At 31.3% G+C, this 281954-nt stretch overlaps 48 protein-coding genes across 54 annotated transcripts in view; 33 read left to right on the top strand and 15 right to left on the bottom strand.

Annotated features, from left to right (window-relative positions):
* slpr (slipper) overlaps window positions 1-3485 on the top strand; it is a 31047-nt gene extending 27562 nt beyond the window's left edge. The window contains exons 9-11 of the mRNA XM_065506831.1: window positions 982-1360; window positions 1443-2062; window positions 2133-3485. Of these exons, the coding sequence (XP_065362903.1) occupies window positions 982-1360; window positions 1443-2062; window positions 2133-3340 (2207 nt within the window). The 3' untranslated portion in view covers window positions 3341-3485. The remainder of the gene's footprint in view (window positions 1-981; window positions 1361-1442; window positions 2063-2132) is intronic.
* LOC135956371 (uncharacterized) lies at window positions 3347-3629 on the top strand (the record flags this gene model as incomplete). The annotated part of the gene is made up of 1 exon (XM_065506832.1): window positions 3347-3629. A coding segment is annotated over one exon (228 nt), but the record flags the coding sequence as incomplete, so codon positions are not given.
* A 14880-nt stretch (window positions 3630-18509) lies between these two features.
* On the top strand, window positions 18510-19841 carry LOC135958713 (odorant receptor 7a-like). Its single transcript, XM_065509605.1, has 3 exons — window positions 18510-19264; window positions 19351-19708; window positions 19770-19841. Exons 1-3 carry the CDS (start codon window positions 18510-18512, stop codon window positions 19839-19841), a joined length of 1185 nt encoding a protein of 394 aa, XP_065365677.1.
* A 1735-nt stretch (window positions 19842-21576) lies between these two features.
* Window positions 21577-22890, bottom strand: LOC135958712 (odorant receptor 7a-like). Its single transcript, XM_065509604.1, has 3 exons — window positions 22136-22890; window positions 21719-22076; window positions 21577-21648 (listed from the first exon to the last, which is right to left on the bottom strand). The coding sequence occupies exons 1-3, from the start codon at window positions 22888-22890 to the stop codon at window positions 21577-21579; spliced, it is 1185 nt and encodes a 394-aa protein (XP_065365676.1).
* A 1234-nt stretch (window positions 22891-24124) lies between these two features.
* Window positions 24125-25424, top strand: LOC135957085 (odorant receptor 7a-like). Its single transcript, XM_065507751.1, has 3 exons — window positions 24125-24879; window positions 24935-25292; window positions 25353-25424. The coding sequence occupies exons 1-3, from the start codon at window positions 24125-24127 to the stop codon at window positions 25422-25424; spliced, it is 1185 nt and encodes a 394-aa protein (XP_065363823.1).
* Window positions 25425-28192: 2768 nt separating this feature from the next.
* LOC135957088 (odorant receptor 7a-like) lies at window positions 28193-29793 on the top strand. The gene is made up of 3 exons (XM_065507753.1): window positions 28193-28947; window positions 29297-29654; window positions 29725-29793. The coding sequence occupies exons 1-3, from the start codon at window positions 28193-28195 to the stop codon at window positions 29791-29793; spliced, it is 1182 nt and encodes a 393-aa protein (XP_065363825.1).
* A 1525-nt stretch (window positions 29794-31318) lies between these two features.
* On the top strand, window positions 31319-34070 carry LOC135957086 (odorant receptor 7a-like). The gene is made up of 3 exons (XM_065507752.1): window positions 31319-32073; window positions 33586-33943; window positions 34002-34070. Exons 1-3 carry the CDS (start codon window positions 31319-31321, stop codon window positions 34068-34070), a joined length of 1182 nt encoding a protein of 393 aa, XP_065363824.1.
* Window positions 34071-37410: 3340 nt separating this feature from the next.
* LOC135958777 (odorant receptor 7a-like) lies at window positions 37411-38842 on the top strand. Its single transcript, XM_065509674.1, has 4 exons — window positions 37411-37468; window positions 37538-38276; window positions 38332-38692; window positions 38768-38842. Exons 1-4 carry the CDS (start codon window positions 37411-37413, stop codon window positions 38840-38842), a joined length of 1233 nt encoding a protein of 410 aa, XP_065365746.1.
* An 8211-nt stretch (window positions 38843-47053) lies between these two features.
* On the top strand, window positions 47054-48890 carry LOC135958711 (odorant receptor 7a-like). Its single transcript, XM_065509603.1, has 4 exons — window positions 47054-47105; window positions 47165-47903; window positions 47956-48316; window positions 48816-48890. The coding sequence occupies exons 1-4, from the start codon at window positions 47054-47056 to the stop codon at window positions 48888-48890; spliced, it is 1227 nt and encodes a 408-aa protein (XP_065365675.1).
* A 6014-nt stretch (window positions 48891-54904) lies between these two features.
* LOC135958044 (odorant receptor 42b-like) lies at window positions 54905-59169 on the top strand. Its single transcript, XM_065508908.1, has 4 exons — window positions 54905-55037; window positions 55104-55836; window positions 55902-56262; window positions 59095-59169. Exons 1-4 carry the CDS (start codon window positions 54905-54907, stop codon window positions 59167-59169), a joined length of 1302 nt encoding a protein of 433 aa, XP_065364980.1.
* Window positions 59170-59814: 645 nt separating this feature from the next.
* Window positions 59815-61219, top strand: kin17 (kin17 DNA and RNA binding protein). The gene is made up of 2 exons (XM_065509448.1): window positions 59815-60904; window positions 60964-61219. The coding sequence occupies exons 1-2, from the start codon at window positions 59882-59884 to the stop codon at window positions 61156-61158; spliced, it is 1218 nt and encodes a 405-aa protein (XP_065365520.1). The 5' UTR covers window positions 59815-59881; the 3' UTR covers window positions 61159-61219.
* A 3970-nt stretch (window positions 61220-65189) lies between these two features.
* Window positions 65190-68559, bottom strand: GIIIspla2 (Phospholipase A2 group III). Its single transcript, XM_065509170.1, has 2 exons — window positions 66966-68559; window positions 65190-65756 (listed from the first exon to the last, which is right to left on the bottom strand). Exon 1 carries the CDS (start codon window positions 68250-68252, stop codon window positions 67332-67334), a length of 921 nt encoding a protein of 306 aa, XP_065365242.1. The 5' UTR covers window positions 68253-68559; the 3' UTR covers window positions 65190-65756; window positions 66966-67331.
* A 13747-nt stretch (window positions 68560-82306) lies between these two features.
* Window positions 82307-83953, top strand: Traf6 (TNF-receptor-associated factor 6). The gene is made up of 2 exons (XM_065508624.1): window positions 82307-82761; window positions 82867-83953. Exons 1-2 carry the CDS (start codon window positions 82589-82591, stop codon window positions 83864-83866), a joined length of 1173 nt encoding a protein of 390 aa, XP_065364696.1. The 5' UTR covers window positions 82307-82588; the 3' UTR covers window positions 83867-83953.
* A 3782-nt stretch (window positions 83954-87735) lies between these two features.
* Window positions 87736-91299, top strand: LOC135957612 (phospholipase A1 VesT1.02-like). 2 transcript variants are annotated; one of them, XM_065508393.1, is made up of 4 exons: window positions 87736-87815; window positions 90143-90234; window positions 90297-90474; window positions 90537-91299. In XM_065508393.1, exons 2-4 carry the CDS (start codon window positions 90192-90194, stop codon window positions 91258-91260), a joined length of 945 nt encoding a protein of 314 aa, XP_065364465.1. In that variant the 5' UTR covers window positions 87736-87815; window positions 90143-90191; the 3' UTR covers window positions 91261-91299. The 2 variants fall into 2 exon arrangements, with proteins under 2 accessions (XP_065364465.1, XP_065364464.1); XM_065508392.1 differs by lacking the exon at window positions 87736-87815 and having other exon boundaries at window positions 89693-90234.
* Window positions 91300-94071: 2772 nt separating this feature from the next.
* Window positions 94072-95322, top strand: LOC135957943 (phospholipase A1 VesT1.02-like). Its single transcript, XM_065508790.1, has 3 exons — window positions 94072-94233; window positions 94296-94476; window positions 94545-95322. The coding sequence occupies exons 1-3, from the start codon at window positions 94191-94193 to the stop codon at window positions 95266-95268; spliced, it is 948 nt and encodes a 315-aa protein (XP_065364862.1). The 5' UTR covers window positions 94072-94190; the 3' UTR covers window positions 95269-95322.
* Window positions 95323-98238: 2916 nt separating this feature from the next.
* LOC135958710 (zinc finger protein 836) lies at window positions 98239-103608 on the bottom strand. Its single transcript, XM_065509602.1, has 5 exons — window positions 102815-103608; window positions 101851-102744; window positions 100788-100921; window positions 99291-99942; window positions 98239-99229 (listed from the first exon to the last, which is right to left on the bottom strand). Exons 1-5 carry the CDS (start codon window positions 103526-103528, stop codon window positions 98336-98338), a joined length of 3288 nt encoding a protein of 1095 aa, XP_065365674.1. The 5' UTR covers window positions 103529-103608; the 3' UTR covers window positions 98239-98335.
* A 263-nt stretch (window positions 103609-103871) lies between these two features.
* Window positions 103872-110730, bottom strand: Taf3 (TBP-associated factor 3). 3 transcript variants are annotated; one of them, XM_065507102.1, is made up of 8 exons: window positions 110274-110723; window positions 109843-110190; window positions 109585-109782; window positions 107177-109525; window positions 105117-107030; window positions 104467-104801; window positions 104280-104386; window positions 103872-104210 (listed from the first exon to the last, which is right to left on the bottom strand). In XM_065507102.1, exons 1-8 carry the CDS (start codon window positions 110437-110439, stop codon window positions 104087-104089), a joined length of 5541 nt encoding a protein of 1846 aa, XP_065363174.1. In that variant the 5' UTR covers window positions 110440-110723; the 3' UTR covers window positions 103872-104086. The 3 variants fall into 3 exon arrangements, 2 of the variants coding, with proteins under 2 accessions (XP_065363174.1, XP_065363175.1); XM_065507103.1 differs by having other exon boundaries at window positions 104280-104380; window positions 110274-110720; XR_010576381.1 differs by lacking the exon at window positions 104467-104801 and having other exon boundaries at window positions 104111-104210; window positions 104280-104380; window positions 110274-110730.
* Window positions 110731-111485: 755 nt separating this feature from the next.
* On the top strand, window positions 111486-114076 carry LOC135956568 (zinc finger protein 131-like). Its single transcript, XM_065507104.1, has 2 exons — window positions 111486-112317; window positions 112377-114076. The coding sequence occupies exons 1-2, from the start codon at window positions 111523-111525 to the stop codon at window positions 113976-113978; spliced, it is 2397 nt and encodes a 798-aa protein (XP_065363176.1). The 5' UTR covers window positions 111486-111522; the 3' UTR covers window positions 113979-114076.
* Window positions 114077-115318: 1242 nt separating this feature from the next.
* Window positions 115319-119396, top strand: LOC135958709 (zinc finger protein 91-like). The gene is made up of 3 exons (XM_065509600.1): window positions 115319-117139; window positions 118008-118468; window positions 118559-119396. The coding sequence occupies exons 1-3, from the start codon at window positions 115450-115452 to the stop codon at window positions 119345-119347; spliced, it is 2940 nt and encodes a 979-aa protein (XP_065365672.1). The 5' UTR covers window positions 115319-115449; the 3' UTR covers window positions 119348-119396.
* A 409-nt stretch (window positions 119397-119805) lies between these two features.
* Window positions 119806-121552, top strand: LOC135956571 (zinc finger protein 570-like). Its single transcript, XM_065507107.1, has 2 exons — window positions 119806-120578; window positions 120642-121552. Exons 1-2 carry the CDS (start codon window positions 119907-119909, stop codon window positions 121407-121409), a joined length of 1440 nt encoding a protein of 479 aa, XP_065363179.1. The 5' UTR covers window positions 119806-119906; the 3' UTR covers window positions 121410-121552.
* Window positions 121553-123058: 1506 nt separating this feature from the next.
* Window positions 123059-125499, top strand: LOC135956570 (zinc finger protein 729-like). Its single transcript, XM_065507106.1, has 2 exons — window positions 123059-123991; window positions 124093-125499. Exons 1-2 carry the CDS (start codon window positions 123350-123352, stop codon window positions 124900-124902), a joined length of 1452 nt encoding a protein of 483 aa, XP_065363178.1. The 5' UTR covers window positions 123059-123349; the 3' UTR covers window positions 124903-125499.
* A 375-nt stretch (window positions 125500-125874) lies between these two features.
* LOC135956572 (zinc finger protein OZF-like) lies at window positions 125875-128017 on the top strand. Its single transcript, XM_065507108.1, has 2 exons — window positions 125875-126450; window positions 127204-128017. Exons 1-2 carry the CDS (start codon window positions 125998-126000, stop codon window positions 127984-127986), a joined length of 1236 nt encoding a protein of 411 aa, XP_065363180.1. The 5' UTR covers window positions 125875-125997; the 3' UTR covers window positions 127987-128017.
* A 303-nt stretch (window positions 128018-128320) lies between these two features.
* On the bottom strand, window positions 128321-130179 carry LOC135956577 (gastrula zinc finger protein xFG20-1-like). The gene is made up of 2 exons (XM_065507111.1): window positions 129780-130179; window positions 128321-129359 (listed from the first exon to the last, which is right to left on the bottom strand). Exons 1-2 carry the CDS (start codon window positions 130146-130148, stop codon window positions 128676-128678), a joined length of 1053 nt encoding a protein of 350 aa, XP_065363183.1. The 5' UTR covers window positions 130149-130179; the 3' UTR covers window positions 128321-128675.
* A 221-nt stretch (window positions 130180-130400) lies between these two features.
* LOC135958708 (zinc finger protein 62 homolog) lies at window positions 130401-137828 on the top strand. The gene is made up of 8 exons (XM_065509599.1): window positions 130401-130996; window positions 131060-131799; window positions 131913-132002; window positions 133090-133609; window positions 133669-134615; window positions 136018-136026; window positions 136118-136640; window positions 136700-137828. The coding sequence occupies exons 1-8, from the start codon at window positions 130499-130501 to the stop codon at window positions 137567-137569; spliced, it is 4197 nt and encodes a 1398-aa protein (XP_065365671.1). The 5' UTR covers window positions 130401-130498; the 3' UTR covers window positions 137570-137828.
* Window positions 137829-138389: 561 nt separating this feature from the next.
* LOC135956569 (zinc finger protein OZF-like) lies at window positions 138390-140133 on the top strand. Its single transcript, XM_065507105.1, has 2 exons — window positions 138390-138969; window positions 139029-140133. Exons 1-2 carry the CDS (start codon window positions 138454-138456, stop codon window positions 139974-139976), a joined length of 1464 nt encoding a protein of 487 aa, XP_065363177.1. The 5' UTR covers window positions 138390-138453; the 3' UTR covers window positions 139977-140133.
* Window positions 140134-140413: 280 nt separating this feature from the next.
* LOC135958707 (oocyte zinc finger protein XlCOF15-like) lies at window positions 140414-141058 on the bottom strand. The gene is made up of 2 exons (XM_065509598.1): window positions 141047-141058; window positions 140414-140983 (listed from the first exon to the last, which is right to left on the bottom strand). The coding sequence occupies exons 1-2, from the start codon at window positions 141056-141058 to the stop codon at window positions 140414-140416; spliced, it is 582 nt and encodes a 193-aa protein (XP_065365670.1).
* A 1204-nt stretch (window positions 141059-142262) lies between these two features.
* LOC135956578 (uncharacterized) lies at window positions 142263-143484 on the top strand. Its single transcript, XM_065507113.1, has 2 exons — window positions 142263-142562; window positions 142616-143484. Exons 1-2 carry the CDS (start codon window positions 142365-142367, stop codon window positions 143429-143431), a joined length of 1014 nt encoding a protein of 337 aa, XP_065363185.1. The 5' UTR covers window positions 142263-142364; the 3' UTR covers window positions 143432-143484.
* Window positions 143485-144120: 636 nt separating this feature from the next.
* LOC135956575 (zinc finger protein OZF-like) lies at window positions 144121-145506 on the top strand. The gene is made up of 2 exons (XM_065507109.1): window positions 144121-144638; window positions 144710-145506. The coding sequence occupies exons 1-2, from the start codon at window positions 144177-144179 to the stop codon at window positions 145466-145468; spliced, it is 1221 nt and encodes a 406-aa protein (XP_065363181.1). The 5' UTR covers window positions 144121-144176; the 3' UTR covers window positions 145469-145506.
* A 393-nt stretch (window positions 145507-145899) lies between these two features.
* On the top strand, window positions 145900-153088 carry LOC135958705 (zinc finger protein 62-like). Its single transcript, XM_065509597.1, has 8 exons — window positions 145900-145923; window positions 146020-146352; window positions 146422-147120; window positions 149555-149562; window positions 149905-150361; window positions 150423-151161; window positions 151757-152217; window positions 152287-153088. The coding sequence occupies exons 1-8, from the start codon at window positions 145900-145902 to the stop codon at window positions 153040-153042; spliced, it is 3477 nt and encodes a 1158-aa protein (XP_065365669.1). The 3' UTR covers window positions 153043-153088.
* Window positions 148050-149332, top strand: LOC135956576 (zinc finger protein OZF-like). Its single transcript, XM_065507110.1, has 2 exons — window positions 148050-148528; window positions 148589-149332. Exons 1-2 carry the CDS (start codon window positions 148070-148072, stop codon window positions 149315-149317), a joined length of 1188 nt encoding a protein of 395 aa, XP_065363182.1. The 5' UTR covers window positions 148050-148069; the 3' UTR covers window positions 149318-149332.
* Window positions 153089-153476: 388 nt separating the features above from the next.
* On the bottom strand, window positions 153477-154845 carry Gbeta5 (guanine nucleotide-binding protein subunit beta-5). Its single transcript, XM_065506634.1, has one exon. It carries the CDS (start codon window positions 154817-154819, stop codon window positions 153758-153760), a length of 1062 nt encoding a protein of 353 aa, XP_065362706.1. The 5' UTR covers window positions 154820-154845; the 3' UTR covers window positions 153477-153757.
* A 545-nt stretch (window positions 154846-155390) lies between these two features.
* Window positions 155391-156976, bottom strand: LOC135958265 (zinc finger protein 845-like). Its single transcript, XM_065509161.1, has 2 exons — window positions 156553-156976; window positions 155391-156484 (listed from the first exon to the last, which is right to left on the bottom strand). Exons 1-2 carry the CDS (start codon window positions 156925-156927, stop codon window positions 155621-155623), a joined length of 1239 nt encoding a protein of 412 aa, XP_065365233.1. The 5' UTR covers window positions 156928-156976; the 3' UTR covers window positions 155391-155620.
* Window positions 156977-157962: 986 nt separating this feature from the next.
* Window positions 157963-160291, top strand: LOC135956222 (dolichyl-diphosphooligosaccharide--protein glycosyltransferase subunit 1). Its single transcript, XM_065506633.1, has 2 exons — window positions 157963-158557; window positions 159322-160291. Exons 1-2 carry the CDS (start codon window positions 157978-157980, stop codon window positions 160110-160112), a joined length of 1371 nt encoding a protein of 456 aa, XP_065362705.1. The 5' UTR covers window positions 157963-157977; the 3' UTR covers window positions 160113-160291.
* Window positions 160292-161942: 1651 nt separating this feature from the next.
* On the top strand, window positions 161943-163660 carry alpha-PheRS (phenylalanine--tRNA ligase alpha subunit). Its single transcript, XM_065507330.1, has one exon. It carries the CDS (start codon window positions 162039-162041, stop codon window positions 163527-163529), a length of 1491 nt encoding a protein of 496 aa, XP_065363402.1. The 5' UTR covers window positions 161943-162038; the 3' UTR covers window positions 163530-163660.
* A 5226-nt stretch (window positions 163661-168886) lies between these two features.
* Window positions 168887-174359, bottom strand: LOC135958145 (zinc finger protein 572-like). The gene is made up of 2 exons (XM_065509019.1): window positions 173421-174359; window positions 168887-170551 (listed from the first exon to the last, which is right to left on the bottom strand). Exons 1-2 carry the CDS (start codon window positions 174150-174152, stop codon window positions 169328-169330), a joined length of 1956 nt encoding a protein of 651 aa, XP_065365091.1. The 5' UTR covers window positions 174153-174359; the 3' UTR covers window positions 168887-169327.
* A 1413-nt stretch (window positions 174360-175772) lies between these two features.
* LOC135958143 (zinc finger protein 83-like) lies at window positions 175773-186482 on the bottom strand. Of its 2 annotated transcripts, XM_065509017.1 has the most exons (5): window positions 185836-186482; window positions 184778-184916; window positions 184481-184710; window positions 184268-184421; window positions 184036-184196 (listed from the first exon to the last, which is right to left on the bottom strand). In XM_065509017.1, exons 1-5 carry the CDS (start codon window positions 186283-186285, stop codon window positions 184072-184074), a joined length of 1098 nt encoding a protein of 365 aa, XP_065365089.1. In that variant the 5' UTR covers window positions 186286-186482; the 3' UTR covers window positions 184036-184071. The 2 variants fall into 2 exon arrangements, with proteins under 2 accessions (XP_065365088.1, XP_065365089.1); XM_065509016.1 differs by lacking the exons at window positions 184036-184196; window positions 184268-184421; window positions 184481-184710; window positions 184778-184916 and adding exons at window positions 175773-176827; window positions 176894-177637.
* Window positions 186483-186881: 399 nt separating this feature from the next.
* Window positions 186882-191043, top strand: LOC135958146 (zinc finger protein 26-like). 2 transcript variants are annotated; one of them, XM_065509021.1, is made up of 3 exons: window positions 186882-187537; window positions 189366-190025; window positions 190090-191043. In XM_065509021.1, the coding sequence occupies exons 1-3, from the start codon at window positions 187055-187057 to the stop codon at window positions 190798-190800; spliced, it is 1854 nt and encodes a 617-aa protein (XP_065365093.1). In that variant the 5' UTR covers window positions 186882-187054; the 3' UTR covers window positions 190801-191043. The 2 variants fall into 2 exon arrangements, 1 of the variants encoding a protein (XP_065365093.1); XR_010576450.1 differs by lacking the exons at window positions 186882-187537; window positions 190090-191043 and adding an exon at window positions 187801-187930 and having other exon boundaries at window positions 189366-189491.
* Window positions 191034-193691, top strand: LOC135958704 (zinc finger protein 337-like). Its single transcript, XM_065509596.1, has 3 exons — window positions 191034-191078; window positions 191994-192863; window positions 192923-193691. The coding sequence occupies exons 1-3, from the start codon at window positions 191034-191036 to the stop codon at window positions 193658-193660; spliced, it is 1653 nt and encodes a 550-aa protein (XP_065365668.1). The 3' UTR covers window positions 193661-193691.
* Window positions 193692-195543: 1852 nt separating this feature from the next.
* LOC135958703 (zinc finger protein 717-like) lies at window positions 195544-198777 on the top strand. The gene is made up of 3 exons (XM_065509595.1): window positions 195544-195960; window positions 196243-197106; window positions 197167-198777. The coding sequence occupies exons 1-3, from the start codon at window positions 195544-195546 to the stop codon at window positions 197866-197868; spliced, it is 1983 nt and encodes a 660-aa protein (XP_065365667.1). The 3' UTR covers window positions 197869-198777.
* An 865-nt stretch (window positions 198778-199642) lies between these two features.
* On the top strand, window positions 199643-203120 carry LOC135958144 (zinc finger protein 717-like). Its single transcript, XM_065509018.1, has 3 exons — window positions 199643-200145; window positions 200428-201297; window positions 201358-203120. Exons 1-3 carry the CDS (start codon window positions 199747-199749, stop codon window positions 202057-202059), a joined length of 1971 nt encoding a protein of 656 aa, XP_065365090.1. The 5' UTR covers window positions 199643-199746; the 3' UTR covers window positions 202060-203120.
* A 230-nt stretch (window positions 203121-203350) lies between these two features.
* On the top strand, window positions 203351-215584 carry LOC135958702 (zinc finger protein Xfin-like). Its single transcript, XM_065509593.1, has 6 exons — window positions 203351-204022; window positions 204094-204927; window positions 205968-206729; window positions 212439-212864; window positions 213689-214642; window positions 214708-215584. Exons 1-6 carry the CDS (start codon window positions 203582-203584, stop codon window positions 215461-215463), a joined length of 4173 nt encoding a protein of 1390 aa, XP_065365665.1. The 5' UTR covers window positions 203351-203581; the 3' UTR covers window positions 215464-215584.
* Window positions 208673-211755, top strand: LOC135958141 (zinc finger protein ZFP2-like). The gene is made up of 3 exons (XM_065509015.1): window positions 208673-209378; window positions 209446-210273; window positions 210546-211755. Exons 1-3 carry the CDS (start codon window positions 208875-208877, stop codon window positions 211278-211280), a joined length of 2067 nt encoding a protein of 688 aa, XP_065365087.1. The 5' UTR covers window positions 208673-208874; the 3' UTR covers window positions 211281-211755.
* Window positions 215585-216844: 1260 nt separating the features above from the next.
* LOC135958701 (zinc finger protein Xfin-like) lies at window positions 216845-220707 on the bottom strand. Its single transcript, XM_065509592.1, has 4 exons — window positions 220699-220707; window positions 219639-220523; window positions 217943-218866; window positions 216845-217880 (listed from the first exon to the last, which is right to left on the bottom strand). Exons 1-4 carry the CDS (start codon window positions 220705-220707, stop codon window positions 217134-217136), a joined length of 2565 nt encoding a protein of 854 aa, XP_065365664.1. The 3' UTR covers window positions 216845-217133.
* A 6377-nt stretch (window positions 220708-227084) lies between these two features.
* Window positions 227085-245688, bottom strand: LOC135958140 (zinc finger and BTB domain-containing protein 17-like). 2 transcript variants are annotated; one of them, XM_065509013.1, is made up of 3 exons: window positions 244902-245688; window positions 228118-228951; window positions 227085-228051 (listed from the first exon to the last, which is right to left on the bottom strand). In XM_065509013.1, exons 1-3 carry the CDS (start codon window positions 245436-245438, stop codon window positions 227311-227313), a joined length of 2112 nt encoding a protein of 703 aa, XP_065365085.1. In that variant the 5' UTR covers window positions 245439-245688; the 3' UTR covers window positions 227085-227310. The 2 variants fall into 2 exon arrangements, with proteins under 2 accessions (XP_065365085.1, XP_065365086.1); XM_065509014.1 differs by lacking the exons at window positions 227085-228051; window positions 228118-228951 and adding an exon at window positions 237362-238541.
* Window positions 245689-253076: 7388 nt separating this feature from the next.
* Window positions 253077-254883, top strand: Smox (Smad on X). The gene has a single exon (XM_065508170.1). The coding sequence runs from the start codon at window positions 253224-253226 to the stop codon at window positions 254703-254705; it is 1482 nt and encodes a 493-aa protein (XP_065364242.1). The 5' UTR covers window positions 253077-253223; the 3' UTR covers window positions 254706-254883.
* Window positions 254884-262783: 7900 nt separating this feature from the next.
* Window positions 262784-267776, bottom strand: LOC135957560 (zinc finger protein 429-like). The gene is made up of 2 exons (XM_065508336.1): window positions 267238-267776; window positions 262784-263792 (listed from the first exon to the last, which is right to left on the bottom strand). Exons 1-2 carry the CDS (start codon window positions 267718-267720, stop codon window positions 262905-262907), a joined length of 1371 nt encoding a protein of 456 aa, XP_065364408.1. The 5' UTR covers window positions 267721-267776; the 3' UTR covers window positions 262784-262904.
* Window positions 267777-269268: 1492 nt separating this feature from the next.
* Window positions 269269-271605, bottom strand: LOC135957844 (zinc finger protein 652-A-like). Its single transcript, XM_065508651.1, has one exon. It carries the CDS (start codon window positions 271403-271405, stop codon window positions 269729-269731), a length of 1677 nt encoding a protein of 558 aa, XP_065364723.1. The 5' UTR covers window positions 271406-271605; the 3' UTR covers window positions 269269-269728.
* A 1281-nt stretch (window positions 271606-272886) lies between these two features.
* Window positions 272887-274651, bottom strand: LOC135958266 (zinc finger and SCAN domain-containing protein 12-like). Its single transcript, XM_065509162.1, has one exon. The coding sequence runs from the start codon at window positions 274550-274552 to the stop codon at window positions 273071-273073; it is 1482 nt and encodes a 493-aa protein (XP_065365234.1). The 5' UTR covers window positions 274553-274651; the 3' UTR covers window positions 272887-273070.
* Between the last annotated feature and the right edge of the window lie 7303 nt (window positions 274652-281954).

The raw sequence follows: 281954 nt of genomic DNA, 5'->3' as shown, positions 1-281954 counted from the left end.
TAAATTTCCTTAAATTTTGAAAATTTTTCACTTTCAAATTTGAGATTTTCAGTTAGATTTTGATAGTAAAAGCATATTTTGAGGAGATTTTCTAGAAACAACTGATTTTCAACCAAATATTGTTTATTATTATTGTTTAAAATTTAAATACATTTTCTTATTTCACTTGGAAAATTAAATTCTCTTATTTTATTTGAAATTTGTTTTAATTTGTTTATTCTTTAGCTTAAACAAAACTGTATTATTTTATTTTGTTTACCATAATTTTAATAATTTAATTATTTCCTTTTTTATTACAATTATTTTCCAAATATGGCAATTATGAATTATCAAATTCACCACTTAATTTGCAATATTTCCCTTAAAACTTGTTTACATTTTTATTTGTTTCATTTTTTATTTTTGTTTAAAAAAAAAAAAACTGTGATTTATTAAAGAAGAAAAAAAAAGTTTTATAATTTTGTGTATTATTTAAATAATTAAAAAGAAATGTTTTAATTTTGTAGCAAAAACTCAAGCCCCATCAATAAATGAAATCAATTTTAATAGCTGTTATTTTTTATATTATTTTTCTTTTATTTAAAACTTTATTATTTTATTTATACCTACTTTAGTAATACTATTTAGTTTTAATTTAAACATTGAGTTAATTTTTAGTTACTATTTTTTTTTTTTGCTATAAATTAAATATTAATTTTAAAAATATTCCATATTTAAACCTACAAACAACAACGATTTAAACCACAAATTAAAACGCAAGAAAACTTTTTATAAAAAGAAAAAATCTACACGAAAAAAAAATTTACTAAAAAAAAAAACAACAAAAAATAAAAACTTAAAAAAATAATCAAACACTGGTTTTATTTTGTAACACAAAAACTTGGTAAAGGCCAGTAAATCTATTAAATTAAATCATTTAACTTAATACCCTTAAATTACAATTATTTTTCTTCTCTTAAATGCTGCCTCCTGCTTCTAAAGGCTATAATACCAAAGATGATTGGTGCTCTCCCATACACACAATGCCGGGCGGTGGTCCTAATCTTCCCATTATGTCTCCAAATCCTTATTTATTAAGTCGTTTTACTTCCAACATTCCCATGCCCACTTTATATGCCGGCGATGCTGTGCGCAAACCCAAATTATCCGTTATCGAGGTTTTGCTATACAATATGGCGGCTCTTTTGGCTGGGGTGGCGGCTGGTTATGATGTACGCATGTCAAATGTTTCGCCCTTTCATCCCACATTGTTGAGTGATGTACCCGCCTTGAAAGCTCCCATGGATATGGAACTGCCCCAGGTTGGAGAAGATCGTCGTTTTGCGGCGAATACCTATCATGGCACTGGCAATAGAAATAGGTGAGTCCTAGTCTAGTCTTAGTTTTAGTCTATAATCCTATTGTTTCACATCGTTTATTGTCTTCTTTTTGACACTTTCCAGAACCGCATTAAGCTCTCTCACCTACGAAGCATCCGATGCCCCTGATTCGCCCAGACGCAATACCGATTCCCCTTTGGCTCACAACAAGAAACTAACCAAACAATCCTCTCAAAATGTTGTAGATAGCGCAGCAGCATTTACCAAATACCAACACCATCATCAGCAGCAGTCTCACATACCCCAGCCGCAATACACGAAATCATTGACACAACCACCCACGCCCCAACACTATCATCATCCCCAGCAGCTGCAACAGCAAATACGCAAAATGCCTTCTACCATATCGACTACCACCACCAGTGGTTTGGGATCAAATTTCACCAATAACACATCGGGTATATTGTCTTCCTCGTTGGGTAGTCACACCCAACCGCCAACACCTTCGCCCAGGCGTAAAATAAGCACTTCATCGTTTACGGAAAATTTGGAATACTCCGAGCAGGAAGATAATCTGCCCATAGATCAGGCATTTAGAGGATTTCATTTGGGTGGCCAGGTGGGTATGTGCGCTGGCGGCCAGCCGCCCATGTATGCAACCCAGGATTATATGAGAAATGGTCCAAGTTTCTCCAATGATGGCGGGGCTTATGGAGCAGGTGCTCATAGAGCCGGTTATTTGGGTAAGTTTAATAAAGTTTGCAAACATTGCTGACATTTATATTAATATTCATCTCCATCTTCTTTTCTAAGGCTCCAACTATTTTCCATATCGCCCTGAACATCAAATGACCTATGAAAGAGATTGCAAATCTTATCCAGACTATTCCTACGATTACAATCATCGTCTGCCCAATTACTATGATTATAATTATGATCCTCAGCCGCCACCGCCTCCTGCACCCCAGCAACATCATGCCTCACCGCCAGTGGTGAGAACACCACCTCCCCGAGTACCCCAAATGGGAGTGACAGCAGCTGGCCATAGACGTACTCCTTCAACTATATCCAATAATTCCAATTATAATCAAGGCTTCAGCTTAGACTATGATGAAGCTCTCAATCAGCAGTACGAATACAATAGCATGGCTTTGCCGCTTACTAGCGACTATGGTGGAGGAGGTGGAGGAGTAGGAACTTATAGGGAATCGGGCTCTTTAATACCTACAGGAGCTGTACCGCCACCCACTAAACAAGAATTGTATAAAAGCTCACCCAAACCTGCGAATCGCTTTATGACGAATACACGCAATGAGATTTCTTCGCTCAATCGTATGCGTGACTATGAGAATCTTCCATTTAATGTTAGTCCTTTGCACAAACCTTTGTATCAGTATAGAAGGGGTGAGGGCACGCCTTTGCATAATACGCCACAACGAGCTGTTTACACACGTTCGAGATCTACACCCATGTCACCCATTAACATGAAAACATCACCCCCTTCACCAGCGCCTGCACATGCTCACCACAAACCCTCCTCCATACCACGTTTAATGCCCGAGCGACCCGACAGTTTGCCTTTTGATCCAAATGCCTTGGCATTTAGTGTCGGAGTGGGTACAAAATTGCGTTCCTCTTTGAAAAAGTACAATAATTATAAAACGCCCAATGGTGCTCCTCTAAATGGTACAGCAGCAACAGCTACAGGTTCTGCCATACCATTACCCACAAATAATACCACAACTACGGGTACCGCCAGTAGTACACCCACAAATCCCACACCACCCGATTCGTATACCAGTGATGACAGCTCTTATTTAAGTGCCAAAGAGGGTTCCCTTTCATCGCACAGTCGTGTGCGCTTTAGTCCCGAGGCCTATTTAGATGCCAGCAGTCCTGGCGGCCTTACAAATCCCCACAGCACATCCTCGACCCACAAGTCTCTGGCCCTGTACAGCAGACGTTTGTCGCGACGCAATACCGCGGATATTACCGGTTCCTCAACATCACCCTCATCCTAGCAGGGTTTTGCCAATCTGCGGGTACAATTGGCCCGTAGTCCGGGTGCTCGTTCCAGTACATTGTCATTAAATACACAAAACTTTATACCAACCGGTCTGACTTCACCTCTACTACCGCCACAACAGCAGCACCTGCACCAACAGCAACAACAGCAGCAGCAACAACAACTGCCCTATCGTTGGTATTCGGGTGCCAGGCGTTCTCGTTCCGCTCAATATGAATATCATATGTAAATATATATAACTATAGGTATGTTAAAAATAATTGTCTTTATATCCAAAAAAAAATCTCTCGCTCTCGTTCAAAATGTCCTTTATTGAACTTTCTCTCCCTCTCTCTATCTGTATTATCAGGTTTCGTAGAACAGTTATCAATATATAGTATTTATATTCATTGAATTTAATTATAATTTAATAGGAATTTGTTATAGTTTTGTTTAGTATTACCAAATAATTATCCTACTACCAAACTAACATTTTCACGTCCTTAAGAACAATTTTGTTTAAAACTTAAGTCATTAGGAGAGTCAGTTCTCAGTAATAGTATTTACAAGTTATTCAAAGATAATCGGGCAGGTGTTGGAAAATTAAATGAGCAATAGCCTTGGCTATAGACTGGACTATAGCCTTGGCTATAGACTGGACTATAGCCTTGGCTATAGACTGGACTATAGCCTTGGCTATAGACTGGACTATAGCCTTGGCTATAGACTGGACTATAGCCTTGGCTATAGACTGGACTATAGCCTTGGCTATAGACTGGACTATAGCCTTGGCTATAGACTGGACTATAGCCTTGGCTATAGACTGGACTATAGCCTTGGCTATAGACTGGACTATAGCCTTGGCTATAGACTGGACTATAGCCTTGGCTATAGACTGGACTATAGCCCTGGCTATAGACTGGACTATAGCCCTGGCTATAGACTGGACTATAGCCCTGGCTATAGACTGGACTATAGCCTTGGCTATAGACTGGACTATAACCTTGGCTATAGACTGGACTATAGCCTGGGCTATAGACTGGACTATAACCTTGGCTATAGACTGGACTATAGCCTGGGCTATAGACTGGACTATTGCCTTGGCTATAGACTGGTTTATAGCCTTGGCTATAGACTGGACTATAGCCCTGGCTATAGACTGGACTATAGCCCTGGCTATAGACTGGACTATAGCCTTGGCTATAGGCTGGACTATAGCCTTGGCTATAGGCTGGACTATAGCCTTGGCTATAGGCTGGACTATAGCCTTGGCTATAGACTGGACTATAGCCTTCGCTATAGACTGGACTATAGCCTTGGCTATAGACTGGACTATAGCCTTGGCTATAGACTGGACTATAGCCTTGGCTATAGACTGGACTATAGCCTTGGCTATAGACTGGACTATAGCCTTGGCTATAGACTTGACTATAGCCATGGCTATAGACTGGACTATAGCCATGGCTATAGACTGGACTATAGCCATGGCTATAGACTGGACTATAGCCATGGCTATAGACTGGACTATAGCCATGGCTATAGACTGGACTATAGCCTTGGCTATAGACTGGACTATAGCCTTGGCTATAGACTGGACTATAGCCTTGGCTATAGACTGGACTATAGCCTTGGCTATAGACTGGACTATAGCCTTGGCTATAGACTGGACTATAGCCTTGGCTATAGACTGGACTATAGCCTTGGCTATAGACTGGACTATAGCCTTGTCTATAGACAGGACTATAGCCTTGGCTATAGACAGGACTATAGCCTTGGCTATAGACAGGACTATAGCCTTGGCTATAGACTGGACTATAGCCTTGGCTATAGACTGGACTATAGCCTTGGCTATAGACTATAGCCTTGGCTATAGACAGGACTATAGCCTTGGCTATAGACAGGACTATAGCCTTGGCTATAGACAGGACTATAGCCTTGGCTATAGACAGGACTATAGCCTTGGCTATAGACAGGACTATAGCCTTGGCTATAGACTGGCCTATAGCCTTGGCTATAGACTGGCCTATAGCCTCGGCTATAGACTGGACTATAGCCTTGGCTATAGACTGGACTATAGCCTTGGCTATAGACAAGACTATAGCCTTGGCTATAGACAAGACTATAGCTTTGGCTATAGACTGGTCTATAGCCCTGGCTTTAGTCCAGCCTATTTTCCCCCTGCCAGTTATATATATATATTTTTTTTTAATATAAAATAAACTCCATTTTTGCCAAACCTATTTAACATATTATTTTGTAAATATAATTAAAGTAAAACTGTAAAACCAAATAAACAATTTATACTAAACTAAGTAAACGTTATATAAAAATGTTGTATAAACAAATTAAGAGAAACATCATTTAATAAAAAAATTCAAATATTTGATAAAAACTAAGAATTCAAACATAAATTTTGCGTACTTTTAAAAATTGCCTTAAAAAATCACATAAAAAAAACACAAATTATTGTATTTTTTCGCGTCTAAGTAAAAAAAGAATAATTAAAAAGTAAATTATAAGAAACAAATCATTATTGAAAACATAAACTAATAATTTAAAGGAAAAAAATTCAAAATTTCGAACAAACTAAATATTTAGAAAAAACAAATAATTTAAGGGAAATTCGAGATATTTCTATTGTTTTATTGAGTTCAAAAATCATGTTTTGTATTAGAATTTATGAAAACATTAAAAAAGGTCAAAGGTCATAAGCTAAAACTGCTGCAAATATACATTCCAGAACTGCAGTTCAGCAATTTAGTTTAAAAAAGAGTTAAATTCAGCCTAAAAATGGTCTATTCCTTAACATTACCTTTATAGGAAAGAGGGCATTTAGCTCTATATTCCCTAAAAATCGAGATTCTAAACTAAATCCTCCATTTTTTTAATACATTTTATGATTTTTCTATCATTTTCATTTCTTACCATTAACTAAAAAAACAAATTTAAGGCTGACATTAAAAAAACAATAAATTCAAATAATTTAAAAAAAAAAAAATATTTTCAAAATTTCGAAAAATTTATAAAACAGCATTAACACCAAATATAAAATTTAAGTAAAACAGCAAAGATAATATTGTATTAATAATAGAATACTAATCGTATTTATTATATTGCAGAAGACAAATGTATGTAATCAATGGTAAATTTGTATATGAATAAATATTTAATTAAATCAAACAAAATGCTTCATTATAAAAACGATATATTACACAGAAAATTAAAACTATTATAATTCTAAATATAATAAAAAAAAAGTAACATAAAAAACAGAATAATGGGATAATAACAGTTTGCGTTACAATAATGTCTAAACATGCGTCCTTAGACTCCTTTAAGGTAGACTTGTTTCCATAGAGGAGTCTCTTTAGAATTGACTCCATAGCCATGTCTCAATGGAGGAGTCTCTCAAGACTAAAATCTTCCTGTTTTAACAGTTTAAAATCCTCCTTCCCGGATCTAATGGATTATCATGGTTAAAGTCTTTGAGTTGGTTACGATATTAAGTGTGTCTGTAACGAATTTTTCCCATAATCAATACTAATGACAAAAGAAAGAAAAATATTTCAGTGTTGAAGTTAGAGTTAGAAAAAAATCATACTAAGGTCATAAAAACAATAGATATTTCAGCGTTCCTGAATCTACTGAACAGCCCACAAGGAGATCTTCAAGATTTAGCAAAAATTCACCAAAATTAAACAGGATTAAACCAAAGTTTCGGAGGAGTCTCTTTAGAATTGTCTCCATTGAGGAGTCTCTAAAGACTAGTCTCCGTACAGGAGTCTCTTTAGACTAGTTTCCATAGAGGAGTCTCTTTAGAATTGTTACCATTGAGGAGACTCTTTAGAATTGTCTCCGTAGAGGAGTCTCTTTAGACTTGTCTCTATAGAGGATTTTCGATAGAGTTGTCTCCATTGAGGAGCCTCCTTAGACTTGTACCCATAGAGGAGTCTCTATAAATTTGTCTCCATAGAGGATTGTCGATAGACTCGTGTCAATTGAGGAGTCTCCTTAGACTTGTACTCTATAAATTTGTCTCCATAAAGGATTGTCGATAGACTTGTCTGCATTGAGGAGCCTCCTTAGACTTGTCTCCTTAGACTTGTACCCATAGAGGAGTCTCTATAAATTTGTCTCCATAGAGGATTGTTGATAGACTTGTCTCCATTGAGGAGTCTCCTTCGAATTGTCTCCATAGAGGAGTCTCTATCCTGAATCTACTGAACAGCCCCCAAGGAGATCTTCAAGATTTAGCAAAAATTCACCAAAAGTAAACAGGATTAAACCAAAGTTTCGGAGGAGTCTCTTTAGAATTGTCTCCATTGAGGAGTTTTTAAAGACTAGTCTCCGTAGAGGAGTCTCTTTAGACCAGTTTCCATAGAGGAGTCTCTTTAGAATTGTCTCCGTAGGGGAGTCTCTTTAGACTTGTCTCTTCTTAGACTTGTACCCATAGAAGAGTCTCTATAAATTTGTCTCCATAGAGGATTGTCGATAGACTTGTCTCCATTGAGGAGTCTCTTTCGAATTGTCTCCATAGAGGAGTCTCTATAAATTTGTCTCCATAGAGGATTGTCGATAGACTTGTGTCCATTGAGGAGTCTCCTTAGACTTGTACCCATAGAGGAGTCTCTATAAATTTGTCTCCATAGAGGATTGTCGATAGACTTGTCTCCATTGAGGTGCCTCCTTAGAATTGTCTCCTTAGACTTGTACCCATAGAGGAGTCTCTATAAATTTGTCTCCATAGAGGATTGTCGATAGACCTGTCTCCATTGAGGAGTCTCCTTAGATTTGTACCCATAGAGGAGTCTCTATAAATTTGTCTCCATAGAGGATTGTTGATAGAATTGTCTCCATTGAGCAGTCTCTTTCGAATTGTCTCCATAGAGGAGTCTCTATCCTGAATCTACTGAACAGCCCCCAAGGAGATCTTCAAGATTTAGCAAAAATTCACCAAAAGTAAACAGGATTAAACCAAAGTTTTGAAGGAGTCTCTTTAGAATTGTCTCCATTGAGGAGTTTTTAAAGACTAGTCTCCGTAGAGGAGTCTCTTTAGACTAGTTTCCATAGAGGAGTCTCTTTAGAATTGTCTCCGTAGAGGAGTCTCTTTAGACTTGTCTCTTCTTAGACTTGAAACCATAGAGGAGTCTCTTTAAATTTGTCTCCATAGAGGATTGTCGATAGGCTTGTCTCCATTGAGGAGTCTCCTTAGACTTGTACACATAGAGGAGTCTCTATAAATTTGTCTTCATGGAGGATTGTCGATAGACTTGTCTCCATTGAGGAGTCTCCTTAGACTTGTACCCATAGAGGAGTCTCTATAAATTTGTCTCCATAGAGGATTGTCGATAGACTTGTCTCCATTGAGGAGTCTCCTTAGACTTGTACCCATAGAGGAGTCTCTATAAATTTGTCTCCATAGACGATTGTCGATAGGCTTGTCTCCATTGAGGAGTCTCTTTCGAATTGTCTCCATAGAGGAGTCTCTTTAGACTTGTCTCCATAGAGGATTGTCGATAGACTTGTCTCCATTGAGGAGCCTCCTTAGACTTGTACCCATAGAGGAGTCTCTATAAATTTGTCTCCATTGCGGATTGTCGATAGGCTTGTCTCCATTGAGGAGTCTCCTTAGACTTCTACCCATAGAGGAGTCTCTATAAATCTTTCTCCATAGAGGATTGTCGATAGGCTTGTCTCCATTGAGGAGTCTCTTTCGAATTGTCTCCATAGAGGAGTCTCTTTAGACTTGTCTCTATAGAGGATTGTCGATAAAGTTGTCTCCATTAAGGAGTCTCTATAAACTTGTCTCCATAAGAAAATGTCAATAGATGTGTCCCCATAGATGAGGCTTGTTTCGATAGTATCTATAGACTTCTTTACATAGAGGAGTCTCTATAGAGTTATCTCCATAGAGGAGTCTCATTTGAGATGTATCCATAGGGAGTCTCTAGTTGTATCTATAGAGGAGTCTCTTTAGATTTGTCTCTATAGAGGAGTCTCTACAGACTTGTCTCCGTAGGGGAGTCTCTATTGGCTTGACTTCATAGGGGAGTCTGTATAGACTTGTCTCCATAGAGGAGTCTCTATAGATTTATCTCCATGGAGGAGTCTTTTTTAACTTGTCTATATAGAGGAGTTTCTATAGACTTGTCTCTATAGACTTGTTTCCATTGAGAAGTCTCTTTAGACTTGTCTCCATAGAGGAGTCTCAAGAGACATGTCTCCATGGAGGAGTCTCTTTAGACTTGTCTCCATGGAGGAGTCTCTTTAGACTTGTCATCATAGGGATTCTTTATAGACTTGTCTCCATAGAGGAGTCTCTATAAACTAGTCTCCATAATAGACTTCTTTACATAGAGGAGCCTCTATAGAGTTATCTCAATAGAGGAGTCTAATTTGACATGTATCCATAGGGAGTCTCTATAGATTTGTCTCCATGGAGGAGTCTATATAGGCTTGTTTCCATTGAGGAGTATCCATAGACCATGGAGTATCCATGGAGGAATTTCAACAGACTTGCTTCCATAGAGAATTCTCTAAAGACTCCTCTCGATAAAGATAAATCTTTAGACTTGTTTTCATAGATGAGTCTCTATACATTTGCATCCATAAAGGAGTCCCTTTGGACTGGTCTTATAGAGGAATAGATAGGAGTCACGATAATTTTACACCAAATCTCCTCTATAAAACTGTTATTATTCCAACTTTTTTTAATCCAATTCCATTAAACATATATAAACTTAAAATCAAACAAAATATTAAGCTTTTTTTCTAAACACACATTTTAATTTCCATTTGAATGTTTTGGTTCGTTATTATTGTAAAACATTAATATTATATATTATAAACTTATTTAGCTTAAGCTTGTTCCATAATTTTTAAAACAAATATTTATATAATTTTAATTTTATGTTAAAATGTAACTGAAAAAAAAAAACAAAAATACAAAATAATTTTCTTGTTTAGCCAAATTGTTACAAAAATAATATTTAATTATAAACAAAAGAATCAAACCGTTTTTTTTAAAAGCAAACTACTATAAAACTATATTATTGAACAAATATTAATTAAATATATATATGTTTAAACATCATTTTAATCAAACATTATTAAAGAAAGGAGTTTATAATCCCCCCCAGCCCCCTAAAAATAAAAATAAACAATTTTATAGACCAATATTTAAAGAAATTAAAGAAAAGCATTCCCAAAATAATGAACTTATTATGAAAAACAAAACCAAATAAATTTATAGTTAAATTAAATTTAAACAATATAAAAACAAGTTGAAAGAAAAGTAAACAAATAATAAAAAAAAAAATATAATAGTTAATTTGAAAACGAAAACCAAAATAATACTAAAGAGAAAAAAAAGAAAAGAAATATATAAACTAAATAAGAAAATAATAAAAATAAGACAAGGCTGGTTTTTGGAAGTCTTATATTTTTGCCTTCCGGAAGCTAAAGGATCCCCAAGACTAAAATCTTCCTGCTATAATTCCCCCTTCCTGGATCTAATGGCTTCTCAAGATTAAAATCTTTGAGTTGGTTACGATTTCAAATGTTTCTGTAGCGAATTTTTCCCATAACCGATACTAATGACAAGAAGTTTATTTTGCTGTATTAGAATTACAATAACCTCCTCCTAAGGCCATAAAAACAAGAGATATTTCCACGTTCCTGAATCTACTGGATAGCCCCGAAGAAGATCTTTAAGATTTAGCAGAAATTAACCAAAAGTAAATAAGATTAAACCAAAGTTTTCCTATAATTTGGGGGATACAAGCTGAAAACCTAATTTTTTTAATTTCATAATAAAAAAAACCTTCTTTATAGCTTATAACAAATCAAATGTTACACTTCCTGATGCTAATGAATCCCTACGAATGAAGTCTTTAAGATTTAGTAGAAATTTATCAAATTTAAAGCATATCAGTCTAAGAATTTCCCATACTTTTGCAGATATTTTGGGAAAACACAACAATTTAACACTTTTTACCTATAAGAACATTTTTTATAGTCTGAATTAAAAGAAATTTCTCCATTCCTAATACTACTACTTGCCTAGGACTGAGGTCTCCAAGATTTAATAGGAATCCTGCTATGTTAAAGCCTATTCACCAAATATAAATAACATTAAAAGACAGTATTCCAATACTTGGGCGATTTAATTTTGAGAGTAAAATTTTTCACAATTTTTAATGATAAGTTCCTCTCTTAATGAATCTAATTTACGCACACGAATGAAGTCTTCAAGATTTAGTAGGAATTTATCAAATTTAAAGTGTGTCAGTCTAAGAATTTCCCATAGTTTTGCAGAGGATTTGGGCAAAAAAAATTTAGCACTCTTTACATAAAAGGAAACCTTTTGGAATTTCCTCATTCCTCCTCTATAGTCATATAACAAGGGATATGTTCCCCTTCCTGGATCATTTGGATCCCCTTCATTAAGGTCTTTAAGATTTAATGGAAGTTTATTAAATTTAAAGTATATTTGTTTGACAATTTCCCATACTTTTGCACCAACTTATCACTCTTTACATAAAACAACATATTTTATAGTATAAAACAAAAGAAATTTCCAACCACTACTTGCACAGGACATATTCCTATATTTGGGCGTTATAATTTTGAGAGTAAAATTATTCTCAATTTTTAATGATAAGTACCTCTCTTCCTGAATGTAATGGACGCACAGGAATAAAGTCTTCAAGATTTAGTAGAAGTTTATCAAGTTTAAAGAAGATTAGTCTGAGAATTTCCCAAACTTTTGCAGAGGATTTGTGAACACACGACTCTTTAGATCAAAGAACATATTTCTACAGTGTGAAAGCATGCGGATTTTCTTCATTCCTTCTCTATAGTCCTAAAACAAGAGCTATGTTCCCCTTCCTGAATCATATGAATCCCCTTGCTTACAGTCCTCAAGATTTAATAAGAGTTTATTCGATTTAAAGTATATTTTTTTTTTGACAATTTCCCACACTTTTGCATATGATTTGTGAACACTCAAATTTATCACTCTTTTTAGATAAAAGTCATCATTCTAAAAGACATCATTCAAGCGGAATTTCCTCATTCCTAATACTATTACTTAGCCAGGACATAGAGCTTTGACATTGAATAGGAATTCTGCTATGATAAAGCATATAAAGCAAAGGATTTCCTTTGTGAATTGAAGATACATGCTCATTTGACATTACGCTGATGGAAAAACCCTCCTTTGTAGTCTTAAAACATGATACATTTTACACTTCCCGAATCTAATGTATCCTCAACATACTACGTAGCCAGGACAAAGAGCTTTGAGATTGAATAGGAATTCTGCTATGATAAAGCAAAGGATTTCCTTTGTGAATTGAAGATACAACCTCATTTGACATTATGCTGATGGAAAAATCCTCCTCTATAGTCTTAAAACATGATACATTTTACACTTCCCGAATCTAATGGATGCTCAACATTCTGATCTTTAAGATTAAGCTGAAATTTTTCAAGTTAAAAAAATGTTTGTTGTGGAAATACCCTCCTCTAAACTATTATACCAATCAATATGTTGGCCTTTCCGGAATCTAAAGGATTCACATGACATAGGATGTGGCATATTACTCAGCTACAGCTTTAAAATAAGGAAAATCTTCTTATTCCTAATACTACAAGCTTCACATGACTGAAATCTATGGATATTGATGGGAATTTCACAAAATTGAACAGAATAGATTCATAAATTTCCTTTAACTTTGTGAAATCAATTAAGGGATATAGCCGTTTGCTTCATTGAATGAAGGAACATCGTTCTACAGCCTTAAAACCAAAGGAATCTCCTCAATCCTAATGCTATTTCACTTACATCATTGAAATCTCTAGAAATTTATTCGAATTCAGCCTCAAAACAACTAAAATCTTCCTGTTCCGAATACTGCAACGTTCTAGTGACATAAATCTATGGATGTTGATTAGAATTCTTTAATTAATTCATGAATTTCCTGCTCTATTGTCTAATCAATTTGGGAATATATCCGTTTCCTTCATTAAATAAAGGAACATATTTCCACAGACTTAAAACCAAAGGAATCTCTACATGTCTCCAAAAAGTAACGGAAATATATGGAAACTTATTTGAATTCTATTTTAAATTAGGTAAAATCTTCTGTTCCAAATACTGCTAGCTGCACATGACTTAAATCTCTGGATATTTTTTAGAGTTCCTCAAAATTAAACAAATTTAGTTCATGAATTTCCTTGGCCTTTGCGAAATAAATTTTGGGTTATAGCTGTTAACTTCAGTGGACGAAGAAACATTCTTCAGTGGAGGAAAAAACATCCTTCTGCAGCTTGAAATTATGCTAAATCTCCCGTTCCTAATGCTACTAGCTTCCTATGATTGAAATATCTGAAAATGGAAGAGATGTCACCACTACCTTCGCGTTCTAAACAAATCTTTCTTCTGCATTCTGAAAACCAGTAAAATCTCCTTCATTTCCTATAATTTTCTACCATAACCAGCCTTGTTAACTTAAGTTTGTTTAAACATTTTACTATATAATTTGCCCTGTTAAGTTGTTAATCTTTTTGTCACAAATATTACAAAGGGTTAGGATTTGCAAGGATTCAAACAAATCCTTTCCTTTTATATATTTATTTTAACACATAACTTTCTTATCTAGTCCTTTTAATTTGCTAATACATATTGTTTTATACTCATACATACATAGTGTCATATGTTTTCTTTTATTTTTATTAAACATTTTTGTATTTGTTTGAAGAAAAGTTTTATTATACGTTTAGTTATAATTTCAATAATTGTTTTACAAATGTACAAATTTCGCAAATTTAATATTAAGTAAAAATTATTAACATTAAGTTACTCAAAATTTATATAAATTAATACAACAAACAAACAAACAAACAAAAAAAACACCATAGATTTAAATAAAAACAAAAAGTTATTTTTTATACAAAAACTACAAACAATGAGTTTATAAATTATTTAATAAATGGGGAAGAAGGGAATGGGTAAATGTCTTAAAATAATTTCAATCTCACCGTTCCTAAAACTTCTAAATGGTCTTCCAATTGAACTTTGTCGAACTTTGAGCGCAGCTGTCCTTTCCTGGATTAATGGGTACGTCAACAAACTAAATTGTCAAATTTGGTACGATACCAATCTACATGAGATCCAAGAGCGTCCAATGCATCCCGAAAAATACATTTTGGATTTTGGGCTGGAGGCGTCATTGCTCCCAATTTCATTCAGAACGACATTGGCCATCATCGTCACCGGCGAGCACTATATGTCCATGATTACCAACTTCTTTTTGTGGTTTCAACACGACCGAGCTTTGTGCCTCGCAGCTCATGACACATTGGACAATCTGTACGAGCGATTTGAAGGCATGGTCACTCACGTGGAGGAGCTGTGGATACCGAGTGCGATTTGATTCCGTTACACTTTTCCTTGTGGTGTTTTCAGGTCTATTCGCAGGTCTAAGCACCCTCAAAGCCAACATAATCCAAAATTTGACATTTCGGATGCAAGCAACACTACATCTGACGGGGTCCTTGACTGTTCGAGCGCAGGGAACTACCACGTTTACCAACCAACCAAGTCCTTAAATTTCCAATACTTCTGCCGATTACATCACAACCTTGTAACACAATCTCAAAGCTTTAAGAAAGTCTCTTAAAACAAGTGAAATATGAACGGTTCCTAAAACCACCAGATTCACATCTCTGGAAATTACATCAAATTTTCCAGAAATCAACGTTGTTAGGAGAAAATTTATCATTCCCGAAGCTATTGGCTTAACATGACTTTGATATTGAAGATTAACTACTGAGGAAGGCTTCGCAAAATATCTCTCCCTAAGATTTACATACAATTTTCCAGAAAACAACGTTGTTAGACCATGATTTTCCCTTAACATTTTGGGTTATTACTGTATCACACTCAGCTGATGTAAAAACAAGTTTATGTAGTCTGAAAACAGGAGAAAATTTACCATTGCCGAAGCTATTGGCTTTACATGACTTTGATATTGAAGATTCACTACTGAGGAAGGCTTCGCAAAATATCTCTCCCTGAGATTTACATAAAATTTTCCAGAAATCAACGTTGTTAGACCATGATTTTCCCTTAAAATTTTGGGTTATTACTGTATCATACTCAGCTGATGTAAAAACAACTTTATGAAGTCTGAAAACAGGAGAAAATTTACCATTCCCGAAGCTAATGGCTTAACATGACTTTGATATTGAAGATTCACTATTGAGGAATGCTTCGCAAAATATTTATCCTTGAGGACTCTCCATAGAGCTCTGTGTAGTCCTCTTCTAACCCAAACCCAATCTAGTCTACTTTATTTGAATTCCCTTTTTTCAGTTCAACAAATAAGCGTAGAATTAGCAAATGCAGTTTAAACACACAAGTGTTAAAGTTCCTTTCATTGATTACATCTGTTACTCATTTAACTTTAGCCAACTACGCCCATTCTTTTTGCCACCTATTAGCTAAACAGCTAGTTTTCCTTTATAAATCCCACAAACTAGCAATGCACTTAAAATATTAAGTATTATTCTGCATATCAAACAACATGTTTGACAGTTATTTGGGCACGTGGCAATAATTACCAGGCTACTTGTCAAGCCACCATTGGACTATTCAAAAATGTCCTACATTTGGGCCAGCAGAAACCTCAGAAATGGAAAGCTCTCTACTATATGTGTGCTAGTGCCGTTATCCTTCAGTTAAAGTTATTTTTTCGAGCACGTCGAAATGTGGGTTAAGAATCATTAGGATGTATTAAGGTATTACAAAGCTTTCATGTTACTTTTCTATTACACATTGCCAAGTTTTCATTTTCCCTTTACAATCTTTTCAAGGAAATGGATTTTGATCAAAACTTACAGCATAAAAGCAAGTCAAATTTTGCCAGAGCATCAAGGAACATCCTTCTTTGGTCTTTAAACATGTGAAATCTCCTAGTTGCATTCACACGACTGTTAAGGACAAAGGAACATCCTTCTACAGCCTAAAAATAAGTGAAGTCTCCCCGTTCCTAAAACTACTAGCTGCACATAACATAAATCTTTGGATATTGATTGGAATTCCCCAAAATTTAACGATATTTATTCATGCATTTCCTTTACCTTTGTGAAGTCAATTTACAGACGCAAATGAACAACATTTATTCAGAATTTTTTGCAGCATTTTTATGAAATCCATTTGGGGATATAGCCGTTTCCGTTTCATTAGATGCAGGAACGTTCTTCTGCAGCCTTAAAACAAAATAAATCTTTCCATTCCTAAAGCTATTATACTCACATGACTTAAATATCCGGAAATTTATCTGAATTCAGCCTTTAAACAAGTGGAATTTCACATCCTTCTACTACTTGAAAATAAGTGAAATCTTCTCGTTCCTAAAACTACTAGCTGCACATGAGGGAAATCCTTGGATATTGATTGGAATTCCACAAAAGTGAACGATATTTATTAATGAATTTCCTAAACCTTTGTGGAATAAATTTAGGCATATAGCCGTTTCCCTTACTGGGTAAAAGAACTACAGCCCGAAAACTAAGGAAATCTCCTCATTCCTAATGCTATTACACTCAAATGACTGAAATCTCAGGATATTTATTTGAATTAAGCCTTAAAACAAGTGAAATCTCCATGTTCCTAATACAGCTAGATTCAAAAAGGACAGAGGAACATCCTTCTACAGCTTGAAAATAAGTGAAATCTTCTCGTTCTTAAAACTACTAGCTGCTCATGACGGAAATCGTTGGATATTGATTGGAGTTCTACATGAATTTCCTTTACATTTGTGGAATCAACTTATTGGGTGAAAGAACATCTTTCTACATCCTTAGTTCTTCCAACTCTCGCTAATATTGATATTTAAACTAGTCCCCATAGGTACATTGAAACTTTGACAGTTGATAGCGGCCATATTGTTGAAGCTACATCTGTCGAATTGGCCGTGATTTGTTCAGTTGGTTTTGCCAAATCACCCTGGTTGAATATAGCGTTCAATAAGCCGTGCAAAAGATAAAATTTTTTTATTAAAATGGGTGTTCTATTCGGACAATGTTCCGCGTGCTTCGCCCTTTTTACAGTCGCCCTACCGAGAGGATTATTCCCAGTGTGGTGGATAAAGTTAAGTCAACGATACGACACATAGGTCCATCACAAGAATTCGGCCTTTCACAGACCACAACTTGGCAAATTTTGCGTCGTGACTTGGGCCTGCACCCGTACAAAATTCACATTACTCAGGTTCTGAAGGTAAACGACCATATAGCAGTTGGAAACTAACTCTAATTATCATCAAAAAATCATCTTCATCCTACCGAGAGGACTATTCCCAGTGTGGTGAATAAATTGACGACGAAACGAGAAAGAAATCCACTGAAAACATCGCCGCTATCCGTGAGAGAAGCAGGAGAATCCGAGGATGTCGATTTCGCTGCCCACACAACAACTCGGCCTTTCACAGACCACAACTTGGCAAATTTTGCGTCGTGACTTGGGCCTGCACCCGTACAAAATTCACATGACCCAGGTTCTGAAGGTACACGACCATATAGCAGTTGGAAACTAACTCTAATTATCATCAAAAAATCATCTTCATCCTACCGAGAGGACTATTCCCAGTGTGGTGAATAAATTTGAGTCCACTGGTTCAGTAAATACTGAACCATAACGACGATAGTTCTAGAAGATCCAAGATCCATTGAAAACATCGCCGCTATCCTTGAGAGAAGCCGGAGAATCCAAGGATGTCGATTTCGCTGCCCTGACAACAACTCGGCCTTTCACAGACCACAACTTGGAGAATTTTGCGTCGCGACTTGGGCCTTCACATGCAATGAAGAAAACTTAAGGCGAACAGGCTTAAGGGCATAAATAGCCTGATAATTGTGTTTACATTTTGATTTGTTTCCATGTTTCTGTGTTTGTTGCTGACTTTGAGGACTGTTGCACCCTTAACACGTGCATAGTAATTTAGCAATCAAAGAAAAACCCTTACATTAATTTAATACATGTCAAAACCACGCCCTTTGCACAAATTAAATTAAATCAAACTACAAATTAGCCCTACACATACCTAACTCTTTAAACCAACTAACATAACAATTGCAAAAGTAACCAACATTCAGTAAATCTCTCTAAAACCAACAACATGTTCGATAAACTTTGGGCTCGTGGCAATAATTTACGGGCTACGCGAGAAGCCACCGATTATCTATTCAAAAATTTTCTTTATCTGGGCTTGCAGCATCCCGAGAAGTGGCAACGACTTCATAAGCTGTATTCGCTGATATTGAATTTATTTGTGCTAGGATGGTATCCGATATCATTCATTGTAAGCTATTACTTCGAGTTCAGGAATATGACAGTGTCGCAACTGTTGACATCAATACAAGTGGCCTTCAATGTGTGGGGTATACCATTCAAAATTGCTACAATGCTCATGTCGCTGAGACATCTATATGAGACCATGGATGTAATGGACATTTTGGATGCTCGCTGCGATCGTCAGGATGAACGTGAGAAAATTCGTCATTGTGTTATGGTTGGTAATCGTTTGACCATGGTTTACATGCTTGTCTATTGTACATACGCCGAGGTTACACTGATCGCATCGGTGAGTATGGGTCAGCCGCCATATTCATTATATATACCCGGCATCGAATGGCGCAATTCTAAGCAGGAGTTTGCTGCTCAGTGTGTCATTGAATTTGTGCTGACAAATTTGGCGTGTTGCCATGAGGCAGCCGAAGATGTGTATTCTGTCATTTATGTCTATGTTATACGTACGCATATGCAAATATTGGTGGAACGGGTGAGGAGATTGGGCAAAGATTTGGAGACCACAAATGATGAATGCTATGAGCAGTTGGCGATGTGTGTTAAGGATCATCAGAATTTGTTAAGGTTAAGGAATACAGAAGTTTTTTTTTTTGCACGACTTATCCTTGTAAATTACTGACATTATAAACTCTCCTCGCTTCTCTATCCAGATTAATAGATATTATCAGCCCCGTTATCTCGAAAACCATTTTCATACAATTTATGATAACCGCCATTATACTGGGCACCACTCTAATAAATATTATGATATTTGCCGACTTTTCTGCCCAGGTAGCCTCGGTAGTTTATATGCTGGCAGTCTTGGTGCAAACCTTCCCCTGTTGCTATCAGGCCACTTGTCTAATGGAGGATAGTCAGCAGCTAACATTGGCCATTTTTCATTGTGAGTGGATTGATAAGGATATACGCACTCGTAAAATGCTGATATTCTTTATGATGCGTTCCCAGTTGCCCGTTACTTTAACGGCCTTGAAATTGTTTCCCATTACTCTGGACACTAGTTTGGCGGTAAGTTTAATGTGTTATATTTTAATTGTTTTCTTATATTATGGTTTTATTTGTATTACAGATTGGTAAATTTTCATTTTCCCTTTACACTCTTATCAAGGAAATGGATTTTGGTCAAAATTTTAAGGCCTAATGGAATATCAGTCGCACTTTAAAGGTTTCATAGAAATACAAGGTTGGATAATTGATGCTGACATGTTTTACAAGTGTTTGAAATATAAAAATAACTTTTAATAAATGTAGTATATATTTAGTTTGATGTCTTATTATAATAAAATTATTTAGCACCAAGTCTTACTAGAAGACAATGAACCAAGTGTTGTTTTTCTGTTCTGAACCAGAACTGAACTAACAGAACTAGAACAGAACTAGAACAGAACTAGAACAGAACTAGAACAGAACTAGAACAGAACTAGAACAGAACTAGAACAGAACTAGAACAGAACTAGAACAGAACTAGAACAGAACTAGAACAGAACTAGAACAGAACTAGAACAGAACTAGAACAGAACTAGAACAGAACTAGAACAGAACTAGAACAGAACTAGAACAGAACTAGAACAGAACTAGAACAGAACTAGAACAGAACTAGAACAGAACTAGAACAGAACTAGAACAGAACTAGAACAGAACTAGAACAGAACTAGAACAGAACTAGAACAGAACTAGAACAGAACTAGAACAGAACTAGAACTTTAATTTCACTCCATATACGTCCTGCTGCTATTCCTTCAAGCTTCAACCACTCTCCTCCATGGATTAGCAGGTCTTCCTTTTCTTCGACTACCCTGCGGTTACCAGTTAATTGCCGTTCGAGTGATATTGTCTGGGGTCTTCCTCAACCGAATCTAGGAGTCTTCCACTTCAATGATTGCACAACGATAAAGAGTGTTCGCATATTTTGTTGGTCATGTTGAGAAGACCAGTTCTTACACTGGAATAAGTTACTTTTTTTGGGAGGTCCAAAGAAGTTGCAATTGTCCAAAATTCGCATATAAGTGGGAGGAAAATAACCAAAGAATCTACCTTCAGTAGTTGCGAGGCAATGTAGTCAGGGGCTTGTTGGGCTTAAGCGCCCTAATAGCGGACACAAGTTCTGGTATGACCGGGCAAGTTGAGCTGATATCTTGCCTTTGTTGGTGGTGCCTGCAGCTAAAAATTCCGTGCTGTCCCGTTAGCATATTTGACAGCTGTTCCGCTTAGTTGTTCTACCATATACGGATCTATTCATCTTTTGAAGTTATTAAGCCCCCGTTCTTATCATCAAGAGGTTTAGTTTTTGGGAATTTCGTCCTGGTTAGCCTACTTGATAGTGGCCATATTGTTGAAGCTACATCTATCGAATTGGCTGTAATTTATTCCGTTTGTTTTACCAAATCACCATGGACGCAAAAGCTACAGGTATTCATCAAAAATGCTTCAGTCTCATATGCAGAATATTCCGGACTAACGACTTCAGCAACACGGATCTCTGGAACCTTAATAACGAGGAACCCATACTAACACAAATAAAACGTAGGAAATGGAGGTGGATCGGCCATACTATCAGAAAGAATCCTGACAGTATAACAATAATGAGAGTGGAATACTCAAGGCTCAAGAAGGCGCACGATACTCCAAAAAAATAGGACAATGCAATCTTAAATGGAAAGACGCGGAAACAACAGCAACAATGGAAATGCTTTGTGGAAGCCATACAAGATTCTGCATAACCGAATATAATACTCTTACTTGTATTTATTTAAATTTAAACATAGAAAGCGCTTCATTAAACACCCTTTATTCATTTTAATGCTAAAACTACTACATTCATTTACTAAAAATTTTCTATTCAAACCATATTTTAGTGCTGAGTACTCAGTTTCCTCTTAGTCCTTTAAGTTTTTGCCAAAATCCATTTCCTTGATAAACGTATACAGAGAAAATGAGAACTTGGCTATCTGTAACAGAAACAAAGATAAACAAATCAAAAAATCTAGAATAAAGAATTTCTCCAAAGAAACTCCTCACCCCCAAACTGGTATTCAAAGTTATGGGAAACAATTTTAAAGCGGTTAAAGCCACCGGTGTCTGGGAACGCATCATAAAGAATATCATCATTTTGCGAAAGCGTATATCCTTATTAAACCACTCACAATGAAATATGGCCAATGTCAACTGATCACTGTCATCCATTAGACAGGTGGCCTGATAGCAACAGGGAGAGGTTTGCACCAAAACCGCTAGGAAATATACAACCGAGGCTATCTGGGCCGAAAAGTCGGCAAATATCATAATATTTATTAGAGTGGTGCCCAGTATAATGGCGGTTATCATAAATTGTATGAAAATTGTAATCGAGATGACGGGACTGATAATATCCAATAATCTATAAAGAGATAGAACATGCTCAATGCTTTCAGAATTTAACTACCAAAATTCAACTACCTTAACAACTCCTGATGATCCTTAACACATAAGACCAATTGCTTGTAGTCATCATCATTTGTGGTCTCCTCATCGGTACCCAATCTCTTGACACGTTCCACCAATATCTGCATATGAGTGCGAATGGCATAGATATAAATGACCGCATACACATCATCGCCACCCTCGTGCATGCAAATCAAATTCATAAGCATGTATTCCAGGAACGACTGTACAATAAACTCCAGCGTAGAATTTCGCCAATCCATGAGGGGTATAATCACAGAATATGGTGGTTGTCCCATCAACACCGATGTGATCATGGTTAGAGCTGTGTACAGCATATAGAATCCTATAAAGAATATGGTCAAACGATTGCCAAGCATGGCACAATAACGAATTTTCTCTTTTTCATCTTGTCGTTGGCAGCGAGCATCCAATATGTCCATTACATCCATAGCCTCATGTAGACGTTTCAATGATATCACTACTGCTAGAAATTTGGCCGGCAAACCCCAAACATTGATGGCCACTTGCAATGAGGTCAACAATTGTACGGGTGTCATTTGCCTGAAGCCGTAATAGAAACTTAAAATGAATGAAATGGGTAAAAATACCAAAGCACTTAGATTCAGCATAACTGAATACAGATAGTATAGAGGTTTCCATTTTGGTGGTTGCTGAAATCCCAGATAAAGAAAATTCTTGAACAGATATACAGTGGCTTCTCGCGTAGCCTGTAAATTGTCGCCACGACCCCAAAATCTATCGAACATGTTGCTTGATATAAAGATACTGACTCACTTAATGGTTGTCTGGTTATCTACAATACAATACTTGGAAGCGTTAGTTCCCTTAATTAAATAAACACATTTTATAAACATTGTTGAAGAGGGCGTGGTTTTGCCACGAGTTTTTAATTTTTGACTGCTGAAAATACTTGCCAAATACATTTTATTTACATTGTAGCAGAGGGAGTGGTTTTGCCAAGTTAAACTAAAGGCAGGGTTTTTAATTTTGGCTGCTAAACATACTTGCAAAATATAGATATTAGTCAAGGTGCAAATTTAGCAAAGACATCAACACAGAAACATGGAAACAATTACAATTTCAACAGAATTAAACTGTTCCCTCCTACCACAATCAACAAAAAAAAAAACTTCCTTCAGTTGGTACGACTCTTACAAGAACGTTTTATTCCTACTTAGTTCTAGTTCAGTTCTAGTTCTGTTCTAGTTCTGTTCTAGTTCTGTTCTAGTTCTGTTCTAGTTCTGTTCTAGTTCTGTTCTAGTTCTGTTCTAGTTCTGTTCTAGTTCTGTTCTAGTTCTGTTCTAGTTCTGTTCTAGTTCTGTTCTAGTTCTGTTCTAGTTCTGTTCTGTTCTAGTTCTGTTCTAGTTCTGTTCTAGTTCTGTTCTAGTTCTGTTCTAGTTCTGTTCTAGTTCTGTTCTAGTTCTGTTCTAGTTCTGTTCTAGTTCTGTTCTAGTTCTGTTCTAGTTCTGTTCTAGTTCTGTTCTAGTTCTGTTCTAGTTCTGTTCTAGTTCTGTTCTAGTTCTGTTCTAGTTCTGTTCTAGTTCTGTTCTAGTTCTGTTCTAGTTCTGTTCTAGTTCTGTTCTAGTTCTGTTCTAGTTCTGTTCTAGTTCTGTTCTAGTTCTGTTCTAGTTCTGTTCTAGTTCTGTTCTAGTTCTGTTCTAGTTCTGTTCTAGTTCTGTTCTAGTTCTGTTCTAGTTCTGTTCTGTTCTAGTTCTGTTCTAGTTCCGTTTAGCAGCCAGAATTAAAAACCCTGCCTTTAGTTTAACTTGGCAAAACCACGCCCTCGCTACAATGTAAATAAAATGTATTTGGCAAGTATTTTCAGCAGTCAAAAATTAAAAACTCGTGGCAAAACCACGCCCTCTGCAACAATGTTAACAAAAATGTATTTATTTAATTAAGGGAACTAACGCTTCCAAGTATTGTATTGTAGATAACCAGACAACCATTAAGTGAGTCAGTATCTTTATATCAAGCAACATGTTCGATAGATTTTGGGGTCGTGGCGACAATTTACAGGCTACACGAGAAGCCACTGTATATCTGTTCAAGAATTTTCTTTATCTGGGATTTCAGCAACCACCAAAATGGAAACCTCTATACTATCTGTATTCAGTTATGCTGAATTTAAGTGCTTTGGTATTTTTACCCATTTCATTCATTTTAAGTTTCTATTACGGCTTCAGGCAAATGACACCCGTACAATTGTTGACCTCATTGCAAGTGGCGATCAATGTTTGGGGTTTACCGGCCAAATTTCTAGCAGTAGTGATATCATTGAAACGTCTACATGAGGCTATGGATGTAATGGACATATTAGATGCTCGCTGCCAACGACAAGATGAAAAAGAGAAAATTCGTTATTGTGCCATGCTTGGCAATCGTTTGACCATATTCTTTATAGGATTCTATATGCTGTACACAGCTCTAACCATGATCACATCGGTGTTGATGGGACAACCACCATATTCTGTGATTATACCCCTCATGGATTGGCGCAATTCTACGCTGGAGTTTATTGTACAGTCGTTCCTGGAATATATGCTTATGAATTTGATTTGCATGCACGAGGGTGGCGATGATGTGTATGCGGTCATTTATATCTATGCCATTCGCACTCATATGCAGATATTGGTGGAACGTGTCAAGAGATTGGGTACCGATGAGGAGACCACAAATGATGATGACTACAAGCAATTGGTGTTATGTGTTAAGGATCATCAGGAGTTGTTAAGGTAGTTGAATTTTGGTAGTTAAATTCTGAAAGTATTTAGCATGTTCTCTTTACAGATTATTGGATATTATCAGTCCCGTCATCTCGATTACCATTTTCATACAATTTATGATAACCGCCATTATACTGGGCACCACTCTAATAAATATTATGATATTTGCCGACTTTTCGGCCCAGATAGCCTCGGTTGTATATTTCCTAGCGGTTTTGGTGCAAACCTCTCCCTGTTGCTATCAGGCCACCTGTCTAATGGATGACAGTGATCAGTTGACATTGGCCATATTTCATTGTGAGTGGTTTAATAAGGATATACGCTTTCGCAAAATGATGATATTCTTTATGATGCGTTCCCAGACACCGGTGGCTTTAACCGCTTTAAAATTGTTTCCCATAACTTTGAATACCAGTTTGGGGGTAAGTTTGTTGGGATAAATTCTAGATTTTTTGATTTGTTTATCTTTGTTTCTGTTACAGATAGCCAAGTTTTCATTTTCTCTGTATACGTTTATCAAGGAAATGGATTTTGGCAAAAACTTAAAGGACTAAGAGGAAACTGAGTACTCAGCACTAAAATATGGTTTGAATAGAAAATTTGTAGTAAATGAATGTAGTAGTTTTAGTATTAATAAATAAAGGGTATTGTGTGAAGCGCTTCTTATCTTTATATTTAAAATAAAAACAAGTAAGTGTGTTGTATGTATTCGGTTATGCCGAATCTTGCATACTAACCATACAATAAAATACTTTTCTGATATAAAGGGTCCTCACAAAAGTTGGAGGAAAGATACCAATGAAACCTTATAAACAGAAAGTATTTGAGGAAAACTTCAGCTAGCAAGCTACTTTCGTTTGCGCCCTATCGTGATTTCAACAGACAGTCGGACGGAATATTTCGATTAGGGAACAAGTTTCCTAATTTCATCCGATAGAACAGTGAAACGCGGCCCTTATTGCGTCGGTGCTCCAGCGAATCAATAGAGTTGGATTCCTTTCTCTCACCAACAATCACCTTCGGATAGGATAGTCCTTTCGAGTAGCGGTAGCTCCAAATAGTGTTTGAAGCACCGGCCCATAATGGGAGTTGTATTCCATTTTCGGTCGGATATATGTAGGTGGTGTAAGTAGTGAGGAGATCAGATCAGGAGTGAAGTAATTCCCAGATACTTGAATTCTCATATCCTGAACATCAAGAGCATCTTATTCCACAATATTTAGACCGCCCACAAATACAGAAGAAGCGCAATGGACTGTTGTTCCATGTTGTGTCAGTCTTGCAAGCGTGGAGAGTGACCCTTTTTGCACGACCCCATTCAGAGAGGTCCCGATTAAGAGAATCATTAATTTTTTGCATCAATCTCCGATAGGATTGGTATATAACTGCATGAATATGAATGGCAAATGTTGCTATCGTTTAGCAATATAAGGAATATATTTAGTAGAAGAAAGAACGGAGCCTTGCGGTCCCCCTGATCCCATCTCGACATAAATCAAGAGACATTATTAACGACACCGCCAAAACTGTGAATTGAACGACGCCATTTTTCCGATAGGAAAGGCTAGCAAGTCTCTCTCGTTTAGTACGATCTCTGAGAAATCGCGATATAAAACGAGAGATTATTACCGACACCAAAGCTTTTAGTTTTGATAAAAGAGCACCATGCTAGCGAACTACTTGGAAATATCTAGAGCCACCACTTTACTTTCGACAAAACGATGAATGGAGAGACACCATTTTTCCAATAGGAAGGCTAGCAAGTCTCTCTCGTTTAGTGCGACCTCTGAGAAAGCCCGCTATAAATCGAGAGAAGTTATTAACGACACCAAAGGCAATAGGGTTTGATAAAAGTGCACCATGCCACACTCTAGCAAACGCCTTGTAAATATCTAGAGCCACCACTTTACTTTCGCTAAAACGGTGAATGAAACAACACCATTTTTCCGATAGGAAGGCTAGCAAGTCTCTCCCGTTTAGTTCGGACTCTGAGAAAGAACGCTATAAATCGAGAGAAGTTATTACCGACACCAAAGGCAATAGGTTTTGATAAAAGTGCACCATGTCACACTCTAGCGAACGCCTTGGAAATATCTAGAGCCACACTTTACTTTCGCCAAAACAGTGAATGAAACAACACCATTTTTCCGATAGGAAGGCTAGCAAGTCCTACGTAGAGCGTCCTCGACGAAAGCCATACTGCCTGCCGGTCGCTGAGTAGCTTGTTGAACTCTAAATATTTCACAAGATGATAGTTAACCATACACTCCATAACTTTGGAAAGTGCAGAACAAATTGCTGTTGGGCGATGTCAAGGCAATTCTTCCTTTTTAGGAATTAGCCTGACATTAGCAACCTGATGCCGGCTCGGTATAAAGTGCTGAAAAGCTTAGCTAATGGACGAGCTAGCGTCGAAGAACACTGGTCCAGGGGACTTATTTACGTTGAGATCCGATGGATGGATGTCGGGCATCTGAAATTTCCATGACTTTGCGGCATAAATCAGGCAGAATTTGACCGATGTCATGGGTTATGTTCACTTTGGGGGTCGCTGTTGTTTGTGACTTATTAGCATAGACCTGCGAGTTAAGAAAACTCCACAAGAAAGAGTCTAACAGGGTCTAATCGCACGTGGCTCAATGCCCAGTTCATATCTGCTCCACGTGAGACGACCGACCATGCCATCAAATCGATAGTATAGAATGTCCAATGTGAAGCGTGAAGAGGCTTCCTGTTGAAACCACATGTCGTTAGTTTCTATATCATCAAATTCAGGTGATGGCGCCCGCCGTTGACAGGTGATGGTCTGACCAACGTCGTTCTCAATGATATAGGAACCGATAACGCCGAGAGACCAAAATCCACACCAAACAGTAACTTTTTCGGGATGCATTGGACACTCAGATGCGGATTGGTATCGTCCTAAATAAGGCAATTCTGTTCAAAAAATCATCTTCATAGCTGAACATGATTTCCAACCGCTCCAGGAGCCAGGGGAGAAGTGCGATAATTTTATCATATTGCAAATTGCAATAAAATAAACTGGCACTTTTATGATACCTCTTTTTACTTAAAAATATTTTTTGTAAACTAAAATTATTTATTCATGATTTGCTCTTCTGCTAATTCACACGTCCAATACAATAATGGAATAAAATTTATTCTAACTTAGCTCTACCATTAATTTAACTTAACAAAACTACGCCCCTCTTCTGTTACGCTAATCAAATATTATCTATATTTAGCTTAAATATTGCTATAAAAAGACTTAAAATTAATGACAGATTTTCAAAACCAACTATTTCCTTTTAACGCTTACAACATGTTCGCTAGATTTTGGAGACAGGGCAATAATTTACAGGCTACTCGGGAAGCCGCCGTCTATCTGTTTGAGCTATTTGTATATCTGGGTTTTCGGGAACCTTTGAAATGGCTACAGTTACATCAAGTGTATGCGGTTTTAATCAAGCTAATCGTTTGTGTATTTCTGCCCATATCCTTCGTTTTAAGTTATTCCTATGAATACAGCAAAATGACAGCCGTACAATTGTTGACGTCACTGCAAGCCTGCATCAATATCTTTGGAATACCCGCCAAAGTTTTCACAATAATAGTGTCCATGAAACATTTACGTAGAGCTCTAGATGTTATGGATCTACTAGATGCTAGATGCCACAGTCCGAAGGAATATGATAAAATTCGTCATTGTGCCATGACGGGTAATCGTTTGACAATATTTTATTGCACATTATATTGTGTGTATGTGGAATCTACAATGGTGGCCTCGTTGTGTGTTGGCAAACCAGCGTATGCATTATTTATACCCTTAATAAGTTGGCACAATTCCCTTGTCGAGTTTGTGTTGCATTCGTTCATTGAATTTGTATTGATAAATGTGGCTGTTTTGTATCAAGCGGGCATTGATGTGTATCCTGTCATTTATATCTATGTGATACGTACTCATATGCAGATATTGGTGGAACGTGTCAGCAGTTTGGGTATAGATTTGTCTACCAGTAATGATGAACACTATGAGCAGCTGGTGCTGTGCATTAAGGATCATCAGAATTTGTTAAGGTGTTTATAAATTGAATTTAGGAATTGTTAAAATAACTGCAACTTTTTTCTTTTTATTTCTTTTTATTGGGCACCCCATTATTATCTCCTTTCAGCATTAACTGCAACTTTTTTCTTTTTATTTCTTTTTAGTAGGCACCCCATTATTATCTCCTTTCAGCATTAGTCACTACCGCCCTTATATTGGGCACCACTTTATTAACTCCTTTCGGCAGTACCAGTAATTTTTTTCTTTTTATTTCTTTTTAGTTTTTATTCAGTTCACTATTGTCTGCCCTTAAAATGGGCACCACTTTATTATCTCCTTTCAGCAGTACCAGTAATTTTTTTTCTTTTTATTTCTTTTTAGTTTGGTGGACATTATCAGCCCTGTGATCTCCATTACCATGTTTATTCAGTTCACCATTACCGCTCTTATCTTGGGCACCACATTAATAAATATTTTTATTTTTGCCGATCTTTCTGGACAAATTGGTTCGGTACTCTATTTGCTGGCAGTCTTGGTGCAAACCAGCCCCTGTTGCTTTCAGGCCACTTGTCTAACCGATGACAGTGAGCAGCTAGCATTGGCCATATTTCATTGTAAGTGGATTGGTAAGGATATACGCTTTCGCAAATTGATGATATACTTTATGATGCGTTCCCAGACGCCCATAACTCTAACGGCTTTGAAACTATTTCCCATAACTCTAAACACCAGTGTGGGGGTAAGTTTGGAATGTAAAATTTATTTTATTGTTAAATATTTAATGATTGTGTTTGTTCATTTCATTGCAGATAGTCAAATTCTCATTTTCTCTGTATATGTTTATCAAGGAAATGGATTTTGGACAAAACTTGAAGTAATAATGGAAAAAAGCAACGCATAATTTAGAATTTCAAGTGTATTTAGTAGCTTTACACTTTTATTTAAACTATAAAAGTAGGATTATAGAATTCTGCCACTTCGCCCTAGTTTCTGAACTTATTGTAAATCGGGATTACCACAAATAATAAATTTTTAACACAGAAATTTGAAATCATTCCTTTGAACAGCATGTACGCCAATCTTTGAAAACCAGGCAATAATTCACTGGCTACTCGTGAGGCTACCACTTAGTTAAATGATGATTTGTTTTTACTTATAGCAAAAATCTCCGAATTCCCAATTGAGTTACGAAAAATTCCTCAATTTGGGAATTAAAGGGAATCATTAAAAATAACTGATTCAGAATTCCTGGAAAGCTCTAAAAACTGCTAAATATTGATTTTAATTATATATTTTTACCTATTTAATAAATTTCTTCAACTTTTAGAAATTCCCATTTTGTTATGAAAAATCCCCCATTTTAAGAATTAAACGGGAAACTCTAAAAATTGCTAATTATTAGTTTTTATTATATAAATTTAATAAATTAAAGAAAATATTAAACATTTAGCATAAATCCCAGAATTCCCAATTTTGTTAAGAAAAATCCACAATTTGGGAATTCCTGGGAAGCTTTAAAAATTGCTGAATATTAATTTTTATTATAGATTTTTCCATGGCTTTTGATTCTTCTTTCTAACTCCTAGAATCGCTTTAGCAGTCTAACAACAGAGTTGTTTGTAATCGTAGACCACGAGTGCCTCTCTGACTACTTCGTGAACGGAGAACAGTAACGTCCGGCTTACGAAGACGGGTTTTACTGATACTGGGCGAAGTTTTACTTTAATTAAGTTTAGTTTATTATGAAAAATACGAAAAAAACCTCCCCATCCCAAGGTTTTTATGGAGTATGGGGGTGGTTAGTTTACTAACCACCATGACGATTGGCATTCAAATTCCTAAACAATTTCTTATAAATAAAAAGCCCAAGTGGAAATTGATGCTTAGAATAGAATTCTTTTATTTGATTTGATGTTTCTTCTTATACAGCTAAGACTTAACTAAATATTAAGATAGTGAGTGGGTAATTCATTTCGTACAACGGATAATAATAATAATTATAATAACGCCCTCTAGATTTTAAATTCAAGTTTCACAATTTAGGGTAGACACATGCATACATATATTTATGTAAGTAGTTTTATAAATCCATTTAATATTATGAAATGAAAACTGAATTGAATAAATAAGTCATCAACACAAAGAGGGTTAAACACCCAACTCTGTGGAAATGCATTGACGATATGATTTCAAATATGTTCAAGGATAAATTCAACGGAAATGATTTTTTTTTATTTTAAATAATAAGGTGTTTTAAATTACACCTTAATAAAGTGGCACGCGATGATTTCCATATGTTTATGGAAATGTTAATAGTCAAAATAAATTTTAAATTGTGATGTAACAATTATAAAATTAATGACAGATTTTAAACAGCAATTAGTTCCGTTTAACACTTACAACATGTTCGCCAGATTTTGGAGACAAGGCAATACTTTACAGGCTACACGGGAAGCCACCAACTATCTGTTTGATTTATTTAAATATCTGGGTTTGCAGCCATCATTTAAATGGCCACATTTACATAAAGTGTATGCGATTTTAATGAAACTAATTGTGTGTGTATCTCTGCCCTTATCCTTCATTTTGAGTTATTGGTACGAATACAGTAATATGACAAACGAGCAATTGTTGACTTCACTGCAAGCCTGCATCAATGCTTTGGGTATACCCGCCAAAATTATTGCAATTGTGATGTCCATGCAACGTTTACATCAGGCTTTAGATGTTATGGATCTACTAGATGCTAGATGCCAGATTCAGCAGGAGTATAATAAAATTCGCCAGTGTGCCATGACATGTAATCGTTTGACAATATTTTATTGTACATTATATTGTTTGTATGTAGCAGCTACAATGGTGGCCTCGATGTATAGTGGCAAACCCGGATATGCCTTATTTATTCCTTTAATAGATTGGCACAATTCTCTTGGCGAGTTTTTGTTACAATCGTTCATTGAATATATGCTGATAAATATGGCCATTCTGTGTCAAGCGGCCATCGATGGTTATCCTGTCATTTATATCTATGTTATACGTACTCATATGCAGATATTGGTCGAACGTGTCCAGAGTTTGGGTACAGATTTGTCCAGCAGTAATGATGAGCATTATGAGCAGCTGGTGCAGTGCATTAAGGATCATCAGACTTTGTTAAGGTGTTTATAAATTGTTTTTTTTTTTCTTTTTATTTCTTTTTAGTTTGGTTGGTAGTATTACTATATTAATTTTATCTTATTTTAAAGGGTCTTTCATTAAGGCCTTTCTATCTTAAAATTTAAATAAATTAAGGTTGAGATATCATAGACCTGTCGATGCCATTTTGTAGGGCATCTATCATCGTGCAAATGTCCGACTAGGCTTTTCTGTGTGATACGCATCCAAAATGTCCAATGGCTCTGGCTGCAGAAGTCAGGCTTAATTAGACCAATGGCCTGGATTATGCTGGCTTTGCTAGCCGCTGTAGTTTGTGGTTTAAGAAAAGGTCTAACAGTGGCAAATCACACGATCTCGGTGGCCAGTTCACATCATCTGCACATGAGATGACCATGCCCTCAAATCGCTGTGGCATGCGCTGTGTAGCATGTAGTGCCATCCCGTTTAACCCACATCTCGTTGGTGCCCATCTCATCCAATTCAGACCAAAAGAAGTTGGTAATCATCAACCTATAGCGCTTGCCGTTGCTGGTAATGGCCTTGGCAACGTCGTTCTCAAAGAAATTTTGAACGATGACGCAGACAGCCCAAAATCCACACCAAACAAAGATTTGTTCGGAATGCATTGGACGCTCTTGGATCTCATGTGGATTGGTATCGTTCCAAATTCGAAAATTTTGTTTCTTGACGTACCCATTCATCCAGAAAAGATTGTCATAGCTGATGATGATTTTGTTGATGAAAATTAGGTTCAGTTTCCAGGGACCATCCAGCGAACGGACCAAGTCACGCCGCAAAATTCGCCAAGTTGTGGTCTGCAAAATGCGAAATCGACTGACTCGCATTCTCGTGTACACTGAATAAATGACAGCCAACTTAACCAGATGTAGCTTCAACAATATGACTGCTATCAATAGACAAAGGTTGGAAGTCCCTATTGGAAGACCCTTTAGTTTGGTAGACATTATCAGCCCTGTCATATCTCCATTAATATTTTTTATTCAGTTCTACCGCTATCGCCCTTATATTGGGCACCACTTTATTATTATCTCCTTTCAGCAGTAAATGTAACTTTTTTCTTTTTATTTCTTTTTAGTTTTGTAGACATTGTCAGCACTATCATATCTCCATTACCATGTTTATTCAGTTCACTATTGTCTGCCCTTTAAATGGGCACCACTTTATTAACTCCTTTCGGCAGTACCAGTAATTTTTTTCTTTTTATTTCTTTTTAGTTTGGTTGACATTATCAGCTCTATCATATCTCCATTATTATGTTTATTCAGTTCACTATTGTCTGCCCTCTATATTGAGCACCACTTTATTAACTCCTTTCGGCAGTACCAGTAATTTTTTTCTTTTTATTTCTTTTTAGTTTGGTAGACATTATCAGCTCTATCATATCTCCATTACCATGTTTACTCAGTTCACTATTGTCTGCCCTTAAAATGGGCACCACTTTATTAACTCCTTTCAGCAGTAAATGTAACTTTTTTCTTTTTATTTCTTTTTAGTTTGGTAAACATTATCAGCCCTGTGATCTCCATTACCATGTTTATTCAGTTCGCCATTACCGCTCTCATATTAGGCACCACTTTAATAAATATTTTTGTTTTTGCCGATCTTTCTGGGCAAATTGGTTCGGTACTTTATTTTATGGCAGTCTTAGCGCAAACCAGCCCCTGTTCATATCAGGCCACTTGTCTAATAGACGACAGTGAGCAGCTAGCATTGGCCATATTTCATTGTAAGTGGATTGATAAGGAGAAACGCTTTCGTAAATTGATGATATACTTTATGATGCGTTCCCAGACGCCCATAACTCTAACGGCTATGAAACTATTTCCCATAACTCTAAACACCAGTGTGGGGGTAAGTTTGAAATGTAAAATTTATTTTATTGTAAAATATTTAACTCATTTTATTACAGATAGCCAAGTTTTCATTTTCTCTGTATACGTTTATCAAGAAAATGGATTTTGGACAAAACCTGAAGTAATAAAGGCAAAACGCAAGGCATAATCCAAATGTTCAAGCAATATTTAGTAGCTTTACACTTTTATTTAAACTATTAAAGAAGGATTATAGAATTCTGAAGTTTGTTTTTTAGAATAAAACACTACGCCCTATTTTTACAAGATATTGTAAAATGTATTACCACAAAATTTTTCAAACATATACAATAAAAAAAACCTAAAACACAATAATTTAAACTCTTTCCTTTGAACAGCATGTACGCCAATCTTTGAAAACCTCGTAATAATTCACTGGATACTTTTAACAAAAATCCCTCAATTTCAGAATTCCTGAGAAGCTCTAAAAATTGCTGAATATTGGTTTTTATAATAGATTTTTATATATTTAATATATTTATTCAACTTTTAGAAATTCCCATTTTGTTATGAAAAATCCCCCAATTTGGGAATTAAGGGGAAACTTTAAAATTAGCTGATTATTAGTTTTTATAACATAAATTTAATAAATTAAAGAAAATATTAAACTTTTAGCAAAAATCCCTGAATTCCCAAAAATTGGTAATGAAAAATCCCATATTGGGAATTCCTGGGAAACTTTAAAATTGGCTGAATATTGATTTTTATAGTAGATTTTTACCTATTTAATAAATTTATTCAACTTTTAGAAATTCCCATTTTGTTATGAAAAATCCCCCATTTTAAGAATTAAAGGGGACACTCTAAAAATTATTGATTATTAATTTGTATTACATAAATTTAATAAATTAAAGAAAATATTAAACTTTTAGCCAAAATCCCTGAATTCCCAATTTTGTTAGGAAAAATCCCCCATTTGGGAATTCCTGGGAAGCTTTAAAAATTGCTAAATATTAATTTTTATTATAGATTTTCACATATTTAATAAATTTCTTCAACTTTTAGAAATTCCCATTTTATTTTGAAAAATCCCCCATTTTGGGAATTAAAGCAGAAACTTTAAAAATTGCTTATTATTAGTTTTTATAACATAAATTTAATAAATTAAAGAAAATATTAAACTTTTTTGAAAAATCCCAGAATTCCCAATTTTGTTAAGAAAAATCCCCCATTTGGGAATTCCTGGGAATCTCTAAAAATTGCTAAATATAGATTTTAATTGTAGAAATTTACCTATTTAATAAATTTCTTCAACTTTTAGAAATTCCCATTTTGTTATGAAAAATCCCCCATTTTAAGAATTAAAGGGGAAACTTTAAAAATTGATGATTATTAGTTTTTATAACATAAATTTAATAAATTAAAGAAAATATTAAACTTTTAGCAAAAATCCCAGAATTCCCAATTTTGTAAAGAAAAATCCCCAATTTGGGAATTCCTGGGAAGCTTTAAAAATTGCTGAATATTGATTTTTATGATAGCTTTTTACCTATTTAATAAATTTATTCAACTTTTAGAAATTCCCATTTTGTTATGAAAAATCCCCCATTTTGGGAATTAAGGGGAAACTCTAAAAATTGTTGATTATTAATTTGTATACATAAATTTAATAAATTAAAGAAAATATTTAACTTTTAGCATAAATCCCAGAATTCCCAAAATTGGTAATGAAAAATCCCCTATTGGGAATTCCTGAGAACCTCTAAAAATTGCTGAATATTGATTTTTATGATAGCTTTTTACCTATTTAATAAATTTCTTCAACTTTTAGAAATTCCTATTTTGTAATGAAAAATCCCCCATTTTGGGAATTAAAGCAGAAACTTTAAAAATTGCTTATTATTAGTTTTTATTACAAAAATTTAATAAATTAAAGAAAATATTAAACTTTTAGCATAAATCCCAGAATTCCCAATTTTGTTAAGAAAAATCCCCAATTTGGGAATTCCTGGGAAGCTTTAAAAATTGCTAAATATTGATTTTTATTATAGATATTTACCTATTTAATAAATTTATTCAACTTTTAGAAATTCCCATTTTGTTATAAAAAATCCCCCATTTTGGGAATTAAGGGGAAACATTAAAAATTGCTGATTGTTAGTTTTTATACCATAAATTTAATAAATTAAAGAAAATATTAAACTTTTAGCATAAATCCCAGAATTCCCAAATTTGATAATGAAATATCCCCCATTTGGGAATTCCTGGGAAGTTCTAAAAATTGCTGAATGTTGATTTTTATAGTAGATTTTTGCTGATTTAATAAATTTCTTCAACTTTTAGAAATTCCCATTTTGTTATTAAAAATCCCCCATTTTGGGAATTAAGGGGAAACTTTAAAAATTGCTTATTATTAGTTTTTATTACATAAATGTAATAAATTAAAGGAAATAATAAATATTTAGCATAAATCCCAGAATTCCCAATTTTATTAAGAAAAATCCCCAATTTGGAAATTCCTGGGAAGCTTTAAAAATTGCTGAATATTGATTTTTATAGTAGATTTTTACCTATTTAATAAATTTCTTCAACTTTTAGAAATTCCCATTTTGTTATGAAAAATCCCCCATTTTGGGAATTAAAGGGGAAACTCTAAAAATTGCTAATTATTGGTTTTTATAACATAAATTTAATAAATTAAAGAAAATATTAAACTTTTAGCAAAAATCCCTGAATTCCCAAATTTGATAATGAAAATCCCCCATTTGGGAATTCCCGGGAAGTTCTAAAAATTGCTAAATATTGATTTTTACTTCAGATGCCTATTGCTCTAACGGCTATGAAATGTTTAATGTTTAATAGAACTTGAAAACATTAAGAAGGCCTTTTGTGAGCGGTTTTCCGATGTGTTAAAGGATAATTAGTTTTAGTTGCTTAAAACTTGTTAAGTTTTTAAATGTTTTTTAAAGTTAAATATTTCGTTTGAATAAATGTTGTGTTGACCAGAGAGATAATTGTTGTATATTTAATTGTTATAAAATAAAAGTTTTGCTTAAGCAGTTTAATTGTTTAGGGAATGATAGACAAGAGTAGATGTAAAGGTAACAGGAAGTATTATTCATAGAGAAATAAACATAGAGCGGAAACTTAAAAAAAAAAAAAAAAAAAAAAAATGAAACAAAAAAAATATTCAAAACAATCACACATGGGAGTGATGTTTTTCCACATTTTTTCTAGCATTTAGGTTTTTGACAACTGAGTTAGGTTTTTAAAAGCAGAGTTTCCCATCTTTTTATACTTCTCTAGGGTTAATTTCGATAAAAATATGAATAATTATGATATAGTTTTAAATTTTAAATAATTTACGCTTAAATAAACTTTCTTAAAGTAATAGCTTAAATAACTTATAGGAAAATTAAACTTTGGTGCAAGTTTTTCCAATAAAACTTGGCATTTATATATAAAATCTACAGCATTTAACAAGAAAATCTTAGTATTAAAAGAAAAATGTTTAAAATTTCAAGCACAGCCAGCAATCAGGAGTTAGTGCTGGCAAAGGCAACAAGTAAGTAATTTTTTTTAATATGCAAAACAATCCTTAAATAACAACCAAAAATGGAATTCCTTTCGACAGCCTTTGCCAAGCCCAAGGTAAGCACCAAACAAGCTTTAACCTATTTATATAGATGCTTTCGCATTTTGGGTCTTTATCGCACCGAGAAATATAAAAATGCCTATATAATTTATTGCATAGTTATACACTGCTGTGTAACCATATTCCTGCCGGCTTCCTTTATAGCCAGCTATTCTTTGGAATCAAATAAAAGTCTAGACTATGATACGCTATTCACCTCCATACAAGTGGCCATAAATGTAATTGGTTGCTCCATGAAAATCTGCATGCTGCTGTATTTTATACCCCATCTGCTAACTGCCGAGCCGGTAATGGCCAAATTGGATGAACGTTGTATAGCCGAGGATGAGATAGAGTTGCTGTTTAAAATCAAAAACTTGGGACGTAAATTGGTGGTTAATTTCTCTATAACATTTTGGAGTTATGCCACCTCCACTTTCATTGTCTCCATGTTGGCTGGTCATCCGCCTTATTCTTTATATTTGCCGCGCATTAATTGGCGTAACTCCAGATGGGAATATTTTGTGGCCTCTTTTATAGAGTTTTTGCTAATGGATGCTGCCTGCTTTCAGCAAGTGGCCAATGATTCTTATGCTGCTGTATATGTTTGTATTTTGCGAGCTCATGTGAATATCTTGCGACTAAGAATCCGAAAATTGGGTTCAGATCCCCAAAAAACTTTGCAGGAAAATGAAGAGGAATTGAAAATGTGCATTAAAGATCATAAAAACTTAATAGAGTAAGCAGTTACCAAACTTATTAAAACAGTAAATTAATGTATCATCTTTTCTTAGGCTCTACAAAATCATCTCACCCGTAATATCAGCCACCATCTTTCTACAATTTACCAATACCGCCGGCATTTTGGGCATTACTCTCATCAATATGCTAATCTTTGCCCGTGACTATTCCTCCATTATAGCTTCTTGCTTTTATGTTTTAGCTGTGGTAGTGGAGATATTCCCCCTGTGTTACTATGCCAACTGTTTGGTGTGCGACAGTGATCTGTTGAGCGTAGAGATATTCCACTCAACTTGGATCCAGCAAAATGCCCATTACCGCAAAATGCTAATATTTTTTATGCAACGTTCCCAGCAAACCATGCAGTTGATGGCGGCCAAAATGTTTCCCATTAATTTGAATAGTTTTATAAGTGTAAGTATATTTGTTAAATACTTGAATAATAAATCATAATTCCTCTCTCTCTCTCTCTCTTTTCTTTCAATTTAGATTGCCAAATTCTCCTTTTCACTTTATACTCTCATCAAGAAAATGGGCATTAAAGAGAGAATGGGTTTGGAGTAAATAATTTCATTGCATATTTTTCAATTAATAAAGAATTTTGAAGAAGCTTTAAAATAAATTTCAAATAAATCAACAAAAGTATTATTGGAAAAATAGAAACATTTATTTTAATAAGTATTATTTTAAATTGTTATTGTTGGGAGGGACGATAAGCTAGAAAATCTTTAAGAAAGTTACAAATACAACTTTGCCAGCAACTCAAATCTAAAGCTAAACTTCAAATACAAAATGTTTAACACTTTTAGAAAAAGTAGTAGATTTACTACTATTTTAAAACTAAAAAAAATTACCAAATTATGGTCATAAATAATTCTATAAGGCTTCAAATAACCATAAATATAAAATTTTTACCAATTTGGTAACATTTAAAAAAAGTAGTAGATTTACTACTATTTTAAAAATAAAAGAATTTACAAAATTCTAGGCTTAAACTATTCTAACTGGCTCCAATTAACCAGAAATTTTAAATTTTTGCAATTTTGTTAACATTTAAAAAAAGTAGTAGATTTACTATTATTTTTAACATCACAAAATGTACCCTATTATATCTCCAAATAATCTTAACTTGCACCAATTAACCAGAAATTTTAAAATTTTGCATTTCGGTTAACTTTTTAAAAAGTAGTAGATTTACTACCTTTTTAAAAAATGCCAGAATTTCGAAATTTATAACCCTAAATAATTTGTATTCACTCCAATTATGGATAAATATAAAATTTTTTCGATTTTGTTAACATTTAAAAAAAAGTAATAGATTTACTACTATTTTAAAAATTAAAGAATTTACAAAATTCTAGCCTTAAACTATTCTAACTGACAACAATTAACGAGAAATTTTAAAATTTTGCATTTTGGTTAACTTTTTAAAAAGTAGTAGATTTACTACCTTTTTAAAAAAGGCAAGAATTTTAAAATTAACTCCCCTAAATAATTTTTATTGACTCCAATTATGGATAAATATAAAATTTTTCCGATTTTGTTAACATTTAAAAAAAGTAGTAGATTTACTACTATTTTAAAAATTAAAGAATTTGCAAAATTCTAGCCTTAAACTATTCTAACTGGCTCCAATTAACGAGAAATTTTAAAATTTTCCAATTTGATGAACTTTTTAAAAAGTAGTAGATTTACTACCTTTTTAAAAAAGGGAAGAATTTCAAAATTTACTTCCCTAAATAATTTTTATTGCCTCCAATTATGGATAAATATAAAAGTTTTCCGATTTTGGTAACTTTTTAAAAAGTAGTAGATTTACTACTATTTTAAAAATTAAAGAATTTACCAAATTCTAGCCTCAAACTATTCTAACTGGCTCCAATTAACGAGAAATTTTAAAATTTTGCATTTTGGTTAACTTTTTAAAAAGTAGTAGATTTACTACCTTTTTAAAAAAGGCAAGAATTTTAAAATTTACTCCCCTAAATAATTTTTATTGACTTCAATTATGGATAAATATAATTTTTTTTTCAATTTTGTTACCATTTAAAAAAAAGTAGTAGATTTACTATTTTAAAAATTAAAGAATTTACCAAATTCTAGCCGTAAACTATTCTAACTGGCAACAATTAATGAAAAATTTAAAATTTTTACAATTTTGCTAACATTTTAAAAAAAATTTCGATTTACTACTATTTTCAACATCACAAAATGTTCACTATTATATCTCTAAATAATCTTAACTGCCACCAATTAACGAGAAATTTTAAATTTTTGCAATTTGTTTAACTTTTTAAAAAGTAGTAGATTTACTACCTTTTTAAAAAATGGCAGAATTATGAAATTTATATCCCTAAATAATTTTTATTGCCTCCAATTATGGATAAATATAATTTTTTTTTGATTTTGTTAACATTTAAAAAAAGTAGTAGATTTAATACTATTTTAAAAATGAAAGAATTTACAAAATTCTAGCCTTAAACTATTCTAACTGGCACCAATTAACGAGAAATTTTAAAATTTTGCAATTTGGTTAACTTTATAAAAAGTAGTAGATTTACTACCTTTTTAAAAAATGCCAGAATTTCGAAATTTATATCCCTAAATAATTTTTATTGACTCCAATTATGGATAAATATAAAATTTTTCCAATTTTGTTAACATTTAAAAAAAAGTAGTAGATTTACTACTATTTTAAAAATTAAAGAATTTACAAAATTCTAACCTTAAACTATTCTAACTAGCTCCAATTAACGAGAAATTTTAAAATTTTCCAATTTGCTTAACTTTTTAAAAAGTAGTAGATTTACTACCTTTTTAAAAAATGCCAGAATTTCGAAATTTATATCCCTAAATAATTTTTATTGACTCCAATTATGGATAAATATAAAGTTTTCCGATTTTGTTAACATTTAAAAAAAGTAGTAGATTTACTACTATTTTAAAAATTAAAGAATTTGCAAAACTCTAGCCTTAAACTATTCTAAATGGCAACAATTAATGAAAAATTTAAAATTTTTGCAATTTGTTTAACTTTTTAAAAAGTAGTAGATTTACTACTATTTTTAACATCACAAAATGTACACTATTATATCTCCAAATAATCTTAAATGGCACCTATTAACGAGAAATTTTAAAATTTTGCATTTTGGTTAACTTTTTAAAAAGTAGTAGATTTACTACTATTTTAAAAAAGGCAGAATTATGAAATTTATATCCCTAAATAATTTGTATTCACTCCAATTATGGATAAATATAAAATTTTTCCGATTTTGTTAACATTTAAAAAAAAAGTAGTAGATTTACTACTATTTTAAAAATTAAACAATTTACAAAATTCCAGCCTTAAACTATTCTAACTAGCTCCAATTAACCAGAAATTTTAAAATTTTCCAATTTGTTTAACTTTTTAAAAAGTAGTAGATTTACTACCTTTTTAAAAAATGGCAGAATTATGATATTTATATCCCTAAATAATTTTTATTCACTCCAATTATGAATAAATATAAATTTTTTCCGATTTTGTTAACATTTAAAAAAGTAGTAGATTTACTACTATTTTAAAAATTAAACAATTTACAAAATTCTAGCCTTAAACTATTCTAACTGGCTCCAATTAACGAGAAATTTTAAAATTTTCCAATTTGATGAACTTTTTAAAAAGTAGTAGATTTACTACCTTTTTAAAAAAGGGAAGAATTTCAAAATTTACTTCCCTAAATAATTTTTATTGCCTCCAATTATGGATAAATATAAAAGTTTTCCGATTTTGGTAACTTTTAAAACAGTAGTAGCAAGACATTTGTTCTTCATCCAAATAAATAGCAGCCAAATATAAACTTAAATTCCGATTAGAAGATTTTTAAAGCTTCCACACAGTAATTTTATAAGTAGTAGCACTTCATACGTTAAGAATTTTTTATGGTAAATTAAATTTTATTTCAATTAGTTCTTATTTCCATGTTCACACTTTACACTTGCAACCAAAGAAATGATTCTAGTGGAAATCTATAAAACCTAAGGAAGCTTTGCGCCAGCACCTTAACACTGAAACTTGTTAAAAAAAAAACTTTTTGTTTAAAGAACTTTATTTTAATGAGTTGAATAATTAAAATTCCTTTTGACAAAAATAATGCGTATTTAAGTTGTATTGTGAAAATAAATGTTGAATTTTTAATTATTAATGCAAGAACGGTCTAGACAATTAAGTTTTTTTAACACCTTTGGGAATGGAAAGAAAAGATTTCGCTCAAAAAATATGAAAATCTTAAAAAAAAAACCCAAAACTCGCTAAATATTAAGTTTTGTTGGGAAAATAACGATGATATATGACCACCGGGCAACCAATAATATGTTCTACGAATTACTTACAAAAAAAAATTAAAGTGACTACACTCTAGATTACCTAGAGACACTAAATTGACAATTGACTTTACGCTAGATTACCTGGGATGTAGAAAGTAACCAATTGACTTCTCTCTTTACTACAAAGAGTACATGCGTGTCAAACGACCCAAAATATATAAATTGGGCGTAAACGGGAGCAATTCGTAGCCTAATTCATGGATTTTTACCATGCAAACTTCACATGTGTGCTCCCTTGCATTGTCCTGGTGAAAAGGAACTTTTTTATTGCCCAAATGCGATAGTTTTTTCCAAATTCTCATTAAATCGAGCCAATATGTTGACATTGGGAGCATACAAAAAACCGATCGTCATGACTTAATTGTCTGACAAACCCACTTTGGCCTTCATTTGTTCCTATTCACCCAGATAAACCCACTGTTTTGACTGCTGTTTGGTCTATCCACATTTCACGATTACGAAACGGAGCAAACACTCGTCCATTTTGCTGCCCCCATATTTCGGAAAGCTTTCTCATAACCAAGTGAGATTCCTATGGCTTCCACAATCCCTTGCACTTTCAATCTCCAATCGGCCAACACTATATCGCGAATTTTTTCAATTGAGAGAGAGAGGGAGAGACCTCAACTGGACGTTCAGAACTATCGGCATCTTCCGAGCTTGTACGGCCACAACGAATTTGGTGCCAACAAAGCGTCTTATGCGGGAAGTATTGCCTTACTTCTATAATTCTAAAAAAACGATCACCGATTACGATCAACGTGCGAGAGATGGTTTGATCGGTTCAGAAGTGTTGAATTTGATAAGGAAGACTTCCGAATTCCGCCAAAAAAAGTTTAAAGACCAAGAATTGAAGGCAATACTACATGAAGATTGTTGTCAAACTTAACAAGTGTTTGCATATCATTACGAGCTACTAAAGCATTAATTTTAAAGCGTTTGCGAGCAGCAGGTTTCATCCAAAAGCAGGGAAATTGGGTACAGAATTGAAACAGAGAGACCTCCGAAATGCTGCTTGAACGCTATAAAAGAAAATCATTTTTGCACCGAATCATTAGTTGCGATGAGGGAACGAGGAGTAAGACCTCCAATTTATCACTCTACCGGCTAATATTTGAAAGATTCCGTGATTCCACCAACCAATCCTGGAATAGTTGGACGGATTGTCAAGTATCCAAGGCCTTTTGGCCAAAACTGAATTCAAAGGCAATCAAAACACTAATGGAGTTGGATAGGTGTAGCCTCAGGATTCTAGTAGGAGTGATAACCGTTCACTGCTCAATTGAAGACCTTTATAGATAAATGGGATAATAGCATACTGGATTTTTGTAGGATGTAGAGGAGAGAGGAAGAGAGAGGTAGAGAGAGGAGGAGAGAGTCATAGATTTAAATGGTTAGGTTAAAGATTTCTAGTTAGATGAACATGAGAGTTTTGCTGGCTGTAAATTGAGGTTTTATCAGAAGAATAGGTTGGCTATTTAAAGGATATTCTACAGTGAATTCAAATCTGTAACCACTTTTCTTTCTTTATGCAGATTTGGAATTTTCTTTTTATTTCTCCTTTTGCTATCTGCTTCTTTCTTGTCTTCGTGTCCCCCTTTTTCAGGAAAGGCACACTTTTTATCGAACTCTAGAAGGGAATCACAATGGATCTTATGATCTCCGAGTGGAACACCCCTTCCAAACTAAACTATTAGTTGCGATGGAAAATGGTTCCATTACTATAACTCGATACCTAAGAGATCGTATGTGAAGCCCGGGCAAAGCCAAAAATCCAAGAAGCTAAGGTAATTCTCTGTTTTTAAGTAACAGATTTCTAGATGAACTTGGGGGAGTGTTGCTGGCTGTAAATTGGGTTTTATCGGGAGGATAGGTTGACTATTTAAAGGATATTCTACAGTGAATTCAAATCTGTAATCAATTTTCGCTCTTAATGCAGATTTGGATTTTTATTTTTGTTTCTCCTTCTGCCATCTCCTTCTTTCTTTCGAACTCTTGAAGGAAATCACAAAGGACCCTTTGGTCTCCGAGGGAACACCCCTTCCAAACTAATTTATTAGTTGCGATGAAAAATGTATCCATTACAATAACCCGAAGCGTAAAAGATCTCCTTCTCTTTTCACTTCTATCTGTCCCTCTTTTTTCTGTTTTTTCTACTTTCAGATAACACAAAGGGACCATTGCTTGGACCCACGTGAGCTGCTATTCTTTTCTTTCATTTCGTGGCTGCCTGGAAACCTAACCTAACCTAAGAGATCGTATGTGAAGCCCCGACCAATCAGCCGAATCGATACCAAAGCCAAATATCCAAGAAGATAAGGTAATGTTCTGTATTTGGTGGGAGCAAAAGGGTCATATTTGTTATGAGCTGCTGAAATCTGGCCAGACCATCACAAGGATCCTGTATCGAACTAAACTGATTTGTTTGAAGGGAGCATTGGCCGAAAAAGCGTTAGAGATCATATGTGAAGGCCCGACCAATCAGCCGAATCGATACCAAAGCCAAATATCCAAGAAGCTAAGGTAATGCTCTGTATTTGGTGGGAACAAGAGGCTGCTATTTTTTATGAGCTGCTGAAATCTGGCCAGACCATCACAGGGATCCTGTTTCGAACGCAACTGATTTGTTTGAAGGGAGCATTGGCCGAAAAAGCGTAAGAGATTGTATGTGAAGCCCCGACCAATCAGCCGAATCGACACCAACGCCATATATCCAAGAAACTAAGGTAATGCTCTGTATTTGGAGGGAGCAAAAGGCTGCTATTTGTTATGAGATGCTGAAATCTGGCCAGATCATCACAGGGATCCTGTATCGAACGCAACTGATTTGTTTGAAGGGAGCATTGGCCGAAACATGACCACAATAATCGGCCTGGCATGAAACCGTAATATTCCATTATGACAACTCTAGGCCACATGTTGCAATAGCTGTTAGAAACTATTTTGGGAAGAAGTGGTTGGGAAGATTTGCCTCACCAACTTTATAGTCCACGTCCGACTACTATTTGTTTCGATCAATGCAGAACGCTCGCTCTCTGGGATACGCCTCACTTTGGAACGGAGTATCCGAAATTGGTTTGATTCATTCTTACAATCACAAGATGAGCGGTGGTTGGGAAGTTTTGCTTTATAGTCCAGAATTTGCACCGTCCCTTTACTAAGTTTGTTTCGCTCTTGGATACGCTTCACTTTGGAAACGACCATCCGATATTGTCTTGATTTTTATAGTTCACGTCCGACTACTATTTGTTTCGATCGATGCAGAACGATCTCTCTCTGGGATACGCTTCACTTTGGAAACGACAATCCGATATTGTCTTGATTTTTATAGTTCACGTCCGACTACTATTTGTTTCGATCGATGCAGAACGGTCGCTCTTAGATACGCTTCACTTTGGAACCGACAATCCGATATTGTCTCGATGCAGAACGATCTCTCTGGGATACGCCTCACTTTGGAACGGAGTATCCGAAATTGATTTGATTCGTTCTGACAATCACAAGCTGAGCAGTGGTTGGGAAGTTTTGCTTTATAGTCCAAAACTTGCCCCGTCCCACTACTAAGTTTGTTTCGATCGATGAAGAACGCTCGCTCTTGGATACGCTTCACTTTGGAACCGATCATCCGATATTGTCTCGATGCAGAACGATCTCTCTGGGATACGCCTCACTTTGGAACGGAGTATCCGAAATTGGTTTGATTCGTTTGCCCCATCCCACTACTAAGTTTGTTTCGATCGATGCAGAACGCTCGCTCTTGGATACTCTTCACTTTGGAACCGATCATCCGATATTGTCTTGATTTTTATAGTCCTCATCCGACTACTATTTTTTTCGATCGATGCAGAACGATCTCTCTCTGGGATACGCCTCACTTTGGAAAGGAGTATCCGAAATTGTTTTGATTCGTTCTTACAATCACATGATGAGCAGTGGTTGGGAAGTTTTGCTTTATAGTCCAGAACTTGCACCGTGCCACTACTAAGTTTGTTTCGATCGATGCAGAACGCTCGCTCTTGGATACGCTTCACTTTGGAACAGTCCATCCGATATTGCCTTGATTCGTTGTTGGCCTCAAAAGATGATGAATCCATATGTTTCCAGAAAGATGGGAAAAAGTCGTACTCCCAATACATACTTTAAAGGGCAAATTGCTAAGAGAGAATGGTTATCTGCAGTAAAGTTGTTTGGTTTATTTTTACATAATAATTAATAAAATTTCAAGGAATATTATATGTTATTTAAAATAATTATAAATAATTAATAATAAGAAACTAAAACAAAATTTTGTTAACCCAAACATTAACATGACAAAAGTTTGTTTGAGAAAATCTATGCATGCTAGAACATGTCGTCAACCATATAAAAATCCAAGAAATCTGACTACTAGCGATTAGTCTTTATACAAAAATGTTTAAAAAATCTAAGCAACCGCCGCAACAGTTATTCGTTAAGAAAACTGGTAAGTTTTTTTGTGAAAAAAAATCCAACAAATTGTTACATAAATTTTCCTTTATTTAGCAGCCAAAGTTTCCAGCAAGGTTTCCACCAAGGAGGCCACCACTTATCTGTTTCGTTGCTTTCGCATAATGGGACTTTATAGAACGGATAAGCATAAATACAGCTATATACTGTATTCCATGTTTATACACTTCAGTGTAACCATATTCTTGCCCTCCTCCTTTATAGCCAGCTATTCCTTGAAGTCTAGTAAATTTGAATATGACACCTTACTAACCTCCATACAGGTGGCCATAAATGTCATAGGTTCTTCAATGAAAATCTGCATGCTATTGTATTATATACCGCATCTGCTAACGGCTGAGCCGGTAATGGCCAAATTGGATGAACGTTGTGTGGATGAGGATGAGGTAGAGTTGCTGTATAAACTAAAGAATTTGGGCGGCCGCTTGGTAGTTAGTTTTGCCATATCATTTTGGAGTTATGCCACATCTACGTTTATAGTGTCTATATTGGCGGGACATCCGCCCTATTCTTTGTATTTACCCTACATCAATTGGCGCAATTCCAAGTGGGAGTTTATAGTGGTCTCGGTAATCGAGTGGATGCTAATGGATGGTGCTTGTGCTCAGGAAGTGGCCAATGATGCCTATGCTGCTGTATATGTTTGTATTTTGAGGGCTCATGTGAATATTTTACGCCTGCGAATTAGTAAATTGTGCTCCAATCCTGATAAGTCTTTAGCTGATAATGTGGAGGATCTTAAGCTGTGCATAGTGGATCATAAGAATATTATAGAGTAAGTTCTAAGTTAAAATAAAGAGTTATTCAATTTATTAATCTTCCTCTAGACTCTACAACATTATTACTCCCGTCATTTCCGCCACCATTTTCCTGCAATTCACCATAACTGCCGGCATTTTGGGCATTACTCTCATCAACATGATGATCTTTGCTAAGGCTTTTTCTGCCAAAATAGCCTCTTGCTTTTATGTATTGGCCGTGGTGGTGGAGATTTTCCCCTTGTGCTATTATGCCAATTGTTTAATGTATGACAGTGATCGTTTGAGTGAGGAGATCTTTCACTCCTCCTGGATACATCAAAGTCCTCAATATCGCAAAATGATGATATTTTTTATGCAGCGCACTCAACAGACCATAGAGTTTATGGCGGGCAAGATATTTTACATCAATTTAAATAGTTTTATTAGTGTAAGTTAAGCTACAAAGCTAATTTTGTTGGTAATTTTTTATATATATATATATATATTAATTCCTGTTGTTCCTATAAGGAGCATAGGGCCGTAACGGTTTCATTAATCATTTAAGCTTCGGATGATTAGCGGATTGGGCTAAAGCATCCTAGACTGGTGCTAGGGCTGCTAGCTAAGCCTACCAGACAGGCACGGAGAACATCCGAACACATTTATATAGCGAGCCGCTTGATGCAAGAACAGACGCCCGCTTGCAGCTGAACCAAATCGGCACACCCTGCAGTAGCTAATGGTTTTGGATGGCGCCAATGACTCGCCATGTCATTTCGAGTATCATTGACACTCAGAATTTAGGTGGAGACCGGTGCAACCCGGTATCCCTCTGAGACTCTACTCTCGAAACCGCTGATTGTCCGCGACTGCATAAAGCAGCTACCCCACATATCTGTGGGACGTACCACTAATTTTTTATGATTTGCATAAATTTTGATTTTCAGATTGCCAAATTTTCCATGTCTTTGTATACGCTTATAAAGAAAATGAATCTTAAGGAGCGTTTGGGACTGCAGTAGGAATCTTATAAAAAAAATCAGTTTATTGAGAATAAAAATTGGTGTGTTTAAATGGTTGCTGTTAATTTTGTATTGAGAAGAAAATTTGTTTTTAACACAAAATTAAAAAAAAAAAAAAAAAATAAATAAAAAATATGTTTGTTTGGCTAGAAAAATATTAAAATTACAACTAAATCTATAAAATTATTTAGCCACAACTTGTACTTACAAGTCCTTTAAACACTCACCAAATGTTAGCTTTTTAACTGTTGTAGTTTACAACACAGCCATATATCCTTTTTTGTTATTAATATTAAATTTCAATAAAAACCACTTATTTAACATCTTAATGGATAAATCCATTCAAAGTAAAGCATTTTGATATTCCTGAAATTTTTCCAAATTAATTTTTTAAAAATTTTTTCATTTTTAAAAAAATATTTTCAAAATTTTGTTAACCACAATGCGTAGTTTTATGTCCTTTATACATACACCAAGTTTGAGGTTTGTAATTGTAATAGCTTACAAGGCAGCCATATATCCTTTTTTGTTAATATTATTGGCCAAGTTATTAACGAATTTACATATTTTGAGTTTTTATATAAAAAAAATCGATTTTTGGTCAAAAATATGAGTGATCACAGATCGAGCTCCTTTTCTTGATTAAACGCTTATAGGCCAAGTTATTAGCGAATTTAGATATTTTGAGTTTTTATATAAAAAGATCGATTTTTGGTCAGAAATATGAGTGATCACAGATCGCGCTCTTTTTCTTGATTAAACGCTTACTGGCCAAGTTATTAGCAAAATTTAGGTATTTTGAATTTTTATATAAAAAAATTGATTTTTGGTCAGAAATATGAGTGATCACAGATCGAGCTCCTTTTCTTGATTAAACGCTTATTGTCCAAGTTATTAGCGAATTTAGATATTTGAGTTTTTATATAAAAAAATTGATTTTTGGTCAAAAATATGAGTGATCACAGATCGATCTCCTTTTCTTGATTAAACGCTTATTGGCCAAGTTATTAGCGAATTTAGATATTTTGAGTTTTTATATAAAAAAAATCGATTTCTGTTCAGAAATATGAGTGATCACAGATCGAGCTCCTTTTTTTGATTAAACGCTTATTGGCCAAGTTATTAGCGAATTTAGATATTTTGAAATTTTATATAAAAAGATCGATTTTTGTTCAGAAATATGAGTGATCACAGATCGATCTCCTTTTTTTGATTAAACGCTTATTGGCCAAGTTATTAGCGAATTTAGACATTTAGAGATTTTATATAAAAAGATCGATTTTTGGTCAAAAATATGAGTGATCACAGATCGAGCTCCTTTTCTTAATTAAACGCTTATTGGCCAAGTTATTAGCGAATTTAGATATTTTGAGTTTTTATATAAAAAGATCGATTTTTGCTCAGAAATATGAGTGATCACAGATCGAGCTCCTTTTCTTAATTAAACGCTTATTGGCCAAGTTATTAGCGAATTTAGATATTTTGAGTTTTTATATAAAAAAAATCGATTTTTGTTCAGAAATATGAGTGATCACAGATCGAGGTCCTTTTCATGATTAAACGCTTATTGGCCAAGTTATTAGCGAATTTAGATATTTTGAGTTTTTATATAAAAAGATCGATTTTTGTTCAGAAATATGAGTGATCACAGGTCGAGCTCTTTTTCTTGATTAAACTCTTATTGGCCAAGTTATTAGCGAATTTAGAAATTGATTTTTGGTCAGAAATATGAGTGATCACAGATCGAGCTCCTTTTTTTGATTAAACGCTTATTGGCCAAGTTATTAGCGAATTTAGACATTTAGAGATTTTATATAAAAAGATCGATTTTTGGTCAAAAATATGAGTGATCACAGATCGAGCTCCTTTTCTTAATTAAACGCTTATTGGCCAAGTTATTAGCGAATTTAGATATTTTGAGTTTTTATATAAAAAGATCGATTTTTGCTCAGAAATATGAGTGATCACAGATCGAGCTCCTTTTCTTAATTAAACGCTTATTGGCCAAGTTATTAGCGAATTTAGATATTTTGAGTTTTTATATAAAAAAAATCGATTTTTGGCCAGTAATATGAGTGATCACAGATCGAGCTGTTTTTCTTGATTAAACGCTTATTGGCCAAGTTATTAACGAATTTAGATATTTTGAGTTTTTATATAAAAAAATTGATTTTTGTTCAGAAATATGAGTGATCAGTGATCGAGCTCTTTTTCTTGATTAAACGCTTATTGGCCAAGTTATTAACGAATTTCGATATTTTGAGTTTTTATATAAAAAGATCGATTTTTGCTCAGAAATATGAGTGATCACAGATCGAGCTCCTTTTCTTGATTAAACGCTTATTGGCCAAGTTATTAGCAAAATTTAGATATTTTGAATTTTTATATAAAAAAAATTGTTTTTTGGTCAGAAATATGAGTGATCACAGATCGAGCTCCTTTTCTTCATTAAACGCTTATTGGCCAAGTTGTTAGCGAATTTCGATATTTTGAGTTTTTATATAAAAAGATCGATTTTTGGCCAGAAATATGAGTGATCACAGATCGAGCTGTTTTTCTTGATTAAACGCTTATTGGCCAAGTTATTAGCGAATTTAGATATTTTGAGTTTTTATATAAAAAAATTTATTTTTGGCCAGAAATATGAGTGATCACAGATCGAGCTGCTTTTCTTGATTTAACGCTTATTGACCTAGTTATTAACGAATTTAGATATTTTGAGTTTTTATATAAAAAAATTGATTTTTGGTCAGAAATATGAGTGATCACAGATCGAGCTCCTTTTCTTGATTAAACGCTTATTGGCCAAGCTATTAACGAATTTAGATATTTTAAGTTTTTATATAAAAAGATCGATTTTTGGCCAGAAATATGAGTGATCACAGATCGAGCTCCTTTTCTTGATTAAACGCTTTTCGGCCAAGTTATTAGCGAATTTAGATATTTTGAGTTTTTATATGAGTGATCACAGATCGAGCTCCTTTTCTTGATTAAACGCTTATTGGCCAAGTTATTAACGAATTTAGATATTTTGAGTTTTTATATAAAAAAAATTATTTTTGGTCAGAAATATGAGTGATCACAGATCGAGCTATTTTTCTTGATTGAACGCTTATTGGCCAAGTTATTAGCGAATTTAGAAATTGATTTTTGGTCAGAAATATGAGTGATCACAGATCGAGCTCCTTATCTTGATTAAACGCTTATTGGCCAAGTTATTAGCGAATTTAGATATTTTGAGATTTTATATAAAAAAATCGATTTTTGGTCAAAAATATGAGTGATCACAGATCGAGCTCCTTTTCTTGATTAAACGCTTATTGGCCAAGTTATTAACGAATTTAGATATTTTGAGTTTTTATATAAAAAGATCGATTTTTGTTCAGAAATATGAGTGATCACAGATCGAGCTCCTTTTCTTGATTAAACGCTTATTGGCCAAGCTATTAACGAGTTTAGATATTTTAAGTTTTTATATAAAAAGATCGATTTTTGGCCAGAAATATGAGTGTTCACAGATCGAGCTTCTTTTCTTGATTAAACGCTTATTGGCCAAGTTAAAAACGAATTTAGATATTTTGATTTTTTATATAAAAAATTTGATTTTTGGTCAGAAATATGAGTGATCACAGATCGAGCTCCTTTTCTTGATTAAACGCTTATTGGCCAAGTTATTAACGAATTTAGATATTTTGAGTTTTTATATAAAAAAAATGATTTTTGGTCAAAAATATGAGTGATCACAGATCGAGCTCTTTTTCTTGATTAAAAGCTTATTGGCCAAGTTATTAGCGAATTTAGATTTTTTGAGTTTTTATATAAAAAGATCGATTTTTGCTCAGAAATATGAGTGATCACAGATCGAGCTCCTTTTCTTGATTAAACGCTTATTGGTCAAGTTATTAGCGAATTTAGATATTTTGAGTTTTTATATAAAAAGATCGATTTTTGGTCAGAAATATGAGTGATCACAGATCGATCTCATTTTCTTGATTAAACGCTTTTTGGCCAAGTTATTAGCGAATTTAGATATTTTTGAGTTTTTATATAAAAAGATCGATTTTTGTTCAGAAATATGAGTGATCACAGATCGAGCTTTTCTTGATTAAACGCTTTTTGGCCAAGTTATTAGCGAATTTAGATATTTTGAGTTTTTATATAAAAAAAATTTATTTTTGTTCAGAAATATGAGTGATCACAGATCGAGCTCCTTTTCTTGATTAAACGCTTATTGGCCAAGTTATTAACGAATTTAGATATTTTGAGTTTTTATATGAAAAAATTGATTTTTGGTCAGAAATATGAGTGATCACAGATCGAGCTCCTTTTCTTGATTAAACGCTTATTGGCCAAGTTATTAGCGAATTTCGATATTTTGAGTTTTTATATAAAAAAATCGATTTTTGGTCAAAAATATGAGTGATCACAGGTCGAGGTCCTTTTCTTGATTAATTTAATTTCATGTTCAATCGCTAACATGAACAATTTCGCTAAAACAAGAACCCCCTTGGCCTTAATTAGTTCACGTTACCGCGAGTGCACTGTATCCTTTTTTGTTATTAATCACTTGTAAAAATTTAATTTTAAATTTTTTTTCGCAATTTATTTTTTAAAATATTCTTAATTTTTAAACAAATATTTTCAAAATTTTGTTGAATTTTGTTTCAGGTTTCTAACTGCAGTCATTTACAAGCCTGTCATATATCCTTTTTTGCTAATATTATTAAATTTCAATAAAAATTAATTATTTCGCTTGGTAAATAATAAATACTCTGTTAATAATGGATTTGAGATTTGTAACATTTGTGCGAAATTTATTTTTGTCAATTTTTCTTATTTTTAAATAAATATTTTCAAAATTTTGTCTACCACAATTCGCAGTTTTATGTGCTTTATAGTTACTCTCAGTTTCAGGGTTATAACTGTTTTAGTTTACAAGCCAGTCATATATCCTTTTTTGCTGATATTATTACATTTCAATAAAAATCCATTATTTTGTTGGCTAATTAATTTATACCTAAACAAATAGGGTTTGACATGGATTTGGGATTTGTAATATTTTTTTAAAATTTATTTTTTGAAATTTTTCTCATTTTTAAATAAATATATTCAAACTTTTGTTTACCACAATTAGTAGTTATGTATGCTTTATACAGACACCATGTTTCAGGTTTCTAGCTGTAGTCGTTTACAAGCCAGCCTTATATCCTTTTTTGTAAATATTATTAAATTTTAATAAAAATTTATTATTTCACTGGATAATTAATTTATACTTTGATAAATAGGGTTTAACATAGCCTTGGGATTTGTAATATTTTTTCCATAATTTTTTTTTTCAATTTTCTTAATTTTTAAATAAATTTTTTCAAACTTTTGTTTACCACAATTCATAGTTTTGTGGCCTTTATACATACACCATATTTCAGGTTTCTAGCTGTTGTCATTTAGAAGCCAGCCATATATCCTTTTTAGATAATATTATTAAATTTCAATAAAAATGAATTATTTTGCTTGGTAAATAATTAATATTTTGTTAATAATGAATTAGGGATTTGTAACATTTGTGCGAAATTTATTTTTGTGGATTTTTCCTATTTTTAAATAAATATTTTTAAACTTTTGTTAACCACAATTTGCAGTTTTATGTTATTTATACAGACACCATGTTTCAGGTTTCCAACTGTTGTCCTTTACAAGCCAGCCATATATCCTTTTTTGTTAATATTATTAAATTTCAATAAAAATCCATTTTTTGCAGTGTGATAAAATTTACTTTGATTTTGCAAAAGTGTAAAAGTCTGTTAAAAACAAAAAGTTTAATTATTTTTTATATTATAAACTAATTAAATTTCTTTTGAAAATCAACTTTGAATTGTTAATTTATGGCAGCATTTAAATATGCTGTTTAACAATAAAATCAAACTTTTCATAATTAAATATTGTGAAAAAAACGGCACTATAAAACGAAGCAACAATTCTAGGAATATCTTTAGTGTTGGAGGAACTTAAACATTATGGAGAACTTGGAAAATCAGCCACCAAATGCGGTTACTACGGTGCAAGAAATAAATCCTTTAAATAAAACTGAAGCCGAGGAACAAACGCCAGAGGTTAAACAGGAGGTAGAACTATTAAAAAAGGGCACTGGTACTTGAAATTGTTTAATAAAATAAACCTAAAAACTGATTAATACTCTATTAATTATTATTTAAGGTTTTGAAAATGTAGCCACCGTCATGGGCACTCGTTACTTGTTTAATGGTTTCCGTTTTCTGGGTGTCTATATGCCCGAGAATAAACGAGTTTTGTATGTTATCTGGTCGGTTTTCATTAACCTATTGGTGACCATTTATTTGCCCGTGGGTTTTGCCATGAGCTTTGCGAAAATGTCGGGCGAGGAATTGGAGATAGGTAATCTGTTGACATCGGTGCAGGTGTCCATTAATGTTTTGGGTTGTTCCATTAAAATCATTTTAATGGGTTTTCTTTTGCCCAAATTGAAGAGTTGTGATCCCATTATAGATAAATTGGATAAAAGGTGTCATACCAAAGAGGAAATTAACGCTATTAAACGTATCATTAAGGAGGGCAATCGTTTTGTGGTTTTATTTTCCATTTCCTATTGGAGTTACTCCTCCAGTACTTGCATAAGTGCGGTAACATTTCATCGTTTGCCCTACAATATCTACAATCCTTTCATCGATTCGAAAGTCTCAAATTTACACTTCTATGCGGCCGTGTTTGTGGAAATGGCTCTGCTAGATGTGGCCTGTTTCCAGCAAGTGGTGGATGATTCCTATGCTGTGATTTATGTCAACATTTTAAGGACTCACTTGGATATTTTGCTCAAGAGAATTAAGAATATGAGTAAGAATGCTAAAGCATCATTGGATGCTAATTTTGAGGAGCTGAAAATGTGCATAATTGATCATAAGAATATTATAGAGTGAGTTTTATTTAAGTAACAAAAATTCTTTATATAAAATTGATGAAAGCTTTTTCTTACCGCAGACTTTATAACGTGATCGCTCCTATCATTTCTATTACTATATTTGTGCAATTTACCATTACCGCCACCATTTTGGGTGCAACATTAATCAATATTCTATTGTTTGCCACAAATTTTGCCTCAATTGTGGCCTCTTGTTTTTATGTGTGTGCCGTGGTTGTGGAAATATTTCCCTTGTGCTATTATGCCCAGTGTTTAATGGATGAAAGTAATCGCTTGTCGGATGTTATATTCCATTCTAATTGGGTGGATCAGGATGTACGTTATAGGAAAATGTTGATATTTTTCATACATCGTTCTCAGCGCACCATAGAGTTTACGGCTGGCAAACTATTTCCCATAACTCTGAATAGTTTTTTGGGTGTAAGTTTAATATGTTTTTAAATCTTTCACAAAAATGATTTTAAAATGTTTTTTTTCAAAATTATTTTTTTTTATTTCAAAAATTTAAAAAATAAGTTTACCACAATTCGCAGTTTTTTATCCTTTATAAACACACACAAGTTTTATTTGCCTAACTTCATTATTTTAGAAGCTAGCCATATATCCTTTTTCGGCAATAATTTTAAATTTTCACAAAAATCTAATATTTCACACTGTAATTAATGTAACCTCCTGTACATAAAGAATTTTGATATTTATGCAAAATTTTAAAATAAAAAATTATTAATTTTCTTATTTTTTATTAAAAAATTTAAAAAATAAGTTTAGCACAATTCGCCAATTTGTATCCTTTATAAACACACCAAGTTTTATTTGCCTAACTTCATTAGTTTAGAAGCTAGCCATATATCCTTTTTCGGCAATAATTTTAAATTTTCAAAAAAATCTAATATTTCCTACAGAAATTAATGTACCCATCTGTACATAAAGAATTTTAATATTTATGCAAATTTTAAAATAAAAAATTATTAATTTTCTTTTTTATTAAAAAATTTTGAAAGTTAGTTAACCACAATTCGCCAATTTTTATCCTATATAAACACACTAAGTCTTATTTGTGTAACTTTAATAGTTTAGAAGCTAGCCATATATCCTTTTTCGGCAATAATTTTAAATTTTCACAAAAATCTATTATTTCCTACAGATATTAATGTACTCATCTGTACATAAAGAATTTTAATATTTATGCAAATTTTAAAATAAAAAATTATTAATTTTCTTTTTTATTAAAAAAATTTTGAAAATTAGTTAACCACAATTCGCCAATTTTTAACCTTTATAAACACACTAAGTTTTATTTGTCTAACTTCATTAGTTTAGTAGCTAGCCATATATCCTTTTTCGGCAATAATTTTAAATTTTCACAAAAATCTAATATTTCCTACAGAAATTAATGTACTCATCTGTACATAAAGAATTTTAATATTTATGCAAATTTTAAAATAAAAAATTATTAATTTTCTCATTTTTTATTAAAAAATTTTGAAAATTAGTTAGCCACAATTCGCCAATTTTTATCCTTTATAAACACACTAAGTCTTATTTGTGTAACTTTAATAGTTTAGAAGCTAGCCATATATCCTTTTTCGGCAATAATTTTAAATTTCCACAAAAATCTAATATTTCCCACTGCAATTAATGTATCCTCCTGTACATAATGAATTTTGATATTTATGCCAATTTAGAAAAATAAAATATTAATTTTCATTTTTTTTTATTAAAAAATTTTGAAAATTAGTTAACCACAATTCGCCAATTTGTATCCTTTATAAACACACCAAGTTTTATTTGCCTAACTTCATTATTTTAGAAGCTAGCCATATATCCTTTTTCGGCAATAATTTTAAATTTTCACAAAATATCAAATATTTTACACTGCAATTAATGTATCCACTGCAATTAATGTATCCAAATTTTGAAAATTAATTAACCACAATTCTTTGAATTTCATCCTTTTTAAACACACCATGTTAAAATTATGTAACTTCTGTAATTCAAAAGCCAGCCATATATCCTTTTTTACTAATATTATCAAATTTCTACAGAAATAAATTTTTTCGCTCCATAATTAATTGACATTTTTTCGAAATAAATTTTTTTGGTGTTCCAATAATTTTTATTAAATATTTTCAAAATTTTATTAACCACAATTTGTAGTTTTATATCTTTTATACGTACACCATGTTTCAAATTTCTAACTGTTATCGTTTACAAGCCAGCCATATATCCTTTTTTCTTAATATTATTAAAATTCAATAAAAATCAATTATTTCGCTGGCTAATTAATTTATATTTTGCTAAAAATGGATTTAAGATTTATAATATTTTTTCGAAATAAATTTTTTGGAATTTTTCTGATTTCTTATTAAATATTTTCAAAAATTTGTTAACCACAATTCGCAGTTGTTAGTTGTTTATTATTACACCTTGTTTCAGATTTCTAACTGTACTCGTTTACAAGCCAGCCATATATCCTTTTTAACAAATATCACAAAATTTCAATAAAACTTAATTATCTCGCTCAGCAATCATGATATCTTTTGAAAAAAATGATTTGAGTGTTATGCCATTTTTTCGTAATTATTTTTTGTCAATTTTTCTTATTTTTACATAAATATTTTCAAACTTTTGTTCACCACAATTCGCAGTTTTATGTCCTTTATAGTTACACTAAATTTTAGGTTTCTAAATGTTGTAGTTTACAAGCCAGCCATATATCCTTTTTTGTTCGTAATTTTAAATTTTAATTAAAATCACTTATTTCGCTTTCTAATTAAGTTATACTTTGATAAAAATGGTTTTTGGATTTGTAATATTTTTTCCAAATATATTTCTTTGACTTTATCTTATTTCTTTTTAAATATTTTCATACTTTTTGCAACCACAACTCTCAGTTTAATGTTATTTATACCTACACCAAATTTGAGGTTTCCAACTGTTGTAGTTTACAAGCCAGCCATATATCCTTTTTTGTTCATAATATTAAATTTTATTGAAAATCACTTATTTCGCTTTCTAATTAATTTATAATTTGATAAAAATGGATTTGAGTTTTATAACATTTTTTTAAAATTATTTTTTTGGAATTTTTCTTATTTTGAAATAAGTATTTTCAAATTTTCGTTCACCACAATTCGCCATTTTTTATCCTTTATAAACATACTATGTATTATGTCCCTAGCATGAATCGTTTAGAAGCCAGCCATATATCCTTTTTCGCCAATTATAATGATTCTTTTTTGTTTCTTTCAGATTGCCAAATTCTCTTTCTCATTGTATACCTTTATTAAGGAAATGGGTATAAAGGAAAAGTTTGCCAACAAATAAACGGAAATTGGATGGAAACTTATATGATACAGTATAAAACAATCAATGAATTTGAAATCTGTTGAAAAGTGCATGGAATTTTGAGAATTATAAAAGAAAATTTTATTATATTTTGTTTAAAAGCACGTATTAATTAACATTTATGTAGTTTGGTTGAATGTTAATTCTTTATAGCACTCATAAATACAATCATTAAAAGAAAATAAAATTGAAAAAAAAATTACAAAAAAAAGCGGACACAACCCATAAACGGGCACATTTTTCAATATAAAAAATTCTTTGGGATTATTTACTATAAGCGGAAACCTTTCATAAGCGGACAAATTTGTCATTTCCTGATGAGAGATTTTTACGATTTTTATACCATTTTTAGTTTAATTACAAATTAAAAGAAATTTTACCTTAAAAATAACATTATTTTATATAATTACCCATTTTTTTGTTGAATTTTCTCTAAATTATTTAATTTTTAAGAGTTTCATACTATTTTTATTTTAAATTCAAATTCAAACGGTTTTACTACTACCAAATGCAACCCTGCAAGTACAACCCATCAACAGCTGACATTTGTTATGCCATGAGTAACAACCCTGTGTTAATGTCAATCAAATTATTTTGTTTACATTTTTCCTACAACAAAGCAAATCATTTGTGGTTTAATAAAAAATTTAACAATTTCCGTGTGATTTCTTACAAAATTAATTAAAACAACATGGGTCGCGCTGAAGTGGGTACTCCCAAATACCTGGCCAATAAAATGAAGGCCAAAGGTTTGCAAAAATTACGCTGGTACTGTCAAATGTGTGAAAAACAGTGCCGTGATGAAAACGGCTTCAAGTGTCACACCACGAGTGAAAGCCATCAAAGGCAATTGTTGCTATTTGCCGATTGTCCGGGTAAATTTTTGCACAATTTCTCTCAGGAATTTTCCGATGGCTATATGGAATTGTTGCGGCGACGTTTCGGCACCAAACGGGTAAATGCCAATAAGATTTATCAGGAGTATATAGCAGACAAGGATCATGTGCACATGAATTCCACGCGCTGGCTAACTCTGTCGGACTATGTTAAGTGGCTGGGGCGCACGGGCCAGGCCATAGCTGATGAAACGGAAAAGGGTTGGTTTGTCACCTACATAGATCGCAGTCCGGAGGCTATGGAGCGCCAGTCGAAGGCCGAGAAAAAGGAAAAAATGGAAAAAGACGATGAGGAGCGTATGATGGAGTTCATAGAAAAACAAATAGAGAAAACTAAAAGCAAAGATGGTGAGGAGAACAATGAAAAAGACAAGTATACGGAATTAAAAAGAGACGAAGATCAACCTTTGAAATTGGATATAAGATTGGAGAAGAAATTCAAGCCGGAATCTATATTGGGTACCTCAGCTTTGCTGAAAAAACGAATAAAAGAAGAGCAAAAAGGTGATTCCGATAATGAGGAAGATGATGAGGGTTTTAAGAAACCTAAAGCCATAAAAATGGAAACAAAACGTAAAGACAAGGAAGCAAATACTGCAACCTCAGCCTTGGATGATATTATTAAAATGGAAGAACAGAAAAAGGAAAGAACAAATCGTAAAGATTATTGGCTGCATGAGGGTATAGTGGTGAAATTCATTAGCAAGTCTTTGGGTGATAAATACTATAAACAAAAGGCGGTAGTACAGGAAGTTATAGACAAATATAGAGCCAAAGTTAAGTTTCTAGAAACGGGGGATAAAGTTAAAGTGGATCAGGTAAGTTTAACAAATTAACAAACAAAAACAGCTAATTTTGATTTTGTTTTCTTTTGCAGGCCCATTTGGAAACTGTTATACCGGCCTTGGACAAACTTGTGTTGGTGGTTAATGGTGCCTATCGTGGCAGTGAGGCTGTTTTAAAGAAATTGGATGAGAAAAACTATTGTGTTACGGTGGAAATTTCTAGAGGACCTCTTAAGGGCCGCCTTTTGGACAAAGTTCAATATGAAGATATTTCAAAAATTTATTAAATAAGATTTTTTTATGTAGTTTTAAATATGAGAAAAGTAAATAAAATAATTTAAAATATAAAATTTAAGAAAAACTTATGATTTTCATTAAAAATATTTGAAAAAGAGTTTTGAATATCATCATTTTTAGCAAATTATTTTTTTTTAACAAAATTTTTTAAATATTTTCTATATAATTTGCGATATTTTCTATAAATCAGATAAATTATGCCTAAAGGTTTTAATTTGAAGCTAGATTTCAAAAGAAATTTTCAAATTTATGCTAAATTTACAGGATTTTAGGCAAACTCTTCAACCAAACATTAATTTTACTTAAAATATTTTTAGATTTCGTTAAATTTTTTTACAAAATTGTTAGATTTTTATGAAAAACTTAAAAGATATGAGATTTTCATTAAAAATATTTGAAATAAAGTTTTGAATTTCTAGATTTTTAGCTAAAATTTAAAGATTATGGTAAATTTTTCAAATATTTTCGCTAGAATTTGAGAGATTTTCTATAAAGGTAATAAATAGCTTTAAAAATGTTCGATTTGCAGATAGATTTCTAAAGAAATTTTAAAATTTATACAAAATATAGAGTTATTGGATGATTTTAATTAAAATTTCAACCAGTCACAGAATTTTAACAAACATTTTTAACTGAACACTGATTTTATTTATACATTTGTTACATGGAGATAAATTTTTCACAAAATTTTTAGATTTTTATGAAAAACTTAGAGTTAGCATTGGAATTCGTGTATAAGTGAAAGGATTTGACAAGTTTTTTTGTACAAAAATTGTTATATAGTTAATTTTTTTTATACAAATTGGAATCAGGATTGGTTTAACCTAACAATTCTTTTTATTATTTTATAAATCTAAAAGATATTAGATATTATAGTAGAATAACATTAAAAAATTGACTTACCTTTAAAAAATACACCCATTATCTTCTTATTACAAAGCCTTTTCAAGTTCGAAGGAAATTAAGGGCAGAAATGCCCCTGCTTCTGTTAAAAGTTTTTAATTAGGTAATATTTTTATCCCTGAATTCTTTAATAACGTAACACAATTATAAAAATCAATATTTAAAAACACAAAACACAAATTAATTATGCACAAAGTATTAATTATTACAAGGAATTATTATTTTTTTTTTTTTTGAGAAATGACATGGAAAACGAAACAGGTCTTTTAGAAAACACCCCAAATTGTAAATTTACTTTAAAGTTATTCAAGCTATTAAATCTTTTAACCGTTTATGTGTTTTAAAGGGGTTTAGTTAATTTATTAATAAAAAATCTTATTAGTTTATGAAAAAAATTTAAATTTTTATGCAGTATTCCTTTAAAGAACTGGCTCTATAGATAACACTTTTAAAAGAGTCTCAAATATGGAATATTTTATGGTTTCTTTAGAAATTTTATAAACTTTAAGCTCCATCTACAGATTTATATTAAATTTTATTAAATATTTCTTGTAGTTTTTGCTTTAATTAAATTTTTTATAGAAGAGCCTGTTAGAAAACGGCATACTTTTAAAACACTATTTCAATTGTATTTAATATTGTATAGTTCGTGTAATATTTAGAAATTTATTAATATTTAAGCTTTGTGTTTAAATTATGTTTAGTTTTTAATAACATTTACACAAAATTATTACGTTAATTTACTTTTTTTGCTATATAACCGAACACAAATTGTCACTTGTAAAATCATTTTTATTTCTTATTTTAAAATCTTCTAGCATTATATATTTTATGGTTAAATTAGAAATTTTATAAACTTTAGCAGCTATCAACAGATTTATATTCAATTTTATTAATTATTTCTTGTAATTTTTGGTTTAATTAAATTTTGTTATAGAAGAGTCTGCCAACAACCGGAACACTTGTAAAGCTTTATGCAAATTGCATTTTTTTATTATATAGTTGTTGTGATATTTAGCAATTTATTTATATTTAAGCTATAAGTTAAGAATTTGTTTAGTTTTTAATAACATTTACACAAAATTATCACCTTAATCAAGTTTTTTCGCAAAACCACAACCCGAAATTGTCACTTGTAAAATAATTTTTATTTAACAAGAATCTTTACTATATTTAACTTTAACACTAAAGTTTATGAAGTCTTTCTTTATTCACTAGATATATTTAATAGCTTTCTTCCGAAATAATAACGATTTTTTTAATTTTTATGCAAATTTTCTGCAGAACTCAATTTCTGCTTGATCACTTTACAAAAACAAAACACACACACACTAACACTCAAGTAAAGGAATGCATAGTAAACAAACAAGGAATATGGCGAAATTAACAGTTATTTTGCAATTGTTTACCTTTTTGCAGTAATGACAATCAAGCGATTTTTTTGGATAGAATTAATTGAATTAGTTGCTAATTTAATAAATTTTTATAAATTTAATTAATTAAATTGATGTTATTAAGGAACAAAATAATTACATTGGTTTTCAAAGAAAATTTGAATTAAAATTTATGATTTTTAAAAATTCATAGTTTAGAAATTGTTAAAATTATAATTCTTTTAGACCATAAACTATTTCAAAGCTGTAATATTAATAATAAATTAATTATATTTATTTTAAATTGTAGTAAAAGTATTTTTTAATAACAATATTTGTATTTTTTCCTTAAAAATAATGCAAATTGAAATTCTATAGCTGTCCTAGCAAGCAAAACAAATTATTTATGACGTATTAAAAAATGTGATTTCTTAATGAATTTTTAATTATATTTCCAATGACTCAGAAATGTTATTGTTTACAAAATCTATTTACTATATGCATTTGTAACACATGCATAATTAATCAAAACAAATAGTCCGGCCCCCTTTTCCATTCCATATATTAAAAGTTGCTGGCAAACAACCTTTAGCTCTCATTTGTACTATAATTAATGAATTACTATATTTCATGCGTAATTTTTACATTGAATAAATATAAATGTAAATTATTTTTCCGCTGATAAGTTTCTTACGATGAAGGCAAATGAGTTTCTTCCCTAAATAGAAAAAAAAACAATAATATTTTCATGCATTTGTAAACAAATGATTCCTAAGATTTTTTTCATTAATAACAGAATATTCTCTTTAATTGCTTACGTCAAAAATGAGTCAATTTATCACCTGATTTGGTTTTATTGTTTTTTTAAACATTGCAAATATTTTTATTGGAAATTTTTCCCCCAAAATAAGTGTGCAGTTTTCATTATCAGGCTATAAACAATTAATTGTAATGGGTTTTTTAAATGTAGTTAATAAATTAGAACTATATTTTCCATTTTATTACAAGCAATCTTGGTTTTTTCAAGTGGTAGTTAAAGCTTTATAAAGTAATAGATTATAGCGCTATTATCTATTTTTGAAATGGCTAATTTAGATAGTGCTGTAATCAAAATGTTGTAAATCGTTTTAATTAAAATGTTTGGGTCTGGGAATATTCTAGTTTAATCTTAATTGCAGTCAAAATAACAGCCAAATTATCCAATGATCATCTGTTTCTCTTTTGTCATTAAAAATGCTCAATCAGTAACACAATTTTCCATTAAATTTTTTGTTATTTATGAGAAAAATAAAAATTAATCATAAAATTTTTATACAAAATTCTAAGAAAGATGTTTCTCACCTAAATAATAAAAATAACATACGATGGACTACGTCAATAAATTTTTGTTAAAGCTAAATACATATGTATATATAACATATTATGCATTTAAATATGACCTTTTGAAAAATTTAGAAGAATCAGTATGTCTGGAAAATATTTAAATTCTGATAACATTTATTATTAGCCAGACTCCTCACTAGGAGATAGCAAATTTGTTTAAACCCCAAAGTACATGTGGTATAATAATAAATATAATAATAAAAATGAACAAAGTCCAAAGAATATATATATATACATATATATTAAATACGTAAAACTACGTGTTACTATTTAGCAACCAACAAATTTTCTTTTAAATTGTCTAAGGTCTTAATATTAAATAACCCCCTAGCTTTATTTTGAAATAAATCACTCGTAAAATGTTTTAAGTTTGAATAAATACTTGTTTTTATTACTTTCTATTATTTATATGTATGTATAATAATAATATTAAAACTATGTATAATAAAATTCTATTTATAACAACTATTTAATAAAGAATGTTTTTTTTTTACTTTTAATATAATATGTATGTTAAAAATCTCTTTTTAAAAAATGTCTACTTAAACTAATCTACAATATGTTTTGAGTACATAATTTGAAATTTTAATAAATTCGTTGTTTTCCTAACATTTAATTAAAATCAATGATGATTACATATTTAAGAATGTTTAATAAGTATTTTTTGTTTTGTTTTGTTTTAAATTAAATTAAGGCTTATCAGTTAAATACTAGAACTAATACACTCTCATTGTCATTGCTATTTGATAAATTTATATTTTTGTAATTTAATGTAACAAAAAAAAACTATTTATAGTATTTGTTTACCCAATATTAAATTACAATATTTGTTATATGATTAATTGTTAACCTAAGGTTTTCTTTGTAAAACAAAAATAAAACATTGTTAACACCAGCATATTGTTGATTTTGATTAGCTTCAGAGACAACTGAAATGATAAAAAAAAAACAAAATATCGTTAGTAACATAGAAATAATATAATATGTATAGTTAAAACTAAATAAATAACAAAAAAATCATTATTATTTTGAAAACCCAGTTAAATGGCTAAATTAGCTAATGTCATTACTTAATTTCAAGGAAAATCCTTTTATTAAAGTGCGGCTACCTATTTCCGACATATTGCTAAAAATACCGTTACTTTTTTTGTTTACATTTATTAACCCTCATTTTATTGATATGTGGCAACCTTTTAACTAGCTTATGTCCGTCATATTGGTAAAATTACCGTTACTTGTTTGTTTACATTTATTACCGATGTTGCCACATTAGCGATTTTAGTCGCAAACTGCCTTTAAAGTAAATTTCGAGAAGATCTTTATTTATTTCTCTTAAAAAAGTGATATCTTCTTATAAAAATCAATAAAAATTAGGTAAATTTGCTCTATTAGGAGAATAGAAATAATTATTTGCATATCAAGCAATTTTCACTGCCTAAAGCACACTTTTGTTCTAAGTTTCAATTTATTATTAGAACCAAGCTTTTCAAAAAAATTTGTTAAGAATATCAAATTCATTTCCACGACAATTATAGGGAACGCAATGCGCCGAGTTCACTTTTACTATTAATTTTTTCCTTTAAATCGCTTAATTCCTGTAACAAACTCTATAAGTAAAGATGCTGTGTGACTAACTTGTAACGGAACTTCTCTCAAATCGCTCTATTCCTGTTAAAATATCTCTTAATATCTATATTTCCCTACTACTCTCTCAAATGTGAAGTTCAAAATCTAGTTTATATTAAATTTTTTTTTAATTTTTTATTAACATTAAGCTTTTTTAAGAATTTAGAAAGATTACACCAAATTTCTCTAACAAATTCTAAAATTACTTTTGATTTTTCTTGAAAATTCTTGCTTTTCCTTTAAAAATGTGCTTATCTATTAGCAAAGATCCATAGTAACTAAATCGCTTAATTTCAACTAAAAAAAAGCTCATCATGTGCAACTCTATTAGCAAAGATCCTGTTTAACTAACTTGGCAGCACTTTCTATCTCCATGTAACGGTACTTCTCTCTCTCTCAATTTCAAATAATGACGAAAATGTTAAATAATCATGCCATATTATTTTTATCTAGCTTTTATATTTATAAACAAAACAATTGTTATAATATATTGTATTTAATTAATTACTCACCTTAATAAGAATTTACACATTGGCCTTAATTAGAGGCAAACGTCATTTAATGCAATTTAGACGACAAATAGCTGCAGCATATTTAATAGACAAATGTAAATGTAAACAATACCCTACTACAGGTAAAGGGCGATTGTTTGCTTGTTGATAGGAGCAAATATTCTCTATTTTAACATGTAAGGGGGTACGTGTTTAAGTACATTTTGGATTCAGGAAACTTATTTATTTAAAATTAATTATTATTAAAAAGAGGTATAAGAGAATGAGGTTACAAGGTGCTTGAGAGTTTTTTTGAGACACTTCATGGAAGCGCTTTTTTATTATATTTCTTTCTTTCTTACTTTCCTTCTTTTCCTTTTTATACGTTTAATACTTTTTATTGTTCCTTAAATAAGCTTTTTGTTTAATGTGCTCTTTGAGACAAGTACCATCACTGCCACGCTGCTGGCACACAACTTCTTTGGTCAATACGAAGCATTGGGTCTGTACCAAATTGAAAAACAGTTTGCCTATGGTATTGGCATCTTCATCGCTGGCCATTTTTAGGCAGGTGCGAAAACGGCGATCACAATTACAGTGCGACAAGGTATAGGGACGATAGTTGAACAAATCGAAGCGATTACTCATGGCGGGTATATAGAGTTTGCAGTGATCATGAGTGCGGCAGCATTTATCAGCCATGGAGGCACCACCCAAATGATTATAGGTGCCATTGGCGGTATTGCCACGACCACACCAGCGTGTATTGGGGGCTATTAAAAAATCGGACAATTGGCGCTTTTGTCTAGAATGCGGTAGGGTAGCATAAGATTCGTCATTGTCATCAGCATTATTTGCCAGCAATACGTCATTATTATGTGCATGATGTTGTTGTTGTTGTTCTGCTAAACCAGTTGGTTGTGCCTCCAAATTCTCATAGACATTATTCGTGCGATTTTTTGCTTTAACCACGACGTCATCATCGATATCGTATGATTTTTGTTGCATTGGTATGGGTTGTAGTTGGTGTGCATTTGTTTTTGCCTGCTGTGCATTAAATAAACTCTGTTGGCCATCATAATTATGTTCATCATTATCATCATTGTCTTCATTATTATTCAATTTAAGCAGGTATTGATGGCCACTTTGCTGTAAATCCCTGTGTAATGGTTTGTTTTCAGCATTAATTTCATGTTTTTCCGACACATAATCCTTAACATTTATAATAGTTTCTTCTGGAACATATTTGCTGCCAGCAAGTGTTACGAAAATTGTAACGAAAATTATTAAATTTAAAAATTTCTTCATTTTGAATTTGGTTTTTTTTTCTAACACTCTTTTTGAAAAGTTCTTTTAGTTTTTTGTTTAAACAAATTCAAATGTTTGTCCGTTATTATAAATTTTTTATTGTTCTTGTATGTTTTTAATTGCTTTATTAGCACCACTTAAGTGTTCGTTTATGAACAAGAAATAAAAAACACTCAAACACACTTCCTCCACTTGATATATATATTTTTTTTTTGTTAAACAGATAGAAAATCTGTTCTATATGCTGCGTGTAGTAGTTCTCACGTTCACAAGCAATTATGGACTGTCCCTGGTTATCATTCGATTGTTCATTTTATATATACGACGACAATGATGAGTATTGGCCCACTACACAACACTACTTGGCTACTTGAAATGTTTGCTAATTTTGTGGTGAGATTGTATTGTTTTTGTTGTTCTTGCTGTTCGATTTATTGTTATTTTTTGTTTTTTTCTCTCTCGCTTCCTCTCTTCTGTCAATTAGTTTGTTATTTTTTTCGTTTTGTTTTTATCAAATGAAAGAAAAAATGCCGGTGTGTGAGCGCGAGAGTAGCCAGATAAAGGGGAAATGTAATTTTGAGTTATTTTGTAATGATGTAAATGGATATTTTGCACCTTCTAGATGATTTTTTCTTTCATTTAACAAAAAAAAAAACAAATAGCAAGATACCGAACCAAAAATAAAAGCATATCTTAAAAGTCTCGCAAAATTATTAATCCAATAATTGAAATCTTAATAGACCGGACATGGCTAGATCGTCTTTAAGTTTCATAAGCATCCAAAGTATATATATACATATGAGTTATGGGTCTGCAACCGATATTCTATGTGTTGTGGTAAGAAAATAAAAACTAATATTTTCTTTAAAGAAATTATATCCGAATTGTGAAAAGAAATTTTTTCTTAAAACCTAGTAAAATAGTAAAGCTGAAAGCTTGAAAAAGTTGACCTGATAATAAGCTATATTTAAAGAAATTACATGAATAAAATTTCGCAATACATAATCTCTAACAAAATCCCTTCATTTAATTGTGGCAACCTTTAAACAAACCATTTCCTACATCTTGCAAGAGGTACCGTTATATTATTGTTTACATCTATTACCAGTGTTGTCCCAATAGCGATTATGGTTTAAGCACGAAAACTTATATAAAAAAGTTTTAATTTATCAAAAATTCAATGAAAATTATTGTTTTTCAAAAAAACAAGCATTTTCATTGAATTGTGTTTAAACACAACCGTTCACATATTAAGTTATTGTGGTTTTATATAAAGTATATGTTTGTCATTTCATTTGTAATTTCCACATTATTCATTTGCGACCCACAAAGTACTGGATCGTTATAGATATAGCAATGTCTGTCTGTTCGTATTCGGAAATCAATTTTTATTGATTTCAATACATAAAAGCCTTCGTGGTCAATTAATTTACATACATGAAAGATACATCAATCTATTTTTTCTATCATTTATTTTTTAACAAAATTTTTTTTTCATCAACATTTTTTTATGAAAATATTTTTCAAACACTGTCAAATTATCAATATTGAAATATTTTTCACATTTTATGAGGAAGTGATAATTTTTTGAATGACAATTACCTAAAAATCATTCATTTGCTGTTACGGACCTGTTTGTTTCTCTTGCCAAGTTTACCCTTCTAGCTCTGCGGCGTCACCTCAGGGGAAGTTCTCAACCCTTTATTTGGCCCAGGTTGCAACAAGAAAAAATTTTATAAATGAACATACATACAAAACAAAAACTTACACGCAGCAATGCCATTAATAGAGAGATAGATATTAATCTCTAATCGCCCAATTCCCAACCATGACTGTGACATATCCACCATTACCTTTTACTCACAGTCCCAAAATCCCGCCATTCGTCGCCCTTTTCTGTTTCAACAATCCCCAAACAATTAATTTTACTCCGACATTATTATTTTTTTGTTATTATCTAATTTCAATATTCATTTTATTATAAACACCAATTCCTAAATAACTTAAACTAATAACATATATTGTATTGCTTATTTTGTCGTTTTCGATAATTAATAGATTTTTCTTTTTTTATTATTTTTTTTTGTTATTTTTAAACCTATCAAAAAAAAATATATATATATACTATTAATTTTAATTTCCTTTTTTCAGAACTCAAATTATCATATATATATCCGCACTACCGGATGTTCGCTTCTATACAAAAAAACTACCTACGCCTGAAAGAGCTCTCTAAGTACGCACTAATCTTATATACTTTTAATATTTCCTTTTATATGTTTACTTATAAATTCCGCCTAATTTGAGTACCTAATGACGTTATATATATATATTTTTCTTTAACTTATTTTTTTTTCTAACACAAAACAAACAAAATCACAGGACACTCTCGATGGACACAAATTTTTCTCACAATATCACCACTTAAATTTAACTTAAAATTAATAATACTTTATAAATAAATAAATAAATAAATAAAACTAAATATTATAAAATAGATCTAATTGACTTCTTTCTTTAATTTTTTTTATAGCTTTTTTGATTATTTAAATTATTATTTATTTGCTTTAATATTTCAGTACCTTGAGATTCACCAAGCAGCTTGATCTTTCTATTGTTATTGTAGATGTTTGACTTTCCTTTTTCATCTGGCTTTCAAAACTATTTTTAGATTTTTCCTAGGGATCCCCTTTGCCTTATCTTCCGGCAGTTACTTCGGATTCAAGATCCTATACAAAAATCTATGATTTTCCCCAGGCTATTTTCTCGGTAGTCCTGGGCACAGATTTTTCCCTCTGTCGCTTATTTTTGGCCACCTCCAAGAAAAACAACTAATACCCACAAACACCTTAATATTTGTATTATATTAAAACTTTTGAATATTCATGAACAAATTATCACATTTAATATATAATTTGTACAGTATTTATTAATATTTTTAATTCTCTTGAAATCTCTATTTGTTTCTGTTTTTGTATTATTTGTTCATGAATATACAAACAATCACACATTCTTAAACAAACAAAACTTACTTTTGAATATTTCGTATTTCGTATGACTATCCTTAACAAGGATTTGTTTAAGGATTGTTCTTTCTGCATTCACTAATTTAACTTTGAGTTTAAATCTTATATTTTTTGATTTTTTTTTTTATTAATGCTATTAAATTGTAAATAGATCACTTTGGCACTTCTCAACTATTAATCGCTATCTCTCAGTATTTTTCCCTTTTATACCCTTTTCAATCTTATGTACTGTCAAGATTTTTGCCGGTTAAATTTTGCCGCTAATTTTATATGTATATTTCTCAAAAGTTCTTATTATGTATTAATTTCCCCGCGTAATACTTTGTTTCTATTTTATTTATCGTATGGTATTTGACTTTAAATTACCTTCCCGCTTAATCTTATAAATATCAATATTTAATTCAAAAACTATAACATAAACTACCTACAATTTACGCGGTTAATTCCTTGGACACAACATAAAAACTCCGCCAAATAAAATATATTTATTATTTGGTGATCGTTACCAGTTTTTTTTTTATTCCATATCCTTGAAGTACCAGGCTGTCAGCAAAAATAGCTGCATATATCCTTTCATTCATTATTTTGTTAAATTTTGAATTTAATATTTTTACGTTTAGCCGTTATGAATGAAAAATACAACCCTGCTACTTTACACATTGTATTACTATCTCACCACTACGAGTACTATGCCTATTGAACACAGCTCGAACATACACATATCTATCAACAGCTGATATAATCACATTTTGATAGAAGTTGGTAAGCTACATACAATAATTACTAATATTTCATTCTTTTTGTTTTCTTTCAGGAATATTTCTACAACATATGGACATGGTAACTATGTATTGTTCCATTACTTCTTTGAATCTTTTATTAATATCTATTTTTCTATATTTTCAGATAAAACAACATTTAAACTCAACAAAAGACCACACAAAATATACAAACAAATGAAATATGAAATCCACTATGAAGAGGTCTGGAGTAGTGGCTCCTAACTTATAGTGGCCCTTCATTAAATCCACTAGGAAGAGGTCTGGAGTGGTGGCTCCTAACTAATAGTGGCCCTTCCTGTTTAATACAAAAATTATGGGAAAAAAAAATATAAGGCACTTAGGATTTCAGCCTTTTCCCAATGCCAAGTCGTCAACCTCCCCACGCAAAATTTTTTTTAGTCAGGTGGGGGGTTTGGGGCGTTTTAGCTTACATTGACAGGGACGTATACTATTTCAAAACGGCCGCAACAAAACTCCGATCCCTAAGACAACGTTGCAGGGGGCGGTGTGCGGGTTTGTAACTTGTTACGTTCCAACGTGGGGAACTCCCACACCCTGATTACATCTCAAGCCGGGCATACTGAAGAAAACTGCTAATCATGATCTAGTACCAGGTTAGTTTAATTATACGTTAAACAAAAGTAGTTATACGAACATATACAATTGAATTTGACATATATGTATTTTTTTTTTTTTTCTATAAAAATAAAATTGCTACATAGCAAATTTAAGTGCATCATTCGGTATAACTTTTACTGGAGCATTATTTATTATGGAAATTATATTTGTTTTTAAACAAAATGTATGAAATTGTCAATCTATTTAGTGTCATATAGTCTTAGTCATATTGCGATATAGTTTTAAAAGTCATCAATATTAGGACGAAAACAAACATATAATGTATAAATTGATAAAATAATTAAAAAGTTTTCTAACCTAATATTGCACTTATAAATTAATACTATCACAGATGACTTAAAACTATTATTGCACTAAAACTTACAAAAATCAAATATTATTTTTTTCAAAGAAACTTATACACTCTATTTTTTTCAGAACGCATTCTCTACGAAAGATTGGTTGGATTGTTTTTGTCTCAGTTTCCGGGAAATCAAATTACGGGAAGTATTTTAAAAGTTATAGAATATAATAACTTTACTTTGTTAATTCTTTATATTTTTTTTTTCAGATGTAGATATAGTGGTTTCATCAGTTTCTATCATTGGTCATAAAAGCAACTACTACAATTTTTGAAAGTTACACTTTTCACATATCGCAATAGACTTTTATTCTGGTAAGTAAAAAAAAGAATTGATTCATATGCATGTATATTGTATCACAAGTTTTATGGTATGTGTTTAGAATAAAGAAAATTAAAACTATAGATATTATCACACAAAAAAAAACTATATTTGCTAACTTAATCCTAATATCAGTTTCCCCATTCAAATTTTAATGTCTTTCGAATGATATGTCCCTATTGGCTTACCCTGCAGTGTTTCGAGCTCATACATATTATTACCTATGGGTTTAACCACTCTACACTTCACAAATTTTTTACAAAATTTGGAATTAATATTTTTACTGAAATTACTCAATATATTATTCCTGCGGAAAACTTCCTGCCCAGGTATGAATTTAGCAATACGTGCGCCTCTATTATATCTTTCCGCACATCTTTTTTGTGCTTTTTGCATATTTTGTTTTATTGTTTCTCGGATCATTTCCATTTTGTCGTTTCGATTAATCTCTGAAATTTCATGGTCGCTTAACGATTGCAATTTCCTACCTAGTTTGTAGTCTGCTCCGCTGGTATACATATGGTAACCAAAAAGAGCAAAAAATGGAGTTACCCCGGTAGCTGTATGAACTGATGTTCTCAACGCACATTCGATTTCAGACAAATACAGATCCCAATCTCGATGATCTTGGTTTAAATACGCTCTAATAGCGGATAATACTGACTGGTTCACTCGCTCGCTGGCATTACTCTGAGGTGAATACACAGCAGTTTTCATGTGCTGTATTTTATAAGTTTTAAGTAAATTTTCAAAACTTTTGGCCACAAATTGACTGCCATTATCACTATGAATCACCTCAGGTACTCCGAACTTGTGAAATATCTCATGTATAAGAAAATTAATCACATTGTTTGTTGTGGCTTCCTTCATAGCCTTAAGGAACATAAATTTTGAAAAATGGTCCACTACGATAAAAATATAGCAGTTACCCTTTTTAGACCGAGGATATTTGCCCATGAAGTCAATATATAGCTTCTGAAACGGCCTTTCAGTAACTACTGGCTTTCCTATTTCTGGTCTTAGATTTATGTTACAGGGCTTTGTCTCTTTACAAATCTGACAATTCGTTACAAAATTTCTAACTTGCGTTGCCATTTTTGGCCAATAAAAACTACGTCTTAATCTCTCAAGGGTTTTCGCAACGCCTCCGTGAGATGCCGTTACAGAAGAGTGAGCGTCCTCGATAAGTGCATGCGTGATCATAGCTGGGATCCACAATTTCCAAGGCGACTCTTCCCCAAATTGATTAAAACCTGTCTTTTTGTATATTAACCCATTTTCAATCTTTAAATCTGGCAATTTTTCTATATTCTCTTGAATTTCTGTAACTAAATCTAAATATTCATTACTAGTGAATTCGTTTGTTTCAAAACCTAATAATTCAGTCATGTTGATCTCATCCACATTTGGCAATCTGGACAACATGTCTGCAACAATATTTTCAGAGCCTTTCCTGTGTTCAATTTCGAAATCAAACGCTTGTAGTTTTAGTGACCATCTAGCTAGCCTTCCTGTCAGGTCTTTCAACGACATTAACCATTTCAGGCTAGCGTGGTCGGTTACAATGGTAAAAGGCATCATTTCGACATATTGCCTGAATTTTTGTACAGCCATTACCGCAGCATAACACTCTTTTTCTGTCACGCTGTAATTTCTCTGACAAGAATTAAGTTTTTGAGAATAGAATGCAATGGGATGCTCTTCGTTTTCTCCGCTGATTTGAAATAATACAGCCCCTATACCATATTCGCTAGCATCGCATTGAATATAAAATCTTTTAGAAAAATCTGCATGGCGAAGCACGGGAGCTGAGGTCAAAGCTTTTTTCAGATTTTCAAATGATTCTATAGCCTTTGGTGTCATTTCAAATTTTCTAGATTTTTTTAAAGTATCAGTTAGTGGAGCAGATATTACTGAAAAGTTTCTAATGAACCTTCGATACCACCCCGCAGTACCCAAAAAACTTCGTACTTCTCTCATTGTCTTAGGTATCTTGATTTCTCTTATTGCCTTAACTTTGTCGGGATCGGTTTTCAACATACCTCCACCCACAATGAATCCTAGATATTTTAACTGTTGAAAACAAAATTGAGATTTTTCCAAACCAATTGTCAAATTTGCTTTCCTGAGGCAATCGGCCACTTCCTCTAACAGTTTTAGATGCTTGTCGAAATCGTCTGAAATAATCAGTAGATCATCTAGATAAATAAATACGTTGCCCTTTAAAGTCTGTGGGATCACCTTGTCCATTAATCTACACAATCGTTGGGCCGCGTTGCAGAGACCAAAGGGCATCACCCGAAATTGATACAATGGTCTTCCTGCAACGGTGAAAGCTGTATAAGGTCTACTTTCTGGCTCCAGTTCAATCTGCCAGAATGCGAATTTCAAATCGACGCTACTAATGAAATACGTTTCATCGATCCTACTTAAAATGCCATCAATATTTTGTAATGGATACGCATCCTTAACGGTCAACTTATTTAATTTCCGTGCATCTAGACAAAATCTATTCTTATTTGGTTTCCGTACGATAGTGGTCCTGTTGCTCCAGGGACTGTCACTTAACTCAATTACATTTAGATCTAACATTTTATCTATTTCCTTATATGTGATCTCTTGAACAGCAGGTGAGATCGGATAATAGCGATCCTTTACTGGTTCAGCTTCATCTACTAATTTAATCACATGCCTTTCTAAACTTGTTTTACCTAATCCCTTTTCCTCAAAAGTATCAAATTTTCTTATTACCTCATTCAACCTATGTTTCTTTTCGCTGTCTAAATCATGTGGACACATCTTATAGTTATCCTTATCTTGGACAAAATCTTCAAATACCTTATCTAGAACTATTTCACTAACACCTATAATATCTGGAGCTAAACTAAACTTACGCCAAAAGTCTATTCCTAAATAAAGAGTTTGTTCCAAATCAGGACAAAGATACAAGAGTAGATTATTCTCTTGACCTTTATACTTAATGGATACGTTTACTTTGCCCAATATTCTATGGTGTTGACCACTGGCAGTCTTCACATTAGAGAATATTGGTATAATTTCTAAGTCTAACTCTTCTACAATTTCTCTACATCTCTTTCCTAATAAACTAACGGAGGCTCCACTATCTAATAAACCTGACATAACTTTTCCTTCAAAATCTACATCTACAAAAACTCTATTATCATTATTGGTATCTAATCTAGTTACAGAATCTACAAGCATTCTTCTCATTTCCTTTCTTTCCCTATGTTTTTTCCTAATTTTTAAAATCCTTTCAGATACAGTTTTTATTTGCTTTTCCGTGTTAAATAACTGAGCCCTAATATATTCATAATATTTCTTTCTAATGTCTAATGGTATTTTGTGTCTGTTATCTGGCATGTATTTAGCTATATTTCCTAAATTTGTGGAATCTAATTTATCATTGTTTTCTTTTCCAATTTCTAGTTTTCCTTCGGGGTGTTTTTGGAAGGACGCAGCTCCCCTGTCATCACCACGCCCCGTTTCTGGTTTCCCTGGCAATTTGGACAATTTGGTGTTATAACATTTGCTCTCCCGCACCGATAGCAAAATAATGTCCTTTCCATTGAGGGACACTCCCTAAACGTATGGCCTGATACGTGACAATTCCAGCATGTGAGTGCCGGATTTTGTTGATTCATATACATTGCGGATACTTCTCCTAAATCTGTGGACGAATTTTCCTCAACATCTCCATATTCAGCATGGTCAACATAAACTTCGTTCACTGGCCTAATTGATCTTGGAGGAGGCTGTATATTTCTGTTGTCCCTGCGGGGAAAATTTCGTTCGGCCTCATTACATTCTATTCGTAGTTGTTCCACAGACGACACAGCAATTGGATAAATAATTCGTCCTACGCTCTCTTTAACATTACGTTTTAGAATTTTTATCATGTCGAATTCTGGTATAGCTTGAGTAAGCCTGGCCCGAATTCGACTCATCGCATGAAAGAATTGATCAATGCTTTCGTTCACATTCTGTTTTCGTTCTACTAGATCACGCATCGTTTCAAAATTGGATCTAGTAGTCTGGTATTGACTGAGTAAAGCTTGTTTCAATCCCTGCCATTTGACTCCAAAATGGGTCTGCACAAACACCCAATACCAATCCTTGGCTGGACCTGATAATAGCAGATGGAAATCTCTTTCCAACTCTTCTATTGGTATTTCGTATTGAGCCTGAAGACACTCAATACGAAATATGAAATCTTCTACACTCATCCGTAAGTTATTACCATCAAAATTTAAACCCCACTTATCAATTCTTATCCACATTCTAGACGAGAAATCTCTTTGCATAGGTGGATTTGAAACTGCTGGTACGTTATTGGGATTATAATTACCAAATGGATAACCTGTGGGTGTTACATTTCTTCCAAAATTTGTACTAAATGGTAAGTTTTCATTATTATTTCCTAAAAAATTACCATTGACTTGATTTACTGTTTGTGGATTTTGATTTTGGTTACCGTTTTCACGGGAAACATATTGACTGTGTACTGTTCGAGCGGGTGGCGGTGGCACAGACATGACACTCATAGGTGTTCCATTTTGATTAGGACCTGACAAAACTTGTGTGTGATACTGACTAGATCCTGGCCTTGCATTTAATTCAACACTAGGTGGGTTGATTTGAGTTACCTCAATATTTCGGGGTTCACTAACGATTTGACTAGAAATTAACATTGCACCTTTTGGATTCTCTGTTATTGGACGATTATTATTATTTAAAGTATTTTGTGACAGTTCTTTTACTACTTTCATCAAATCTCCTATAGACTTTTTTACCTCTTCCATTTCCCCCTGTACCATAGAACGGATTTGCTGTTCCAAAGATTTTTGAACAGACAAAGCTTCATCCACTACTAAATCTCTAACTTCCGGTGTAATTTCTTCGCTCACGATACTACTATTAGCGGAAGTCATACGTGCATCGGTTCCATGTGGTACACTGTTAGAAGTGCTGGGTTTTGATACAATAGTCCTAGAAAGATCCGTGATTTGAGCTTCATTTAACCCTATGTTGTGTTCGGTCATTTTAAGATTCTTATTTTTAACTCGACGTTGTTTTGGCGATAAGGGAATTAAATTTCTACTGGTATCAAATTCGACCTTCCGTTTCCTGTTACTTAATTGAGTTCTAGTCTCTCTACTCATTACACTTCACAAAATTCACTATCTATTTTCAACCTTCACAAAAAAAACTGACTAATTTTTTTACTATATATAAAAAAAATCACTTGCTGGTAGAATTTGAATAAAGGTATAAAAATAATTAGGTAATAGAAAGTTGAATAATAAATAAAAATTTTGACTATGTTTTAAATAAGAATAAATAAATGAAAAATATATAAAAATAAATTAATAAATATATAAAATTAAACTAAATAAATAAATACATAAATAACGAAAAGTAAATAAACAAATCAATAAAAGTAAATAAATATATATAACTAAAAAAAAATGAAATTTATAAACATAAAAGAATAAAAATGAAATTATAAAAATAAGCTACTAAATAGACAAAATACAATACTAATATAAAATAAAAATATTGATTTTAAAATATTATTTAAACAAAAAAATGTACGATTTTATAACAAAGCAATTTTAGGGATTGTTGAACAGCGGCGGTACGACGGTATTTTTGTTTTGATTCTTTCATTGAAAGCTATTTTGGCATTCCTGCAAATCACACTAACTAAATTGAAATATCTAACATAAACATCTTTGTGCACTTACTTTCCAATCATATTGTCTATTGGCGAACAGATTAAAATGACTGCTGACACAACGGACCTTAAGCCTAAGCTCAAGCGGATGTCGCTTTTCATTTCCACTATTTAGCACACAAAGATTCGGACAGAATCTAACATTTTAAACGTAAACAAAAATCAGGTTCAGGTGAACAATTAGGATTACAAATTCTTTGATCCTAAGGACTTTCCATTCCCTGTTTGAATTGGTCATGTTTTTCTTTGCTACTAGTTATCATAATCATGTCGTACAACTGACCTTCTCGATCACTGATCAAAAAGCGGCTACGACTGTAATTATTCTATCACATTACAAAGTCAAACATGTTGATCTATTATGACACAAATCTAATATTTTATTGCCTAGTGCATAGGTCTTTTACACTAACTCAATTTCCTTAAAATTCCGATTGGGCGCCATTTCTGTTACGGACCTGTTTGTTTCTCTTGCCAAGTTTACCCTTCTAGCTCTGCGGCGTCACCTCAGGGGAAGTTCTCAACCCTTTATTTGGCCCAGGTTGCAACAAGAAAAAATTTTATAAATGAACATACATACAAAACAAAAACTTACACGCAGCAATGCCATTAATAGAGAGATAGATATTAATCTCTAATCGCCCAATTCCCAACCATGACTGTGACATATCCACCATTACCTTTTACTCACAGTCCCAAAATCCCGCCATTCGTCGCCCTTTTCTGTTTCAACAATCCCCAAACAATTAATTTTACTCCGACATTATTATTTTTTTGTTATTATCTAATTTCAATATTCATTTTATTATAAACACCAATTCCTAAATAACTTAAACTAATAACATATATTGTATTGCTTATTTTGTCGTTTTCGATAATTAATAGATTTTTCTTTTTTTATTATTTTTTTTTGTTATTTTTAAACCTATCAAAAAAAAATATATATATATACTATTAATTTTAATTTCCTTTTTTCAGAACTCAAATTATCATATATATATCCGCACTACCGGATGTTCGCTTCTATACAAAAAAACTACCTACGCCTGAAAGAGCTCTCTAAGTACGCACTAATCTTATATACTTTTAATATTTCCTTTTATATGTTTACTTATAAATTCCGCCTAATTTGAGTACCTAATGACGTTATATATATATATTTTTCTTTAACTTATTTTTTTTTCTAACACAAAACAAACAAAATCACAGGACACTCTCGATGGACACAAATTTTTCTCACAATATCACCACTTAAATTTAACTTAAAATTAATAATACTTTATAAATAAATAAATAAATAAATAAAACTAAATATTATAAAATAGATCTAATTGACTTCTTTCTTTAATTTTTTTTATAGCTTTTTTGATTATTTAAATTATTATTTATTTGCTTTAATATTTCAGTACCTTGAGATTCACCAAGCAGCTTGATCTTTCTATTGTTATTGTAGATGTTTGACTTTCCTTTTTCATCTGGCTTTCAAAACTATTTTTAGATTTTTCCTAGGGATCCCCTTTGCCTTATCTTCCGGCAGTTACTTCGGATTCAAGATCCTATACAAAAATCTATGATTTTCCCCAGGCTATTTTCTCGGTAGTCCTGGGCACAGATTTTTCCCTCTGTCGCTTATTTTTGGCCACCTCCAAGAAAAACAACTAATACCCACAAACACCTTAATATTTGTATTATATTAAAACTTTTGAATATTCATGAACAAATTATCACATTTAATATATAATTTGTACAGTATTTATTAATATTTTTAATTCTCTTGAAATCTCTATTTGTTTCTGTTTTTGTATTATTTGTTCATGAATATACAAACAATCACACATTCTTAAACAAACAAAACTTACTTTTGAATATTTCGTATTTCGTATGACTATCCTTAACAAGGATTTGTTTAAGGATTGTTCTTTCTGCATTCACTAATTTAACTTTGAGTTTAAATCTTATATTTTTTGATTTTTTTTTTTATTAATGCTATTAAATTGTAAATAGATCACTTTGGCACTTCTCAACTATTAATCGCTATCTCTCAGTATTTTTCCCTTTTATACCCTTTTCAATCTTATGTACTGTCAAGATTTTTGCCGGTTAAATTTTGCCGCTAATTTTATATGTATATTTCTCAAAAGTTCTTATTATGTATTAATTTCCCCGCGTAATACTTTGTTTCTATTTTATTTATCGTATGGTATTTGACTTTAAATTACCTTCCCGCTTAATCTTATAAATATCAATATTTAATTCAAAAACTATAACATAAACTACCTACAATTTACGCGGTTAATTCCTTGGACACAACATAAAAACTCCGCCAAATAAAATATATTTATTATTTGGTGATCGTTACCAGTTTTTTTTTTATTCCATATCCTTGAAGTACCAGGCTGTCAGCAAAAATAGCTGCATATATCCTTTCATTCATTATTTTGTTAAATTTTGAATTTAATATTTTTACGTTTAGCCGTTATGAATGAAAAATACAACCCTGCTACTTTACACATTGTATTACTATCTCACCACTACGAGTACTATGCCTATTGAACACAGCTCGAACATACACATATCTATCAACAGCTGATATAATCACATTTTGATAGAAGTTGGTAAGCTACATACAATAATTACTAATATTTCATTCTTTTTGTTTTCTTTCAGGAATATTTCTACAACATATGGACATGGTAACTATGTATTGTTCCATTACTTCTTTGAATCTTTTATTAATATCTATTTTTCTATATTTTCAGATAAAACAACATTTAAACTCAACAAAAGACCACACAAAATATACAAACAAATGAAATATGAAATCCACTATGAAGAGGTCTGGAGTAGTGGCTCCTAACTTATAGTGGCCCTTCATTAAATCCACTAGGAAGAGGTCTGGAGTGGTGGCTCCTAACTAATAGTGGCCCTTCCTGTTTAATACAAAAATTATGGGAAAAAAAAATATAAGGCACTTAGGATTTCAGCCTTTTCCCAATGCCAAGTCGTCAACCTCCCCACGCAAAATTTTTTTTAGTCAGGTGGGGGGTTTGGGGCGTTTTAGCTTACATTGACAGGGACGTATACTATTTCAAAACGGCCGCAACATTGCATTGAATTTTGTTAACAAAAGACCTGAAAAGCTTTTTTTAAGCCTTTTTAATTTATTATTCTTACACACCCTGTAAACTCATAGTTAACAGCTGTATTTGCTAACTAACAGTGACAACTTGTCACCCAAACATATGACACATCCTATAGCGTTAACTGTCAAATTTAATTACCAAAACAAAAGAAATCAATAATCATTTTTTTTTACAATTTGCAATACATTTTTCACTCTCAAGTGCACAAAAAAACAAAAGAAAAAAGTGTTTATTTTAGAATTTTTACAAGGTTTTTTACAAATTTTAAACCAGAAAATTAGTGTATACAAACTTTTATATTTACACAAACAATAAATAATAGAAAAATCATGCAAGATGGACGTCAAGCAGCTCAACAGTATCAAGAACAACTATTGCCCGAGCGATTGGCCGAAATGGAATTGACTCAAAGACCCCAGCCACCACAAAGACTTAATCTAAAGCATAACTTAGCAGTAAACAACAGAAGTGGTAGCACTGAGGAGACAGAGCCCGAAGCCAGGTATGAATGTGCCATTTGTATGAATTGGTTAAATGAACCTGTAATAACTTCCTGTGGTCATCGTTTTTGCAAATCATGTCTAAACTCCTGGCTGCGCAACAAAAGTCAATTGTGTCCCATGGATTATCAGAAACTGACAACCGATAAAGACGTATTTCCCGATAACTATACCCGCAGGGAAATCGAGCAGATCAAGTTAAAGTGTGAAAATAATAAATTAGGCTGCAATTTTATAGCTTCGCCCTTGGAAATGGAACGCCACAAGCAGGAGTGCCCCTATCGCTGTGATGAGGAGCCGAGCGAGGAAAAGTGCCCCTTTGCCAGTATCAAATGTGACTTTGTGGGCCGTCCCGAAACCAATGCCCTGGAAATGCATTTAAAGGAAGATATGCCACATCATTTGCAATTAATGTTAAGATCTTTGCAAAACACAGCCATTTCTAGCTGGAATCCGCAAAAGCCAGCCAAGGGACAAAATGGTGGGGCGGCCTTGCCTCCACCGCCACAATATGCCAATGGAGGCGGTGAAGAACAACTGATACAGGCCATGTATCAACGTATAGTGGTGTTGGAGCAAAGGGCCTGTGAACAAGATGTCAAAATAGAAAATCTAACTAAACAGCTGGCAAATGCGCGCCAGCAAGTAGATGCCCGTTACAGCAATGGCACTATAGTATGGGAAATTAAAAATGTCCACAACTTAATGGATTACCTGCGTTCAAACACCAACAATTTGGTGTACTCACGAGAATGCTACACCTCTCCCTATGGCTATAAATTCTGTGCTCGTCTCAATATACAACCCAAAAATCCCCATTTACTCAGTTTGCATGTTCATTTAATGCAATCCGAGAATGATGTACTACTGGAATGGCCATTTATAGGCCGTATAAAATTGTGCATGGTGCATCCAAGAGATATGGAGCTGTCGCAACATGATACCATTATGACAAAACCAGAGATTTTAGCTTTTCATCGACCCAAGGAGCGTATTAGTACCAGGGGTTTTGGTTTTGTGGAATATGCCAATATAGCGGATATTATTAAGAGGGGATTCTGTGAGGATGATCGTTTACTAATTAAGATACAAATAAATTTAGTTTAATCTATAGGCAGGAATTGAGAATTTTATTAAGATAATTAATGAATTATTGAGAATACTCCCCTAAAAAAAGAAATCTAAAGGATTTTTTTTTTACGACAAAATTTATAAGAAAATTCCAAAAATTAATGAAGAATTATAAGCATAAAAATATTGAAAAAAAAATGAGGTTAGAATCTAAAACATTTGTTAAACCTGCATCCTTCCAAATCCTTCAAAATAAGATTAAAAACATTCCTAGCAGTTTTAACTGCTTTTAAACAAATAAAACCTTTATAATAAACATAAAACAAATATTGGAGTCTTCCCAAATATAAATAAAAAGAGTAATAACCAACAAAATAATTAAATAAATATACAATATTATTGATATACACAATACTAAAGCAAGGTTTTAATTAATAACTAAGAAATATAATAACAACTGTTGTCTCTAGTAATTAAAACCTTGCGATTTAAATGTTTTTTCGAAAATATATATACTGTATTATCCTTTTAAATAAATAAACGATAATGCTGTGCCAAAAAAAAAACTCAATACAAAATAATATAGACTTAACAATGAGCCAAATTTACAGGAATTTATATTGAAACACTAATAAATGATACAAATATAAAACACATAACTCTTAAAATCTAACTTTTTAAATAATAAGCAAGCATTTAAACTTTGAACTTGAATTTTGAATATTAATGACATGACAAACAGCGTAAAAGGCACTATTTTCTATAAACTAAATAAATATTTTTAATACAAACAAAATACATACCACACACTCACTATAAACATTTTTATGCTAAATACTATAAAATATCACTTAAACCCCAAAAAATTAAATATTTAGAAACTATTTAAGGACATACATATAAAAAATATCTAAAAAGAGATTAAATAAGAAAAAAAGTCATTAGAATCTAAAAGATTGTCTCTATTTTTAAATACATACTCTCTAAACATACTCGTAAAAGCCAATAATATTTTCCCCTCCTATTTTGTTTATAATTGAGTTTGCTTAATTGTTTTCTAATATGTATTTGAAATTGTTAAACTTTATAAATATTTCTTTTCGATTAAACTAAATAATCAGCAATTACTGTAATGACGTCCATTTTGTATTAAATTTAAAAAAAAAATTATTTTATGTTTAATAAATATTGTCAAAATTAATTAATAAGTAAAACTTTATATCAATATTTTACTTAATTATTACTATCAAAATCATTACATTTGTAAATGCAGTAAATTTGTGCATTTTTGAGGCAGTAAAATGCGAAATTGTCAGCCAATTGCATTAAAAACCGTTAATCGTAAAACAGTGATACCAAATTTGCTAAACTCTATTTTGACATAGAGCATAGTGGCATCACCAGCAACCATTTGATTAAAAAAACCGTTACACATAAAACAGTGATGCCAACTAAGCTTACAGTGATGCTATATTACTGTATTTACAAAAGCTTTAAAAATAATAGACGAGTAAAAAATTAATAACAAAAACTAAAATTAATTGGTTTTTAATACTTAAGTCCAACTACAAACATAATTTTAGAGACTAATAGAGATTTTATGTCTATAAAATAATTTTAGTTCTTTGTCATGCAATTAATTTTACTTCCAAGTATTTTTTTTTTTTTACCCCCTGTCTATACTTGACAAATATTTATCATAACAATTAATAACGTTTGTTGTCAAGACAAAGTTGTCTATGCAAAAGCACTAACAATTTTGTCATAACGAAGCAATAATACTAAAAAATGGATACTATACCTGATACATTTTTATCTTGACAACCATTTTGACGTTTATCACGATAAAAAATTGTCAGGTATAGACAGGGGGTTAGGAAAATTATAAAATCTAATTTTGTTTTATTCCTTATATATTAAAGTAAAATTCTGAAAATTGTTTTAATAAGGTTTTATTTTTTACTCTTTCAAATTCCATATTGATATTAAGTCTTTGTTTATAAAAGTTATATATTCACTATTATCGTCGTTGGCGTATGGGTTTTACGCCTACGACAGTTTCGTAGTAGATTAAAGAAACAGATTACATTTTATCTTTAATCTAGTACGAAACAGTCGTAGGCGTAAAATACATACGTCAGCGGCGATAAGGGTGATTATTTGTAATCGTATATGCTCTATTCCTTATTTTAGCTGTGTAATTAATGAAAAACAAAAATAAAATTTGTGTTCTAAAAAAGTAAATGATATGAAGAGTTTTATTTTCCAGATTATTAGTTTCAGAGCTACGAATGATTGAATTCAATTTAAGAGAGATTATAAAAGCATGAATTTCGGAGTTTGTTGCTTTTGGTCTCCCTCCCCAAATTATGCTAGATACAGTAGGAATTAAAAAAGTCAGTCTTTCATTCCAAAAATTCATTCCCATGAAGAAGTACTAAGGAATTATGCCTAAAATTCCCCATGTGAAATTTTTAGATGAAATTTTGTAAACAATAAACAGCTGCTACGAACAAAATCAACTATTGTGAATGAAAAGTTTAAGGGAATATCACGATAGCAATTTTCCCTTCGAGGGAAATAAATATTTTATGGGAACATAAATTTCACATGTTTTTCACGATAGGGGTGATTAATTTGATTGCATTGTTTGCAAAAATAACGTAAAATTTCCATAGTTTGTGACAGACAAAATATTCAATAAAATGGACTCTTTTAATGTAATTACAGGTTTTAAACGAATCATGATTATTTCAAATCTATTAAAAGAACCACAATTGGTTGAAATTTCGAACTATTAAAAGAATGATTGTTTTAAAACTAGAAGTATTAAAAGCACCACGTCTACCTATGATTGATTTAAATATAGATCTTTTGAAAAAAACCCGTTACCCACGATTGCTTTAAATCTAGAAGTATTACAAGAATCATGACTGTTTGAAATCTAAAAATATTAAAAGAACCACCACAATTAGTTGAAATGTAGAACTGTTAAACAAAACCATGATTGCTATAAAACAAAAAGTAATAAGGTTGAAGGTTTTAAATATAGAAGTATTACAAGAATTATTGTTTCAAATCTCCAAGTATTGAAACAACCATGATTTCTTTAAATCTAACCCCCTGTCTATATTTGACAAATATTCATCATAACAATAAATGACATTTGTTGTCAAGACAAAGGTGTCTAAGCAAAAGCACTAACAATTTTATCAAAACGAAGCAATAATACTAATAAATGGAGACTATACCTGATAATTTTTTATTTAGACAACCATTTTGAAGTTTATCATGATAAAAATTTATCAGGTATAACCAGGGGTTAAAAATATTAAAAGAATTGGTTGAAATATAGGACTATTTTTTATTTATTAAAATGGAACCATAGATAAATACACATAGATCAGAAACTCTTCGGTCAAATACCTAACTCAGTTGTCAAAAGCTTAAGTGGTGAGAATGCAATAGTAAAAGGAACTATGTGAAAAAAATATGGTGTTCGCTCTATGTATTATAATTTCTCTATGAATAGAACTATTAAAATAATCACAATTGCTTTAAATCTAGAAGTATTAAAAGAACTACGACTACCCACTATTGCTTTAAATTTGGAATTATTAAAAGAACCATGATTACTTTGAATATAGAACAATTAATGGAACCATGCGTGCTTTGAATATAGAACTATTAAAAAACCCTGTAATAAAACCGCCATTAAAACTATTAAAAGAACCACGATTGCTGGAAATTAAACAAATATTAAAAGAACCACAATTAGTTGAATTGTAGAATTATTAAAAGAATCATGATTGCATAAAATGTAAAAGTATTAAAAGAACTTCGATTGCTTTGAATATACAACTATATAAGACCAACGATTGTAGATTTAAATTCAGAAGTATTCCAAGCAGTCGCGAAGTAGGTCTGTGTCGCGCGTCGTTCATATTTTATATCCTTCGTAGTATTAAAAGCAGTTAGTTGTAAAGTAGGTATGAGTGGAGATTATAAAAAAACTCAACATTTATACTGGTGAAGTAACATTTATAAAGTTTTAAGCATTCCAGCTTGCTATGTATATAGAATCTATATATTTAGGTCGACTACAACCACGACTACTCGTTTGTGAAGGAAATTTTTTAGATTCTAAAGAAAATTCCGCAGTTCTGCGTCAGAACTTGTGGTTTTAAATAATGTATAGTATAATATAGAAGCACGACCAGTCAGATTCCTAAGAAAATTCCACATTCACTGACTGTAATCGGTTCTGAGTCAGAACCATGAGAAATACACATAGAGCAGAAACTAGAAAAAACTCAAATCAAAATATTAATCCAAAATCTCACACATACGAGTGTTGTTTTTGTTTTCACATAGTTTTTTTTACTAATACATTCTCACCACTTAGGTTTTTGACAACTGAGTTAGGTCTTTGACAGGAGAGTTTCCGCTCTATGTGTTTTCTCTGTTTATACCCTTCACCTTCATGAGAAGGGTATATATAAGTTTGTCATTCCGTTTGTAATTTCTACATTTTTCATTTCCGACCCTATAAAGTATATATATTCTGGATCCTTATAGATAGCGGAGTCGATTAAGCCATGTCCGTCTGTCTGTCTGTTGAAATCAATTTTCTGAAGACCCCAGATATCTTCGGGATCCAAATCTTTAATAATTCTGTCAGACATGCTTTCGAGAAGTTTGCTATTTAAAATCAGCAAAATCGGTCCACAAATGGCCGAGATATGAGGAAAAAACCAAGACCTACTCGATTTTTATCTGGATTACTAAGACATTAATATAGACAATATGGATATTTAAAGATAGATATTTCAAAGACATTTGCAACGACGTATATAAGACCATAGAAAATTTTAAAATAACAATCGAAAAATTTTTTTTTCCAAAAAATGAAAAAAACAACTGGAAAAAAAATTAAATTTTGTTTACCTAAAAATAATTAAAATTTTGAAGTATAATTTGGTGAAGGGTATATAAGATTCGGCACAGCCGAATATAGCACTCTTACTTGTTTTTATCTAATACATTCTCACCACTTGGGTTTTTGACAATTGAGTTAGGTCTTTGTCATATAAGTTTGTCAGAACCATAGCCTGTTTCCTTAGAATATTTCATCAGTAACTGAGTTTGTAGGATTTTTTTAAAAAGTTTTCACAGTTTTCAAATGACTGTTTAATAAGAAATCTTTAAAATTTCCCGAAATTATTTGGAAATGGTGTAATCATCTAAGGTTTATAGTTCATTTTGAAGTAGGTGTTGTTTTGATATATTTTTTTTATTATCTTTAAAACGTGTCTAGCAGCTGAGTTAGTTAAAATTCCGCATTGTCTGGCTCCATAGTTTCTTTGTAAAATATCGTCAGTGTTCTGAGTCTGAAGTTGTGGCTACAAATGTAGAACTATTTAAAAAACATGACTAACCGATTCTGAAGAAAAATCCGCATTGTAAAATAGCGTCAGTTCTGAGTTAGAACTTCTGAATGACGGTAATTTGCTAAGAATAATTCAACAGTGACGGAGTATGTAATATGGTTTCTTTAAAATGTAGTTTTTTCCAGTTTCTGAATGACTGTATAATTTTATTGGACAATTTCTTTAGATTCTGTCACTGCATTGTAAGAATTCATTTAAAATTTCTCGAAATTATTTGGAAATGGTGTCACCATCTAAGATTTATAGTTAATTTTGAAGCAGGTGTTGTTTTGTTAAAATATTTATATAAAAATTATCTTTTAAAACGTGTCTAGTTTTTATACCAACCATCAAAAAAGATGAGGGGTATATTGGTTTTGTCATTCCATTGGTAACATAAATATATTTATCGTAGACCCATATTAGGATATATATTGTGGCTTCTCATAAGATTCTAAGACGATCCAGCTGTGTCTCTCCGTCCGTCTGTGTGTTGAAAACACGATAGGCTCCAATTCGGCATACTCTTGTTTATTTTAGTTTATTCCGTTTTAAATTTTGAGGTTACTTCAGCAAAACATTCCATAATATTGCAATTTCCTAGAAAATTTGTTTTTTCCTTGAACTTGCATTTTACAATTTCAGCATACTGCTGCTACTGATTTTAATATTTACCAAATAAACATTATATTCGAATAGATTTAAAGCAAATTAAGGTAATTATTTATAGAAAAGTATAAGAACCACTTCACAAAACAGCACTTATAATTCAGCTATGCGATTAGAACTAGCAAGTTGTAATTATCTAATCGGTATTAAATAAGTGGCTTAAGAATTTCAAAATACAAATACTTATCATTAACCATTTAAATAATTTAAATAGTTTGTGGAACATAGCAAGAGTTCGTTAGTCTTCTAGCAAACGTTTTAATATGCAGACATTTGTTTTGTATTTTTGCTGGTTTTTGTTAGTGGGTAAATATTTCTAATAATATAATTGAGCATTTATATTAATATAAAGCAATTTCCTTTTAAAGCCGGCAGTTATAGCTACTCTTTAAAAGCCACCGCTAAGGATTTGATTGAGGCACGCAAGGCCGAAAATGTGAAATTTTATTTGTATACAAAAAACAATCCCAAGACTCCCCAACAATTGCTGGTCAATAATGTGGAATCGGTGAAAATCTCAAATTTTAATAAGGCTCATCAAACCAAGTGAGTTTTATGGGCTATAATTATTGAAAATTGGATTTATTGTTTAATTTACATTTTTGTAGAATACTTATACATGGCTGGCGTGGTTCTTATACCTCCACACCCAATGGTCCCATACGTGAGGCTTATCTAGCCACCGGCGATTATAATGTAATATCCGTTGATTGGAGTGACTATGCCAAATTGAATTATTTCAAGTCCCGCAACCTGGTGCCCCAGGTGGGCCAAGATGTAGCCAAATTTGTGGACTTTTTGAATGAGAAATTTCAAATGAGTTTCGATTCATTGGTGGTTATAGGCCATAGTTTGGGTGCTCATGTGGCGGGCTATTGTGGTAAAACAGTAAAAAGGGGCAAATTATCAGCCATCGTGGGCTTGGATCCGGCCTTACCCGTTTACAATTATGAGAATCCTGCCACCCGTTTAGCCAGCACTGATGCCAAATACGTAGAGACCATACAAACGAATGGCAATACTAAGGGATTTTTAAGGCCTATTGGCACGGCCACCTTCTATGCCAACTGGGGTCGCGTACAACCTGGCTGTGGCACAGATATCGATGGCAAATGTTCTCATGCCAGATGTGTTACTTTGTATGCTGAGGCCATTAGGGGTTATTCCTTTGCTCCCATTTACAAATGCCAGAGTTATGATAATATTTTCTATAAGACTGGCTGTACAGAAGTAGTAAATGGTGTGAAATTTGGTGATCCTACAAGAATTCAACAGAAGGCGGGTATTTATAATTTTCAAACGAAAAGTTCGGCACCTTATGGTCATTTATAAAGTAAAATAAAATGTTTTTTAATGTTTTTTGAAACAAAATGGGAAAATTGTTGTTAATGGAGTTCTTGTAAATAGTTCCAGATTTTATTCTAAACTAGTTGACCGACCCGGCTTCGCCCGGTAACATTTACTAATGTTAGTTCTTCATGTTGCTCCAACCTACATACACCTGCTTGTTCTTATTTATTTGCAAATAAAATATCTAAATTTGTACTGCATACTTTAGGGAGCTTTTTTCCCGGAATTTTTAAATTCTTTTTCTTTATAAATCATCTCCTGAAAATTTCGAATCGAATAAAAACAAGTAAGAGTGCTATATTCGGCTGTGCCGAATCTTATATGCCCTTCACCAAATTATACTTCAAAATTTTAAATATTTTTAGGTAAACAAAATTTATTTTTTTTCCAGTTGTTTTTTTAATTTTTTGGAAAAATTTTTTTTTCGATTATTTTAAATTTTTAAAACTTTTTTTTTTAAATTTAAATTTTTTTTTAAATTTAAAATTTTTTTTTTTAAATTTTAAAAATTTTTTTTTTGTTTAAATTCGGGTTAAAAAATATTTTTTCCGATTTTTACCCATTGTAGGTCCAACTTACTATGGTCTTATATACGTCGTTGCAAATGTCTTTGAAATATCTATCATTAGATATCCATATTGTCTATATTAATGTCTTAGTAATCCAGATATAGGTCAAAAATCGAAGTTGTCCTGGTTTTTTTCTCCTATCTCAGCCATTTGTGGACCGATTTTGCTGATTTTAAATAGTAAACTTCTCGAAAGCATGTCTGACAGAATTATTGAAGACTTGGATCCCGAAGATATCTGGGTTCTTCAGAAAATTGATTTCAACAGACAGACAGACGGACATGGCTTAATCGACTCCGCTATCTATAAGGATCCAGAATATATATACTTTGTGGGGTCGCAAATGAAAAATGTAGAAATTACAAACTTATATATACCCTTGCCACTCATGGTGAAGGGTATAAATAGGTCAAAAATCGAGGTTGTCCTGGTTTTTTTCTCATATCTCAGCCATTTGTGGACCGATTTTGCTGATTTTAAATAGCAAACTTCTCGAAAGCATGTCTGACAGAATTATTGAAGACTTGGATCCCGAAGATATCTGGGTTCTTCAGAAAATTGATTTCAGCAGACATACAGACGAACAGACGGACATGGCTTCATCGACTCCGCTATCTTTATAGGGTCGGAAATGAAAAATGTAGAAATTACAAACGGAATGACAAACTTATTCTTTTAATAGTTGTAGGTTGGAAGCATTTAGGAATCAACAAAGTTTTATAAATAAGTAGTAGCAATGAGATCATCTTAGTTATCTATCTGGTAATCCACTAACTACAATAGTTGATTTTTAAGCAAATTTCACATTGACTGACTGCCAGTCAATGTGAAATTTGTAAAATATCGTCAGTTCTGAGTCAGAACTTCTAAATGACTGTAATTTGCTAAGAATATTTCAACAGTGACGGAGTATGTATATGGTTTCTTTAAAATGTAGTTTTTTCCAGTTTCTAAATGACTGCATAGTTTTATTCATAGAGAAAACACATAGAGCGGAAACTCACCTGTCAAAGACCTAACTCAGTTGTCAAAAACCTAAGTGGTGAGAATGTATTAGTAAAAAAAAAACTATGTGAAAACAAAAACAACACTTGTATGTGTAACTTTTTTGAGTAATTTTCGAGTCTCCGCTCTATGTTCTCTATGGTTTTATTGGAAAATTTCTTTACATTCTGTCACTGCATTGTAAGAATTCATTTAAAATTTCCCAAAATTATTTGGAAATGCTGCCAGCATCTAAGATTTATAGTTAATTTTGAAGCAGGTGTTGTTTTGTTAAAATGTTTATATAAAAATTATCTTTAAAACGTGTCTAGCATCTAAATATTTATACCAACCATCTGTAAAGGTGGTGGGTATATTGATTTTATCATTACATTGGTAACATATCAAAATATTTGTCGCAAACCCACTTTAGTTTATATATAATGGGTCCTTATAAGATTCTAAGACGATCCAGCTATGTCTCTCCGTCCGTCTGTGTGTTGAAAACAAGATAGGGACCAAACGAAAGGAGGTTGCTGGCTGAAATTTTCCACAAATACTCTCTGTATTTAAAATGGGCAATATTTCACCTAGCCCCCATACATATGGCCCCCCCGGAATACTGTTTCAGCAGTACACAATGAGCAGTATATTATTTTGCAAAAAAATTAGTTCTAAGTACATTGAAATTATACTATAAAGTATGGCGAATATCAGGAAACATTTTTCGCTAGTGCCCATACAAGGTACCCCTCAGAAAATGTCTTAAACATTCATAATTGTTTTATAATAATTAATATTGCAATGAATTTGGCTATAAACAAGTTATATAGGAACCTAAGTCTTTCTACCAACTTTTGTGAGGATCGGTCCATAATTGACCCTAACCACAATATAACTCTTATATCAAATTCTGTACAGTGCGAACCTTAACTGCTTCAAGTCCCCATAAAAGGCCAAAAGGTACAGATTGATGGTGGGTACACAAGATTCGTCACACTCTTACTTGTTTATTTTAGTTTATTCCGATTAAATTCTGAGGGTATTTCAGCAAAACATTCCATAATATTGCAATTTCCTAGAAAATTAGTTTTTCTTTGAACTTGTATTTTACAACTTCAGCATACTGCTACTGGTTTTAATATTTACAAATTATAAAACAAATTAAGCTAATTATTTATAGAAAAGTATAAGAACCACTCCATAAAACAGCACTTGTAATTCTGCTGTGCGATTAGAACTGACAAGTTGTAATTATTTAATCGGTATTAAATAAATGGACAGATATTTATCATTTACCATTTAAATAGTTTGTGCAACACAGCAAGAGTTCGCCAGTCTTCTGCCAAAAGTTTTAATATGCAGACATTTGTTTTGTACTTTAGCTGGTTTTTGTTAGTGGGTAAATATTTCTAATAATATAATTGAGCATTTATATTAATATAAAGCAATTTCCTTTTAAAGCCGGCAGCTATAGCTACTCTACAAAAGCCACCACTAAGGATTTGATTGAAGCACGCAAGGCCGACGACAATGTGAAATTTTATTTGTATACAAAAAACAATACCAAGACCCCCCAACAATTGCTGGTCAATAATGTGGAATCGGTGAAAAACTCAAATTTTAATAGGACTCATCAAACCAAGTGAGTTTAATGGGTTGTTATTATTGAAAATTGGATTTATTGTTTAATTTTCCTTTTTTTTTTTGTAGAATACTTATACACGGCCGACGTGGTTCTTATACCTCCACACTCAATGGTCCCATACGTGAGGCTTATCTAGCTACCGGCGATTATAATTTGATTTCCGTTGATTGGAGTGACTATGCCAAATTGAATTATTCAAAGTCCCGCACCCTGGTGCCCCAGGTGGGCCAAGATGTAGCCATTTTTGTGGACTTTTTGAATGAGAAATTTCAAATGAGTTTCGATTCATTGGTGGTTATAGGCCATAGTTTGGGTGCCCATGTGGCGGGCTATTGTGGTAAAATGGTAAAACGTGGCAAATTATCAGCCATCGTGGGCTTGGATCCGGCCTCACCCTTTTACAACTATGAGAATCCCGCCACCCGTTTAGCCAGCACTGATGCCAAATATGTACAGACCATACAAACGAATGGCAATACTAAGGGATTTTTAAGGCCTATTGGCACGGCTACCTTCTATGCCAACTGGGGTCGTGTACAACCTGGCTGTGGCTCAGATATCGAAGGCACATGTTCTCATGTCAGATGTATTAGTTTGTATGCTGAGGCCATTAGGGGTTATTCCTTTGCTCCCATTTACAAATGCCAGAGTTATGATAATATTTTCTATAAGACTGGCTGTACAGAAGTAGTAAAGGATGTGGAATTTGGTGATCCTACACGAATTCAACAGAAGGCGGGTATTTATAATTTTGAAACAAAAAGTGAGGCACCTTATGGTAATTTATAAAGTAAAATAAAATGTTTTTTTTAACAAAATCTTAAATTAAATAAAGTTGTAGTTTCAAAACAATTGATGCTCTTGATTTTGTTCTAGATCTTCTAACAGTTGTGGATTTTAAGGAATAGGGATTCTTGAGTTATAGATGGAACAAAATTTTTATAAGTAGTAGCAGTGAGATCATCTATGTTATCTATCTGGTCCTTGAGTTATGATGTAATTTCAGATTTCTCTGCAATAATAAAAAACAAAACAATTATCCCCGCTATTTAAAATCAAAAATTAAATACCAATTTTCAACTTCTTCTCTTCCAACTCCAATTGTAAAATTTCATTACGTAACTTAAAAGATATGATCTCCTTCCTGCTCATGCTTTTCTTGGGCACGAATATTTTCATCCCTACAAAATTGTTTTTGTGGAATTAATAATTCCACACGTTCCTTAATTAAAGCTATTTTTCGGCAACAGTACTGACATTTGAAGATTTAAAAAAGTAGTCGAAATACTACCTTTTTCAATTTGACGAAAAATTAAATTTTTCTCATAATTAATAGTAATAGAATATTTTCAAGACAAACTAAAGACGAAAGCAGGTTTTTGGAGACAAATACGGGATTTTTTTAAAAAGTAGTAGAAATACTACCTTTTTGAATTTGGCGAAAATGTAAATTTTTCTCATAATTAATAGTAAAAGGATAATTTCAAGACAAACTAAAGACGAAAGCAGCTTTTTGGAGACAAATACTGGATTTTTGAAAAAAGTAGTAGAAATACTACCTTTTTCAATTTGGCGAAAAAGTAAATTTTTCTCATAATTAATAGTAATAGAATATTTTGAAGACAAACTTAAGATGAAAGCAGTTTTTTGGAGTCAAATACCGGATTTTTGAAAAAAAGTAGTAGAAATACTACCTTTTTCAATTTGGCGAAAAAGTAAATTTTTCTCATAATTAATAGTAATAGAATATTTTCAAGACAAACTTAAGATGAAAGCAGGTTTTTGGAGACAAATACCGGATTTTTGAAAAAAGTATTAGAAATACTACCTTTTTCAATTTGGCGAAAAAGTAAATTTTTCTCATAATTAATAGTAATAGAATATTTTCAAGACAAACTTAAGATGAAAGCAGCTTTTTGGAGACAAATACTATAGAAATAATAATAGAAATTAAATTATTATAAGTAGAATTGAATTAAAAAAAGAAAGTTTAAAAAACACTACTACTTTTTTTATATTGAGTAAAATTAGCCAAAATATAGTCACAATATTTTTTAATAAGCTATATTAATTACTAAAGCATGAAATTTATCAAAAATTCATGTTTTTGAAAAAAGTAGTAGAAATACTACTATTTTTAAAAACAGTAAATTATATTATGTAATTATTTTTCTTTTTTGCTAAAATTCTTGTTTTGATTTAAAGTTCAGAATTCTTTATTATATAATTTTTTTTTTGTTATAAATTTATTCTTTTACATTGGTGAACCAATTGTTTTAATTTTACTAAAGAAAAAAATATATATTTTTATTGTTGTTTATATATTTTTAAGTAGAAATTGGTGATGTAATAAAAATATATCTTTATATATTTATTTAAATTTTTCTTTAATTTTTAATGTTATTTGTTAATGTTTATTTATTAATTACTTTTTTCTACTATTTTTGGTAAAAGTAAATATATTTAATTATTTTATTTAGTAGCTTTTATTAGCCATAAACCTTATGGCTTGGTTATATAAATTGAAGATAAATAAATTAAAAAAATTATAATAATGACTTTGACTTGCTTGGTTGTATAAATAATTAAAATAAAATTATAATGACTAGCTGCGAAAAAACGCACAACTAAAAAATTAAGTAAAAAATTATAATGACTAGGTGCGGAAAAACGCACAAATTCTCCGGCATAAAATGGCCGGAGCAAAAATATATAATTAAGAGATCAAAAATTTATGATAACTATAAAATGATATGAAACAAGAGAGCTATATTCGGCTGTGCCGAATCTTATATACCCTTCACCAAATTATACTTCAAAATAAAAAATTTAAATATTTTTAGGTGATCAAAATGTTTTTTTAATTTTTTGGAAAAAAAATTTTCGATTTTAATTTTAATTTTTTTTTTTTAAATTTTAATTTTTTTTTTTTAAAATTTAAAATTTTTTTTTTTTAAAATTTAAAATTTTTTTTTTTTAAATTAAATTTTTTTTTTTTAAATTTAAATTTTTTTTTTTAAATTTAAAAAATTTTTTTTTGCTTTTTAAATTTTTTTTGGTGAAAAAAAAAATTCGGATTAAAAATTTTTTTTTGGACCCATTGTAGGTCCAACTTACTATGGTCGTATATACGTCGTTGCAAAGGTCTTTGAAATGTCTATCATTAGATATCCATATTGTCTATCCCATGAAATATTCATTTCCCACGAAGGGAAAATTGCTATCGGGAATATCATGATGAACTTTACATTCACAATAGTTGATTTTGTTCGTAACAGCTGTTTATTATTTACAAAATTCCACCTAAAAATTTCACAACACGGGGAATTTTTTTCACGTGAACAAAGTTGATGAACGAAAAAAGGAAAATATTTCATGTGAAATGTTGATTCGCGATAGGGGACTTAATAATCCAGATATAGGTCAAAAATCGAGGTTGTCCTGGTTTTTTCTTCATATCTCAGCCATTTGTGGACCGATTTTGCTGACTTTAAATAGCAAACTGACAGAATTATTGAAGATTTGGATCCCGAAGATATCAGGGGTCTTCAGGAAATTGATTTCAACAGACGGACAGACAGACGGACATTGCTTAATCGACTCCGCTATCTATAAGGATCCAGAATATATATACTTTATAGGGACGGAAGGTGAAGGGTATAAAAATAATGTAAACAAAAGATTATAATGATGAGTAGCTGCGAAAGAACCCACAACTCCTCAGACTTAGTATTGCCACATAAGTTAAACAGAATTATAATAATGACTAGCTGCAAAAAATCTTACAACTAGTCCGGCTTACCATTTGCCAGATAGTGATAGAGATCAAAAACAAGTATAGAATGTAAATAAACTTTTAAACCATATACTGTTGCAACATACAACTCTCTGGTGTCATACTAACCCCCTCATTTATATCAGCCGTTTTACTTTCTGCCTGAATTTCGCTCGAGCCAAACATTATCCACACTACCGGCTGCACAGCCTGTTCAGCTGCCTTATTGCTGGCCTTCTCTAGATCAGCATCATGCGTACGCATATGCGAATTAAGACCACCAGCTTGAGCATAACCTTTGCCACATATTTTACAAACATATTTGTGATCCTTCGCATGTATACGCTTGTGCACACGCAAGGCTTTCTTGTGCTGGAATGTTGAATCGCAGCTGTCGCACTTAAAGGCACGCTTACTACTATGCGTGACAGCGTGCACATTAAGATCGTGAAACGTAAAGAAACTTTTACCACAATCTTCACATTTAGCCGGCCGTTCGCCTGTATGACGCCTCATGTGAGCCGTTAAAACACTACGATCGCGACAACGTTTGCCGCAAATATCGCATATTACGGACACAAAGCCCGTATGACAAATCATGTGAGATTTTAATTCCTTATCGGTGAAGAATTCCTTGTCGCATTCCTTGCACTTGTAGGGCTTTATACCGGTATGACGAATTTTGTGCCTTATCATATTGCCGGCTTGAGTAAAGTTTTTACCACAAATATCACAAAAAATACCAGTGTGTTTCCATTTATGAGCGCGCAAATCCCGGGCGGAACGAAAAACTTCATTACACTGATCGCATTTATGTTCGGCTTTGGGTTCTTTGTTCTTCTTGCACGGCTTATTAGGATTATGAACACTGTAGTTGTGTTTTTGCAGACTGTACTTGGAACGATACGAGCGCTTACAGATAAGACAATGAAAGGGCAAATCATCTTTGTTGCTAGTTTTGTTGTCGGCATTAGACTATAGGGTCAAACAAATTAATATTTTTTGTATAATTAATGTCAATGATCGATTTACTTACATCTGTATCTGAATTTTTATCCTCCAACGACCAAACTACTTCCATATCCACATCATCACCATCCTCTTGATTCAATTCCTTAACCACTTCATTATCACTAACTTTCTCCTCCTGGAATGTTAATTTCTCCAACTCTGACTTTTCATCTTCCATCAAATGCATTGTTTTATTATTATTTAAGTTCTCTCTCGAATTCCCAGAATTTGTTTGTCGCAGCAATATCTCCACCTCTAATTTATAACCAATATCTAAATCATCACATTCTGACTCTTCTAGCACATATTCCTGTTCCGTTTCTAGCCCAACCTCTAGTTGCTGCAAACTTGTATCATCCTCATCAACATCCTTCTCTTCCACATCTTGTTTAAAGGGATCCTCTACGGGTTCATTTTCTTTGGTGTTTATATTGTCTAGCTGAGTGAAATCTTTAGCCAACTCTTCCAAATTAATACTCTCCTCGGCCAAAGTAAGATGTTGCATTTGAAAGTGGCTGGAAAATTGCTCCAGATGCATTTTGGTGGCACACAGACAGCAATTAACATTGTAAACGGCTGGTGAAATGCAATAGATTTCACCACATTTAAAGTTGGGAAAGGCACTACTAGTAGGTTGGGCTACTTTTAACATTTTATTCTTCAGTTTAAATGGTATTCTTAATTATTTTTCATTGGTTTATAATATAAAAAAAATTAAATTGCACTCAATAGAAATACATGCAGCTGTCAGTGAAGAAAATTTGTTATTAATGCACAAGTGCTGCCAAGTTTATGATTATTGTCATAAACAAAAAAGGTTTTGCCAGATGCAAGGATATGATTGTAATTGTTGTCATAAATGGGACAGCTGCACAAATAGGACATATATTACTCGTTATTTGGTTTACATTATACTTCGTGGTTTACATTAAAATTAACGTGGAATATGTATTTAGCGAATAACAATTTGAAATAACGGCCCCACACTTTCCTAACAAAAACCGGAAATAAAAGGTGCTGGGCCAAAAATTTCAAAAACTTGTGCTCACTTTTATTTCCCACTAAAAATCAATTTTTTTTGGATAAAAACAAAAAAGTCCATATTTTTCGAAAACTAAAGAGGCTGAAGCCAAAACGAGAAAAATCTGTGATCAGTTTTATTTCCCATCCATTTTTCTCGGAAACTATAACGCTGGAACCAAATGAACTGCAAAAAAATGGTTATTTACATTAAAGTGTCCATTAATGTTTAACTAGAATCACCTTTAGTGGTGTTGCTGAGTTGGTATATTTTGGATAGGTTTGTTGCCGGGGATTGTTGTAGATGCAAAAATAATGGTTATTTACATTAAAATGACCATTATAGTTTAACTAGAATCACCGTTAGTGGTGCTGCTGAGTTGGTATATTTTGAAATGGGTTTGTTGCCGGGGATTGCTGTAGATGCGGGGGTGTCTGCAAAGAAAATTCGCGGGGTGGTTTGCAGGTGTGACAACTGTCGCTGCGACTGATGGTGGCATACTTTGAAGTTACCAAAGAGGCCGTAGAGCTATTTTTATGAGCATTGTTTCGCGGCGGTGTTGTTAATTTCAGTACTAAGAAGGCTGTCGTGCGTTTCATTATTATGTTAGTTAACATCATTTTGGATTTCTTGATCTGCCGTAGTGGTACTGTTTTATGGGAATTGATAGAGGGATTTGCATTGGCTGTCAAACTTTTGTCCAGTGGTTAAATCTTCAGTTTGAATAACTATACAATTTTTCGTATAAGTATTAAAAACTTTGTCGAACGTAAGTTGGAATTTTCTAACATTGAATAATACTCGTAGTTATAAAAACTTAAACAAAATTTTAGGTCATGAAAAAATATTGTAAAAAAATGTTCGTTTTCACAAAATAAAAATTATTAAAAATTTGTATAACCTTCTCCACGAGATAATATATAAAGGTCCTAAATCGTGTTTTTTACGTCGAGATATTTGGCTAAATATATTTGCAACGTCGTATATGTCGGACCTACAATTGGTCAAAATTGGGAAAAATATTTTTTATCACGAATTTTTTATTATAAAATTTTTTCATTAATAAATTAAAAATAAAAATTAAATTAAAAAAAATTTTAAAATTTTTTTTTTTGAAAAATGATTTGCCATAAAATTTGATTCGCTATAATAAATTTAAAAAAAAATATTTTTTAAAATTTTTTTTTTTTGAAAAAAAAAAACTGTTTTTTTTTTTGTTTACCTAGAAATATTTAGGGCCATTATTACTTACAACTTGCCTTTATAGTTAAAGTTAACTTTAAGTGTAACTTTTTCTATTGCTTAAATATATATAATAATGGCCCTTAAAATGTTTATTTTAAAGTATAATTTTGTGAAGGTTATAATAATTGTCTTTTCAAAATCATTACTTTATTTAAGTTTTAAATTATTACCATTTCTTAAACATTATTGCATTTATTTACACATTCATTTTTAATTCTATAACTACTATCATAATTATTGTAAAAATCTTAATAATAATTAAACATATAAAATACATAAACTAAAATTACAACGACACAATTATAAATTACTTTTAAACCATATACTGTCCCAACATACTACTCTCTGGTGGCATACTAACCTCGGCATTTGTGTCGCTTTTACTAGTCGTTGTACTTTCCGCCTGAGTTACGCTCGCGCTATCCAACATTACTGGCACCAGGACGACCTGTTGAGCTATCTCATTGCTGGACTTCTCCAAAGCAGCATCATGCGTACGCATATGCGAGTTAAGACCACCTGATTGAGCAAAACCTTTACCACATATTTTACACACATGTTTGCGATCCTTCGAATGTATAAGTTTGTGTACACGCAAGGCTTTTTTGCGCTGGAATGTTGAACCGCAGATATCGCACTTAAAGGGCCGTTCGCTGCTGTGCGTTACGGCGTGCACATTAAGATCGTGAAACGAAAAGAAACTTTTACCACAAACATCACATTTAGCCGGCCGTTCGCCAGTGTGACGCCTCATGTGGGCCGTTAACACGCCACGATCGCGACATCGTTTGCCACATATTTCGCATATAACGGGCATAAGGCCCGTATGACAAATCATGTGAGATTTTAATTCCTTATCTGTGAAGAATTCTTTATCACATTCCTTGCACTTGTGAGCCTTTATGCCTGTGTGACGGATTTTGTGTCGCATCATATTGCCGGTTTGTGTAAATGGTTTACCACAAATATCGCAGAAAATGCCAGTGTGTTTCCATTTATGACCGCGCAAGTCCCGTGCAGAACGAAAAACTTCATTACACTGATCACATTTATGTTCGGCCTTGGGTTCTTTGGGCTTCTTCGCCGGTTTATTAGGATTATGGACACTGTAGTTGTGTTTTTGCAGACTATGCTTGGAACGATACGAGCGCTTACAGGTGAGACAAGGAAAGGGCAGCTCATCTTTGGGGCTATTTTTATCGTCGGGATCAGACTAAAAGGATAAAAAATTTATATTTTTATGTAGGAATTTCATAATTAATGCCAAAGATCTAAGTACTTACATCTGTTTCTGAATTTTTATCCTCCAACGACCAATCTCTATCCATATCCACATCATCACCATCATATTCCTCTTTCATTTCATCCTCTTCTTGATTCAATTCCTTAACCACTTCATTATCACTAACTTTCACCTCCCGGGAGCTTAATTCACTCAATTTCTCTAACTCTAACTCTGGCTTTTCATCTTCCTTTAAATTTATTCTTTTTTTATTTTTGTTGTTCTTTTTCGAATTCCTAGTATTCGGTTTTCGCACCACTATTTCCACCTCTAATTTATCACCTATATCTGAATCATCACATTCAGACTCCTCCAGCACATCTTGCTGTTCCGTTTCAAGTCTACTTCGAGCATTTTCTGTTTCCCTCAAAAGTTGCTGCAAACTTTTATCATCCTCATCAACGTCTTGCTCTTCCACATCCTCTTGTTTAATGGGATCATCTTCGGGATCCTCTTCTTTGATGGTCATATTATCCATTAAGCTGGCATCTTTAGCCAATTTAGCATTACGCTTGCGTTCCAACTCTTCCAAATTAATACTCTCTTCGGCCAGGGTAAGATGTTGCATCTGAAAGTGGCTGGAAAATTGGTCCAGATGCATTTTGATGGCACACAGACAGCAAGTAACATTGTAAACGGCTGGTGAAATGCAATAGATTTCACCACATTTAAAGTTGTGAAAGGCATTACTAGTAGGTTGGGCTACTTTTAACATTTTTTACAAATTGTTTATACAGTTTTATTAATTATTTTTCATTTGTTTATATAAAAATAATTGCACTCAATAAAAATACATTTAGCTGTCAATGAAGAAATATTTTTTTTAATGAAAAAGTACTGCCAAGTTTATGATTGTTGTCATAAACAGAGAGGATGTTGCCAGCTGCAATAATATTGTGATTGTTGTCATAAATTGTGAGGCTGTTGCCAGCTGCAAAAATAATATAGTATTCGTTATTTACATTACCGTGAAACCTGGACATAACGAATTAAATTTTGCTTATTGTTTTATAACTTACCAGTTATAAGTTTAAAAAATAATAAAAACACTCGTAATATATTATTTTATTATGATCATAAAATCAATTATATATTTTTTGTTCATCGTTTATAACTTTTTGCTTTTTATAATTTAAATTTTCTTGCAGTTATAATACAAATGATTTTTTGTATATACTTGTGGGTATATTAACGATTTTTTATATTGAAAAACAAGTTTACAACTTCTTAAAAACTATTTTTTTTTTGGGAGGGGTATTTTTTTAATAAACAATTATTTTTTCTTATTGCGTTTACGTTTCTTATCGGAGCCATGAAGGCCCTTTTTGCGTGTTATACACACACGACAAAACCAGTCTTCATTGTCTTTGGGAGCCACAAATATGCCCACACAAACCCTAAAAATTAAAAAAAAAAATAAGTTTTATTTAAAAATATTAAAAATATATTAATTTAATTTAACTTACCAATGATACCAGGCATCACAACCATCGCAACCAATCATGGGTGAACCATCATCTACTTTACCGCAGGCTGGACAAATCCATACCCGATTACCCTCAGCGTCCTTCATCAGAGAAAAGAAAAGATAGCAAACAAAATTTTTATAAAAAATTTTCCTTTCGTCTGTGAAAAGAATGTAATGTTTCTTACGATATAGGAAGAGGGCCGACTTGTTTCCGTTATAAGGGTCAGGGGACTTTGTCTGTCTGTGCTGGCTGTCTTGGCGGCGGTATCTGTATTGTGGGCAGCACTTGCCGGCGCCGTCGTCATATCATGTTGTTTAGTTGTTTGCAAAAGTTGATGTGGCAACAAAACCGAACTGGCTGATATGGTGCCACCGGATAGCCAGGGGCTGGGTGGTGGTACTATCATATTGGGATTGGCTGAAGAGCTAGTTTTACTACTATCGCCTATTTCCAGGGAACTAGCATTTGCTGCCGAAATGCTGTTGGACGTTGCAGACGAACTTGTTGCCAATTCACCACCTAAACAACAGGAGTTTTTTTTTGTGATTTATTATTAAAAACAATAAAAATAAAAACGAACAAATGAAAGCATGCAAGGGCCAGGGATTGAAACCGAACACAGAGACATTAACAAGTGGAGTGGGTACTATTTTTAAGACAACTTAAAGTATTTTTTAGCTTAAAGTTATGTTCTTTTTTTTACCTTTATGAAAAATATTTAATTAAAAAAATAATTTAATTTCAAACTGAATGACAAAGGGTATAAAAAATATCAAAATTTCCAGGTCAAACTATAAAAATTGCTGATCTGTTGCAACAAAAACAAAAACTTACTTGTATTAAGTTTATGCTTGGGTGGTCTCGTCACTAATGGTGAAATGCGCGCCAATTCGGGTGAGGGCTCTCGTTGATGTTCTCGAGAGGGCGATGAAGCTGCCATTGGTGGTGGTGGTGGTGGCTGCTGTACAACAGCAGCAGACTGTGAAGTTACCAAGGAGGCTGCAGCGCTATTTTTATGACCATCGTCTCGCGGCGGTGTTGGTGAGTGGGTGGAGCCTAATTTTAAAGTTAATTTCGGTACTATGGAGGCTGTGGGTGTTGCCGTACTACTGCTGCTGGGCGCTTCATTATTGTGTTCATTACCAGATGCAGAGGAATGAATTAACGCCGGCGATAATTTTTGCTTTTTGGGTGGTTCAACGTCCACTGAAAGCATTGCATGAGCAGTACTTGTTGCAGTAGCCTCTTTATTGGGTAAATAGTTGGCCACAGCCGCTGTCTGCAAGCTACTGGGATTCTGTGTTGTCATTTCATCTAAAACCGTACGTTGTTTCTCTTTTTTCTTCTCTTTTTTCAGCTTCTTTATTAAATCTTTATCTTTTACTTTTTCCGTGCCGCTACTGCTGCTGCTGTGAGCCACTACCATGGGTGTTACTGTATTGGGTATGATTTCTATGACGGGTGGTTCCTTTTCTTTAGCCGGCGAGCTTTGTGTCTGTGTTTGCAAATATTTATCGGCCTTTTCTTTACTTTTATTTTTATCCTTTTTGTCTTTTTTCTTTTTGATTTTGCCATCTTTGAATTCTTTAAGTTTTTTGAGTTTTTTATGCTCTTTGCGTTTCTTTTGCAAGTCGAATACCGTGTTAGAGGAGGCTCCCGAGGACGCTGGAATGGCGGCGGTTATTGTTAGATTATCAAACACGGAGGATGACGATGGTGTGGTGGCCGCTGATGAAGCTGCCGTAGTGGTCGTATAGTCAGTTTTATGGGAATTGAAAGAGGGATTTGCATTGGCTGTCAAACTGTTGTAGGGTATGTTTTTAGACGAATAGGCCAGACCCGTAGAAGTCAGCGGTATTAAATCTGCACCACCCGCTAATTTACCCACTCCCCCAGAGGCTGACGGTCCAGTGTTTAGACCTTCAGTTTTATCCGCACTCATTAGAGAGGCATTAATACTGGATGAAGATTTTTTCACTTGTTTCTTAAGCTTTTTAAGTTCTTTAGTAGACATGTCAGTTTCTATGGTTTTGGGTGGCAAGTGAGTGCTGCTGGTATTGGCCACAAATATATCATCCATATTAAAGCTACTGTGGTGTGAATGCTGACTGGCTAGATTAGTTGCTAAGGGAGGAGCAGGCGGTTGAGTTTTTGTTGGAGGCGGGACTGGTGGTTGATTTGTTTCATCTGAATCATCGGACACTTCTATAGGTTCATTATTCAATGTGATGGGTGTTTTAATGCTTAAACCACCCACCGGTCCTACAGCCGGATTATGATTTGATTTCTTATGCATGGAAAAGTCCAAACCGGATTCCTGGGAGCCCGACAGAGATTTCGTTTGTTTATTAAGTGTCATTAAATCCATGGGACTTTCATTCTTTTTCATTAGCTGCTCAAAGGTGTTGAGTGACATGCCTCCCGGTGTTGAGGGTATTGATTTGCCACTTATGCTGCTGGCCGCACTTTCGGGCGTATGGGCGTCTACCATTTTCTTGAGCAAATTGTCATGTGTCAAGGTGTTCGAATGTGAATTGCGCGGTTTGGGCGTTTTTGGTAAATCTGGTTCATGGGCATGCGGAGGCTCGTGAAGATGCTTGCTGCTGCTGCCGCTGCTAGAGTTCATGTGTTGTTCATTTAGTTTTGTGAGGAAATCGGGTACCAAGGGGGCTACATTGCAGTAGCTGCGTTCAGCAGGCTGTAAATTCGTGTCCGATTTCTTTTTATCGGTTGTCAAATCTTCAGATTCTGGGAAGAGAGGGTTAAGTAGAACAAGGAAATTTTTAATTAAGACTCACTCTTATACTTTAACTATAGTCTGGACTATAATCTAAACTATACTATGTAATTTGCTATATTTCTTTAAACTTATCTTAAATTAAATTTCAACTTACCTTGATTCATAGCCACATTATCTGGCATTGTCTGCTTAAGATTTGGAAAAGGAAAGAGTCCAGGCAATAAAGGATTTTTAGGATTATTGGGAAATGCTCCCAAACCGGGTGTGGGAAAAAGACCCGGTGTTGGAATCAAACCCGGACGGGTGGGAAATGGAAATTGTAGCATGGATAACATGTTGCTGGGTAAATTGGGGAAGGCCGGACGATTGGGCAACATAAACGGTTGCACCAAACTGCTGGCCATGGCCGCCTCAGCGCCGGTCAGCAAACGTTTCGAATTGCCTGGTGATTTCAAAGGCGACGTAGAGGAGGGAAACATTGCCGGGGATGGTAATTTTTTGCCTGTTATCAAACTAGTGTCCACATTCAAGTCGGAGGAGTGTGTGTTGGTGGGAGCCGCTTTAAGTATTGTATCCATACGCATAAGTTTCTTATTAATCGACTGCACCTCTTCATTGGTGGGTACACCCAAGGCTGGATTTGTCATATTTAGCGTAGCCATATTGTTGTCATTATTTAAGAGATCCTGCTTGAGCATTTTGTTCTTTTTCTTGTGTTCTTTGCGTTCTTTGGCACCAGCCATTATCATCATTTGTTGCTGCAAGTGTTTATTTTGAGCCCATTCTATGGGATTCATGGAATTGCCAAACAATTGAGCCATATTATCAAAAGACAAATTACCCATGCCGGCGGCACCAAAGTCTGTTGGCAGCTGGGGTGGCATTTGTGGTACAAATAGCTGGCTATTATCCAATTTCATCTTTTTACTGTTTTTCTTTAGCATATTATTGGGAAATACTCCGGGTATTTTGGGAGAATTTTTGCTGCCCGGTTTGCGTCCTCTCTTCTTGGGTTTATTAACCAATTCCACCTCGGGGGGTTTTTCGCCAAACACACGATTGAGCATGCTTAAGTCGGTGGGTTGGTTGGGATTTATATTGGCTGCAACATGGGGTTTGTCTTTAATATCGTCGACATTGATAATGTTGCTGTTAACTCCAGTCGCGGGATTTTCGTTTAAAGGTGGAAACAGATTTCTGCCAACAGGTGATACAGCTGGCAAATTGGAAGGTGCATTTGAGGAGTTTGAGGGACCGGGGGCTGGTGTTATAGTTGTACCCGAGGGCAAATTTATAATAGGCGGTTCGCTAATGCCGGGCACACGCAAGGGTGTGGGCGAGGAGGATTTCGGTGTCTTTTGTTTGGAAATCTTTTTGAATATATTTAGTTTGGAGCGATCAGGCTCGTTGGATAGCTTATGTTCTTTGCCATCTGGTGTTAATAAAGGTTTAGGCGTTACAGCCATAATATCTACTGGGGGAGTTTCGTTTATAACCGGGATTTTATGAGTTTTAGCTAACAAAGCTTCTGGCAAGTGGTTGGCTTGTGTGTTGCCAGTGGGTGCCACCATATTTGATGCAAAAGCTGATTTTACAGGCGATATATTCAACATATCCTTGGTATCCATTTTAAGCTTTTGCTCTTCCAAATCCAGCTGCAAGGGTTTACTTAGCGGTTCAGTCATGCGCGGTGGGAAAATGGGTACCAGTGGCGGCGGCTGTTGTTGTGGTTTTTTCGATTGCTTTTGCACATCCAACATCATTTGTTGCTTGTGCATTTTCTGCCTTTGCTTGGCCTGTTTGCGCAGCAATTTCTCCAGCTGTAGTTTTTCGGGTCCCGGTGGCATGCTGGCCACTATGCCGGGATTAATCATTTTCGATTTTTTATCCGGCCCCATTATATTGCTTAACAACTCGGGTGGTATTTTGCCTTGTTTGGCCATTTTTTGCAACATTTTCATGTATTTTTTATGGGCTTTGTCGGCATTATCCATTTTTCCCATTTTATCGTTCATGGGCGGTTTATTGTGTTTCTCGTTTAGCGGTTGACCCGGCATAATGGGCACCTTTTGTTTTTTGGCCTTTTTCAACAACATATTGGCATAATTGGTTTGGGGGGTCTGCATACCGGCTGCATTTTGATGCATCATAAATGATTTTTTATTGAAATTGCCCACCGGCTGCATGTGAAGATCGTGCGGATATGTGGATCGTGAAAGGTTAAATAATTTATTCTTTTTAGCCGGTAAATCACGAACTAGTTCCCTTCTTTGACTTGATATCGGCTGGGGTTCAAGGCTGCGGGCCAAGGCTTGTTTTTTAGACTCCTTACTAGTGGAGGGCATAACATCACGTTCTGGTACAGATTTTTCCACAACCGATGTTGAGTTTTCGCTAGCACCTGGTCCGGGTGTAGTGTTAGCAGAGCGTGACGCTGGTCTGGATTGAGGAGGAGGGGGAGGCGGCGGTGGTGGTGGTGGAGCATCCAAACCCAACAGCTTGTCTATGTATAAAATCTTCTATTAGAAAAAAAAACTACAATTATAATTGTTATAATCTTACCTATTATATCGGGTACCATGGCTTCCGGCATTTTACCCTCTACGGCTGGTGATATATAACCACCTGTGGTCATAACCACACTACTAACTTCCCTAGTAGGTCTTTCGCCGTCTTCAAAGTTTGTTGAGGGCTTGAACAATGATTGCAAAGTAGTTTTATCTAAAACTGTACTAGGATTTAAAGATGAATTTCCGCCATCTAAAAATAATATAAATTATTCAAATAAAATTCTTGTTTAAAAAAAAAACTTAAACCCACCATTATTATGATCTCCCTGGCCATTAGTTGATAAATTGTCTTGAAATGATTTCGTGTCTGTTAAATTATTTGAAATGCTGGCCAACGCTGGTTCTGGTTGTTGTGTTATTTCCGGTGGCAACATAGGCGGCAAATGATCAAACACATGCACTGGTCTAGTCAGCACTTCTTTACTTCCCGGTTTTAAGAAATTCAAAGAAGAATCTTTGCGTGCTGGAAATTTTGGCACTTCCAAGGCAAATGGTACTGGCTCCACATTGTTCACATAATCCAATAGTTCATTTAAATTAACATTGATGCTACTCAAGGTCAAGGTCACATCATTTAAATTTGCGTCGGTACGATTATCTACCAAAAAAACACAAATAAAACAACATCACAACCTCTCAACCTGCTAAGTCACCCGAAAATCTAAATTCTTCAACACTTACAATGTTCCACCTGGCGCCTTAAGTCTCTAGTAAATTCTCTAAGAAATTTATCCAATACATCTTGTAACAGCTCCAAAGGTGCAGTTTGTGTGGCATTATACCCTATGGTTTGACAAATTTGTGCCACCGCCACACGCAATATTTCTTTCATATATTGGTCACTCATTTGGAACGCCTTTTATGTATCAACGTTTGTTTTTAGTTGTTGTTGCAGTAGCTTCTTTTTTTTACACTCTTCTTTCACTCATTAAAAAAAAAACACAAGTACAGTGTGAAAGTTTTTTTTCGTTGGCTTTTTTGCAAATTTCATCTATTTGCGGTTTACAATTGTTATTTGATTTTATTAAATTCAATGCATTTTCACTTGTGCTTTTGTGAACTGTTTTGTTTTAGCAATTTTAAAAGCAAAATATATTATTTTTTTGGAATTTACAAAATTAAATTCGTAGAACTACAAAAATTTTGTGTACACACTGAATCACGTCTGTCAAATACTATTAGAGTTGCCCATCACAATAAGTATAAAGTGGAATGAAACAGAAGAAGGGTATATTAAGCCATAATAACAATAACCCTGCTGATTATTTTTTCTTTACCTGTTTGTTTCAAATGTCAAATTCACTTGTGTTTGTTGTTGCAATAAAACATAACAAACGCAAAATCAATACAAAGACTAGGCAAACTTTGACAGCACAAATATCACTTGTTGTTGTTATTATAGAAGTGTAGCTATCGTGAATTATGTACAGTTTTAAGTATTACCAGATGTGTTTGGTAGAAGGAAAGCTGTGTTTAACTTGTATATATTCCGTAGGTTTTCAAAGCAAAACCAAACTAAAAAAATTAATATATAGTAAAAAAATAGAGTAAATGCCATATTTTCAATTATATACTTTTTGATTATGTTTTTAAATAAAAAAATGTATAATTTTTTATTTATTAATTTTTAATTCAATAAACCATTTTCTTTCTCCAGGCAAATAATTTTTTTCAAATATTATTTAAAAAACTAATAATTTTTGTTTCATGGTTTCATTTTCAACATGGTGACACAAAACCAATTATTTGTTAAGAAATATCTAGTTTTCGTTTTACTACAACTTTACCGTCTGGCAGCACTATACAAAAACAATTTGACAACAATGAAACAAAAACAATTATTAGTTTATATTTTTTTTGATAAATAAAACTAAAAACCAATAGAAATGCTGTTACAATAAACATATTCCTACCAATTCAACAAAAAAAAATGGACGATATAAAGCAGGAGGATATAGAACATACCTCTAACGGTGATCATATTTATGCTGAGAAGCAAACCTGTGTCTTGGAAGAAAATGATACACAATGTGGCCATGTCTTCTACAATGAAGTCACACGTTTGCTAAAATTCTATTGTACATATTGTTGTGAAACTTATGATAACATCGAATATTTTTGTCAACACTTAAGTGAACATATAAAAGAGTCCAACGAAGAAATGTATGATGAATTAGAACCACATAAATATAAACAGGAGGAGGAGGAGGGGGAAGTTGAGTATCTGGGAGACCTAGAGGATTTAATGTCCAATAAAGAAACTGCAGATGAATTGGAAACACAAACAGACGACGAGGACACTCGCGATGCTTTTGAATATGAAGATGAACTAGAGCAAGAATCTATAAATACTGAAATTTCTGGCCATGAATTCAGTTGTAGTTTGCCTGTGGAGGATGATTTAAATAATACAGAAATGCTTATAGAGGAAATAGAAGATGCCGAGGAAATACTTGCTGAAGTGGAACAAGAAATGCGTGACACCATGACAGAGGATAATAATTATTTACATTTGCCGGACAACCTAGCTGCAACGGATATGATTGCTTATGAGAAGAAACCAGTGGTAGAAACTGCGACGGCAACATCGGACAATGTAAAGAGCGGTAACAGTTTTGAGGAATGTTTTATTAAAGAGACTAACATAGATAGGATCCGTTCGGAAGGTGTGTGTGTGTTGAAAGAGAAAAATCTTAAAGCACACAAGCCAATGCAAAGAAGAAGGGTAAGTAGAAAATAATTTGGTGTTGATTTGTTTAAAATAAACATTTCAATCTTTTCTAGTCCAATATACAAGATTTATTACGCCTGAAACGTCGTCGTAAAAAGGTCACCACCGTTAAAGTAATAGCAGTAAAAAATCGAATAGCTGAACTTTACGAACGCATACAAAATGAACAACAAAAATCACAACAAATCTTCACCGGGGAATTGCTAAATGTACAACAAGAACAGGAAACTCAAGATGCTATAGAAAGTTTAATAAATAATGATGAAATGGATGCTGATAATCAAATGCAAACTATGAATACAACAAATCATTCAACAACAATAGATGAAACAAAGCCTGTTACTGGAGAGGTTACACGTCAAATAATAGGTGAAACTCTTATAACTTTAATACCAGAAGGAACTAAAATACCTAACAAACTGCCTTCGCCGGTCAATAAACCCGTTAATAATGAACTACTTAAAAATGAAAGATTAACGGCTGTGAATACATCTAGCTACCGGCAATATAACTCCGAGGATACAAAAAATAAGTTGGCTGTTTGTCCAGCATGTGGTAAAACCTTTCGCAGTCATTTTAGCTTAACTATACATAAACGCATACATTATCTCGAATCGGATAGTAGTGTAAAATTGGCTCACAAATGTTCGGACTGTGATGAACTTTTTAATAAACTTAGTCAACTCAAAAACCATGTTGAGAGTGTACATTATCCAGAAGGTTTCATATGTAAAATATGCAATCGCCAACTGAGTAGTCTTTCTCTACTAGAAAGGCATATGGTTAAGGTTCACTTGGATCGCCCCTTTAACTGTAAACATTGTAATAAAAACTTTTCCGATCCTCTTACCTTCGAAGAACATCTGGCGTCTCACAATTCGGGTGAAGTTTTTAAGTGTACCACATGTGGACGCAAGTATGCCACAGAGAACTTCCTAATGGAGCATATGCGGAATCACAAGGAACAAGTGCCTCAAACTTGTGTTGTGTGTGGCAAGGTAACATTGCGCATAACTCAGCACATGAAAATACATACACCACGCCCCAAACGTTTACTCAGCTGTTCGGTGTGTGGCAAAGTATTTAATTTCAGTTCAGGCCTTAGTCATCATTTTAAAATCATGCATAAACTGCCTAGACCACCACCAAAACCTAAAAAGGAAACGTCTGCAAACACAGTTAAACGTAAACGACGATCTCGCACTAATGAACGCACTGGAAACCGTAAAAAACAATTGTCTCTGCCCAGCTCAACAGATTCTACATTTATCATAGAGCATGACAAATATTCGGATCAAATAATTGAAGAACAAATTGAAGTTCCTCATGAAGTGTATGACACAACAACACCATCATCCATATTAAACTTGGAAAGTAAAGAGACCCATTTAGAACCATCAAATATACAGAATCCTAGTCAAACATACTTATCCAATACTCAGACGCATAATCAAATGGTGGCGCAAGATTTGCAACAAAATGAGGCCATTAATCATAAAGAGGAGGAAGCTAAACGTGTTATTGTGGAATTAATACAAAATTCTACTTATACTTCGTTTTTTCCCGATAATTTGTCTAGTGTATTGGAGGTAACGCCACCCATAGCTAGAGAAGAAACTATTTCGGCTGTAAATAGTATTGTACACGACTGTTAATGTAGTTAAATTTAAATATAATGTTATTGTTAATCATTTTTTGTAATGCAAAAAGAAAATTATAAAGCTTGAGAAAAATATTTTCTAACAGAGATATATCATTTGGAATTTGTTATTATCGTTTTAATTACATTATTTGGATAAAAAATTGCGTGTTTTGTTTTATTTACTTCTGATTGACATCACTGAAATGTACACAGAAAAAAGGGTGGCTCAAAAAAAGCTTAAATTTGTTTACATTTTTTCAGTGTAGTCATATGTTAGTTATTGTGAATGATTTATTACAGTTATATGTAAACAAGATAATTAGTGCTGTCAATTATGGTTAATTTTAACTATTCATTACATTTTGTTGGTTACCCAATACTTTTGCTAGTATTTCTTATATTTGAAGGCTTAACTGTGACTTCTTTCTAATTTTATACGAAATCTTAACTATTTAAAGATATATATATTTTATGTTTTCATTCTATTTTTTATCTTATAATGGAAAAATACAACCCTAAAAATACTGAGTAGTTGCTCTTTGGCATTGAGTACTCGGAAAAGTAACTACGATTGAGTACTGGGTACCCAAATAATTAATACTCTAATAAAAATAACAAAAATATTGTTTGGTTGCAAGAATTCTGTAAACAAAAAAATTTAACTAGATTAAAGTTAATAATTATGTTAAAAGTTGTACCGCCTATAAATGTAAGCCAACAGAAGCAGGCCAAATGTGGGGAAATATTTTTCCACAGTTGCACAGATTTCTCAATTTATTGTTGCTTTTGTAATTTCAAATTATTCGCTTTCGAAGACTTTCTCTCGCACATACAAAATGTGCATTTTGTAAATAATTTACTAAAAACCCAAGCGATAACAGAGGTTTGTGAACAACAGACGAAAATAAATGTTGATAATGGAGAAACAGAAGTGATCGAACCCAAGAAGGAGCTGGCTAGGTTTGAAAGTGAAGCATTAAATGAAAATGTTGGTATTATATTTGAGGATGACACTGACAACGATTTTGAAAATTCAGATAGTAATTTTGAGGACGAGTGTTCTGAAGAGTCTCTTCTGAAGGTGTTACATTTTAAGCCAGAACAAATACACGGGGAGAGAAGAATAGAAAAGATTAACACTGTAAATGCTAACGAAAGTGCTGAAGAAGATGGGGTAAGTGGTAAATTAAACAATTTGGAATAATTATTTAGTTGTTTTATTACAGTTAGAACTAAATCAGCCTCAAGATGAAGAAACAAATGAAAGTTCTTCTAATGAATCAGATAAACAACGCAAACAAAAAAAATGTGCTTGTAAGGAATGCCAGGAGGCATTTCCACTTAAACAACTGTTGCATCAACATGTTCTTGAACTGCATAATGGCTATAAATGCTCTGTGTGCGATAAACGATATCGTGCACAACTACAGCTCAGAAAACACTTACAGACTCATACAGCCGAAAAAGTACATATACCTTGCCCCATGGCAGAATGTAGACGAACATTCAGGAATCAAAGAAATCTTGATAGTCATCTTGAGGTCCATACAATGGAATGTACTTTCGTGTGTGATATTGAAAATTGTGGTAAAGCTTTTCCCACTCAACGTCGACTAATAGCACACGTACGTACACATAAGAAACGACACATATGTGACATTTGCGGCTACAGATGCCGATCATACGCGACATTAGTTATACACAAACGTGTCCACACGGGAGAGAGGCCTTTTTCGTGCGAGGTGTGCGCAAAATGTTTCATTTCGAAGTCAGCCTTAAGTGAACATAAATCATATGTCCATGTCAGCACACGCTCCCATGTGTGTCAGATTTGCGAAGCTACATTTACCAATTTTAAATATTTGAAACAGCACAAATTATTACATACCACTGATAGAAATAACAAGTGCAATTTGTGTGATAAAGCATTTAAGACCTCACGCGGCTTAAAGAGTCATATGAGCTATAATCACAGCATGGTAAATGTTAATCGAGAGTTAAGACAGAAAAATTCATGCAAGACAAAGAAACAACCTAAAACTGAGAACGCCAATGAAAGTGTTGTGGAAACCCCTAACGAACAAGAATTTGCATGTGCCGAATGCAAGGATTCATTTCCAAGTAAAGAATTGTTTGATAAACATATTTTGGAACAGCATAACGAAGAACAACAAAAACCAAGTGAACAATTGGACAACGATAGCAATGAAAATAAAAACATTCCATGCCCCAGGCCAGAATGTAGACGAACTTTTGCTAATGAAAAAAATCTTAATCGTCACCTGGAGTTGCATACATTGGAAAGTACTTTTGTATGTGACTTTGAAAATTGTAGCAAAGCTTTTCCAACTAAAGCCCGACTAATAATGCATCGGCGTACACACAACAAACACAATGTATGCGATATTTGCGGCTATAGATGTCATGCTTATGCGACATTACTTGTACACAAGCGTGTACACACCGGAGAGAGGCCTTTTGCTTGTGAGCTATGCGAAAAACGTTTCATTGGAAAGACACGCTTGCTGGAACACATGGCTGTACATGCGACCACACGCTCCCATGTGTGTGAGATTTGTAAAGCCTCATTTACGAATTTTAAATCTTTGCGTCGCCACAAATTAACACACACCAATGAAAGGAACTATAAATGCAAGTTATGCGATAAAGCATTTAAGGTTTACAATGGCTTGGATAATCATATGAGATGTATGCATCGCGCACCTAAAGCCCCGAACGTTTCTGAAGTCTTAAGTAGTACTGCTGAAAATTTTGAAGAATTCACTCTCAAACAAATTAAGCAGCCGGAAAATTCCCTTAAAAAGGAATTGAAATGTAAAGTATGTAATAAAGCTTTTAAGCGTCTCAATGGCTTGGACATTCACATGAGACGTTTTCATGGAGAAACTGATTCTTCAATAGCTGAGAGTTATGAGAATTCCGATAAAAAGAAATTTAAATGCAATTTATGTAATAAGAAATTTACGTCTTTGATTCGTCACAATTTAACACATACCGATGATAGAAAATTTGAGTGCAAATTATGTGATAATATTTTTAAAACGTACAATGGCTTAAACAGCCATTTGAAACGTATGCATGGATATGCTGATACCGTGCAAGCTAAAGACATAAGCAATGCTGAGAGTTGTGAAGAGTTAAGTCGAGACCTGAGTTAAACAAAAGAGCCATGGAACATTTTGACCATCATGGAAATGCAAGTTAGTAAATAATTGTTGTGTTCGCGTACTTGATAAATTGTAATAATTTGTACAAATTATCACTGGAAGTTACGGGATACCGTTCGTTTACTTTTAAAAACTTGTAACAAGAGAGCAAGAGAGTGTTAAAAGTGACAGTTCGTAGATAGAGAACATGATATTTTTACTGGACATTTTTTGTCCAGTAAAAAAATATGTTAAAACAAACGTTTTAAATTTATAAATCAATTTAAACTTTTTTGGATATTTTTTTTACTGGAAAGTACGCGAACACACTTAATATCCATTTGTTTTTAAAGTATTTTGAATTTTGTTTTTAATAAATGTTTATTTTTATTTGAAAAATAGAGTCTTTATATGTATATTTACCAGGGTTAGGTTAATTAGAAATTCAATATCTCCAATTGTTGCATATCTGTAATAATCTATATTGTTCGGATTTTGTATAATTGACATTAGTGAATGGTATGAAAAGCTAATAATGTATTTTCTATCAACGATTTTCATTTCGATTTTTACAGTCGATTAATCGATTTTTTAATAATCGTCCTGCATTTTTGGAAACTATAGCAAATGACACAAAAACGTTTTGGACGTAGCTCTCATGTGAAGAACTATGTATGTCCCATGGAAAATTGCGGCAGTGGCTTTATAATGGAGGAGTATCTTAAACGCCATCTAGAGATGCATACAATGAAGCGCACCTTCTTTTCTTGGACCTTAAATCACAGACAAATGTATGTTATTGTGAATTAGGTTATTGGGAATGATTTTTTTCCAGTTGTTCAGCTGTAAACATAAACAAAGAAAATAACAAAAAATTAAACATACCAAGAACAATTTACCAACAATGTTAAAGATTTTACCGGCTTGCAATCTAAACCAGCAAACAAATGCAAAATGTGGAGAGATATTCTGTCACAGCTTTAGAGAATTTACTATTTATTGTTGCTTTTGTAATATCAAATTATTTGCTTTCGAAGATTTCCACTTGCACATACAAAATGTACATTTTGAAAATAATTTACTGAAAACCGAAACGATAACAAACATTTGCAATGAATTTGTGAAAGCTGAGTTTAAGGGAGACAACAGTGCTGTAGGAGTCTCTGAAAGTGTTGGTCTTTCATATGATGAAGATTCCTGTGGTTATGTTGAGGATGGTAGCGATGGTGAAGAAGAAATAAAAAAGGTGTTAAGTGAAACAGTAAAAAAAGCTCCAAAGAAGACAAAAACTAAGATCGATATTAAGAGCGGCGTAGAAGAAATCCAATCTAATGGGGTAAGTGATAAATTCTAAAATTGGATACAGCGGGATGATATGGAAACATTATTTGGTTCACTTGTAAATTTATTTTAAATTCCACTACAGTTGTTGCTACAAAATGCTCCTAAAAATGAATCAGTTGTAGACCCAACCTCTAAACAAAACAAAATACATAAAGATCAACATTTTCCTTGTCCAGAATGTAATGTGCTATTCCCACGTAAGATAAATCTTGATAAGCATGTTTTTGAACTTCATTGCGGTTATAAATGCTCCATGTGCGATAAACGATTTCGTCACCGACATCACCTGAGACGTCACATACAGACGCACAATGCCGAAAGGAAATTTCCCTGTCCCATGGCAGAATGTAATCGAAGTTTTACCGATCAGGAATATCTAAAACATCATCTTGAGGTGCATACAATGGAACGTACATTTGTGTGTGACTTTGAAAATTGTGGCAAAGCTTTTCAAACTCAACGCCGACTAATGTCACACAATTATACGCATTGGAAACCAAAAAAGTTAGTGTGTGATATTTGCGGCTATAGTTGTCGCGCCTATGCTACATTGCATATACATCAGCGTGTACACACGGGAGAAAAACCTTTCGATTGTAAGGTTTGCGAAAAAAGTTTCTCCTCGAAAACTGCCTTGACGGAACACATGTATACACATTCAAGCACGCGGCCAAATGTGTGTCAGATCTGCAAGGCAACATTTGCCAATCAGAGAACATTGCAACGCCATACATTTATACATTCTGAAATTAAAACATTTAAATGCAAATTATGTGATAAATCATTTAAGCAGCCCAATGGCTTAGATGGTCACATGAGACGTTTGCATCGAGAACCTAAAACCAATAATAAAGTTGATAAAGCAGATTAAAAGGTTTCAAAACAATCCCCATTAATAAATAAAGATGAATTGAAACAAGCTCAGGTGTGTTTTGATAAGCTTAAGTGTTATGTTCACTATTATTTAAAGTACTTTTCTTACCCCCAGTAACACGAAGTCTGGTTATGTGTTAACTAATAGTTATACTAACAGTTTTCATACAAACAAAATTTTAAACAACAGTATAACACACGGAATGCTTCGTTCGCCTGATTTGTGATTGAAAATTTTCAATTACTTGTGATTTCCGCACTCACAAATCACCCGTGTATGTGCAGCTTTAATGGGAGTTAATAAGTTTAATTTTTAACAATTTTATATGTTTTTTCTGTTTGTATATCGTTTAGTTGGCATCACTGAATAGCAGCCATACATTTTACTTATTGTGAATGACTTGTTGTGCATTTTTTTGTGTATAGTTTTTGTTTCACTTTCCGCTCTATGTTTATTTTCTAAGCTCTGTAACAAAAATAACAAAATACGAGCAAATTTAGTTTCGCCAGGAAATTAAAATAAAAAAATAAATATCCCAAAGGAAAATTTACCAACAATGTTAAAGATTTCACCAACTTTCAATTTAAATCAGGCTATAAAGACAAAATGTGGGGAGATATTTTACGACAGCTGTACAGATTTTTCAATTGATTGTTGCTTTTGTGAAGTCAAATTATTTTCTTTCGACGATTTTCTTTTGCATATACAAAATATACATTTTGAAAATAATTTACTCAAAATCGAAACAAAAATGGACGATTGTAACGAATTCTTAAAAGAACAGTTTGACGATGATACCAGTAAAGTGAAGTTATATGTGAAAGAAGAACCATTAGAAATTCTTGATATTCCCTGTGACTACAATAAGGATGAGCACAGCTGTGGTAATGTTGAGGATGATAGTTTTGAAGAGGATAATGCCAGTAAAGTGGTGTTTTATGTGAAAGAAGAAGAACCACTAGAAATTCTTGATCTTACCGATGAGCACAGCTGTGGTAATATTGAGGAGGATGGTGACAGTAAAGTGGAGTTGTATAAGAACGAAGAAGAAACATTTGAAAGTCTTGATCTTTCCTGTGACTACAATGAGGATGAGCAGAACTGTGGTAATATTGAGGATGAAGGACTTTTAAAGGTGATAAATATAAAAAAAAGAAGAAGAATTTCAAAGAAGACTAAAAAAAACTCCGCTAATAAGAGAGGTGCGGGAGAGTTACAAACTGATGGGGTAAGTAAACTATTTAGTTTGTATCCAAAAAAAATTATATCTATTTCTTAAATTTTAATACAGCTGAACTATGAAACAATTGATAATGATACACTCTCTAAAGTTCACTGCACAGAATGTAAGCAGCAATTTTTACGTAAAGGAGATCTGGATAAGCATGTTTTTGAAGTTCATAACGGTTACAAATGCACCATTTGCGACCAACGATTCCGTTACCGACAACACCAGAGACGGCACATAGAAAATATACATAACCCGAATAGGAAGGAAACTAATAGACATATGAGAAAAAAAACAATACCTTGTCCCATAGAAGGATGCGGGAGATTTGTTGTAGATCAGGCACATCTTATTTATCACCTTGAGGTACATTCAAATGAACGTGCTTTTGAATGTGATTTTAAAAATTGTCGCAAAGCTTTTCCAACTGCCCAGCGGCTACATATCCACAAATATACACATAATAACAAATTAAGACAATTTGTTTGTGAGACTTGCGGCAGGAGATGTCTTAGTTTTATGGCATTGCAGATACACCAGCGTGTACACAAGGAAGAAAAGCCTTTCGCATGTCAAATTTGCAAAAAACGTTTTTCCTTGGAAAATAATTTGAATATTCATATGATTAATCATTCCAGCACACGCCCATATGAGTGTGAGGTTTGTCACGCTACGTTCACAAAAGTGGGTATATTACGACGGCATAGATTTTTACATTCCGAAGAGAAAATGTTTAAATGCAAATTGTGTGATAGAGCATTCAAACAGCCACATGGCTTGGATGCCCATATGAAACGTTGGCATATGGAGCCTAAATCTAGACAAAAATAATGCAAATATTTAACATTTTACAATTTACGTTGCTGTTGAAACCACTTATCCCATAAATTTATTTATTTTTGGAGTATGGCATACAGATATGATATTTACAGTCAAACTCAATAAAATTTTCTTTACAAAAGTTACTAAAATAATTTACGATTTTTTATATTTTGCAATCAAATTAAATATAATAGCTAAAAGTATTGTCAATACCAACTAAAATCAAATGTGGAGAAATGTATTATCACAATTTCTTGTACATTTCGCCAAATGAAATCCTTTCAATTCGAAGATTTTTTGCAGCACCTACAAAATGTACACTTGGATAATAGTGTAGTACACAAACCGAAAGAATTTGACAATTATTTGGAGTTGGATGTAAAAAATTAAACGATATTGCTGGAAAAATCGGAGGAAAATGTAATGTGGGATCAGATGGCATCTAATACGGAACACAGTGAAAGTTTGAGAAACATTATGCAACTTTAAACCAGCAGTAAAACCCGTTATATTTGAATTCAAGTACAATTTCGTAACAATATACACAAAAAATTTAATAATTATGTTTGTGAGACTTGCGGCCAGAGTCTACAACAGACATCAAATGCTGTTAAAACATGATGATATAAAAGAGTTGCTAAAACACGTGGTTTAACAGATAACATGATGAGTCTATACCTAGCACTAACATCATGTTAATGTTAAGCATTTCATGCCTGTTGTAGACCCAGTGCTAGCATACCAGATACACCAGCGTGTACACATGGTTGAAAACCCTTGCGATTGTAAGGTTGGCGAAAAAAGAAAACACGCGGACACATGTATGCCAGATCTACAAGGCAACATTTACCAATCGGAGAATATTGCAACGCCATACCTACCTTTAGTACTTTATATAATTTTTAACAATTTTATACGTTTATTCTCTGTTCGTATATCCTTTACAATGCAGAAATTGAAAGGCAGACATACGAAGTTTGTCGTCGAGAGGTTCTAGAGCAGTGATGTTCAAAAATAAAAATGAAGATATTTGGTGAGAGAGCTACCCAGCAAACATAATGTCAAACACTTAAAATAACAACAAAATGAAGAAAGTTTAAATTTAGAATTTTTGTCAAATAAAACCAATTTATTAAATGAATATAATTTAAATTTTAAGGAAATGAAAGAATATACATTATACGGCCGAAATACTCTCAAATTTTTTATTTATTTTTAACTTTGTTTTTTTGTGTTCAATTGTAATTAAAACGCGTGTGTTTGCTATGCTTCATACAAAAACCAACCAACAACAATGCTTATTGAATTTCTGAAAAAATGAGACATTTATTACGCTCTTTAAAAGAGCGTAACAAATGTGTTTAAATTTTTTAAACAATTGTTGTATGGGATGAACATCACTGTTCTAGAGGTAGAGTGTGTATTACACAGGTTTAGGTTAGTTCAAAAGAGAATGAGAAAAATGTCTGCCTTTCAATTTCTGCATTGTAAAAGGGGACTTGGCATCACTGAATAGCTGCCATACATTTTACTTATTGTGAATGATTTTCCCCAGTTGTAGAACACTCCTACCCATAGGGTAACACCTATCACACAAGGTGGAGTCATTATTCAATTATATACACTAAATTATTCAATTATATACACTAAAGTAAGTTTTAATACATATTTGTTTAATTTTTCATTTTTGTTTTTTGACATTTGTTAAGACCAATTGTTGTTTTTGTAGAACTGACACCACCTTGTATAATTTCGCCTTGCTATCACAGCTGTCAAAAACCTAAGTGGTGAGAATGTGTTAGTAAAAAAAACTATGAAAACAAAAACAATGCTCGTGCAATTTGTTTGTGTATAGTAATTTGTGCCCTGTAAGAAAAATAACAAACTACGAAGAAATTTAGTTTCGGCAGGAAATTAAAATAAATATCCCAAAGAAAAATTTACTAAAAATGTTAAAGATTTTACCATCTTCCAATTTAAACCAGCCTATAAAGACAAAATGTGGGGAGATATTTTACGACAGCTGTACAGATTTTACAATTGATTGTTGCTTTTGTGAAATCAAACTATTTTCTTTCGATGATTTTCTTTTGCACATAAAAAATATACATTTTGAAAATAATTTAATCAAAATCGAAACAAACACGAACGATTATAACGAATCCTTAAAAGAACAGTTTGAGGATGATGCCAATAAAGTGGTGTGGTATAAGAAAGAAGAAGAATCATTTGAAAGTCTTGATATTTCCTGTGACTACAATGAGGATGATCACAACTGTGGTAATATTGAAGATGATAGTTTTGCTGAAGAGGATAATGCCAGTCATCTTTCCTGTGAATACAATGACGATGAGCAAAGCTGTGGTAATATTGAAGATGATGACAGTAAAGTGGAGTTGTATAAGAACGAAGAAGAACCATTTGAAAGTCTTGATCTTTCCTGTGACTACAATGAGGATGAGCAGAGCTGTGGTAATATTGAGGATGAAGATCTTTTAAAGGTGATAAATAGGAAAAAAAGAAGAGTATCAAAGAAGACTAAAAATAACCCCGCTAATAAGAGAGTCGCAGAAGAATTCAAAACTGATGGGGTAAGTGTAATTTATTTTATTTATTATGAACTATTTAGTTTGCTATTAAAATAATACAGATTATTCTTCACACAAAATCTATTTCTTAAATTTTAATACAGCTAAAAGATGCAACAATTGAAAATAATACACACTGTAAAGTTCAACTACATCCCTGCCCAGATTGCAAGCAACAATTTTTACGTATAGGATATCTGGATAAGCATGTTTTTGAACGTCATAACGGTTACAAATGCCCCATGTGCGACCAACGATTCCGTCACCGACATCACAAGAGACGGCACATTGAAAATATACATAACCCGAAAAGGAAGGAAACAAGAAATAGACAAATGAGAGAAAAAACAATACCTTGTCCCATAGAAGGATGTGGGCGATTTGTTGTTGATCAGGCACATCTTAATTACCATCTTGAGATACATTCAATTGAACGTGCTTTTGAATGTGATTTTAAAAATTGTCGCAAAGCTTTTCCAACTGCCCAGCGGCTAAAGATCCACAAATATACACATAAAAAAAAATTAAAAAATTATGTTTGTGAGACTTGCGGCCAGAGTTGTCTCAGTTTTATGGCATTGCAGATACACCAGCGTGTACACACGGGAGAAAAGCCTTTCGCATGTCAAATCTGCAACAAAAGTTTTTCCTCGGAAACTAATTTGAATACTCATATGATTTCCCATTCCAGCACACGCCCATATGAGTGTGAGGTTTGTCACGCTACGTTCGCAAAAGTGGGTATATTACGACGGCATAGTTTTATACATTCCGAAGAGAAAATGTTTAAATGCAAATTGTGTGATAAAGCATTCAAACAGCCACATGGCTTGTATGGCCATATGAGTCGTTTGCATATGGAACCTAAATCTAACAAAGCTAAAGCCCTAGACAGAAATGTTACAAATATTTAACATTTTAGAATATATGTTGCTGTAGAAACAAACCACTTATCCTGTAAATTTATTTATTTTTGTAGTGTGTCAACTTTTAAAACGAAAACTATTGTGATTTTACAATTTCTATTGCACTTGCCCTGTAAATTTATTTTTGGAGTGTGGCAACGTTTAAAACGAAAACTATTGTGATTGTTTTATTACAGTAATTTGTAAACAAACAGATATTTACACCAGAGACCTGTGCCGTTTCTGCAGCAAACCGGCTGAGCTGGGCCGCCGAAGATATTCAACAGCCGCCGCTGAGCAATTTTCGGTAGTTGGCCTTATATGGTAGCTGACTAATTATGGACCGATCATAATAAAATTTGGTGACATGAATGCGTATATATAAAACTTATTTAGAGCGAAATTTGTGTAGATACCTATATAAATTAAACTTTTCTGACCGATAAAGACCAAATTCGGGAGGACAATTGTATGAAGGCTAGGTGAAGTAATGGACCGATTTCAGTAAGTTTTAATAGGACAGACATCATCGTTTGATCGACTCAGAAATTGTTTGGTATACTTTAGGCTGGATGTTAGACTAATATTTTTGGACATTACAAACATTAGCATAAGCGTAGGGTATAAAAAGTCGTGTTTAATAAAAAAGACTGTCGGAAGGTCAAATGTTTGGAATTTCTTTGGCCAAATGTTGATTTCAAAAAATGATTTTTTTTAAATAAAAGGTCAAACAAAATAATATGGATGAATTTATTTAAGATATTGTTTTAAAGGATTTTATTCTTTATAACTTTTGTCTAAATTGCTTATTTGAAAAACTTAAATAATAGAAATTTTAATAGATTTGTAACTAATAAAATATGTATAAATCTTTCTCAGGACAAAATTAACATTTTAGTTAAAATTTATCGTAAATGAATCAAATAGGCAAGTTTGGTATTTTCAGCTGACCGCCGATGATTTTTATTTATGTAAGCCGCCGCCGCCGATTAAATTGCTCGGCGGAGGTCTTTTATTTACAGGCAAGCTAAATAAATGTTTCTGTAAAGAAGTTACTAAAATAATATTCGGTTTTTTAAATTTTGCAATCAAATTAAATATAAAATGCTAAAAGTATTTTCACTACCAACTGACATTACACCGGCCACTAAAACCAAATGTGGAGAAATATATTATCATAGTTTCAATGATTTCACGATTTTTTGTACATTTTGCCAAATGAAATCCTTTCAATTCGATGATTTCCTGCAGCACCTACAAAATGTACACTTGGAGAATAGTGTCGTACACAAAAAAGTATTTGACAATTATTTGGAGTTGGATATAAAAAATGAAACGATATTGCAGGAAAAATCGGAAGAAGAGGCAATGTGGGATGAGGTGGCATCTAATACGGAACACAGTGAAAATGAGGATTGTGTTAAAAGTAGTGAGGAGGAAAAACTAATGGTTTTAAAGCAAACTAAAAGAAAATTATTAAAGAAAAAGAAATGTAAACGAAGCCCACCAGATATAAAATATGATGATGAATCATGTTCAGATGAGCCGGAAATTAAGGTGAGTTTTAAGTCTTACACATTACCATAAGCAAATTTTGTCTAACTTATAACATGTAAAGAAATATGATTTCTGTCCCGAATTCTATTTTTCAATAATGTTGAGTTAAATAGATGATGTTTTGGGTCACTTTAAAAAAGAGTATGTACCTATATAGTAGAAAAAGTACTACATATTTTAAAAAAGTACTTTTCTTTTAATTTTAAAAAATTTTTATCAAAAAAAAAATTCTGAAACTGCTAATTTAAAAAAAAAAATATTAGAAAAAGTACTTAAAAATGTACTTTTTAAAAATGGCTGTAAATTATTACTAAAGAGTGGAAGTTTTTTTAAAAACTTTTGAAATAAAAAAAGTACTTTTTAAAATCGCATGTAAATTATTAAGCTGTTTGAAGATGATTAAATCATTTGAACTCTTTTAAGTACTTTTCTTTAAATTTTAAACAATTTGTAAGAAATTAAGAAAAAAATTTAAGGAAACAATCTAATTCTAATTTTAATGAAAATTTTTAGATTTCTGGAAATTTGAAAAAAAGTAATAGAAAAAGTACTTTCTAAAAATGTTAGTATTTCATTCGACTTATACAAATTTCACAACTTTGAGGCAATTAAACAAAAAACCATTCCAATTTGCCAATTGCATAAATTACTTTACAATAGTATTCTTTGAATTATTACAGAGTAATTATAAACAAATGAACTTTAACCAAAATAAATTTACTTTAAAATTTCCCCATTTTTTGTTTTTATCAGAAAAAACGTCGAAAAGATAAGGCTGAAAGCTGTCCAAACTCTAAGAAAAAACATAAAGAGGTGGATTACACTTGCACAGAATGCAGTGAAATATTTTCACAGAAAAAATTTCTTGATCATCATGTGGTAGAGCAGCACAATGGCTACAAATGTTCGCTATGTGATAAACGTTTTCGTCGTAGCGCTCATGTGACCGATCACATGAAAACCCACACCAGCGAAAAGAACTATATATGTCCCATGGAAAATTGTGGCCGGGGTTTTATAGATGAGGTCTATCTTAAACGTCACTTGGAGGTGCATACCATGGAACGTACCTTTATATGTGATTATGAGAATTGTGGCAAAGCGTTTCAAACCCATAGACGCTTAGCCTCCCATAACTACACACACCGGGTACCAAAGAAATTTGTATGTGATATGTGTGGCCATAGTTGTCGCTCAAAAACCGAACTGATAACTCATCAACGTGTGCATACGGGCGAAAAGCCCTTTCCCTGTGAAGTGTGCAGCAAACCTTTTATATCCAAAACAGCTCTAACAGAACATATGATTTCACATTCAGAAACCCGACCTCATGTATGTCCGGTGTGTAATGCGGCCTTTGCCAATCGCCGAGTATTGGTGCGTCACAGTTTTATACATTCCGATGAGAAAACCTTCAAGTGTAAACTGTGTGCAAGTGCTTTTAAACATCCAAATTCTCTGCAGGGTCATATAAGGAATGTACATCGTGAACCTAAAGTGAAGGAAAATAAAAAGCTGGCAGATATGTCAAGTTAATAAATATGAAAACCAATTGGTATAATACAAACTGTTTATTAAATTTTATTAAGTAATGGACACTTAAAGATCATAGTAAACAAATTACTGAAATTCAAATGGATGAGATTAAATTTTGGAATATTTTTCAACAAAAATTTTTCACAAACAATTTTATTTTCACCAAAATTTAAGCTGAATTCACCCATGAGTTTTTTTTGTTCGGAACAATTTTTTTTTTTACATGTAGTTTGAAGTCTCTCTCAAAAATAAAACGTCAAACTACATATAAAAAAAATGTTCAGTAACTCATGGGTGAATTCAGCTTTATTTTTACCATGAGTAGTAAAGGCATACTGGATCGTTATAAATACCGGTGTCGATAAAAACATGTATGTACGTCTGTCTGTTAAATAAATCTTCCGAAGCCCCCAAATAACTTACAACCATGATTGATACATAAATATGTCGGGTAAGTTCTAGTTCAGTTGCCATTTAAAATCGATAAAAGCAAAAAAAGTCACGACTATTTGTTCACCTAAATATCGATTACTAAGTCGTGTAATGAAATTCGGACCGACAAAGGGTCAAATCGGCAAAAATTGCATTTTTAACAAATTTGTTTTTCAATCTCTATCTTAAAGTATACTTTGATAAGATAATATTCGACACAGCCGAATATAGCGCTCTTATTTGCTTTAAACTATATGTTAACTTTTCTTAAAATGTATACTCATATGATTATTTAATTGACATTGTTCCACAAATTTCTTGCCGCATTGTTCACATGAAAACCTGGCCGTTTTATAGTGCTTCTTAAATTTATGTGTACTCAGCATGGAGGCACTGCGATAACGTTTCGCACACATATCGCAAGCAAAGGGTAAACTAAAATCATCCGATTTATTGTGCAATTTACGTTTGTGGGTGTCCAATTGATTTTGCGTATAGAACATTTTGGAGCAATCTTCACAGGGTATACAACGCTCTTGCGTATGACGCGTCTCATGGCTGACTAAGGCGGCTCGATGGGAAAATTCTTTGCAGCAAAATTGACATGTAAATGTTTGACGTTTCTCATGTGTATTCAAATGGCGCTGTAGCGTTGTTATGGCACGAAATTGCCGACCGCAAACATCACATTGATGTGGCTTACGTCCCGTGTGTATGTTAAGATGTGTGTCCAGCTGGTAACGTCTACGAAATGTTTTACCGCAATAAGTGCAGCTGTTTGGTTGATTTCGTGGTTTATAGGATCGTTTTTCATTTAGCTTTAGGTGTGTGGGAGGAAATGTATGGGACCAATCGACTTCGTTGTCTTTCTCCTCTTCTTCAACATCATTTACGACACTATTAATATCTGGCACATTTAATTGGTGTTCATTAGAAGACAGCTAAGTAACGGAATAAAAAGAAAATATAAAACTTAAACATTAGTTACCCGGCGCTTTTTCACTTATATTTTGTAAATTTATTTGTAAAATATAATTTAAATAAATAAAACTTAAACATCTTTTAAATTATAGAGATAACTTCTTGAAACAAAGAGGATTTTCTTATTTGTTGTTTAATAAAGTATAAATTCAATGAAATCTGTCCAAATTTATAAAAATTTCAAGTTATACAAAGGATCAGAGGTGTTCGACTTTGACACCCTGTATCCCACAATATGATCTGACAGGCTGGTCATACATTTTATTTTCTGAAAGTTTTTGTCCTGGTTAGAAGATTTAGTTTGCATTTTAGGTATCATTACAGTTATATTTTTAACATATCAAACGGCTGATATCATTAAAATTGTATTTACAACTTACATTTCCCATCACCCTTTCCTGACCATCTTCCACCTTACAATACAACAATTCGTTATATGTACTATAATCTTCAAATATTTCTTCTGCTTCCTCAACCACTGGAGTTTGAGTTAACAACTCTTTATGTAACTCCTGTTTAACACATTTTTGTGTAAGCTCTTTATCATGTGTGTTGTACAAACTACGCCTAAACTCATAGAAATGTCGATCCTGGAAATGTTTTAGAAAATGATGGTACTCCTGGTAGAGTTCTTGGCACATTACGCAAACAATATTAAAGTTGGAGGTAAAGTAATGTATTTCGGCACATTTGGTATCTGAGGAAACACTTTCAAAGACGTTAATAGAATTTTGTATTAATTTTAACATGTTAAAAACGAATATTTAAGAATTTTGTGGTTTTTCTACAGATTCTGTTGATTTTGACAGTTGTTTATTGTTTATCAACATGTACTTTTTTATTAGACATTGTGAATGATTCTGACAGCTGTTTTCTGTTTATCAACAACATACACAGAGTTACCTGATTTCTTTTATTGTTTTCATTAGTTATTGTGAATGATTTATACAGAATTTTGTTTGTTTTCTTTTTTGTTGGCCACACAAGGGTTAAATTTTCGTAAATAAATAGAAATAACAAAAAAAAAAGTTTGCATTAATAAATTTTCTAAAACCTTTTTACTATAAAGTAAAATACAAGTGAAATTTATGTGGCAAACATGTTGAAATTAATGCCAACATTTAATTTTAACACTCAAGCCAAAACCAAATGTGGAGAAATATTTTGCCACAACTCCACAGATTTTACCGTCTACTGTACTTTTTGCGAAATGAAATCCTTTTCGTTTGAGGACTTTCTATGGCATCTAAAAACTTTGCATTTCGCCAGTGATTTGTGTAAAAATGAAACGAGCTCTTATGGTCCCAAATTGGAAACTGAGGAGGATAAAATATATGACAATTTAATACAGTCTTATGATGATGGTGATGCAGATAATGTTGATTTCGAAAATCCGGCAGAGGATGACTTTGGTGATGATGATGACGGTGATTTCTGTGATAATGATAGTTATGATGAGCCTTTGGCCATTTTAAAGAAAAGACAAATGAATAAAAGACCTAAAAGGCGTAAGACTGTAGAAAATAAGACCTGCAAGAGTGATAACAGCGATGAGGAGATTATTGATTTTGAGTCCGATGAGGAGTTCAAGCCAAAGGTAAGTGTAAGCTTAGAAATTACCTGAATTATAGTTTTAAAATAAATATTTTATTAAACCTAGTTATCAGAATGCGGCCACTCTTGTCATCAATGCGGCGAAACCTTTAAAAGTAGTGGACTTTTAAAAACCCACATCAATCGCATACATGATGATAAATCCTCCGAAAGCTCCAATAAAAAAGAAAAGCCTGGCAAGCAAATATCATGCAATGAATGCGATCAAATGTTTCCCTATAAAAAATCCCTCTACAGTCACATTGTCGAATACCATATGGGTTTCAAGTGTTCGATGTGCGACAAACGTTTCAAACAGTTGCAACAACGGGATCGACATGAATTTTGCCACACGGCTACCAGAGTGTTTTCCTGCGACGTCGAGGGTTGTGACAAGAGTTTTACCCATAAGTACTATTTACAGCGACACATTGATAGCCACAACAAGGAGCGAAAATTTGTGTGTGATTATGAGAATTGTAATAAAGCATTTCACACGTTGCGCTGCCTGAAGGCCCATAAAAATCGCCATACTAAACCGAAAAATCTTATATGCGACAGCTGCGGTTACACCTGCCGCGAATATGACAGACTGCGTATACACCAACGTGTACATACGGGTGAGAAACCGTATGGCTGTCAGGAGTGTGGTAAACGTTTTACCAGCAATGCTGCCCTCCTAGAGCATACAGTATCGCACACTGGTGTTCGTTCACATATATGCAGTAATTGTAACGCTTCATTCACACGCCAGAAATCGCTATACCAACATAGACTGAAATGTGCAAGTACGTCGGCATCAACATGAGTATACGATTGATGACATTTATTGTATTGCAGTTAAACTATACTCTTTTTAGAAGCCATTTCTAATATTTACTGAAACTCTTAATGGATTTTAGCTGTACATGATCTAGCAGTATAAAATTGACTCTTAAATTGTTAAACATTGGCACCGAAACATTTTCCAAGGGAGCATTTAACAACGTTGCTGAAAATAATAAAAAATTGTAATTGCTACTTTGCAGTTGGCTGAAGCAAAACATAAGAAGAAATAAAAAGAAAAAAATGTGTTAAAAACATTTAAAATAATTATATTATAAACAAAGATTGTGTGCTTTTGCTTGAGATGAAGTCCCCATCAGATTACTTCAGTTTGTTCCATTACATCAACAGACATAAAATTAAAATCGTTCCGATGGGAACGACCCGAGTTCCATTCAGCGAAATATTGTCAACTCAGGAATTCCTTAACAGCCGGAAGTTTTTTCCACAGGGAAGAACTTTCAACGTCAGCAGAGTCATTCCGATTTCCAAACCTGGGAAGGACGCGACTGAGGGCTAATCCTACAGATCGATTTACATTTTGTCACCTGCTCGCACAGCATTAGAATGCTAACATAAGCAAACACCTTGTAAAAGGACGATCATCGTGGCTCTAGGTATTTCTAGGATTACATGTGAACTTTAAAAAATTCCAAAAATAACAATGTTCTTCCCCTTTTTCGCATTGACTTTTTTTTTCTTAACTTTTGTCTCAGATTATAATCTAGAATTAAGTTGCAATAAAGAGATCTAGTATCTCATATCCGAGGATTTTGCTATTTTTGAATGAATATTTAGTTTTCTCTAAGAATTGATTTAACGCTTTTAATTAAATATTCTTAATTTTTTTAAGTAACTATCACCTGTAGTTCATTTCTGCATTATTTTTGAACGCTGCCATGCTAACCCGTACAATGAATATTTGTTTTTAATTTTAGCAGTATAATTGTCTATTAAATTATAAAAAACGATAACTGATTTAACGCTTAACATTTAAATAAGTATTAATTCCTTTAGGTAACTGTCATCTGCAGTTAATTTCTATATTCTCTTTGAACTTTAACATGCTTACCCGTATTCATTGACATTTGTCAAACATTGGCAATCTTGTATCTCAATAAAATATAAGTTATTGTGAATGATTTGTAATTAAAGTCTAAAATAATTTTCTTCATGTAGTACACACACGTAAAGGGTTAATTAAAACTAAAATATAATAACTAAAAAAATTTAAAAAGCAACTTTCAAAGTAAATCCAACGCGAATTTGAAGAATGTTAAAAATTCTGCCCTTAGCCAATCTTAGCAATCAGCCGAAAGCAAAATGTGGCGAAATATTTTGTCACAGCTCCAGCGACTTCACCATCTACTGCACCTTCTGTGACATGAAAGCCTTTACATTCGAGGATTTCCTGTTGCATGTACAAAATGTTCACTTCGAAAATAATATTTTAAAAACGGAAACCTTCACCAACGAGTATAATCAGTATTTTGAGGTGAATGTTAAGGTAGAAGCCACAACAGACACCCTGGCTACTGAGCAGTTGCACGAAGAGGAAGTGTTATGGGATAATTTGGAACAAACATATGATGAGGCAGATGATCTGGGACATGATAACTATGAGGAGGATAATGTTAATGACAGCTTTGAGGAGGAAATAATGACGGTATTAAAGAAAACGAAAAAACAAATACGTGCGAAAAAAGAAAAACGCGTGAAACCGAAGAGTTATATTGAAAGTGGTGATGAAGAGGACAACGACCATAGTTCAGATGAGGATTTCAAACCCTTGGTAATTATATTTAATTTGTTCAATGTTTTTTAATTTTTTTAACAAGTTTCCAAAAACAGGTAAATGATAAAGCCTCCTCCGCTGGCGACCAGGAGGAGGAGAAACCTTTTCAATGTACAGAATGCAGCAAAGCCTTTAAAAACCTGGGTCTTTTGAAAATACATCACACACGCATTCATGAGAAAAAATCGTCCGAAAGTTTAGAGAAAAAAGAAAAAGAAGACAAGGAACAATTATGTCCGGAATGCGAGCAAATATTTCCCAACAAAAAGTATCTGGATAAGCATATTTTCGAGGATCATGGAGGTTACAAATGTGCACATTGTGATAAGCGTTTCAAACAGCGGCATCAACGCAAGCGCCATGAACAGTGTCACACCGCAGAAAGAGTTTTTACCTGCCATTTTGAGGGTTGTGGCAAAGGTTTCACCGAGAAATACTATCTCAAGCGCCACATTGACATACACACCACGGAACGCAATTTCATTTGTGATTTTGAGAATTGCGGCAAAGCCTTTTATACCCAACGACGTCTTAACGTCCATAAGAAAATCCATACGAAACCGAAAAATTTGGTCTGCGATGCTTGTGGCTACATCTGCCGCGAGAATAGAACGCTGCGTGTGCACCTACGTATGCACACCGGCGAAAAACCCTATGCCTGTGAGGTATGCGATAAACGTTTCATATCCAGTTCGGCCTTAAGCGAGCACATGTCCTCTCATTCCAATACCCGTCCTCATATCTGTAAAGTTTGCAACGCTTCGTTTGCCCATCAAAAAGCACTTTACCATCATAGTTTTCTCCATTCAGACGTTAAGAAATTTCGTTGTAAAATATGTGACAGTGCCTACAAGCAGGCTTCCGGTTTGGCCGGTCATATGCGTAAACATCGTCAAGAGGGCATGATGTATATGTTGCCCAAACGACCCACAATTTCAACGGATCCCATACCGCCACCCAATGTTGTTGGCATGCCACCTTCGTATCCTTTTACGTCATTTTAGTTTAGTTACTTAAAATAGTATGTTAGAATTATTATTTTAGTTTTAGTATCTGTATATAGTACATACGTTGTTCTATTTACCTTATATTGTGTTTTTATGTATCATTTTTTTATATAATTTGAGCAATAATACATAAAAGGAATTTAATCTGTTTATATAAAAAAATACGTTACTGACTGACTGATTGATTGACTGATTCATCATCGCACAGCCCAAACGACTGACGCTGGAATCATGAAATTTAACTGTGGGTTCCTCTCTCCCCAAAACGGTCCACTAAGAAGGGATTTTTGGAAATTCGAACGTTTAGGGGGTAAAAAAGATAAAAACTGGTAAAATCGGTAACCTTATATCTCCAATACTAATAAAGATACAAAAAAACTTTAAATTGCATGTTACTCCACTTAAAAAAAAGGTGGCAGGTGTTTGGTACTTTTTCGAAATTCGAACCTTTAGGGCCCTTTTAGGGCAGAAAACTTTAAATCACATTCTTTACTTATCGAATAAAATAAAAAATATGAATTTGGTACATTTTGGAAATTCAAACAGTTTGGTAGGCAACACATTTTGAATTTATGTGGAAACGAGTTAAAAAGCGGTAGACCGGAGTGACAATCACCTGTATAAAACCTGACGAAATTAAATTGCAATTTCTGAATTATGAAATATTTGCAGATTTGTGAAAATTCTCTTGCTAGAGAAAATTTTCTAAAAATATCAACGTTCTTCCTCTTTTTCGCATTGTTAATTACATTTTTATCTTAAGTTTTGTCTCAGATTATAAACTAGAATTAATTTGCAATAAATATGTAAGCTAAAGAAATCTAGTATCTCATATCCGAGGTTTTTGCTATTTTTTTAGAGAGGGAATATTTAATTTAATTGAAAGGAAACCCTCTAAGAACTGATTTAACGCTTTTAACGCTTTAATTTTTAAACTTACCCTTATAATGAATATTTGTTTTTGTTTTAGGACTATTAAACAATAAAATTCAAAAGAAATCATCTAATAACCTCTATTCTCACATCTGGTTATCGTTTTTCGTAACGATATACTTCCAAATAACATTTTTTATGAGAACTGTCAGTATCGCCGCTATAAAAAATAACCAGAGATTGAGCAAATGGGGGTAAAACTGTATTTACCGCTTAACATTTAAATAAGTGTTAATTCCTTTAAGTAACTGTAATATGCAGTTTATTTATTTATTCAATTGTAATATATGTAGCCATTTGGCCAATAACAAATTATATTACAAGTATTCTTATTATCTATGAACTTTAACACACTTACCCGAATTCATTGACATTTGTCAAACATTGGCAATCTTGTATCTCAATAAAAGCTAGGTTATTGTGAATAATTTGTTATTAAAATCTAAAATAATTTTCTTCATGTAGTACACACACGTAAAGGGTTAATTAAAACTAAAGTATAATAACAACTAGAAAATTTACAAAAAAAAACAACATTTTTAAATAAAATCCCAACGCGAATTTGAAGGATGTTAAAAATTCTGCCCTTAGCCAATCTTAGCAATCAGCCGAAAGCAAAATGTGGCGAAATATTTTGTCACAGCTCCAGCGACTTCACCATCTACTGCACCTTCTGTGACATGAAAGCCTTTACATTCGAGGATTTCCTGTTGCATGTACAAAATGTTCACTTCGAAAATAATATTTTAAAAACGGAAAACTTCACCAACGAGTGTAATCAGTATTTTGAGGTGAATGTTAAGGCAGAAGCCACAACAGACAACCTGACTGGTGAGCAGTTGCATGAAGAGGAAGTGTTGTGGGATAATTTGGAACAAACATATGATCAGGCTGATGATCTGGGACATGATGACTATGAGGAGGATGATGTCAATGACAGCTTTGAGGAGGAAACAGTGACGGTATTAAAGAAAACAAAAAAACAAATAAGAGCGAAAAAAGAAAAACGCGTGAAACCGAAGAGTTATATTGAAAGTGGTGATGAAGAGGACAACGACCATAGTTCAGATGAGGATTTCAAACCCCTGGTAATTATATTTAATTTGTTAATTTTTTTTTTAACTTTTTAACAAATTTCCAAAAACAGTTAAATGTTAAAGTCTCCTCCACTGACGGGACGGAGGAGGAGAAACCCTTTCAATGTACAGAATGCAGCAAAGCCTTTAAAAACCTGGGTCTTTTGAAAATACATCACACACGCATTCACGAGGAAAAATACTCCGAAAGTTTAGAAAAAAAAGAAAAAGAAGACGAGCAACAATTATGTCCGGAATGCGAGAAAATATTTCCCAACAAAAAGTATCTGGATAAACATGTTTTCGTAGATCATGGTGGTTACAAATGTGCGCATTGTGATAAGCGTTTCAAACAGCGTCATAAACGCAAACGCCATGAACAGTATCACACCGCAGAAAGAGTATTTACCTGCCATTTTGAGGGTTGCGGCAAAAGTTTCACCGAGAAATACTATCTCAAGCGCCACGTTGACATACACAGCACGGAACGCAATTTAATTTGTGATTTTGAGAATTGCGGTAAGGCTTTTCATACCCAACGACTTCTGTCGGCCCATAAGAAAATCCATACGAAACCGAAAAATTTGGTCTGCGATGCTTGTGGCTACATCTGCCGCGATAATTTAAGGCTGCGTGTGCACCTACGTGGGCACACCGGCGAAAAACCCTATGCCTGTGAGGTATGCGATAAACGTTTCATATCCAGTTCGGCCTTAAGCGAGCACATGGCCTCTCATTCCAATACCCGTCCTCATGTCTGTAAAGTTTGCAATGCATCGTTTGCCCGGCAAAAAGCTCTTTACCATCATAGTTTTCTCCATTCAGACGTTAAGAAATTTCGTTGTAAAATATGTGACAGTGCCTACAAGCAGGCTTCCGGTTTGGCCGGTCATATGCGTAAACATCGTGAAGAGGGCATGATGTCTATGTTGCCCGAATGACCCACAATTTCAACAGCTCCCATACCGCCACCCAATTTTGTTGGCATGTCACCTTTTATGTCATTTTAGTTTAGTTACTTAAGTTTTAGTTATTTTTTTAGTTTTAGTATCTGTAATATAATACGTTGTTCTTTCTATATACCAAGGCGAATGTAATTAGATTCGCCTTGCTATATATCTTATACTGTGTATATTGTATTTTTATGTATAATTTTTTTTACATAATTTGAGCAATAATAAAAGAAATTTATTATTAAAATTTTTAATTTAATTCAAAGGAAACACACTAAGAATTGATTTAACGCTTTTAATTAATCCTGAACTGGTTGATACAGGCAAACAATTTTTTTATTGTAAATTTTTAAACACCTTATGTTTTGAACTACTTTTTGATAAAAATATATTTTTACTGCAATTTTAATTTTATTATTTTTTTTAAATACTGACTAACAGAGGGTTAATTTAATATTCTTAATTTCTGCATTATTTTTGAACTTATCCTTATAATGCATATTTGTTTTTGGTTTTAAGACTATATTTGTATATTAAATTCAAAAGATACCATTTTAAACAGTATTTAACGCTTAGCATTTAAAAAGTCTTAATTCATTTAAGTAACTGTCACCTGCAGTTAATTTCTGCATTCTCTTTGAACTTTAACATGCTTACCCGTATTCGATCAGTTTTGTTTTACATTGGCAATCTTGTATCTCAATAAGAGATAAGTTATTGTGAATGATTTATTATTACAGTCGAAAATAATTTTCTTCATGTAGTACACACACATAAAGGGTTAATTAAAACTAAAATATAATAATAACTAAAATAAAAAATTTACAAAAAAAAGCAACATTCATAAAGTAAATCCAACGCGAATTTGAAGAATGTTAAAAATTCTGCCCTTAGCCAATCTTAGCAATCAGCCGAAAGCAAAATGTGGCGAAATCTTTTGTCACAGCTCCAGCGACTTCACCATCTACTGCACCTTCTGCGAAATGAAAGCCTTTACGTTCGAGGATTTCCTGTTGCACGTAAAAAATGTTCACTTCGAAAATAATATTTTAAAAACGGAAACCTTCACCAACGAGTGTAATCAGTATTTTGAGGTGAATGTTAAGGCAGAAGCCACAGACAACCTGGCTGGTGAGCAGTTGCATGAAGAGGAAGTGTTGTGGGATAATTTGGAACAAACATATGATGAGGCTGATGATCTGGGTCATGATGACTATGAGGAGGATGATGTCAATGACAGCTTTGAGGATGAAACAGTGACGGTATTAAAGAAAACTAAAAAACAAATAAGAGCGAAAAAACAAAAACGCGTGAAACCGAAGAGCGACATTGAAAGTGGAGATGATGAGGACAACGATCATAGTTCTGATGAGGATTTCAAACCCATGGTAATTATATTTAATTAGTTAAATGTTTATTTAATTATTTAACAACTTTTCCAAAACAGTTGAATGACAAAGTCTCCACCGCTGGCGGCCAGGAGGATGAGAAACCCTTTCAATGTACAGAATGCAGCAAAGCCTTTAAAAACCTGGGTCTTTTGAAAATACATCACACCCGCATTCATGAGGAAAAATCGGCCGAAAGTTTAGAGAAGAAAGAAAAAGAAGACAAGGAACAATTATGTCCGGAATGCGAGCAAATATTTCCCAACAAAAAGTATCTGGATAAGCATGTTTTCGAGGTTCATGAAGGTTACAAATGTGCACATTGTGATAAGCGTTTCAAACAGCGGCATCAACGCAAGCGCCATGAACAGTGTCACACCGCAGAAAGAGTATTTACCTGCCATTTTGAGGGTTGCGGCAAAAGTTTCACAGAGAAATACTATCTCAAGCGTCACGTTGACATACACACCACGGAACGCAATTTCATTTGTGATTTTGAGAATTGCGGCAAGGCCTTCCATACCCAACGACGTCTGTCGGCTCATAAGAAAATCCATACGAAACCGAAAAATTTGGTCTGCGATGCTTGCGGCTACACCTGCCGCGAGAATGAGACGCTGCGTGTGCACCAACGTGTGCACACCGGCGAAAAACCCTATGCCTGTGAGGTATGCGATAAACGTTTCATATCCAGCTCGGCCTTAGGCGAGCACATGGCCTCTCATTCCAATACCCGTCCTCATGTCTGTAAAGTTTGCAATGCTTCGTTTGCCCGGCAAAAAGCCCTTTACCATCATAGTTTTCTCCACTCAGACGTTAAGAAATTTCGTTGTAAAATATGTGGCAGTGCCTACAAGCAGGCTTCCGGTTTGGCCGGTCACATGCGTAAACATCGTGAAGAGGGCATGATGTCTATGTTGCCCGAACGACCCACAATTTCAACAGCTCCCATACCGCCACCCAACGTTATTAGTGTGCCACCTTCGTATCCTTTTATGTCATTTTAGTTTAGTTACTTAAAATACAATGGTAGAATTATTATTTTAGTTTTAGTATCTGTATATATACATACGTTGTTCTATTTACCTTATACCGTGTATATTGTGTTTTTATGTATCATTTTTTTTACATAATTTGAGCAATAATAAAAGAAATTTAATAATATTATATTCTTATGCACATAGATATGTATGTGGGGAAATCAATTTCCAAATATTTATTTTTTTTTACCAAAAAATATTTTTCATCAAAGATTTTCCATTTATCCAAAATTTTTTCACAAAAAATGTTGATGAAATAAATTTTATGAACAAATATTTGGAGTAACAAAATTTTGTTGGAAACAAATTTTTGTGGAATATAAATTACAAACAATGGCTGATTTTTCAACAAAACTGTTTTTTATTAATTAAACCCGCTAAAAAAAAGTAATTTGTTTACATATTTATTGCACAATTTTAATAACATCCGTACAACGCTCTTGCTGCTTCCTATGCCATCTTACATGCTGGGACAAACCGGCCGACTGCCGATATGATTTATCACACAAATTACAAACATATTTATTCTCTTCGGCATGCAGGGCCCGATGATGATACAACGCCTTCGCATCGTTAAAACTCTCGGCACAAATAATGCAACAATATTTGCGCTCGCCACTGTGTATCTCACGGTGTATATTCAACTGATACGAGGAGGCAAAACCGTTACCACAATGTTCACAACAATATGGCCGTTCGCCAGTGTGTTGACGTCTATGTACCGTTAGATTACATTTAATGCGTGTATGATAACCACAATATTCGCATACATAATCTTCTGTATTCAAATGATAACGTCTTTTATGATCACTCAAACGTTTGGGATTTTTAAAAGTACGCTTACAGCCATCATTATTACAAGTGAAAGTACCGTTGCCGGGTTTATGCGAATATAGATGATAGCGTAAAGTAGATTTGGTTTTGAAAACTTTTTGGCAGTCATTGCAAGTAAAGAGTTGTGGTTTTTTAGCTAACTAGAGTTGATTTACCAAAAAAAAGAGTTATAAAATATTTGATTAAATACTTAAAAAATTAACCTTGCTGGCCATTTCTGTTTAATGGGCTAATAAATTGTTCTCTTATAGTTGTTTTAAAAGTAAATACTAAACTAAATTGATTTCTATTATCAATAGCACATGGACCAACAAAATTTAATCATTGTTTTTACACCAGACATTTAATTAATTGCAAGAATTTAATTCTAAATATAACATAGTATAGGTATTTGTTTCTTTTTTTTTGTAAATTAAATTTTTGCTCATCAAAGAACTTAATCAAGTGCAATGATATTTATCATTTTGTCTTATTTTTTTGTTTGTGTTACAGTAGAAATTGTATTTTGTGTTAATGGTGACATTTATTGTAGATGATTATTTTTTTTTTGCCATTTAACGGTAAAATATTTTGTGAGGAAATCATGCATGACATTCACCTTTAAAAATCAGTGTCAAAATTTAATTGTTTGTGTTACGATGTGTCAGAAGCGAAGATATGTGTTAAAATTTTAACAAAAATTTTATTCAGTTATTTATAAAATTATAATAGGGACATATTTCAAGCCATCAGCGCAAAAGTGGTGTAACCCACAATTTTTTTTGGTTGCTGTTCTGGTGTTACATACAGTCCTTACATTACCAATATCAATATAAAAGTGGGATAAGCTACCTTTTGGTATTCAAAAGCCATTGGAGCTGTAAAAATCGTTTTTGCACAAAGCATAATATAACAAAGTAATGTAGCAAAAGTGGTGTAAGTTGAATATACCATTAAATAAATAGTCTGGGGTTAATGAAATACCTAAAAAAAAATAAAAAAAATTTAAGAATTTTTTTGGATTGTGTTCTATTGTATGTTTCCATAGAATTTTCAAACACTGTATATTCTGGATCCATACCACGCCAGAAATAAAATTTCGACACCGGTTTTTGGTAATACCTATAGTAGGGATTGATATTAAAACTATTTCCTGAAAAAAATTATATCTATCGTAATTTGCTTTAAAATGATATCAACAAATTTGGGATCGAATAATTATTTTAGAAGATATTTACTATTTTCGAAATTTAGGGATGTAAATGGTTTTCCTTTAATTATAATCCTTTCCTTGTTGTGGAAAAAATCTTTAAAAATTGCCACAACATTAAAACCCTATTTTTAGCCGCAAAATGTCTTTTAAAATCGCTAGAATTGTCGAAGAAAACGCTAAATAATCAACACTGCATAGAGTGTACCGTTACTTTTGGCATTTTTGTAAACATTGACTGAACTACATGAAAAAAAGTAGGAAAAATAAATTCCAAGCCATAATTAATTGATATTTAACAAATTTCTCGTTTTAATTATACGTAAAACACCATGAAAAAATCCAAATCTGTTGGCGATAGACTTAAAGTAATAAAATTGCAAAGCAATTTAAATAAACAGAATATTCCGGAGAAGCCACAAGATGATGGTGGCACTAATTTCGAAGAATATCCCAAATTGAGAAAACCCAAGCCTGCTACATTACTAAAAATAAAAGCGCATCAAAGAAAATCAGATTCCGTAGCAATGGTAAGTCTAGATATGTTTCCATACTATATTTTTTATCAAATATATTTTTGAAGCCACACGCTAAAGCCGATGCTGGTGGAAATGAAGACGATAAAAATCTACAAGTGCCTTTGCGTCAAGAATTTCTAAATAAAAAAGAACAAATAGAAAAGGCTACTTCCAATTTCTTGAAAAAATATGAAATGCGTAAAAGCCAGGGTAGACTATTGGATGATGATATTTTTAGTCAGGAATCGGATGAGGCTCAGCCCTTAACTTTGCACAACGAACTTGATTTAAAATTTAATGAACTTGATCTAACAGAACAAGCAACTAATAAGAATATAATGAAGGTAACTAAAGATTCCGCTAAATCTTTAAACTATCTCGAACAACATTTGGTAAATATGCTATATACTAAGGTGCAGGCTCATGCTAATGGATTTTTTGCCTCAAATTTACCTCTTTGGTATAAGAAAACATTCGATAAAGATCTACCTAGTGGCTGGTTAGAATTGTTAGAAAGATCGCATAAATTTTACATCGAAGAAGTACAAAATAAAATTGTTCTCTACACCAAAGAGATCAATAATGAAGATACTATCGATTTAAATAGCTCCGGAGATCATGCTAATACTACAATGAAGAAAACTAATTCACAAGAAATTCATCCGGAAAAATCAATCGATCGTACTAATATAAATACAGAATCATCGGTTGGTTTTGTGCGTTACAAACATTTGCAAAAATCTATACACAAATATGCTGCTCAAAACGCTGGTCGTGATATGCCATATGCTAGTAAAAGCAATGAGAACTTTATAAAACCTATTGATAGGTTGAATAAGGCAGCAGTAATAAATAAAAAATATAGTTTTGTTAAAAAATAATATACATAAATACATACCTATATGTATGTATTTATAAAAATTTATTTTATCATAAACTTTTTTTAATAAATATTAAATGAAATATTGAAAATTAAGGCCGAATTTTATAAATTATTTTACTTTCATCACAGACATAAATCATGACAAAAAAACGTGTGTTATTCTCCTAACCTGTTTGGTATTAAAAATAAGTAAAATCGGTAAGGTGGAACCAAAGTTATGAATCAATATGAAAGACAACCAAAAAACTTTATATTTTTCAAACAGTTTTTGGTATTTTTATAAATATGTTACAATAAATACATACCATGAAATTCAATACGTAATTCTTACAATAAAGGGAGAAACTAAGTGAAAATTGTAAGAATAGGTCCATGATTTCAAATTTCTTTTCGGAATAGGACTCTATGGTATAAATCTGTTACAGATATCGTCAGGTTTGAATTAGACATAAATAATATATATATATTCAAATGGACGTACTGAATTTTATGCAGCTGGATATCGTTCCAAATAATCCTCATATTCATATATAAAAATCTCTGCACTGCTATTGAGTCAGAAAAATATTCGTTTGTTTTTGTTTCATTATCTGTTCACTCTTTTATATATCTGATCTCTCTCCATGTTTAAGCAACTTGGCAGCACTTGTCACATATTTGACATTTGTGTTTTAATTTACCAAAAAAAGGTAAACAATAGTTTGGCAAAGAAATTATATGCATAAATTTGAAAAAACCAAAAAATGTTAAAAAATTGCTTTTTACCGGTAAATTATAATAAACCAGTCTCACAAACATGTGGAGAAATTATCTGCGAAAATCTGCAAGAATTTATAATCAATTGTAAATTGTGTAAAATCAAGATATTCGAGTTTGAAGAATTTGTACAGCACTTTAAGAATGTCCATTTGGATGCTAGTAATGACAACAAACAAGAGAAGAAGCCTGCAGAAAATCGTGAAGAACATGAAAACATTGAAAATTTTGAACATGTTATAAAGTTGGAAATCACCGAAGCAGCGGATCACAAAAAGGATGAACGATTGGAAAACGAAAATGAGGAGATTACAGGAAATAATGAAGAATTCTTATGGGATGTGGACAATAATACATATTCGGATGAGGACAAAGATTATGAAGGCAATTCAGAGGATGACGAAGGCCAGGAGGATGATGAAGAACAAAGTAAAAGTATAATGAGAAAGGTAGCTTAACTTAAATTACATTTACTACATAAGGATTTGTTATAATATATCAAACAACATTTTAACTTTAGCCCCGAAAACCCAAAGAGTTTTCATGTGAAATTTGTAATAAAAAGTATGCGGACTCCAGGCGTTTGCAATTACATGTGAAAATAGTACATTTACGTGAGAAACCTTACAAATGTTCTATGTGTGATCAGTCGTTTGCTGAAGAACGTTCCCTAAAAAATCACGTTGGCCATAAGCACACCGGTTATGAGTGCCCAGAATGTCATAAGAACTTTACCACAAATCGCAATCTCAAACGTCACATGTTAATACATTTAGATAAAAAGGAATTTGTATGCAGTGAGGATAATTGCGGCAAAGCTTTTGCCACCAAGGGTCAACTGAAAGATCATCAACGTTATCACAATAGCGAAATGTTTATATGTGAAGAATGTGGCTACAAGTGTCGCCAGCGAGAATCACTAATTGTACATAAACGCCATCACACGGGTGAGAAACCATTTGGCTGTAAACTTTGTGAGCGTCGGTTTGGTTCGAAACCTTTACTCAATGAACACATGGCTACACACGAAACGGAACGTAAACATGTTTGTGAAGTGTGTGGTAAAAGTTTTAACCGGCCCAAGGCTCTGTACCATCACAAACATTTGCATTTGGGTGTAAAGAAATTTGTTTGTAAAATCTGTGGCCAGGCTTATGCTCAAGCGGCCGGTCTATCGGCCCACATGCGAAAACATAGAGAAGATGGAGCCTCTTTTACCACCGAAGCTCCCTTACCACCTAATAACGCTAATATAGTAAATGTATTTTATCCTTTTTAATTAATTTGCAATAAATTTGATAAAAAAAAAAACTTATAAGATACTCTTGCCATAATTAATTTATACAATATATAATTTTGTATATACAATTTAAATTTAAGGAAAGCGAATTGTTCTAAATACCTAATAATTGTGATTTTGGTTAATCCACGCTTTGGAAATATAAATCGTTAATTTTCCTTGCGAATTATATATAATTTTTCTCAATGTGTAAACTTTACTTTCTATTGTATGAAATTTTTACAATTTTTGAATTGGACCAACTTGGATTGAATTGGAACCCAGCGTTTATTCGGTCTTTTATCACTTGACAACACCGACGAAGGGGATTGTAATTTTTACAAAAACTTGGCTTCACTTTTGCGAATTGTAAACAAATAACATCAAACAATAACAACACCTTGTAAATAAAAACTTTCCATACAAACAAAATGTTGAAAAATTGTTTTTTACCGGTAAATTATAATAAATCCGTCTCATACACATGTGCAGAAATTATTTGCGAAAACGTACAGGATTTTATAATTAATTGTAAATTGTGTAAAATTAAGATATTCGAGTTTGAAGAATTCATACAGCATTTTAAGAATGTTCATTTGGAAATAAAAGATGAAAGCAGAACAAGTAAGCCGGCAACATCTAAATGGGAACTGGAAGAAGAAGGAAATGAACGAATAATAAAGTTAGAAATTACAAAAAATGTGCACCAAAACGCTACAGAATCGAATGCAGATTATCCAACACATACAAAAGATGTTGAAGAATGTATATGGAGTATGGATAATAGTGTGGACTCTGATGAGGACTATGATTTTGAAGCAAATTCTGAAGATGATGGATTGCACGAAGGCGTAGAAGTACAAGGTAAAAGTTTACTGACAAAGGTATTTTTCTTAAATTACTCCCAAGTTAATATTTTATTAATGTGCTAATCGGATATTTACATATTCTAGACCAGAAAACCTAAGGAATATAGCTGTGAAATATGTAGTAAAAAATATGCCGATTCCAGGCGTTTAAAAGTGCACGTAGCACTGGTACATTTACGTGAAAAACCTTTCAAGTGTTCTCAATGTGATGAGACCTGTGCTGAAGAACGCTATCTAAAAAATCACATTCGCTGCCACCACACCGGATTCGAATGTCCAGAGTGTCATAAAAGATTTAAAACAAATCCCAGTCTAAAACGTCATTTGTTAATACATGTAAAAAAAAAAGATTTTATTTGTAATGAGAAAAATTGTGGCAAAGATTTTCCTACCCAGGGGAGGTTGCGAGAGCATCAACGTTATCACAATAGCGAAATGTTTATATGTGAAGAATGTGGGTACAAGTGTCGGAAACGGGAATCATTAGTTGTACATAAACGTCATCATACGGGAGAGAAACCATTTGGCTGTAAACTTTGTGAACGTCGATTTGGTTCGAAAGAGTTACTAAACGAACACATGGCCAGTCATGAAACTGTGCGTAAGCATATTTGTGATGTTTGTGGTAAAAGTTTTAATAGGCCCAAGGCACTATATCATCACAAACACTTGCATTTGGGTGTAAAGAAATTTGTTTGTAAAATATGTGGCCAGGCATATGCACAAGCAGCTGGTCTATCGGCCCACATGCGTAAACATAGAGAAAACGTTAACTCATTTACGGTCAATACTACCCCCTAGACTAATAATACTTATTGAAAGGATTCTCCACTGAGTTCATTTAAAATTATTTTTTGTATATTTAAAAAAAGAGAATATAAAGTTATTTTTTTATTTTAAAAGTAAATTTTTAATTTGGCTCAAGTTCATCTATATGTATATATAAAAATGAAATGGTCCATGTATGTAATGGCATCACGTGAGAACGGCTGCAGCGATTTGACTGATTTTTTTTATTCGATTCGAATAAAGGAGATGGTTTGTAAAGAAAAAAAATCAAAAATTCCGGGTAAAACTCGGAAATATTTTTTGAGACCAGTCAACTGTAATAAAAAAAGCTCCCTAAAGTATGCAGTACAAATTTAGATATTTTATTTGCAATTAAGCCAAATTTGCTATTAACCCAAATTCATATACATATATTTATGTTTTATAGTAAAATTTTGTAATTTATACAAAATTTTACTTATTTGTGTGTATTCTTCCTTATTATTTTTTAGTTTTATTTCAATTCTTTTATTATTTGCAATGAAATATTTTAAAGAAAAACATATTGAATTCAGTATTATTCATTTGTATTATTAAGCTTTATTTCTCTGAGTGTATTCCACAAAACTTGGTACCACTTTTACAAATTGTAAACAAACTGCATATTAACAGTATGATTACAATTGTAACCACTGTCGACAAGCGACTGTCGTCAAAACACATTTTTGACGTATAACTAAAAACAAATTAAAATGTTAATTTTTGACTTTAAATCTGGAAAATATGAGAAAAATAAATGGATATCCTGAGAGAGCAGCAAAAATAAAAGAAAATCTAATTAGGCAGCGATGTCACCAAGTTTTTGCTTTCCATACTAAATACATGTAAACTCATTGTCGACAGTGGTTGTGGTCCCAATTGTAATGATTTTGTAATAACACCAGGATAAATAATTAATGAGAAAATGTTAAAGAATTGTTTTTTACCCGTACAATACAACTATTTACAGAGTAAAATTTGTGGAGAAATTATTTGCCAAAGTGAAACATCTTTTAGCATAAATTGTAACTTTTGCAAATTAAAAATCTTCGAGTTTAGTGAGTTTGTGCAACATTTTCGTACCACCCACTGGTCGGAAATTAAGCCGGCGGATATTTCTAACAAACCTGATGTGAATGAGGAAACATTTCCAACACAACGAAATCTAATAGATGAAAATCTAATAAAACCAGAGATATACGAGGAAAACAAACTTTTGTATCAACAATACCCTTTGCACGAACCTGATGAGGACCATGACGAAAATAATCAACACGAATGGTCTGCGGATTTGGAAGAGAACCAAAGTGATAAGAGTATCATTTCAAGCAATGTCGATGACGAAACAAGTGATATGCTGGAAACAATAGGAATATTAAAAAAGGTGAGAAATTACATAATTTTATTTAGTATATATATAATTGGATATGGTGCATTATTGCAGAAATTAGCATCTAACAAGCCAAAGGAACGATCTTTTAAATGTAATTTGTGTACACGTTCATTTAGCATTCAATCCAACTATGAAACTCATATACTGACGCATGAACGATTGGAATTCCAATGCGATAAATGTAGCAGATCCTTTGCTGACGAGAGTCTACTTTTTGATCATCAACATATGCATAACGGATACTCCTGTGATATTTGCAATAAGGTTTATGCAAAAAAGGATTCATTACGCTTTCACAAAGAAATACATATCCAAACGAAAAACTTCGTATGTCAGTATAAAAACTGTAATAAAGCCTTTGCTAGCCAGAGACGACTGAACCAGCACACGCGCTTAACACATTTACTCACATGTAACTTTGTTTGTGAAGTATGTGGCTCACGGCAGTGGGATAAAAAAGCATTAATTAATCACAAGCGGTCACATACAGGGGAAAAGCCATTTAATTGTATTATATGTGATCGACGTTTTATGACCAAATCCTTGCTATTAGAACATAAAGCTTGCCATGAAACGGAACGTAAGCATGTATGTGAGGTGTGCGGTAAAAGTTTTAATCGCCCGAAAGCACTGTATCATCATAAGCATTTACATTTGAGCGTAAAGAAATTTGTTTGCAAATTGTGTGGTGCTGCATATGCTCAGGGCGCCGGTTTATCCGCTCATATGCGTAAACATAAGGAGAATAAGATTATAGCTGATAAACAAATCATCAAATAAACTAATTGAAACAAATTTAAATATTATTAAGGATTTTCATTAATTTGTTTGGTTCGGCAAAAAATCTCAGACTTTTGAAAGACTCACGAATAGCCACTGATGATATAAAAATATCATAATTATATTTATTAATACATATTTTTTTATTGTGGCTGGGGAGCCTTAATCCAAAATGATAATTTCTTTTTGTTATATCATTTTTTTTTTTGGATTTATTAATTTAAAAATAATTATAAGAATCTCAGGTATTAGTTACTTGTAATATTGTTATTTTGGCCATAAGGCTTGATATTACATAAATGAATAAATAAAAAAAAAACAACATGGCCTTGACCTCGATGCAGAACTCCAATATTAAAAAAATTGTATATTTTTAACTGTTACAACAACAACACATTCAAATTAAATGTTTTTATCTGTAAATTACGAATTTAATTTTTTATTACACATTTCCCAATATCCCACATTGCAATTAGTTTGTTCGGAATGGTAGCTCTGTGTGTATTTAGTAATAAAACTTGGCCGCACTGTAACTGATGTAAACAAAACATTGTCAATATTTGATTATTGTTTTGATTTATCGACAGCAAAATGTTAAAATCTTGTTTTCTACCAACCTTGTACACAAATTTTACCAATAAAACTTGTGGCGAAATTGTTTGCCAAACCGAAACAACTTTTACCATAATATGTAAAATATGTGATATTAAAATATTTGATTATAATGAATTTATCAAACATTTTCGCACTACACATTGGCCAGAAATTTGTAAAGATAAAACTGGAAGCAAACAGTCATCAAAAAATAATCCCACCTATGATGTAGATAGTTTGGAAAAAATCATAAAAACAGAAAATGAAACGGATGTAGACGAAATCAAAACCGAGTTTAATGTTGAGCAGCTGGCAATTGTTAATAATAAATCAAATGAAGAGTTGATGTGCAATGACAGTGAGAAGGAGGACGCAGTTTGTAGTATGGAATTTGATAACCAGGACAGTGATTCAGAGGAGATGTCAAAACCCTTGGTGATATTAAAAAAGGTATGTAATGAGTCTTTTAAGCTTAAACAAACAAATTAAAAATTGTCCGGTTTATGTTAAGGCAACTACCAAAAACGAAACCTCCAAAGAAAAACGTTTTGAATGTGCCCAATGCAAACGAAAGTTTACCACAAAATTCTATTTACGCTTTCATATACGGCAACAACATGAACCAAAGAATTTCCAATGTGATAAATGTGACAAATCATTTGTGGAGAAACGTTATCTAACACAGCACCAGCGCTCGCACATCGGCTACACTTGCCAAATTTGCCACAAAGTCTTTGATAAATATGAAGCTCTGCGTTATCATGCCGAAAGTCACATAGAATCAAAAAATTTCATCTGTGATTACGAAACATGCGGCAAAGCTTTTCCCAGCAAACGTCGCCTAAGCGCTCACAAGCGCAGTCACTTTGTGCGCTTATCACATTTACTCACAGCTAACTATGTTTGTGAAGTATGTGGCTCAGGGCAGAGGGATAAAAATGCATTAATTAGTCACAAACGCTCACACACAGGGGAAAAGCCATTTGCATGCACCATATGTGATCGACGTTTTATGACCAAATCATTGTTATTAGAACATAAAGCTTGTCATGAAACGGAACGTAAGCATGTATGTGAGGTGTGCGGTAAAAGTTTTAATCGCCCGAAAGCACTTTATCATCATAAGCATTTACATTTGGGCGTAAAGAAATTTGTTTGTAAATTGTGTGGTGCTGCATATGCTCAGGGCGCCGGTTTATCCGCTCATATGCGTAAACATAAGGAGAATAAGATTATAACTGATAAACAAATTTAAAACCAAATTAACTAATTGACACAAACTACCTACGAGACGATTGGTCGGTCAGTGATCAATTATGCTGTTCCAGTGTGGTCACCTTCGCTGAATGAAATTCAAAGCTGCCAAAATGCTGCCTTAAGGATTGTCACAGGCTGCATGCTAATTGTCTTGGAACCCTATGTACACGAGGAAACGAAGGTTCTTCCAGTAAAGGAACACGGCGCCATGGTTTCGAAACAGTTCCTCCTGGGATGTCATAGATTCAACATCACACACCTAGAGCCCCCTCGAAGACACGTGTATACTGGCATAAAAGGTCAGAATTGGAATAAAATAAATGAATTGAACAATTTCATGGCCTTGACCTAGATGCAGAACCCCAATATTAAAAAAATTATATATTTTTACCTGTTGCAACAACAACACATTCAAATTAAATGTTTTGTGTAAATTACGATTTAAATTTTTTATTACACATCTATCCCACATTGTAATTAGTTGGTTGCTAATGGTAGCTCTGTTTGTATTTAGTAATAAAACTTGGCCGCACTGTGACTGATGTAAACAAAACTTTGTCAATGTTTGTTTATTGTTTTGATTTATAGTCAGGAAAATGTTAAAAACTTGTTTTCTACCAACCTCGTACACAAATTTTACTAATAAAACTTGTGGCGAAATTGTTTGCCAAACCGAAACAACTTTTACCATAATATGTAAAATATGTGATATTAAAATATTTGATTATAATGAATTTATCAAACATTTTCGCACTACACATTGGCCAGAAATTTGTAAAGATAAAACTGGAAGCAAACAGTCAACAAAAAATAATCCCACCTATGATGTAGATAATTTGGAAAAAATCATAAAAACAGAACATGAAACGGATGTAGACGAAATCAAAACCGAGTTTAATGTTGAGCAGCTGGCAATTGTTAATAATAAATCAAATGAAGAGTTGATGTGCAATGACAGTGAGAAGGAGGACACAGTTAGTGGTATGGAATTTGATAACCAGGACAGTGATTCAGAGGAGATGTCAAAACCCTTGGTGATATTAAAAAAGGTATGTAAATAAATAAATGAGTCTTTAAAACTAAACAAACAAATTAAACATGGTCCTGTTTATGTTAAGGCAACTGCCAAAAACGAAAACTCCAAAGAAAAACGTTTTGAATGTGCCCAATGCAAACGAAAGTTTACGACAAAATTCTATTTACGATTTCATATACGGCAACAACATGAACCAAAGAATTTCCAATGTGATAAATGTAACAAATCGTTTGTGGAGAAGCGTTATCTAACACTGCACCAGCGCTCGCACATCGGCTACACTTGCCAAATTTGCCATAAAGTCTTTGATAAATATGAAGCTCTGCGTTATCATGGCGAAAGTCACATAGAATCCAGAAATTTCATCTGTGATTACGAAACATGTGGCAAAGCTTTTCCCAACAATCGTCGCCTAAGCGCTCACAAGCGCAGTCACTTTGCCCAGCCTTCGTTTGTTTGCGAGATATGTGGTTCGCGACAACGCAGCAAAGAGTTTTTAATTGTACACATACGCACGCATACGGGTGAAAAGCCCTATGCTTGTAATCAATGTGATCGACGTTTTGCCTCAAAACATTTCCTACAAGATCATCAGGCCGTACATGCTACGGAACGTTCACATGTGTGCACGGTTTGTGGCAAGGCCTTTGCCAGCAGTAAATCGCTCTATCATCATCGTCATCTGCACTCGGACATTAAGAAATACGTATGTAAAATTTGTAATAGTGCGTATTCACAGGCGGCCGGACTGTCAGCTCATATGCGTAAACATAAACAGGATAGTGGTCTATTGGATACTGAAGAGACAATGGTTGGTGAGAGTAATACATTTTCTTAATGTTGTAATAAAATTTGTATAAACTAAGTAAATATTTATTACTAAATTTGCCTTTTATTGTAACTTGGTTATACTATTTGGTTACAATTACATGCATAACTATTGCGGTTAAACCAAGGCAAACCAGGATCATCAGACAGATTGACAAAAATTAAATTGTAACTAGTCAGATAAAGGGTGATGTTGTTACATTTAAAGAGCCCACAGACAGTAATTGACAATACAATGGAAACTTTGATAAAAAGTAAAACCACATTCAATAAATGTATTTTTGTTAAAAATGAATGCAAGAAAATTTGTCTCAGAAATGTAAAAGTTTCCATTGCTTTGCCAATGCTTTTGAAAATTGCGGAATACAGTTCCCATTGTTATAGTCACCCTATGTATATTAAATTTTATTAGAAAAACACGAGTTAATTAAATAAATGATTGGCTTTTTGTTTACATTATACATATTTATTTAATAATTTAGATAACATTTTACAACAAACTACAATATTTATGCGTTATAATATATCCGAGTACAAGTACGAGCATACATATTTGGCTGAAATGCTTAATTTTCAATTGAAGCCAGGCAAACAAATTAGATTTCAGCAAAATAATCGAATTTGCCTAAAGTTTTGGAAAAGAAAATCCAAATTTTTGTACCCAACTCAATTGAAAATCAGACAAAAGTTAAGTTTACATACTCCCTGTCTTACTACCTACCACCTTAAGCCCAAACACGTATGGTATAATCCCAGCTGCCGGTGGACAATGCAGTACCATCAGGTGATACTTGCACACAAGAAACCTTATTCTCATGACCATACAGTAAACAAATACGTTCCGATTTTAAAGTATCCCACAAATTAACGGTATAATCATTGTAACCGGCAAATAGTAAACGTCCGCTGACGGAGAAATCCACTGAATTGACGCCAAAAATTATGCTCTCTTTGGAGAAAACCGCTACCTCACGATCAGCCCTCATGTCAAACAGACGGCAACTGCTATCGTCCGAACCAGTGGCAATGGCATCACCGCTGGGATGAAATTTAACACTATTCACATCCGACTGATGACCCTCAAAGGATTGCACAACTTGACCCGAACGCATGTCCCATATGAAGGCCATACGATCACAACTGCCCGAAACAAATGTGTTGCCCGTTTCGTTGGGTGCCAAATCGATAGCCATAACATCACCCGAGTGACCATGGAAACTTTGTAGCAGTTGACCCGATTCGACATCCCACAATGCACAAGTAGAATCACCACTGCCCGTTAATATCTGCTGATCAGAATTGGGATAAATACAACAGGACATGTAGGAGGTATGTGTTCCCACCGTACGTTTCTTGGCCGCCATTTCCTCATCTGAGGTAATGGGATATACAGTAACCTTGTTATCCAAGCCACCACAGGCCACATAATTGCCAGATGGTGCATAAGCACAGGCCATTATCCAGGTAGTGGGCATGGTAACAGCATGCTCCTTATTGGTGGTAAAAGCGTCCCATATAATTAATCTACCATCCTGGGATGAAGAGATTATATGACGTTTGTCTGGACTCCAATCTGTGCAGAGCACTTTAGCCTGATGACCCTTAAGCACCTTTCGAGGCTTAATATTTACATAGGAAATTGGTTCTAGACGTTCGGCTATGGACGACAGACTAACATCATTAAGCTTTTGTCGCTCTTCTTCCAATTTGGCCTTTAAATTTTCCGCCTCTTTCATTAAACTTGCCATTTTATCGCTGGCATTTGTATGTAACTGCATTTCTGTCATTCTTTTTTATTTTACTATGTATATATTTTCATTAACACCAACCGTTTTTATGGATGAAAATTTTTACTTTATAATAATCAATAATTGCAAAGAAAACACTGGGAGAGAAAATCACCAAGGTGTAGTATACCAACAAAAGAATTTTGTGTACATATTACCAGAAAAGTAATGCCATTTGTTGTGAAAAACCACAACTTGGCAGCACTTTGTGGTAAAAGCGTTAAGTATAAAGACCGTTATTTTGTTGTTTGTAAACAAAACAAATAGTGAGAACAAAAATGAAGTAACTGTCAAATAAGGGGTATTGTTATGAACAAAGCTATTTTTATACTCTTCACCATGAACGGCAAGGGTATATAAGTTTGTCATTCCGTTTGTAATTGCTCATTTTTTTTATTTGTGACCCCATAAAGTATTTATGTTATATGAATCGTTATATATAGCGGAGTCGATATAGTCATGTCCGTCTGTTTTTTAAGATCATTAAAATCATTATAGTCCGACCAATCTCCAACAAGCCGAAACTTTAAAATTTAAATCGATGGATTTTGGTGTCTTTTAAAAAATATAATTTATTTTTGTCTTTTTAAAAAAATATATTTTATATTAGTGAATAGTCGTCAAAAGTTAAAATAAATGCGATTTCAGAAAAAGTACCTATTTAGTTTTACAAAAAACAAAGTTTATATAAAATCGCTTATTTTAAATATTTCATAACATATTTACATTTCAATTTACTTATATTTTAAAAAAATATTGATCACAAGTTGCATAAGAAAAGAATATACATACATTTAATAACTAAACATTTTTAATACACTCCAAATCAGTCAGTGTTTGTACCAGTTCATATTCATCAAAGTTTTGCTCCAAAGCGAGTTCACCTTCTTCAATCGTCCATTGCGTTACACTATCATCTTTAACATAATCATCACTATCACAATCTTCCTCATTGTTGCTATCCTCCACTACATGTTGTTTATCTATCACCAGTTCATATGTAGATTCATCTTTAAAATTGTGTTTCTTCCGTTGATGTGTATTTAGCACCGTTTCAGTACTAAAACCTAAATCACAGTTTTCACAACGATATTTACGTCTATTTTCATGTAATTTCATATGATTATTTAAAGTCTTTTTGCATTTAAACGTTAACGTACATTCCGGACAGTGAAAGATACGTTCCTCCGAATGAACTGGTTGATGATCGCGTAATTGATAGAAATTAGAAAAAGTCTTGTCGCAGTGTTCACATTTGAAGGGACGATGCAGACTGTGATGTTTCTTAATGTGCTGGATTAGAGAACCCGAGCTAACAAAGCCCATGCCACAGTGATTACACAGATAAGGACGTTCTCCCTTATGGCGATATTCATGCAAACGCAATTCCACCTTGGTGAAAAACTTTTTGGGGCAGGTGGAACAGGAGAAATTCTTTTGATTGGAATGCCTTAGGAGATGACTGCGTAAGTTGTATTTCTCCTTAAAGGCAAACCCACATATGCCACAAACATATTTACGTTCTTCATTGGGGTTGACTTGATAGCGCGTCAGGGGATTCAGCTTACTTCTACCAATGACATAGTTTTTTAGCATACCAGTAACGAAGCGCGGTTTCTTACGTTGAGGAGAACTTTTGATAGAATCTAAAGGTCCCGCAACGTCCTATTAAAAGGTTTGAAAGGTAAATTAGTTTAAGTTAATTTAAGAAAATTATATGTTTATGTGCCTACCTCAGTTTCAGGAGAATCTTTTGTTTTATTAGTTACATTTAGTTCTTGGTCTACTTCTACCAACGTCTTAGTCACCTTGTTAGTTATTGCTAAATTTTCCTCAAATTGTCTAGATTCTTCTGCTTGCAACTGGTTTTTTTCATTGTTTTCATCTTGTTTTCTAATTATTGTTTCAACACTTCTGGTTTCGACTTCACTGTATTCTTTGGTATTTTCATAATGGTCTTTGGTTATGTGGCTTAAGAGTTCATTGAATGTTGCATAGATTTCTTCACACACCGAACAGTGGTAGACGAGGAATTGTTTTTCCGTTATGTATATTTCAGCACAACGTCCGTCATATTTATCTCCTGGCAGCAGTGGGAAATTTAACATTTCTTTGTTTATGCTGGTTTTGTGAAATTCTTTTTTTTCAATTAATATAATGTAAATTAGTTCAAAGCGAAAGTACTGTGCCGAAATAATAAAATATAAATAATAAACTGTAAAAAGTCGAATTTGTGCTTTTGTTTATGTATGTAAAAAAAATACCACTTACTTTCGTAGTGCTGCCAGATTAGGTTTGACATATACGCTTGCTGAAGATCACACTCATACAATACTAGGGTTTTATATAGTTAAAACAAAAAGTCGACTTTGCGACTCTGTTAATTATGAAATGTTCGACATTTTGAACATTTGGTATATTATAGACAATATGGATATCTAATGATAGATATTTCAAAGACTTTTGCCGAGGTGTATTTAACAATGTGACAGCACTTATTTTTTATATATGGAGTTTGACATAATGGCGTTCCGGCGAATATTTTTTTATATATGTAGTTTGACATTATCGCGTGCAAGTTCTGTAATCAGCTGTGCTCCCGATGGCACCTTATTAAATGCACCTTGACTTTTGCAATGACGTACATATATAACACTTAGTAAATTCGACCTACAATGGTCAAAATCAGAAAAAATATTTTTTAACTCGAATTTTTTTTTTCGCTAGTTATCAAAAACAATTAAAAAAAAGAATTAAATTTAAAAATTAAAAAAAAAATGTTTACCTAATAATATTTAAAATTTTTATTTTGAAGTATAATTTGGTGAAGGGTATATTAGATTCGGCACAGTCGAATATAGCTCTGTTACTAGTTTTTGTTTCGTTTTATTTAGTCTTAGTATACTTTTGTAATTAAATATCTGTTTTAACAATGTAAAAGGCGACTTTAATCGACTATTCGACACAAAAACTCCATTGTTCGACTCCGATTCTGTTTCAACGGCATTTGTTTTCTTTTTATTCAACAGTTGGCAACACTAAACCCACAATCTATCTGTATTTGTTTCATTCCGTTCCGTTCCATTTGCAGCTATTAACAACTTTTTTATTCACATTCGGCGAGACAATTTTTTCTTACGTGTCTTGTATCAAACAAAATGGTGCGGCAAATATTTAAGCCTTTAGCCATGAATTTTTGTCTACTCTTATTGTTCCTCAACCTAAACTGGGTAACTCCCGAGCTGATCAACAAAAATGTCGATCGCATTTTGGACTTGTCCAGCCAGTTGGCCAAAGAGTCGCTAAAAATCACCGCCACCGATGATGCCGGCAAACAATTTAGCAAGTATTCATTAGTCATTCCCCAAGAATTAGCCGACTCCGTGTCCTACATCTCCGTCAAAGATGCTAAGAAAAAGGATTTGAGTGTACGCAAAGAGACTAAGGATGATTTGGTATATTTCAATGTTGAATTGGCCAATGCCGCTAGCAGCCAAGATTTATTGGTGGAATTGGTTTATAGTCAAGTTATTAAGCCATATCCTGAGGAGATTAAACAATCAGAAAAGCAATTGGTTAAGTACAATGGTCTTTTGTATTTCTATACACCATACAAGACTGCCGAACAAAAAACTCAGGTCGTTTTAAGTTCCTCGAACGTGATTACATACAATCAAACAAAACCCTACAATTTAGCCGGTAGTAAAATTAAGTACGGACCCTACGAAAATATTGCAGGTGAGTTAAGTATAATATAACTATAATAGTAAAAGGAAATTAATTGAAATGATGAGGATAAAGTGGGCGTAATTGTATTTTATTTTTGTTATTATTTTACTAGGTGATCAATGTAGTGATTTTTTCTGGTGAAAAGCTCATGTCAGAATCAAATGCAAAACAAACTATCTACAAAAATAGCAATGATGAATACTTAGGAAATAAACAAAATCTTAATTAGGAAATGTGTTTGTCTGTATGTTTAAAGAAATTGTTGAACATTTAGATGAAAAAATTTTTAGTGAAAACTTTTTTGGTTGAAAATAAAATGTTAGGCGAAATTTAAAATTAAAAATAAAATTTATATTTTTGATGAAAAATAATGTTTGCGAAAAAATATTTTTCCCGATTTTGACCCATTATTGGTGTTAAATACGCTATCTATAACGATCCAGAATGAAAAATGTTGAAAATACAAACGGAATGACAAACTTGTTTTGCATTTTAGGTGGCGATATACCAAATTTGGTATAATTATGAAGCAAAGTTCTAATTCGACAAGGGGGTTACTCCCTAATTCGATTCGAAAGGAAATTGTTTCGAATTACAATGTATTTAGTACACAATTTCGAACATTTCCGTTTTCGGATTGAATTACGCAGTAAGCCCCCATGATTTTTTATTTAAAATTTATATAAATATATGGTTTAAAATCGAATACTTTATTTAAACTACTTTTAAGAAGAGTTACGTTTTGAAAAATTAAAATACTTTCATTCTTTCAGCTCTCACCAAGGAAGATCTTTACATACATTACGAAAATCAAAATCCCTTCATGACTGTCAATCGTTTGGAACGTACCATACAAATTTCGCACTGGGGTAACATTGCCGTCGAAGAGGACATACAATTAACACACTCCGGCGCCAAATTGAAAGGCTCATTCTCTCGCTATGAATTCCAAAAAGATGGTCGTTCCGGCCAGGCAGCCATAAAATCCTATAAAACCATGTTGCCCTCATCGGCATTTGGTGTCTACTACAGAGACAGCAATGGCAACATCTCCACTTCGAATATGAATGTATTGCGTGAATATGTCGATGTTGAGTTGAGACCACGTTTCCCATTGTTTGGTGGCTGGAAAACTCAATACACCCTAGGCTATAATATTCCTTCGTTTGAGTATCTGTTCAATAATGGTGGTGATTATGTGCTTAAAATGCGCCTAATCGATCACATTTACGATGACATGATTATCGATGAGGCTGTTGTGAACATTATTTTACCCGAAGGTTGTACAAATATCAAACTAAAGACCCCCTATAACGTGCAAAGAAAAGGTGATGGTTTGACCTACACGTATTTGGACACTTTTGGCCGTCCCACAATTACCTTCACCAAAAAGAATTTGGTGGAAAATCATATTTCCAACTTTGAGTTGCGTTATAACTTTTCGAAAATTTTGCTTTTACAAGAGCCCTTATTAATTATAACTTTTGTTTTTATCATATTTATTTTAACGATTATTTTCAAACGTTTAGATTTCTCCATATCCACACATTCGCATAAAGATTAAGAAGGCATTAAATGTGTAATAAGATAATATATTTTCCTTTTTTTTAAAAAAAAAAAATACATACTAATAAAACAGTTAAAACCTCTTAATGACAAAATAATTTGTCCATAATGGATAAATTTAAGGTAATTTAAAGATTTACTAGAGGTTTAATTTAAAATTTTTAACTAAATAGAAAATGTTTCTTTTAATTTTAGCAATTCTTTAAGAATTTAATATTCTAAAAAGGTAGTATTTTATTACCTTTTCAATAATATTGTTATATGTTTTTATACCCTACACCACCATAGTGGGGAGGGTATTATGCGTTTGTGCAGATGTTTGTAACGCCCAAAAATATTGGTCTAACACCCACCTTAAAGTATACCGATCGACTTAGAATCACTTTCTGAGTCGATTAAACGATGTCCGTCCGTCCGTCCGTCCGTCTGGTTGGCTGGCTGGCTGGCTGGCTGGCTGGCTGGCTGGCTGGCTGGCTGGCTGTCCATGTAAACCTTGTGCGCAGAGTACAGGTCGCAATTTTGAAGATATTTCGATCAAATTTGGTACATATTACTTTTTCGGCCCAAGGACCAAGCCTATTGAAACTGGCTGAAATCGGTCCATTATTTCACCTAGCCCCCATACAAATATCCCCTCGAAATTGGACTTTATCGGTCATAAATGTTTAATTTATCTATGTATCTACACAGATTTCGCTCCAAATAAGTTTTATATATACAGAATTCATGTCACCAAATTTTCTTACGATCGGTCCATAATTAGTCATAGCTCCCATATAGACCCGCTTCCGAAAATCACTTTAACGTGCATAAATCACTTAAAAATGTTGGTATACACACAAAATTCAACATAAATAACTTTCATATAGACATAAATCACACGACCTAATTTTATGTTGATCGGTCCATAATTGATCATAGCTCCCATATAAGGCCCCTTCGAAAAATCACTCAAAAATATAAATTATTGAAATTTTAAAAGAAAAATATTTTTACTCATTTACTTGGTGTTGGGTATTATATGGTCGGGCTTGACCGACCATACTTTCTTACTTGTTTTAAGTTATTTTTGTTTACAGCCTTTACAAAATAACTAATAATTATAAAAAATTATGAATTTCAAAAAGGTAGTATTTTTACTACTATTTTTAAAAATGTTGCTAAATTTGTATTTTGATGCTATTATGTCCATTTTTATATGCAATGTATTTAACCTGTCTTTTAGACATGCAAGTAACAGTTCAAGTAACTGAACACATTTATACGTTTACACTAACACAATCACTATGCATGTGTAAATTTACACAATTGTGTTAGTGCAAAAGTATGAATGTGTTGAGTACGCTAGGTAAAAAAAATTAGAAATGTACTATTTTGTTTTGAAAGTTATTTTTATTGACTACTTTTACGGAATAACCAAAAACTATGAACAAATTTAAGAATATTAGTATTTTGTATTTGAAGTTATTTTTGTTAAAAAAAAACAATTGTTAAAGGATTTTTTCTTTGGGTTTCCGAAATTTAATTTCAATCGACTGGTTATTTTTAAATCGATATTGTTAAATATACATATATCAATATTTCCATGAAAATGAGTTTTTGTTGGCAAAATATTCAACAAATAGGCCCACTTCTGTGACATAAATTTATAAGATACATTTTTTTTTACAAATTTATTGAAATTTTTGTAAAAACAATTATAAATTTGATTAAATTATTTATTTGAAAATCATACTTCCAACAATTAACACAAACATTTCGTTCAGTGTACTTTTGAAATTTAACAAAACTTGGCATCACTTTGCATTTAGCAAACGTCAAATCGATATAAAAAAAAACCGAATGCATGTTGTGTGGCAAAAAACACGCCAACAATAATAGACCGTGTTCTTTACGATAATTGTGAATAAAATTCGCTACAAAAATGCATCCAGATCTGACCGAAAGAATTCTACAACATTTGGAAAATGTCGATAAAGTAGATACTTTGGATTTGGTGGATGTCTTTGGTGTGGATCACCAAAAGATAGTGGGTGCTTTGAAATCCATACAAGCGCATGGTGAGTTGGTCAATGCGGAGACAACGTCACGCAAATCCTTAGAAGTAACTGAAGAGGGTCAATCGATGGTGGCCAATGGCAGTCATGAGGCTGTTCTCTATAATGCCGTACCCACTGAAGGCATCTTACAGGCTGAACTAATGAAAAGTGGCCCCAACGCCAAGGTGGGCTTTAGCAAGGCCATGTCGCAAGGTTGGATAATGGTAGATAAAACTGTGAATCCACCCTTGGTAAAGCGCAAGGTGGACAAAATCGAGGACTCGGTACAACAGAATCTGGTAGCCATTGTCAATGGAAAAACCGATTTAGCTGCCAACTTGGTGACGGAATACAAGAAACGTAAATTGTTGCAGGAAATCACCACCAAAAGCTTCATTTTATCCAAGGGACCCGAATTTGCTACAACTCTTACAAAATTGGAAACTGATTTGACGGTTGATATGCTGGCTTCTGGTTTATGGAAAGACTTGAAATTCAAGTCCTACAATTTTGATGCTTTGGGTGCTCCTCCCACCAGAGGACATTTGCATCCTTTGCTTAAAGTACGCACTGAATTTAGACAAATCTTCTTGGAAATGGGTTTCTCAGAAATGCCCACCAACAACTATGTGGAGTCGTCCTTCTGGAACTTTGATGCTTTATTCCAGCCCCAACAGCATCCGGCACGTGATGCTCACGACACCTTCTTCATTAACAATCCCGCAAAGAGTTATAAATTTCCCCAAGACTATTTGCAACGTGTAAAAGAAGTACATTCCAATGGTGGTTATGGTTCTCAGGGCTATGGCTATGACTGGAAATTGGAGGAGGCCCAAAAGAATCTATTGCGTACACACACCACCGCAGTGAGTGCCCGCATGCTGTACAAGTTGGCCAATCAACCAGAAGGCTTTAAGCCCGCCAAATATTTCAGTATCGACAAAGTCTTCCGCAATGAAACTTTGGATGCTACCCATTTGGCTGAATTCCATCAAGTGGAGGGTGTTATTGCTGATGTGGGTCTAACACTGGGCGATTTGATTGGCACACTCTATGAATTCTTCCGTAAATTGGGCATCACTCAGTTGGAATTTAAGCCAGCCTATAATCCCTACACCGAACCCAGTATGGAGATATTCTGTTTCCATCCCGGTCTAGACAAATGGATTGAGGTGGGCAATTCGGGTGTATTCCGCCCAGAAATGTTGTTACCCATGGGTTTGCCCGAAAACGTCAATGTTATAGCCTGGGGTTTGTCTTTGGAAAGACCCACGATGATTAAATATGGCATTAATAATATAAGAGATCTGGTGGGACCGAAAGTTGATTTGAAAATGGTGGAAGAGGGTCCGATTTGTCGTTTGGAAAAAGCTTAAAAATAGTGTGCTTAAAAAACTAATAGATATTTATTAAATTAAAATGTGTGCGAATAAGTCAAACTTAAATTTGTGTTTTGATTTTAGTTTTTCCTTTTTTCTATTAAATAAAAATATTAAATAATAAAAAACTGAATTGTTTTTATAATTTAAGAATCTTTTTTTTAAAGAAATTTTAAAATTCATAAAAAAGTGAAAATTATCAAATATGTAATTTTTTATATACAATTTTAAAATTAAACAAGTAATAGAGCATTCGGCCGTGTGGAATCTTATATACTCTTCGCAAAAGTATACATTAAGATAAAAATTTAAAAAATTGTTAAAAAAAATCAAAATCGGAAAAAATATTTTTCATTTATTTATTAATTTATGTAATATCATCGTCTAACAAAAATATTATTCGATTTTCAAATATGTAATACAAATGCTATTTTTTTATTTACATTTTTTAAATAAATTCAAATTCGGGTAAGTATTTATAAATACAAATAAGGCAAACAATAAATGCGAAGAAAATATAACAAATAAATTAGATTTACAGAAAAACATCAACAAATAATAAATAAATATTTTGAACACTACTGTGTAATCCTGAAATGTATTTTATCAAAATTAAACCGTTACAAATTTACCACCAAACGTCATTTAAATTAAAATACAACCCTGTTCGCAAATAAATTATGTTATCATGCTACAGTGAATGTCAACTGACAAATTGGCAAATAGTACAACAACAACATAACTGTTCATTGTTTTTTTTTAATTTAATGCGTCATTGAGTTTTGTTTTTTATCAAGAGAAATTTTTTATATTATTTTCGTTTTATATTTTTAATTATAACAAAAAAAAACTTGGCAAAAATTAAATGTTACTACAAAAAACTGGCCATTAGGAAACTCGAAAAACACAACATTATAAATTGATTGTGCAATATAAAGATTTCGACATTTTTGCAACAATAACAAAAGGGTATTCCATGGATCTTAATGCAACAACAACAACAATTGTAAACAGTAATCAAGAAAATAATCAATTATTGTTAGATGCAATTAAAAATAAATTTGCTGCACAGACGGCCAATGAGGCAGCTGCCTTTAGTCCGCCTAAATTTAATATACCACTATTAAAAATTCCGGGAGGCGAAAATACAAATGTTTTTAAAAATAATACAATAACAAGCCAAACCAGCAATAATACTCCAGCTGCTACACAGCTAAATAATTTTTTGTTAAAACAACTGCAAGAAAAACATACCAATAATGGCGAGGCCAAGGAACACACAGGATTTGTATTGCCACAATTGCAAATGGCTGGCAACAATAAAGCTTCTATGAAATTTGAGTTACCTGTATTAAAACAGCCGGCAACAGCAATACCAGGCCAACACAAAGATACCAAAATAAGCAGTTTAACCACAGCTATAAACAAATTACAAGTACAAGACAGTGCAACTGAAAATAACATAACAAACATACCCCACACACCAACCATTGATCTAACAACTGCTCTAGCCTGTAAACTGCTAACACATCAAGGCACACCGCCCACCAGAGATTTTATAAAATCCTCAAAAATTAAGGATAATGAAATAGACTTTGTTATACCCTTCATAGACTGTGATCGTTTGGATAAGTCGCGGAAACACGCCTTACTTTTGCCCATCTCCAATGAATATTGTGTCACTGACATTTCAAAACTATTGCTGCAACACTCATTTGTAGAACCCTCCGCTATAGGACGTTTCCTGAGTATAGATGATGATAATAAGTATTCGCCTCCATTGCCTTTAAAGTGTTTAAGTAAAGAATATCGCCAACAAAGGGTTAAACACCAGATTGTACCATTTCGCTTTGAAACCATGTCACCAGATGACATTGTATTGGAAGCTCTAAATAAGTATCAAAGGCGCCACTATAATTGAAACTTAAAGGGTTTTTTTAAATTGAGCTTGACATGATTTTTGGGCAATGTTTGTTTTTGCCACAAAATTAAGAAAATTAACCTGTTTTTTTAGATGTCTTCTGTGTGAGCAAGAGATCTCGAACAAAATTTAGTTTTTTAAGTTAAATTAATAAATAAAAAAAAAATTCTAAAAAAGAAAACAATAATGGTGATTTTTCTCTAAAAAAAAGTATAAAAGCATAATAAAAATGGAGGGGATGTTCTTAAAAAAAACTGATAAAAGTATTTTTTTTTTTTGAAAATTATTTTTCAAATTTTCCAGAAATTCTTAAAAATTATTTGTTTTATTAAAAATTTACTTTTTTTGTAAAAAGTAATTCTTAAAAAAGTCATCAGCAAAAAGTACTTTTTATGAAAAGTACCTTTTCATAAAAAACACCTTCTAAGAATAAATTCTCTTGAATTTTCTTTGAAAAGTTTCTGTTTCATTACTTTTCCTGTCCCCCACAACTGCAAATAAACCATATTTTGTTTACTATATCCTTTTTATTGAAAATTGTTTTTTTTTACCGTTTTCTAATCTCTGATATAAACTTGATTAATTGTTCTTGTTTTTTATTTCTATTTTAATAGAATTTTAATATATATATTTACAACTAACTAAACTTGATAGGTAAAATACATATAATTAAAATAATTATTTGAAAAAAAAAATACATAATAATATTACGCTTAAAACTACAGTATGTGGTATGTATGTCTATTTTTAGTTTTGTTTTTTTTTTGCAATAAGGAGTTGTTTTTTTCAATAATTGTCAGTTCTTTTAATACAAAAAATAATGTAATAATTAAATAATTAAATGAAAACATAGCTAAATCATTGAAAATGAATACTGCTGTATAATTAAGGTGTATAAAACAAATTAAAACAGGATGTTGTAGCTAAAGGAAATAATGAAGACTAGAGAAATGTGTGTGTGTGTATGATTGTGTGGAATGTTATAAAGTTATAATAATAATAATAGTTATAATATAAATGTGGTTTTTATTTATGATGTAATTGTTTTCGTTTTCTTTGTTTTATTAATATTAAGTGTTTACTAAAAAGGAAGTTTCTTTTTTTTGTTTGAAATTGTTTGTCTTAAATCAACTTATTTGTATGTAGGTATATTGTAATGGAAATTTATATTTATTAATGTTGTAAAAATAATTTATTTCAAAAAGAATTTATAAGTGTTTTAATGTACAAGTTTTAAACTCAAGGGCGAAACTTCATATTAATTCTATGTATCTATTATTTAGACTTGTTTAATATGAAATTCAATAATTCTAACACACACTTTTTATAAAATTTCTTAAATTTTTGAGAGAGTATTACAATCAAAGTTTAACATGACAATTTTCAAAATATGTATTACAATTGGGGGATTCAAACGGTCTACTATTAGGTCGTATTGTCATAATGTTGTAAAATATTTTTTTAAAACAAATTCTTCTTGTGCTGCAAACAAAAAAACCAATAAACATAGTCCAAAAAAATCTTATTAGTTTATAACTTCTATGTTTGAAACCCAACAAAAATTTATTTAAACTAAAAAAATATTTTATGACATTATGACAATACAACCTAATAGGAGACCGTTTGAATCCCCCAAATATATTTTTTGTTTTAATTTTTAAAAATTCCAAATTTTCCCAAAAAAATGTCTACAATTTTTTTTGTTTTAAATCCAATATTAAAAGCAAAGAAACTAGAGATGATCCATTCCAAAGCTGTCGGATTTGTCAGCTCCGATTTTATTGAAATTTACCACAGTTATTATTTATTTCAAGTGTTTATCAAATCGGCAACCTTTCCGGTCCATGAATATGACGTCTTGAGGATTTTTTAAATAAAAATTTAAAAAATTCCAAAAACAGTTTGAAGGAACATACTTTTATAGTTCTAAAGTACTTTGTGCAAAAATAGTACTGTAGTATTTTCTTTCGAAAATATGTACTTTTTGTCAAAAAAGGACGAAATTTCTTTCTTTCGTTATTTTTTTATTTTTGTCAAAATAGTACAAAAGTATTTTTTATTAAAATATTACTTTTTGTCAAAATAGTACAAAAGTACTTTTTGCCAAAATAGTACAAAAGTACTTTTTGTCAAAATAGTAGAAAAGAACTTTTTGTTAAAATAGTACTAAAGTACATTTTGTCAAATTGTGTAGTACTAAAGTACTTTTTGATAAAAGAGTACTAAAGTACTTTTTGTTAAAATAGTACAAAGGTACTTTTTGTCAAAATAGTACTAAAGTACTTTTTGTCAAATTAGTACTAAAGTACTTTTTGTGTAAATAGTACTAAAGTACTTTTTATCAAATTAGTACTTTTTGTCAAAATGGTACTAAATTACTTTTTGCCAAAATAGTACAAAAGTACTTTTTGTCAAAATAGTAGAAAAGAACTTTTTGTTAAAATAGTACTAAAGTACATTTTGTCAAATTATGTAGTACTAAAGTACTTTTTGATAAAAGAGTACTAAAGTACTTTTTGTTAAAATAGTACAAAAGTACTTTTTGTGTAAATAGTACTAAAGTACTTTTTGTTAAAATAGTACTAAAGTACTTTTTTTTTATCAAATTAGTACTTTTTGTCAAAATAGTACTAAAGTACTTTTTGCAAATTAGTACTAAAGTACAAAATGGTACTAAAGTACTTTTAGTCAAAATAGTACTAAAGTACCTTTTACCAAAATAGTACAAAATGGTACTTTTTGTTCAAATAGCACTAAAGTACTTTTTGTTCAAATAGTACTAAAATACTTTTTGTTCAAATAGTAATAAAGTATTTTTTTCAAATTAGTACTAATGTACATAATGGTACTAAAGTACTTTTTGTCAAAATAGTACGAAAGTACTTTGTGTTCAAACAATACTAAAGTACTTTTTGTTTAAATATTACTAAAGTACTTTTTGTTAAAATAGTATTAAAGTACTTTTTATTAAAATAGTACTTAAATACTTTTTGCCAAAATAGTACAAAAGTACTTTTCGACAAAATTGTACAAAAAAAACTTTTTTATTAAAATAGTATAGCACTAAAGTACTTTTTGAAAAATACTTTTTTTTACAATTTATTTGAATGTACGTATTTTTATACAAAATTGTACTTTTTTGTGAAAATAGTACAAAAGCACTTTTAGATAAAATATGTACGTACTTTTTACCATTTTGTACTTTTTGTCCAATAGTACTAAACTAATTTTAGTTCAAATGCGTACTTTTTATCCAAACAGTACTAAATTAATGTTTTGTCAAAATAGGTTTTACTTGCTCATAATTTATGCATTTATCATTTTTACATTGAAAACCATCAAACTCAAATATTTAAAAACTGTTGGGGTTTTTTCATTTTAAAATTTGAGAAATAAACAAAATATTGAAAAATAATAAAACAAGACGGAAAAAAGAACAGACTGATACTAAAACGTTTACATTTGAGAAAGATTTTTTGATTTCAAATCAAATTCAACCAAATGTTTAGTAAGAAATTTCCAAATATTTAAAAACTGGCCAAACCAGTTAGCAGTTTACAAGGTTAAACTAATTTTGGTCTTAATTTTAAGGCCTCATTTTGTAAAAAGATACAACAAATGTTTAAAAACAATTTGTATGGAAAAAATAAATGTTTCGAATTATTAAAATCAAAACGTTTTGTTTTTTTTAAATAAGCCGCTTACCTTGACATTTCTTAGCAAATTTGTTCTAGAAATTTAAATTTATACTCAAATAAACCTTTAGGCTAACACTATCTTCCGCCACCTTTGTTTATCTTTTGTTGTTAAAGCACTTATAAATTCCAATTTCTAGCCACTTAATGTTTCATTTTAAGCAAAAAATTCTCTTACTTTACTTCATTTCTCTAATAATATGGGGATGCTTTTGTCTCATATGATAATTAAGAGCACTGTTTTGTTTATAGGAGCGTGGACAATATTGGCATGTGATACGCTTTTGACCATTTGCTCCCACCAACAGACTGGTGCTGGTCTCGCTCTCAACGTCCTCTTCATCCGTTGCCAAATCCACACATTCCGTTGTGTCGGCAGGATCTTGTTTTTCATATGTTATTTCCAATGGATTAACATCGCTATTGTTTAACGTTTTCGAACGTTGTTTCTCCACCTGTATTCTGACCTCGGGATACTCTTCGCACAGGGGACAAGCATAGGGACGCCGTTGGGTTTGTGTTGAGGAGAATTCCTCTTTGCAGAAATCACAGCGATAGTGACAATGCAATTTCAAATGATTCGATAGATGATGCTTTTGACGAAAACGTTTGTTGCAGAAGCCACAACCAAACGGACGCTCTTCCGAATGTGTGGACAAATGTTCGTCGCGAGCTTGATCGCTCTTTAGGATTTTCGCACACACCATGCAGGGAAAACAAGTGTCACTTTCGTGATTTAGGACATGGGTAATAAATTGATTTTCCGTACCATAGGTCATGGGACAGAGTGGACATGTGTATTGCACCTCCTTGGTATGGGTATTCATGTGATAGCGTATGGCCTGTTTGGATTTGAAGGCTTTGCTGCAGTACTGACATTTGTAGGGCGTTACATTGGAATGTTTAATCATGTGATTGCGATAGAGCGAATAGTATTGAAACGTTTTGTCGCATAAATTACAATAGGCCTTACCCCTAACATGTGAGCGATATTTCTTGCTGCCACTCTTGCCACCACCACCACCAACATCTCCTGCGGCATCTTCTATAGAGCTTGATCTTAGAAATAGTAATTTATCATCTTCCATGGCCTCCAATTCATCGTTGTCATCGTCTACTATCTCCACACCATCCTCATCCTCCTCCATTTCATAATCAAACAGCTCTGTTTTCTGGTACGAGTCATCATGGGCTTCTGTAGCATTATCCTGGTCATCATCATCATCATCCAATAAATCTACCACATATTTACTTTTCTGCATTGGCCAACTTTGGTTGTCTGGTTTTGTAGTCGATGGGCGCAAAGATTTTGCATTTGCTTTTGCCTTTACGCCATTATTAGTAGACAGTTCATCGGCCTCAGTGTGTACATTTACATCCAAATAGTTGGTACAATCGAAATACTATTTTGTTGGAAAGGGAAAGGGACAAGTGATTAAATATTTGAATTTTTGAAATTTGTATTTAATTAAATTATAAACATTTAAATAACATTAAATAAAGTAATTTAAGACAGTAATTTAAGTACTTTTTGTCAAAATTGTAGAAAAGAACTTTTTGTTAAAATAGTACTAAAGTACATTTTGTAAAATTATGTAGTACTAAAGTACTTTTTGTTAAAATAGTACTAAAGTACTTTTTTGTTAAAATTGTACTAAAGTACTTTTTGTTCAAATGGTACTAAAGTACATTTTGTCAAATTATATAGTACTAAAGTACATTTTGTCAAATTATATAGTACTAAAGTACTTTTTGTTCAAATGGTACTAAAGTACTTTTTCAAATAGTACAAAAGTACTTTTTCAAATAGTAATAAAGTATTTTTTGTTCAAATAGTAATAAAATAATTTTTGTTCAAATAGTACTAAAGTACTTTTTGCAAATTAGTACTAAAGTACTTTTTTTTATAAACAACTTAAAAAAATAATAATAATTAAAAAAGTATAAAATTTATTAACTTGAAAGGTTATTTTTATTACAAGAAATTAATTTAGTTTTTTTCCTAAGAATTTGAAAAAAGTAATATTTCTACTACTATTTGAAAAATTTACAAAATTCGGTGAAAAGTGACTTAATACAAAATATTTAACTATTTACATTAAAATCCTTAAGAAAAATAATGTATTTGTTGAATTTTTTGCATTTGTAAAATAGTAGTAAAAATACTACTTTTTTAAATTGTAGTGAAAAGGCATTACAAAAAACAATTTCTTGTACTTTTAAATAAAAAAGGATTAAAAAATTAGTTTTTTATAGAAATAATACGTAATTAGAATAGTATTATTTTACTACTATTTTACAAATGTCTAAATTTATTAAAAAAAATGCAAATTTTTATCAATTTCGTTTTAAAATGTTTAATGTATGTGATATAGAACAATTTTAGATCATTTGAAAAAAGTATTATTTTTAGTACTTTTTAAAAAATTTATAATTTGTTCAAAAAAGTAAGATTTAACAAGCTTTTTAATAAGAATATTCTAAATGAAATGATTTGGTGGCTTTTTAGATTATTTAAAAAAGTTGTATTTTAGTATTATTATTTTAAAAATTGAAAATGCTAAATGCTAAATGCTTTTTTGAATTATTTAAAAAGTATTATTTATATTACAATTTTATATATGTCTATATTTAATTGAAAAACTGATTTATGAATTATTTAAAAAGTCTTTTTTGTTTGATACTATTTACAAATAGTACATATTTAAATTTTATTTAAAAAATTAAAATTTTTAACTTATTTTCAAAAAGTAGTATTTTTAGTACTTTTTTAAAAAATTAAAAATTTTTATAAAAAAATAAGTTTTAGCAAGTAATAACATAAATGAAGCTATTTGGCACACTTTTAGATTATTTTTAAAAAAGTAGTATTTCTAGTACTTTTTTAAAAATTTTAAATTTTTATGAAATTTAACAAAACTTTTGTTAGTGATATCCTAAATAAAATGATTTGGTACTTTTATTTATTATTTTAGTACTAACTCTGCACAAAAATTAATTTCCATAAAAAATATCTTCCAAAGAAAGGACATAGCTTTTCATAAAAAGTACTTTTTACAAAAAGTACTATCGACAAAAAGTACTTTTAACATAAAGTACTTTCCACAACACGTTCTGTGCATAAAAAGTATTTTTCACAAAAAGTACATCTCATTAAAAGTATTTTCGTAAATTTCCACAAAAAGTACTTTTATTAAAAAATTTCTTTCCATAAAAGTACTTTTCCTAAAAATTATTTTCAACAAAAATAGCTTTTCATAAAAAGTACTTTTTACAAAAAGTACTATTTACAAAAAGTACTTTTCGCTTAAAGTACTTTCCAAAAATAGTACCCTTCATAGAAAGTATGTATTTTTCACAAAAAATACTTTTCATAATTACTACTTTCCAAAAAAGTACTTTTCATAAAAATAAATTTTGCATAAGATGTATATTCCGCAAAAAGTCCATTTCATTAGACGAAAAAGTTCTTTTTATTTATTTTAGAAAAACTAAAAATAATTTTCCAAAATTAATTTATAAAAAATTTCAATTGTCTTTTAAGAAACTGATTTTTTTTTTTAAATAAAAATTTTTCTTCCATTCCCATATTTCTTTCAAGGGTTAAATTTCATAATGGTTTTTTGATCATAAAACTAAACGCATAAAATCTTGTGGTTTTTATAATAAAAATTTCAACCCTTAACTCGGTTGCTACATAAATTATAGAAAAACAACAGCATCGACAAAAAGGAAAAACGTCACAAGCAGATTTCAACAAAAACAACCAGAAATCGTAAAACTATACGTGGTTTTATAAAAAAAAAAAAATCATCATACAAAAATATGCAGGCACAACTGTAGTAGAACAAGTTTTCATTAAAAAAAAAAATCATAAATGAAAAGAAAAATCGATAGACATGCATAAAATTTCTTTAAAAAAAGAAAACACAAAATCCATGAGTCATTTTTTTTAGGAAAAAAAACATGAAATTTTAAAGAATAAAGCAAAAAGCAAAAATACATTTAGGACATGGAGAAAGAAGTTTTGAAGTATGCATGTATGTAATTTCAAGACATGACCAAGTTTATAAGACTAACCTCCTCATTAGAGGTGATATTTACAGAATTACTAGTCTTAGCTTGGGCCATGGAGGACACCTGTATAATGGTGGGTATCTGGGAACAAATTGTTGCTAAATCTTGAGTAATTGTTTGATATGGTAACTGAATATGGGAAGGTGTCTTATAAAAGGGAAATATAGTAGAGCTATTGTTTAAATAAATTCTTACATCTTGATCGTGATTAGTGTAGTTATCATCCTGGCGGCTGGTAAACTCATCATTTAGCTCCTCTTGTTGTTGTGTTGCAATATCTTCGCCTTCATAGTCCTCATCTTCCTGGTATTGGTCCGTCATGTGTTTATATTTAATGTGGCACACAAATTCTCCTATATCCCGGGTGGTCTTTTGGCAAAAAGTGCAAACAAAAGTCCATTTTCTGGCATTGTTAGTAACAAATATTTCACCGCATTTCGAAGGATCAGTAGGGGCAGCTAGTGGTGGTGGTGGTCGTAACAGAGGCGGCGGCGTAGGGGTATTTATTTGTTTTGCATAACGTACGGGTGTTTGTACCCGATAACGTTTATTGCCCACTTTGTAGGGTAAATTGGTGGTGTCATTTTTATCTGCCTGCAAATGTTCCAGCGCAGTACTACTGGCTCTTTTGCCAATTTGATTTGTGCTGTGTGGTTGCTGCTGCTGCTGCTGCCTCTGTGGCTGTTGTTCCCTTAATCTGAGATTTAATTGCTTGGCTTCGTTTGCCACTTTTAGGGCCGCTTGGGTTTTTTCTATAGCAATTGCTTTTGGGCCCACATTTGCAACAACACTAGAACTAGCACTAACACCACCGCCATCACCAGCAGAACCACTAACACCACCACCGCCGCCTTCTTTTATTACTAGCACTGGTTTCACATCTTCAAGTTCCTCATCTTTTTCCGTCTTTATTACAATTTCCGACATCTTTTCTAAGAAAAACTCACAATTAAATTCACTTTTTTTTTTTGCCTTTTTAGTTTACCATTAATTAATTTTCATAATTAATGAAATGAAAAATTTTATATTTGATTGAAATTTTCTTCACTTGCACTCGATAGATACGAAAAATTTTGGTTTATTAACAGCTGTCAAACGGTAGTATGGTTGCGTGTGTGTGAGAGCGAGCCAGCTAACGAGTGTGAGAGACACAAAGAGTGTGAGAAATTGTTGACATGAAATGAAAAAGGAAAAACAACAAAGAGAATGAGTGAACACCCTGTTTTGAGTATGAGTTCTATGTGGCAAGATGATGCCAGACTAAGAGAAATATTGTTATCTATCAAAAATTAACGGACAATTTGTAGATAAAACATTTAAATGCATATAAAGAATATAAGGGCATTTCCACAGAATGATTCAAAGTGATTGGAAAGAAAAAATTTTGATAAAAACAAATGATTTTTTCTAACATTATATTAAACAAGTAAGAGAGCTATATTCGGCTGTGGCGAATCTTATACACCCTTCACCAAATTATACTTCAAAATAAAAAATTTAAATATTTTTAAGTGAACAAAATTTTTTTTTTTCAGTTTTTATCATTTTTTGGAAAAAAAAATTTCAAATAATTTTTTTTAAATTTTAAAATTTTTTTTATTGAAAAAAAAATTCGGGTTAAAAAATATTTTTTTCCGATTTTGACCCATGGTAGGTCAAACTTACTATGGTCTTATATACGTCGTTGCAAAGGTCTTTGAAATATCTATCATTAGATATAGGTCAAAAATAGGACAAAAATCGAGGTTGTTCTGGTTTTTTCCTCATATCTCAGCCATTTGTGGACCGATTTTGCTGATTTTAAATAGCAAACTTCTCGAAAGCATGTCTGACAGAATTATTGAAGATTTGGATCCCGAAGATATCAGGGGTCTTCAGAAAATTGATTTCAACAGACAGACGGACATGGCTTAATCGACTCCGCTATCTATAAGGATCCAGAATATATATACTTTATAGGGTCGAAAATGAAAAATGTAGAAATTACAAACGGAATGACAAACTTATATATACCCTTCTTACGAAGGTGAAGGGTATAATAATACATTTTTATAATACCTATAATGTATTTTTAGATAATCTTAGTTGTTATCATGAGAAATTTGAGGAAGAAAACGAAGTTGTTAGTTTATTTTCTGTGAAGTGTGCTTTTATCAACTCCGTGGCTATCCATGCTTTCGTCAGAGAGTCTGTATGACCGTCATAGACCATGACTGTCATAGACCATAGAAACCCCGCCCCCTATACCAGAGACCATCTTGGATCCATCAGTGAAAACTGCACCCCCAACTAAGGAATTAATTCGTGCTGAATGCTTCAATGGAATTGTTACAATGTAGAAATTGAAAGGAAGACAAACGAAGTTTGTGGGCAAGGGGTTCAAGAGGTAGAGTGCGTATTACACAGGTTTAGGTTAGTTCAAAAGAGAATGAGAAAAATGTCTGCCTTTCAATTTCTGCATTGTAAAAGGGGACTAAGAGCCATATAAATTATTTTTGTAGCTTGAATCAAGATTTAATTCTTTTGAATCTTTGCTTTAAAGTTTATTTTAAATTTTTATTATTCTTAAAATCAAGATTATTTAATTAGATTATTTTTTTAACGAAAGAAACATTCGTTTATAAATTCAATACGAATACTTTAGAAACATCTTCTAAACCATAGAAGATAGCAAGTTCCTGTTATAAAAAAAAAACTCCACTTAAATATATACCTAGTAATACATAATAATGATAAATCTAATCCTCCTGCTGCATATTATTCCCCAAAGATTTGCGCTTTTCTAATTTGCTTTTTCCGGCTGGCGGTAATTTTTTACACTTTATACAAACATATGGATGGTGTAGGGTTTGTGTTGAACGGAATTCTTTCGCACATAAATGACAATAATACAGTCCATGAGATTTCATGTGATTTTTAAGAACATTTTTGTGATAGAAACGGCGATAACAAAGTTTACAGCCATGTGGTCTCTCCTCAATGTGTATGCGCCAATGTTCCAAACGTTGGGCATTTGAGGGGAATATTTTTGCGCAGACCTGACAGGGAAAACACGACTCATTTTCATGCATTAGCACATGTTTAATGAAAGAACTTTCACGGAATTCCGTTAGCGGACACACAGGACAATGAAATTGATTGTTTTTGTCGTGAGTTTTTTGATGCATTGCCTGGCCCGATCTAGTTGTAAACGATCTATTGCAATAGAAGCACATGAAACGAGTTTGCGACGGTTTATGCTGCACATGCGTTTTTGTGGTGTGACAAACGAGGCTGCGTTCGGAAATAAATTCTCGGTGGCAATATTTACATTTGTATAATAAATGTGGTAAGGTTATCATTTGTGGGGCAGTGGATGTACTGCTGCTGCCACTGGGTACATTGTCATCGTGCCACTCATCAATAAATTCTAAATCCGAGTCATAATCATTTAAGCCATCATCATCATTGATATTGTTATTAGAGTTGTTGAACGCATCTTGCATGTTTGTGGTAATATTTGTAATACTTTCGGTATTGGTTGGAATTTCAAAGTATTGTTGATTTTCTGATGTGATAAATTCCTCGGTTAGGTCTTCAGTTTCAAGTGCTACCGTGTTAGCCTTTAGAGAAGAAATCAATGTTATATAGTTATTTTAATTTGCAACAAATAAATGATGGTTACTTACCCTAGGCAGTAGCCGATCGGTCAAGTTTTCACATTTCCCACAAACATAAGGAGTTTGTTGTGTTTCTAATGTAGTATATTTTGACGAACAGAAACTACACTGATATTGTTTGTGACATTTTAAATGATTCGTTAGATGTTGTTTTTTAAGAAAGCGGCGATAGCAAATCTTGCAACTATATGGCTTATGTGAGGAATGTTTTTTCCAATGTTTCATACGTAGCTTGGGATTGCCGAATACCTTGCTACATTCCAGGCAGGGAAAGCAGCCGGCGCTTTCGTGCGTTCGCATATGAGCCATCAAATGTTTCCTTTTGTGTTTTTCCTTACAGACGGGACACGGTAAAACTATGTTTCTGCTGTGGCTAATTGAGTGAACTGTTAAACCGACTTTAGTTTTAAAACCATTAGGGCACATAGTGCATCTGAATGGAAATTGCAGGCGATGTTTTTTCCTATGTACAGCTGTTATGTGACGATTTAGAGAGGGTATTTTTTTGAAAGTTTGTTTGCAATATGGGCATTTGTATTTCAAATCATTGTCCTGTTCTTGCTGCTTATTTGGATCATGGTTAGTATTGTTTTCATTTGTTTCAGTTGCTGCTTCATCATTGTTTAAATAAACCACCTTTATGATTTCTTCATGTTGTTGTTGTTGGTCGGGGTCTTGGTCTAATGCTGTTATGGCAAAAAATTCTTCATTAAGCTTCTCTTTACAAGGCTGTGAGGACCTTGACGAGGAATTCTGAAAATCAAAAGAAAGAAAAATTTAATTTAAATATATTTTTAAAGGAGTTTACAACAAAAACTTAAAATTTTTAAAGAGGAATTCTCTAAAATATCAAAATTTCCAAATTGAATGTAAAAAACATGTGCGACATTGGTGTTAATATGCCCTCAAATTATATATATTCTGGATCGTTATAGATAGTGGAGTCGATATAGTATATGTCCGTCTGTATGTTGAAAACAAATAACTTACAAACATGATTGATACATTAATATATCGGGAATTTTTCCGGCTCAGTTGCTATTCAAAATCGACAAAATCGGCCCACAAATGGCTGAGATATAAGGAAAAACCGGGACAAACTCGATTTTTAATCTATATCTGGATTACTAAGTCATTAATATAGTCAATGATAGATATTTTAAAGTCCATTGCAACGATGTAATTAAGGCTATAGTAATTTGGACCTACAATGAGACAAAATCGGGAAAAATATTTGTTAAAACCGATTTTTTTTTTCATCAAAAAAAAAATTTAAAAATATTTTTTTTTTAAAATTTAAAAAAAAAATTAGAATATATGTATTTTTTTAAAAAATTTAAAAATATTTTTTTTTAAAAAAGAATTAAATAAAAGCAATATCGAATTTTTTTTTTTTAATTTTGAAAAATTTTTGAAATTTTGTTTACCTAAATTTGTATTTTAAAATATAATTTGTGAATTATATTATCGGGAAAATTTTTTTTAAAACCGTTTTTTTTTTCAATAAAAAAAATTTTAAAAATATTTTTTTTTTTAAAAATTAAAAAAAAAATTTTAAAAAAATCAATATATCGGGAATTTTCCCGGCTCGGTTGCTATTCAAAATCGGCCCACAAATGGCTGAGATATAAGGAAAACCTTAAAAAAATCTATCTAATGATAGATATTTTAAAGTCAATTGCAACGATGTATTTAAGGCTATAGTAATTTGGACCTACAATGAGACAAAATCAAATCAAAAATATTTTTTAAACCCGATTTTTTTTTCATCAAAAAAAATTTAAAAATATTTTTTTTTAAAAAATTAAAAAATATTTTTTTTTTAAAAATTTAAAACAAATTTTTTTGGTTTTAAAAATTTAAAAATATTTTTTTGAAAATTTAAAAATATATTTTTTTTTAAATTTAAAAATATTTTTTTGTTTTAAAAATTATAAAACAAACTTAAAAATATTTTTTTTTTAATTTGTTTCTTAATTTTTAAAACAAAAAATATTTTTAAATTTTTTAAAAAAAAAAATTTTTAAATTTTTTAAAAAAAAATATTTTTAAATTTTTTAAAAAAAAATATTTTTAAATTTTTGAGATGAAATAAAAATCGGGAAAAATATATGTATTTTATTAAAAAATTTTAAAATATTTTTTTGTTTTAAAAATTAAAAAATATTTTTTTAAAAAGCAATTTCGAAATTTTTTTTTTAATTTTGAAAATACTTCAAATTTTGTTTACCTAAATTTGTATTTTAAAATATAATTTGTGAATTAATATTTTTTAAACCAGTTTTTTTATTCATCAAAAAAATTTTTAAAATATTTTTTTTTTAAAAAATTAAAAAAAAAAATTTATAAAAAATTAAAAAAAAAAATTTATAAAAAATTTAAAAAAAAAATTTATAAAAAATTTAAAAAAATCAATATATCGGGAATTTTCCCGGCTCGGTTGCTATTCAAAATCGACAAAATCGGCCCACAAATGGCTGAGATATAAGGAAAACCTTAAAAAAATCTATCTAATGATAGATATTTTAAAGTCAATTGCAACGATGTATTTAAGGCTATAGTAATTTGGACCTCAAATCAAAAATATGTTTTAAACCCGATTTTTTTTTCATCAAAAAAAATTTAAAATTTTTTTTAAAAAAAAAATATTTTTTTTTTTATTTTTTTTTGTTTTAAAAATTAAAAAACAAATTTAAAAATATTTTTTTTTAAATTTAAAAATATTTTTTTTTGTTTTAAAAATTAAAAAAAAATATTTTTAAGTTTTGAAAAAAACAAATTAAAAAAAAATATTTTTAAGTTTTTTAATTTTTAAAACAAAAAAATATTTTTAAATTTTTTAAAAAATTTTTTTAAAATTTTTAAAAAAAAAATATTTTAAAATTTTTTTTTTAATTTTTTAAAAAAAAATATTTTTAAATTTTTGAGATTAAAAAAAAATCGGGAAAAACCCAATTTTTTTTTTCATCAAAAAAAATTTAAAAATATTTTTTTTTAAAAAGATTTAAAATTTAAAATTTTTTTTTTTTTTTTAAAATTAAATAAAAACAGTTTCTAAATTTTTAATTTTGAAAAAACTTCAAATTTTGTTTACCTAAATTTGTATTTTAAAATATAATTTGTAAAGAGTATATAAGATTCGGCACACGACGAATATAGCTCTCTTACTTGTTGTTTTACATAAATTTGTCTGGATTTTAAACAATTTATGGATATAATTTCATTTCAAGTTGTTCAAAAAAGTAATATTTCTTTATTGCTGATTATATTTAATAATTTCAATGCATTATTTTTCCCATTTTATGGATTGAACTGGTTTTGTTATGAGTTTGTTGGTGCTGCGATGAAAAAAAAAACAATTGTTTAAAAATTTCTTCAATTATTGTTATTTTTTTGAATTTTTTACCTTAGCGGCAAGTTTTCAATTGGTGTGTTTTTAAATGTTTTAAAAGATGACGTTTTTTAATAAAACGGCGATAACAAATTTGACAATAAAATGGTTTATCAGCAGCGTGTGTTTCCCAATGTTGCATACGCTCATCATGAGTGCTATATACTTTGAAACACACCTGACAGGGAAAGCAAGTGTCACTTTCATGTGTCAAAATATGTTGAAACAAATAGGTCATTTTGTGTCTTGATGGGCAAACAGGACATTGAAGTTTCTCTTTTTTCCTATGATTTTTATAACGATTTTTAATATGAAATCTTAAGTGCGAATTTAGACTAGATGCAGTAGAAAAAACTCTATGACACTTTCCACATTTTAATGGCAAATGATTATGATTACGCATTAGATGTTGTATTAAGCATTTTCTAGTTTCGAATACTAAATGGCAATGCAGACATTCAATGATTAAAGTATCAAAGTCTGGATATAAAGGTATAGTACTTTTCATTATATTGCTCTCACTACTTCCGGCTTTATTGACATCGCTATTGCTATCGCTTTCATTTTCAATTTGTGTTGTATTGCTATTATCTTCATTGGTTTCATCTGTTTCATTTAAGTCTTGATTGTATTCCTCATGATATGATTCAAAATATAATTCTTGTGGTATTTCTTGCCACTGTACTGTAAATGCCTCCTCCTCCTCATTCATTTCAGCTGCAGTATATTGTAATGTTGCATTGTAATTCTAAAAATTTGACAAATTAAGTTAATTTTATTTAATTTACGTTTAATTTTATACCTACGTTTAAAATTAGTTATTAATTTATATAAATTTACTGCTAGTTTCTTCAGTATTTCAAATCAAAATTTTATCATTTTATATAATTTAATGAAAAATGTTATTTCGGTAACAATATTTTAATGCTATCAGTAATTTTAAAATTAACGGTAACGATTTTTTGAGTTAACGGTATTTTAACGGTAACGGTAGTATATGAATTCAGCAAAATATTGCAATTTTTTTTAATTTTCTATCAAAAAAAAATTCAATTATTCCGGTAACGGTATTTTGGCGTTAACGGTAGCTCAGGAAACGTTAACCCACCTAGATTTAAAGATATAAATTCATCAAAATATTAAAAGTTAGCAATTTTCTGTAAAAAAAACAATCTTCCGCTATGATATCAGTAATTTTAAAAATAACGGTAACGATTTTTTGAGTTAACGGTATTTTAACGGTAACGGTAGTTAACGTTAAAATTGCAAAATATTGCAAATTTTTTTAATTTTCTATCAAAAAAAAAATTCAATTATTCCGGTAACGGTATTTTAGCGTTAACGGTAGCTCAGGAAACGTTAACCCTATTTTAAAGATATAAATTCATCAAAATATTAAAAATTAGCAATTTTCTGTAAAAAAAACAATCTTCCGCTATGATATCAGTAATTTTAAAAATAACGGTAACGATTTTTTGAGTTAACGGTATTTTAACGGTAACGGTAGTATATGAATTCAGCAAAATATTGCAATTTTTTTTAATTTTCTATCAAAAATAAAATTCAATTATTCCGGTAACGGTATTTTAGCGTTAACGGTAGCTCAGGAAACGTTAACCTACCTAGATTTAAAGATATAAATTCAGCAAAATATTAAAAATTAGCAATTTTTCGGGAGATTTTTCCCATTGAATTTGAATAGGAAAAATGAGAAAAGGGAAAAAACTCCCGGGGAATTTTTATTCATAATTGGGCTGTATATTATCTGGATCGTTATATATAGCGAAGTTGGTATGTCCGACCATGTCCGTCTGTAATTACTAAGTCATTAATATAGACAATATGGATATCTAATAATAGATATTTTAAAGTCCATTGCAACGATATATTATATAAGGCTATAGAAATTTGGACTTACAATGGAATTCCATATTTTTTTACCCGAATATTTTTAACAACAAATTTTTTTTGTCATAAATTTTTTTCACTAATAAATTAAACAATTAAAAAAAAATTTGAAAAAAAAAGTAAAAATTTTTTTTTAACAAATTTCAAAATTCCGAATTTTTTTTCAACAAAAAAAAATTTTTTTGTCATAAATTTTTTTTCACTAATAAATTAAAAAATTTAAAAAATTTCAAAATCCCAGTTTGGGAATTCATATAAAATAACATTTTAATATAATTTAAAAGCCTAATTCCATCAAAATATTATAAATTATGAATTTTCTATTACAAATTTTCAAAAAAAACAGAATTCCCAAATTGGGTATTAAAAATCCCAGTTTGGGAATTCATATAAAACAATGATTTTATATAATTTTAGAAAATAATTGCATTCAAATATTAAAAATTATTATTAATTATTAGTTTTCATTTAAAATTTTTCAAAAATGTTAATTCCTTAAATTGGTATTGAAAATCCCAGTTTGGGAATTCATATAAAATCACGATTTATATAATTTAATGGCACAATTTCAAACAAATATTAAAAATTTATTATTTTTGTTAAACATTTACCAAAATTTTTAATTCCTTAAATGGGTATTGAAAATCCCAGTTTGGGAATTCATATAAAACAACGATTTTATATAATTTAAAAGCCTAGTTTGATGCAAATATTATGAATTACCAATTTTCTGTTATAAATTTTCCAAAAATTTGAATTCCTTAAATGGGTATTGAAAATCCCAGTTTGGGAATTCATATAAAACAAAGATTTTATATAATTTAAAAGCATAATTCCATCCAATTATTATAAATTACCAATTTTCTGTTATAAATTTTCAAAAAATTTGGATTTCTTAAATGGGTATTGAAAATCCCAGTTTGGGAATTCATATGAAACAACGATTTTATATAATTTAAAGGACTAGTTTCATGCAAGTATTATAAATTACCAATTTTCTGTTATAAATTTTTAAAAAATTTTAATTCCTTAAAATTGGTATTGAAAATCCCAGTTTGGGAATTCACATAAAACAAGGATTTTATATAATTTAGAACCACAATTCCATACAAATATTATAAATTTTCAATTTTCTGTTACAAATTTTCAAAAAAAAACTGAATTCCCAAATTGGGTATTAAAAATCCCATTTTGGGAATTCACATAAAACAAAGATTTTATATAATTTTAGAAAATAATTGCATTCATATATTAAAAATTATTAGTTTTCATTGAAAAATTTTCAAAAATGTTAATTCCTTAAAATTGGTATTGAAAATCCCAGTTTGGGAATTCATATAAAATAATGATTTTATATAATTTAGAACCACAATTCCCTACAAATATTATAAATTTTCAATTTTCTGTTATAAATTTTCCAAAAAAAACTGAATTCCCAAATTGGGTATTAAAAATCCCAGTTTGGGAATTCACATAAAACAAGGATTTTATATAATTTTAGAAAATAATTGCATTCAAATATTAAAAATTATTAATTTTCATTGAAAAATTTTCAAAAATGTTAATTCCTTAAATGGATATTGAAAATCCCAGTTTGGGAATTCCTATAAATCAACGATTTTATATAATTTAAAAGCCTAATTCCGGCCAAATACATATTGTTACAAATTTTTAAAAACTGAAATCCCCAATTTTTTTTTTAAATCTCCATTTTGGGAATTGCAATAAAAAAAAATTTTTGGCATAAATTTTTTATTTAAAAAAAATAAAAAAAAACATTTGGAAATTTTTTTTTTTTATTAATGATTATGAATAAGACCTTAAGAATTATAACCAAATAATATTTGCGCACTTTTTTCATAAGAATTATTATTTTTATTTTCATTTATTATAAATTAAGTTTTTTTTCGAAATATTTTTTGCGAGACTCTTGCCTAGTTTTAGCAAACTGAAAGAATGATTTTGTGCTTTTCACAAATTCCTCCTCTTTCACTCCCATAGAAATTGCAGCATCTGTAAAATTGGAAAAAGAGTAAATGAATATATCAATGATTACAATACATATGTATATAAAATAAGTTTACTTCTTATAGCTTTAGCTGCACTCATGCTGCGCGCACACTTCTTCTCTGTCGTTCCCTTCCAGCATAAATGTTCGGCCAGCTCATCTGTTAATAATTTGCGCCAACAGTTTTTGGTAAAATTTGGACTTTTTGCTACCGTACGCAGTTCTTTTTCCTTAAAAGAAACATGTGATTTTAAGGCGCTCTCTCTAACTTATGAGAATGTGTACTTACAAACGATTTCAAAAATAGCTTGTCTTCCTGCAGTAAGTTTTCGAACTTTAAAAATTCGTCCATTATTTTAAAAGGGCTATCAGGTATGGTTAGCTTTACTTCGAGTTTGTCTTTTTTAAGCTCTTTAAATTCACTGCACAGGCTATTTATCTCCTGATGCAATGAATTAACTTCATTCGTGAGATGTATAAACATTGGTTCAATTACATTAGAAAATTTAGTCACCATCTCTAAAAAAAAATTTAAAGAAATAAAATTTTCGCTTAAAAATAACTTATTTAAATTGAATATATTTACCTTCAAATGTCTCAGATTCCGCCGGTATTTCTTGTTGATCCTCGGAAAAGGAATTATCAGTTTCAAGTTTTATTAAATTGCTGGTATTTTGATACAAATTTTCGAAATTTGCATTATTTTCTTCAAATATAGTGGATAACTGGAAGAAAACACCGAATTCATTACTTTTATTGCTTAAAGAACAAATTTTAGTGATAACTTTTAGGGAGTTTTCATAAGTTTCTTTTGAAAATGCTTGCCAAAGGTCGAGCAGAGAATATTCAAGTGGATTGTGAAACATTGCTCTCAAATTCATGACAATCGATAAAACTTGTTTCCAGATTTATAATACAAATTGTTTGGATAAGCTGTTGGCAAAAACATATTTGATTTTTTTGGTGAGTAATCTTTGTATGAGGTGTTGATACTTTGCTCCACTAGTCGGTTATATAGTTGTGCGGATACATCCGACTTTTCTTCTGAACTTGAAAACTCGTAAACACTTTTGTTAAAATAGTCATCACTGAAAGATTCACTCTCAGTGGTGCTGGCTGGAAATTCACTAGAATTGCTTCTCTTTCTTTCTTCTTTTCTTTCGATTCTTTTCGAACACTCTGTTTATATTGTTAAGGCATATTTAAAATAATTTAATAATTCGTTTTTTTTAAGTTTTACACTTTTTAAAACACTTCACTCTTTGAACAAAACTTTAAGATTAAAAACTTCAGCAAATAATACGAAATTCACGCAAGCGCTTAATAACGAGACATCATTCTCATATTATTAGGTAAACAAAATTAAAATATTTTTTTAAATTTATCAGTGAACAAAAATTGATAAAATTTTCGGGTTAAAATTATTTTTCCAAAATTAAAAAAAAAAAAATTTTTCTTAATTTTATTATTAAATTTGAGAACAACTAAATGTCTACCAAAAGCTGCCTAAACATATGGCACTTGAATATTGGATATTAGTGTTGAACATGATGAATATTGTTGCAGGATTTTTTACAAATTCAATTTAACCTAAAATTCCTCCCTATACATACATATGTATGTATGTAAATTAATTCTAATTACCTTATTATCAATGAGATTCTCCTTTTCCGAACCAAAGGATTGTAGATTTTCTTGATTGCTGGTTACTTCTTGCTTAATAACTATTTCATTTTGTGGCGGCTGTTGTTGAGCGTCTGCCATAAATTCATCTTCAGCCTCTACATTTTGTGTAGTTGCCACAACGCCCGTAAGATTGCTATCATTTGCACGAGTAGCGGCAATAGTTGTGGAATTTTTGCTTTGTATTTCAGAAGTTTGTCTATTCAAATGTTCCAGTCTGATGTGACAAATGAATGCCCCTATATCGACAGTAGCCATTTGGCAATAGGCGCAGAAAAATGTCCATTTGTCGGCATTGTTTGTAACAAATATTTCGGCGCATTTTGAGGATCCATCACTTGCCAATGATATTGTTTCACATGCACTTCGCACTGGAGCTGGCGAAAAATGCTGTAAAACTTCTACGGACATGTTGTTGTGTTGTGTTGGTATCTTTTTTTTGCACTTTCTACACTGTTTGGGATTTTTACTTTTGTTTTAGCCACTTTAATATGTAATTGTGAAACAAGTTTTTGTTGTCCTTTTTACGGTATTGTAGCCAATATAATAATTATTTTTAACAATTCAATTTAATTAAACACAAAAACTAAATTATTTTCTTACATTTTTCAATTCGTCCGGGTAGTTTACAAAACAAATGTAAACAAAGGCATACGCAAGGCGAATTCATACAAGATGGTGGCAGTTCTACAAAAACAACAATTGCTCTTAACAAATGTCAAATAACTAAAATGAAAAATTAAACAAATAAGTATTAAAACTAAATATAGTGTAGATAAACGAATAGTGAGGGATTTACTTATTTATGTAAAAAATAAAAATTTTGTTATTAAGCTTAGAATATGTAGATATTTAAATATAAAAACCAGCTTTGACAAGTTAGAATCAAAAAGCGAAAAAAAAATTATCAGCTGTTTGACTTGACAGCTTGTATAAATTCTGTAAACATTGCCTGCCCCAAACAATTAAAAATGCTAAATATTTTTGTATAATACAAGAAAATAATTTCAATTCTGTGTTAAATTAATTGTTTGAAATAATTAACAAGTAAATAATACAGCCATAGGCTATAAAGCGCCTCAAAATATTGAAATACAGTTCCCAATTAAATGTAAATAAGAAAAATACCCAAAAAAATAGTTGAAACTTATAAACAGTGTAAAATAGATTCCAATACATTATGTCGTTGGAAATTATACAGTCATTTCCTCCGCCGCCCTTGAAAAGAGCACGTGAAACAATAACTTTGTCAAGCGATGGAGCCTCTAAGTGCGCCGAAATATTTGTTACAAACAATGCCGACAAATGGACATTTTTCTGTGCCTATTGCCAAAAGGCAACCTGTGATATAGGCGCTTTCATTTGTCACATCAGATTGGAACATTTGAATAGTCAGAGCGATCAGATACCTGAACTGCAAAGCAATGTTCCCATAAATACAAATGCCGAGGTATCTACACAAGCCACACAAGCAGAAGAAAAACTTAGGATAGACGGTACACAACAGTCACCGCAAAATGATATAATTAAAGAAGAAATAACTATTATGGACAGTGAAGAACAGATGATACAAACGATTTGTTCTAAAGTTTCGCAAATAACTGACATTACTTCATTAGAGCCGATTGAAAGTGTTGAAACGGAAGACCCCCTTGCTAATAAGGTAATCAGAATTTATTTATAAAAGTAATACATAATGTAAAACTATTAACAATACCTAGCTTTAAAAGTTTAATATTAAAGATATAAATCTTAGTGAAATGAAAGGGTAGCTTTTATTTTGTAATTTTTGTGATATTTATATATTGTGTAGTGATTTTTTTTAAAGAAGTTTTAAGTTCACAACACCACAGGTAAAATTATAATAACTTGTATTTTAGCTTCAAACCATCTTAATATGTATATATGTATGTACTTTCTGATTATAGTTGCGCCGGCCTTTGGGCAAGACGTAGGACCATGTATAATAACATGGTGCTTGCGGACGCCACATTCCGGAGATAATTGACGATTGCACATCACCTCTTTTGGGAAAGCTCGTATAGGAAAACAAGAGGTGAGTGCTTAGTAGAGTTTTTATTTTTAAGTATTAGAGGTCATATTAGAGGTCAATAGATGTTCCGAAGTTTTCTCTCTAATATTATATTTCACAAAATCGCCTTTTTATGGTATTTTTTTCACATAAATTTTCATTTGTAACAATAAATTATTAATTTTAAATAATAGACTGCTTTTTAATTATGTTAAATCTTAGTTTTATTGCAATTCCCAAAATGGAGATTTTAATATCCATTTAAAGAATTCAACATTTTTTAAAATTTTTAAATGAAAATTCGTAATTTATAATAATTGCATGGAATTAGGCTTTTAAATTATATTAAATCATTGTTTTATATGAATTCCCAAACTGGGATTTTTAATACCCAATTTGGGAATTCAGATTTTTTTTGAAAATTTGTAACAGAAAATTGATAATTTATAATATTTGGATGGAATTAGGATTTAAAATTATATAAAATCGTTGTTTTATATGAATTCCCAAACTGGGATTTTCAATACCCATTTAAGGAATTACAAATTTTTGAAAATTTATAACAGAAAATTGGTAATTTATAATAATTGGATGGAATTATGCTTTTAAATTATATAAAATCTTTGTTTTATATGAATTCCCAAACTGGGATTTTTAATAACCAATTTGGGAATTCAGTTTTTTTGGAAAATTTTTAACAGAAAATTTATTTTTTATAATATTATGATGGAATTAGGATTTAAAATTATATAAAATCGTTGTTTTATTTGAATTCCCAAACTGGGATTTTCAATAACCATTTAAGGAATTCAAATTTTTGGAAAATGTTTAACAAAAATAATTAATTTTTAATATTTGGTTAAATTTGTGCTATTATTAAATTATATAAATCGTGGTTTTATATGAATTCCCAAACTGGGATTTTCAATACCCATTTAAGAAATCCAAATTTTTTGAAAATTTATAACAGAAAATTGGTAATTTATAATACTTGCATGAAACTAGTCCTTTAAATTATATAAAATCGTTGTTTTACATGAATTCCCAAACTGGGATTTTTAATACCAATTTAAGAAATCAAAATTTTTTGAAAATTTTTAATTGAAAATTAATAATTTTTAATATTTGGATGCAATAATTTTCTGAAATTATATAAAATCGTTGTTTTATATGAATTCCCAAACTGGGATTTTCAATACCCATTTAAGGAATTAAAAATTTTGGAAAATGTTTAACAAAAATAATTAATTTTTAATATTTGGTTGAAATTAGGCTTTTAAATTATATAAATCTTGGTTTTATGTGAATTCCCAAACTGGGATTTTCAATACCCAATTTAGGAATTAAAAAATTTAACAAATAATTAGTTTTTTTTTTAATATTTGAATAAATTTTTTTATTAGAGTTTATTATTCCTAGAAGCGTTTAAATTATTTTTTTTTTATTTTTTTTTTTTTAGAATCCTTTGACAACATCAAATCCTGCAGACAATAGCCATCAGGAATATTTTCTCATAACACAGATAGATGAGGCAGCAAACAATAGAACCGACTTAATTTCCTATAATTCTCCAATAAATCCAAACACTGAAAGTATAGAAGACAGCACAATCAATTTAGGATTCAACCCGAAATTACCCTTTAGTTGCAAAGAGTGTCATAAAGCTTTTCCCACAACAAGAACTTTAAATGAGCACAAAAAATCGCATGACAATAAGAGGCATTTGCCGTGTCCCCTGTGTCCGACAAAACACAAAGAACGCATGCTTATTACACATATTTTGACGCACGAAAGCGCAAACTGCTTTCCTTGTCAGGTGTGTGGCATAGTATATAACAGTCAAGACGAACGTCTGACACATTGGAAGACACACGCCAATGAGCAACCGTTTGATTGTAAAATTTGCTATCGTCGTTTTTCTAGACTAGAATATCTAACGAATCACTTAAAAACTCACAAACAATATCAGTGTACTTACTGTGCATGTGAAGTCTATTCCAATACTGTTCTAACAGATCCTTATGTTTGTAGCGAATGTGAAAAGTTGGCTGTCATAAAGCAAAAAGAGGAGCCAGAAAGTTCATTCGATCAAACGTCGCTTGAATATGATGAGAAAAAGGTAAAATAATTGTATAATAAGCTAATAAATATGTAGCTTGAATTGTAATTATTTGTTATTGTAGGAATCTATAACATTATGCAACGAGGCAGAGCAGAATTTTAATGAATTGCCTTCAACCTCTAATAGAAATGATGAAACAATTGATGATCTTAACAATGATTCAAAATCTCCAAAAATGGAATTTCTTAACGATGATGAATTGTCAAATGAATTTGACTCATCAAGTGTAGAATTTATTGCTGAAACATACCAAAATGATTGTGATGATGATGATGATGTACCCAGTGGTAGTGTTTCCAAAATAACGACCCCATTAAGAGTTGGTTTAGAGGGCGATTCATTAACGTATATATGTACATATTGTGCACAAGTTTTTATTTCTGAAAAGGCCTTAATTCTCCACACAAAAGTTCACATCAATAATAATGACATTGCAAACAAATGTTCTTTTTGCCATAAATGTTTCCAAAGTAAATCGGTGTTAAAATCTCACCTTAAATCACACCACAAAAAGAAATTCATATGTCCCCTGTGTCCGTTGACTTATAGTAAGCAAAACAATTTCATTAATCATGTCTTGTTGCACGAAAACGATTGGTGCTTTCCTTGTCAGATTTGTGGAAAAATATTTGACAACAATGATGAACGTTCGATCCATTCCCAAATTCATATCAAAGACCTACCATATGGTTGTGAATTTTGTTATCGGCGTTTTTCTCAAAAACATTATCAAAGTCGTCACTTCAAAACTCACAAAGAATGTAATGGGTAAGTGTGTCTGTCTGTCTGCCTTTAACTTTTGCAGACAATTTCCATTGTCACCAACAACACCTGGTCCATAACATCCAATTCAGTTCAAAAGAAGTTGTTAATCATTGACCTATAGCGCTCGCCGTTGACGGTGATGGCCTGACCAAAGTCATTCTTAAATAAATATGCACCGATGATCGATCCGAATTTTCAATTTTAGTACTGAGAGGTTGGAAAAACTACTATTTGTATATTATGCATTTTGATACCGTTCAAAATTTAAATTTTCCTTACAAATATGTATTTTTATTAAATAAGTTTTTTGTTTTATGTAATAAAATAAAACTAGCTTTGAAACTAAAGTTTTTGATGTAATTTTTTTTGAGGGCATTTTGGGTATTGAAAATCCCAGTTTGGGAATTGCAATAAAACAACATTTTAATATAATTTAAAAGCATAATTCCATTCAAATATTATAAATTTCCAATTTTTTGGTAAAAAAAAATTCAAAAATGTGAATTCCCAAAATGGGTATTGAAAATCCCAGTTTGGGAATTCACATAAAACAACGATTTAAGCCTAATTCCCTACAAATATTATAAATAAGCAATTTTCTGTTACAAAATATTAAAATAAAACTGAATTCCCAAATTGGGTATTGAAAATCCCAGTTTGGGAATTCACATAAAATATTGATTTAATATAATTTAATAGCCTAATTACATTCAAATATTATAAATTAGCAATTTTCTGTTAAAAATTTTCATAAAACTGAATTCCCAAATTGGGTATTGAAAATCCCAGTTTGGGAATTCACATAAAAAACAATTTTATATAATTTAGAAGCATAATTTCGTACAAATATTATAAATTAGCAATTTTCTGTTACAAATTTTCATAAAACTGAATTCCCAAATTGGTTATTGAAAATCCCAGTTTGGGAATTCACATAAAACAATGATTTTCTATAATTTAGAAGTCTAATTTCATCCATATATTATAAATTAACAATTTTCTGTTAAAAATTTGCATAAAACTGAATTCCTAAATTGGATATTAAAAATCCCAATTTGGGAATTCATATAAAACAAGGTTTTTATATAATTTAAAAGCCTAATTAGTTTAACAAATCTGTAGCATAATTTTAGGCGCAAAATTTAATTTATAAATGAATGAAATTTAAGTCAGTTTTAATTTGGTTTTTTTGTATTTTAGAATTCCATCATTGCCTCATCAAATCGGCCACACAATATACAAGAGGAATTTTTTGTGGTAACACTAGTGGATAAGGAAGACTCATCACAACAATCACAACTCAATGAGGAAATAACTGAAAAAAATGACACTGACACAGATGAATCAAACACAGTTTCCTGTTATTCTGCCAATGAGACTAATGACACACATTCAGAAAGTCACCAGGACCATAAAGCCAGTTACAGCAAACCGCATTCAAAAAGAAGTAGAAAAAATCGGGGGGTAGAAGAAGACACTGAGTTATTACAACACAAATGTCCGTTTTGCAAATGGGGATACAAAACTAAACAGGCGGTATTTCAACATATATTACATAATCATGATGAAAATTACCACCAGAACTTACCGTGGAAATGTGAAGAGTGTAATAGAGGTTTTCTGACCACCAGTGGTTTGAATACGCACCTAAAATCACACGACAAAGACAGACATTTACAATGTCCCGTGTGTTTGTCGAAACACAAAGATAACTATTTTATTACACATGTTATGACGCACGAAAGCGACACCTGCTTTCCATGTCAAGTCTGTGGCCAACTGTATAACAGCCACAAGGAACGTATGCAACACTGGGAACTACACGCCGAAGATAAACCATTTTATTGTAAAATTTGTTATCGCCGTTTTCGCAAACAACAATATCTAACACATCATTTAAAAACACACAATAAATATCAGTGTAACTTCTGTCCAGAACAATTTAATTCGCCTGTAACTCAGCGACCTCCCTATGTTTGTACGAGTTGTAAAGATTTGCCCGATATAAAGCAACATATAAAACATCTAAAATCATTGGCTTACAATAGTCATGTATTCGACTCGGATGAGGTAGAATAGAAACAATATAAACAATTGATCCATAAAGAATTTACTTTGTTTCTTTCTAGGATACCCTTGCAGCATTTCCAAAGCCATTAGAGGATGTTGCTGCCGCGCAACACAATAAGGAATTGTGTTCCCAAAGGAACGAGGAGTCAAGCAATAAACCTAACAATGACTCAAATGCTAATGCAGCAGTAAACGTAAACGAGGAAATCGAAAACGAAGATGTATTTTCATATGAAGATGGCTCAGATTTAGAATTTATTGATGAAACCTTGGATGGTGTTGATAATGACGATAATGTACCCAGTGGTAGTGGCCACCATAAATCGCCCTCACACCAACAAACAATACAGTCAGAAGAAGGCTTGTTCAATTGCCTGCATTGCAAAAGAGCCTTTAATACACAAAGAGCTTTAAGTACCCATACAAAACGAACACATATCAATCAATCGGCTCCCGATTGTCCCTACAATTGTTCTTATTGCAATAGAGGTTTCCAAACAAAATCGGGCCTAAATTTCCACGAAAAAACCCACGATAAAAATAAGTACGAATTTAAATGTCCTTTGTGTTCGATAACTACTTTTAGAGAATGCGATTTCATAACGCATGTTTTGTCACACGAAAGCCCCATCTGCTATCCTTGCCAAGTGTGTGGTAAAATATATTCCACATCGGAAGAACGTCTGGCACATTGGGCGACACACGTTCAAGAGCGACCATATGGCTGTAAATTTTGTTATCGGCGTTTTGCTCAAAAACAGATACTACACCGTCACATGAGAAGTCATAAACAGTAAATAAAGGGAGGGTTTCTTAAAACGCTACAGGACCCTTAAAAGTCCTCAAAGATGATATGTTCATAATATATTTAACCAAATAGAGCCTTGTCTAGATCTTGGGCCCATATAAATTATGATATTTAGCAATAAATGACTTGAATAATTGTAGTTTATTATGCGTGTGTTTGTTTTTCTAAGAAAATCTTAAAAATAATCTCAAATTTATAATAATTGTAATAAATAATTAAAATAGAATATGAAATGGTGAAACAATCCCTATATTGAAACCAGTAACCAGCTAAAAATGATTAATTACATCTAAATTAGCTAATGCATTAGTTTGCTTTACGTTATACTCACTACTCCTCATCAACTTGCCGTTACTATTTATATACACAGCGTTATATTCTAGTAGTTTCAAGAATTATCTATATTTCCGCATGTTGAATGTTGCAAGCAGCCGTTACAGACCGTTAAATTCAAATTCATAATGTAATTTCTTAACAATCAAGGCGAATGTATATGCTAGTAGGTGGCAGTGGCGAATTCAAGTAAATACGAGCGAATTCATAAATTGTTTATATATATTCGCCTTGAAATTAATGAATTCGCCACTGCCACCATCTGGTATATAAATTCGCCTTGCGCTTGTGTTTGTTGTGGCCAAGGCGTATTTAACAAGGTGACAGCCAAAGTAAATTAATAAAGTAGACTCAGTAGAACAGCTGACTATTTTTTTTACTTTGGTCTAATCTGTCAATTCACTTGTGGTTGTTGTGGCGAAAAATACAACAAGCCCAAAAGCAAAAACAACAACAGGCAACTTTGACAGCTCAGACCTTAAACCAAAAACAAAATTGCTTGTGGTTTTTGTAAATGTTGTATTTGTTGTAGTACTGTCGCTACTTTATTAATTTACTTTGGTGACAGCAGTGGCGAATTGAAATAAATACAGGCGAATTCACTTATTTTTTATATATAGAGTTTGACATACGGACGTACGGGCGAATATTTTTTATATATGTAGTTTGACATTTGTGCGAGCTATTTCTATAATCAGCTGTGCTGCCGATGGCACCTTATTAAATGCACCTTGGTTGTGGCGAAAAATACAATAAACCCAAAAGCAAGGCGTGTTCAAGGCGTATTAACAAGGTGAGTGCGTCCCGGCAACAAATACAACAATGCAAAAACAACAGGCAATTTGTTTTTGTTAAAATGTACGGTAAATGTCAAAATCAAGGCGAATTAAAATATTACTATGTTATTTACAATAACAAATGTAAACATAAACAAAGTTTGACATATAGTGTACATAAAACCACAGCGAATTAAGAAACAGCTGATTTTATGCACTCACCTTGTTAATACGCCTTGGGCGTGTTAATACGCCTTGAGCAAAAGGAACAACAGGCAACTTTGACAGTTCAATTATCTTATATTAAGAAAAACAAACTGTCTGTTGTTTTTGTACATGTTGTATTTGTTGTTGTTCTGTCGTCACCTATAAATTCTCCATCTTGTTAATACGCCTCGATCAAGGCGTATTAACAAGGTGAGTGCATAAAATCAGCTGTTTGTTAATTCGCTGTGGTTTTATGTACACTATATGTCAAACTTTGTTTATGTTTACATTTGTTATTGTAAATAACATAGTAATATTTTAATTCGCCTTGATTTTGACATTTACCGTACATTTTAACAAAAACAAATTGCCTGTTGTTTTTGCATTGTTGTATTTGTTGCCGGGACGCACTCACCTTGTTAATACGCCTTGGCCTCGATATACAATTTTAATTGTTGACAATTAAAAATACAACAAAAAGAAAACAAATTATTTACCAATTAAAAGAAAAGTGAAAACGATTTTTCCAACTTATAAACAAAGGAAAATATACAAAATGCCCGTGAACATTTTACGACCTTTTTCCTCTCCTTCCCTGAGAAGAGATCGGGATACCATAATGTTGGAAACTGATGGTGCCAGCAAATGCGCCGAAATATTTGTTACAAATAATGCCGACAAATGGACATTTTTCTGTAACTATTGTCAAATGGCTGCCAATGATATAGGAGTTTTCATATGTCACATTAGATTGGAACATTTAAATGTACGGCCAGATTCTGCCAGACCAAGCAATAAGTCTATTAACAATACAAATCCCAAACGACCTGAGGAAATATCTACAAATTCTCAACAGCAGTCAGCTTTAAGTGACATTATTAAAGAAGAATCAACTATTGGCAGCAATCAAGAGGATTTACAAGCCATTTCGCTGACCGAAAATAATGAATCAATGAATCTCATTGCTTGTAAGGTAAGACTTAATGGCTGGGCAAATTAAATTTGTGGAAATTGCCAAAGGAATGCACAAATTTCATAAAGAAATAGTTAAACTAATACTATATTATGCCATGGCTAAACTCTAGTTTATGGGCGCCAATTCGGATCGATATCATTGGAGATCGTTTTAAATGATATTTTTCATAATATATCTTGATCTATAAAGATCTTTTTAAATCATTGGGGAACGTAGATTTTAAAACCATTGGCGCCCCTAAACTAGATTTGTTGCAAATTTGTTTGTTTTGCTTTTTAGAATTCCACACAAACATCTCAAGATCCTGGGCCAGAAATGAACCATTCCGTTTTTACAATAATACCAATAGATAGACAACAAACTCAAAAACAATTAAGGTCTGAGTCTAATGCAGAAGCAATCACTGAATTCGAAAAGGATGATGAAATATATGATGATCTTGATTTCGATAATGATGATGCAGATGATGATGATGACATGGATTCTGAAAGTAACGATGACAATGAAGCCAGTGGTAGTAAGATGAAAGTAATGAGAAAGAGCAAATCCCTAGCGGTAGACAGTGACATATCGCCCGTCAAGTGTCCATATTGTACTATTGTATTCAAAACTAAACATAGCGCTGCCGGTCATATACTACGTAACCATGACAAAGAATTACCCATAAAATGTGAAAAGTGCCAAAGAGGTTTTCTCTCCACAAATGGTTTAAAAATACACATAAAATACCATGATGCAAATAATCATAAAGAGTGTCCGGTGTGTAAAACAGAACATTTAAAAGTCTACTTTATTACACATGTTCTGACGCACGAAGGCGACAAGTGCTTTCCTTGTCAGGTCTGTGGCGAAATATATACCAGCTATTACGAACGTCTAAAACATTGGAATACCCATGCCAAAGAGAAACCGTTTGCTTGCAGTATTTGTTATAGGCGCTATAGTAAACTACAGTATCTAAGGCGTCATTTGAAAAGCCACAATCAATATGAATGTAATTTCTGTTCATTAAAATTTAATTCATCTAAAGCTCAACGATATCCTTATGTCTGTACGGAATGTGAAGAATTGCCTGATATAAAACAGAAGATAGATCATTTAAATTCATTGCTTAATCACAATGATGCACTCGATTTGGAAAAGGTAATAAAATTTGTAAAAAATTCAAGTTAAAATTAAATTATTTATTTTCTTGCTTTCTAGAATGTTAATATAACATCAAATCCTGTAGACGAATCTGTTGTAAACCAAGATACACCAGATAAGCAACCCTTAACACAAGAAGCCTTCGCAGAAATTAAACTAAAACCGCACAGCTACAGTTCTTTTGTCGATGACGACAATAATGGCTCATATACGAATTTATCTTATGATAAGTATCACAGCGACAATGATGATGTTTTAAATGAATATGACTCAAATTTAGCAGGTACTGATGATACACTTGATAAAACCCAACAATCAACAGTCCACAAAAATGCAGAATTCTTGCCAAAGAAGAAACGTAAATATATCAAAAAAAAGTTAAACTCTGAAAAGCTCTTAAAAATCCGCATGAATCATATTGGTTTTAAATACAAGTGTCCGCAATGCCAACGAGAATTCCAATCCAGATCGACCCTATGTCAGCACGTAAAAGCCCATGATAAAAAGAATCTACTGAAATGTCCTGTGTGTCCAAGCCGCAAATTCGGCGAAGGTTTATTTATTGCTCATGTCATGTCACACGAAAATGACACATGCTTTCCCTGTCAGGTGTGTGGTAAAATATTTGAATTCAATGAGGAACGTATCACACATTGGAAAACTCACATCAAGGAAAGGCCATACGATTGTAAAATTTGTTATCGCCGTTTTGCCCAAAAACCTATACTCACGCGTCACATGAAATCTCATAAGCAATAATGTGTTCAGATTTCATTTCAATTGATCGAAATTTGAATAGTTGGGCGATATAAAAATAGAAGGATTTAAAACTCAACTTAGGCATCATGGTGAAATTCCAACATTGAAATCTTGGGTGTCACTTTTGATAGTCCACTGCAATCACGCATAAACTGCGATATAGGAAGAAGGTCCTCAAGGCACTAGCCGGCAGCAATTGGGGTATGGACAAAAAAAACTTTGTTTTGTAGTTAACCTACAAAACGATTGGTCTGTCAGTGGTCAACTATGCTGCTCCTGTGTGGTCGCCTTCATTGAGTGATACTCAGTGGAGAAATATTCACAGCTGTCAAAATGCAGCCTTAAGGACCGTCACAGTCTGTCTTCAAATTACCTCCGAACACTAATTTGACAAGGAAACTAAGGTTCTACCATCAACGTTATGTTGACGCAACAGTTACTTTTGGAATGTCATCCATACTTCGACATCACACAGTTGGAGTCTCCCTCGAGACATGTCAGACAAGACCTACGTAAATTCGAGGAGAGCATACACAGAGGTATGTACAGAACACATTTGATCGCAGCTCGTATATGACAGCTTTGAACGACATTCATAGAGACGCCACCAATTCCGCTGTAACAGGATACCATAAGAATGTGCTTAATGCCTTTTGGTTCCATATAGACCGTGCCGTCCTCAACTAATGCCCAGAATGTGGTCATCCAGTCGAAATAGCACAATTCCTTGGACTTGAACATGCAGAACCCTCTAATTAAATATTGTAAAATTGTTTATGCTGCTACAACAACATCACTTTGGACCGACAGAATGGCGTTTATAAGGCCATATACCAGAAATTATTTTTAGACATTAAATGCTATGAAATTTGTGAGCTAAAAAGCCATAATTTCAGTATTTCCATTGAATTTCTTGTGTTTTATTTAGATGATAGAAAATAGAAATGCACCCAAAGTAAATTAATAAAGTAGCGACAGTACTACAACAAATACAACATTTACAAAAACCACAAGCAATTTTGTTTTTGGTTTAAGGTCTGAGCTGTCAAAGTTGCCTGTTGTTGTTTTTGCTTTTGGGCTTGTTGTATTTTTCGCCACAACAACCACAAGTGAATTGACAGTTCAGACCAAAGTAAAAAAAATAGTCAGCTGTTCTACTGAGTCTACTTTATTAATTTACTTTGAATGCACCTGTTCATATGGAAATAGTATTAAATATAAACCGGTTCAAGGCGTATTTAACAAGGTGACAGCAGTGGCGAATTGAAATAAATACAGGCGAATTCAGTTATTTTTTATATATAGAGTTTGACATACGGACGTACGGGCGAATATTTTTTATATATGTAGTTTGACATTTGTGCGTGCTATTTCTATAATCAGCTGTGCTGCCGATGGCACCTTATTAAATGCACCTTGATGTTACCCTATGCAACAGGCAATTTGTTTTTGTTAAAATGTACGGTAAATGTCAAAATCAAGGCGAATTAAAATATTACTATGTTATTTACAATAACAAATGTAAACATAAACAAAGTTTGACATATAGCAAGTCGTATTTAACAAGGTGACAGCAGTGGCGAATTGAAATAAATACAGGCGAATTCACTTATTTTTTATATATAGAGTTTGACATACGGGCGTACGGGCGAATATTTTTTATATATGTAGTTTGACATTTGTGCGTGCTATTTCTATAATCAGCTGTGCTGCCGATGGCACCTTATTAAATGCACCTTGCGCCTCGATATACAATTTTAATTGTTGACAATTAAAAATACAACAAAAAGAAAACAAATTATTTACGAATTAAAAGAAAAGTGAAAAAGATTTTTCCAACTTATAAACAAAGGAAAATATACAATATAGTCAACCAAAATGCCCGTGAACATTTTACGACCTTTTTCCTCTCCTTCCCTGAGAAGAGATCGGGATACCATAATGTTGGAAACTGATGGTGCCAGCAAATGCGCCGAAATATTTGTTACAAATAATGCCGACAAATGGACATTTTTCTGTAACTATTGTCAAATGGCTGCCAATGATATAGGAGTTTTCATATGTCACATTAGATTGGAACATTTAAATGTACGGCCAGATTCTGCCAGACAAAGCAATAATACCAAACGGCCTGAGGAAATATTTACAAATTCTCAACAGCAGTCAGCTTTAAGTGACATTATTAAAGAAGAATCAACTGTTGGCAGCAATCAAGAGGATTTACAAGCCATTTCGCTGACCGAAAATAATGAATCAATGAATCTCATTGCTTGTAAGGTAAGACTTAATGGCTGGGCAAATTAAATTTGTAGAAATTGCCAAAGGAATGAACAAATTTCATAAATAGTTAAACTCATTAATTACAAATTGCGGCTAAACTCTAGTTTATGGGCGCCAATTCGGATCGATATCATTGGATATCTTTTTAAATATTTTTCCTAATATACAGATATCGTGATCTATAAAGATCTTTTTAAATCATTGGGGAGGAAAATCCAATAAAAAAAACTATTCAACTTAACGTAGATTTGTTGCAAATTTGTTTGTTTTGCTTTTTAGAATTCCACACAAACATCTCAAGATCCTGGGCCAGAAATGAACCAGTCCGTTTTTACAATAATACCAATAGATAGACAACAAACTCAAAAACAATTAAGGTCTGAGTCTAATACAGAAGCAATCAACGAATTCGAAAAGGATGATGAAATATATGATGATCTTGATATCGATAATGATGATGCAGATGAAGATGATGGTGATGACATGGATTCTGAAAGTAACGATGACAATGAAGCCAGTGGTAGTAAGACGAAAATAATGAGAAAGAGTAAATCCCTAGCGGTAGACAGTGACATATCGCCCGTCAAGTGTCCATATTGTACTATTGTATTCAAAACTAAACATAGCGCTGCCGGACATATAATACGTAACCATGACAAAGAATTGCCCATAAAATGTGAAAAGTGCCAAAGAGGTTTTCTCTCCACAAATGGTTTAAAAATACACATAAAATACCATGATGCAAATAAGCATAAAGAGTGTCCGGTGTGTAAAACAGAACATTTAGAAGTCTACTTTATTACACATGTTCTGACGCACGAAGGCGACAAATGCTTTCCTTGTCAGGTCTGTGGCGAAATATATACCAGTTATTACGAACGTCTAAAACATTGGAATACCCATGCAAAAGAGAAACCGTTTGCTTGCAGTATTTGTTATCGGCGCTATAGTAAACTACAGTATCTAAGGCGTCATTTGAAAAGCCACAATCAATATGAATGTAATTTCTGTTCATTAAAATTTAATTCATCTAAAGCTCAACGATATCCTTATGTTTGTACGGAATGTGAAGAATTGCCTGATATAAAGCAGAAGATAGAACATTTAAATTCATTGCTTAATCACAATGATGCACTCGATTTGGAAAAGGTAATAAAATTTGTAAAAAATTCAAGTTAAAATGAAATTATTTATTTTCTTGCTTTCTAGAATGTTAATATAACATCAAATCCTGTAGACGAATTTCTGGTAATCCAAGATACACCAGATAAGCAACCCTTAACACAAGAAGCCTTCGCAGAAATTAAACTAAAACCGCACAGCTACAGTTCTTTTGTCGATGACGACAATAATGGCTCAAATACGAATTTATCTTATGATAAGTATCACAGCGACAATGATGATGTTTTAAATGAATATGACTCAAATTTAGCAGGTACTGATGATACACTTGATAAAACCCAACCATCAACAGTCCACAAAAATGCAGAATTCTTGCCAAAGAAGAAACGTAAATATATCAAGAAAGATTTAAACTCTGAAAAGCTCTTAAAAATCCGCAAGAATCAAATTGGTTTTAAATACAAGTGTCCGCAATGTCAACGAGAATTCCAATCCAGATCGACCCTATGTCAGCACGTAAAAGCCCATGATAAAAAGAATCTACTGAAATGTCCTGTGTGTCCAAGTCGCATTTTCGGCGAAGGTTTATTTATTGCACATGTCATGTCACACGAAAATGACACATGCTTTCCCTGTCAGGTGTGTGGTAAAATATTTGAATTCAATGAGGAACGTATCACACATTGGAAAACTCACATCAAGGAAAGGCCATACGATTGTAAAATTTGTTATCGCCGTTTTGCCCAAAAACCTATACTCACGCGTCACATGAAATCTCATAAGCAATAATGTGTTCAGATTTCATTTCAATTGATCGAAATTTGAATAGTTGGGCGATATAAAAAAAGAAGGATGTAAAACTCAATTTAGGCATGATGGTCGACGGCGTATCTTATAGCCCACTGCAATCACACATAAACTGCGATATAGGAAGAAGCTCCTCAAGGCACTAGCCGGCAGCAATTGGGGTATGGACAAAGAAACTTAGCTAACTACCTACAAAACGATTGGTCTGTCAGTGGTCAACTATGCTGCTCCTGTGTGGTCGTCTTCATTGAGTGATACTCAGTGGAGAAATATTCACAGTCTGTCTTCAAATTACCTCCGAACACTAATTTGAGGAGGAAACTAAGGTTCTACCATCAACGTTATGTTGACGCAACAGTTACTTTTGGAATGTCATCCATACTTCGACATCACACAGTTGGAGTTTCCCTCGAGACATGTCAGACAAGACCTACGTAAATTCGAGGAGAGCATACACAGAGGTATGTACAGAACACATTTGATCGCAGCTCGTATATGACAGCTTTGAACGACATTCATAGAGACGCCACCAATTCCGCGGTAACAGGATACCATAAGAATGTCGTACTTGGAGGTCTCCCCATCACCGATAGCAGACGCCGAGAAGATTCTTCCGCGTAAAACAAGAGTCGTTCTGGCACAACTAAGATCATGATGGAGCAACAGGCTTAATGCCTTTTGGTCCCATAAAGACCATGCCGTCCTCAACTAATGCCCAGTCGAAATAGCACAATTCCTTGGACTTGAACATGCAGAACCCTCTAATTAAATATTGTAAAATTTAGATAATAGAAAATAGAAATGAACCTGTTCATATGGAAATAGTATTAAATATAAACCGGTTCATGTAGAAATAGTATGAAATTGAACCGATTCAAATAGACATGGTATGAAATATTAACCGGTTCACATAGATATATTACGAAATATGAAACGGTTTATTTAGAATAGTATGACAAATTAATCGGTTTATAGGGACTAGTTAGTAACATGAACCGGTTTATATAGAATAGTAATAAACATGAATCTTTTTATATGGAAAATCCGTTTTTTTTTTGTTATGGATCAAACTGCTTGTTTTTTTTATTAATGTGAACAAATTTAATAGTAATTTTTAATTCTTTTACTTGATTGTTAAATTCTTATTCAGTTGTATTGGCAACATCTTTATTATTTGCAAGGCGAATTCATGAATTCGCTCGAGCTGTCAAACAAGTAAATATTGTTCAAGACAAAATTGGAAAAAGCTAAATTTGTCGGTGTTACAAAAAAACAAATATAATTCGGTGTTAAAATAATTAAACACCTTTTATACATTTAAAAGTTAATTATGAATAAGGGGGAAATAATATAAAAAATAGTATTTCAAACATAAACCACCCCACAAAACAATGATAGCAATTTGTTTAACAAGTTAATGTTAATGACCTAAACTTTTGTTGACAAAATACATAAAAGTTAATTTTCCTAACTATAAACAGTGTAAAATAGATTCCAACTGAACATGTCCGTGGAAATTATACAGAATTTTTCCTATCCACCTCTAAAGAAGCGACCACGTGAAATAATATCATTGGCCAGTGATGGAGCCTCCTCTAAATGCGCCGAAATATTTGTTACAAACAATGCCGATAAATGGACATTTTTCTGTGCCTATTGTCAAAAGGCTACCTGTGATATAGGCGCTTTCATTTGTCACATTAGATTGGAACACTTGAATGTTCAGACAGATTCGAGCAGTAGCAATCAGACAACTGAATTGGAAACAAATTCATGTTCACTACCAAATGATAATAATCTCATATTGCCTATGACAACTAAACATAACGCAGTTGCTAATGATGGTGAACAGCCCATGTATAGAAATTTAATTAAAAAAGAAGTAGCTATAGATTCATTAAAGCAGCCTGAAAGTAATGAAATGGAGAACTTCCTTGCTAATAAGGTAAGCACAATTTGTTTTTAACAACAAGGTGTACTATAAAATCGTTACTTTATTTCAATTTTGCATTTTAGAATTCCACGGCAACACCAAATCTTTCAAACGAAATTCTGGAACAATTCTATGAAATAAATGAATTCGAAGATGTGAACGAAAGTATGACAAACAACGACTTTGACGATGTTAATGAGTCAAACACACTCTCCTGTTATTCTCTAAGTGATGATGACACCTATTTAGAAAGTAATGATACAAATACAGCCAGTTGCAGTAAGCCCCATAAAAGAAGAAAGAAAATAACAGATGCAGCAGACAGTGAGTTATTGCACCACAAATGCCCGACTTGCAATCGCGGTTTCAAAACTAAACAAGGCGCTATACAGCATATATTACACAGCCATGACGAAAACTATCACATGAAATTGCCCATAAAATGTAGAGTGTGTAGCCGAGGTTTCCATACAGCAAGTGGTTTAAAAGCTCACATAAAATCTCACGATGAAAAGAAGCATTTGCAGTGTCCGATTTGTCCTTCGAAACATAAAGAAACCAATTTTATTACACATGTTTTGACGCACGAATGCGACACATGCTTTCCTTGTCAGGTGTGTGGCAAAGTATATAACAGTAATGTCGAACGCATGCAGCATTGGGAAACACACGCTAAAGACAAACCATTTGATTGTAAAATTTGCTATCGCCGCTATCGTAAACAACAATATCTGACGCGTCATTTAAAAATCCACAATCAATATCAGTGTAATTTCTGTCCGGCTGAATACGTTTCAACTAAAACTGAACGAGCTCCCTATATGTGTACGAGCTGTGAAAATGTTCCCGATATAAAGCAAAAAGCTGAACATCTAAGATCATTGGCCTATAAAAATCATGTATTCGATTCAGATGAGGTAAATTTTGATATCTAAAATAGAAAGCAAGTAACAGAGCTAGCTATATTCGGCTGTGTCGAATCTTATATACCCTGCACCAAGTTATACATTAAAATAGATAGCGGAGTCGATTATGGCATGTCCGCCTGTCTCTCCGTCTGTCTGTTGAAATCAATTTTCTGAAGACCCCTGATATCTTCGGGATCCAAATCTTCAATAATTCTTTCAGACATGCTTTCGAGAAGTTTGCTATTTAAAATCAGCAAAATCGGTCCACAAATGGCTGAGATATGAGAAAAACCAAGAAAAACCTTTATTTTTGACCTATATCTGGATTACTAAGTCATTAATATAGATAATATGGACGTACACGACGTATATAAGACCATAGTAAGTTGGATCTACAATGGGTCAAAATCGGAAAAAAAATTTTTAATCTAAATTTTTTTTTTCACCAAAAAAAAAATTTTAAACAAAAAAATTTTTTAAAATTTTAAAAAAAAAATTTTTTTAAAATTTTAAAAAAAAAAATTTTAAATTTAAAAAAAAAAAATTTAAAAAATAAAACATTTTGAAAAATAGATCAAAAATCAAGGTTGTCCTGGTTTTTTCCTTATATCTCATCCATTTGTGATCTGATTTTCCAGAATTTAAATAGCAAACGAATAAGGACTGTACCCGATTGATGTACCAATCAAGCTTAAAATTTATGGGGTGGTCTCCGAAAGTTTATTTCAACAGACAGACATGACTTTAGTGACTCCGCTATCTACAAGTTTATGGGGTTGCAAATGAAAAATGATTTCCATATTTTTTATTTTGGGCAAAAACCTAACTCTCGCAACAACAAAATACATGCTAGTCAATGTATTTTGTTGTTGTATCAGACATATGATTTGTTGTATTTTCGTTTGACAAATCGGAGTGTCTCGTCTCTATGGGGGCATTTACATTATGACTTTAAGTCATGACTCATGACTTTAAATCAAAGTGTAAATGCCACCTAAGTATAATTCTCTATGATGAAAGGTATAAAAAATGTTTTATTTACGTTCTAGGATACCCTTCCATCATATAACCCGACAAGCGAAGTTGCTGCACAAGATAATAAGAAATCAAATGACATCAAACAAATCTTACTATTCTCCAATAACAACGATGCGACAAGGGATGAATCTTGCAATGACTCAACTACTCCTGGTCCTTTTTCTCTAAACGAGCAAATTTATAACGATAATAACGATGAATTGCTGTCAATTGAGGATGGCTCCGACTTGGAATTTTTAAATGAAACCGACCATATTGTTATTGAAGATGGTGATGATGATGATGATATGCCTAGTAGTAGCGGCCAACACATATTCCAGTCAGACAGTGACACACCGCAGAAATGTTCATATTGCGATAGAGTTTTTAAATCCAGACAGGCCTTAGCCCCTCATCTAAAATGTCATATCAATAATGATCATGCTGATTTTCCCTACAAATGTTCTTACTGCAATAGAGGTTTCAAAACTAAATCGAGCTTAACATTTCACCATAAAACTCACGACAAAAATAAATACCAATTGCGTTGTCCCATTTGTCCATTTAGTGGCTTTCGCGAAGGTGATTTCATTAATCATGTGTTGACGCATGAAACCGAGTCGTGCTTTCCGTGTCAGGTCTGTGCGAAAATATTACCCACCAATGCTGAAAGAGCGACACATTGGAAAACTCATCTGAAGGAGAAACCGCATGGGTGCAAGTATTGTTATCGCCGTTTTTCGCTCAAACATATTCTACATCGTCACATAAAGACACACATAGAATATACGGATTAAACTTATTTTATACAGTACTTTCAAATGTATGTATACATACAGTGATTGACAATACAATAAAAACTTTTCCAAATATGTAATCTATTTTATTAATAGGTTAAATTCCAGAATATAGACACGCCAACTCGATCTCCCTTCCTAGAACAGTCCGTATAGACTCGTTGTGTTAGTAGTTACGTGTTGTACGGATTTGAGTAACCGAAGTTGTTCGATAGGAAGGGCCTATCAATATTATCTGGAATATGATTGTACTGGCGTGACCATATGGAGCATGTTTCCATGCATTGAGCCTGAAGGCACCTTAAAATAGTGTAGTTTCTAGAAAGTTGCAGAGATATTAGAAAATAAAACCGGTTTATATTTCATGCTATTCTATATGAACCGTAATAGCATTAAATATGAACCGGTACATATAGATATAGTATGAATTATGAACCGGTTCAATTTTAAATATTTTTAGGTAAACAAAATTTAATTTTTTTTCCAGTTGTTTTTTCAAAATTTTTTTTAAATTTTTTTTTTAAATTTAATAATTTTTTTTTTAATTTAAAAAATTTTTTTTTTTAATTTAAAAAAATTTTTTTTTTAATATTTAGTGAAAAAAAAAATTCGGGTTAAAAAATATTTTTTCCGATTTTGACCCATTGTAGGTTAATCTTACTATGGTCTTATATACGTCGTTGCACAGGTCTTTGAAATATCTATCATTAGATAACCATATTGTCTATATTAATGATTTAGTAATCCAGATATGGGTCAACAATAGGTCAAAAATCGAGGTTGTCCTGGTTTTTTCTTATATCTGAGCCATTTGTGGACCGATTTTCTCGATTTTAAATAGCAACCGAGTCGGAAGAATTTCGGAGATATTGATGTATCATTCGTGTATGTAAGTTATTTGGGGGCTTCAGAAAGTTGATTTCAACACACAGACGGACATGGCTATATCGACTCCGCTATCTATAACGATTCAGAATATATATACTTTGTGGGGTCGCAAATGAAAAATGTAGAAATTACAAACGGAATGACAAACTCAAGGTGTATTTAATAAGGTGCCATCGGCAGCACAGCTGATTATAGAAATAGCTCGCACAAATGTCAAACTACATATATAAAAAATATTCGCCCGTACGCCCGTATGTCAAACTCTATACATAAAAAATAAGTGAATTCGCCTGTATTTATTTCAATTCGCCACTGCTGTCACCTTGTTAAATACGCCTTGGACAAACTTATATATACCCTTGCCACAAAGTATACAGAGGCGTCAAATTTGACAGTTCAAAAACACTAAAATCAGCTTTTTTTGAAATTGTTTCGATAGAAAGAGAAAACAAATTTGCGGTTTAATACAGACAGTGCGTTAAAACAAACATCTATATAAATAAGCACAAAACCAAACCAGTTGAAATTGTTTCGAACGAACGAGACAAATATATTTTTTTTGCCGTGTCGCCTCTGTATACTTTGTGCCCTTGCCACTCATGGCGAAGGGTATAAAAAATATCCGCCCGTATGTATTTATTTCAATTCGCCACTGCTGTCACCTTGTTAAATACGACTTGATAGTAGACAAATTAATCGGTTTATAGGGAATAGTTGGAAACACGAACCGGTTTATATAGAATAGTAAGAAACATGAACCTTTTTTATATGGAAAATTCGTTTTTTTTTTTGTTATGGATCAAACTGCTTGTTTTTTTTCATTAATGTGAACAAATTTAGAAGCAATTTTTAAATTTTTTACTTGGTTGTTAAATTCTTATTCGGTTGCATTGGCAACATCTTTATTCATTTACTTTTTGTTGTTTATATGTAAAGCAAGGCGAATTAATAAATTCGCCCCAGCTGTCAAACAAGTAAATAAATATTGTTCAAGACCATTTGGAAAAAGCTAAATTTCTCGGTGTTACAAAAAAACAAATATAATTCGGTGTTAAAATAATTAAACACCTTTTATACATTTAAAAGTTAATTATGAATAAGGGGGAAATAATATAAAAAATAGTATTTCAAACATAAACCACCCCCCAAAACAATGCCAGCAATTTGTTTAACAAGTTAATACACAAAAAAAAAAAAATACATAAAAATTAATTTTCCTAACAACAAACAGAGTAAAATAGATTCCAACTGAACATGTCCGTGGAAATTATACAGCATTTTTCCTATCCTCCTACTCTAATGAAAGGTGCATGTGAAACAATATCATTGGCCAGTGATGGAGACGCCTCTAAATGCGCCGAAATATTTGTTACAAACAATGCCGATAAATGGACATTTTTCTGTGCCTATTGTCAAAAGGCTTCCTGTGATATAGGCGCTTTCATTTGTCACATTAGATTGGAACACTTGAACGTTCAGACAGATTCGAGCAGTAGCAATCAGACAACTGAATTGGAAACAAATTTCTGTTCACTACCAAATGATAATAATCTCATATTGCCTGTGACAACTAAACATAACGCAGTTGCTAATGATGGTGAACAGCCCATGCATAGAAATTTAATTAAAGAAGAATTAGCTATGGACAGCAATCAAGAGCATTTACAAACTAATTTTGCGGAAGTTTCAAAAATTGTAGATATTACTTTATTAATGCAGCCTGAAAGTAATGAAATGGAGAACCTACTGGTTAATAAGGTAATCACAATTTATTTTTAATAATAATTGTATAAAATTGCTGCTTTATTTCAATTTTTCATTTTAGAATTCCACGGCAACATCAAATCTTTCAAACGAACTTCAAGACCAATTCTATGAAATAAATGAATTCGAAGATGTGCCTGAAAGTATGGCAAACAATGACTTTGACGATGATAATGAGTCAAACACAGTCTCCTGTTATTCTCTAACTGATGATGACACCTATTTAGAAAGTAATGATACCAATATAGCCAGTGGCAGTAAGCCGCATAAAAGAAAAAAGAAAACAACAAATGCAGCAGACAGTGAGTCATTGAAACACAAATGCCCGATTTGCAATCGCCAATTCAAAACTAAAAAAGGCGCTATACATCATATATTATACAAACATAAGAAAAACATGAAATTGCCCATAAAATGTAGTATGTGTCGCAGAGGTTTCAATACGAAGAGTGGTTTAAAAGCCCACTTAAAATCTCACGATGAAAAGTACCATTTGCAATGTCCGGTTTGTCCTTCGAAACTTAATGAGCGCTATTTTATTACACATGTTTTGATGCACGAATCCGACACATGCTTTCCTTGTCAGGTGTGTGGCAAAGTATATAACAGTAATGCCGAACGCAGGCAGCATTGGGAAACACACGCTAAAGCCAAACCATTTGATTGTAAAATTTGCTATCGCCGCTATCGTAAACAACAATATCTGACGCGTCATTTAAAAATCCACAATCAATATCAGTGTAATTTCTGTCCGGCTGAATTCGTTTCAACTAAAACTCAACCAGCTCCCTATATGTGTACGAGCTGTGAAAATGTTCCCGATATAAAGCAAAAAGCTGAACATCTAAGATCATTGGCCCATAAAAATCATGTATTCGATTCAGATGAGGTAAATTTTGATATCTAAAATAGAAAGCAAATCTTAAAACCCCTTCACTTAGGTGAATATTGACAGAGCTGTCAAATACAAGCTTTCTCCTACTTTCAGCACATTTCCTTATACAATCTAACTAGTTATTGTTATATCGACTCTGCTATCTATAACAAAATGTAGAAATTGCTAACAGAATGACATATATATATGTATAGCCTTAAACAGGCACGGATTCAGGAGGCTGGATCCGCGTCTGTCCTAAAAAAAATATTTTATTTTCTTTCTAGGATACCCTTCCAACATATAACCCGACAGACGAAGTAGACAACAAACAAATCTTAGTATTCAACAATAACGGCGATGCGACAAGGGATGAATCTTACAATGACTCATCTATACCTGATTCTTATTCTCTACACGAGCAAATTGATGACGATAATGATGATGAATTGCTGTCAATTGAGGATGGCTCAGACATGGAATTTTTGGATGAAACCTACGATATTGATAATAAAGATGCTGATGACGACGATGTGCCTAGTAGTAGCGGCCAACAAATATCCCAGTCAGACGGAGACTCAACGCTCAAATGTTCCTATTGCGATACAGTTTTTAAATCCAAAAAGTCCTTAGCCCCCCATCTAAAATGTCATATCAAGAATGATCATGCTGATTTTCCCTACAAATGTTCTTACTGCAATAGAGGTTTCAAATCTAAATCGGGCATAAGATTTCACTATAAAACTCACAACAAAAATAAATACCAATTCCGATGTCCCATTTGTCCATTTAGTGGCTATCGCGAAGGTGATTTCATTAATCATGTATTGACGCATGAAACCGAGTCGTGCTTTCCGTGTCAGGTCTGTGCGAAATTATTACCCACCAATGCTGAAAGAGCGAAACATTGGAAGACTCACCTGAAGGAGAAACCGCATGGATGCAAGTATTGTTATCGCCGTTTTTCGCTCAAACATAATCTACATCGTCACATGAAGACACACATAGAATATACGGAATAATTGTACATATTCTTAATTGAGAATTCTCTCAAATAGTTACACGTACTTTAAACTTATATTATACAGTACTTTAGTTTATTACTACAATGTAGTAATTTCACAACGTTTTGACTTTATATATAAAAGTTGGTTACATTTTTCAAAATATTTTTTTCTTTGTATGTAAATAACAACTACTTTAAAACCGACAATTTTTATGAAATTATGGTAAATATGGAAGTAAACTGGAAAAACAAGAGAAAATATACGGAGTTGAAATCGTAGATTTTAAAACTAACAAGACATATTCCATTGATTATCTCAATTTAACATACAAATTTTACAATTTATCATGATCAAAATTACCCATAAATTGTGTATACTATCCATAGAGATTATATGCAAACTTCACATTATTTAAATTCGTTCATTATTAAAATAAATGTTTAATAACCGTTAAATATTTTGTGCAAGTATTTTTGGTTAACTCTGGCAATATCATGTCGATTTTCTTTGTTGTTATACTATGGTTGTTAATGTAAACAAAGGCGAATTCATAAATTCGCCTGTATGGTCGAACTTGATTTATAATTGAGACTGCTGACGGCAAACTGCAGCAGCAGAACAGAATGAACAAAAAATCCAAATTTAAAATAATCTAACAAAATATTTAATAAATGATCATATATAAGTTAAATTAATTGCATTTATATACAATATTTATTGATTTTTAAATGGTTGTGGTGCCATTGGTAATTAGTTATTTTCAAGGCGTACTAACAAGTTGAGTGCATAAAATCAGCTGATTCTTAATTCGCCGTGTTCAAGGCGTATTTAACAAGGTGGCAGCACTTATTTTTTATATGTGTAGTTTGACATTTATGCGTGCTATTTCTATAATCAGCTGTGCTGAATTCGCCTTGAAATGCATATTGATGTTTTTACCTTATTGTTGCTGTGACGCTGTCACCTTAATAGATTCGGCTTGGTCCAATGAAAAAGCAATTTGTTGCTTTAATTTATAGTTAAATTAAATGTTTCAATTAATAACCATATATAAATAATACAAAAAATTGTGTACCGGCCATTGGACCCCTAAAAAAGACAGCAAATTTAGCTTAAAGCTACAAAAAATGAAATTTTTCCTACTTTAAACAGAGTAGTTAGTATTAATTCCAGCTAAACATGTCATTGGACATTCTTCAGCCATTTTCTGCTCCTTCGCTTAAGAAAAGAGCACGCGAAACAATAACATTACCCAGCGAAGAAGCCTTTAAATGCGCCGAAATATTCGTTACAAACAATGCCGACAAATGGACATTCAACTGTGACTATTGTCAGAAGGCTACCAGTGATATAGGAGTTTTCATTTGTCACATTAGATTGGAGCACTTGAATGCTGAAAGAGATTTGATTGTAAGCAAACAAACTACTGAACTGCCGGACAATGTTTCAACAGATCTTGCTACAAACACTCAACAACAGCCTGTACAATGTGAAATAGTTAAAGAAGAAGTAACTATTGCCACAAATCATGAGAATTTACAACTACAAAACATTTGTGAGAAGGATGCGGATATTGCTGATATTAGTTTATCAATACAGGTATGTAATCGCTTTAGATTAATTATTATATTGTCTAGGTTTTCCACCGATTCGAAACGGTTTAAAAGATAACGGTAATACTAGTTTGGATTATGTCGGAAATGGTCGGAAACGGTAATTACAGTAGTTTAGGTAACGGTAGCTTAGCGGTAACGGCATTTTTATGATAACGGCAATTTCATTATTCATAACGGTAATTTCAAAAGTTATTTGGGGTTAGCGGTAACGGAAGCCAACATTGGTTTTTATACTGCAAAACGATATAAATGTGAAACCAATGTTAAAAATCATGAAATAATTTTAAATTGTAATACATACAAGTTAAGAGTGCTATGTATATTTGACTGTGGAAAAATTTTTGGTTAAAAAAATTTTTGAAAAAAAATTTGGTGAAAAAATTTTGAAAAAAAAAATTGGTGAAAAATTTTTGAAAAAAAAATTGGTGAAACAATTTTGAAAAAAAATTTGGTGAAAAAATTTTGAAAAAAAAAATTTGGTGAAAAATTTAAAAAAAAAAAATTTCTGGAAAAAAGTTTTGGTGAAAAAAATGTTGGCGATTTTCTCGATTTTAAATAGCCACCGAACCAGTACATGCCCCACATATTGGTGTATCAGTCGTGTTTGCAAGTTATTTGGGGGTTTCGGAATGTTGATTTAAACAGACAGATGGTACAGATGGTTATATCGACTACGCTATCTATAACTATTCAGAATAAAAGTATTACAATATAGCACTCCTATTTGAAGTATTCCTATTTCGGAATTCAATTAAGAATTGTAAGGTAACAAAAAAAAAACTAAAACAAATCTTTTCTGCATTTTAGAATTCCATTCCAAAGTCACAGCATCATACAGCTGGAGATAACGAGGTAATTTTTACAATAACATCAATAGACAGTCAACTACCCCAGCCACAATCAATTTCGGAAGAAGAAAATTCAGAAATCTCTCAAGACTTGTATGTAATAAATGAAGAAACTGAAAAAAAATACTTTGATGGCGACACCTCTACCCATGAAATCAGTAAGGAGGATAATAATGAAATGGCAGAGATCAATGATTCAGAATCTTGTTATTCTTCCAATGAAGATGATGGCAATGACACAGACTTTGAAATAAACGATGACAATGACACAGACTTTGAAATAAACGATGACAATGAAGCCAGTGGTAGTAGTAAGAAGAAAATAATGAAAAGAAGTAAAACAACCTTTAATTGCCCTTACTGCCCGGTAATATTCAAAAGAAAACAATGTTATGCACGGCATATATTACATACTCATGACAAAAAATTCACCAAAAGATGTGACAAGTGCTCAAGAGCTTTCCTTACTGACTACGGCTTAAAAGTTCACCTTAAATCTCATGACGATAAGAATCATTTTGAGTGTCCTGTGTGTAAAACCAAACACATAGAAAACTACTTTATTACTCATGTTTTGACGCACGAAAGTACATCGTGCTTTCCTTGTCAAGTCTGTGGCAAGATATATGCCAGCCAAAAGGAACGTATGAGCCATTGGAAGACGCACAGCAAAGAGAAGCCATTTGCCTGTAGTGTTTGTTATCGGCGCTATGGTAAACCACACTATCTAAAACGTCATTTAAGAAGCCACTATCAATATCATTGTAATCTCTGTACGGCAGAATTCTATGCAATTGAAGCTCAACGACCACCCTATGTTTGTAGGAAATGTAAAAAATTGCCCGATATAAAGCAAAGAGTAGAATTTTTTAAATCTTTGTCTGATGGCAATTCTGTCTTCGTTTCGGATAAGGTAAACAAAATCACCAACATTAATGAACATTTTAAAGTAATATTTTGTTTATTTGTAATTTCTAGGATATAAGTAAAACATCAAATCCTGCAGAGGAATCAATAAACCAAAATACAGCAGGAATTGAAGGTTTACCTTTAAATGATAACGATAACAATGATAAGCTCGCTAATGACAATGACAATGACGAAGAAAATCTATCAATTGAAGATTTCTCAGATTTAGAAGATGATTTACCAACAATGTCCCAAACACCATTGCCACACAAATGTAAATATTGCAAAAGAGATTTCAACTCTAAAGGTGGCTTAGGTCGTCACATCCGCAAAAGTCATATCAACAATAATCAATTTTCGTATCCCTTCAAATGTCGGCAATGCCAAAGAGCTTTCTTATCCAAATCGGCCCTTAATCATCACACAAAATTCCATTACAAAAACTTTCAATTTAAATGTCCGCTGTGTCCGATCACAAAACCAGGAGAAGCTGCCTTTGTGGCTCATGTCATGCTGCACGAAACTGATTCGTGCTGTCCTTGTCAGGTGTGCGGCGAAATATTCACCAGCAATAAAGAACGTATGGCACATTGGAAAACTCATGTCGAAGAGAAACCACATGCTTGTCTGATTTGTTATCGTCGTTTCGCCCAAAAATTTGTTCTCAAGCGGCATTTGAAAATTCACAATCGATACGATTGTGTCTTCTGTACAGAACATTTCAATTCACCAAACAGTCTAAAGCAGCCTTATATTTGTGGCAAGTGTGAAAAGTTGCCCGATATAAAAGATAAAATAGAACATCTTAGATCTTCGATGAGTTAAGGAAGGCCATTCTTGACAACACATTATGAATATTAAGGTTGGTATTGATATGCTAAATTTCTAAACATTCTAATTGTTTTGATTGATTTTTACAAAACAAATTTATTTTGTGAGACAAAAAGGGACCTTAAACCTGCAGAAACCAGACACCTAAAAAAGGAAATTAGAAGTAAACTATTCGAAATAAAAAGAAAAAATCTTAAATAATTTACAAAATTTAAAGTAAACTATTCGAAATAAAAAGAAAAAAATTATTAATTCTATATATGCTGGTCTACCTGAAACGTTGTTGAAGTCAACGGCACTTATAACGGTTCCTACGAGGACAGTGCCTACCAAGGCGCTCTTGGTAGGTTTGTAATTTCCACATTTTTCATTTGAGATCCCAAAAACTTCTACATTTGATAGCTTCCATATTGTTGAAGCTATATCTGTCGAATTGGCTGTCATTTAATGAATTTGTTTTGCCAAATCACCATGGACGGTTATAGCGTTCAATAATACATGCAAATGATAAAACAGTTTTATCAAAATGCGTGTTCTGTTGGGGCAAAGTTAGGTCTCCGTCACTGTGAGTAGTCCCAGTGTATGTATAACAATGTACCATTTAGGTTAGGTTAGCAAGGGGTGTACACTATGTGCACTTTCACTCGGAGACCTTGAGGTCCATTGTGATTCCCTTTAATAGATGTAGACAAAGAGGATAGCCTTAGAGTAAGAGAAGAGTCCAAAGTACCGCCTGTTAAAAAGAGAAAGAAAGAAATAGAGATCTTTTTACGGATTTGGAATCGCCGTAGAACGTCCCTTAAATAGCCACCATATTGCCTTAATGAAACCTAGTATGTTGCTTAGTTTGCAGCCAGCAACACTACCAAGTTCGTCCAGAAATCTATTTCCTAGCCATCTAAGTCTGTTACCCTGTAACCTAGGGCAGTTGCACATAATGTGCTCTACTGTCTCTAACTCCTCTGCATCTCCACACACTCTACAGAAGTCCTGTGTGCCATTATCCCATTTACCCTTAAAGGCTCCAATTGAGCAATGACCGGTTATCACTCCTACTAGAATCCTGAGATTATACCCATCCAACTCTATCAGTGTTCCAGTCGCGTTTGCATTCAGTTTTGGCCATAAGGCCCTGGACACTTTGCAATCAGACCTACTGCCCCAGGATTGATTTGTATAGTCGCGGAATCTTTCGTAAATTAACCTATAGTAGTGACAAATGATCAGAACCATGTCTAGCCAGTTCATCTGCTACCACATTTCCCTGTATATCACAGTGCCCTGGTACCCAACACAATCTTACTAAGTAGTGTACCAATAGCTCCTCTAGAGCTCCATTACTTACCTAATTTTCATTAAAAAAATCATCTTCAGCTATGAATCAACATGAGATCCAAGAGCGTCCAATATGGCACCGAACTAAAGTTGCTTTGTCAGTTTCCAAAAGGCAACTGGCAGCTATAATTTTCTGTTGCCAAATTGACAGCCATAAACTTGTGATTGCCCTCTGACAATGCAGCTGAAGTTCGGTTGCTCTCAAGTTTCAATGTATTTTTAAATATACATATTTTTTTGAAAGTTTATCATGCTGCTGGGCAACTGCTATTCACACTTCCCTTAATCATTGAAAAGCGTTTAGAGTTTGAGGTGAATTTGAAATTGTCTTATTGGCTGTGGGCTTTCAGATGACGTTGCAGAACATGTTTCTGGGCAAAACGTCTATAACAAATTGTACAGCCATGCGGTCGCTCCTTAATGTGACTCTTCCAATGTGTCATACGTTCTTTGTTGGTGGTAAATATCTTACCACACACCTGACACGGAAAGCACGATTCGTTTTCGTGCAACATGACATGAACAATGAAAGAGCCTTCGCCGAATTTTCTGGTCGGACAGACAGGACATTGAAATTGATTGCTTTTGTCATGGGTTTTCTTGTGATGCCACAGCGTTGATCTGGTGCGGAATTCTTTATGACACTCTAGACATTTGTGTTTAGAACCAACTTGGCTGCTGGTTGTGTTATGAATTTGTCTGATGTGCAGATCTAAGCCCTGTTTAGAATGAAAATCACGTTCACAGTGCTGACATTTGTGTGCTGTGGTGTCCGTATCTATGTGGATTGGTATGGCTGCTGTATTATCGATAATTTCCAAATCTGAGTTTTCATCATCTTGAGCATCTTCCAGGTCTATCTTAATATTTAGCTCAGAACCAGACCAAGCGGTATTTGAGTCTTTCTTGAGGTCATCGTTTAAAGTACTGTCTTTAATGGTATTTAATTCATTTTTTATAGAAATTTCTTCTACAAAGTTTGGCTTAATTTCTGGTATTTCTTGATCAATAGCTGCTGTTGGCAATTCATAAGGGACCACAAATTCCTCAGCAGCATTTGAAGGTGTAATGGTGTTCTGGAAAGGAAAACAAAAGAGAATTTATCGCATAATTTATTTTAAATAATAATAAAGTTTACCTCATCCATATCATGGGCTACAACATCACTGCTATCCATGAATATTTTTAGATTTTCAATTTTCTGCTTTATATCGGGCAATTTTTCACATTTCGTACAAACATAGGGCGCTCGTAAGGCCTCAATTGAATTGAATGCTGTCGCACAGAAACTGCAATGATATTGATTGTGACATTTTAAATGTCGCGTTAGATAGTGCAGTTTACCATAGCGCCGGAAACAAATATTACAAGCAAATGGTTTCTCTTTAGCATGAGTTATCCAGTGCCGCATACGTTCAGCTTGGCCGCTATATATCTTGCCACAAACCTGACACGGAAAGCAAGTATCGCTTTCGTGCGTCAAGATATGTGTAATGAAATAGTTTTCTATGTGTTCTGATTTACAGATGGGACACTGAAAATGGTCATGAGCTTTTAAATGAACTTTTAAACCATTTGCATTAAGGAAACCCCGCTGACATTTGCCACATTTGATGGGTAGTTTATTGCCATGATAGCGTATTACATGGCGCGTAGCGCTTGGTTTATTTTTAAATGCTGCCGGACAATATGGACATTTAAGGCTGGATAAGTCAAGATCCGGCGGCAGTGATTTGCTTATGCTTTTTCTTTTGCTCTTACTGCCACTGGCTTCATTGTCATCGTTACTTGCTAAATCTGTATCATCATCGTCGTCGTCGTCGTCATCGTCATTTGGTGAATAACAAGTATCTGAATCATTAAGTTCTGCTGGATTTTCAATATTAGTCTTTGTATTAATTTCAATGGTTGTGCAGTTGGAGTCATCATATTCATTTTTTTCATCAGCTTCATTCTTAACATAAAACACTTGAGGAGATTGTTCCCTGCTTAATTGTTGTGGTGTTTCTTGGCTGTCTATTGGTGTTACGGTAAAACATGATTGTGTTGCAGGATATGAGTTCTAAATGGAAGCAATTGTAATTTAAAATTATTTAAGGAAGAAATTTTTAAAATTTGAAATTCCCAAATCCCCCCCATTTTCAAAAATTATTCTAATTACAGAACAAAACCAAGTTTTAGCAAAAAATCTCAAAAAACTGAATTCCCAAATTGGGCATAAAAAATCCCCATTTTGGGAATTAAATAAAATATGTCAAATTATACACATTAGGCTCCGAAATTAATAAAATTACAAAATTATGGCAAAACTTTTCAAAAACTGAATTCCCAAATTGGGCATTAAAAATCCCCATTTTGGGAATTCAATAAAACATGTCAAATTATACAAATTAGACTCCGAAATTAATAAAATTACAAAATGAAACAAAATTACGGCAAAACTTTTCAAAAAGCTGAATTCCCAAATTGGGCATTAAAAATCCCCATTTTGGGAATTCAATAAAACATGTCAAATTATACACATTAGGCTCCGAAATTAATAAAATTACAAAATAAAACAAAATTATGGCAAAAATTTTCAAAAAACTGAATTCCCAAATTGGGCATAAAAAATCCCCATTTTGGGAATTCAATAAAACATGTCAAATTATACAAATTAGGCTCCGAAATTAATAAAATTACAAAATAAAACAAAATTATGGCAAAAATTTTCAAAAAGCTGAATTCCCAAATTGGGCATTAAAAATCCCCATTTTGGGAATTCAATAATACATGTCAAATTATACAAAATAGGCTGCGAATTAAAAGTTTTTTATATTTTGCCTGATCTTTACCTCATCCGATTCCAATACATGATGACTTTTCTTCGCCAACGATTTTAGTTGCTCTATTTTCTGCTTTACCTCCGGCAATTCCGTACAGCTGGGACAGACATAGGGCGATCGTTGTGTCTCCGACGAATTAAATTCATTCGTACAGAAATGACACTGATATTGACAGTGTGTTTTCATATGATGTGTCAAATATTGTTGCTGTTTATAACGGCGATTACAAAACTGACAAACAAATGGTTGGTCTGCGGCATGAGTCTCCCAATGTTTGAGGCGTTCATCATGACTGCTGTACACTTTGCCACAGACCTGACAAGGAAAGCAGCTATCGCTTTCATGCGTCAACACATGATTGATGAAATAATGTTTTTGATGCTTAGACGAACAGACCGGGCACTGTAAAAGATTCTTTTCGTCGTGGGTTTTTAAATGTATGCGTATGCCTCTTCTGGTATTAAAGCCTCTATTACATTGGCCACATTTCAGTGGCAATTGTTTGTGGCAGTTTTTGTAGTGAATACGAAACTTGTGCTGTCGCAAGCCTTTTTTAGTTTTATAACTTTGTTCGCAAGAATTACACTTGAGTAATTCTGCTTGGCCGGTTGCGTTTCCCCTTTTAGCGGGTCTAGCCTGGCTACTGCCGGCTTTATGGCCATCGTTACTTTCTAAATCTGTTAGAAATTCCTCATCCTCATCGCTGGAAGCATAACACGATATGGTATCAATGCCTTCTTCAATATTATCAATTGCGGGATCGTTTTGATCGTTTACATAAATAACCTGTATGACTTCTTTATCATCTTGCTGTTGGGTTTGTTGTCCGACTGCGGTTATGGCAAAAAATTCCTCATTACGATTCTCTGAAGGATTTGAGGTTTTGGTGGTATTCTGTAAATTAAAACAAAAATATATAATTAAGATTTTATTGAATAGAATAAGAAATCTTAAATTGCCACCTATTTAAACTAAAACTAAACGATTTCTAATTCATTTTACATTTCACTAAAAATGTTTGATCTTACCCCATTTAATGACTGGTTCTCAAGGAGTATTAATTGAATACTCCTTGCATTCCTCTGAAATGAAAACACGATTTCTACTTTATAACGACATAATTTTATTAAAAAGTTTCAAAATAATCATTTTCAAACAAAAAACTGAATTTTCAAAATATAAATTCCCAAATTGGGCATAAAAAATCGCCATTTTGTGAATTGCTTGATAGTGGTGAATTGAAAACTGGTAAAAAAGAAAATTTTGATATAATTTTCGATTTTTAGAACGAATAAAAAAATTAATCGAATAAATCAGAACGAATAATCGTTACAATTTTGTCTTTAAAACCACCAAACTTAATACAAATCAGTATGATTATGAAAAATAGTAAAGAATATAAGATTTTTAAAACGAATAAAATATTATTCGAATAATTATAAACGAATAATCGTTAAAATAACAAAAGATTTATAAACAAAACATAAATTTAACAGTTAAAAAAGAAAATTTGGTATAATTTGCGTTTTTTAAAACGAATAAAAAAATTAATCGAATAAATGAGAACGAATAATCGTCAAAAAATTTCTTAAAAACCACTAAACTTAATACAAATTAGTATGATTATGAAAAATAGTAAAGAATATAAGATTTTTAAAACGAATAAAATATTATTCGAATAATTATAAACGAATAATCGTTATGATAACAACAGCTTCATAACCAAAACTTAAATTTAACAGTTAAAAAAGAAAATTTGGTGTAATTTGCGATTTTTAAAACGAATAAAAAAATTAATCGAATAAATGAGAACGAATAATCGTTAAAATTTTGTCTTAAAAACCATCAAACTTAATACAAATTAGTATGATTATGAAAAATAGTAAATAAGATAAGATTTTTAAAACGAATAAAATATTATTCGAATAATTATAAACGAATAATCGTTAAAATAACAAAAGATTTATAAACAAACCATAAATTTAACTGTTAAAAAGGAAAATTTGGTATAATTTGCGATTTTTAAAACGAATAAAAAAATTAATCGAATAAATGAGAACGAATAATCGTTAAAATTTTGTCTTAAAAACCACCCAACTTAATACAAATTAGTATGATTATGAAAAATAATAAAGAATATAAGATTTTTAAAACGAATAAAATATTATTCGAATATTTATAAACGAATAATCGTTAAAATAACAACAGATTTATAACCAAAACTTAAATTTAACAGTTAAAAAAGAAAATTGTTGTATAATTTGCGATTTTTAAAACGAATAAAAAAATTAATCGAATAAATGAAAACGAATAATCGTTAAAATTTTGTCTTAAAAACCACCAACTTAATACAAATTAGTATGATTATGAAAAATAGTAAAAAATATAAGATTTTTAAAACGAATAAAATATTATTCGAATATTTATAAACGAATAATCGTTAAAATAACAAAAGATTTATAAACAAACCATAAATTTAACTGTTAAAAAAGAAAATTTGATATAATTTGCGATTTTTAAAACGAATAAAAAAATTAATCGAATAAATGAGAACGAATAATCGTTAAAATTTTGTCTTAAAATTTACCAAACTTAATACAAATTAGTATGATTATGAAAAATAGTAAAGAATATAAGATTTTTAAAACGAATAAAATATTATTCGAATAATTATAAACGAATAATCGTTAAAATAACAACAGATTTATAACCAAAACTGAAATTTAACTGTTAAAAAAGAAAATTTGGTGTAATTTGCGATTTTTAAAACGAATAAAAAAATTAATCGAATAAATGAGAACGAATAATAGTCAAAAAAATTTCTTAAAAACAACTAAACTTAATACAAATTAGTATGATTATGAAAAATAGTAAAGAATATAAGATTTTTAAAACGAATAAAATATTATTCGAATAATTATAAACGAATAATCGTTAAAATAAAAAAAGATTTATAAACAAAACATAAATTTAACTGTTAAAAAAAAAAGTTTTGTATAATTTGCGATTTTTAAAACGAATAAAAAAATTAATCGAATAAATGAGAACGAATAATCGTTAAAATTTTGTCTTAAAAACCACCAAACTTAATATAAATTAGTATGATTATGAAAAATAGTAAAAAATATAAGATTTTTAAAACGAATAAAATATTATTCGAATAATTATAAACGAATAATCGTTAAGATAACAACAGCTTCATAACCAAAACTTAAATTTAACAGTTAAAAAAGAAAATTTGGTATAATTTGCGATTTTTAAAACGAATAAAAAAATTAATCGAATAAATGAGAACGAATAATAGTCAAAAAAATTTCTTAAAAACAACTAAACTTAATACAAATTAGTATGATTATGAAAAATAGTAAAGAATATAAGATTTTTAAAACGAATAAAATATTATTCGAATAATTATAAACGAATAATCGTTAAAATAACAACAGATTTATAACCAAAACTGAAATTTAACTGTTAAAAAAGAAAATTTGGTATAATTGGCGATTTTTAAAACGAATAAAAAATTAATCGAATAAATGAGAACGAATAATCGTTAAAATTTTGTCTTACAAACCATCAAACTTAATAAAAATTAGTATGATTATGAAAAATAGTAAAGAATACAAGATTTTTAAAACGAATAAAATATTCGAATAATTATAAACGAATAATCGTTAAGATAACTACAGCTTTATAACCAAAATTTAAATTTAACAGTTAAAAAATAAAATTGTTGTATAATTTGCGATTTTTAAAACGAATAAAAAAATTAATCGAATAAATGAGAACGAATAATCGTTAAAATTTTGTCTTAAAAACCATTAAACTTAATACAAATTAGTATGATTATGAAAAATAGTAAAGAATATAAGATTTTTAAAACGAATAAAATATTATTCGAATAATTATAAACGAATAATCGTTAAAAAACAACAGATTTGTAACCAAAACTAAAATTTAAGAGTTAAAAAAGCAAATTTGGTATAATTTGCGATTTTTAAAAAGAATAAAAAAGTTAATCGAATAAATAAGAACGAATAATCGTTAAAATTTTGTCTTAAAAACCACCAAACTTAATACAAATTAGTATGATTATGAAAAATAGTAAAGAATATAAGATTTTTAAAACGAATAAAATATTATTCGAATAATTATAAACGAATAGTCGCAAAAATAACAACAACTTTATAACCAAAACTTAAATTTAACTGTTAAAAAAAGAAAATTTGGTATAATTTTCGATTTTTAGAACGAAAAAAAAATTAATCGAATAATTGTGAACGAATAATCGTTAAAATTTTGTCTTAAAAACCACCAAACAGTTAAAAAAAAATTTTGATATAATTTTCGATTTTTAGAACGAATAAAAAAAAATTAATCGAATAATTGTGAACGAATAATCATTAAAATTTTGTCTTAAAAACAACAAAAAATAATAATCGTTAAAATAACAAAAACTTAAATTTAACGGTTAAAAACGAAAATGTTTGTATAGTTTTCGATTCTTGGAACGATTAATCGAATAATTGTGAACGAATAATCGTTAAAATTTTGTCTTAAAAACCACCAAACTTAATATAAATTAGTATGATTATGAAAAATAGTAAAGAATATAAGATTTTTAAAACGAATAAAATATTATTCGAATAATTATAAACGAATAATCGTTAAAATAACAAAAGATTTATAAACAAAACATAAATTTAACTGTTAAAAAAGAAAATTTGGTATAATTTGCTATTTTTAAAACGAATAAAAAAATTAATCGAATAAATGAGAACGAATAATCGTTAAAATTTTGTCTTAAAAACCATCAAACTTAATACAAATTAGTATGATTATGAAAAATAGTAAAGAATACAAGATTTTTAAAACGAATAAAATATTATTCGAATGTTTATAAACGAATAATCGTTAAAATAACAACAGATTTATAACCAAAACTGAAATTTAACTGTTAAAAAAGAAAATTTGGTATAATTTGCGATTTTTAAAACGAATAGAAAAATTAATCGAATAAATGAGAACGAATAATCGTTAAAATTTTGTCTTAAAAACCATCAAACTTAATACAAATCAGTATGATTATGAAAAATAGTAAAGAATATAAGATTTTTAAAACGATTAAAATATTATTCGAATAATTATAAACGAATAATCGTTAAGATAACAACAGCTTTATAACCAAAACTTAAATTTATCAGTTAAAAAAGAAAATTGTTGTATAATTTGCTATTTTTAAAACGAATAAAAAAATTAATCGATTAATCAAGAACGAATAATCGTTAAAATTTTGTCTTAAAAAACATTAAACTTAATACAAATTAGTATGATTATGAAAAATAGTAAAGGATATAAGATTTTTAAAACGAATAAAATATTATTCGAATAATTATAATCAAATAATCGTTAAAATAACAAAAGATTTATAAACAAACCATAAATTTAACTGTTAAAAAAGAAAATTTGATATAATTTGCGATTTTTAAAACGAATAAAAAAATTAATCGAATAAATGAGAACGAATAATCGTTAAAATTTTGTCTTAAAATTTACCAAACTTAATACAAATTAGTATGATTATGAAAAATAGTAAAGAAAATAAGATTTTTAAAACGAATAAAATATTATTCGAATAATTATAAACGAATAATCGTTAAAAAAACAACAGCTTCATAACCAAAACTTAAATTTAACAGTTAAAAAAGAAAATTTGGTATAATTTTCGGTTTTTAAAACGAATAAAAAAAATTAATCGAATAAATGAGAACGAATAATCGTTACAATTCTGTCTTAAAAACCACCAAACTTAATACAAATCAGTATGATAATGAAAAATAGTAAAAAATATAAGATTTTTGTAAAGAACAAAATATTATTCGAATAATTTTAAACGAATAATCGCAAAAATAACAACAGATTTATAACCAAAACTGAAATTTAACTGTTAAAAAAGAAAATTTGGTATAATTTGCGATTTTTAAAACGAATAGAAAAATTAATCGAATAAATGAGAAGGAATAATAGTTAAAATTTTGTCTTAAAAACCACCAAACTTAATACAAATCAGTATTATTATGAAAAATAGTAAAAAATATAAGATTTTTAATACGAATAAAATATTATTCGAATAATTATAAACGAATAATCGTTAAAATAACAAAAGATTTATAAACAAACCATAAATTTAACTGTTAAAATAGAAAATTTGGTATAATTTGCGATTTTTTAAACCAAAAAAAAAATTAATCGAATAAATGAGAACGAATAATCGTTACAATTTTGTCTTAAAAACCACCAAACTTAATACAAATTAGTATGATTATGAAAAATAGTAAAAAATATAAGATTTTTAAAACGAATAAAATATTATTCGAATAATTATAAACGAATAATCGTTAAAATATTAACAGATTTATAACCAAAACTTATATTTAACTGTTAAAAAAGAAAATTTGGTATAATTTGCGATTTTTAAAACGAATAAAAAAATTAATCGAATAAATGAGAACGAATAATCGTTAAAATTTTGTCTTAAAAACCATCAAACTTAATACAAATTAGTATTATTATGAAAAATAGTAAAAATATAAGATTTTTAAAACGAATAAAATATTATTCGAATAATTATAAACGAATAATCGTTAAAATAACAAAAGATTTATAAACAAAACTTAAATTTAACTGTTAAAAAAGAAAATTTTTGTATAATTTTCGATTTTTAAAACGAATAAAAAAATGAATCGATTAATCATGAACGAATAATCGTTAAAATTTTGTCTTAAAAACCATCAAACTTAATACAAATAAGTATGATTATGAAAAATAGTAAAGAATATAGGATTTTTAAAACGAATAAAATATTATTCGAATAATTATAAACGAATAATCGTTAAAATATTAACAGATTAGTATTATTATGAAAAAATGGAAATAATATAATATTTTTCAAACGAATAAAATATTATTCGAATATTTATAAACAAATAATCGTTAAGATAACAACAGCTTTATAACCAAAACTTAAATTTATCAGTTAAAAAAGAAAATTGTTGTATAATTTGCGATTTTTAAAACGAATAAAAAAGTTAATCGAATAAATGAGAACGAATAATCGTTAAAATTTTGTCTTAAAATTTACCAAACTTAATACAAATTAGTATGATTATGAAAAATAGTAAAGAATATAAGATTTTTAAAACGAATAAAATATTATTCGAATAATTATAAACGAATAATCGTTAAAATAACAACAGATTTATAACCAAAACTGAAATTTAACTGTTAAAAAAGAAAATTTGGTGTAATTTGCGATTTTTAAAACGAATAAAAAAATTAATCGAATAAATGAGAACGAATAATCGTTTTCCCCGAGAAAATTTTTCCCGGGAACAACATTTTTTTTAGGAATTTTTCCCAGGAACAATTTTTTTTGTTTTTTTATTTGAAAATAAAATATTTTTCTTTAAGTATTTTATGATTTATTAAATTAAAACTTGTTGTTTACAAAATATTTTTTTATTTTATAACTTGACATTTTTTTTTTTTGTTATAAAATAATTTTTAGAGTGAGTTTTTCCTGAAAAAAAAAAAATAATTTCAAAGTTTAATAAGAAAAAGCTGAAATAAAATATGTATGTATGGATAGTAACGATCTTATACAAATTTTCAATACATAATTATTTTAATCATCGTCTTCCTCCTCCTCATCATCCTCATCCGAATCAAAAACATGTCTTATATTCGACAAAGACCGTTGATGGTCTACGGTGCTTTTTATATCGGGCAACTTTTCACAATTTCCACAAACATAGGGTTTTTGTAGATTTGCCTTTGATTTGAAATGTTGCGGACAGAAATTACAGAAATATACACCATGAGTTTTCAGATGACTTCTTAGATAATGCTGATGATAAAAACGTCGATAGCAAATATCGCAACCATGGGGCCGCTCTTTGATGTGCGGCTGATAGTGGGCCAGTCTTTCGGTATTTGTGGGAAATATTTTCGCACACACCTGGCAGGGAAAGCAAGACTCGCTTTCGTGCGACATGACATGAGGCACGAAAATACTATCCCGGACGAAGGTTTGCGGACACACGGGACACTGGAATTGATTGTTTTTGTCATGGGTCTTGAGGTGGGAGCTTTGGCCCGACTTGGTTTTGAAACTTCTATTGCATTGCTCACATTTAAAGGGCAAATTTGTTTGTCTGTACTTGCGATGAAAACTTTCCAAGTGTTTTTGCATGCCGCTTTTTGTGGTAGATTTATATTTGCAATCCTGACATTTATACAGCAGCACAACACATTTAGTTGCACGATTTATGGATTCTGTGGTGGTATAGTTTAAACTGCCGCTGGGCGTATTGTCATCATCAAGAGATTCCAAATTTGAGTCATCTTTAGTTGAGTCTTCAGTTGGCTGCAAAAACAATGATAATTCTATATTAAAAAGGCCTTTAGAGTATTTTTAAATGTTACCACCTACCTCTACCGCTTCCTTATATGTTAGATATTTAACTTTTTTCTTTTCACAGTTTCGACAAGCATAGGGTGGCAGCTGAGCGACCAGTGAATTAAATTCCTCTTTACAAAAATAACAATTGTGTGATTTGTGGCATTTCAAGTGTTTCAACAGATATTGTTGTTTCTTATAGCGGCGATAACAAATATTACAACCAAATGGCTGGTCTACGGCATGTGTATTCCAATGTTGCAAACGTTGCTCATGACTGCTAAATATTTCGCCGCAAACCTGACAGGGAAAACATGTCTCGCTTTCATGTGTCATAATGTGTGTAGCGAAATAGTTGTCACGTAGTTTAGCTGGACACAGGGGACATTGTACAAACACTTTACTATCATGCATTTTTTCGTGAAATTTCAAACCATTTTTACTTTTGAAACCTCTAATACACTTTTGACATTGATACGGAAAGTCCTTGTAATAGTTTTTATCGTGTCTTTTTATTATGTGCTTAATTAGGCCGCTTTTAGTTCTTATATATTTTTGGCAATATTCACATTTATTAATTATTGACCGTCTGAATCTTTTCTTCTTTGTAACTGTACTAACACTGGCCTGGTTGTCCTCATCTGTGCCAGATTCATTTGTTAGCTCATCCTCTTCATTGCTCTCACCATCATATTGCGAACCAGCAGTATCACTGACATCATGCATGTCTTCTTCCTCATTTATATTTTCATCGTTTATATAAACGACTTCTATGACTTCTTTAATGTTTTCGGCTTCTGCCTTTGGCGATAAAATTACAAATTCTTCATTAAATTGTTCCTCTAAAGGATTTGAAGATGGGAAAATCTAAAAACATTAAAGAAAATTTGATTAGAAATGGTACAAAAAAATCTTCAAATTTTTTTAAAAAACAAACAAAAATTGAATTCCAAAAATGGGCATAAAACATTTCCATTTTGCTGAAAATTCTCAAAAATTTAAAATCCCAAATAAAGTATAAAATTTCCCCATTTTTTGGGATTTTGTAAAAAGTAGATATTTTTATAATTTATCAAATAATTTCATTAAAATACCAAAAAGTAAGCATTTTCTACTAAAAATTCTTAAAAAAAATGAATTCCCAAATTGGGTATTATAAATCCCTTTTTGGGAATTGTGAAAAGTGAGATTTTCAATAAATAAGCCTCATAATTTCATTAAACTATAACAACTTCATTATTTTTTGCTAAAATTTCTCAAAAATTTAAATTCCCAAATAAATTATAAAATTTCCCCATTTTTGGGGATTTTGTAAAAAGTAGATATTTTTATAATTTATCAAATAATTTCATTAAAATACCAAAAATTAAGCATTTCCTATTAAAAATTCTTAAAAAAAATTGAATTCCCAAATTGGGTATTATAAAAAGTGGGTATTGTGAAAAGGGAGATTTTCAATCAATAACCCTCATAATTTCATTAAACTATAACAACTTCATTATTTTCTGCTAAAATTTCTCAAAAATTTAAATTCCCAAATAAAGTATAAAATTTCCCCATTTTTTGGGATTTTGTAAAAAGTAGATATTTTTATAATTTATCAAATAATTTCATTTAAATAACAAAAATTAAGCATTTCCTATTAAAAATTCTTAAAAAAATTTAATTCCCAAATTGGGTATTTCAAATCCCTTTTTGGGAATTGTTAGAAAAAGGATTTTTTTAACATTTTATACACATAATTTCATTAAATTTTATCAATTGAACATTTTCTGCTAAAAATTCTCAAAAATTTAAATTCCCAAATAAAATATAAAATTTCCCCATTTTTGGGGATTTTGTAAAAAGTAGATATTTTTATAATTTATCAAATAATTTCATTAAAATAACAAAAATTAAGCATTTCCTATTAAAAATTCTTAAAAAAAATTGAATTCCCAAATTGGGTATTTTAAATCTCTTTTTGGGAATTGTGAAAAGTGAGATTTTCAAACAATAAGTCTCATAATTTCATTAAACTATAACAACTTCATTATTTTCTGCTAAAATTTCTCAAAAATTTAAATTCCCAAATAAATTATAAAATTTCCCCATTTTTTGGGATTTTATAAAAAGTAGGTATTTTTATAATTTATCAAATAATTTCATTAAAATAACAAAAATTAAGCATTTCCTATTAAAAATTCTTAAAAAAAAATTGAATTCCCAAATTGGGTATTATAAATCCCGTTTTGGGAATTGTTAGAAAAGGGATTTTTTTGAACATTTTATACACATAATTTCATTAAATTTTATCAATTCGACATTTTCTGCAAAAAATTCTCAAAAATTTAAATTCCCAAATAAAATATAAAATTTCCCCATTTTTTGGGATTTTCTAAAAATTAGGTATTTTTATAATTTATCAAATAATTTCATTAAAATACCAAAAATTAAGCATTTTTTACTAAAAATTCTTAAAAAAAAATTTAATTCCCAAATTGGGTATTATAAATCCATTTTTGGGAATTGTGAAAAGGGAGATTTTTAAACAATAAGCCTCATAATTTCATTAAACTATAACAACTTCATTATTTTCTTTAAAAAATTTTCAAAAATTTTAATTCCCAAATAAATTATAAAATGTCCCCATTTTTTTGGGATTTTGTAAAAAGTAGATATTTTTATAATTTATCAAATAATTTCATTACAATAAAAAAATTAAGCATTTTCTATTAAAAATTCTTAAAAAAATTGAGTTACCAAATTGGGTATTTCAAATCCCTTTTTGGGAATTGTTAGAAAAAGGATTTTTTTTAACATTTTATACACATAATTTCATTAAATTCCATCAATTCAACAATTTCTGTTAAAATTTCTCAAAAATTTAAATTCCCAAATAAAGTATAAAATTTCCCCATTTTTTGGGATTTTGTAAAAATTAGGTATTTTTATAATTTATTAAATAATTTCATTAAAAAACAAAAATTTAAGCATTTTTTACTAAAAAATTGTTGAAAAAATTAAATTCCCAAATTGGGTATTTCAAATCCCTTTTTGGGAATTGTTAAAAATAGCAATTTTTTATATTGTATTTACATAATATCATTTAAATACAACAAATTAAACATTTTCTGTAACAAAATGCTCAAAAATGTAAATTCCCAAAGTGGGTATAAAAAATCCCCATTTTGGGAATTCTCAGGAAAATATAAAATCATATTTTATTTACATACATAATCTCATTAATACTAATTTCAACATTTTCTAGTGAAAATTCTTCAATGGGGTATAAAAAATCCCCATTTTGGGAATTGATAAAAATTAGATTTTTTTTTTAAATTTAATAACAAAATTTCTTTAATACACAAAGTCTGCTTTTACACACAGCAAGTTTACTTGAAGCAAGTCTCTTCGACAGCAAGTCTGTGTTTAATTTTGTATATCAAAACCTAATAGACACCATAGTGAAAATGAGAAAACAAAAGAGAATTGAAGAGACTTGCCAGTACAAGCAAGTGTGTACCGCTCTTCTTTCTGCTCTCCTATAAACTCTAAACTTGCGCAAGAAAACTTGCCCTCTGTAAAAGCAAAATATTAAACATTTTCTAATGAAAATTCCCAAATTGGATTTAAAAAAATCCCCATTTTGGGAATTGTTAGAAAAGTACGATTTTTAACATATTAACACATAAAATATATTTCATTTTATTTTTTTTTCAAATTTTTTTTTCCCAATTTTTTCCCGAGATTTTTTTTTTTTTTTTTTTTTTAAAAAAAAATATTTTTTCTATTTGTTTAAATTTTTGTATACTTTCGTTTATTCATTATATTATTTTGGAAATAATATACATAAAACTTGTAATTTTCAATTCATTAACATTCAGCTTGTTATGGTAATCACCCCTATCGCGAATCAATATTTCACATGAAATATTTTTCCCTTTCCGTGAAAAATTCCCCTTGTTGTGAAATTTTTAGATGGAATTTTGTGAACAATAAACAGCTGTTACAAACATAATTAACTATTGTGAATGATAAGTTCATGGGAATATCACGATAGCAATTTTCCCTTCGAGGGAAATGAATATTTCATGTGAACAAAATTTCACATGTTAGGGGTGAATATGTACTTAAGCAATAATTTGTTTTGTTTTATTTTTCGCTATCTATTCCCCCTCATCCGATTCAAAAACATGTTTTTTTCTCAACAAAGACCGTTGATGTTGTACGACGCTTTTTATGTCCGGCAACTTTTCACAATTCCCACAAACATAGGGTGGCTGTAGAGTTTGATTCGAATTGAAATGTTGCGGACAGAAATGACAATAGTACAGACCGTGAGCTTTCATGTGAGCTTTGTGAAAATGTTTATAAAGAAAACGTCGATGACAAATTTCACAAACATAGGGTCTCTCTTCAGCATGTGTTTGCCAATGCATCAATCTTTCAGCATTGTTGGGAAATACTTTGCCACAGTCCTGGCAGGGAAAGCAATACTCGTTTTCGTGTGTTAGGACATGTCTGGCAAATGAACTCCTTCGGAAATCAACATATGGACACACTGAACACTGATTTTGCTTAGTTTTATCGTGGGTATATTGATGCATATCAAGACCCGATTTACTGCGAAAACTTTTAATGCAACGATCACATTTGAAACGATAAATATTGTAATCGTATTTGCAATGGGTTTTTGCCAAGTGTACTGTAATGCCCTGTTTAGAGGTATAGATATTTAGGCAGTGTACACATTTGTAATGTTTAATATCGGGTTTATTTGTAGCGGTTATAGTTGACTTTATATAGTGTGAACTAATAGCACTATTACTGGTTTCGGTTTCATTAATAAATTCCAAATCTAAGTCGTCGTCATCGTTTGTGTTGGACTCCGAATCAGTTGCTACATCCATAATTTCTGTTGTATTGGAGTCCTAGAAAGACAGGGGGGAAATTAAAATTATTAAAATTGTAATTTGCTTTGAAATATTTCACCTCATTGGTATTAAGAGTTGGCTGGTTTTGGGCCTTATCAGTTTTTAAACGTTTTACTTGTTCCTCTATATTTGGCAATTTATTACATTTGCCACAGACATAGGGCGCCCGTTCAGTTTCAGTTGCTGTGTATTTCTGCTCACAGAAAAGACAGCTATATGAATGATGGTATTCTAAGTGATTCGATAGTAAAATAAATTTCTTAAAACGTCGAAAACAAAACTCACAACCAAATGGTTGATCTACAGCATGAGTGTGCCAGTGTGTCAGACGTTCTTCGGTTGTCTTAAATGTTTGGCCACACACCTGGCAAGGCAATTGTTCAGCTTCTTCGTGCAACACAACATGTGTGGCAAAATAGGTTTCATGGATTATTGCCTTGCAGAGAGGACATTTTATGTTGTTGCCATGTAATTTTATGTGTCCATTTAAACCATTTGCCGTTTTGAAACCTTTCTTGCACTCGGGACACTTAATTGGCAACACGTCATTGCTTTCGCTAGTGTCATGATGTGTTTCCATCACATGCTGCTTTAGATTTTTTGGTGTTTTGAAATGTTTTAATTGTTTGTGAATTGTTGTGTTGTTGCGATTAGTTTTTCTGTGGTATTTTACATGATTTAAGAGATATTTTTGCCTCTTGTAGCGTCTATAACAAATGTTGCAACCATATGGCTGGTCTGCGGCATGAGTCTCCCAGTGTTTTAAACGTTGTGCATGGGATTCATGGATTTTGCCACACACCTGGCAAGGGAAACATGTATCGCTTTCGTGCAACAGCACATGTGTAGCAAAATTTTTCGTACTAAATTTTTCACTGCATAAGGGACATTGTAAATAGGTGATGCCTTCATGCAGCTTTAAGTGACCTTTTAAACCATTCGCACTTCGGAAACCTTTCTGGCACTTGTGGCATTCCAAGGGCTTGTGTGAGTTTTTACTCGAGTAGTGATTTCGTCCTATGTGAACATGTAGGTCTACATCAGATGCGAAACATTTTCCGCAATGTATACATCGAAAATTCTTTGCTATACTAATACTACTACTACAGCTGGCTTTATCCTCATCATCAATGTTTTCTAACTCTTTGCCGTTTGTTTCAACATCATCATCATTTTCATCATCATCATCACTTACAGAATAACAAGTATCATTGCCATCAGTGTTTTCATCCTCATTCATATTATCATCGCTTATACAAACTACTTCTATGGTTTTTGTAGTTTCTTTGTTTTCTTGCTCTAATGTAGTTAGCGCAAACAAATCTTTCTCAGTTTGTTCCTCAAAACGATTTGTTGATAATGTAGCAAAGTCAATCTAAAAAAATTACAAAAATAGATTATAAAATTACTTTAAACTTATCATACATATACATACTTTTAAGTTTTACATGGAAAGCCATAAATCCAATTCGTAACCTTTTCTTTTCATAACCAAAAACGGATTTATAATCCCATTTTGGCAATTAAATTTTTTTTTTAAGAATTTTTACTAGGAAAAGATTAATTTTTAAAATTTAAAAAAAATTTTATTTTTTTTAAATCCCCAAAAATGGGGAAATTTTTTTCTTTATTTGGGAATTTAAATTTTTGAGATTTTTTTTTACAGAAAAATTTAAATTGTTGTATTTAAATGATATTATATAAATACAATATAAAAAATCGCCATTTTTAACAATTCCCAAAAAGGGATTTATAATACCCAATTTGGGAATTCAATTTTTTTTAAGAATTTTTCGTAAAAAATGCTTAATTTTTGTAGTTTAATGAAATTATTTGATAAATTATAAAAATACCTAATTTTTACAAAATCCCAAAAATGGGGAAATTTTATATTTTATTTGGGAATTAAAATTTTTGAAAAATTTTTAGCAGAAAATGTTCAAGTTAATATATTTTAATGAAATTATGTGGCTTTTTGCTTAAAGATCTGCCTTTTCTAATAATTCCCAAAAAGGGATTTAAAATACCCAATTTGGGAATTCCATTTTTTTAAGAATTTTTAGTAAAAAATGCTTAATTTTTGTTATTTTAATGAAATTATTTGATAAATTATAAAAATACCAAATTTTTATAAAATCCCAAAAAATGGGGAAATTTTATATTTTATTTGGGAATTAAAATTTTTGAGATTTTTTAGCAGAAAATAATGAAGTTGTTATAGTTTAATGAAATTATGAGGCTTATTGACTGAAAATCTCCCTTTTCACAATTCCCAAAAAGGGATTTATAATACCCAATTTGGGAATTAAATTTTTTTTCAGAATTTTTACTAAAAAATGCTTAATTTTTGGTATTTTAATGAAATTATTTGATAAATTATAAAAATACCTACTTTTTACAAAATCCCCAAAAAATGGGGAAATTTTATACTTTATTTGGGAATTTAAATTTTTGAGAATTTTTAGCAGAAAATGTTAAATTTATTAAATTTAATGAAATTATGTGTATAAAATGTTAAAAAAATCCCTTTTCTAACAATTCCCAAAAAGGGATTTATAATACCCAATTTGGGAATTTAAATTTTTCAACATTTTTTTATAAAAAATGCTTAAATTTTTGTTTTGTAATGAAATTATTTGATAAATTATAAAAATACCAAATTTTTATAAAATCCCAAAAATGGGGAAATTTTATATTTTATTTGGGAATTTAAATTTTTGAAATTTTTTAGCAGAAAATAATGAAGTTGTTATAGTTTAATGAAATTATGAGGCTTATTGATTAAAAATCTCCCTTTTCACAATTCCCAAAAAGGGATTTATAATACCCTATTTGGGAATTTAATTTTTTTTTAAAAATTTTTAGTAAAAAATGCTTAAATTTTTGTATTTAAATTATAAAAAAAATAAATATACAAAAAATCGTTATTTTCTAGGAATTCCCAAGAATTCTGAAATTCGAACTTAAATTCGAATTTTCGAAAAATCATAAAAAAACATAATATTAATAAATTACCTTAATTTTAACTAATAAGCAAGTAAAAACTGAATTTTCAACATTTTCTGAAAATTCGAACTTAAATTCGAATTTTCGAAAATCGCCAAAAATCCTATTTAAGCTATAGAAAATGTTATAATTTTCATAAATTACATTAATCTTTACTATAAAACAAGTAAAAACTCAATTTTCAATATGTTTGGGAATTCGAACTTAAATTCGAATTTTCGAAAATCGCCAAAAATACCTTAAAATCATAGAAAATGTCATAATTTTATTAAATTATATTTATTTTTACTATAGACAAAGTAAAAACATTATTTTTAACATTTCCTGAAATTCGAACTTAAATTCGAAATTTCGAAAAGACTCAAAATACATAATAACTACAGAAAATGTCATAATTTTAATAAATTAAATTCATTTCTAGTATAAAAAGAGTTAAAACAAATTTGCAACATATTTCGAAATTCGAACTTAAATTCCAGTTTTCGAAAATCGCCAAAAATCCTATTTAAGCTATAAAAAATGTTATTATTTTATTAAGTTGAATTTATCTTTACTATAAAGCAAGTAAAAACTAGATTTTTTTTTTGTTTGGGAATTCGAACTTAAATTCGAATTTTCGAAAATCGCCAAAAATACCTTAAAGTCATAGAAAATGTCATAATTTTAATAAATTACATTAATCTTTACTATAAAGGAAGTAAAAACTAAATTTTCCATATGTTTGGGAATTCGAACTTAAATTCGAATTTTCGAAAATCGCCAAAAATACCTTAAAGTCATACAAAATGTCATAATTTTAATAAATTATGTTAATTTTTAATATAAATCTGGTAAAAACAGCATTTTCAATATTTTCTGAAATTCGAAATTAAATGCGAATTTTCGAAAATTCCCAAAAATTATTTTTAAGCTATAGAAAATTGTGTAATTTGTCATAAGTAGCATAAATTATAATAAATTTAGTATAAAAAAAGTAAAAACTGGACTTTCAACGTATTCTGAATTTCGAACATAAATTCGAATTTTCGAAAAGTTCCAAAAATCCTTTTTGTTCATCGAAAATAACATAATTTTCATAAATTATATTAATTTTTTCTATAAAGAAAGAAAAAAAATCCATTTTCCAGAACTTCGAACTTAAGGCTTTGCCTTGAGTTGTTTTCATCAAGAGATTTTATAGTGGATTCTTTAATCATATGCTGTTTAGGAACATCCGGGGCTGTGGGTACTTTTGTTCGAATATTTACAAAGGGTTACACCCTCGTTTGGAACCGTTTAACACTTTTGGATCTGTATTAACATTCAAAAGAAAAGTGGCTAATGGTCCCCCTCCTTTATTTTATTGAAAAACAGGATTTAATTATATTTTTATATTTTTTTTTATTTAAACTTTGTTTAATTACCAAAATAATGTATGGGTACATAAGTATTTAATTCAAACTAAAAATATCTTATACAGAAACTTATTCAAACTAACCCCCTGATACAGAAACATGGGCGGCAAACTATTTTTAAAAATTTCTGTATAAAAGACACTTGAAACTCCTAAATCCTCTCTCAGTCCTCATCCGACTCGAATACATGTGACTTTTCCGCCAAAGATCTTAAATGTTTAACTCTCTGCTTTAAATCGGGCAATTGTTCACATTTGTTACACACATAGGGCGGACGTTGTGTCCTTGCAGAATTGAATACGAACGGACAGAAATGACATTGATATTGATTGTGGGCCTTTAAGTGATGTGTTAGATATTGTTGCTTACGAAAGCGTCGATAGCAAATATTACAACCAAATGGCCGTTCTTTGGCATGACTCTGCCAATGTAGCATACGTTCGCTATTGCTGTCATATACTTTGCCACACACTTGACACGGAAAGCAGCAGGCACTTTCGTGCGTCAGCACATGATTAATGAAAACATTGAGTTTGTATTGTGTGGCCGGACACACAGGACATTTAAATTTTACCTTATTCTCATGGGTAGCGTTGTGATATTTTAAGCCCTGCAGCGTTTTGAAACCTCTATTGCACACTGCACATTTGTGCGGTAATTTTTTGTGCAAGTTTGTATCATGAATTTTGGATATGTGAAAATGTACACCCTGACGTGATTTGAAACCTAAATTGCAAATTTTACACTTGTGCGGTAGTAGATCTCTGTCTTCCTTAACTTTACGTTTTTGTTTGGGTTTTTTACGATTACTACAACTGGCTTTTTCATCTTCTTCTTCAGCATTATGTTGATGTTCTCTTTGTAATTGTGTTTGGTAATCAGTTGTTTCATCTTCACTTTCTGTTGTATTAATATAATCAGTGGCGGAATCATTATCATCCTCCTCTTGGTCATCATTGCCTTTATTCTGTATTTTGCTTTCTAGTTCCTCAATTGCTTCATCATTTCTATAAAAAACTTCTATGATTTTCATATTTTCCTGTTGCTGTTGTTGTTGTTGTTCTGTTTCATGATCTTTTGCTGTTAATGCAACAAATTCCTCATCCAATTCATCTGAAGCATTTGATGTTGCAGTGGTATTCTAAAAAGCAAAAACATATATTTGTTTAACTCTGTTTAATGGTATTACAACAACTGTACTAGTATCTCATTGTTAAATAGTAGAAAATCTCAAATTTGTTTATAATTTCCTGGCAATTTTATATAAAAATATTTTCACGATTTTGACACAAACAATTTAACTGAGGATTTGATGGCGGCCCAAAATAATCCTTTTAACCCCCAGTAACACGAAGTCTGGTTATGTGTTAACTAATAGTTATACTGACACTTTTCATACAAAAATAATTTTAACCGACAGTATAACTGCTTGTTAACGCTTAACCAGGCTTCGAGTTAATGGGGGTAAGACGTAAAAAATTTCATTATTTGTTTAAATAAACAAGGTAAAAACTAAATTTTCAATATTTTCTGAAATTCGAATTTTCGAAAATCTCAAAATATACTTTTAAACTAGAGAAAATGTGTTAATTTTCATTAAATTGCATTAATTTTTACTATACAGAAAGCTAAATCTGCATTTTCAACATTTTCAGGAATTCGAACTTAAATTCGAATTTTCGAAAATCTCAAAATATACTTTTAAACTATAGAAAATGTGTTAATGTTCATAAAGTACATTAATTTTTACTATAAAGAAAGCTAAATCTGCATTTTCAACATTTTCTGGAATTCGAACTTAAATTCGAATTTTCGAAAATCTCAAAATATACTTTTAAACTAGAGAAAATGTGTTAATTTCCATTAAATTGCATTAATTTTTACTATACAGAAAGCTAAATCTGCATTTTCAACATTTTCAGGAATTCGAACTTAAATTCGAATTTTCGAAAATCTCAAAATATACTTTTAAACTATAGAAAATGAGTTAATATTCATAAAGTACATTCATTTTTACTATAAAGAAAGTAAAAACTCTATTTTCTAAATTTTCTTAAATTCGAACTTAAATTCGAAATTTCGAAAATCCCCAAAAATACTTTTTAGTCATAGAAAATATCATTATTGGTTTAAATTATATTAATTTTTCGTATAAACAAAGTAAAAACTATATTTTCAACATTTTCTGAAATTCGAACTTAAATTCGAATTTTCGAAAATCTCCAAAAATACTTTTTAGTCATAGAAAATGTTATAATTTGTATAAATTAGACAAATAAATTTTTAATAGCATAAAAAAACTCTATTTACAACATTTTCTAAAATTCGAACTTAAATTCGAAATTTCGAAAATCCCCAAAAATTTTTTTTAGTCATAGAAAATGCTGTAATTTGTATAAATTACACAAATTAATTTTGAATAGCATAAAAAAACTCTATTTTCAACATTTTCTGAAATTCGAACTTAAATTCGAAATTTCCAAAATCGCCAAAAATACGTTTGAGTCATAGAAAATGTCATAATTTGTATAAATTATATTAATTTTTAGTATAAACAAAGTAAAAACTATATTTTCAACATTTTCTAAAATTCGAACTTAAATTCGAATTTTCGAAAATCTCAAAAAATACTTTTTTGTCATAGAAAATGTCATAATTTGTATAAATTACACAAATTAATTTTTAATAGCATAAAAAAACTATATTTTCAACATTTTCTAAAATTCGAACTTAAATTCGAAATTTCGAAAGTCCCCAAAAATACTTTTTAGTCATAGAAAATGTCATAATTTGTATAAATTACACAAATTCATTTTTAATAGCATAAAAAAACTCTATTTTCAACATTTTCTAAAATTCGAACTTAAATTCGAAATTTCGAAAATCCCCAAAAATACTTTTTAGTCATAGAAAATATCATTATTTGTTTAAATTATATTAATTTTTAGTATAAACTATATTTTCAACATTTTCTGAAATTCGAACTTAAATTCGAATTTTCGAAAATCTCCAAAAATACTTTTTAGTCATAGAAAATCTCCAAATATACTTTTTAGTCATAGAAAATGCTATAATTTGTATAAATTACACAAACTAATTTTTAATAGCATAAGAAAACTATATTTTCAAAATTTTCTGAAATTCGAACTTAAATTCGAATTTTCGAAAATCTCAAAAAATACTTTTTACTCATAGAAAATGTCATAATTTGTATAAATTACACAAATTAATTTTTAATATCAAAAAAAAATCTATTTTCAACATTTTCTAAAATTCTAACTTAAATTCGAAATTTCGAAAGTACCCAAAAATACTTTTTAGTCATAGAAAATATCATTATTGGTTTAAATTATATTAATTTTTAATATAAACAAAAGAAAAACTATATTTTCAAAATTTTCTGAAATTCGAACTTAAATTCGAACTTTCGAAAAGGCTTTATAAGTTCTTTTTATGGTTTTGTTCCAAGCTTGTTTGTCATTTTGAGCCCTTTGTTACTTAAATTGCAGTTTTCTGTCCATTTCCTCTCCCATTATTTGAATGATTAAATTTTCTTCTAAAAAAATCTTCCGGTTGATACAGCTGTCGCTGAGATGATAATTTTTGGGCCAGTGAAACTCATGGCTTGAGTTCATGAGAATGTTGGTAGTTTGTCAATCATTATACAGTTCTTATATCGTTGGTGTTACAACATGCTTTAGATTATCATACGTTCTTTGTTAGCTTCCAAACGGCTTCTTTCCAGATATTACAAGGACGGCCAGTATACGCTCTGTGATTTGTTTGCATTCGCCAGCGACCTCATAAATAGCAGGACGAGTAACAATTTAAAGTCATATAGTTGAACATAACCTCGCCATTAGTTCAGAGCGGAACTAAAATAAAACTAAATTTCCTCATCGAGGTAACGCTCTCCGATTTGGATCAACGGATCAACGGATAGCACCAACAATCAATATTCCGAACGCCCCAAATTTATGTTTTTCTATATAAAATATTTTTCAAATATTTTCCTTTATCAGGCCTGTCACAGAATTCCATTCCGATCGAAAGTGGAATTAATTCCGTATTTTGCTTCTTCAGAAAAAGTAAAACGAAAATTTCTTTCGGCATGAAACCACTTTCAGTTTTCAAAGTGGAATTGATATTTGATTGTAATTATTTGCTTTTCTAAAATTTGTAGTCAATTTCTGTACCAAAACCTTCACATTTGTTTAATATGAAAAACGCTGTCAAATTAAAAAATAAAGAAATACAGAATTATTAAATATTTTTGGCATTAATAAATTACACGGAATCTGAAGAACCAAAAGAGAAAACGATTGGAATAAAAACTACGGAATTGAAACCATTCCGAACAAAATGTGTGACAGGCCTGTATATAACAATTTGCGTATAACAGTTTTTTTACAGAAAATATAACAGTTTTTTCCCTAAAAAATTTCGTATATATTTTTCAAATAGTTTTCTCTATATAACAATTTGTGTATAACAGGTTTTTTTTACAGAAAATATTGAGTATAACAGTTTTTTCCCTAAAAAATTTGGCATATAACACAATTTTCTATAGAAATGTTTGCATGTAAAAAAAAAAAAATTTATAGAAAATGTTGTATATAACAGTTTTTTACCGAAAATTTTGTGTATCACAATTTTTTTTATAGAAAATGTTGAGTATAACAGTTTTTTCTGCAGAAAATATTGTATATAACAGTTTTCTCTATAGAATAATGTGTTTATAACAGTTTCTTTTCAGAAAATATTGTGAATAACAGTTTTCTCCATTGAAAATTTTGTGTATAACAGTTTTTTTCTCTAAAATATTTTGTGTATAACAGTTTTTTTTTGTAGAAAATGTCGAGTATAGCAGTTTTTTCTATATAAAATTTTATGTATAACCGTTTTTTCTATAGAAAATATTATGTATAACAGTTTTTTCCTTTAGAATAATGTGTTTATAACAGTTTTTTCTCAGAAAATATTGTGAATAACAGTTTTCTCTATTGAAAATTTTGTGTATAACAGTTTTTTTTCTAAAATATTTTGTGTATAACAGTTTTTTTTGTAGAAAATGTCGAGTATAGCAGTTTTTTCTATATAAAATTTTATTTATAACCGTTTTTTCTATAGAAAATATTATGTATAACAGTTTTTTCTTTAGAATAATGTGTTTATAACAGTTTCTTCTCAGAAAATATTGTGAATAACAGTTTTCTCTATTGAAAATTTTGTGTATAACAGTTGTTTCTCTAAAATATTTTGTGTATAACAGTTTTTTTTATAGAAATGTCCAGTATAACAGTTTTTTTTGTAGAAAATGTCGAGTATAACAGTTTTTTCTATATAACATTTTATGTATAACCGTTTTTTCTACAGAAAATATTATGTATAACAGTTTTTTCTTTAGAATAATGTGTTTATAACAGTTTTTTCTCAGAAAATATTGTGAATAACAGTTTTCTCTATTGAAAATTTTGTGTATAACAATTTTTTTTATAGAAATGTCGATTATAACAGTTTTTTTTTTGTAGAAAATGTCGAGTATAGCAGTTTTTTCTATATAAAATTTTATGTATAACCGTTTTTTCTATAGAAAATATTATGTATAACAGTTTTTTCCTTTAGAATAATGTGTTTATAACAGTTTTTTCTCAGAAAATATTGTGAATAACAGTTTTCTCTATTGAAAATTTTGTGTATAACAGTTTTTTTTATAGAAATGTCGAGTATAACAGTTTTTTTGTAGAAAATGTCGAGTATAACAGAAAATATTATGTATAACAGTTTTTCCTTTAGAATAATGTGTTTATAACAGTTTCTTCTCAAAAAATTTTGTGAATAACAGTTTTCTCCATTGAAAATTTTGTGTATAACAGTTTTTTCTCTAAAATATTTTGTGTATAACAGTTTTTTTTATAGAAAATGTGGAGTATAACTGTTTTTTTTGTAGAAAATGTCGAGTATAACAGTTTTTTCTATATAAAATTGTATGTATAACAGTTTTTTCTTTAGAATAATGTATTTATAACAGTTTCTTCTCAGAAAATATTGTGAATAACTGATTTTTCTCTAAAATATTTTGTGTATAACAGTTTTTTCTATATAAAATTTTATGTATAACAGTTTTCTCTTTAGAATAATGTGTTTATAACAGTTTCTTCTCAGAAAATATTGTGAATAACTGATTTTTCTCTAAAATATTTTGTGTATAACAGTTTTTTTTATAGAAAATGTCGAGTTTAACAGTTTTTTTTGTAGAAAATGTCGAGTATAACAGTTTTTTCTATAGAAAATATTATGTATAACAGTTTTTTCTTTAGAATAATGTGTTTATAACAGTTTCTTCTCAGAAAATATTGTGAATTACAGATTTTTCTTTAAAATATTATCCGTATAACAGTTATTTCTATAGAAAATATTGTGTATGACAGTTTTTTCTAAAGAAAATGTTTGCGTATAACTGATTTTTACTATAAAATATTTTGTGTATAATAGAAATTTTTAGTTTTTTCTATAGAAAATGTTGTGTATGACAGTTTTTTCTAAAGAAAAATTTTGTGTATAACAGTTTTTACTATAAAATATCTTTTGTGTTCATTTTTTTCGATATAAATGGTGTGTATAAAAGTTTTTTTTTAGTGTATAACAGTAGTGACCAAAAAAACATTTTCTGTTCAAGAGTTTTTTCTACAGAAAAGGTTGTGTATAACAGTATCTACCATATAAAATGTTGCGTATAACATGTTGTGTAGATCAGTTTTTCTACATAAAATTGGAGTGTATAACAGTTTTTATTTTGATTTATAACAGTTTCTACTATAGAAAATGTCAAGTATAACAGTATTATTCTATACAAATTTTTGTGAATATCAGTTTTTTCTAAAGAACATTTGGTTATATCAACTTTTATCAATGTAAACTAGGTATACATATAGTTATTGAATAAATAAAACAAAATCTTTAATAAGAATAGTGAAATAGATTCCATTTAAAATCCTAATTGTTAGTGGAAATGAGAAAGTTAATGCAAAAAAAAATTAAACCAAATTACTCTCTTTTCAAACATATGCGTGATATAAAGTTTATATAAAATACAAAAAATAATACATAGCTATAACAAATGTATATTTAAGATTATCTACCATTTATTGTTGCAAAAAAACTTCAGTCCTCCCCATAATATGTCAGCATATTCCATCACAATTTGAGACTCTAAGATAGGTATTAAAAAAAATCTATTAATTTAAATTAATTTTTTATTATTTTTTATACTTACATATTGTAATTTCGCTATAAAGCCATCGTCTTAATAATTTTTTAAAATATTTTCAAAATTCTAGTGAAATTTTAATCACCATTTCAAAAATGTACATTAAAACTAACTTAAAAACTAATAAAATTGTAAAAAGCATTCAGCTGTTTTATTAAAATATATATTTTCCTTGCTAGTTTTAGTTTTAGAAATTGTCAATTAATTAGAAATAACCAAAATATTGATTACCTTATCAGAAATATCATCCTCCATTTCTTTACTTGCCGGCTGGGTTAAGGCGGAAATATCTACAATTTTCGAAACTGTAGTACAAATTGGCATGTAGTCAAAATGTTCTTGTCCTCTAGCCTCTACTTTTGGCTCTTCTTTAACAATATGTCTTGCTATTGGCTGCTTCTGCTCTTCTGTGTTAGCGGCTGGTTCTTCGCTGGGTAGAGAACATTCGATTGGTGTGCCGCTTGAAGAGCGATCTAGATTTAGATCGTTTTGTATTGCGGCCACATGGCTTGCCAGTGCAGGAGTAGTTTGTTGACTTTGTTGCAAATCTTGCTGCTCATTCAAATGCTCCAGTCTGATGTGGCAAATGAACACACCAATATCAGTGGTAGCCTTTTGGCAATATGTACAATAAAATGTCCATTTGTCGGCACAATTGGTGACAAATAGCTCACCACATTTAGAGACGCTATCGTCTGACAAAGTTATGCTTTCTCGGGCTCTTTTCTGCGGCAGCATACACGTTGGCTCTATAACGTCAACAGACATATTCGAATTGGAATGCAATTTAATCAATTTATAGTTAAATAGTTCACTTTTATTTTATTTTTTAAAGTCACTAGCAATGTTTTTTTTTTAAATAGATTTATTTATTTCCATAACTTTTTGTCTTATTTTAAGGGTTTTTGTTTTAAAAACTAGTTTTCTTCCAGGGATTTGTTTTAATTATTCTCAAAAATTAATTAAAAACTCTTTTAATAATGATTTTTCACGGGCATACAGAAAATTTCAGCGTTTTAATGCTAAAAAATTTCAATGAGAATAGGCCGCACACAATGCAAAACGGCGTCAAGCTGACAGAAATATCGACAACGGCGGCATAAAATCGTTTTTAAAAAATATAACAAAAACATGAAAACATGCACAAAATTTCAAAAATTTTACAGAATTTAAACAAAATACAGTAAAATAATGCAAATTTTGTTAAACAATAAAATTTAAATAAACGGCCTTTTGAAAATAATAGGCGGCCCGGCTAAAATGTATTTCAGTAATTTAACGCCGTTAGTTGATTACGAAAGGCGTAAAAAGTAGTTTGACAACTGACAAACATTTTTTGTTTATGGCTAAAATAAGTGTTGCTGACAATCTTTTAACAAAAATCGCAAACATACCAATTTAGATGTTTTTAAGGTCAATTCGATAATGTGGATTGATTTTTATTTGAAAAAAAATGAACAAATCTAGTTTAAGGCCGCTAAGGAAAAAAAGAAACCTTGAAATAGGGAGTAGTAATGATTTTGGAAAAATATTATCCGAGTTATGGGTCTCTACAGTTGAAACTGAAATTTTATTATATCTTTGATATTTGTTATCGAATTGAAAAATTGTTTATATCATTTGATAGCTTTTTAAAGTACCCCTACAATGAGTTATTAAGCATCCCAATTTATTGATAAATTTTGCCCAATTTCGAATTTTGATCCGACGTTTTTTTAATTGTATTTTATTTTAAAAAATTCCGTAATAACGGTAAGTTTTATATACAGTGAATTGTAGCCAAGATCCATAGCTTTAATTTAAGATATATAACCGCATAACTTTTGAAGTCCAGTGACTTCACGTGGACCCACAAGAAATAATCCTGAGCTGTCAAATCGCACGACCTTGGAAGCCAATTGACAGGTTCATTTCTCGAAATTAGGTTATCGCAAAATTTTGATTTCAATAAATCTTTGTTTGCGGTCATCGTATGGCACGTATCGCCATCCTGTTGAAACCATATATCTGCCAGATCAATGTCATCACCGTAACGGTCAATGAAATAAAAATAAAATACATAAATAACCGAAAATCACAATTGCTACCGTTCTACCTGCAATTTTTTTTCTTAAAAATCAACTAATAATGAAAAATTCCCAGTTTATTGCTAAATCTGCCCACACACGGGTGATTTGTGAGTGCGATTTGTTCGTGTTCGACTTGTTAATGGGGCTATGCGCGCACAAAATCACAAGTAATTGAACATTTTCAATCACAAATCAGGCGAACCTATCATTCCGTGTGTGGACAGCTTAACAGGAACCCCTTTATTTGCCAAAAAGTAATATTTTGCCAAAAAATCTCTTAATTTCTTTAAAAATATATAAATTTCCCGTTATAATCTAAAAATTAGTATTTTCTCGCTTTATTTAAAATCGCTGAACTAGCATCACTGTTATAACCCAGTGATGCTTTTGAGCAGTGTTGTCAAATATTGGTATCGAATGGTTAATGAGTATTGTACCAAATATCTGAATTTGAGCAATCGGTTTTATTTAATAATTTTAAAAGCATCTTGAGGGATAAACAATTAAAAAAATTATTATTTAGTGAATAGTATGGCATAAACATTTTACTTCATTTTTGTAATATATGAATACATATTTAAATAATAATTTACATATATGAATAATAATTTTAAGGATTTTTATATATTTTTATTTAAACAAAATGAAGTTAATTTCTTATTGAAATATTTAATTTATTGTTGTTTAAAATATATAAAATACAACTCTACATAAATTGAATATTTGTTTTGTTCACTATTGAGTAACTGTGGAAATATTTGTTGGCAAGTAACCAGTAACCAATTATCCCTTAACTAATACACAACTCTATCAATCTGACTCTGTAGTCTGATACGAGCGACAATTATTTTTATTTTTCATTTTTGTTCGTATAACAGTTTTTACCAAATAAAAAAATAGAAAATTTATCTAGAAATATTATTCAATCATTGTGAATTTGATATAATTAACAAAAAGAAAATAAAGTAAAACTTGCAATTCCAATAAGAAAGGACCAATAATAAACCGTAGGAAAAAATAGAATCGTAAAAACCCCTGTGTGTCATTTAGTGCTAGAGTTTGTGTGTGTGAATTTGACAAGAATTGTACAAAGAAAAGAACATACATACAAGATTCGGAAGGTAACCGCAGACAGAAACAAGGGGAGGTTGGTGGATACAAGGCAGAAGAGGCAACTAAAAAAAAAATAAAATAATATACATTAAATAGCAAAACATACAAAAAATAAAGAAAAAGTAAACGAGAGAAGTGAAGATATATAAAAAGCAACCAAAAAAAGCGAAAACCTTATAAAATTAAAGGCAAGCAAAGTTATAGTTTATTTTTTTTATTATTTATATTGTGGTATTTTATGTTTAATTTTCATTTCATTCATTTTAACAAGAACCAGTTTTAAACATAAACAAAAGTGTAAAAGACAGTTATCAGAGGCGAATTTCATTATAATGAATTCGCCTGGCTGCCAATAGACATTTTTGTTTTTAAAGTGTAAAGTAAAAAAAAATTATAAAAAAATATATTATGTATGTGTGTGTGTCGTGTGAAAGGTCAAATTTGCCAGAAATTAACGCAATAAGCAAAATAATCTCAAAGAACTAAAAATCCTAACCCAGACAACATTTTTATAAATAACAAAGAAAGAAAGAAAAAAACTGTCAAACGTATGTATGTGTTTGTGTGTGCATAGAAGTGTTTACATTTATTATTGTTTTGTATGACCAACCGGCTTTTATAACTGTTCTTCTTCGTTAAGTATACGCCACACAGGTTTGTGTATGTATATTTGCAATTTTGTCTCTCTCTTTGTTGTTGTTTCATTTTCCTTTTTTTTCGGTCTGTGTTGTTTTTTTTTTTGTTTGTTATTGCTGTTTGTTGTTTATATAGTAACATACATTATCGATTCTGCTTTGTCGAATGCAGGCGACAAGCCGCATTTTTCAAGTCTCTAACGGAAAATTTATCTTTTGAAACATACTTTAACAAACTTTAATCTTTTGCATCGTTATTTTACTGAGTCATATTTTTCTTTATTGAGGATATAATTTAAAAGCTAAAACAGGAAAGGAAAATCTTCTGATTAACATGTCGGATAGAGGGGGTCCTGGACCCCCTGGAGGGCAACGGAAGGGTCGAGATAATCTTCCACCTTCTGGGAACGATAGAAGCCGCAGCAATTCCAGTAAAAATTCCAAGAGAATGCGAGAAGACACAGACATCCAACATGCTGATGATTCAAATTTAAATATTTTGTCAAAATCAGACTTTGCCATGGCAAAAGAGATAAGTATTGATTATAAATATAATGATGAACATCGAGGTCCTTATATAGTATGCGGTGGATCCGACTGGATTCCGTAAACCGGAACAAATCAAGATCCGCGTAACAGTTTACATTTTCATAATTTTTTTTCTGTAAATATTCACATTTTCGGTATTGCCGGCCTTCGGCCGGGTGAAGGGACTTTTAACTCTGGGGTGTATCGAACACCGGCTTCGCTAAAATCACTTTTTCTGTATATCAAAATTTTCGGATGTACTGTCATATAAAATAAAAAAGGAATTTTTGGTTCACAATATTAATAAATTGTACCATATTATATATCATATTAAAGGTATTGTGAAGCACTATTAAATGATACCCATAACGATCAGTTTGTTTTCCAAATATATGAGAAATGTACTATTATATGTATTGACTTTAAATTCATATAACTCTTAAACTAAGAGAGAGCAGGCAAAAATATTAATGTTTTTGTGCTTCTAATTATGAGAGCTATCAACACCAAAGAAATTATAAAAATGCAAGCTGTTTCGCTGATCTTGATTTATACCCGTAAACCCATAAACGCAATATCACTAAACAGAACATTAAGTTAAAGTCATAACAGAAGTTACCAAGATTGGTTATGGCCGATGTAAGGTGACCTTCAAAAATTTTCGCACATTTTGTATCGAAGATTGGTTTAATCTTCGACATCCCAACTGATTTGTCTATGGAAGAATTCCAATCAGCAGTTAATTCACCAGTACCCATTTTAAAATGTATTCGAGTTGAGAGAAAAAGTCCGGATGACGGAAAAACAAAAATAGAGTCAAGTTATTTTTGTCGGACTTGAAATTTCTTAGGAATTCACTAAGATAAAGTTAAAACATTATATTTCGTTCGCACAATATTACCGTTGTTTTCGATGTAACTATTTTGCTCAACATTGTCGGCAACAGACTGAGGTTTGCAGAATTTGTTTCAACAGACACGAGCAGACTGAGCCTTGTGGTCAAATGATGTGTACTAATTGCAAAAATAATCATCATCCTACTTTGAAATTATGTTCCGCTAGAACTAAGGCATTGCCATCAAAAAAAAATCATGACATTGGAAAATCTCTCCATTAGTGAAGCAAGAATAAAATTAGTGAAGCAAGATTAAAATATTTGCGGCACTAGAAGATGCTGATGACAACATTCCTCCCTCCCTTCCTCATCATATACAAAATTTCAGGACAATAACAAGGAAGCCGCAAATATTATACACAACGTAATGCCATTTTCTAAGGTAGTTCGCAGAAATGTGAATCGTGAAAGAGAATCAGAAAAATCCAGACAAAATATGGAACAATGGCGACAACTGACAACAGATTCGAATTATACTAATAGTAAGCCTAATAGAAACTTTTCCAATCCTCATAAAACAACCAATGTAGAGAAGCTTTCTCAACAACTGAATCAAAACAACACTAATCCAGTAAATACATCACAATTTAAATCATCAAAGGCAGAGAGAACATTAGCTGATATAAATTAAAAAATAGACGGCTTTATGGCCGAGTAGGTAAATTATAATCTGACATTAGATCAAAAGGAATTTTTAAGAAATCTTCAGAACCAAATAATTGATATTATAGGACCTAACGGCGATACGCCGTAGGCCTTCATTTTTATTTTATTGTTAACGACGGATATTAATACAATGAAAATATTACAATATAATATACAAAGTTTAAAGAAACATTAGGAAACTTTGGAAATGGTTCTGGAAAATTATAATTTTACTTTCGGAAAAAATAAATAACCTTCTTACAAACAACTTTGAAGTTATTTTTACTGATGGTTCTGTGGGTGATTGCAAATCAGGAGCAGCCTACATCCATATGGGTACTGGAAGGACAAATAGCTACTATACCGACTTCATACTTTCCTCAATGTCGGCTGAATTATTGGCTATTGAGAAGGTAATTGAGTTCGCAACTGAAATTAACGCTTCGAAAATTGCCATACTATCAGATAGTAAAAGCAGTTTAAGCACACTCCTTGATATTAGTTTCCATTAAAGGACGCAATGAAAATGATTGAAAGGGATCTAATATCTAAATGGAACGACGATTACAAAAATCGAATATTGGATAAAGGCAAAGACTTTGGTAGAATATTTCCGCAGCTGTCTAAAAATCCATGGTTCTCGAACCAGCAAATAGTATATAAACCTCTAAAGATCAAGCTAATAAATCATTTATTAACTGGCCATTCATTCTGCAGAAGCACATTAGCGAAGATGAAAGTTTTCCCAGATGACTTGTGTGAAGAATGCAACATCGCTGAAGACAATTTTCATATTATTTTCCACTGTACGAAATTCAATAATCAGCGAGTAAAGTATCCAACGATTTTTTTTTCGGCTGTGCCGAATCTTATTCAACAAATTATACTTCAAAATAAAAAATTTAAATATTTTTAGGTGAACAAATTTTTTTTTTCAGTTTTTTCATTTTTTGAAAAAAAAATTTCGTTTTTTTTTAATTTAAAATTTTTTTTAAATTTAAAATTTTTATTTTTAAATTTTAAAAAAAAATTTTTGGTGAAAAAAAAATTCGGGTTAAAAAATATTTTTTGCGATTTTGACCCATTGTAGGCCCAACTTATATACGTCGTTGAAAAGGTCTTTGAAATATCTATCATTAGATATTTATATTGTCTATATTAATGACTTAGTAATCCAGATATAGGCCAAAAATCGAGATTGTCTCGAAAGCATGCCTGACAGAATTATTGAAGATTTGGATCCCGAAGATATCAGGGGTCTTCAGAAAATTGATTTTAACAGACATGGCTTAATCGAATCCACTATCTATAAGGATCCAGAATATATATATTTTATAGGGTCGGAAATGATAAATGTAGAAATTACAAACGGAATGACAAACAAACAAAAGGTGAAGGGTATAAAAAGTGTTTTTAAGCAGTTTTTTCACCAACATTTTTTATACCCTTCACCTTCGTGAGAAGGGTATATATAAGTTTGTCAGATAGCGGAGTCGATTAAGCCATGTCTGTCTTCAATTTTCTGAAGACCCCAGATATCTTCGGGATCCAAATCTTCAATAATTCTGTCAGACATGCTTTCGTGAAGTTCAGCAAAATCGGTCCACAAATGGCAGAGATATGAGGAAAAAACCAGGACCTATATATGGACAATATGGATATCTAATGATAGATATTTCAAAGACCTTTGCAACGACGTATATAAGACCATAGTAAGTTGGACCTACAATGGGTCAAAATCGGAAAAAATATTTTTTAGCCCGAATTTTTTTTCACCAAAAAATTTTTTTTTTAATTTAAAAAAAAAAATTTAAAATAAAAATTAAAAAAAAATTTAAATTTTTAATTTTACAAAAAATGGAAAAAAAATTTTTGTTTACCTATAAATATTTAAAATTTGTATTTTGAAGTATAATTTGGTGAAGGGTATATAAGATTCGGCACAGCCGAATATAGCGCTCTTACTTGTGGGTTGCTCGCAATTTAGCAAGATCACTCGGAGGTCTGGTGGCCCATTGTTGTATCCTTAGAAAAAAAACTTTTTTCTCATATGCTGAATTATGCCCGTAAGAATCCTAATCGAATTTCTACCAAGAGACAAAAGATTCCGCGACTCTTTGAGTTGTAGAGCAGACTTAGCAACAATGCATTTGAATTATGAAAATATCAAGGAGGATATATGTAATTAGCATCGTCTCAAGACTGGTCTGAGGGGTGAAATTAATATATATCTTGCATAAGCTTCCTGAAACCCCCACAGATGCAGATGATTGTACTCGTTCTTGTTTAAAACTATTTCAATATTTTTAAACTCATAAGAGACATTATAATTTTGTTTATTTTATATTTTTTTTTAAATAACCCTTCATCCACATATTCTCATCGCATTTTAATGACTTATTAAGACGATTTTGAAGCTATAAAATGTTAATATTTCAAATCTTTATATTCCTTTTTTTTATGCAGCCTTTTTTTTGTAAAAAATAACATCAACGTTAAAGAATTTTTTTATAAAAAACAAAAAAACTCTAATAATTCTACCAATTCTACAAATAAACACCAACACAGCCAAATTAAGCAAAGCGGTACCAGACCAACCACCAAAACAACAACAACAAACCCATCAATTTACTTTTAAAATTTTCTAAAAGGGGGCGGGCCACGTGAAATGTTGCCATTTACACCACAAGTCGTTAAACGTTTATTGGCATTAAAAAAGTGTAACGAAGACAGTGTTGAAGGCAAGTGGTCGGAGAAGGCCGTCAAGAATTTAGCTAAGAAAATCAAAAAGAATTCATCATTGGAAGAATTAGAACGGGCTATATCCACACAGAATCCCAATACCCGGTGTGTAACGGTGCCGCGCAGCAAACCCACTGCATCGGGTGAAAACCTACGCAAGGGTTTGCCGCATGTCATCTATTGCCGTTTGTGGCGTTGGCCCGATTTGCAGTCGCAAAACGAACTAAAGGCATTGGATCACTGTGAATATGCTTTTCATATGCGCAAAGATGAGATTTGCATAAATCCCTATCATTACAAGAAATTGGAATTGTCGATATTGGTGCCGAAATCATTGCCCACACCGCCGGACAGTATAGTCGACTATCCGTTGGATAATCATACACATCAGATACCAAATAATACCGAATATAATGCGGCCACCATACGCAGTGCTTCATTGAGTCCACCGCAGTATATGGAAATTGGTGGTGGCAGTGGCAGTCAATTACAGCAGCAGCAACAACAATATCAACAACATTCACCCTCTTCATTCTTTAGTGGTAATAACATGAGTGCTAACGCTCCCCAGCAGCAGCAGCAACAACAACAACAGCAGCAGCAACAAATGACCACAAATAATCTACCACCCGGAGCCTGCAATATGGACTCCCAATCAAGTGTTCTCAGTGTGGGAAGCAATAGCATGCCCAATACTGGCACCCCACCACCCGGCTACATGAGCGAAGATGGCGATCCGGTGGATCCCAATGACAACATGAACATGTCTCGCCTGACACCGCCTACCGACTCAGCGCCCGTTATGTATCATGAACCAGCCTTTTGGTGTTCCATATCTTATTACGAGCTAAATACCCGGGTGGGTGAAACTTTTCATGCCTCCCAGCCCTCCATAACGGTTGACGGTTTCACCGATCCCTCCAACTCGGAGCGATTCTGCTTGGGTCTACTCTCCAATGTCAATCGCAACGATGTGGTCGAACAGACACGACGTCACATTGGCAAGGGCGTGCGCCTCTACTATATAGGCGGCGAGGTGTTTGCCGAATGTCTTAGCGACTCCTCCATCTTTGTGCAATCGCCCAATTGCAATCAACGCTACGGCTGGCATCCGGCCACCGTGTGTAAAATACCGCCCGGTTGTAATTTGAAAATCTTTAACAATCAGGAATTTGCCGCTCTGCTCTCACAATCGGTTTCACAAGGTTTCGAGGCCGTCTATCAGTTGACGCGCATGTGCACCATACGCATGTCGTTTGTCAAGGGCTGGGGTGCGGAATATCGCCGCCAAACGGTCACCTCAACACCCTGCTGGATTGAATTGCATTTGAATGGTCCTTTACAATGGTTGGATCGTGTTCTCACACAAATGGGTTCTCCACGTTTGCCCTGTAGTTCCATGTCTTAAAAAAAAAATGTGGGCTACTTCTACAAACAAAAGAATTGAAAGAAAACTCTTAAAAGATAATAGAGATTTTTCTTCATTTTGTTTAATATAGTTTAAGCCTAACTAAGTAAATTAGTTTTCTTTTCGAGTTTTAAGTGTGTTGTTCTTTATTTTATTTTAATTTAATTTTTTTTTTCAAAAGTAATTTAATATTAAGCAAGGCGAATTTATACATATATAAGGTGGTGTCGGTGACGAATTCAGGAAAATACGAGCGAATTCATTAATTTTTTTATATATGGAGTTTGACATCCAAAACCAATCTCTCATTGTTTCGAATGTCAAACTCCATATCAAGGCGTATTAACAAGGTGAGTGCGTCCCGGCAACAAATACAACAATGCAAAAACAACAGGCAATTTGTTTTTGTTAAAATGTACGGTAAATGTCAAAATCAAGGCGAATTAAAATATTACTATGTTATTTACAATAACAAATGTAAACATAAACAAAGTTTGACATATAGTGTACATAAAACCACAGCGAATTAACAAACAGCTGATTTTATGCACTCACCTTGTTAATACGCCTTGCTCCATATATAAAAAATACATTAATTCGCTCGTATTTGCCTGAATTCGCCACCGACACCACCTTGTATATAAATTCGCCTTGATATTAAGCTTTTTAATTCGATAATGGCTTATTTGAATATTAAGCGGATTTAAATTGCTTAAAAATTTATGTTTAATTGAGTTGAGATAATGTTTTTTTTTATTTGTTTAATTCTGATTGTTAGAAAGTTTTCTTGGCAAAAATTAATATAAAATATTGAAAACTAGTAAAACTAGCAGAATTAAAAAACTATTCACACAAGAAATTTGTATTTATTTCAATTATTGTTACAAAATTTTATTTGCTGGGCCAAATAATTTTTCAAAACCAAATTTTGTATTCAAAATTTTTTAATTAGTTATTTGGTTTTAATATTTCTTAAGCTAAATTCAATTTAGTTTAAATTGGAAATTTGCAACCTTTTTTTTATTTAATTTTTAATAAATTCAATTTTTAATCTTAAAATTTAAAAAATTAAAATAAAGAAAACTAAGCTTGAAGCTAGTTTTTCTAACAGTGTGTTGAAATTTCGTGATTATAAATTTTATTTATAAAAAAAAAAAATATTCTTAACCCCCCCCCAAAAAAAAAGAAGTAAATTTAAACAAAAATCTAAGATTCAGGTGAAATTTATAAAAAAAAATTTTGAAAATGTTTTGAAAATTATGTTGTTTTTAAAGATATTTTTTTTTATTATTTTAATTGTACTATTTATAAAAAGAAACAAAATATAAATTAAATAATGGTTATTTAAAAGAATTTTTGCTTTAAGATTTTCTGTATGTATTTTAATTTATTTTTATCAAAAATTATAAAATTTTTATGCTTTACTACAAAGATTTGAAGGTTTTAGTTTTTCCTTCACGATATTCTTTTAAAAAATTGTTTACAAAAATTATTTAAAACACCCTGTCTATAACTGACATATATTTTTCATAATAATTAATGAAAAAATATGAACAATTTTGAGATAAAGCAAATCTAATTTCAAATAACTAAGCTCCAGAATAAAAGAGTTGAATTAAATCAGTTTAAATAAAAGTTTTTTCGCTAATTTTTGCAATTTCCGGCTCTAAATGCAATTTTTTTTATGATTAGCTGCAAAACTAAGCTAATCAGCAAAAATTTCTGCCATCTTTAGCCGCCATTTGCAATAAACAAAGAGAATGACGTAAATCAATGATATCAAATAAGCGTTTTTCTTGTATTATGCAATATTTGTGCTTTTGCGTTTAAAAAGAAATCTCTCTTTGCAAATGGCGGCAATACTAAACAAAGAGAGCGACATAAATCAATGATGCCAAATTAGCGTTTTTCTTGTATTACAATTAAGTAATGCAATATTTGTGCTGTGTTTAAACAGAAATCTGAAAATGTTTGAGATAAAGTAATATTTCTTCCAGCTTTTTTAATAATTCGAGATGGCATTATTATTTGTAAACACTTTGTTAATGAAGGGAAGCAATGGAAATAAAAAAAAAACTATCAATAATAATTTATTTATTTTTTGTATTTTGTTTTAGTAACTGGAAATTTTTTTTAAATAATTTGTTATAAATTTATTAATCAAACTTGTTGCCTTTTCTTTTTTTTAAATTTTTTTTAATTTATTTTATAATTTTATTAGAAAAAAAAACTTTTTGTTATAAACGCTATCTAAGTTTTTTATAACTTTATTTAACAAAACGTTTCAAAAATTGTGCGTAATATTGTATTGTTAATTAAATTTTTAAAAACAGTCATAAGAACATAAAATGTTTTTTTAAAAAAAATAAATAATTGCTTATTATTTAAAATTATTAAAAAAATAAATTATTTTTCTAATATGTAAGTTAAATTATAAGCCAATATTTTTTTTTAGCCAACAACTATTAGTCATACTTTTAAAGATATCTTTAATTCTTTGAAAAAATAAGAATAATATAAAATAATTCAAGATTTACAAAAGAAAAAAAATAATGAAACGTAATAATATGTATTAATTAAAATAAATCATTATTTTCATAAATAGTAATTGAAAATTGCTATATTTTAACTAAAACCAATAATTAAAGAGTTTAATCACAGCTTAAGACCGTTTAAATAAAGTTTTTATCATAAACTTTGTAAATTTCTGCATTAAATGCATTTTGTTATGATTAGCTGGCAACATTTACAACAACAACAATAATGTCTGGCTTTTTTTGCCGCCATTTGCATTAAACAAAAAGAGTGACATAAAACAATGATGACAAATAAGCGTTTTTCTTGTATTATGCTAAAGTAATGCAATATTTAAGGATTTACTTGTTTTATATTGCTGCAACTGGCTGGAAATAAAAACTTTAATAAAAAGATTATAATTGAATGTTTATTAGTCTTTTGTGATTAAATATCTTAATTTAAAATTTCATTTTTGTTTTTAATAAGTTTAATAATTTAAGTGTTTTATTTTAAATGAAATTACAGCTTCTTAGTTTAAAACTTATACAATTTCAAACCGAATTTCTTAAGCTCAAAGGATTTTTCTGTTTATATTTTAGCTAAAAAAAAATTATAAAAAAAGCTCAATTATTTTATTAATTATTCATAATAAATTTTTGATACATTTAAAAATTTCTTATGAATAAAGCCTTTTAGTTATAACTTGAAATTTAATTTTAAATAAAAATTGTTTCAATTTCTTTACTATTTTCAACAGTTGCTATGAAAAATACTTTAAACTTAATTTTATTTTGCTTTTACAATTTATTGTGAGTAGTTTTTATGTTATTCTTAAATCATTTTCATCTACTCCACATCCAAATATCTAACAAAAAACAAAACCCTTTAAACAATTGTTCAAAACATAACCTCAAAACAAAAGAAAAATAACATATACTCGAAAAGAAGTTTTTTTTTGTAAGAAAAAATAAAAAATAAAAAAATCAAATCCCCCACTAGCCATAAATCAACAAAATAATTATACAATATTCATACCAAAATAAACAAAACATACAACAAAAAAAAAAGAGAAAATTAATTAAAATCATAATAGAAAAGAATCATATAGAAATATTTTTTTCAAATTTAAATAAATAAAACACAAAATAAAAACAATTAAAGGCAGTTAAACACATAGTTCTGAAACTCTGCTGTCAAAAACCTAACTCAGTTGTCAAAAACCTAAGTGCTGATAATGTATTAGTAAAAACAACTAGGGGAAAACAAAAACAACAACTTTGCCTTTAAGTGTTTTGTTGTTAAAACAATTCATAACTAAATATTGAGCCAGAACGAACTGCTGGTTCACACATATCAAGTTTATTAAAGTCTTTAGTTTATGTAAGAGAGAGAGGAAGAAAAAGAGGAAAATATTTCCAATCTCCTTTCCTCTCTAATCTAAAAACTCAAGACTTGCACAAGTAAACTCGACGTGTGTGAACCAGCGTTTAGAAACTTAAAAAATTACAAATTTTTAAAAGTGAAAATAAAACAAGTTCAGAGAAAGTTTACATGTAACATCAAATAATAGCCATTAAGTAAAGCAACATGATCGAGATTCCTGGAGTTGAAACTTCCAATTGGAAAGATAATCAAAAACACACAAATTAAGGTAATCACTCCTATCGCGAATCAATATCTCACATGAAATGTGTTCCCTTTTCCCATTTTTCGTTCATCATTCATTTGTTCACGTGAAAAAATTCTCCATGTTGTGAAATTTTGTAAGCAATAAACGAACACAATCAACTATTGTGAATGAAAAATTCATGGGAATATCACAATAGCAATTTTCCCTTCGAGGGAAATGGATATTTCATGGGAACAAAATTTCACATGTTATTGCTGATAGGAATGAATATTAGCACCAGTTTCTATACGGCATCAAATTGCTAATCAGTAATGTATTGATCTGTCTGGAAAGATGGATTCCTTTAAAATTGAATTACTGTTTATAGAAGCTGGATAATGGGCCAACTTAGAACGCCAATCTGTAGCAAAAAATATAAATGTTTATTCTTGAAAAGTCATGACCTTGATAATAAATATGCTCCTTTCGTAGAATAAGCGATAATCATAGGATACATCTCACTATTCTCTTCTACTCAACAAAGAATGATACTTCAACATCCACAATTAAGTTTTGCAATACCAACTTTTTAGTCCCAAATAGCGAATGAGGAGAATGTTTATTCTTGAAATGTCTGCTAAAGTTTTCACAATTCTTTTGTAGCAGAAGCGATCATCATAGGAGACATCTCACTATTCTCTCCTACTCGACAAAGAACGATACTTCAACATCAATGAGGAGTATTGCGAAACGATCCTAATCAATGAGGAAACACCAATGTTCATTGCTAGAAATGTTGTGAAGGCCAAACTTTCAAAGATTTTGGAGTTGACAAACGTTGAAAAAAAATTGCTAAGATATGTTGGGTTTTATGAAACAGGTTCTTAACCTTTGGAATTATGTTAAACTGCTGCTGGAATCTGGAAAGAATCCGGCAGTGACCTAAATGTCTTTCATTATTATCTGTGATGTACAATATGAGGAACCAACAATCTTCAAGGCAAGAGAAGTGGCAAAGTTCAAAACTTCTAAGACTTTTGACTCAGACGCCGGATTATATGAGCTAATTAAGAAAACGAGTTATTGAGTGGTAACTACGTGCTGGCAGACAGATTTATAAAGCAACCAGAGTGATATAAGACATAATCTTAGAGCCGCTATTGAACCACTATTGTTTACACCAAGAGATGTTGCCAAAGTCATCGAAAACACCGACACTCCTAAGGCTGCCAATTCAAAAGCTGTGACCACGTTCTTTTAGAAATCTTGCTTGTTGCCCATGAACCGCAGATGTTCTTAACAAGAGAAGTTACCAAGCCTTGTAAGATTACTTTTGCAGATGTAGGAATATCCATGCACAGATTTAAAAAGCCACAGTATACCAGATGATGAGCCAGTTATTGAGTTTATGAAGAAGAGGTTTAACCTATCCCGATACCTTAATCGTATCACTTAAGACTACACCTATCATAGGAAAGGGGATTACGATAGTTTAATGGTTTAAAACCGAAGCATCCAATAGCTTCATGTCTGCGGTACTTCCACAACAGCATGGTCGCCTTCTTCTGATGATTTTGAACACCGATACAGCACTTAAACTATTTGAAACATAACTGAAATAGTTACAGTGGATCAACCATTAAGCCGATACAGAAAACTGAGTATCAGGCCAAACTCTTCTTCAGTCGTCCACTCTCCGATTACATCAAGACAGCCAATCCATTTGTACAGCTTTTTATTTAGTGGATATAGAAAACTCAGTATCAGGCCTAAGTCTTCTTCAGACGTCAACTCTCCGATGACATCAAGACAGCCCTTCAACTGTGTTAAAGGATTCCTCAGACTGGCATTTGGTATAATTTGTATCACATTCCCTATGGTGTGGATGAGATTTCCCAAATGTAAACTATCGTTGGACTTTGGGGGTATTGTTGAACAAATTCTTCTCTGAGTACTTGTAGCAGCCAGTCTTATATAACATCCACTGCACCACAATCTCCACATGATAGACTAGACGATAGTGTGCTGGGCTCTCAATCTGAGGGTTGCGGGTTCGATTCCCGACAGAGACTCTGAATGTAGCTGCAGACAAGCAGAAAGCTTCGCAGTTTGTGTGTGATCCTTATAGATAGCGGAGTCGATTAAGCCATGTCCGTCTGTCTGTTGAAATCAATTTTCGGAAGACCCTTTCGAGAAGTTTGCTATTTAAAATCAGCAAAATCGGTCCATAAATAACGGAGATATGAGCAAAAAACCGGGACAACCTCGATTTTTGACCTATTTTTTATCTATATCTGGATTACTAAGTCATTAATATAGACAATATGGATATCTAATGATAGATATTTCAAAGTCTATTGCAACGATGTAGATTTGGACCTACAATGGGTCAAAATCGGGAAAAATATTTTTTAACCTGAATTTTTTTTTTCATCAAAAAATTTTTATGGTCATAAATTTTTTTTCCAAAAAAAAAAAATTTTAAAAAAAATTTGAAAAAAAAAATTTTTAAAAAATTTTTAAAAAAAATTAAAAAAAAATTTCAAAAAGAAAAAAAAATTTGAAAAACAATTAAAAAAAAATTAAATTTTGTTTAACTAAAAATATTTAAAAAAATTCAAGATTCGGCACAGCCGAATATAGCTCTCTTACTTGTTTTTACATGGTTTATTGAGAAATATCTAGAGTCTGGCCAATTTTTGAAAAAAAAATATAACAAATTCTTAAATTCATTATTAATTTTCTTTTTTTTTCTCCATTTTTAAATCATAAACATGAACTTAAAAACAAATATATATTAAAAAAAAATACCATAAACTTAAAGAAATTTAACTATTTTTATAAATATTAACATGTAAGCGTTAATTAACGCATTACTATTTACAAAAATATTAACACAACAAGAAAAAAATCTATATATTTTATAAAAAAAAAATGTCACAAATTTTGAAAAAAAAAAAATAAAACAAAAAAATATAACATAAACAAAATTTATATATTATATACAGACAGACATATTATATACATTAAAGATATGAATAAAAAACCACATTTAAATCTAACAAGAAACAAAAAAAAATATATTTATGCTAAAGAAAAACCAACATTTTAGTTTAATAATTTAAAAATAAAAATAATAACAAAAAAATATTAAGTCAAAATAAAAACATACATATAAATTTAATTTCATTCAAAAATTAATTGAAATAAAAAGAAATAAATAATAGCATATATATATTATTATAATAATGATGTATTGAGAAATCCAAATAACCTAATATTCGTAAAATTATTGTATATCAAGAGTAAATAAACAAATAAATAAATATTAATAATTAAAACAAGAAAAGAAAAAAAATTAAAGAAAATTATTATTGAAAATGAAACCAATATAATGAAGAAAGAAGAAGAAGAAGAAAAAACTAATAAAAAATAAAAATGAAAACAATAATGAGTTATAATTTAACAGGTAATTAAGAGAGTGATAGAAAGGTAAGATAGATAAATCAATTGGCATATTTGCAACTTTTTTATCTAAAAAAACAGCTATGTGGGCATTACTGTTAACAATTTGAGTTCTTCTTCTTGTTATTTTGTTAAGTGTTGCCAAACCATTTAAATCAGTGATGCCTGTTACATTGTTAAGTGTTGCCAAACTATTTAAATAAGTGATGGCGATCATGTGTTTTTGAACGCTTAAGCAAAATTGATTAGACTCATGCTTTAATAGATTAAAAAAGTTCCAGCAGTATTAATTAAAAGGGTGATGAAGACTGTAAAGGATTTATGGAGTACATCTGTGAGCTGGATTGTAAATTCAGGTAAGTTTTGCATACAATTAAAAAAAACAAATAAAATAATATATTTCTTTGTTTAAAACTTAGTTTTTATTTAAATTAACATTAATTGTCATAAAATATTAAAATAAATGTCTAAAAAATAATAAGGGTATTCACAGAATCACTTTTTAATTTAATCATAAAGTACAGATAAAATAAGGACCAACATTTGTTAAAGAAAGAAATGTATAACATTGAGTTTGTGCTACCTTTCTGTCCAGATTGCTCTCTCTCTCATTTCGCATGCGATTTCATGTGACCATAAAGACCCGCATTCTGGGCAAATGATTTACTGCATATGTTGCACACATACGATTTCTCGCCCGTATGTATTTTCAAATGTTGTGTATAATTCGATTTACGCTGGAAACGGGCATTGCAAACATTACACTCATAGGGCTTCAGATTTGTATGCACCAACTGATGATCCTTCAGCTGGGACTGACTAAAAAAACATTTTCCACATATCTCACATTTGAAATCCCTTTGATTCGTATGTCTTTTCATGTGAGCCGTCAAATAGCATTGAGCCGTTAAGACTTTGCCGCAAATCGGACAGCTGTAAGTTTTCGCCTCACAGTGCAACAATTTCGTATGCAAACGTCTGGAGTGTAATGAATGAAAATATTCCTCACAAAATTTACACTTGTAGGGATTCTCACCCGAATGCAAACGTTTGTGCACGGATAAATAATTGCGAAAACGAAATCCCTTGCCGCATATATCACAAATATAGGGTTTCTCATTGGTATGGGTAATACAGTGGATTTTCAGTTTATTGTATTGACGAAAACGTTTGCCGCACTCTTCGCATTGGAAGGGCTTTTCGCCCGTATGTATCATCTTGTGTATACGCAAATTGTAGAGGTCGTTAAAGGTACGTTGGCAGACCTCACATTGGCCCGAAGTTCTTTTCTTTTTTCGCTTTTGCTGGCGTTCATGGTTAGACAATTTGCAGGGCTTTGAATAGGCTTTGGAGTTTAGGGAGGTTGTGGAGGGTGATAAGGCATTTTCTTTGCTGGAATCTGATAAAATGTCGGTAGAATTGTCGTTGTCACAGGATTTATTGCTATCCAATGAATTTAGAATGCCATTTGCATCAAAGTCATCAACTCCCAGGATCTGTTGGGGAAATTAAAACAAAAAAATACTAAATTTTTAATAAATATTTAAAGATTTACATTGTTTTTAGAAGATAAATAAAGTAAAAATAGCTGGAAACATGTAAAATACAAGAAAATTGTTTAATACTAAACTTGACTGAAAATGAAAATTATAAATACAGTAATATAGCATCACTGCAGTAAGAAAACGCAGGATTGGCATTACTTGCTTTACGTTAAATGTGCAAATGGTTGGCAACGATGCCATAAATGTAAACAATCTAGCATTTTATGTTCAGTAGCAAAAATATGCTAAAATTTACTGCATTTACCGAGATAATTTGCATTTAAATAAAATGTTTGAATTGAAATGATGAATCAGTTAGCGAAAACGCATAATTGGCATTACTTGCTTTACGTCAAATGTGTAAATAGTTGGCAACGACGCTATAAATGTAAACAATCTAGCATTTTATGTTCAGTAGCAAAAATATGTTAAAATTTACTGCATTTACCGATATAATTTGCATTTAAATAAAATGTTTGAATTGAAATGATGAATCAATAAGAGAAAACGCGTAATTGGCATTAATTGCTTTACGTCAAATGACAAATGGTTGGCAACGACGGTATAAATGTAAACAATCCACCATTTTATATTAAGAAGCATAAATAACCTCAAATTTACCAAAAATTACATCAGGCTTAATGTTTATTTTGTTTTTAATTAAATGGCTGTCACTGATGCCACAAATCAAAAGAAGTTAGAGATCACTGCATTAGTGAGGCACACCCTTTATTATAGATTTCCTTTACTTGGGGGTTACACGATCAAGTTTTGCCATTCAAGTTTTAATACACTCACACTTTTTTACTAATACACTCACACTTTTAAGAATTGAAACGAACTTGCATTCAAGTTGGTGTTCAATTTTTCATTCAAGAAAACAGCTGATTACATTTTTATGTCCAATTTGTACTAAAATTGTTCTCAAGTTGCGTGCTGCCTACGTCACCGCTTTCAATTTTTATAAATTTTGACAAACAGTATATGTAAAAGACTATCAAGAAAAACTTGATGGTGTGGCTGCAGTGTTAGATTCGGTTAAAAGGATATTAAAATTTTATTAAACCTGTTTAATTTTCTTTCAAATAGTTGCTAATAAATCTCCTCTAACTCTTTTTTTTTATCATTATCTTAATAATTTCCAAATTGTGCACGCCTTAACCTACTGTTTAGCACTCGAAAATACGTGACCACCTGCCCGTTTCCTATTTAATTCTATAAAAAAATAACTTTTGGCTCCAGACTATCTATCAAGCCAAACAATTTATCTCGCTTTTTAAATTTCAATTTTATTGACGAAATCGTAAAGCGATAACAGTGACACTAATTGAAAATGTTAATTTGCTATAAAGGGTATTCAAAAATTAAGAGTTCTTGGCCTTTAATTAATAACATGTTGTTCAAACGTTTGGTTATTTGTTATAAAATGTGTTAAGGTTAACAGTTTTATGTGAATGATATTTACAAGAAGAAGAAGAAAGAAGCTTAATCAAAACAATGGTTGGCAACGATGCAATAAATTCATAATTTATAAAAAATTCATAATTTATAAAAAATATTCTGATTTCGCCCTCCTTAAAGGTGATTAGACATCATCAGTGTCATTTTATGACTCTAATCTTATATGCAACTCATATTACAACACCCTGGTATAGACCATCTTAAAAAATTGTTTGGTTTCTGATTGGTCTTTATTAGTTTAGTCTGCATATGGGCCTTATCAGGGCCTTGTAAGGTCGTATACTATTTAAATTACCAATATGAATTCATTTTGTTTATTATTTATTTTTAAATACAACAAAAACATAAGCAAAGTGTTTTCAAAAGTTTATCTCAAAAATGCAGAGTTTAATAAAATCGGGTAATTTTTTTTTTACCTCTTGACTTTAATCTAATTTGTATATTGACGTAATTGTTTTTTTTTTATTTTTTGTAAATTAAAGATAAGATAATTATAGATTTTCTGTTATTGTTTTAGTGCAGCGAACAATAGATTAAATTCCGTTCTGTCATGCTGACTTTAGGAAATTAAAAGTCTCGTAATAAATCTTTGGGAAAACAATAATCAATCCCTTAATTAAATATGTATGTAATTTGTTTATGATTTTGGCATAGAACTAAGGTAATGTAAATAAATTATTATTTACATTTTATTGTTTTTGTTTCTAGGTATAGGTACTAGATAAGATAAACAAGCAAATGACAACAAAACAATTCAAAACTATTGAATAAAAAAAAATAATTTGCAAATAAAATGTTTAATAAATGATGAATTACTGCAGAATTTTAACAACAATAGAGATTAAATACAAGGAAAAATAACAATTTAATTACAAAATTAAAAAAAATCGAGAATATTCAAAATTTTCCACAAATTTTATATAAATACTTAAAGATTTACATTGTTTCTAGAAGATAAATAAAGTAAAAATTACTTAAATGTTAAAATTAGACAAATATTTATAAGCTTAAATGCATTAATGTAGCATCACTGCTGCATAATAAAAGTAAGGTTGGCATTACTTGCTGTACATCAATTAGGCAAATGGTTGGCAACGCCACCATAATTGTAAACAAACCAGCATTAGATGCAAAACTATGCTTAAATTTACTGGTTTACCAAACTTAATGAAAAATCAATGAAAATTCTTTAAAAAATCTAATATTTATATTGTTTACATTGAGGTAAACGTTGTGTAAATCTTTAAATATTTAAATTAAAACATTTAAAATATAAATTTTGCTGAAGTACATCAAATAGGTAATTGTTTACATGATGTCAAGAATTGGGTAAATAATGTAATTTATGTAAAAATTTTAAAACTAACAAAAATAATGAATTGTTTACATAATGTCAACAATGTAAAATTGTTGAAATTAAAGAAAATATTAAAAACTGAGTGAAAACTTTTCTTGAAAAACTAAATTTATATAAAATGTTTTGCCATACAATTTGTTCACTAATAAATTAAAAAAAAAATAAATAAATTTTTAAAAAATTAAAAAAATTTTGAAAAAAAAACTTTTTCCCCAAAACTTTTTTTTTAAATTTAAAAAAAAAACTTTTTCCCCAAAAACTTTTTTTTAAATTTTGAAAAAATAAAAAATTTTTAAAATTTTTTTTGCCTAAAAATATTTAAAATTTTTATTTTAAAGTAAGTCTAATTTGTTGAAATGTATATAAGATTGGGCATAGCCTAATACAGCTCTTTTAATTGTTTTTTAATTAAAACTTCCCTTAATACCAGCAAAACCTTATAGGTCCGCTTAAGGGTTAATGTTTTTTTTGTTAAATTCTTAACTAATCTCTCAAATGACGTTTGGCTTATTTATCTATATTGTTTTTTTTGCCAAATAAGTTTCCAGCAAATGAGATTTCTTTTACACATTGACCTACCTCATCGATCTCCTTGAGAAACTCTTCACTGTGTCGTTTATATTCAGTCTTTTTCATTCTCTCCAATTCACCCACCCACAGCTCTTCACTTTTCTTATCCATTAACTGTTCCTCTTGTTCTTTTTTTATGCTCGACGCATGCATTTCCTCCACATGTCCCAGAAAATCATCCATGGCGGTGAAATCCCTGCACAAAGAAGTATTTTCTATATCCTTACACAGTTGACAACTGTAAACCATTTCGCCACGTGAATTCCATGAATAGTTGGCATAATCCATTATAATGCGATCATTGTTAAGGGATTTTTGATAATATTCCAAATCAATGGGATCTTCTTGGTGTGTGGCATCGGAGGGAAAGGCGGGATGCTTAAAACCTTTGATATACAAATCGAATTTATGTAATTCCGATATTATATCGTAACCGATAACTTCGTGTTCGTTAATGAAATCGATTAACATTTTGGTGAAAACCGGAGACATTTTTAAGGTCTTTCTTTTAAATATAGAGTAAAATTTTCCGCTTTTTTAATGTTTTGTTTTAGATATTGAAACCGTGTAGAAAAACTAAATATTAATGTGGCCAAAAATAATGACAAATAGCAAATAGAATTAACATTTTTTGTTTTTTTATTATTATTGTTTTTTTTTTCTTTTGCCTATTGATAAGATAAGTTATTATTATTTTTTTTGGTCATTTCTATTGTTTTCCTAATGTTCTGTAATTGCTGCCATGATATTGTTGTTGTTTTGGGGTTTCGTGCCCATGTGTTGCAGAGATAATAAGTCAAACACGAGGGTTTATCATAGAATCGACATGGATTGCAAATTTGTGAATTTTCCATTGGGTTTCAAAGATTTTTGTTAACTAAAAAAACCATAACAAATAAAAACAAATTTTAGAGAATTGGTTAAAAGAAAGGTTTAGTTAAACCGAAACTTCTATTGCAGATCTTTCTATAGTATTTTATAAGCTGCATTAGTAGGCCTTTATATAGTCTTTTATAACTCTAATCATACAGGCCTGTCACAGAATTCCATTCCGATCGAAAGTGGAATTAATTCCGTATTTTGCTTCTTCAGAAAAAGTAAAATGAAAATTTCTTTCGGAATGAAACCACTTTCAGTTTTCAAAGTGGAATTGATATTTGATTGTCAGCCCAATTATGAATAAAAATTCCCCGGGAGTTTTTCCCCCTTTTCTCATTTTTCCTATTCAAATTCAATGGGAAAAAAAACTCCCGGGGAACAAAGTCCCGCTGTGTAATTATTGGGTTTTGTAAAATTTTTAATCAATTTGGAACCGAAACCTTCACTTTTGTTTTAATATGAAAAACGCTGTCAAATTAAAATCAGAAAAACAGAATTTTGAAATATTTTTGGAATTAATAAATTACACGGAATCTGAAGAACCTAAAACGAAATCGATCGGAATAAAAACTACGGAATTGAAATCATTCCGAACAAAATATGGGACAAGGCCTGATAGCTTCAATCGTAGGTCTTTATAAAGTCTTGTATAAGCTCTAATAAAAGCTTTAATTGTAGGTCTTTTATATAGTCTTGTATAAGCTTTAATCATAGTTTCAATCGTGGGTCTTTATAAAGTCTTGTATAAGCTCTAATAAAAGCTTTAATTGTAGGTCTTTATATAGTCTTTTCTAAGCTCCAATCATAGCTTCAATCGTAGGTCTTTATAAAGTCTTGTATAAGCTCTAATAAAAGCTTTAATTGTAGGTCTCTATATAGATTTAAATAAGCTCTAATAAAAGCTTTAATTGTAGGTCTTTATATAGTCTTTTCTAAGCTCTAATCATGGCTTCAATCGTAGGTCTTTATAAAGTCTTGTATAAGCTCTAATAAAAGCTTTAATTGTAGGTCTTTATAGTCTTTTCTAAGCTCTAATCATGGCTTCAATCGTAGGTCTTTATATAGTGTTTTATAAGCTCCAATCCTAGCTCTTTATATATTCATTTATAATCTTAATTTGCAGATCTCTTACCTTTATATATAATTTTAAAGTCTTAATGATTTTAATATTGGCATGGATGTTTTTCTTTTATTGTTTATTACATGATTATTTTAAATGTAAAGGCAAATCGCTTACAACAAATATTTTTTTTTGTTTTATTTATTACAATACTAAATTACTACATAAGAAAATTACAATAATATGTTTATTATATGTAGGTATAACGTGTTTATTTTCGTTTTAAAACTATTCGTAGTACAAAAATTTCCAACAAAAAGAAACCAGCCTACAAGCCAAACAAAATACTAACAGGTTTTTTGTTTTAGATAATCCAATATGTAGATGCAGGATTAAATAATCAAAATTTCTCACATAATTTTGTTGTTTTTGTTTCCCTTCTTTTTTTTCAATCAGTTAATTTAAAGTAAAATTATAACTAAATTAATAAAAACAATTTTAAGTATCTATATGTTAGTTTAGAGAGTGTGAGGAGGGGGGTAGAGAAAGCCAATTAGCAATTTATTCATTACTATCTATGGTTATTTCATAAACTAATTCCTCATCATCGGCCACATCATCTTCGGCGATTTCCTCAACTTTATGATGCTGCAATAGATCATTGTTTAACATAAATTGCCCATCATGATCCTGATGGTGAGATGGTGAGGACGATATTAAATGTTTGTAATCACATTCATCTATAATTTGTACTGTTTCTATGGTATCATCGTCTGTGCTGTGCAGCTGTTGCTGATGATTGTGTTGTAGCAGGTGCTGTTCATTTGAGTGCTGTGAATATTGTTGACTATTTTCATCTTCTAGCAGAATTTCCTGTTTGCCTTCTTCGGCTTCTTGCAATTGCTGTTCTTCCTCTTGTTGCTGCTGTAGGCTCTGCTCTTCAAGTTTTCGCCTAGTATTATTGCGACACTGTATGGATCGTTTGTGGGCATCAAAATAATTGATATCCGTAAATTCTTCATTGCAAATATGACACTCAAAGTGGGTCTGATGCAAATGATATTGTTTGCGATGCCTGGCCATTTTATGGGCATCCCTGCACTGCATGCCACAGAAGGGACATACAATAATACGCCGCTTGCCCATGTGCACGGCTCTTATGTGTTCTTGTAGACTAAAGTTCTTGTAGTATGACTTGGGACAGACATCACATTTGAAACGTCGTTTCTTTTCGTGTGTAGCCTCGCGATGTCTTTTCAGCTGAGTATTCTGGGCAAATGTTTTGCCACACACTTCGCAGATGTGATCCTTTTCCTGGTGGCGTCGTTGATTGTGCACCCGTAAGTCCTGCTTGGTGGAAAAATACAATTTGCACAGTTCACACACATAGGGCCGTATGCCCATGTGTCTACGGGCATGTCCGGCCAAATATTTGCAATCTTTATAGGTTTCTTCACAGTAAATGCACTGATAACGATTAGTGCCCGGCACCAGATGAGTCTTAAGATGGGCGGTAATTTTGCCTCGATTCATGACATCCGGACAAATACCACACTCCATGGGTAACTTTTCGTCAGCCTCAGTGTTGGATATGGAAAACTCTACAATGGGTGTGCCATCGGGATCATAGTCAACTACTGTGGCCACCAGCTCATCATATAACATGTATTTTCTGGCCAGACCTTTGGGGCCTTTATCTTCGGAACAAGGTTGGGGTGGAGTTTTCTTAATTTTTTCCACTTTAGCTTCCGCTTCTTTATCGGGTACAACCGATTCGGGTTCATCTTCAGTTTCTTCCACCTCCTCTAAACCCACTTCCTCATATTCAATATCTTGAAATTCTTCTTCCTGACCATAACCATTCGCCGTATCCTCATCTATCAAATGATCTTCCTCTACATCTTGATCCATCTGCTCCTCCTTCAAAGGCTTCTGTTCCCTCTCCTCTTCTTCCAGCACTTCGGCTTTAATATCTAATGCCGTATCCGACATTAAAATTTGTTCATCATCTTCCAATTCTTCCACAATTTCATAATCATTTATTTCATCGTCGCCATACAGAAAACTTTCTTCTTGCAAATGATCTGTGTTGTGGTCGTGCAGTATTTGGGGGTCACCATGTACCAGCTCATTACCATCGACCTCATCATCATCCTCACAATCATCAGCAATTACAATACAATCGCGTGCAAATTCATATTCAATATATTCATCCATATCTTCGGCTGTGTCGCACATTTTCGCTGTGTCTTTTACGTTTACACTCTTTGAATTTGTTTTCTTTATGTTTCTTTTAGCTAAATAAATTAAATTTATTAATTTTTTTGTCAATTTTATACAACAAAAGAGTAGATTTGCCTGGTAAAAGAAATTTCTGCGCGTTTTTCTTCTTTTTCTTAAAATTCGTTTTTTCTTTTACTTACAGGCGTCAGCAAATGTCAAATATTTTGTTTTTTTATTGTTGTCTTTAGTTTTTCATTCACAATAGTTTGTGAATTTCTTGTTATCATATGTCAAATGTCATTCAAATGTTTGTTAATGAAAAATGGCACTGAGAAAAATATTTCTTTATATAAATTTCGAGTATAACACATTTTATATAGAAAATTTTGTGTATAACACAATTTTTTATAGACAATTTTGTGTATAACAGATAAGTTGTAATGCAAACATTTTTAAATAAAATATTTTGTGTATAATACAATTTTTTAATATAAAAATATGTGTATAACACAATTTTTAATAGAAAAATGTTTGTATGGCAAAATTTTTATAGAAAAATATTTGTATAACACAATTTTTTATAGAAAAATGTTTGTATAGCACAATTTTTTATAGAAAATTTTTTATATAACTCAATTTTTTATAAAAAATGTTGTGTATAACACAATTTTTAAAGAAAATTGTGCGTATAAATCAATTTTTTATAGAATATTTTGTGTATAACACAATTTTTTTATAGAACATTTTATGAATAACACAATTTTTTATAGAAAATTTTGTGTACAACACAGTTTTTATACAAAATTGTGTATATAAAACCATTTTTTATAGAATATTTTGTGTATAACACAATTTTTTTATAGAAAATTTTATGTATAACACAATTTTGTTATAGAAAATTTTGTGTATAACACAATTTTTTATAAAAACTTTTTTTAACACAATTTTGTTATAGAAAATTTTAAGTGTAACACAATATTTTATAGAAAATTGTGAGTATAACAGAATTTTTTATTGAAAAACTTTTGTATAACACAATTTTTTATAGAAAATGTTGTTTATAACACAATTTTTTATAGGAAATTTTGTGAATAACTAAATTTATTATAGAAAATTTGGGAATAACACAATTTCTTATAGAAAATTTTGTTTATAACAAAGTTTAAAAACTTATAAAAATAGCTAAATTAAAACCAAATCATAGTTTTCAAAACCATTTACTGATCTGGCTCGTAAAAATTCCTTTTCATAATCCCTTGTTTTTAAATAATCAACATTTCTTCAAAGTAATTTTTCCGTTATCTTTCTCTTTTGCTAATTTTTTGACAGTTTCCTTTAGATAACTGTTTTTATTATTATTTATTTTAACATTATATTTTCTCATACTTTCCCTTTCATTGCAATTGATTTTCTTCTACATTTATGCAACCATTCACAATAGTTTTAATATGATGAATAGAATTTTAAAAATATTTTTTAACTTAAGAATGAATCAGTTTTTGTTCTCAAAAAATATATATTTTTTTTTATTATAAATATTTAACTTTTGCTGATTGTTTATATTATACATATGTATGTATACTTAATCTTAATTAGAAAAGCAAAAACTAACGTATAACATTTAAACACGAAATCCACAAAAATCCTCAAAACCATTTAAAATGTGAAAGTGGAGTTGAGTTAAGCGTTATCCATGGCGGCAATTTCATATAAAAGTTGTTGTTCAGCTTTAACCTTTTCATGTTCATCGACCTCGATATTCTCCTGCTCCTCCAAGTCCTCAATATCATGTTCGTTTACTATTTCGTCATGCATATCATGGGTAATTTCTTCCACCACCACCTCTTGCTGTTCCAATTGTTCATGATTGTACTCATGTTGGCTAAGCTGTTGATCATCTTCCACCTCCTCCACAACTTGTTGCTGGTGATACATTTGGCTCTGATCGAGTTGCTCTTCATAGTGGAATTGATGTAATTGATCGGGTAATATTGTTTGGTCCTGCTGATGCTGCAGTTCGATTTCGTCAAAGTTGTCCGGTTTCTGTTGGAACAAATGACGTCCGAGTTTCTTGCGACACTGTAGCGAACGGCGATGGGCATCAAAAAAGTCGATGTGATTGAATTCAAGACCACATATGCGACACTCAAATTTGTCCTGCTTCAAATGCATTTCCTTGCGATGTTTGGCCAATTTGTGTGTGTCCTTGAAGCGTAAATCACAGAAGGGACAATCGAGTAAACGTCTGTCGCCATAGTGCACATTGCGTACATGTTCGGTCATGGCATATTTGCGTAAAAATTTCTTACCACAATGCTCACACTCATAGTTGCGCTGCTGTTCGTGTACCAGCAGTCGATGATGGCGCAGCGAAGTATTTTGAGCAAATGTTTTGCCACACTGTTCACAAATGTGCTCCTTGGACAGATGACGCCTCTGTTCGTGTACTTTTAAATCCTGTTTAGTGCAATAGTACATTTTGCAAGGCACACACACATACGGACGTATACCCATATGCCTTCGGGCATGACCGGCCGCATAAGCCCTGGTCACAAAATCATCCTCACAGTAAATACACTTATATCTTTTGGTTCCCTCCTTTAGATGTGTTTTCAAATGAGCTTCCAGTTTAGATTTGTGCATTATGTCAGGACATACGCCACACTCAACGGGCAAACGTTCCGCCTCACGGTCATCACCCACCATAGAAAATTCCACTATAGGTGAACTGTCCTCATCATCATAGTCTACTATTTCCGCACATATGCCATCGAATAGCATGAATTTGCGCGGCACTCGTGGCAAATTTAATCTTTTTCGTTTCTTCTCCAATTCAACCCATAATTGCTGTGGTGTGGGGGGTTCTTCGATGACTTCTTCCTGTAGATAAACTGCCAGCTGATCGCCACTTTCTTCGTCCATAATTTCGTGAACCTCTTCCACCATCATCATTTGGCCATCTTCGGTTATCATCATGGTAGTATCGTCATCATGTTGTTCCACCACTTCGCTGGTTTCTATTAACTCCTGGCCATCTGACAAAAATATGACACTGCCATCTTCACATTGTTCCAATTCTTCGCCCTCGGCCAGCACCACATAGTCATCAGCATCAACGGCTATATACTCGGTATCTTCCACAATGGACTCAGTTTCGCTCATAGTAATCGAAATTTTGTATTTTCAAAAAATATTTCACCGATGATTTTTGTGTAAAAATAATTGAGGCAGGAGAATTTTACCAACGCTGCCTTTGCGGCTAGTGATGAGAGGAAAATGTGATGAAACTCGGGTACTCTTAAATGAAACGGTTACTTTAGCAAAATTTACAATACAAATATTTAAAGAGTAATAAAATTGTTATGAATAAGCAATTAAAAACAATAAAAAGTATATGTTAGTTTAATAATAATTATTTTTTAGTTATTTTAATTAATAATCAATAAAAATAATAAGGTTTTACAAATAATTGTTTATTAAATGATTATTAACTCTTTATGAAGTAATCGTTGTTTTAATAGACTCAATAGTTGTTATTCACAATAAGCTGCCAAATGTTTACATTCATAATAGCGTTGAAATGTTTACATTCACAATAGTGTTTAATGTCAATGGAAATGGGTGTATGTGACAAATTGTACACAATTACCGAAAAGTTTATGGTTTTTATTAAAAAAGTAAGTTTTGTTCATTAATTAAATAATATAATGTAAAATAAAACAAAATAATATAATGTTAAAAAAACTGATTTAAATACATATGTATGTATATCTGTAATATAATTAAATCAGTATTGTTGAAGTTCATAGAATATTGTAAAAGGCGCCAAATTTGTGTCAATATTTTTAATAAGAGGTATTTTATTTTAATGTTTAATCAAATAATAGTTATAAATTCGGCTGCGCGTATTCTCATCCTTATAATGTAAAAATTATTATTTTCTTTTAGTATACAAATATTAAATATGGTCAGAAAAGCATCAAATTATATGGAAACTGGGTGTGGGATGGTTTCCTGTGAAACCTGAAATTCAGGAATAAAGCTTATATTAAGCTGGCCACACACGGAATGATTTGTACGCCTGATTTGTGATTGAAAATTTTCAATTACTTGTGATTTTGTGCGCGCACAGCCCCATCACACGAGTGATGGGGCTGTGCTGCCCACAAATCACTCGTGTGTGGGGCAGCTTTAATGCAAGAACTTCTGCTTCAAATGAAACCAATAGCTACATGTAAGTTCTATGGAGAAATATTTCTATTCAGCCCAATATGAATAAAAATTCCGCGGGAGTTTTTTCCCTTTTCTCATTTTTCCTATTCAATTTCAATGAGAAAAAACTCCCGCGGAATTTTTTATTCATAATTGGGCTGTTATGTTCAGATTTTGCCTGATAGATGGTGCAGTATGTTAGATTTGCATGAAGTACTTGTTGCTATAGCTGACCGGCTATGAAGTGATACAGCCATGCTGATGAATTTGTTCTGGCGGGAATATTCAAATTGTTTTGGGATTTTAAGGACATTTAGGTGTAAACATTTTATATAGCGGATTACATTTAATGATGTCCGTGTTATCAATAAGACAGATATAGTCATATAAAATCAACTAAATTGGCACATAACTGGCAGAGAACTAAGCAAAACCCCCAAAATTTATAAAGAAAAGTTAATTTTGGAAAGATTTCTCGCTATACATATTGATATTAATTTAATCAATATGAATTGTCTTTGTTTAAAAAATCATTGTAATCGATTAATGAATTTTTCTTTTCTAGTTCGTTTCTATAGAAAGTATTTTTTCCTATTTCACTTATAAGAAGTGAATTACAAAGACATTATATCGAGGGTCCATCAGGGCTATCACAGAATTCCATTCTGATCGAAAGTGCAATTAATTCCGTATTTCGCTTCTTCAGAAAAAGTAAAACGAAAATTTCTTTCGGAATGAAAAAATTTTCATTCCAAAATTCAGTGGAATTGAAATTTGTAATCAATTTCTGTACCAAAAAACGTGGATTTTTTTTTTATATAAAAGACGCTATCAAATCAATATCAGAAATACAGAATTATTAAATATTTATGGAATTAATAAATTACACGGAATCTGAAGAATATAAAACGAAATCGATCGGAATAAAAACTATGGAATTTAAAGCATTCCAAACAAAATGTGTGTCATTCCTGATAATAGACTCAAAATGTGTTTTTTATGGCAAAATATTCAGCATACAAACCCAAATCTGTGTTATAAATTTTATACAAAACATTTTTTGGTAAAAAAAAACTTTTTGTTAAAAAAAAATTATGGAAAAAATGTTGGTGAAAAAATTTTTGTGAAAAACAAGTGAGAAATCTATACATACATAGTCAGCCAAAATATACTGTAAAATAAAATTTGTAAATGCTTTTAGGTAAACAAAATGAAAAAAAAAAATTTCGATTTTTTTAGAAAAAAATTATTTTCAAAAAATAAATAAATAAAAAAATACTTTTAGTAAACAAAATTAAAAAAAAAACTTCGATTTTTTTAGAAAAAAAATTATTTTAAAAATTTTTTTTTTAATTAAGTGAAAAAGATTTTAAGGAAAAATTTTTTTTTTTAAATTTCTTAGTGAAAACAATTTTTTTAGAAAAAAAAAATCTTCCAATTTTTTTAGAAAAAAATTATTTTAATTTTTTTTAATTGAGTGAAAAAGATTTTGAGGAAAAAAAAAATATTTTTTTTTTAAATTTCTTAGTGAAAAAAATTTATGAGAAAATTTTACATATTCAGAAAATATACTGTAAAATAAAATTTTTAGATACTTTTAGGTAAACAAAATTAAAAAAAAAAAATTATTTAAATTTTTTTTTAAATTAGATTTTAAGGAAATTTTTTTTTTTAAATTTCTTAGTTAGAAAAAAATTATTTTAAAATTTTTTTTAATTTAGTGAAATAGATTTTAAGGGAAAATTTTTGTTTTTTTTTTAAATTTCTTAGTGAAAAAATTTTTTAATACAAAATTAAAAAAAAAATTGTTCGAATTTTTAGAAAAAAATTATTTTAAATTTTTTTTTTTTTTAATTGAGTGAAAAAGATTTTAAGGGAAATTTTTTTTTTAAATTTCTAAATGTTTAAATACTTTTGGTAAACAAAATTAAAAAAATCTTAGATTTTTTTTCGAAAAAAATTATTTTCAATTTTTTTTTTTAAAAAGATTTTAAGGGAATTTTTTTTTTTAAATTTCTTAGTGAAAACAATTGTTAAATACTTTTAGGTAAACAAAATTAAAAAAAAAATTTTCGAATTTTTTTGAAAAAAATAATTTTTTTAATTGAGTGAAAAAGAACATTTTTTTTTTAAATTTCTTAGGGAAAAATTTTTTTTAGAAAAAAACATTTTCGAATTTTTTAGAAAAAAATTATTTTCAATTTTTTTTTAATTGATTGAAAAAGATTTTAAGGGAAAAAATTATTTTTTTTTTAAATTTCTTTAATGCATTTTTAAACTATATATGTGAAAAAAATCAATAATTTCAAGAAAAATAAAAAAGTAGTAGAAATACTACTTTTTCAAAAAATTACGAAATGACTTAAAACTAACTTAAAAAACTTCTTACTCAGTTTATAATTAATTTTACTAAAAAAATCTATAATTTCTGCACATATAAAAAAGTAGTAGAAATACTACCTTTTTTAAAAAGGTGTTAATGTTGTGAAAAATCATCAAAAACCGCTTTTAAAAATTAGAGATTACTAATCATGCTTAAGGAGTTTTTAAAAGGGTAGTAGAAATACTGCTTTTTTAAAAAAGGTATTAAATGTAATAAAATAATCATTAAAAATTGTTTAAAACAATTAGATATTGTCAATCTGGATTAGATTTATGATCTATTAACAATTTTAATAGTTTTTAAAAACGTAGTAGAAATACTACTTTTTTAAAATTTTTAAATATGTTATGAAATAATCATCAAAAACTGCTTACAATAATTAGATATTGCCAAAAGGGCTTAAATTTAAGATCTATTTAACGTTTTAGGAGTTTTTAAAAAGGTAGTAGAAATACTACTTTTTTGAAAGTTATTAAATCTTGTGAAATAATTATAAAAAATTTTTTATAACAATTAGATATTGCCAAAACGGCTTAAATTTAAGATATATTAACAATTTTAGGAGTTTTTAAAAAGGTAGTAGAAATACTACTTTTTTAAAAGTTACTAAATCTTATAAAATAATCATTAAAAATTGCTTATATCAGTTATATATTGCCCATCAGGCTTAAGTTTAATTTTTATGTAAAATTTTAAGAGTTTTTAAAAAGGTAGTAGAAATATTACTTTTTTTGAAATGCTTTTTATTATCATAAATAATAAAAAATCACATTTTAATTTATTATTAAAATAAAATAAGCAAAAAAATCAATAATTTCAAGAAAAATAAAAAAGTAGTAGAAATACTACTTTTTCAAAAAATTACTAAATGACTTAAAACTAAGTTAAAAAACTTCTTAAATCAGTTTATATGTAATTTTATTGAAAAAAATCTATAATTTCTGCACAAATAAAAAAGTAGTAGAAATACTACCTTTTTTAAAAAGGTATTAATGTTGTGAAAAATCATCAAAAACCGCTTGTAAAAATTAGAGATTACTAATCATGCTTAAATTTAACATATATTTACCATTTTAGGAGTTTTTAAAAAGGTAGTAGAAATACTACTTTTTTAAAAAAGGCATTATGTTATAAAATAATTATTAAAAATTGCTTAAAACAATTAGATATTGTCAGTCTGGATTAGATTTGCTTAAATTTAACATATATTTACCATTTTAGGAGTTTTTAAAAAGGTAGTAGAAATACTACTTTTTTAAAAAAGGCATTATGTTATAAAATAATTATTAAAAATTGCTTAAAACAATTAGATATTGTCAGTCTGGATTAGATTTATGATCTATTAACAATTTTAATAGTTTTTAAAAACGTAGTAGAAATACTACTTTTTAAAATTTTTAAAAATGTTATGAAATAATCATCAAAAACAGCTTACAATAATTAGATATTGCCAAAAGGACTTAAATTTAAGATCTATTTAACGTTTTAGGAGTTTTTAAAAAGGTAGTAGAAATACTACTATTTTTGAAAGTTATTAAATCTTGTGAAATAATTATAAAAAACTTTTTATAACAATTAGATATTGCCAAAACGGCTTAAATTTAAGATATATTAACAATTTTAGGAGTTTTTAAAAAGGTAGTAGAAATACTACTTTTTTAAAAAGTTTAAAAATGTTATGAAATAATCATTAAAAATTGCTTATATCAGTTATATATTGCTCATCAGGCTTAAGTTTAATTTTTATGTAAAATTTTAAGAGTTTTTAAAAAGGTAGTAGAAATATTACTTTTTTTGAAATGATTTTTATTATCATAAATAATAAAAAGTAAGATTTTAATTTATTATTAAAATAAAATAAGCGAAAAAATCTATAATTTCTGCACAAATAAAAAAGTAGTAGAAATACTACTTTTTCAAAAAATTACTAAATGACTTAAAACTAACTTAAAAAACTTCTTAACTCAGTTTATAATTAATTTTACTAAAAAAATCTATAATTTCTGCACAAATAAAAAAGTAGTAGAAATACTACCTTCTTGAAAAAGGTATTAATGTTAAGAAATAATCTTCAAAAATATATTGGTTTTTTAAAAAAATTAAATAGCTAAGAAAATTTTAATTTAAATAAGAGATTTTTGACTTTAGGAACTAAAATGAGATTTTTTTTTTATTTTTTTAAGTACATAATTTTGTTCTTTTATAATTTTTTTCTTTATAAAGTGTTAATGATTTCATAACTTCTTTTAATCAAGCATATTTTCTAAACATAATTAAGAAATATTCATAAAATATGTTTATATTTTTTTTACCCAGAATAATAACTTTTATGTTGTCCAATTGCAGATCATACGAGTGCTTAAACAGAATTTAACGGACATAGAAGTTGGATAATAAAAAAAAGAATTAAAAACATATGTACCGCTTAAAACAACATCATGAATAACAACACCTCATCATTAAGCCAACAACGTGCAATGAACGCATTAAAAAGGTTTTCAAAGAGTTGCAAAAGCCGGTCAAGTGTAACTAACAGTGGCACAAAAGGTACAACGGTTAAGTTAAGTACAACAAAAAAAAAAAACGTAAAGTGATTTATGTAAACAACAATAACAACCACAATGTGCCTCACATTGTTTACTCTTTATAAGTACAAAACAACTTTAAACCAAAAAAAAAAAGAGATGCAAAGAGCGCCTGCGTAACAAAGTGTTTGTTTATGAGCTGATCGTGTGTTGCTTTTGAAGAAGAGCAAACTGCTTGGTGGACGGACAAAACAACCAAGGTAAGTTGTTGTAAGTGTGTTTACATTTTTAATGTTTTCATATTAGGTATGATTAACTTGGTGCAGCATATTTGTTTTTGTCTGTCTAATTAAAAAAAGAAACAGAAAAAATGAGCGAAACAAAAACGATCTTATTAAAGAGGCATTTAAAAGACAGGTGATTAAGATGTTGTTGTTGTTTTAGAGTTTTAACTGTGGTGGTCTTAACGGTCAATGCTACTGTAATTACTTTTAATAATCTGCTGGGTTTTTTTTGTTGGGTGGCAGCGGAACTTTGGGATATAAATATAATTTTGCATATAAAACATGTTTTTCTTAATGTTGTATTATTTATTTTAGTAGCTCTCTGCAGTTTAACCCTTATTAAGGGGTAAGTTATATTTAGAAATAATTTAGTAGTTTTTATAAGAAGCAGTAAAAATACTACTTCTTTAAATGCTTTTTATTGCCATAAATAATGAAAAATTACATTTTAATGCATTTTTAAACTAAATAAGTGAAAAAAATCAATAATTTCAAGAAAAATAAAAAAGTAGTAGAAATACTACTTTTTCAAAAAATTACTAAATGACTTAAAACTAACTTAAAAAACTTCTTAAATCAGTTTATATGTAATTTTAATGAAAAAATCTATAATTTTAGCATAAATATAAAAGTAGTAGAAATACTACCTTTTTGAAAAAGGTGTTTATGTTGTGAAAAATCATCAAAAACCGCTTGTAAAAATTAGAGATTACTAATCATGCTTAAATTTAACATATATTTAGCATTTTAGGAGTTTTTAAAAAGGTAGTAGAAATACTACTTTTTCAAAAAATTACTAAATGTTTAAAACTAACTTAAAAAACTTCTTAAATAAGGTTATATGTAATTTTAATGAAAAAATCTATAATTTCTGCACAAATAAAAAAGTAGTAGAAATACTACCTTTTTGAAAAAGGTGTTAATGTTGTGAAAAATCATCAAAAACCACTTGTAAAAATTAGAGATGACTAATCATGCTTAAATTTAACATATATGTAACATTTTAGGAGTTTTTAAAAAGGTAGTAGAAATACTACTTTTTCAAAAAATTACTAAATGACTTAAAACTAACTTAAAAAACTTCTTAACTCAGTTTATATGTAATTTTAATGAAAAAATCAATAATTTCAAGACAAATAAAAAAGTAGTAGAAATACTAC

This window comes from Calliphora vicina, chromosome 4, assembly GCF_958450345.1.
Source record: "Calliphora vicina chromosome 4, idCalVici1.1, whole genome shotgun sequence".
NCBI classification, from domain to species: domain Eukaryota; kingdom Metazoa; phylum Arthropoda; class Insecta; order Diptera; family Calliphoridae; genus Calliphora; species Calliphora vicina.
The sequence above is the reverse complement of the archived record's forward strand: the minus strand, read 5'-3'. Positions and strand labels throughout refer to the sequence as shown.

Coding starts and splice junctions, on each gene's coding strand:
- Smox (XM_065508170.1), top strand. CDS start 253,224: ATGTTGCCATTTACACCACAAGTCGTTAAACGTTTATTGGCATTAAAA.
- LOC135958705 (XM_065509597.1), top strand. CDS start 145,900: ATGTTGAAAAATTGTTTTTTACCG. Junction 146,353..146,421: donor GTAAAAGTTTACTGACAAAG/GTATTTTTCTTA, acceptor TACATATTCTAG/ACCAGAAAACCTAAGGAATA. Junction 150,362..150,422: donor CCTTGGTGATATTAAAAAAG/GTATGTAATGAG, acceptor GTTTATGTTAAG/GCAACTACCAAAAACGAAAC.
- LOC135958140 (XM_065509013.1), bottom strand. CDS start 245,438: ATGTCTGTTGACGTTATAGAGCCAACGTGTATGCTGCCGCAGAAAAGA. Junction 228,952..244,901: donor AGGATGATATTTCTGATAAG/GTAATCAATATT, acceptor TAATGTTTTTAG/ATTTTCCCATCTTCAAATCC. Junction 228,052..228,117: donor CATATAAGGAAGCGGTAGAG/GTAGGTGGTAAC, acceptor TTGTTTTTGCAG/CCAACTGAAGACTCAACTAA.
- LOC135956576 (XM_065507110.1), top strand. CDS start 148,070: ATGTTAAAGAATTGTTTTTTACCCGTACAATACAACTATTTACAGAGT. Junction 148,529..148,588: donor CAATAGGAATATTAAAAAAG/GTGAGAAATTAC, acceptor GCATTATTGCAG/AAATTAGCATCTAACAAGCC.
- LOC135958777 (XM_065509674.1), top strand. CDS start 37,411: ATGTTTAAAATTTCAAGCACAGCCAGCAATCAGGAGTTAGTGCTGGCA. Junction 37,469..37,537: donor AGTGCTGGCAAAGGCAACAA/GTAAGTAATTTT, acceptor TCCTTTCGACAG/CCTTTGCCAAGCCCAAGGTA. Junction 38,277..38,331: donor GATCATAAAAACTTAATAGA/GTAAGCAGTTAC, acceptor ATCTTTTCTTAG/GCTCTACAAAATCATCTCAC.
- kin17 (XM_065509448.1), top strand. CDS start 59,882: ATGGGTCGCGCTGAAGTGGGTACTCCCAAATACCTGGCCAATAAAATG. Junction 60,905..60,963: donor ATAAAGTTAAAGTGGATCAG/GTAAGTTTAACA, acceptor TTTCTTTTGCAG/GCCCATTTGGAAACTGTTAT.
- LOC135958044 (XM_065508908.1), top strand. CDS start 54,905: ATGGAGAACTTGGAAAATCAGCCACCAAATGCGGTTACTACGGTGCAA. Junction 55,038..55,103: donor ACTATTAAAAAAGGGCACTG/GTACTTGAAATT, acceptor TTATTATTTAAG/GTTTTGAAAATGTAGCCACC. Junction 55,837..55,901: donor GATCATAAGAATATTATAGA/GTGAGTTTTATT, acceptor TTCTTACCGCAG/ACTTTATAACGTGATCGCTC.
- LOC135958145 (XM_065509019.1), bottom strand. CDS start 174,152: ATGTCGGAAATTGTAATAAAGACGGAAAAAGATGAGGAACTTGAAGAT. Junction 170,552..173,420: donor ACACTAATCACGATCAAGAT/GTAAGAATTTAT, acceptor CCAACAAAATAG/TATTTCGATTGTACCAACTA.
- GIIIspla2 (XM_065509170.1), bottom strand. CDS start 68,252: ATGAAGAAATTTTTAAATTTAATAATTTTCGTTACAATTTTCGTAACA.
- LOC135957943 (XM_065508790.1), top strand. CDS start 94,191: ATGCAGACATTTGTTTTGTACTTTAGCTGGTTTTTGTTAGTGG. Junction 94,234..94,295: donor TAGCTGGTTTTTGTTAGTGG/GTAAATATTTCT, acceptor TTCCTTTTAAAG/CCGGCAGCTATAGCTACTCT. Junction 94,477..94,544: donor AATAGGACTCATCAAACCAA/GTGAGTTTAATG, acceptor TTTTTTTTGTAG/AATACTTATACACGGCCGAC.
- LOC135957560 (XM_065508336.1), bottom strand. CDS start 267,720: ATGTCTCCGGTTTTCACCAAAATGTTAATCGATTTCATTAACGAACAC. Junction 263,793..267,237: donor TTCTCAAGGAGATCGATGAG/GTAGGTCAATGT, acceptor TTTCCCCAACAG/ATCCTGGGAGTTGATGACTT.
- LOC135958709 (XM_065509600.1), top strand. CDS start 115,450: ATGGCAGAATGTAGACGAACATTCAGGAATCAAAGAAATCTTGATAGT. Junction 117,140..118,007: donor AGAGTTAAGTCGAGACCTGA/GTTAAACAAAAG, acceptor AATAACAAAAAA/TTAAACATACCAAGAACAAT. Junction 118,469..118,558: donor AAGAAATCCAATCTAATGGG/GTAAGTGATAAA, acceptor ATTCCACTACAG/TTGTTGCTACAAAATGCTCC.
- Gbeta5 (XM_065506634.1), bottom strand. CDS start 154,819: ATGACAGAAATGCAGTTACATACAAATGCCAGCGATAAAATGGCAAGT.
- Traf6 (XM_065508624.1), top strand. CDS start 82,589: ATGCAAGATGGACGTCAAGCAGCTCAACAGTATCAAGAACAACTATTG. Junction 82,762..82,866: donor GAGACAGAGCCCGAAGCCAG/GTATGAATGTGC, acceptor GCGCAACAAAAG/TCAATTGTGTCCCATGGATT.
- LOC135958265 (XM_065509161.1), bottom strand. CDS start 156,927: ATGTTAAATTTCCCACTGCTGCCAGGAGATAAATATGACGGACGTTGT. Junction 156,485..156,552: donor AAGATTCTCCTGAAACTGAG/GTAGGCACATAA, acceptor ACCTTTTAATAG/GACGTTGCGGGACCTTTAGA.
- Taf3 (XM_065507102.1), bottom strand. CDS start 110,439: ATGAGTGACCAATATATGAAAGAAATATTGCGTGTGGCGGTGGCACAA. Junction 110,191..110,273: donor AAGGCGCCAGGTGGAACATT/GTAAGTGTTGAA, acceptor TTTTTTTGGTAG/ATAATCGTACCGACGCAAAT. Junction 107,031..107,176: donor TAATGTGGCTATGAATCAAG/GTAAGTTGAAAT, acceptor CTCTCTTCCCAG/AATCTGAAGATTTGACAACC.
- LOC135957612 (XM_065508393.1), top strand. CDS start 90,192: ATGCAGACATTTGTTTTGTATTTTTGCTGGTTTTTGTTAGTGG. Junction 90,235..90,296: donor TTGCTGGTTTTTGTTAGTGG/GTAAATATTTCT, acceptor TTCCTTTTAAAG/CCGGCAGTTATAGCTACTCT. Junction 90,475..90,536: donor AATAAGGCTCATCAAACCAA/GTGAGTTTTATG, acceptor ACATTTTTGTAG/AATACTTATACATGGCTGGC.
- alpha-PheRS (XM_065507330.1), top strand. CDS start 162,039: ATGCATCCAGATCTGACCGAAAGAATTCTACAACATTTGGAAAATGTC.
- LOC135956572 (XM_065507108.1), top strand. CDS start 125,998: ATGCTAAAAGTATTTTCACTACCAACTGACATTACACCGGCCACTAAA. Junction 126,451..127,203: donor CAGATGAGCCGGAAATTAAG/GTGAGTTTTAAG, acceptor TGTTTTTATCAG/AAAAAACGTCGAAAAGATAA.
- LOC135958266 (XM_065509162.1), bottom strand. CDS start 274,552: ATGAGCGAAACTGAGTCCATTGTGGAAGATACCGAGTATATAGCCGTT.
- LOC135958712 (XM_065509604.1), bottom strand. CDS start 22,890: ATGTTCGATAGATTTTGGGGTCGTGGCGACAATTTACAGGCTACGCGA. Junction 22,077..22,135: donor GATCATCAGGAGTTGTTAAG/GTAGTTGAATTT, acceptor ATCTCTTTATAG/ATTATTGGATATTATCAGTC. Junction 21,649..21,718: donor CTTTGAATACCAGTTTGGGG/GTGAGGAGTTTC, acceptor TTTCTGTTACAG/ATAGCCAAGTTCTCATTTTC.
- LOC135957088 (XM_065507753.1), top strand. CDS start 28,193: ATGTTCGCTAGATTTTGGAGACAGGGCAATAATTTACAGGCTACTCGG. Junction 28,948..29,296: donor GATCATCAGAATTTGTTAAG/GTGTTTATAAAT, acceptor ATTTCTTTTTAG/TTTGGTGGACATTATCAGCC. Junction 29,655..29,724: donor CTCTAAACACCAGTGTGGGG/GTAAGTTTGGAA, acceptor ATTTCATTGCAG/ATAGTCAAATTCTCATTTTC.
- LOC135958711 (XM_065509603.1), top strand. CDS start 47,054: ATGTTTAAAAAATCTAAGCAACCGCCGCAACAGTTATTCGTTAAGAAA. Junction 47,106..47,164: donor GTTATTCGTTAAGAAAACTG/GTAAGTTTTTTT, acceptor TCCTTTATTTAG/CAGCCAAAGTTTCCAGCAAG. Junction 48,317..48,815: donor ATTTAAATAGTTTTATTAGT/GTAAGTTAAGCT, acceptor TTTGATTTTCAG/ATTGCCAAATTTTCCATGTC.
- LOC135958146 (XM_065509021.1), top strand. CDS start 187,055: ATGTCGTTGGAAATTATACAGTCATTTCCTCCGCCGCCCTTGAAAAGA. Junction 187,538..189,365: donor AAGACCCCCTTGCTAATAAG/GTAATCAGAATT, acceptor TTTTTTTTTTAG/AATCCTTTGACAACATCAAA. Junction 190,026..190,089: donor TTGAATATGATGAGAAAAAG/GTAAAATAATTG, acceptor TTGTTATTGTAG/GAATCTATAACATTATGCAA.
- LOC135956222 (XM_065506633.1), top strand. CDS start 157,978: ATGGTGCGGCAAATATTTAAGCCTTTAGCCATGAATTTTTGTCTACTC. Junction 158,558..159,321: donor ACCCTACGAAAATATTGCAG/GTGAGTTAAGTA, acceptor TCATTCTTTCAG/CTCTCACCAAGGAAGATCTT.
- LOC135958701 (XM_065509592.1), bottom strand. Junction 218,867..219,638: donor ATGTATTGGAATCGGATGAG/GTAAAGATCAGG, acceptor GCTTCCATTTAG/AACTCATATCCTGCAACACA. Junction 217,881..217,942: donor TAGCCCATGATATGGATGAG/GTAAACTTTATT, acceptor TTTCCTTTCCAG/AACACCATTACACCTTCAAA.
- LOC135957086 (XM_065507752.1), top strand. CDS start 31,319: ATGTTCGCCAGATTTTGGAGACAAGGCAATACTTTACAGGCTACACGG. Junction 32,074..33,585: donor GATCATCAGACTTTGTTAAG/GTGTTTATAAAT, acceptor ATTTCTTTTTAG/TTTGGTAAACATTATCAGCC. Junction 33,944..34,001: donor CTCTAAACACCAGTGTGGGG/GTAAGTTTGAAA, acceptor ATTTTATTACAG/ATAGCCAAGTTTTCATTTTC.
- LOC135958702 (XM_065509593.1), top strand. CDS start 203,582: ATGTCCGTGGAAATTATACAGAATTTTTCCTATCCACCTCTAAAGAAG. Junction 204,023..204,093: donor AGAACTTCCTTGCTAATAAG/GTAAGCACAATT, acceptor TTTGCATTTTAG/AATTCCACGGCAACACCAAA. Junction 206,730..212,438: donor CACACATAGAATATACGGAT/TAAACTTATTTT, acceptor TATTAATTCCAG/CTAAACATGTCATTGGACAT.
- LOC135958703 (XM_065509595.1), top strand. CDS start 195,544: ATGCCCGTGAACATTTTACGACCTTTTTCCTCTCCTTCCCTGAGAAGA. Junction 195,961..196,242: donor TGAATCTCATTGCTTGTAAG/GTAAGACTTAAT, acceptor TTTGCTTTTTAG/AATTCCACACAAACATCTCA. Junction 197,107..197,166: donor ATGCACTCGATTTGGAAAAG/GTAATAAAATTT, acceptor CTTGCTTTCTAG/AATGTTAATATAACATCAAA.
- LOC135958143 (XM_065509016.1), bottom strand. CDS start 186,285: ATGTCCGTAGAAGTTTTACAGCATTTTTCGCCAGCTCCAGTGCGAAGT. Junction 177,638..185,835: donor AGAATCTCATTGATAATAAG/GTAATTAGAATT, acceptor TTTGATTTTCAG/AATTCCTCGTCAAGGTCCTC. Junction 176,828..176,893: donor CCGATCGGCTACTGCCTAGG/GTAAGTAACCAT, acceptor TCTTCTCTAAAG/GCTAACACGGTAGCACTTGA.
- LOC135958144 (XM_065509018.1), top strand. CDS start 199,747: ATGCCCGTGAACATTTTACGACCTTTTTCCTCTCCTTCCCTGAGAAGA. Junction 200,146..200,427: donor TGAATCTCATTGCTTGTAAG/GTAAGACTTAAT, acceptor TTTGCTTTTTAG/AATTCCACACAAACATCTCA. Junction 201,298..201,357: donor ATGCACTCGATTTGGAAAAG/GTAATAAAATTT, acceptor CTTGCTTTCTAG/AATGTTAATATAACATCAAA.
- LOC135958141 (XM_065509015.1), top strand. CDS start 208,875: ATGTCCGTGGAAATTATACAGCATTTTTCCTATCCTCCTACTCTAATG. Junction 209,379..209,445: donor AGAACCTACTGGTTAATAAG/GTAATCACAATT, acceptor TTTTCATTTTAG/AATTCCACGGCAACATCAAA. Junction 210,274..210,545: donor ATGTATTCGATTCAGATGAG/GTAAATTTTGAT, acceptor TTTTCTTTCTAG/GATACCCTTCCAACATATAA.
- LOC135958713 (XM_065509605.1), top strand. CDS start 18,510: ATGTTCGATAAACTTTGGGCTCGTGGCAATAATTTACGGGCTACGCGA. Junction 19,265..19,350: donor GATCATCAGAATTTGTTAAG/GTTAAGGAATAC, acceptor TTCTCTATCCAG/ATTAATAGATATTATCAGCC. Junction 19,709..19,769: donor CTCTGGACACTAGTTTGGCG/GTAAGTTTAATG, acceptor TTTGTATTACAG/ATTGGTAAATTTTCATTTTC.
- LOC135956577 (XM_065507111.1), bottom strand. CDS start 130,148: ATGTTAAAATTAATACAAAATTCTATTAACGTCTTTGAAAGTGTTTCC. Junction 129,360..129,779: donor AGGAAAGGGTGATGGGAAAT/GTAAGTTGTAAA, acceptor TCCGTTACTTAG/CTGTCTTCTAATGAACACCA.
- LOC135958708 (XM_065509599.1), top strand. CDS start 130,499: ATGTTGAAATTAATGCCAACATTTAATTTTAACACTCAAGCCAAAACC. Junction 132,003..133,089: donor GCTGAAAATAATAAAAAATT/GTAATTGCTACT, acceptor GCGAATTTGAAG/AATGTTAAAAATTCTGCCCT. Junction 136,641..136,699: donor ATGAGGATTTCAAACCCCTG/GTAATTATATTT, acceptor TTCCAAAAACAG/TTAAATGTTAAAGTCTCCTC.
- LOC135956571 (XM_065507107.1), top strand. CDS start 119,907: ATGTTAAAGATTTCACCAACTTTCAATTTAAATCAGGCTATAAAGACA. Junction 120,579..120,641: donor GAGAGTTACAAACTGATGGG/GTAAGTAAACTA, acceptor ATTTTAATACAG/CTGAACTATGAAACAATTGA.
- LOC135956578 (XM_065507113.1), top strand. CDS start 142,365: ATGAAAAAATCCAAATCTGTTGGCGATAGACTTAAAGTAATAAAATTG. Junction 142,563..142,615: donor AATCAGATTCCGTAGCAATG/GTAAGTCTAGAT, acceptor ATATTTTTGAAG/CCACACGCTAAAGCCGATGC.
- LOC135956570 (XM_065507106.1), top strand. CDS start 123,350: ATGTTAAAGATTTTACCATCTTCCAATTTAAACCAGCCTATAAAGACA. Junction 123,992..124,092: donor AAGAATTCAAAACTGATGGG/GTAAGTGTAATT, acceptor ATTTTAATACAG/CTAAAAGATGCAACAATTGA.
- LOC135957085 (XM_065507751.1), top strand. CDS start 24,125: ATGTTCGATAGATTTTGGGGTCGTGGCGACAATTTACAGGCTACACGA. Junction 24,880..24,934: donor GATCATCAGGAGTTGTTAAG/GTAGTTGAATTT, acceptor TTCTCTTTACAG/ATTATTGGATATTATCAGTC. Junction 25,293..25,352: donor CTTTGAATACCAGTTTGGGG/GTAAGTTTGTTG, acceptor TTTCTGTTACAG/ATAGCCAAGTTTTCATTTTC.
- LOC135958710 (XM_065509602.1), bottom strand. CDS start 103,528: ATGTTAAAAGTAGCCCAACCTACTAGTAATGCCTTTCACAACTTTAAA. Junction 100,922..101,850: donor GTATGTTGGGACAGTATATG/GTTTAAAAGTAA, acceptor CCACTACGGCAG/ATCAAGAAATCCAAAATGAT. Junction 99,230..99,290: donor ATAAAAATTCAGATACAGAT/GTAAGTAAATCG, acceptor TTGACCCTATAG/TCTAATGCCGACAACAAAAC.
- LOC135957844 (XM_065508651.1), bottom strand. CDS start 271,405: ATGTGCGACACAGCCGAAGATATGGATGAATATATTGAATATGAATTT.
- LOC135958704 (XM_065509596.1), top strand. CDS start 191,034: ATGCATTTTGATACCGTTCAAAATTTAAATTTTCCTTACAAATAT. Junction 191,079..191,993: donor TAAATTTTCCTTACAAATAT/GTATTTTTATTA, acceptor TTTGTATTTTAG/AATTCCATCATTGCCTCATC. Junction 192,864..192,922: donor ATGTATTCGACTCGGATGAG/GTAGAATAGAAA, acceptor GTTTCTTTCTAG/GATACCCTTGCAGCATTTCC.
- LOC135956569 (XM_065507105.1), top strand. CDS start 138,454: ATGTTAAAAATTCTGCCCTTAGCCAATCTTAGCAATCAGCCGAAAGCA. Junction 138,970..139,028: donor ATGAGGATTTCAAACCCATG/GTAATTATATTT, acceptor TTTCCAAAACAG/TTGAATGACAAAGTCTCCAC.
- LOC135956575 (XM_065507109.1), top strand. CDS start 144,177: ATGTTAAAAAATTGCTTTTTACCGGTAAATTATAATAAACCAGTCTCA. Junction 144,639..144,709: donor GTAAAAGTATAATGAGAAAG/GTAGCTTAACTT, acceptor TTTTAACTTTAG/CCCCGAAAACCCAAAGAGTT.
- LOC135956568 (XM_065507104.1), top strand. CDS start 111,523: ATGGACGATATAAAGCAGGAGGATATAGAACATACCTCTAACGGTGAT. Junction 112,318..112,376: donor AGCCAATGCAAAGAAGAAGG/GTAAGTAGAAAA, acceptor AATCTTTTCTAG/TCCAATATACAAGATTTATT.